We start from the raw sequence: 260,264 nt of genomic DNA on the forward strand, positions 1-260,264 counted from the left end.
CTAAGCAAATCAGCAGCCCGTACGGCACACCGGAACTGCTAAGCCGCTGTCTCTGTCAGGTAAGAAACTTTCCAAGTGTGACACTATAAATGAGACAAAGGAACACATGCTTTTCGACAACGCCTAAGAGGAAAATTAGGGATGGGGAAAGAAGCAAAGAGAAAAATAAAAGCCATTTGATAAACACGATCACTTGCCACGCTGGCAGCTTTCTGCTATATTGTTCTTTCTGCATACGTACCAGGAATCCTCAGGTCTGTGCAGAATTGTAACAATATGAGAACACTTACCTAGCTAACAGTGACTGACTACTAACCAGCGAGCATTCACTGGTCTGAGGCACTCCAGGGAGCAGCACTTGCTGGTCAAAAGTGTTTTGCCACTGAAAGAATAATAATCTGCCCTTGACCACTTCTGCCCATACTAGAGGAAGGAAACGCAGTCAACACAAGTGGAATCTTTGTCTCAGCCATTACCCTGGAGAGTTTACAGCTTTTTCTTTATGGGATTTAAACAGAGCATCTTAGAATCCTTGTTGACCATCTTTGCAATACCTATAAATTACAAACTCCCAGCAGTATTTATTATGTCTTTAAAAGTGAACGGCATCTTCTCTGAGACTACAGTAACTGCAGTATCGTAAAGAAATCCTGGTTCCATCAGGTCAGCAAATTGCCTCACACCTGTAGATTTCAGTTGCAAGTTTCATACTTCTGTCCACCTGGTTACTGCATAACATCTCTGCGAATAGGCCTGCAGCCCTTCAGTACTGGTAGTTGCATGTTCTTCACTTTAGTATGGCCAGATTGAGCCTAATTTGACCCTCCTGACTTCATTACATGTGCGACAGCTGTTGATCGTTTTTTATTGTTATGAAAGTAGATGAGGGGTTGCTTTTTTTAAAAAAAATTCATAACATTAACGTGATTATTAAGGGTGGCATTAGTTTCTCAGAGTCTCAGGAATTCAAGAACAGAGAGACAGAGCAGTTTCTTTTCAGCTAACAGGGCTTTGTTGCCCTTTGGGTAAATTGTAACCGAATCCAACAAATGTGGAAATACTTGGGTTCCTTCTGCATTTAGCGTTGGAATCATAAACCCCAAGCAAGTAATACTAAACACGGAGGAGGCAGACACAATTAATGCTCCTCAAACTCTTCTCAGCAGATTCTTCATCCTAGGGACCCTTGTCAAAAATATCAGGCTTCCAAATTCTAAAAAGCTGTTCTCAAAGCATTTCCTTCAATGGACAACAGAGCTGAGTAAAAGCAATAGGTCTTGATTCTTGGTCTACTTCATTTCTGACACTCTAGGATTAGCGTAGCTTTTAGGCTCAGGCTTAGGAATGCTTAGGTCCCACTGCAGTAACTGAAGATGAGGCATCTGTGCAACTTTGGGGTTGGTGCCTTTAACCTCAGCTTTCACGCAGGTGGTGCAAGGGTGCCGACACGTTCCTCCCTACGCACTGAAGATCAGTTTGCTTGAGATGCAGCTGGAATATAATCTTCTGGATAGTTACGTTATGTGATTGCCAGAGAACTATGGCTTACTCTAAGACATGTCCTCAGGCCCCATCACTGCTAAAACTCATGCGCTAAATCAATCTCAAGAGCACACATCGTGACTGATCCGTGTGGCTTCAGTCTGCACCAGTCTGTGCCCTTTTGACAATGAAAGGTCCATGGTTACAACTGAACTTACCAGTTCTGGTCAAGCTTGAGCTGCTTCTGAAGTTGTTGGCTATACTGGACGTCCCCCAGGGTCTGTGCTCCAGACATTTTTTTCATCTTAGAAGCTTAAAGAAAATATAATACGATTCTAGTGTTATGCTAGAAAGTGTAACGGTGAATTCTGATCTTGAAAGTAACCCCATATGTCTAAGCATATTTTAAAGGATTTTAGAGTTTTCCCCCTCCTAACAAGCTATTTTGTTGCATGATCACAACAGATCACTTAAGTAGAAGAACCATACGAAAGATTTTTAAATAATATAAAATCTCTGGAAAGTTCATTACTTGACAGAATGTTGTTAAAATGAGTGTTCAGTTACCTCTTACAAAAAACTACCTCCCAGCCTCACAAGAAGCCGAACGCAGAGCATCCTATAAACTCCTGCATAAGAAAATGCCACCACTGAGCAGGTGATACGGTGATTCTATTTCGGGTCCTGTTCTTACCGAAATGTTCAATATAGAACATGAATATTTTTCTAAAGAAATAAATGCAAAATACAATAGCTACAAGAAATGCTCCCTTTCGGAAAAAACAGATGAAATGTTGATCTTACTTGATTGTGTGATTTGCTTCTGCATTTGCTACTACCTGTATTCCACAGGGTTGCCTGTATTTCACATATACACACCATGCTGTGTTACCGTGCTGGAAAGCGTTCCGAGCTGCTTTAATAGCTATACTTCACAAGTTGAAGTTAATGCTCTACTAAGCATTTTTCACACTGACTATGTGAAGAAAAAAAAAGTTAAGTGCTTCTTGCACTTGCACTGCCCAAGGCAAGATACTCCTTGTGAAAACTTAACACAGGCTGGCAACAGGCCTCTCTGGATATTGCTTTCCAAAACAGGGATGAGGGGTTGACTGGAGTGTTCTTCTGTTCATGTCATTAGAGGAGAGGGAGAGGAAGAAAGGAAACAAAAACACGTAAGAAACCAGGGAAGCAATATACAGGCATAGAAAAAAGCCACAAATGAGACTAAAAGGGTGTTTCTGTGAACAAAGTATTCACCAGAAACCTTGATCTCTGGAAAGAAAACTGATTCTTGGTCTGGAAAATGGAAAAATATACTCTGTATACTCTTTCTAGGCTGCACCAATGAAATACATCATTTTTTTCTCCTCCTAAAGCAGCAAGATTATAAATACCGGCTAACGACACAGACCACAAAGAATATTCTGTATGCACATTTGAATGCATACTGTGTAACGCAATCTTATACAGATACAGTTGTAACTTCAGTGTCTAGATAATAGTTTTTAGAATTTATTAAAAATTAATATAGCACTAGAGCAAATCCTGACCTTTGCGAACACTCTGAAGGCAAGGTGGAACCACACAAGGACCCATCAATACCAGCTCCCAGATAAGCAGCCGCGATGACAAGAGGTTCAACCACCATGTCAAAGCTCAGGCTGATGCGCAGTGAACCATGCATACACTCCAAGCACCAGTCACGCTAACAGGTTCTGCGTTTTGAACCCAGCTTCATTTTACGACCGAAGCCAGGCCAAACTCAGCGACACAGGGAAGAACAGTGGCACATCGCATGCCGGTTGCTCTCCAGGCGTGTTCTGTTATGTCACAGGTTAATGATTGTCACTTCATGCAGCCACACATCACATGGTCTATTAATTATTACTTAATGTCACTACACTACTAAATAGTTTGATTAATACTATTAGTAATTAGAACTGTTCGTGCAGTGGCATTCAAATAAAACTCTTCTCTTCACAGTGCGTGCCTGATGAAGGGCCAGGAAGAGAAAATACCTAGGTGTGTTAGTCTTACTGACTGAATGCCTTTCATTTGGACAACAGCTGTTTTATCTGCTTGTTGATTTATTTCACTGATAACTACAAAATACTCATGACAATCAAAAAATCGAGACTAAATTCAACTGCGTCTAAGACAAACCATTGCATCCCCATATACACATTCAGAACAGAGAGAAGGATGCTGTGCCAAAAGCTAACAAAAAAGCTTATCTGTTGTTCATCTAGAAAAAGGCAAACAAGAAAAAGATGTGTTCAGACACCAGGCAGAATTAATCTTAGCACTTGTGTTCAATCATTTGACGTTAAAAAAGATTGCAGTCATGCTGATAGCTTGTTTGCCACTCTCTCTTTTATGGACAAATTTTAATATTATAGTACTTTTGCAAATTCTGCATGAGAACTAAATGACCGGGTTTTGTTTTATAAAAATGTCGTTTCGGAAGATTTGAGGGAAGGATGCTTGAAGCAAAGTCATCTCTTTCTCAGATCTTCCATTTTCCATCTGTTTGGAACAGAGTAAAAGTCATGGTACGTGACCTGCCTGCCTTGTTGGCCTTCCCTGAAAGCAATGCATACTTAGAAAAGGTTTGATTTTGACAACACTGCATATGTTGCAGCAACAGTATGTTCCATCAAAAATAAACTGACCAACTGTAATAATGCTGTTTAGCTCATGCTTCCCACTGTGAACCAACTCTTAAGACTGTGCTTTTACACCATTCTTACGCTACTGTGAGCTAAATATGAGCCAATTGCATCTCCTGGAGACACTGTTTTAATTCATAAACATTCAAACTGCATATTTAGCAGCCTGCTAGCTCCATGTTGGACGTTCATCCCATTACCTTTCACGTATCCTTTCCTCTCTATGTTGCTAGAACATTGGTATGGGATTTTGGCAAACACCAGCAGTTGACTGAAGCACTGCACAGCTGAAAGGCGATTACAGAAAGGTAGTATAGCAGGAGCTCCAAAAGAACGTGTGGTATTTACCTCGAGCATCTTTAACTATATAAACTATCCCTGACATACGTTTAGCTAACCATATCTTAAAAACCTCCAGTGCTGGAGATTCCCAGACAATTTTGCATCTAGGTGGCTTGAGAATGTCTTCACTGCACGAGTGGTTGGGCACTGGCACAGGCTGCCCAGAGAGGTGGGGAGTCACCGTCCCTGGGGGTGTTTAAAAGACGTGCAGACGCGGCACTGCAGGACATGGTTTAGGAGGCCTGGGGGTGTTGGGTTGGCGGTTGGACTTGATGATCCTAGAGGTCTTTTCCAACCTTAACGATTCCATGATTCTATGATATTCAGAAAACTTCCCTGAAGACTAAATCTCCTTGCTCCAGTTCAAGCTTGGTTTTTTCTGGTACTGTTTACACTGACTGTGGGGAGCAGTTCGGTCTCTCTTACACAAAGCCCCCTCACGTGTTTGGACGCCATTAGCACCGCCCCGTAAGCCTGTTCTAGAATTCCGTGCAAACAACTCCAGTTTCTTTACGCCTCCTTGTTAGTCTCTCCAGGAGTATTTTCAATGAGACTACACCTTATAAACAATTTAGTGCCCAAAGCTGGACAAAGTACTTCAGCCAAAGCATTACCAGAAATTGATTACTTCACATTTTATGGGTGATGTTCCCATCACTATACACCAAGACTGTATTTACCTTCTTCACAGTAAAATACTGTTAACTCATGTTCTGTCCATGGTTTGCTTTTATTTTTCTCCCTCAGTCCTTCAATGCAGTACTGCTGCTTAGCCAGAAGTTGCCCAGTCTTAACTGGTGTAGACAACTCTTTCCACCTGTACATATAACTTCACAGATATTCTTATTTAATTGCATCCTCTTTTCTAAATTACCAATTCATTGGTATCTGGGTGATTAGGATCCTATCCTCCAGCCCACTTGCAGCCCATGCTTGCATGACATCACCTGAAAATATTTTAAATGTATTTTCTAGAGAACAAAAAGTACTGTTAGTCAAGAATTTGTTTGCTGGAGGAAGGTCACACTTGAAATGGACATCCCTGAGCACAGTATGAAACTTAAGTCCCCGTAGGCAGACTGAGGCCCTCGGAGATTCGCAAGTGAAGAATGTACAAGTGGGGAATCATTGCTTTTGGAAGCTTGTTTCTTCTAAAGCCGTGCGGCTCTTTGGGTAGCAGGCAAAAGAAATAATGTAATCAGAAATATTTTCTGGAGAAATCTTTTCTATACTGATATGAGTGTTCACTAGCATGTCCTAGAAGATACAAAATAAAAAGGAGTTTGTGCATCTGGTCTTACTGTATAAATCTGAGTAGTACTCACACTCCGGTGACAGGAAGACTACGCCTGCGCTCCCATGTTCAGGAGAATGTAGGAAAAAAGGTATGTTCCCCCAAAGCATGAATCAAAGATGCAAAGACTGAAAAGCTGTATCTAGATTTTGTTTAGATTGCTGGGGCCTGATTTTCCACAACTTACTATCTGGAAAAAGTCACAGTGACATACTGATTTGGAGAGCAGTCTGCCTTTTAGTCTTCTAATACCTCTCCTCACCTGACCCAACTGGATATGCTTACATTGCTATGCAACTGTAAAAACAATAAATCTCTTTTTTTTTTTTTTTTTTAAACAAAATTTGAAAAGACAACCTGCTACTGCATCCTTTACTTGGGATTTTTCTTGGGAATAGAGCCGCTGATATAATAGGTAATGAAAGTCCCATCCCACCCTTCTCAACAAAAATTAATATTAACAAACAAAAATCGGGCATGATTGCTTTTATGATCTGCCTGTATTTTCCTTCTCTCCACGTTAATATTCCTGACGCCTTATATGCCTATGGGAATGGGCATGTGGACTTGTACCACACCTCAGCTGAATTTTATAACAGTCTCTGTGATCTGGGGCGGGGGAGGGGGAAAAAAGGAAAAAAAAAAAAAAGAGACTGGATGAAAACAAGCCTATGAAAACAAGCCTCCCTTTCAGCATGTAGAGTATTCAAGTGGCGAAGAACCCAGACACCCAGATGACACCCAGAACATTACAGAACACACAGTTCCAGGGAATTTCTTTCATCCACCACAAACACAAGGCAGTCCAAGTTTAATGAAGCTATATTCATAGATAAATCAAATTGAGAGAATAAAACTGGCCTACAAACCCTTCTGAGGTAAGCATTCCCCTCTCTCACCTAAAATCAAGTTTTCTATACCATCTTTACAGCCATTCTATCTTAAGCAGCAGGGGAGCAAAGGAGAAAAAGCTCCCAAGCCACTGCGTTCACACAGTTTTTAGCTAACTGGCCTTTCTGAGGTAGCGAGTTTAAATAGCACTTGACAGGAAGGGGAAGAGAAAAAACCCTCAGGATTCAAAACCAAAATATCTGGGAAAAGAGGTAGGAAAGGTGTTTGTGCATTACCCGGTAACTTAGTAGGGCAGGGACCTCCTGGCACGTTGCACATCATTAATAGCTTACAAGGTACAGGGACACCGACCAGAGAACGACCAGAGAAAAGTGTTCCTTCAATTGTACGTGTTTCCATTAGCCTTATGCAGGAGCAAGAATTTTAATCCTAGGAATAATATTTCATCTCCTTGAGGAAACCTTTTAATTGCTTTGGGAAAAAATACAACTAATTGAAGACAGATTTATAGAGTTATTTGGTAGGACTGGGACCAAGTCTATTAGCTAAGTCTTCCCATAAAACAGCATTAGAGAATTTCTGTTTCCAATCCAATGTTATCAATAGACATTCGATATCTTGGGCAATCATTTAGAAAAGTTATCATACACCAGGTTATTTCTAATACATACGGTACGGTATCAACTTTTTACTTCTTGTTCTCTATTTCTGTTCTCCCTAAAGCCACACGTTACACAATTAATATGAAAAACTGGTTCCGAAAGAAGCAAACCAGCCGCGTGCCCCTTGGCAAACAGCCACCTCCAAATCTGCCATTCATTGTAACTGTGAGTTTACTTAAGGTCAGATTGCAACATTTTAAAATGAACTCACTTATTTTCTGAAAAGCACATTACCAGGTAAAAAACTGTAACCCAGAAAGATCCACCAGTAAGTCACACATTTCAGGTGGCTTATTACATAAAAATCTAACTTTACAGTTGTGTAAGCAGCAGAGATCCTTACAATGAGTGGACAGAAGACACTACAGCAGATCAGGAATTATAAAACTAAATCAGAAACCCAAATCTCATTTGCTATAAAAACAAATGGCTCTTTGTTCTTGAAAAGGAAGTTGCTAAAATAACACAATGAATCACCCTGCTGCAATCTCTGATGCTTAAACCTTTCTGTATTTCTATTAGTTAATTATACATGCACTATACATTTCAGCATTTTGTGACGAAGCAGATAGCTTTAACGTCTCATCTCACAGCTTTATGAAGTTAGAATTACTCAGAAGTACCCTTCCTCCATACAGCGGACATCTAGGTAAGGGCGAAGATGCCACGGCACATTTCAAGAACGGCTAGGGAGTGTTTTAACTTCTTTCTCTTACACAAGTACCTTCCAAGATTCAAAGTTGTATGCCAGTGATGACACGACGCCACCTGAATTTGATGAGGACAGATACTACCGTGGCTTGCTAAAGCACTGCGCGTTACGTGCTAATCCACACAGCCATTTTACCTTTATGCCCGCTGTACTGGGTCTGGCCCAAACGGCGTTAACTTTCTTCACGGCAGCTCTTACAGTGCTGTGCCTTGGATCTGTGACAAACCCAGGGCTGACAACACCCTGATGGCGTAGCTATTGCGGAGCAGTGTTGTACAGCACCAAGGCCGTCCCGGTTTCTTATGCTGCGCCCTCCCTCCCAGTGAATAGGAGCTGGTAGATGACCCAAACTAACCAGAGAGATACTCCATGTCATATAATGTCATGCTCAGCAGCAAAATGGGGAGGAGGGAGTGCTTCCTCTGTCACTCAAATTGAATGAGCAGTGCTCTCTGAAAGGAAGAACTTGAACTGCAGATAAAATAGTACTGTAGGGCTCTCAGCAGCCCAGCTTGTAGCAAAGAGACAAGAGCTAATTCACTGTAGTGTCAATACTGCCGATGAAGCTGTGACAGTGCTAGTGCATAAATTACACCTGCCATTGCAGCTCTTCTGCCTAAGTGTTGGTAACACTGATCGTGAAATAGAAACAAACATTTTTTGCACTGAACGTTGAAGTCAACAGAACAAAACCTGGGTCTGGGGCTTGCTTGTACAAAATACCCAGCTTCACTTTTTTCTAGACAGCACCTCACTCTCACCTTTATGAACTGCTAAAACCTTGAGAATCGACCTTTTCCTTTACAGAGCATCTAGAATTTGCCTGCAACACAAAGGAGAAAGGTAGCCTGGTTGGCATAATTTTTGTTGTTCAAATTAGATGTTTTTTCAAGCTGAGATTTTCAAATGAGCTTCCAAGCCTTACAACTGAAAAAATTCTCCAGAACACAGCCACGACTGGTTCTTGTGCCCTAATTACAGCGCCTTCTCAATTTCTCACCCATCAGAGGACACACATCTCTTCTCACACACAAGGGGAAGGAGAATGTCTGTGACTGAGCATGATGCTGTTAACAAGAGGATTTAACTGAGAAACATTTTTGCATCTTGCATTAGGTGTGACTCTTAGTTATGTGATATGTTCATGGGTAACAGAAAAATTATACCTTACATCTGTAGAGATGTGCAAATGCTTCATTAAGTTTACTAATTATCTGTTAGAAGGGCAGCTCCACAAGGAAATCTCTGCCTCTGAAAACTAGAAGGGACACAATGAAACAACACTGCAATTGTATCATCACAACCTCTCTGAATTAATTCACCTGTCCAAAAATATTTTATAAACATATCAGTAATGAATGTTATATTGTAAAAAATGCACAAATGGGTTACACCATGAAAAGATTATCAAGTGGCCCATGAAAGGAGGCACATACTGTATTTTCAGACCTGAGCTCCTGAATTTGTGTGTTAATTCACATATGACAGAGGGACAAAGCAGAAGGTGGAAGAGAAAGGACACTGCTATGACACATAAAAGCAAACTTTTTAAGAACAACTTTTTTCTTCAATCAAAAAACTACAAAAATTATCTTTGACAGAGAAAAATCGATAGTATTTGATTCCACAATGTTCTCTATAGCTAAAAACAAAACAACCCCACCCCCCTGATTCCGTCAGAAGGCAAAGTATCCCAACAACGAAAAGCCCTCAAGGAAAGCGATACGATCCCATCCACATTGACTGCTCAGTTTACAGCTAAACGAGGATTGTGCAAATCTAGGAAGTCAAAACAGAACATCATCAACTTCTGCCCACAACGAGAAGGTGGTTGGACAAAGGAAGCACAACCTTCACACTAGCCAGCTGCACATCTTGACACATACCATTAAACAGAAAGTTAACCACTTTATTGTATTTAACATATTTACAAAATAGTACAAATTAAAGTACTGTAACTCTGTTATTGCATGACAACAAAACCTCCATACAAACAAAGCAGCACATGTAAGAGACACTCGGAATATTTAGGAAGTCTTTGGTACTCAAAATACAGTTTAAGATGCAGCATTAACTCAGTCTATACAGGGCATTGAACACAGACAATGACATGTAGATTTATGCCACAAAGGTAAGTTCAGCTATGGCTTTCATCTTCTCAAGGGCTGATTCCTTGGCTCAGGGATTGCTTAAAAGCTTTACAGCAACTTTAGGATGGAGAGACTACTCAAAATGATTCTGAAACCAAGCTGTTGAAAACGACTGATGTATTTCTCAACTCGTATTGAGTTAAACTGCCTCTTCTCAGAACTATATGACAGCAAAGCACTAAACACTACACAGGCCTAGAGCCTACTCCTCTACCCCTTGAGCAGGAAGAATCGACTTTGTCTACTTAAGGAATATAGGATCAGGCTCACAATGGACAATAAAACTGCATGTCAAAACACGATCAAAGACAGTATACCCTAGTCTACACTGCTGTACACATAATTTACAAATTATGTTTTTTGCATAATCTACATATTTACAAATGCTCTCAATTGTTCCATCAAGTAATGTACTCAACACGATCACAGTTTGCATAATTTTGAGGTAAATCCTTGAAAAGTTATAGCAGAGTTTCATCTACAAGGCTGAATCTCAAAAGTGGAGGATGTCTAATTAGAAGATCCCCTCTCTCACCTGGTCACATAACAGCGTACACTAGGTGTGGCACATGGGTAAGATGGTTGCAGAGATGAAGGGGATTATTGTGAATCCTCTGCACTATGCTTGGTTCTTCCTGATGGCCAGAAAGAGCAAGGAATGCTGGGGACTGCCAGAAAGAATCTGAAATACCTACTAGCAGATTCTGCTCTGTGGACGAACAGTGGATATTACGTTGCTTGTAGAGTAGGAAAAACTGCAGCGTTCAATCGTGCAGTATCTATGCACACTAACTGCAAGATGTGAAAAGGGGACAGAAAAAGCAAAAGAGGGGACACGGGACAGCATGGATTAACTTTCTTCATTGGTCAACGTTACCCTAGAAAGAAAATGCATTTAAGAGCTTTATTTTCTTAGAAGTTTTCAAGCCAAGTGAGACAGTATCTAAGTATTCAAAACGCACATCTGAAGTCATCACCCACGTTTATTGTAGCTCATAACTACCGTACTTCTGAACCTCCATAAATACATTAAAACACTGACCAAGGGGTGGGCACCACTCTGCAAGGCCTGATGTTTCAAACTAACTAACCTAGACACATTTTTCCTTGCAACAAGACCACTCACTCTTTGAACTGCCATTAACATTCCAGGGAACGAGTGAGGAAAGGGCACAAAGTCTGCAAGTTTCCTTTGCATTACCTTGCAAGAGCACAAAAGGTGATAGAAGCTCCTGTCTAACTAGGAAAAGAGAGCTTAGAGTTGGAAGCATCAAAGTTCATCTGAATCAATCAAGAGGTTTTGGTTCTTGAGAAGTGACATCACCTTGCATTAGTGTATACTCCTACGGAACAGGTCTACAATATTTATGTAATGTTAATGCTGGAAATTTTAAAACTCTTCTTGTCATGACTATCCTCAGTTGCACATTTGTGGTCAGCTGCTTAAATGAAGATACGTCACACAAAAAAACTCGGGATGACAAAGAAAGGATCCCACAATTCTACTTTGTGGACTCTTTTTCAAGCAATAGCACATCACTACACCTTTTTAGAATGTTGTCTTTAAACAAATTTTTAGAAGATTTAGGCAGGACCTCAAAGTAGTCAGTTAACTAATTATACATGCATGAACGCTGCTCCTGTTTACTACATTCACATTTCCTTCAGAATGTTTTTGTGAGCGTAAAACTGTTTGTAAGGTGATAAGTAGTTTGATGTTTCAGGACAAGCCCACTGACTATGCTTTATGCCCACTGGAATGACTGAACTCTGTTTTCTGCATACAGTGATAAGGAATAATAAGCCTTCATCTCCTTGTACCATCACAGATGTCAGCTAGAAGAAAAGAGACTTATTAAATATTCAGCCATAGCTAGTGTTCATGGTGTAGTACAGGGTGAAATGAAAAGGAGCATGAAGAAATTTTGTTTTCCAGAGATCTTCTGGGAAGGTGAAGGTTGGACTTTGTACTGATCCCCAGTGATGGTAAACTGGCAGGTTGTTTCTTGCACAGCTCTGGGCAAGGTAATAATGTGTCAGCACGAACTTCTGTATAAATCCCAACATTAAGACTGGAAGGTTCAGACAGACAGAAATGCTGCTGTTTAAATACTTAACAAGACCAATAACACTTCAAAGATGTTAAGTTTTTACAATCCCTGAAACTGCTGGTCAGCAGAGGAAAGTTTTAAATTCATTCGTCCTCTTCAACATAAGTTGATGGAAACCAGCCCACCTAAAAAGGGGAAAAGCAGAACAAAATAATACATGAGATGTACAGTTTTTTTAAAATGGTTGGACTAGGCAGAACAAGGACGAGTCTGCTCAGTAAATATAAGAATAAGATTACAAAGATAAACTTCGCTGACCTGGCACAGTTAGGGTAAGTACCCTAAATAAAAGAATAGCTTGCAGATAAGATGATTTGGAGACTAAATCCCTTCCCACCACCTCCCCAGAAAAAAACCCTTTTGCCCAAATTGGAAGTCTAAGCATTCAGAAAAAAGTCTAGAAATGCCAAGAGCTGAAGTAGTTTTACTACAGGCAGGATGCTGCTACATTTTGAACGAGCAGCTGAGTATTTAACAGGCTTCAGTCAGCGCCAGGGATCCTCTTACAAAGAAAATAGTGACTGACTTGATTGCATTAGATGGAGTTAAATTCCACTGCCACCAACAGGAGTTTTAAATATGATGGACCTGGAAAGCAGAGTCCAGTGTTTTAGACTTGATAAGGTATAATGCTACCTCCATTCTGCAATAAATGATGTGCCAAATAAGGGTTATAAAAGACATACAGGGAGGCAATGTCACATATTGTTTATTGTCTTATCTATCCGCTTTAGGTTTTTCACTCAGACGTCTTTATACCTAAGTCAATTTAACACTCATGAAAGCATTAGAACATGATTAAAAGGAGTCAATATGTAAACTTTGTTTTAGACTACCTTGCCAAAATATCTCCAGAGGTGGGCTTATGATCTTGAGCCCAGGCTGTGAAAACTACCAGAAAGAATGCTAGTATATAACAGGGCACCCTGTACAATGGGGGTAGCTGCATTAGAAGGAGATGCCCAGTTTTCTTCTCATGTAAAATGTATATAGGATGACCACTATTTCTTCTGGTTCCCTATTACTTCTTGTCTAATTGACCATTTCATTTTAATATCATAACGAGACTCAGGTGCATTAAAAATGTTTTTCAAATTGCATAAAGCAGTAAATCTGGACATCTACTTCCACCGGACTTGCAACTTTCATTTCCAGCTTCCAGCCAACCTACTTTCCTCCACCTCGTATTCCTTGACCCTGCATCTCAGCCCTTTAGACGTGGAAATCACAGCCTCAAATACTTCTGACTAATCCACGTTAAAGAGCGGTATACTAAGATTGAAACAATATAGCCTTTATAGGTCAAAACTGAAACTTTACTCCCATGCAAGTCTCAGGGCACAGTGTGAAGTGACTTTGTAAAAATCCCTGCTAAACATGCCACTTTATACGAGCCACATTTTTAGAGATCAAAAAAGCAGCCTTCTATAAAAAAGGGGGCTGATTCCATTGCGTTGTAGCCTGGCAGAAAGGTGTGGAAACCATTCTGTGCTAAATTGATAAACAGACTTCCACAGCACTGGGGACCTGAGCTACTGACCCCAAATACATGTGTTCAACACAGTTCAAGAAAGTTCAGCCGCAGCTGAACTATTAATCCTGGTTATTTTCCAACCATATAATCTTGCCCAAATATTCAGCCTGGTAGGTCACATTAAATAACCAATTAATTTAGATGCTGGGAAAGCTGCCTGGCAAGAGTTCCGCCTGGCTCCTACAAAACAGAGATGAGAACGTGTTGTATCTTGTGAATTTCAATATACAAAGAAGGTTTACGATGTACGAACACACCTTATTTTTTAACAAAATCACTGTCAGCGAACGTGGAAATGAGACAAAGAAAAGAAAGCCTTACCCTTCCATTTACTTCACCTCTCCACCAGCCGTTCGCGCTCATCTTTGTATAAATTTTTACAACATCCCCTTTCAATAAGGACAGCTCTCTCATGTCTCTTGCACAGAAGTCATACCTGGCTATGGCAATGCCTATCACCTTCGGGCTTAGCACTGAAATGAAACAGACGTTGATACTATCAGCATTTGTTAACTGAAGGCTACTAAAGTGATGTAAATAGCCGTGCTGTAAAACACAAACCAACTATTGCACAACAACATACACTGGCATTAATTTTACGTAACTGTGAAAGCATCTGCACTACACAGATCAAGAGGTTTAAACATTGGTGTAAAAGTTGAAAAGATTTTATGTTATTTTTGAATAGTTCTTTTATTGTTGGAAAAAACTCAAACTAGGCGAACCATAAATACAATATCCTCCACCCCAAAATTGCTAAATACATCTGCAATTATTGTATTTTTGTGCTTCATAATAAAACTTGTTGCCAGTTACATGCATCAACATATTTTACAGGTCACTAGTTTCCTTCCAAAAGAAGTACTAGCATTTACAGTTGATTTAACTTTAGACCTCTAATGAAGCAAAGCAAACAGAATGAGGTGATGTTCTTTCAAAAACAACTCCCAAGTTAAATATTAATGCACTTAAAACTGGAGGCTAACATCAGTATGAGCAAAAAAAGTAAAGAGTTTCCACAGGAAATTTGCATGGATCATTTGTCACAATCTGCATGAACACTGGCTGGTGTAAATCTAGTCTTTTCAGGAGCTTGTTCTGTAAATCACCAATGAATTTGTTCTACAAAATTTTACATTTTAAAAAATCCTTACAAATTTCTTACTAAGTTTCAGTGAAGTTAATACTTAAAAATTCTAAGCTATGTCAGCATGTAAGTATTCTGTCAGTGTAAAGGCCAGACATTTTAAGCAATAAAAAGTTGTGAAATTTTTTTAAAAAGCAAATGTGAAGAAAGCCTCATTTCAAAAACCAACCCCCTTCTCCCCCCAAAAATTAATAGGAAATTACAATTTTAACCCTGAAGTAGAATGTCCAAACTTGCAAAAGAAACCCTTGACTCTTCCAATGAGAGGTAAAGGGGCATGGCACCTAAGAGATAAAGGCTTGAGAAAAAAGCCTGACAAAGACTTGAAAGAAAAAAGACAAAGACTTGAGCAGTTTAGAAGAAACTTCTACTATTGTGCTGCATTTTGTAGTGGGATCATTTGGCTAAAGCATTCTTTTTTGGGTTTTTTTTTCCATTAACGCCATTTTCTTTTGCAGTTGTTTTCCTACATCAGTCACTGCACATCGGATTTACAAGCACAAGCCAGCTTCCTATTGAAAATATTTCAGAAGAATTCATCAAATGATCATGACGGATGACATGATACAACGTACATATAATAAACTTTTTTCTCAGAACCCTTTCCGATTTCTTAGAAATTCCCAATCAACTTCAGGAAATACCATTAGATTCTAGTTTTAGCAATGCCTTCTAAAAAGTAATACCAGAAGTTCATAGCTAGCCACCTTTAATTTAAATTAGGAGCACAAAACATGGCAAATGGGCTAGAAAACCTTGACAGTTTCAGCCCCACTTGTATTTAGGATTTCTTCTGACCTAGGGACATTTCACAGAAACAGAGGCTTCTGCATAATAGTGTTAAATATATGAAAATCATTATATATTCAAGTATTTTAGTTTACAGAGAGAATTTATTTTAAAATAACAACAAATACTATGTTTAAATTATTATTAGATATATCACAAAAACAGAATGCCTAAAAAACTGTTTTGGCAACATATTATGCCCTCTTCTATATCATACCATTAAAGTTTAGTCCAGCATTTCAGACTGCTTACGCAGAGTAAGCTTATCAGATACTTGATACAGGATGTACAGAACACCATATAAAAGAGAATCAATTTATTGCTTATATTTACAATAAGATGTTGTAAAAATCGAGACGATATATTCAGTATACTGGAGTTCAAACGTACTTTCTCCCCTCTAAGCAAGTCTGACGTAGATGCTACTTGTTTAGATCCTGACATGAATGTTTCGTCCTGTACCTCATCAGGATTTCAGTAATCCATTTTACAGGGAAACATCACATCGTGGGCAGCAATTGTTTTAGAGAAAGAGAGAAAACCAAAAAGAGCAGCTACTGATTGTAAGGTCAGTAACTGTTTATAGGTGTGCAGGAAGATCACTGGCAGATTTGGGGAAGCATCACAGGATGGAAGGAGTGATTCTGGGGAGCAGGGTACCATTGCAGACTCTGGAAAGGAGATAAAGGGGCAAGGGAGAAGATTACACAAGGCAAAGATAAATCTGGGAAAACATGGAAGAAAAGAACTAAGGAGGGAAGGAATACATGGAAGAAAATGAGGGAAAATACTCAGGAAAATTAGGAGAGAAAGAGAAAGAGGGCCAGATCTGGGGGAAAGAAGGACTGATAACTCTCTTTCAAGTTGCGAAGCCAGCGAGGAAAAGGAGAAAGAAGCAAGAGAAATCAAAACCATATATCTCCAAAAGTCTTAAGGCAGAAAGTAGCTGAATTTAGATTAATTTAGATTCCAACACCCATATTTTCGAATAAAAGTGATGCTCATGAGGTGAAATGTATAAAAGGAAGCCAAATGACTGATGGAATACAGGAAAACGACAGTGCTAATTTTGGAAAAAATATTAACTGTATCTCTCTGGTGACATAGTCTTAACTTGTTTTTGTGACTATCGGCCCTGAATTTCCAATCAGAGCTGTCCCAGGAAAAATGAAACTTGAGGAAAGACAGTCAGCATGTGGAAAGGACATCTGTACAGATGGGAGAGAGAAGAAACACTGAGTGCAGGAGGGAAAGAGGATAGCTACAGGGAGAATGAGAAAGGTGAGAGAGAATGGGATTAACAGCAGAGATTGATGGAAAGAAAGTGTCCAAGAGGATAATGTGAATAAGAAATCAAGAGGGAAAGAAAAAGCGAGGAAAAAGAAACCAAGCTATTGGGAAAGCAGTAATAAATAAACCTTGTGGATTAGGAGGGAGATACTCAGAGGATTAACAGGAAATAGAGTGAGAAATCTGAGGGAAGTGAATAAAAGGTGAATGTGCGAATGAGTAAAATATACTTTTCCTTAACCTAGCCTTTCCTTCTGCAAACAGGAGGAGAAGAAAAGACAGGGGACTATAGCCAGTCTTGATTCACACTAGAGTATGTTGGAAGAGTTTCTCATTGACCATGAGATAGATGTGCTGCAAATGAATTTTAATATTAGTTTGGGCCACTGGTGAAGGAACTGGGGTGCAAACAAAAGAGGCTCCATGTGATCACAGCAGCTCACGTTTCTGCCTGTGACCCTTGTGGAATTTAGGCAATGTACTATTATAAAAGCTGAGGTAGTTGTTCCTCTCTCCTGTGGTATGGCCTCCCCAAAATTCTGCAGCCGTATCCCCTAAGGGTTGCTCCTGTGTATTAGCTGCCACGCTCCTTGACGCAACGCACATTTACTTGCGCTGTTTAACCAAACCTCAGTTCTATTATACAAGCATGGGCAGCACCCCCAGTAGGGCTCAACAGTTGACTTAACCCTTCTCCTATGTTACCAACTGCCATACCAGCAGGACTAAGCCAGCTCTGAAGACCCTTTTGAAAGAAATACTTGTAATATAATGAAATAAGTATTTGGTTCATTTAATGTAAGCAAATTATTTGGCTATTTTTAAAAAGCTGGTTTTACTAAGGACACGTGAAGTAATGAAGCCTATCAGAATATGAACTAGCCATTCAAACAGGCAGACAAGCTTAAATTAAGAATTACTAATCAGTATTTTGTGATATGTGAGACATTGAATCCTTACTTATTGTTACAGTTACTTAAGAATTTTTCTGACACAGCAGTTTTTCATAGGAAACAAGGAACGTAATTGCAATTTGCTGAAACCATAGATAGGAATATATGGGAATGTGTGCTAGGCTTAAAGTAACCCTGAGTCTTGATTGCTGTTCTTTCGCTGTAGGCCACTTCACAATTTTATTTTCATGGAACAGATACCAGTTTCAGTAAGAACACACTTGACAATGATCGAGTACTGTGCAGCTGAATGAAAGGGGTCATCTTCTATCCTTGACCAGAGGGAGAGAAGCTCACAGCATTTACCCACAGCTCTCCTTTGAGTTCTCCAATTCAAACTAGGCGAGTGCCTCAGACATTCCAGCTGAATGCCGTGACCACAGGGCAGACAGCTATACCAGAATGGCTTTCTATTCATCTTTTCTACAGATGTGTCCCTTTATGTAAGTAAACATCAACCGGAAGAGTGCCTTAAAGCTTGGATTCTCACTCAATTTTGTGACTACCGAAAGGAAGTGTAAGTATCTGCCCCCCCCAAAAAAAAATCCCTATATGTAAGGACATAGAAATGGAAGAAACATACTCCAGAACAGTGAGCAACTGAGGGGCAGAACATTCAAGAGCAGTATAGCACACTGAGATTGAAATCCCTGGCATGAATCAAGGGAGGGCTCCTAGGAGACACTCTCAGCACGAGTAATGACACTAGCCCTTCTACTGCCGAGCTGCCACCTTGCATTCTTTTACCCTCTAGAAACTACAGAAAGCCTTAAGAATCCATCTCAGAGTACTAAACCATTTGGATGACCTCTGTGGGGCAGGTGTAGAACATACCGCCGACTCGGACCTAGTCAGATCTTATGACTACATCTGCGTTCACACATGCTAGACACCTCCCTTTCCCCAGCACAAGGGCCAGCCTCAACCCTGACTTGCACAACCTAGGCCAAGTCCTCCACCCCCTCTACACAGAGGTGTGACACTGCAACGTGAGTGAATGCTGCGTTCTCAACAGTAACGGCTCCTTCCATACGCTCCTCGAAGGCATTTACCTTCCTTCTAGCAAAATTCTTCTTGAGTTGTCCAGCGGTGCAGTTCAGCTCTGAAGACTAGGTCTGCACTAATGGAGACTACCACTGCTACTACTTTAAGCATTTTTATGCAGTCTCTTAGTTCAAAATGTTTGCATTTATTAAAGCCAGAGACAGTTAAATGGGAATAAAGAAAACAATATTTAGAAAATAGGTGGATAAAATTAATTAACAATGTTAACACAGAATTTAAAGAAAGCATTTTCTACAAAAAAAACCCTACTGTATTCTAAGATGCTGCTGCAATACGGTTTGCTGCAGGGATGGGACGAACATATTATCTAGAAGCAGTGAAATTTTCAGGTATGTACGTTTGAGCAAATACATTAAAATATATATAGCTCGTCGATGTCAACTGCATAGCAAATTAATGGTCAATTGATCATTCATTGAACCTGCTGCGACTATTGAGCTTTGCAACACCTATTCAAAGTGCTCATTGTAAGCACTTTTTCAAAAGTTTAAGAGTTTAATTTTTGTTACACTCCAAGAATAACATGTAATAACTCAGTTCTTGGAGTCAGAGAACTCAAGTATTAGATTCGTCCCTTCCCTCACTTGCTACATACAGAAACAACAGAAGCAAATCTAGAGGAAATATAAAAGCAGTAAAGCAGTACCTGACCAGAAAGGAGTGGAGGAAGGGGGAACAAAGCTGTAGTCTGGAGGAGTTACAAAAGAAAACCCACAGAACAAAGAAGGGGCTTAGAGAAAGAAAGAGAAAAAAGAGAAAAGCAAAAGAACATTGAAATATTGGCACAAGACTTAAATAATAGCTTTTTAACTATATAATTCATTGATAATAAGGAAACTAAGGTTCCCTACTAAGGATGTCTGGAAGGAAATTGACTATAATAACTAGAAAATTTGGATCTATGATTTAATTTTTAGCAATTGCATTTTTCAAAGAGTAAAGTAGAAAGAAGACACCCATTCAGGGCTTAGAGAAGCAAACTACAACTGTAGACTTTTGCAAATTTTTCAGATTGAACAGAATTTTTTTTCCTCCTTTGATTTTGTGTGCCCCACTTCTTAACAGTACAAAAGCAGGAGTTCATGCATACGTAAGAATTCCTCTTGAGCCCAGGAAGACTAGTCACACACCTTTAATTAGGAATATAGTCTAAGTACCAATTAAACCGGGGTCTCATAATATGCATGGAAAAAAGTATGCATTTTGCCCTGATAATCATTAATGGCAACAGGAATTCCACAGCTATACCACATCCTCTCAGGCCCAACCAGTATTGCTCGTCTTTGCAGTTTCCCTGACTTGAGAAAGCAGAAAAAAAGCCAAGTTTGGCCTAGGCAGAACCAACATATCATCTCAGAGCCTGTAACAGCTTCCTCAGGTGAAAGGTTAGAGGTGCACTTGCTCTACTGCCAACAAACCTAGGGTCAAAGTATTTTAGATACAAAATTAGAGGAAATGAACCAAAATCACTCTAAATGGAACAACAATTTGTTGACATGTTCTCACATTTTGTCCCTCTTTTGAAGAGGCAACAAAGATATATAGTGTACAAAAATCTAATAAAGTTGGGGCCTTTGCTCCCAGCTGTGATTTGGGACGGCAAGTCCATCCTCGACTGGATAAATGATCATGTAGCCTCTAAATTATGCCTATTTATATCTATAGTTACTGACCAAGAGTGTTCCTTAGAAATAGAGCAGGGTTATATTCATCAGATAAAGCAGCTTCCCCATATTATTCTTGTGACTACACATGAAAAAAATAATTTTGCTTCAAAATGGTTATTTGCAGGAATGACATCCAGAACTATTTTATGCAATTAATTAAAAAAGAATCCATGGTGGAAGTAATGGTACAGTTTTGTGCATCTTACTTGGATGAGTATAGATACGTTTGTGACAATGAAACTACCAGCATAAATCAAACAAACAGGACTGATAGTATATTTTAAGTTTTATAAGCTATGGGTTATTTGTTAAAAAAAACCAACCCTGCAACGTAAACCAACAGCAGTTTAGGTTAGTATCTCGAAGTAATAGAAAAGAAACATACTCCAGGGCCTCTTGCGCCCTAGAAGCTCCCTTCTGATCCTTCAGAGTGACGATTGTTTCTCCACCTCTGACACTAAATGGATTACCTGAGAATGCACGAGGTTACCTAAGGAACTCCTTTACACCGGAGCTAGTAATGCCAGGTGACAGCTCTGCGTGGAAATACATTACACAAGCTGAAAGGGCAACTTGACTGAAGTGGCGTGCCCACCTTAGAGACAGATGACTGCCTTTATTCCTACAGAAGTATTATGATAGTGTGCAAAAGCAGCGTGCCGGTATAAAGGCAGGCTAGGTGCTATATAGGGGTGGCTGGTCCTTTCCTGTCCGTACCTTACCTTAATTTTTTGATACTTTTTCTGTCCGATAGAACTGGAGGTTTGGTTTTAAATGTGACATTCTGGACGACTAAACCTATGTGGGCAAGGAAATCCTACTAGATTTCTATAGATAACTAGTCTATTTTTAAACATCACTGATAACGGTTCTGGTGTTGAATTTTAAGGAGAAAGGCTGGGTTCTTTTGTTTCCTTAAGGGTTGGGGTGACACTTGTTTTATTTTACTTTATCAACAGGTACTTTTACAGAGTTAATGCATTAAGTAGTAGAATGATGTGATATGACTAGTTAATGTACCTACTCCTAGTCTATAGGTGATGAAAAACAGTCAGATAGTATTTGGCTTTGTGATTTAGGTTACATTAAAATCTAAATTTCATAAAGACTCAGATTTCTCAGTATGATTGTGCTCTGTATCAGCAGACTGGAATAAAGTACTAAAAACTGTTCCGTAGAAGAATGTCAACTTTTCTTCCCTTTTTGCCTTTATTTCATTAAATGGTCGATCACCCCTCTAATCTAATACAAGAATTAGTATTTGTCTGTGTAGCAAACCAAAATTTGATCATACGATGTCTAGAAAAGCCTAGGACTGAAAAATTAAGAAGCAGGAATGTACCATTTCCCCCAAAATTTTGCTAATTGACTTGAATTTCTATATTGAGAAAAGTAAACGTCTGACAGCTTTTTCAACAACATTAGAAGGGTACAATAAATATCAGAACAGAGCAGGTGACTTCTCAAGACCAGGAGATTAAAAAGCAAGGTTCTAATTAAAGCGAGGGCCTAATTAACTATCTCCATAAAATGAAGATTTTTGTTCTAAAAATCGAGTAGATACTGAAGAAAGAATCAAATTCCCTGAAAATTTAAGAAGTTACAAGGTGATTTATTCTGATTCATATCTGAAATTACAAGTAAACTTAAATGCCACTTGATTCTCTTTCCTCCAATGGGTAAACGAAAACATGGCAGTTACAGAAAATTAATACAAGCCTTTCTCACGTTGTTCCAGAAAGTGAAGTTAATTTGGTATTGCTGTTCAACTTCATAGCAGCTCAAGACTTTGGCAGCAGAAAATGATACAACTCTGTCAAATCTACAGTGGCTCAACTCACGGTTTTTAGAAATGCTTTTCTCACTTACTCTGTCAATTACCAGAGCAGCTGTTCTGAATAAGAAGCTGATTTTTCAAAACATACTCATTAAAAAATCCAGATACAGTCCTGTGAATAGTGTAGTGCAAAATACTGAGTTGAAACCCAAAACCTCCTTAAAATCAGCTTCAAGCTGCCGAAGTCCATTGCAATCACTAGCTTCAGCCCTGTGCCTGTTAAAATATGGTGAATGTGACACCGAGTAGTTGCACAACTGAAAAACAACAGGAAAGCACCCCTCCCTCTCTTCAGCTGACTTGTCTGCCTTCCTTTCAACACTGTTTTTCCTATACTCAGATTAAGTGGGAAGAGGTCAAAAAAAACAGCTGTGTGGCGGTTCTCACTGAGGACTGTGAAGTGAACTCAATGTCCGGCTGCTGCCCCACGACTTATTTGCTTCTGGTACTGAACAAAACTGCAGCCTAAAGTGTACCAACTTCTTTCCAAATTGAGCAGCAGGGTTGACACAGCCTAGATACATAGTTATTCTAACATCGACTTGGTATAAACTAAGAGGATAGCTTTAAAACTGAGCAGTGTGACCCACAGATGGGCTGTTAGTCATGGAAATTTTACTTAAAAAAAAAAAAATCCATATCATGGAGACATGCTAAGACGTTTTGAGAGAAGTGTCAAATCCATTAAATGACAGTCATCCAGAGTCAGTCTGGGTAGGCTAGCAGAATTGTGGAAATCTAACAGATCTTATATGAGGAGTCTGAGAATTGAGAGGGTTTTTTGATCAGCTTGGCCTAAGACAAAACCTGCCAGTTCCCACCAGCATAGCCTGTAACATTAAATGGCTGATGTTTACTGTAGCAGAGATGCACTTTCTCATCCCCTTGACTAAAATGAGAGCATCCCTCGCTCATCTCTCTTGCTCTCCCATATACTGCCTAAAAGATCTTGTTAAAGGCCATGTTTTCTTTTGTATGTGGACTGAAGATAATGATGAGGTACCATAAGTCTTGTATCCTGAAGAGCATGAAACGATTGGACTAATGCTCCTACAGACTAATAAGCTGGTGGACAGTATAGATACATTCCAACTGGCCTAAGAAAGGAAAGAAAACAAATTGGTTCTTATCACCATCAATAATAACCAAAACAAACACGAAGTACATGAAGGAGGACATATCCTCTGAACAATTAAAGCCTCGATGCTGTGAGGAGGCGAGGGATGAGGAAAGCATGAGAGATGACAAGAGGAAGAGAGAAGCAAAGGGAGATCACAAGCTGATGGGAGAAGAAAGGACGGGACAGGTAAATTCACTGAGAATGGAGGTGTATTGAGACACAGCATAGCAGGGAGACAACTGACAGAAGTCCTGGAAAGCAGTGAAAGGAAACAGAAATGGACGGAGTAAAGAGGAGTTGGGAGATAGAGCCAAAGTCAATGAAATGCAGAGACACACAGCGGTTTCTTACAATCATCTGCCCTAAATTAACTTCACTTTTATTAGGAGAGGAGGAAAGTTTCCAAAGTTATAGGAACGTCATGGAACAGTGGCAAGCAAGTAAGCAAAAGCTCACAAACACAGCAAATGAAAGTAACACTGCCAGCTTCATCATCACAAAGACTAGGCTGGACTCTATGGTCTTTCACAGTGCATATCGTTAAAATCCCTATCAATTTTTATTTTCCTCTTATTATCTGTTGCAGTACAAAGATACAGCCACTGTCTGCAGAACTGCAAATCTAATATTTGCTTTTTGACAGAATCTTTATATACTTTCCAGAGGCCAGCCAAGCGGTAGTTTATCATTAACACTGAACTTGTATATGTCCTAAAAATCACGCTAACTTCCACTGAAGCTGTAATAGGTTAAATGAAGGATACCATGCACATTGTACATCTTCTCAGTCAAAACTTTTTAACTGCTATTTAGATTGTACCGTATTTCATTACCTTTCAGAAGCTTACAGGCCTCTAATGAACATTTAAGGTTAAAAGGCAGGCATGAAAATAATTATGATACAGCAAATGCAATAGATTTTTTGAGAAACTTATTTGGCATTACTGAGATGCTACTTCATACGGCTACACTACAAGACTGATTTTAAATCCCTTTTTAAGGATTAGGAATTGTCACAGATATTATTAACACTTGTATCCATGTGTATGCAAATGTCTGAAAAAACTAGGCAGGATGCAGTTTAATATCTCACCAGCATGCCTAATAGATTTTTGAATATCAGGGAGATTTTAAGTTTGGCAGCAAGACAAACTTGCTAGACATGTTTATAAACCTCCTGGCAGATCTGAATCTGCTTAGCTTCAAAAAAATCTTAGCTAAAAGCTTTATCATATTAATTGGTTATATGTCAAAAATGGAAAATGATGATGTTCAAAGTACCTTGCCCTTTTACTATTTATATGACAGAAAATAACATACAAATTTTTGTAATACTCACAGCTGCCACCTGTTCTGTTGCTTCTTTGTCCCACTGAGTTTTCAGATTCTTTGTATGGAAATTGAAGAGTAGTATCCAAACTTCGAAAGCCTTCTTTGAGAGAGTGGTGCTTATAGTATTCTATGAGTTCCTTTCAGAAAGAAAAAATACCGTGTCACTGGAAATTGAAATCACATCCTTTTGAACACTCTGGTGTACAGTCAATGACAGTTTTATCATACAAGCAACCTTATTTTATAAAACAACATCCCAGAGTACCCGTTCATTTTTTAATAAATAGAGTATCCTAAATATTGACTGCTTTTACACTGCCATTTAACTGGTTTTTGTTGGGGGTTTTACTTCAATAAAACCTTATTGTCAGAGTCAACACTTATTGCTCCTTTGAGCCAGGCTGAACATGGATTTGCTTTTCTGAAGTCAGGCATAAGGCAAGGTCAGCTGCTTGTTAAGTATATATAATGGTAACTGTCTGTCTTCTCAATTTTCTTTTGCAATGATAAGTGATGTTTATCCACAAATGCATTTGTAAGTACACAGATCCAAAATAAAGCATAAGGCTTGCCTATAAATCAACAGTACCTTAATGAGCAGATACCCGGACCATGTAATACTTTCAAGGCTCTGCCATTAAAATCTGTGGGCTTTCTTTTGTTGGTTCTGCCTGTCCGCCCCCACCCCCCAAGCGCACACTGAAAAATCCAGCATTTCACATTCTCCTTGGGCCCAATCCAAAAATTTGTCTCTGTGTGTGTGTGTTTATATGTGTGCATATATACAAACATACATATGCACACAGGCACATTTTGTATATACACACAACATATCTATATGCACATATACACATATATACATATGAAAATATAAAAAACTGGCTCAAATAGTTTATTTAACCAAGGAGATAAGTTGCTTTAGTTTCTATTCTAAATAAGGCAACACCCATCAAAATACTGACACCTGATGTTATTCCTTTGCCATCTTCAACACCTGCCATTGTCTTATGTCTGAATTAGCCCTAAAAATGTCAACGGCACACAGTTTGTACACAGAGCCAAGAATAAGATTAAAAGAGACCAGACAATTCAAAGCAAATGTACTTCATTTAACGATACTTCAACTGTGGGATTTCACTCTTCAGAAGTGCAAGCACAAAGCAAGCAATGTATTTGCTGTAAATAAAACTCAGTCATTCCATTCTACTTACTTACATTTAGATTTCCAAAACCAAAGCTGACCAAGCCAAGCTTAGGTCAAAATAAGGAAACAGTACTCTGTTCGATCATTTCCTTCTAGTTGAAAATAAATTTAACAAAATTATTTGCCTACAGTATCCTATATGAGTGATATATTAATTCCAGCCAAACAAAATGACTCTTATATTATTTAGTCCAAGATCTAGTGCATAAACCTTAAGTTCTCACAAACAGTCTGAAGATTATCTTGTGAACTGAACTCTGGAGCACTTCACTCCCCACGCTGCAAGCTGTTGCATGTCTCTGAAACGGCTTCTAGGCTTCTATGGCAGAGTCCAAAGCTAAGCATAATCTACACCTGCTTTTAACAGTTCACAGTCACAGACCTGCCAGGTGCTCCAAGCAAGCAGAAGGTCAGGCAAATAAGAACTGTTTGGGCTTTGCTGTCCGACAGCAGCACAGCATGCACGCTACAATGTCAGCAACCGAATTTTCTCTCACGTACCACCAGCGAGCACCCAGACATTCAAATTACCACGGCAACAGAGAGGGTAGTTTGTAAGCAAGGAGCATTCAGTAGATTTCTGGATAAATGCAAAAGTAATTAGGACAAAACTTTTGTTACCTTTTGGAACCACATAAGCCTGTAAGACTCATGCTCTTTGGCAAAGATAGCAAGAATTTCAGCTGGGCAGATTTTATTTGTTGGCAAAATAAGTAAAATGGTTCCAAACTGAGAAAAAAATTGCTTTGGATCACAAAGATTCAGTTGCTTTTAGAATCTTGGTTTTTAATACCATTCTTCCGTGAAAACTGTCCACAGACAACTGGCCTCCAAAACATTTGTTGCACAAATCACAGTAGCAAGCTTACGAGCAGGTGAGCAAGGTAAGTAGCTGCTGCCAGCATGGATGGGGCTCCTCAGGAGTCTGGCACATCACCATGATTCACGCCAGCAGCAGAGCTGACCCTTCACTGCACCTTGGCCTGCTGCATGCTCAGCACATTTTAATTACTCTTGTGAAAGTTTTTCAAATCTACTATGAAACCTATGTACGAGAGCCATTCTACTTTGGTTACCTCCAAAGTATGCTGTGTCACTCAAAGAACACGGTGTCACTGCAGATCACTACTTTAGGTTTCCATGGCTGCTGGCTTTGTCTCTCTTCTGCTCCCAGTTTCACTCGGACTACTTTTGTTCCCCTCTTCTTCCAGACACCGTTACTTTTTCTCTTCCATCTACCCGGAACAAAGCAGCTGTTCCCCAGCATACTGAACCGGTGCTTACACCGTCACATGTCCATTTAACTCTCAAGGGCAGACTTCATAATATCCTAAAACTGACTTAGGGAATGACTTCTTCCTAACTGAATGTCAGCAAAGCTAAATTGGTAGCGATGAGGCCTTTACACTATAAATTTCTTTTGTCCTCTCAATTCTTTGATGCAGTGCATATTCTTTCTGTTTCTTCTTCATCCAAGTTTGTCCCCTGTACTTACACCTCCGATCATTCAGCTCTCATTTGAAACCTGCACCAGTGCATTAAACTGCATAATTACCACAAGAAGCAGCCAGCAGCATGCGACTCTAGTTCACGCTCTTTGTCAAGACCCTGAGAGCGCTCATGTTCTCAGCGGTCTCCAGTGAATCACTGGTAGTGTTCGCAGGATAAGCAGCCACCTCCTTCACGCACCTGAGGAACGCCATGATTTATCTTGCTACCAGTGGTAAGATCTCAGGGTCCCCAGTCCTAACACTAAACACTTCACTGGTTTTTAAGTGTCAAATGAAGACATTAGGGTGCACAGATAGATTGGTGCGTGCTTCGTCAGGAAACTTACATTCTTCCCGTTCTAATGAGCACTTATTTCAATTAGGGCCAGGCAAATCATAGATTTCTGTTTGATTTTTTCACCACCTGTAGGATGGTTTTGTTTTACAGAGTATCAGTGGTTAAATTAATATAATTTCTAAGACTTCCTGGTTTTAAAGCGTCTCTCCCTCCTCTAGCTTTGCATTGTTCTTCATTTTTATTTATCGTTTTAGAGTACTTGGATATGCACGCAGGAAGGCTGCAGCATAGGTTTTAATCCAATTGATTGCACTAAATGTAATATATTGAACGAGCTTCCTTTAACAATGCATCAGAAAATGCTTAAGCAGTAAAATTTTACAAATGCACTAAGGTAATTTATTCAGACACCCTGTATTTATGAGTCTTGTCTGAGCAAAATGAGCTGTCAAGAAACTCTTTAAAACTGAAGTTCAAAAAAAGGAATTTCTTCCCAGTACAAGATGACTCTGACATAACACTGAGAACTTGCTGATCTGGGCAGTTATAACACCAAACTCTTATTTCTGGGGGTGAATTATGCTTATAGGTGAAACATAGTGAAAGTTAATGAGGGCACCTATGTTTTATGTGTTATTCCTATAGTTTGCCAGTGAGTGGTTTGCTGCCACAGAGTATAAGTTCGACGTAGCCACACAGTTGCTGTAATTGAGACTAGTCGATCCTGACTCCAGATGATTACTATTCCAGCAAGGATTGCTGAGCTTTGAGCTGTTTAGACAGCCCCGTTCTCTAGCTGCACGTCCTTGCATGGTGCACCAGGACCAGGAAGACCAGTCCCTCTCTCCCAGGTTTTTCTGGGCTCTCTGGCACAACTGCACCTTATATCCTTCTCCCTCTGAACTTACACGTCAGTAGGCACCATTCTGTTCAGCCATGCACGTGCGCATGTGCTGGACTGGGAAGGAACCTTCACCTAGCTACTTTTAGGAATCATTACTGCACAGGGAAGAATTTCCAGAGACATTGAAATTCTCCTTTCAAGAGTCAGCCTAACTCCATAGTGGGCTGATGCATGGGATTCAAATTCCTCCTGTCTTCCACATCACTGCAAGGGATGCAGTCTAGTCCTAGATATAAATATGTAGTTTTAAGCACATACAACCGTCACTGAGAGAATAAACTATTAATATAAAAAATTATCCTGTTAGCAGGGAAGGACACAATTCAAATCTCTCGCTCTCACAGCCTTCTGTAATGTCACAAACCAAAGTAGCTCTCACTAACAGCAACAGCTACGCAGAAAATCACACATTGTTAAGCTAATCAATGCTTACCATTAAATTTTTAAATTTTCTATTTTCTGCAATGTGGAAAAAGCCATCTCTTGTTAAAATCTTGATGTGTTTCACTTCGTTATTGTACCTGTAGGCAATGAGTAACTTATGAATATAAATGTGTTTTTAATCAGACAATCAATAATTACCTGAGGGCATGCCCCAATAACACCACACAAATTCTTAAGACAAAATGTATATCTGTGGCAAAACAAAGTTGACGTCTAATTAACCAAATATATTTATTAATGTGAGCTGAAGAGGTAATCTGTAGTCAGAAAAAAAGTCACAACTAACTCCTCATTCTAACTGGGAAATCCCATATATTTGTAACATTTATATCCACATTTATTAACAACATGAACGCAAACAAGACCCTCACAATAATTTGCATCCACAGAATTTATGAACCCGCATTTTACTGAAATGTCTGAGATGCAAAGGGCTTTGACAAGTTCTCCCTGAAGTCAGTGAAACATTCTTACTCACTTCAGAGAGGCAGATCACACTCCAAACACTTGCTTACTCTTACCCAATACCCTAGATCATCATTTTTGTGGACCTGTTTGCTACACCAGCATATAAAACCATTGCTACCTTCCTACTGTAAGTCCTGGGCATTTTGTCAGCTACTTCCATTTCCTTATATTGACCCTCTTAAAGGCTGTGTATGATTATATAATTTGAAACAGGTTTTTATTTTCCTTAATTATTTCAAGCAATATCTAAATGTGAGAACAGGAGAACTTTCTGGAGGAGATTTTATACCACTTACTTAATACTGATTGCATATTCCCCCGACTCTTTGGTCCTGTGCCGCACCAGGTAAGTGCTATTTACTCTGTTAATAAGTTCACTTTCTGCTTGCAATCTTTCCATTGCTCCTGCAAACCTGTAACAGAGAACAACAGAAATTGCCTATGATTTCTTCAAAGCTACAAAAAAGGTCTATCAAATATGCAATGCAGAGTCCCAGTAGTCTGCATAGGATGGAGACCTAAAAGTACAATGCCTGTTAAGGAAAGTACTCAAGACTGAGCATTAGCTGAATGACTACTGGCTTGAATAGCCCATAAAACCAAATGTTTTTCTGAATCATGTGTTGCAAGTGGAACAATAAAACAGTAACCCAGAGCCTTTGAACCTGCCTGAGTTCTCGTGGGATTTATCTTTACAGAGTGGAGAATCACCACTGGTAGCATATTATATGAAAAAAGAGACCTAAATAAAAATTTGGTATTTATACAAGCACACCATTTTATTTGGTTTCATAATTTATCATAACCTCTAAAGGCTTAAAAAATAAAAGAGAAACCAGCCTAGTATGTCCAAATTTGAAAGAGCTGATGCTAAGAGTTGAAAGCTAAGACAAATAAGGCACCAATCCTGCAGCCTGACTGCATAAGCAGATTTGTGCCCTTGCTCTGCCTTGCTGGTTTGGGTAGGACTTCATGAGAGGCTGTCAGCAGGCATTTACTTGCAAAACTAGAGATTAAACTGGTAATGGAGGAGAGGAAAGTGACCTGGCTCCCAGGGAAATGATGCTTATTTTACCATTTTAGAAAGCAGTCCAGAGACAGCCAACATCACGGATGACTACTATGTAAAATTTCATACTAATACATCACTACTAATTAGAAGGGAGCTTTAAATAAAAAAATAGTTATTTTACGAAACAGACTAGGGAATATGCATTTTGAAGTTTATTCACAAAATACATTACTTTTTAAAGCAAGTTTCAGTATACTTTTTCAGTTAAGTATTCCAAGTCCTCAGATGATAAAGACTGACCCCAATGATATGCTTTCTTTTAACAAAATTATAAATACAGCAAATGTTAGAATTTAATTTAAAATACCAGTTTTTAATATTAAACATTGTATTTGGCTTGTTATGAAAAAAATCAGTATTGGTTTAGATCTGCTTCTGATTTCACTTTTGGCAAACTAGAGGAAATCAGAACTCGCGGCTAAACGACAAAGCATAAAGGCAGTGAAAGAACACAAGGGATGCTTATTCTGTTCTCTCAGAATCACCGTGTCTTTTCCAGAAGCGAGCTGAATTCCAGTAAAGAGTTCACACAGTACAAAAGCCCCAGACCAGCCTTGGTTGCAGTTTTGATACATTGTCCTTTTATATCTCTACAGCCTTTCTTTTTTTAAAAAAAAAAAAAAAGGAAAATGCAGAATTATTCACGAGAAATCTAACATTATTCCTTCTCTTTATTCACTTAATATGTAAGATCTACTTGCACACTTCATGTTATATGCATCTCTTATTATTCTATTTCAGACCTCTGGGACTAAGGCTGCACAGCTACAGACTTGCAAACAAAATGACAAAATCATTAAGCACTTTATTACATCAGAAATGCTTTTAGGCAATGCATAGTGTAGCTTTCCCAAACCATTACACAATGCCTTCTTCAGAAGCGTAGAAAGGTTAAGCTAATATAAATTAAATTGTAACAAACACAGTTGTCTTTCTATGACTGCTTCTTTCAAAGAGATTCTTGTAAGACTAGCCAGGGACTCACCACAGTTGTGAAGAGTAGTCGACTGGTTTAGGAACCTAGGACATGAAATAATATAAGAGAATGAGGATCAAGACTTTTTCCTAATCAACACACATTAGATAGCATTGATCTAGTTGTCAATATCCAGATGAAACAAGCTAAAAGAAACAGACCATCTAGTTAGCCTGCAAGTCTATTTTCTTCTGAAGGAAGGAAGGTATAATAAAGGACAAACATTCCATACCATTCTGAAGGTAGTACAGGATATTTTCACTTTTTGCTGCTGTGACAAATTTTTTTACTTAATAGAGCTGTTACAAGTTGAATGTACGCATTGTCAGAAAAAAAATCATACAGAAAATAGCCCAATGCTACATATTGTTGAGAAGTAGCAATAAAATGTGCAACAAATTTACAGTAACATGTACAAAATTCACTTCAGGTATGGGCTTAGAAAGACTGTCTATTAGGAAATATAGTATATAATCTGAGAGAGTTGAGTTTAATCCATAGATCATATAAGTATGACATCATTCATACCTTTGTACTTGACTTGATTAACTCTTGTACTGGATTTTAATGAGCATGGAATTTGATTCTCAAATTCAATTTCAAAAAATTAGCAAACTAGAATCAGTTTGAAAATGGGATATGTATACGTGAACATGTAATGTTTATACATTCACAAGATGCAGAGAATAAGCAACCCCCATGAAAATCAGCACTTCATCTTGACCTTCTCCCACTGGTGTGTGATACCTCGGTATTACCCTACTCTTCTAAAACAACATGCGAAACTTGCAAAGTGCCGAAAAATTGATTTTAGTGGCAGCTTAGTGTATATCGTGCAGACTTATAAGCTAATGTCATATATTCTTAGAAAAAGCAAATTATTTCTTTTTTGTCTTCCAGTAAGTAAAACCAAAGCATGTTTTATCATTTTCTGGAATTTAATAGGGAAAAAATGCAATAACATTCTTCTCATATTTTTTTTATCTGTAATACATGGAGTGTCTTCAACAGAGACTCCCAACTCAGGAAGATATTATTACACAGGCCTACAAACTTAAAACAATTGAAATTGAAATCAGTTACAACTCCCGTTAACTTGATCTCAGGTATCAACCAAGATCTCCATCAAGTCTCTAGACCTGACCTTGAAATGAACTCCAGTGATGGGACAAAAAAAAGCTACCCAAAACCAAAACAGAATAAAGAAAAAAAGGAAGACAATCCAACACAACAACCCCACCAAACACCCTGCATCTTTAATCACGGCATTCTGCAGTTAAAGTAGCAAGAGTCAAGTAAGGCAAAATTTTTGTGTTAACCTGTCCAAAATGCTACGGTATAGTATAGCGGTATTGCTGAGGTAGTGACTGGCAGCTTTTGAACAGAAAACAGCAGAACTGGAAGCTATGAAGAGATTACTGAACCAGGATATTGTAAGCTAGATGACAGCAGACAGTGTGCGTTGAGGGAACATACAGACACATATGATATTTACAACCACTTGTGTGGCAACATATTATCTTGCAACCTCCTCAAAAAACACAGTTACTGGAGTGTAAAATTACTGAATTACTGAAACAAGTTGTTATGATTTCACCATTTTAAGGCTCTCATCTTCATGCTAACAAGCCTCAACACTAGAGTTATATAATGCATTTACTCCAAACACTTCACTTAAAACACTGGCTAGGTGTTTTCTTAGATAACTTCAGAACAATTTTATTGAGAAAGTTTTCAAAAAACTTAGATTAGAAATTAAATTATTATCCCTCCTAACTTCTCCTCCTCCACAGAAGCAAACGTAACTGCTCAGGTTTTTGTGACAGAATAGGGGTTTGGGTAACTTTAAATTTACTTACGGTGCGACTTCTGTCCCTGCACTGTTAAGATTCATTTCCATGAACCAAAACTGGCAAAGTTCACAAAGTTCTGCTTTCTGCCTTTGACATAATGGTCACTCGAGCTATATACACAACCCCTTACTCGAATGCCTCTCAACCCAAGACTTTTATTATAAAATTCTGAATTTTACAGTACAGCCCAAAACTTACATTCTTTTCTAAATAACAAAGCAGACACTAGTCTGGAACACATTGAAGGTCTCTCTGATAGAACCAGGGTCACACGTTCAGCTTGCACAACTGTACATCTACCCAGGTGTCAAAACAGTCACCAAGTTAGTCTAGCTCTTGAGGGAGCAAAAGGAAGGCGCGTCACTCCCCAGGAGCATAGCCAGGGGCCCTCAGCTAGCACCCTTTGCAGTGCTGGTGGCACGCAAAGCCTCTTCAAGCGCAGGGGGCCTAACGCAGCCGGGCACTGCCGCTGGCAGCAGCGGTGGCACTTCACAGCCCTGCAGCTAGTGACAGTGTTTCTCAGGCACCTCTGCTTCCGACGGCGAGGCTTGGAAAGTTAACAGATTATGAATACAATGACAAAGAATTTCTACAAGAAATGTTTCACTGAAGCAACCGAATGAGTCGTTTCAAGGCCAGCTAGGCAATTACGAGTCTTTACATGCTGCGAGATATTTCAATAATACATTTCATCTACAGAAGAATTGCACCTTTAATGATTTGTATTATCTCCCATAGGACTAATTAAATAACATGCATTGTATCAGCAGCAGGAGAAGAAAGAATAGTTAAAAAAAAATTCTTAATGCATCGAGTCGTCCTGCTATGTTGGAACGGTTATAAAAATTCAAAGATGGTTTAAGTCCATCCTTCAGAGCAGTTAAAACAAGAGATGAGTAGTCCTTTTCATTAATTTTGAAAGGACAGATATATAACAAGTGTTGTCCATTGTCATGAAATACAGTAAAATCAAATGTTATTCCAGAAGCTCTTGGCTCATACTGTGCTATGTATTCAACACCTCTAAAGAAATGAGAAAACTGGAAGAAAGCTAGGTAGGAAGAACCAGTTATTACTCATACGGAGCAGAAAATGTCTGCTGACATATACTACTTATTGCAAAGTGGAAAAAATTGTTTATAGGTACATCTGTGAAAAGTCTGGAATATAGATTCTGGAGCTCAGCAGTTTTTCATTCAAAACTCATTCCTGAAGGCCTTTATGTATGTATTTTATACTGTTTCTGGGCATTTTTATATCAGCTGGTTGTAAAGACTGTTAGACTTAATAATAACAGTAAAAGTTATAGCATGTTTAAAACCTGATTGATGTTTCAGTATTTTTACTGCACCATTTATCATAATACGATGTTTATATTTCATCCTTCCAAGTTAACAGTGGTAAAGCATCAATTTATCTTTTTGTTCTGATCATGACACTGGTTGGTAACATTTTGTGAATAATATTTATTAATTCTGTAAAACTATTCTTTTCAGTACTCCTCTAGATAGTATATTTCTAAATCAAGCAGAAAGCTTTACCACTAGAAAGCAATCTTTACGACACCCCAGCAGTGCTTTCCCTAACTTTGGGCATCCCGTTTCCTCTGCTTTGAAGTGTAGTGGTGGTTCCCGAAATGTTGCTGCAGCTGCTGCCGAGGATGTATACAACAGCTGACTGGGTGGCTCCAAGAACACAGCGCCAATACCCAGCGGGTACTGCCAGCGTCCGGGAGAGTGACGCCACGGCATGGGAACCCACAACTCGTACAAGAAGCAAGGGGTGGAGGGAAGAAAGCTAAGGTCACATAACATTTTCCTCCTTCTTCCAGATCTGTCCTCTCACCCCATCTAATATACCTTGTACCTACAAATATTCTGTGAATGGAACCAAATCTGAAAATATGGGGTACTAATTAAAGATGCCTCAAGAGATACAAATGCATTTCTATTCCTTAGGATCATATGTATATTTCTTTTAGAAACTAAGGCACCATATAAGCCCTGAAGGCATATCAAAATGCAGCCACTAACAGCTGATTCCACCTACTTGCAAACCATTTCAGTGGTATATCTTGATTGCTGTAATGAAAAACAATTCTGTTACTAAGCCAAACTCTTGTGAATCAGGTTAAAAGAAGTTAAAGTGTCTTACAGCGAAGTAAGGAATATGATTCATCACTGGGTTTATGGGTTTACACAAATTAATCTCAACAAAGGGACATATAGTAATCTGATGCGCAGAGTTACAGAGACCAGAGAACGAAGGAGCAAGTATACGGTATGTTAATGTATCATCACACCTGTATATAAAACTCTTGAGTACCTATTATAAAATAATTTTTCTTATTGTTATCATGAACTTCTCTAGATTGAGAACATCCTTGTATGAAATAAGGGCAGGCAAGAACCTAGAGAGAGGATAAAATTTCTCAAATTCAAAGTTTAATATTAGTTTTACACATTTTTAAACTCACTACTTCAGGTGTAATCCCTCTCTCTAACCCAAAGTGACTGGAGAAAAGATTAGGACCCCAGCATTCCCACCTCACTGCTGGGCAAGGAAGAAAGTGCACTTTCACACAACAATGTTTGTTCTGTACTCTGAAAACTCTTCAGACAATTCAATTTATTAATATTCTCAAAAGTTAAATCTGCTTCTCAAACGTGTTTTCTTGACATGTCCTATCTACATCCGATTACCAAAAGTATTAGAACGCTGTATTTTAAGCAATATTGAACATACCATGAAGACACAAAGGAACTAGAAACGATACGATTTTTGTAAGGTAAGGTTAATAAGGCGATGGTGTGAACTAGGCAGTTTTTCTGTAAGATGACAAACAGAATTAAACAATTGTACTTACACATGGGCTAGGCTTTACTGCATCACTTGGGAAGAATCCAAGCTCTCCCGTTGTTAGATTTCTGCCCTAGGGAATAAAACCCAAAATTTTCCATTTTTGAGACATAACGGGGATTAACAGTACATGATAATACACGCACAGGGATTTAGGACAATATGAGTATATCAAAGAGTCTTGAAAATAAAATGTTCTAATAAAGTGTTACTCAACAGTTTTGTGGGTCCTAGAAGCATTTGGCTGTGACCATGCTGACCACGTGTTGCAGTGCACACGGCTAAACACAGACACATAAATTGAAGGCATCAAAATGTGTATTTTGGCAAACAAATGTTTTCATTTAACAGATTTTTAAACGCATATAAACGCCTAACCTCCATGAAATTTGATGTAGTGACTGTAAACATAATACACTATCGGCATTCGACAATGAGAATAAGGAGGAGTACTTTACAAGCACTGTGATCTTGAAAATTATATTTATTTTTGATGGCATACCTGCAACATAAACAATTAAAAGGGGGAAAAATGCTTCAGAAACAGACATGGAATTTCTTTGGGGTTTTAGTTCATTTTGTTTCTGTACCACTAAATGTGCAACTGTACCCTAATACCACCACACAAATCAGAACTCTGACTTCAAACAGGGTAAAGCTGAATGTAAAAGCAAGAATTATGAGGGTTTATGAAAAAATGAAAACATTCTTTAACTGTGATATGCTAAGCTCAATAAATAAGTGCATCATTTTCCTAGGGAGATCATTATGCAATTTGTCACACATGCACAGCGACCCCAGTGACTGCCATCTTTACCAACTCTACAGTGAAGTGCAGAGGAGGCAGAGGAGGGAAAAAAGCAGGTAAGCAGTACTTAAGCTATAATATGCAGAATAGCGATGATATTAGAAGAATTATGGGCAAGAAAGTGACAATCTCATAGATCTGAAACTGTGTTCAGCAAAGCTTTCCGGCCCTCTCCCTCACTATCTGCTTGAATACAGGTTACCCTTTGCAGCCATATATTCCATTTACTCCCGAAACATGGATTCCTCTGAAGTACAGACTTAACTTATAAGCAGAGCTCTGACAGTCTCCCAACTACATGATACTTATTTACAATACTAATCTTACCTGAATAGCAAGTGATATCACAGTCAGTGAATAAAATATATTAATGAGAAAAAGCATTTGAAGGAGAACAACTGAACGTTAGTTTTGTATGTGCCCACACACCACCGCTGTTCATGAGAAACATTTATATAAAAGTGAAAGAAGCTGAAAAAATGACACATATGCAACATGTGTCACGGAAACGTACGGACAACACACAAGTGACGTCCCCAACAAGCAGCCAAGGATCAAAATTTTATGAGGTCAGAAACGGACCCCTGTGTTACCTTCTGAAAGTGCAAAGAAAGAGACATCGTTTCAAATGTTCGATAGTGTTTCATCATGTTTATAGTGCTTCCTCCTGCAAGACCGAAATGCAGCCTGGGCACTTCCAGAATTACCTCTTACTGTTTTTCCAGAAATGTATTTGCACGCCCTGTTATCTAGAATGAAAGCTAGCTTTCATCTGCAGACATTTAAATGCTTCAACCTGCACTGAATTATACCAAACTGAGCTGTTCTATGACCTCAAGTGAAAATAAATAAAGTCATTGAAGAAACCACAGCATGTAGATAAAGACCAGTCCATGAGACAATACGATGTAGAGCCAGCCCTACATTACCTGGCTTAGATACTGGCTGATTCACGACTCTCGTACCTGTCTTAATGAGAGACACTTTCTGAAGCCATTTGCTCTCAAGTTCCAGACCGCTGCCTGCTATGTGGCTATGCAATGCCCATTAACTTCATCAGACATGGACAGAACTAGGACTCCAGGACAGCTAAAATTTATAAATTATCATGTCCTTCACCCATTTTCATTTTGTTCAGCACAAAGTGTGGTGAAGAGAGGAAGGAGCCAGACAAAAAAACTACAAACCAAATTACAAACCAAAAGGAAAAAAAGGGCGCTTTCAAAAGGCACTTTTTACAGTGCTGCCTCCCTAATGTTTCAATTTAGTATCGTAAGTGTATTTACAATATACTTAATGTCTTTTGGCTGATTACAGCAGGACCGCTAACTACTGAAGCATTAGAAAGTACATCTGTAATAGCTGTTACTTGATAGGGGTTTAATCTGCATCAAAGAAAAGCTGGTTTTGAAAAAGGAAAGAATCAGTCCAGGAAATATCTGTATTCTTTCGGTGTACTTGAGAAACATGACTGCCTGAGGATGGTGGGTAATTGCAATGTAAACCTGTAGAACTGGAATTACCTTCTATCTTACGGTTGGCACTGCAGCACCGCTGAAAGCCTGCCCTCGGGTTACGCAGGTACCAATTTACTCAAACTAAACTCAGAAGAGGAGAGAAATATTCACATCTATAATAAAAATCTGACTACTTCAAAGCTGCATTACTACAGCTGCAACAACTAGTACTGCTCTGGTTAAGGGGTCTGAAGTTTCCATTTTAAACACTAAGTTTTCTCCTCTCTCCCCCCAGCCCCTCTTCCTTTTCTTATTTCATTCCGCAAGTGACATTACCAAGCACCAGCTAGGCAAGCAGCACAGCTCTTCCAGTCTTGCACCGTGACGGAGCAAGAAGAGTAGTCATGCACAAGGGGACTGGTGAGTATCAGCAGACGACCGTCCTTCTCTTCATACATAGCCAGGTGTTCACCCAGGAGAGTAAAATAACTCATAATAGCATCAATGCCCCTACATTACACATTCTCTTTGAAGAAAGGTTAGGTTTTGGATGATAACAGTGAAGAGGCAGAAAGAAAATTCATGGAATTCATGAATGCTTATCGTAGCCATCTTATAGTCTCTGTGATTGCTCAGTTTCCCTCTCAGAAAAGTATTTGCTGTTTCATAAAGGAAAACCCAAATACTCCTCCTGTTTTCCAGATTGCATAACAGGAATATTCATACGTGTACATGGTCTTGAATTACTACAGAACGTACAACAGCAGCTACATGATCATTCAAACAGTAACGCAGCAGAATTGTTATGTCTATCAGAACACATTTGATTGCATTTAGGCTATAGCTTAAGCACTACTTGGTACCTTGTGGTGTTCATTTGATGTAAAGAACAAAAAAATTATACTTAAACCGCACATACTTATCTATTACGAGTGCTTGAATTTCTAAACTGAGCGACAGTCAACAACCCATTCTAATATTAGTCTTGCAGGTGAGCTGTAAATTACTCTAAAACACCTCTTGAATAAAACTTAGAGATTTTAATAAAAATTGCATTTCAAAGTTTTTTTCTTAATATGCATTTTTAAATGCAGATGTCATTACAAGACTTAAGAAAATCTGTGTGAAGCAGTCTGTGACAAGACAGCTTGTGTGAAAAAAAACCTTCCTGAATGATGCTAATGGAGATGACAATTTCCATTAAGATTTAAATCTATTACTAAGGCTTCTGGGGGAAAAGCCTCATGCACTTTCCAGTTTCTGCTAGTTAAACACAGCGAGATTCTGGCTAAATTCTTTAGCACGATAGGTACAAATAGCATCTAAGCAAATTCCAGTAGATTGGGTTGACGGACATATATGAACATGGCAATAGAATCAGTCCCACACGGAGCCAATAATTCTGGTTTGTACTAAGTGTATTAGTCAGAGGATTACCTTCCAGCCAGTCCCAAAACAAGAGCATGCTCATATGCTTCTCTGGACCAGACCTGGCAGAACCAAGCCCTACATATAAAACTATATAGGCCAAAACCTGGCAACCAACATTTGAAAAAAAATTATTTTTAGTGGTATGAAATATCTATGGTCACGTTTGGGGGGTTTGGGGTGGGGGGTGGTTACAGTTATTTAATTTTTTTTTGAAATAGCGATTCTATTGTTTATTATTTCCCCCAGTTAAATGTTGTTCAGGATGATGCAGTGGCATAGGAACAGAGTTCACTGATTTCAGTCCTGGAGAATTTGGAGAAGATTCAACCCTAACTGAAGCCGGTGGGGGGTGGGGGAAAAGTATGACCTAACTCATGTAACAGACCAAGCAGTTTTTGTAATTAATCATTAACTTATTATAACTTCAAAGAAAAAAGAAAATCACAAACACAGGAATAACGATTCAATACAACAAATGCTTCCCAGTTGTTTTTCTATTAATAACCTGGAGTTCTTCTATTTAGCTCTAGTTCCATTCATCCAGTAACATCAGTAGTACATAGGATTCTAGTACAAACAATTAATAAAACAATCAAGAAAAATGAGACATGCTTGAAAGCACTTATCTTTAGAGTGAATGCAAGACAGCATTTTGAATCTGTTTACAGTTTATAATTAAAAAGAAATTTCAGTAACAGTAGTAGTGATATCAATCGTGATACTGAATTTTACTGTCAAAAGAATGTATTTTTCCCATGTACATAAAAAACTGCTCTTAACGGACTTGACAGGTCATCAAGAAGTTTAGGTGTGGTTCTGTTTTGCAGAGCCATTTCTCTCTCCTATAAATCTAATATTCATAACCGGGTTTTGCCAATACAGCTTTTAGTTCTGCAATGCTAAGAGAAGCAGTGACTGAAAATTCAGAGAACTTTGCTGTTTATGTGCCAAACACTCTCCTTAACTCTTGTAATTTCACTAGAAGGATTGTTACCAGTGCCATGTTCTTGCAGATTTATTCACCGGGACTTTTATTCTAAGGCTGCAAAAATGAAGCTTTACATAATATAGGAACTACAGGCACTTTAAAAGTAAAAATAGTTGTATTAGACATTTATTTTGGATAAAACAAGATTACATTATTTTGTTGTTCAAAAAGGGAAAAAATTAGAAGAGCAATATATCAATAAGAATTTAATATCTGGGACTAATGGAATACAGCTATTTGCTAAATGATACAATACCTGCCAAAATAAGCTATGTGCATCTCCTCTAATGAGCTCAATAGTGTCCCCAATCTGGATATGCAATGGTGGGCCATCTTGTGTCGCTGGCTGCGGTATTCCACTGTAGTTGCGAATTACTTGCATTTTTGGTAAACCTGAACAAACAAACAAAACAAAACATAAGTCAGCGTGTATTTTTAGTTAACAACAATTTATAAAATCTGAAGACCACAAAAGCAATCAATCAACAAAGAGACACTATGTCTTTAATAGGTACCTGACTAAGGCACTCGGGCAGTGCCTCAGTACTACACCATGTACAACCTTATAGAGAGGAACTGCCTTGAAAACACATCTTTGTATGCCATTCTTGTCGGGGTAAAGTTGATTTCACATCTATGCATGCTCTTTCCTCTACATGTCCACCCCTGGCTCTGCATTCATGTATTAAAGCTATCAGCTTTAGATCAGTATACAAAAAAGCCTACTGCTGATGTGAACATGTCCAAGAGAGTAAGGATGATAATCCTTCCAGCTTTCTCATAGGACTGTTTCTTTCCTTTTTTTTTCTTCCCTATTTTCAGGTTTTGACAACGTTTTTGGATACACATAGCAAAGCCTGAATTAATTTACTGTTTCATTTTCAAGACAAGAACCCTAGCTGTACACTAGTCCTTCCACATCAATGCTGGCTGCAGCTAGACAGATGATCTGTGATTGTTTTTAATTTTTTTTTTAAAGGCAGCAATCCACTTCTTGAGGCACAAAATATTTTCCCCAAAGATTAGTCTTTCTGCCTGTACAAAGAAGTAAATCACTGTTTATAACTACAGTTCAAGAACCTTCCACAAGCATGTATCAAATGGGGGAGTGAGGGGTGGGATTTGAGCTGGAAGAAAAAAATGTGGGTACTGTAACTCCATGTTCTTATAAGTGTAATGGCATTAAAAAAAAAACAAACCCAAAAAAAACCAAACAAAAAACACTTAAAGCATTATGGACATCTAGTGTATTGCACTAAAAGATTCTGCTGTGATATTATAAGAATACTTGAAATCAAGTGAAGTACCACCCACTCCATAACAAACATAAGTAAAGACTTAAAAGCTTTTAGAAAATCAATTTCTTCTACTCTTTAAACTGCCAAGGAAAGCATCATTTTAACAGATCAGATCTATTTTTAATTACTCTATCTTTAAGTAAAACTTTATATAAGAATTTCCCCATTTTTTAACCACACATGGGATGTTAAAAAATTGCTATAATTAAATGGGCATATCCATCTATGATCTTAACCAGAATGTTTTTGGTTAAGTAATATTTTGTAAGAATGTATATTAATAAATACAAATAAGCAGGAAAGTATGCAAAGTCACGGTACCTGGGCTGCCATATTTAACCAGTTTCTGGCTGGAGAGTCATGACTGACTTAATTCTAACAACAAAGGATCAGCAGCCCTACAGAAGACTTACTTCTGTTGCAAGATTGCCACTGTAATTTAGGTGGCAAGAAATACAAATATTCATGATCTCCTAAATTGTATGAAACATGAAAGAGCTCACCTTCAATAATTACTACTCTCTGTATTCTAGAATAAATACTAATCCAAAGTGCTGATGAAATGTTAAGCAAAATAATAACAGCTCTTACGTTTCTCAACCCAAATGACACCGTACCTTTTACTATTTCTTCAAGTTATCTGGCATACTTAAAAGGAGCACCTAATTATTAGTAAGCCATTATTCCACTTAGGTAAATACTAGACTTTGCTTTATTTCTCAACTGAAGGCTGCCATGCTTTCATATACTGATTCAGCACCAACAAACGTTGCGTCCATCACATGGCAAACAGAAGCAATGCTGCGTACAAGCATCTACTCAAAGCGGACAACTTTGTCCTAATGCAAGGAAACTCCCTCATCACAATATAAATGATAGCTCTGCATATGTGATAAGCAAACTCTAAACAGGCACTCAACTTAGAGACGTACTTGGAAATCGAAAGAAATGCACAAAAATTTATTCACATTATGAAACCTTCTATCAGGTGCTTTAGTTTATCACCTTTTCAGTGTGCAGATACAATATACCTAAAACACCACCTTTGTATTGATTTCGTCAGAAGATAATCAAGAAATATTCATGCATGTGCAAATCCACGTTTTTTTTAAAGATACAATGCTTCTGAAATTGTTCATCGTAAACACGTGTAAAATGACTTATTTCTGTTCACTGGTAATTATGATTATTGGCATCTCTGAAAAACAGGCCAAGAGAACATGCGAAAAAAATCGCACTGTGTCAACGAGCAGAATTATTCAAAAAGGCAACACAAAACTAAACATGTTAAAACATAACATGCCTAGAATACTTGCGCGTAATTCAATATGCATCCTGACATCACTAGAAATAATCCTATTCATTTAAGTAGTCTTTCGGGTTAGGGGCTTGGTCTTAACAAATTCTGTTATCTTGCTTCAGATGCCTTCTGAAAACTTCTTTGCCATAATACCTGCAGAAATTGTGACAACTACAGCGTCAATGACCTACAGCTGCTCTCTACTGTGGTGACCAACAAATCTTATTCTTCCACTGTAATTTGACTACCTATTTTTATCCAATTGTAGTCTTTGGCCTACTTAGGAGTTCTTTGTGCTCAGCATTGCTGTTGCAATGAATATACGCTGCCTAGCACAATGTATACGCGCTACCACCACGCCTACATAAACCAGCACCTGGAATAAAAGGGCTACATGGCTAGGATTCCCGTACATTGCAATAATACAGAACACTCTGCTTTCATTAATTACTGTATTGCTTTCATTCACCCACTTTAGTAAAAAAACTGTGTGCTAGCTTCAAGGCCACTGATCAAAGACGCACGTAAAAACAGGGGAAATTATTTTCTGGTGTTAATTATTTAAGCACACATTTGATTTGCCTCAGATTCTGAAGAGTACTTTGTACCTCGAAGTACAACTGAAGGTAAATTCACTCTCCAACAAAAGTGTCCAAGTCAGAGAATCTATTCATTTCAATATCAGCAATGCCAGACGTGCGTAGACAGCCTGTACTGATCACAGCTACAAAAGCAGTGAATGTGCAACTTATACATTTTACTCATTGTATGAAAATATGATCAAATGGACCTGTCCCTGTTACATTATTTTATACTTTTTTTAAAAAAAAAATAAAATTCAGTTTTTCCAGGAACAAAAGACCAAATGAAATCTTTGAATCAATGAGAAACAAGCACATACTATTCTGGAATAGCTTTTTTCCCATGGATAAATATCCTTCTCACAGAAATTCCTTTATATCACCACTAAGCACAGAAGAAATAAATGGGGTACAGAAAAGTTAATAAATTGGGGGAAAGAGTCAAAGAGCTCCAAACAGAATACTCAACTTCCTTTTCACCGTATGATTACAGATTTGATAATAGCAGCTCAGAAACAGTTTAGCAGCTTGACACTGTGATGGTGCACATTTAATTGGACAGAATCTGGTCAGCCCTTCACCTCCTCACCTACACGAAGTACACTGGGGTGTGATGGATCAAGTCCTGTCCATCATTATCACAAGAAACAGTTCACACAATATGTCAGCTGTTTAGCAAGCTTATCCTAAAACTAATTTGTTTGTTCCTACTGTTCGTTTTAGAACTTTATTCTCTGAGCATTTAGAATCTTCTACTTTCCAGTGTAAATTAGTTCATGGCCAACTTATGTCCACCGAGAGGCAGCAGCCTCAATAGTTCTTTTCCTTGCCTGCATTTATTTTCATAATGGAGTTATAAAGACCAATCATACCCTTTTTAACCTTCATTCTGCTAGGCTAAATGAGCCAAGTTCTTTTAGCCTCCTATCGTAACAGATCAATTCCTCTGTTTCTCTGTACACTCTGAGGCAGCGTACCAACTGCTTTACTGCAGTTCAGACAGTTCCTTCAGATAGTTCCTTGCCTATCTTGAAATTTCATTCTTAATTGGCACATGGATTCATCACAAATATACTTATTAAGAATCCTGAGTACTTGCTGTAATATAATAATGCAGACAAGAAAAAGCAGTTACAGAAACCTGAAAGGTTTTAAGTCTAATTATGGATTATTTGTCATAGAAACAGTATAGAAACATTATGCATTAATGCCTAAATGTGAAATATGATAAGCGTTAGAGAAGCTGCCGTTGCGATGTACACAGCTGCAGTACTGAGAGTATCTGACAACTGCAGAAAACTTCTGGAAAGTATCGGGCACAAAAATGTTATTCACGAATATGTTTAAAAGCAGATAAAATTCCAACACAAAGGACAAGGTCAGTATTTCAGCCATGCATTATTATGATTAATGGAAAAAATCCCATTGGCTTCCATTAGGCCAGATTGCCACGTGACTGAAAGCATTATGAAGTAGGAAACTTCCTAATTCAAAGATGCAAAAGCAGCCTGGCACTTTCCAACCTTGAAATCAAAAAGCAAACTGACCCAGTTATTCCACCGATAAATAGCTGAAATTTACTTCACTTGATAACCAGGAAAAACCCCAGATTCCTACAAAAGTCTTCACAGCCGAACTCTGGGTCATGGACCTGACACAAACTGATGATCTAAATCATAGCTCATGAGAAAAGCAGAAAACATGCTAGAGTCAGGGTTTACCAAGTACCCATTTGGCAACATTACAGAAAAATAAATCCTTTCATAAACCATACCACGCATTTGAGTATTTAATCTCACGGTTACAAGTCAAGGCAGGAGGTGATGTTTTAGAATTAACACAGTACATAACAAAATAGAATACCCATTATATGAAATGATGAGAACATAAACTACTCGTATTCCTTACAGCAGCTCTGCACCTATGAACGGCACTGAATAACCCTCAGAGTTTCACGCAGAGATACAAAAATGCTATTTTTTGCTAATAACATGTACAATGCATGACCTATGATGACCTCTATCTGTCAAAACTGATTCCAGCATCTGTTCTTTCCAAACAACATAGAATGTGGTTTACACTTTGGGCAGGGATCATGTTAAGATACAGAATAATTGCATAGAATATAGGAGGCCAGGGTTCAAAGGTGAATTTGTGGATATACTATATATGATATATTGTACTATATACTATTCTATATACTGTACAAAGATGTAAACCGGCTTTATCTGCATTAAATACCCATTCCTATCTAATATGAGTCTCGAAGGAAGACTTCTTTTTCTCTAGGGGAAACACAGCCTCATCACCAAATATTTATAACCTGATGAAAACCCCGCTAATGTAATGGAAGAAAGCCTCCCGACTTCATGAGGCTTTGAATTTTAGACTATCTGACAAGGCCACATCTTAATGCTTCCAGAATCTCAACACAACGACATTTGCCTTTCCTGTAGGAAATTACATGAAGTCTCACTAACTCTTTCTTTCACCAAGAGAGCATTCTGGGTGTCTGTTTGGACACTCTGAACTTGCTTTAAACCTTTCTGGTTAATATTTCTGTAGCTACAAAAATAGGGAATGCAGCTCTGCTGTGGAACAGACTGGCATTTACCAACTGAGAAGCCTTCCATGGCAAAGACCAGAAGAAATATTGCATCTCAAACCTCAGAGTAGGTGCATCTCCAGCCATCTGCACCCTCCAACCAGGAAACGAGGGCGAAGTAAAGCACACCAGTATCTCATTGTCTCATTGGATTAAATGCCTGTGTCATGAATGATTTTAACAGCACAAACTAAAGACACAAAGGCAATGAGGCCTTGTACTTAAATAAAAGTGAAGAAATCCAGAATTAGTATTTACACCCTGGTTAAGTAAAGTTAGACTGTGAAGGTTTCAGACCAAGGCACGTAACTGCAGATAATGAAGTAACAAGGAGTTGTGATAAAAAAAGAAAGAGGAAAAACAGATGGGTTTGATAAGGACAGCAGTATGAAAAGCAGGTGGACAGTTATACCCACAGTCTGAGCATCCGTGACAAAAAGCAGCAGTTTTGCCCCCTTTTCTAGCAACATCTTGGTCCAATACTAGTATTATTAGAAGTTAGTTAAAGGGAAGCTCTATTCTGAGCATGGACTATATGAAAACAAAGTCCTTTGCCATTCCCTGCATGTTCTTCAAATCAGCTCTGCCAGCTTCCATGTTTAAAATTCCTGTTCCTAATCATTTTGTTGCAGAATCAAAAATAAACTGGATGCTCCTCTCTTGCATTTATCAAGAGAGCTGCTTCTCATTTCCTAATCAGTGTCATCTATCTCCACAACCAGTGGAAGCCAATAGCCTTGGACAGTTTCTGCCAAAGACAAACCTTGTCTAGAAGGACTTCTCAGCTGGTGAGGAGACACAAGAAAAGCAACACTACATGGTCACTTAGAAAAAACCCACTTACATTCAGTTTCTAGGGCCGTGTGTGACACGAAAGAAAACAAGTGGGGCTTTTTTACTTTTAGGCCGAGTACTTATGACACAAATTACAAAACTCAGGTACATGGAACATGCCAGTACAGTCATTTAAGTGCACCCTCTTCAGAGTGGCAATGATTTAAATAATTACTTTTGGACAAAATTAATACAAAGAATAAGTACATACCTCAAAGAAGATATTTTAATTGAACTTTTAATTCTCCCAGTCTTAAGTCATTATTTTTGTATGTCATCATAATTAAAAGTTTTAATTTTAGATATTGCTTAAAAGCCTTACATTCAGGCGACTGAAATGCTAACAGTGCCTAAGAAGCAGCTTTGAATATTTCTCTTGTCTTCTCTTTAGCTGTTTTGTCTTTGAGTACTGTTCAATAAAGCCTCGATATTTTTCATATGATCAACTACAACCCCTGAGTTTGCTGCTTTGTGCTTAATTCTAAGACAAAAAGACTTCATAAGGCTGATTATTAAAACATTTAACAGTTACCATAACCCTTACTCAACTAACTGTTTACGCTTCTGCTTATAAAGGTGTAAGCAGAGCAGGCTTTCCTCCATGAACAGAGAGCTTACAAGCACTGGGGCGGGCAAAAATCTTCATTATCTCATAATTCAGATAACAAATTTGTAATGCACTCCAAACCACATCTGATAAACGTTCACATTTCTCTTCCGCTTCCACAGAAGCAGAAGATTTAACGATTACCATCCTACAGGACAAATAAAAGTACTAAAGATTTTTTTTTACAGTCCTAGCCCTGCTCTCTGTGACTGTCCTCCCTCAACTGTTCCTGTAATTGTACCGCCTTAAAAACCTTCTTGAAGCAGCATTTGGGGATCCCTCCAGTCCTTTACTACCTATTACACCATCTATATTTATTCAGACTCAATTTTTCCACCATTTCTCTTTAATGCTGCATATATAAGCTGTATTCTTGGCAGAGACCACTGCAAAAATGGTCAACCATCAGCTAAAATGAAGATATGTGGGAGGAAAAATCTGTCTGCTAGCACTCTGATCAACAACTTGTTATCAGAAACAGAAAAACAGCACAACTCAGGAAGTGCTTTTTGCTTCTTTGGGTTTTGTAGACCTGATCATTAGCAAAAAGCCTCCCGATAAGTAGCTGTATCTCCATTTTCCAGATAAGATCCACACAAAACTTGGAACTACATTGCAGATCATAGCAGGAGTTCATTACAAGGAAAATAAACATGTCTAGCTATGTTACTCAACGTACATGGTTGCATTTTTGAATTTGTGTGTCTTTTGAAACATTTCTACACAGATTTTTTTTTTTGCATGACAGTAGTTTGTTTTGCTTAAGTAACGATGCATAGACAAACGGACATCTTCCCCTGCTCTGAACATCAGTGTTTGTTGAAAAACCATTTGAGCTAAGATATTTGAGGATAACACTCTCTTTATGCTTAGTGACAGTACAAGCAGCATTAGTAAAATCAGCAGCATGGGAGCATGGACACTCGCTGAGGTGGGCAGCCCCCTCTCAGAAGCAGCTTTAAGGTTTCAGCTCTTCCAAGTCAAGATCAAACTTAATGCTCAGCTTAGTGCTCCCATAAATACAGCAAGCATTAATTTTGATCAGAAATAAGCAATATAGCTAAGAAAATTCAGAATCCAAACTGAAGTTTCAGATTTTAATTTTTTTATTCAGGAAAATAACTCCAACAGAAGGCATTTTCTTACTTAACTCCTAAGCAGGGACATTTGGCACATCGTGACATTCATTTTAAGGAATCTGGAAGCTTGCCTCTCTGCAAGAAAAAAACGGCACTGCAGAAATGCTTCTGAACAGCCATGGTTTTAAAATTAAGAGGAGAAAGCCAAAAGGGCTGTCTTTTGGGAAAGGAATGAATCTATCCTTATTTAGATGACCGATGACCATTTGTCTTTCATGCCCTTAAGGGTGGTTCTGCTCACAACTCTCACAGATTCACTCTTCAGGTTTAAATTTCTTTTTTGTTTCTCAGAACAGAAGGAAAAGAAACTGTGAAGATTTTGGAAAGTCAGGGGACAAAATGTTACAACAGAGCAAAAGCAATCTGAAAACTAGCTAAGGATACTGCAGGAAAATAATCTACTGCCGTACAAATACCAACCCATTCCTGCCTGCACAGCAAACATTTTCAGAAGCTGTTCTAGGCATCATTCAAACACTCAGTCTTCTCTTAAAATACGTACATTTGGTTTTGTACATCCATATGTAACTGCAGCAATAAAGGATCCCATTTTCAGAAAGTTCCAAGTACTAGAAAGATCAAGTACTTGTCAAGATTTTAAAAAAATCTTTTATGTAAGCTTGACACAAATTTTAGCACATTAATTTACAAAACCTGGATATGCTGTAGATGGACAACTGTGGACTGCAAATGCAAGAAAGGATGTTTAAAATAGTAGACGTTTCACATGCAATTCCAACATCACATCTTACTATTTATGCTCCAAACCAGGTACTTGGCATTTAAAACTTGGATGTCTGCATTTTTCCCCCTCTCAGAGAAGAGGGCTCTCTCCAGGACTGCGCTGAAAGAAAGTGGAAGAGAGCTGGGAGGATCACTGACTTTATAATGGCCAGAGCCACATATGTTTTGTGATAAATTAGAGTGAAAACTATTTTTCTTTCGCTGACAGATCTTGATTTCCCTTTCATAACATGTCTGTCTCCAAACAAGTGCTCAAGACAAGCTCTCATCTTTTGTACAATTTTAACTTCAATAGCTTATTCAGGCAACTAGTCCTTACTTGCAGTGACACAGGCAGCTATCTTTGTGCGAGTAAGGGATTTTGAAATTGTCTAGACTGAGAAGAATCTCAGCACTTTGAACAAACGTTAGAAATGTCTGAATGTGCTCAATGTCGTATTATGTGAATAACAATAACGAATAATCAGGTTTCAAAATGTATTTTCATTTGTTTTGACAAAGTTATGAAATCTCATAGTTTCAATATAGTCTCGTAGGTGAACTGGGGATATACATTTTAAAGATAATGTCACCTCAAAACTAAGAAGCTTCACTACTTCTTTAAAATTGAGCAAACTAGAGTTTTGGCATATGAATTAAAAAGTGCGGTACACGAGGAGCTGCTTTTTATAAAAGCACAAGGTATGAAAATTAACCAGTGTCAATTATCACATCTTTTAATGTGGTGCTATATACAGGCATGGCATTCTAAAACACGTATTTGTTCAAACAAGCACCTGCCCTGAGGAGCTAACAACTTACACTGGGCAGATACTATAGATGAGCTAGGAAGGCGTGTCCAGGCAGTAGACGACTCTGTGCAGCAAAAGGCTCTGAAAAACAGGGACAAATCTTGGAAGATAAAAATCCATTATGCCACAGAAGTAATTACTTTGAGCTGTATTTTTATTCCTACCTTCTGCCTTCCCAGGAATGATTCTGCAGCAAGCAGTAAGAGGAAAAAGGCTCGAGATCAAGAGCCCCACTTTGGACACTGGATTTAATACTGTGAAATGTCATGAATCTTGTACAGGACACAGGCATTCTTCTATTGCTGAGCATTCAGAGATTCAATAGTTTTGAAAATAACTTGGTCAATTAAGTATAAACAAACATAAACGCTGTCCTTTCTAAAAAATATACTGCACTAAGAATATGACAGTCAATTCTCACCTGCAGTGCGCCTGAACCCCTGACATGACAGGAGGCAGCCCTACCTCTCAACACGCCTATTCAGCACAAATGGAATTAGTCACCCGGCTGACCGCACTGTACACTTCAGCGTATGGACACTGTACGCTACAATAATAATCATGGACAGCAAGGTAGTAACCGTGCACAATATAACCCAGGAAAACGCACACCTATGCCACCCAGAATCCTTCACAGGCCTCAAACGAAATTTAAAAACGTGCATTGCTGAAAACATGCTGAGATTTTATTCATCAAGCATTGCAAAAATGAAAGCTAAATTATTTTTCACGCAATTTCTTTTGTGCTCAGTGCTGACTAAAAGCATCTGCCTCCAAGATAAAAGACTTTACTCTCCACTTCTGCTACTTACAAGAAATAAATTCTCTGGCAAGAGAGGAGTTTTAAATTATTACATAATGTGAAGGGGAAGTGGCTGATGCCTGGCAAAGCAGGCAGGTTCCAGCAAATGACTGAATAATCTTACCGGCACGCACCTTCTTCACAATGCTACATAATCCTTCAGCTTTTTAAGTTAAACTCTCTTGTGACCTTCCTCTTCAAGCATTTTTTCTTTTCTGTGGCCTCTATGCCAATTATGGCAGACACCTCTCTTACTTCTTATCTGACGGTCCTTAACCTACACGCAAAATCATTTCAGGCCGATATAGACCTTCTTTGCATGGAAGCATCTGTAGATGAATGTTGCCAAGAATTATGGCATTATATTAAGCAATGAAAAGACACTGTTGCTTTGGCTGAAACAAACCTGCTTTCAAAAAGTATGCCTACTGATTCCTGGTTTGTTTAGGTTACAGCGAATAACTTACTTTGGGACAAGACAACAAAGCTTGCTTCCATTGCAAAATATTTGTGTTATAAAAGTGAAAAAGATGAGTACATGTTTCACTGTTACCACAATTGTAGTTAAAATTAAATAATATATACTTGTGATTTTATCTTTATGCTGCATACTTTGCACATTTGAAGCATTGATAATTCATGACAATAACTTACAGGAAATCCAAAAGGCATGGTATTTTGTGGTACCTCCAGCTTTTCCATGAATTTTTAGTATCCCTAGCCTCATTCAGTTGACACACCAACACACAGACATTCAGACCACGTTTTAAGTATCCACTGAGTATAAAAACATGTATATCTTACATATTATCTGGTCTCACTGCCTTCATTTAGAAGTTACCCCTTCTTTTCTAGCAGGATTAGCATACCAAAACTTATGTACTACTCTGATGCGCTCAAGTTTCTGCAAACTCCCTCCCTTTTTATCAAAGAAAAATATTTTCAAATTTTTAGTACAAATTTTAAAAAATTGTATAAAAAATTAAATAGCTTAATTTTCTACATTTACACATAAAGAAGTCCTTAACTTGAAGATGGATCAATGATTAATGAATAATACACAAGAAAAGGGTGTTGTTTTAAAGATAAATATGAAAACATACAATAAAATCATCCAAATCACTTGATCTTTGTTGCAAAATCAAGGTTATTGGTAAATTACCATAGGCAAAGATGGGAATCAAGTCCAGCTTCCTGCCAAGATGTCAGTCCTGCCACAATAATCAGGCCCCATCTTAAAGCCTTTTTGTTTCTTTCCCTCCCCCCAAAGAAAATCCTAATATATTTATCTTCCCAATACTGAAGGTTCACCTTTTATTTTCTGTTTCTAGTCCAAATGTGGATTATATACTCCAGCAAACAGTGCGGAATTTGTTAGGACATAAGCCGTACCTGAAAGCAATGAGGGATGTGGGCTGACGTTCGTCTAACCCAGGATGAGTGCATTCTGTCACACCCCACTAACTGTGCAGCCTCAGGACTGGGCTGGTTCAGCAACCCAATGGGGGGGGGGAAATATCACTGATTTCCCCATCCTCCACCACCACCACCTCCTCCCAGGCCCAGTTTTCCATTATCTCACTGAAGCAACTTAACTCAGTGACCAGATGATCATTAGACTCAAAAGAAAGGGCAGTGAGGGAACATCTGGGTGGGAAGAAGCACTACACCTTGTGGCAGCAGCCTGTAGTTACATCAAAGAATCACCAGAGATCGAACTGACACCAGCAGAACACCAGGAGCTGGGTTTTTTTCCTCCCAGAAATACTGCCCTGACAAAGAATACCCCTTATGCACTTAAATCCCAGCATCAGCTCTTTGAGCTTAGTTGATCATTCGCTTTTTCTCAGACGCCTGAGCCACGTGTAGAGTTATGCACAATTACAGAGTTTAAATCAGTGCCATCAGAAACGGACATATAACAAAACCAGCACACAATGCACAAGGGCGGTCAAAGATTTCAGTCTCCATCATTAAGACTCATTCTTTTCCTTTTCAGCCTTTCTCCTTATTTATCCTCTCTCCTCCACACGGATAAGGAAAAAAAAGGAGAGGAAAAACCACAAGGAAACCTGTAGGATCTTGCAGGAAATCAAATTGTAGAAGCTGTAGTGATATTAAGTGAATTCCACCGTACTAAAGTGATCACTGGTAGTTGCAAGAAGATGGCTACTGCCACGGGTAAGACACTACTCTGGAAGGAAAGCTGTGCTCCATGCATACACCTCTTGTTGTATCATATTTCACACAATTTGTTGCTGTCAAACCCAATTAAGGAAAAAAAAAATCCAAGAGCAGTAAACACGCTGCTTTATCATCTGAACGAAAAGACACGGTGCCTCATGCTGCCGCCTCTCCCCACCTCTCCTACTCCAAATGGGCTGGTTAAAGAATAACTTTTAAGGTTAGTGGAACCGAGGCACTTTCAAAGTATCAGATAATGAAGTTACTATTTAATTCCCTGTTATACACTAAAGTTTAAGAAATGCAAGTTATGAAAAGTGCAGGACTGAACATGTCATTTATTGATTTGCAGGTCAGCAAGAGCAGCAGTGAGGGCTGAACTCAAGTGCTTTCTCTGAATCCCTTATAAAAGTACCTCACCTTTCTTCCTGCGTGAGCCACACATCAAAGGGTTAAAACAACTGGGTTGAACGAATTGATTCTACTGAAAAGTCAATCAGATCAATTTTTATACTGTCACTACTGGGAAAGACTAAGTACTAAATAAATTCAAATATGAAACTGCTGAGATGTTTAATTGTGATCCACAACCTACTTCTTAAAGCAGTCTCGGTACCACAGAAATGGGAGGTTAAGTGTGAAAGCAGTGTTTTAAAGCAATGCAGTAGACGTCCCAAGATAGTTATCCGATGTTTGTACAGGGCAGACTGGTAACGCTTACTATAAAAACAGAATTTGCAAATATATGGATAAATACAATGTAAAGACTAAAAAATGCTCTTTAAAGGAAAATTGGGGCATTTTTTAGAGTTCTTTAAAGTGGACAATGAACATCTACTTGTTTATTGTCTTGGATGTAGACTTGGATAGTAGACAATGAGGATCAAGATTATATATCAATATGGATTAGCAAAATAATTTTAACAGGACTCACTATGAGACTCTGTTCCAGTTTTCATGATATGAGAGGCAAAGCTCCCCCCAGATAAATAAGCAGCAAAAGGACAGGAAGTAAAAGGTTGAAAACAGTGATTTTTTTTGATCCCCCCCCCCAATTAGAAGGTGGTTTCCAAAAAGGTCACCCAAAGGAATCCATGCTTGGAATTATGTTGTTCAAAAAATTAATAAGCAGTATTGAAATTGGAAAAGTGGATTAAGTCTTGTAGAAGGTGCAAAATTATTTCTTTAAAAAAGAACACTATTTGAAAGAATTGAAGGAAGATTTCATGAACTGAAGTACCTGTACAATAGGATTACAAATCACAGAGGAACATTGGCTGGAGGAACCTTTGGAGGTCATTTGGTCGTAACTCCATGTAAGATGTAACTTGACAAAGTAACATATGGGTTGGATATTCGTACATGATGATGGACACTAAAACCATCACACAGACCACAGATCTTGGAGTAATTGCTAAGTGTTCTTTAAAATCAGTTCTTTAAGACCATAATCTAATTCTGCTGTGTACCAATGCTAAGAAATTTCTCAGAGAAGACCACAGAACTAGAAAGACTGACCACTCTTGGACCCAGAAGTATGCAGACAAGCAAACAGGCTGGTCAGACGTACAGAAAAGCTGCTGTATCAGAAGAATTAGGCAGATAATGGCTCCCCAGGCTAGAAGAGCGATAACTGGAGGGAATACGACAGAGATCTCGGGAGCGGCACAGAGGCAGTGACCAGAGAAAAAGTATTCGTTATTTCTTCATTTGTTATTCACTTTGATCCACAAACTAGGAAGCGTCAAAGGAATAGGCAGCAGGCTTAAAACAAACAAAAAGTAGTACTTTATTCACACAACTAATTATCAAAGTAGGAGTTAAAGGATGTTGTGAGTGCCAAAATTTTAGATTGGTTCAGAAAGTGGTAATGAAAATATGTGGAAGAAAAAAATCAAGAGATAAGGAACAGAAATACCAAGTACTGGGGGAAGTACCAACCACCTTACCCCATATTCTATCCTTAAGCATTCATTTAATTGGCTACTGCTTAAGAAGGGATCCTGGGCTAGCTCGGCCTGCAGCCTAACTCAGCCTCATTGTTCTCTTCCCTGGGAAGCTCAAAGGGGTGAACAGATTAAAAACTCTCCTGAAAAGCAGCATCAGTTTCTCAGGCTCTTGCCTCTGGCCCCTTCTGCCAAGCTGTAAAACCTTCCTCAGGCAGAAGGCAGAGGCAGTTCTGGGAGCTTCTCTTCTGTGAATTTTCAGCAGCCTTTTTTCTCCCATGGGATGGCTGCTTTCGGTTTTACAATGTTTCCCAAATTCTTTGTGTGAGAAACACTTTGAAGTAGTGATCAAATACTGATTTAGTTAAATGAGTGAGCCACAAAAAAAGAAACCATATGCTTTAGAGTACTGTTAAAATTCAGTAACTTTTGACTATTTTTAATCATTCATTGCCTTATTATCTTTGTTTTGCCTTCTGAGACAGTACCCTGAAGATTAAAATCAGATAGGGAAACAGATGGATAAATGCAATACTCCTCTTGAAGATGACTAAGAGTTTTATACGTCCCAATAAACTTTAGCAAAATACTATGCAATTCCCTTCTACTCGCCATGGTAACTAAAGGCAACGTTGGGCCATATGATCTCTGAACATGCATTTTTCTTTTTTTTTTCCCTCCTTTTTTTCCACCCTTTTGTTTTTTTTACAGTGCTGTACTGGTTTTTTGTGCGTACATTTTGTTTTATTGATCACGCTTGCGTGCCCATTTTGTCCACTTCTACCTTAATTTTTCCCTTTTTTCTGCCTGCCAACTGCCTTGTATTTATCTGTAAATAGTGACATTTTGCTTAGAACAGTCCATGTTGAGAGTGTTTTTATGCAGAAAAAGAGAAAGATACGGTAGGATTTTTAATGTGCCTCACCTTAAAAATTACGCTAATACATGCTATGCTGGGCATGTATTAAACACAATTATTTCTCTAAGAGAAAAATAAAATGTTAATTGCTAAAGATATAGAGACAGCCCCAAAAATAAGACAAAAGAGCCTAAATTACTCACCTACAAACTAATCTTGCAATCCAACCAGACAAGGATGAAAGAGTTTGACAAAATAAATATATTTCACCCGTTGGCATCTGGGTCTTCTGATGTTTAATTAAAAGAAAAGGCTAAAGGCTATGTCTTCTCTGAATGTTAGCTCACTGCTGAGATGCCAAAGGGACAGGCACCTTTCAAAATACCTCTCCCCAACAGGAACATAAAAATAATTTTAATTTAAAATATAACAACCCAAATAAAAATCATTAAACTGCATTTGAAATGCTTCATTGGAAGACAAAACTCTGCTTTGCCTTCCAGAAATGCATTAGTGGAAAATTTCTTGGTGCAAAACATTAGACATGTTCTTTCTTGTATCGTAACAAAGATGAATTCATTATTTTGGGAAGCCACAATAGCTCAGCACACAGCATTAGCGCTGCAGTAAAAAAAGCAAAGATCCTGAACGTAATATGTATTTTTAATAAATACGTGGGATGAATTAGTTTGCTCTCACAAATTAGGTCACACAGTTCAGTGTATCTCTGAATCCACTGTTGCTGAGGTCCACCTGGGGGGAGCTGGCCCATTAACTGCCCCTACGAACGTAGTGACACAAAGAAATTCACTGACTCTTGGTCTCAAACCCCAACACTGTCCCAGCCACATGATGTAATAAATCCCATCGAAACTCATCTATCAATACTAAGAGCTAGTCAGGTAACAGCTGCAATCCAGGTCCTTGAAGGACTCCAGAACATTCAGAATGATACAGCACATCAGCAAGCTGCATTGCCTCTACCCTGCTAAGGAGTACTCCCTTCTGCAGCAGGCACGCTCCTAGCTGCCCTGTAAAACCAGTTCTCACCTGTGATTCGCCTGGTTCACACAGACTCCTGGAGACACGCACTGTATACTTTATACACACCTTGAACAGTGTTTAGGTGCTGTGTAGGGAAGGAAAAAGCACTCAAACCCCAATAAACTCCCTCAAAAAGTTACACCTGTGTGTGTTTTTTATATACGTATAATCAAAGCTTGGGTTTGGTTCTGGAGCTTTATACGTTACTGTGTAGAGAAGTCTTTAGCTACTCAGCAAATGTAATGCTCCACAAACATTACAAAATTATCTCTAGGGAAAACATGCAGAACTATATATGCTTTATTATGATTGTTAATTATTAGACAGAATTTACTTCCAAGAGAAGTAGACGTTTGAGTTCCTTCAAGCCTCTAAAATAGTAACATTTTTTAAGCTGTATAGCCTGCATTTTTTAAGCCACGGGCTGCATTTTTATCTAGAATAAGAAGCTGCAAAAACTAAATCAGAAGGACAAACAAGCAGGTCATTCCGGTTAGCCTGCATGCAGCAGGTCTCCTGGTCAGATATAGGATGCGATGGATGTTTTACTACCATGAACCTTATTAGGTTATCCCATACCAGTAAGCGGTGGGAAAGACCTCAAACTTGCCAAACAACAAACTCTTCACTAGAGGAGGTTTTGTGAAACATTTCTCTTCCCTCCAGTATTCCTTTAGGCTTTCCCCAATTTAACTGACAGTCAGCTGCCCCTTTATGTGCACATGCATTTTGACCAGCCATTAAAGCCCATGGTTATAGTCAATGAAAACAGTATCTAAAGCTGAAAAGAACGTCTTATGCACACTCTAGAACTTCAGTCCAAGCTGTCACATCAATTCCCCCAGAAGCTTTTCCACAGATATTTAACAGAGAACGAAATAAGCCTGCGGGACTCTGAGCAAGGTCCTGAGGGAAGATGCAGAAACAAATGACCTGTAATGGTTTGCTCTACTCAGACTGAAAGGAAAGACAAGAACTATCAAAAGGGGATTGCTGTTCACCCCTCATTTTAATTATGTAATTAACACTACTGAACATCTCAGAAAAGCACCTATCAATGTATTTCCTCATTCTATACACAGAAATTCCCTTACTAAAGGAAAAAATGCTACCTTGGTCTAATCCATCTTGATGAAGATAGTCATAATAAGGAGATACTCTTAGTGGCATCAGTCAGCTTCTCATGAGTAAACTAAATAATGGGGGCTTCTTTAATACTAGCTTTTTATTTTTGGTTAACCTTTTTCTGTTTCTTGTTCTCAACAATGGCACTGACAGCCTATTAGTAATGTGCCACCAGAAATCCAGCCAGAATCACAGGTAGCTGCCACCATTGCTGAAATGGAGAAATAAATTCCTGAATGCCGGTTTTTCAGCACTGGGCTTCATATTGCAGGTGGTTATCTTTTCTTATCCATGAAGTTGGGTATTCTCTACACTGGGCTGAATAAGAAAGACAACAGCCAGTCAGGACTACCAAGGTCTTGCCTGCATAGTTCATAAGGCAAGAAATTGAGAGACGTGCTTGAAAGTCCCAGCTGAAGACAGTAGTTTTATCTATAACGACTACTTGCTTGACAAAGAATTATCTGCAGGTTGGGATATCCCAGCATTTGAATTTGGGCCAGGTTTTGCTCTTGGCTGGGCATATGGTTGGAGTGGCACTGAAATGGAAATCAGAGTTAGACCTGCATATCACAGAGCACATTGTATCAGAATTTGTTGAAATATCTCACAGTCTAATATAACTCATTCTTAACTGAAAAGGAAATCTAACCTGCCAATATTACACTACCCCCTAATTTTTACTATGAAGATGAGATGCAATCATTACCACAATACACAAACATTTGAATATCGTTCCACTGCTTAGCAATCAAACACATACAACGATGACACGACCTAGTTAAAAGATTCCTCAGTCTAATTTCAACAAAAGATGAAGCACACAGTAGCTCATTTCCCGTTATGTCTAATTAAATAAACCTATCTCCAATGCTGTACTTCTCCCTGCACAGGCTTTTTTTTTTTTTTAAAACATATATACTTCAGGCCATAAACCCAGTTATTCTCTTCAGATCCTTTTCTTTATAATCTGTGTAAAATCAATATTACAGGATTACTTCACAAAGCAAGTATGGATCAGACACCAAACAGAAATGCAAATAGCTCTTTTAAAAATTACTATTTGAACTTTTAACTACTACGCTGAAAAATAGCTTTGCCCAAGCTATTGCACTGCATACATTACTTGTTAATATAGTGTGTGTGTGTGTGTATCCCAAACAAAAAAACCAAACAGTCAAAATTTTACTTTCTTTGAAGGCAGAAGACCTGTTGGTTCTGTCCCTCAGCTCAGAACTAAGGTTTTCTAAGCTTTAATCCATGCTTATACAGAAATCAGCTATTTAAGAAGTCAGAACATGCTCAGTGACATTCCTTCACAGATCAGATTGCGTCTAATCTGCAATGAATCTTGAATATAGGGCTTCTAGTGCTCTATTTTTACCAAGTTTATCCTTCTGATATGAAATATACTTTCACACTTTTAGAGATTAAAGTTCCAATGTTTATATTAGCATAAGTGTTTAGGGTAAAACTAGTTTTAAAAACACCAAGCTGTGAATCTATCACATTTAGACTCTTCATACTGTTAAAAAAAATAAAAAGATAGCAAACATACACTGTATTAGTTTGGAATAGCTGAGAAAGAAAGTAATTTCCACCCTTATCAAAATACATGCAAAAGTGCTTCTATTAAAAATACTGGTCAGATTCCATCATCCCTCTCAAGAAAACATACAATGCCTTAATTTATGCTTACAAATATACATATGAATGGTCCACTTGTCATTTAATTGTGCAAATCACATGCTTAAAATTAAGCACACGCATAAAAGTTTTTGTGACATTTCTTACACAAGTTAAAAAATGTCATATAATTATCACTCCATATGCCCATCCTAGGCAAAAACTGACACCAGTCTAACCACTTCTCAAATACATTTAAGCAGAATCATGTTGTTCTACAGTAAAATGCAAACTCTAGATCAGATTTTTCCTGGCTTTATAAGTGCAGATGCATTTACAGGTTCATTCTCTCAATGACTTTTACTATCTGCTGATTAATCCAAAGAAAGGTTATCTAAAACCTGTCTCCCCTAAAACTTAGCAGATGGGCCAATTCAGGAGGCTACCTGCAACTGGTAAAATAATGTTTTCTTTTGCTTTCCAATTTGTTCTTCTCTTGTACTGTTTCTGCACGTATTTCTTTTCTCATGACTCTTTCATTTCCCAGGAATTTCTCTGCCTCATCACTGTTAATCACTTTTCCTTCCACCCCTCCCCTCCTTATTCAGCACAAAGCAAATCTCAAAGAGGAAACTGTCACTGTCAAAACTTTTAACCAAACTTCAAAGAAAAACAAATGAAACAGCCATGAACAACTTAATGCTTTTAGGCTACTTCAGCTCAATTGGTTCCTCCATCAGCGAGCTTCACCAGCCAAAGACAAGAGATATTTTAATCCAGTATCCTCACAGTGTTTTGTTGCAGTATATCCCACATGCAGGGCTAAGCTGTGTCAGTAGAAGTTGAATTTGGCTCTAACAAACATAAAAAGAGAAGCGTAGTGCGTCAGCTTGACTACGCTATGCCTCCTGCATTCATTATTCTTTACTAAAATAGCCAATGACAGAAGAGACAAGACAGAACATGATGTTGAAAAGTTTGTGCTACATTACTTGCAGCCCAAAATAGTTGTATTTATTGCTGATATAAAACTCCATCAATATTTAGACTTTGCAGGTGCCTGTAACTGATTCACAGCAAATGCCTGCCTTCCTAAGCCAGTACACATGCTTCAGCACCACCACATGCAACACTGGTAGTGGCAGCATGTTAAACCTCCTAAAGACAAGCCAGTCTGGGCAGCAAACTTTTTGTTGTTGTTGTTGGTTGGTTTGTTTGGGTTTTTTGGTTGTTTGGTTTGGTTTTTTTTTTTTAAAAAAAAAAAAGATGTCACATCAAGATTTAAATGTTACCTCTGACTTTGAGTACCTCTCTGCAAAAAAGAGCACCATGGTGCTAGGATTTCCAGAGATTTATATGCCAGTGTTGTTGAAAAGCTCATAGGATCAATGCAGTAATGCCTGCCTGAGATAACTGATCTCTTACCAGCGCTGCTCTCTGGATATCATCGTCTGTCTCTCAAGGCAATGTGCGATCTGACAAGCAATATTACTTAAACTATGCAAAAGAGATGCCAAGGGTTCACCAAAGACAATGTCTTCAAAAGTTATCTCCACCAAGTTACAGCAGGATGCAGAATGCATATGCTGACAAAATGCAAATACAAAAAAGCTCACCTCACTTGAAAACTGACAAAATATACGTACAGAGCACGTTAGTAATATTTTTGTCATTATTTTTTTTAAATTATATCATCAGAAGCAATTCTGTAAGACAGTCTTCTGCAACAATATCTCTAATAAAGGGACCTAAACATAACGTGGATGTTCTGCATTTCTACTGGCTTTCCAAAATGTAACAGGGACCAGAATTTTATTCAATAAGACTACCCCAACAACTCAGAGAACTGTTCTGTGTAGGTAATCGATGGGATGGGGAGAGCAGAACCTTATTTTAGGCATTGGTTTCATACAGCTTTTAAACATCTCTAATTCAATGGCGGTGGGGATTTGAATGGTACTTGGTCTTCAATAAAAACTAATTTTGAAGTACACTTGTATATAAACATAATGTAAATACTTGTATCAGACTTCAACAGCAAGTAAAACCACCAGTATACTCAAAAGGTTCTCAAATCTAGATTACTTAACCTTTTCGGAGTCTACATGAGACAGCTATGTTTAAAGATCCGGATCTATAAGGACTACTCTGCGAGCACACTTTACACTTCCCTGCAACGTATCCCACTGAATGGGAAGAACTCAAACAGTCTCACCTGGAAGAAGTATTCTTACCCTCTTCTGCATTATTTAATTGATAGTCTTGATGTTTCCCTCTCTGACTGTATTAATTTTCAGAGTTACAGGGTGTCATTTTTTTCTCTAATGACTTTAGTCAACAACACACAGAACAATTTAGGGGTACCATGAGGCAATTTTTTTTGCTGGAGGGAACAAAGTGACAATACGTGTTCCAAAACATGTCAAAGTTACGTAAGAAAGGTGTGGTCTGCTTCAGCTAGTTACAACACTGAGACTTTCAGCGCCAAGGCAGCTGCAATGCCAGTGGCACAACAAGCATTCCTACTTTTTAAAAAGTGCTTAGCTCTGCCAGCCTATCATGTGGTGTACAGAGTTGCCATTCTGTTTAATGTTTGACTCCATCTATTCTCAGGTGTCCAAATCTAGAAAAATGTAATAATCCACCTTTGTTTTATTCCAAATAATATCTGCATAACAAATCTCCAATAATTAAACTGTACAAGACACAAAGGACAGAAATGTAATTACTGTAAAAATATGACACTAAAAATATCACACAGCTACACTGAAAACCATTGAGTATTTTATACGGACATATAATGGGTCTCCAGAGGAAATGTTCGCCCACTCGAGTACAGTCTATAAGCAAGCATTTAATTTTCTTACGGGCTGCTGCTGCCATGATTCCACAAAAGTATCTACTATAAACTAACAGGAAGAATAAAATCACTTTGAAATTCTACATAAAACTGCAAGTGGTTTATGCCTTTTAAAAGAGCAACTCATATTCAATACAGCTAAGCACTGAGCACCACTACAGTTAAGAGAGTTGAAAATACCCCCAACTTTGCAGATCAGAACCTAAGCTTTATAAGCAACTGCCTGCTTTTCGTCACTGAGTTATTTCTTCTAAAACTGGCAAGTACAGTAGGGTGGGTCATGCTAACTGAAAGCCCAGAGGCATTTTGCTGTTCAGGCAGAACTGAAGCACTGCTTAAAAAAAACAAGGAAAAAGAATTAAGAGTTCAATCAGCTGGCCTTATCTTTGAAATCACAAACACAGCTATCACTTTAGACCTTCATGACTTTAGCAATAAAGTTCTCAGCATCGCATGCATTACAATAGCATTCATAATGCAACTTGATAAAGTGAGTTACAGCTTTCTCGCTCTCTTCATTTAATGTTTAGCTATTAAAAGCCACAACACAAACCTGGGTCCACGTGTCTAGAGTTTCTTCTAATCCCATTCGTTCGTTTCTGCAGAGCAAAAATACAAATCAAGGATATGAATAAACATGTTTTCATGTAGGCACATTGCACTTCTGTCATTCCCACAATCTACTAGGCAAAGCTGTTTTTCCTAAGTTACTTCCCCAGCCACCATGACAATTATCTTTATCTTGTAGAAAAATCATACTTTAAAAATTATCCTTAGTAATATACAAAGTTTTTTTTATATATCCCCTTTTTTTCTGATACTAGGCTTAAAAGATTCTTTGTAGGCTTATTCACACATCAACATCTTTTTATACCAAGAACAAATTTATTTTTTTAATAATTTGTGAATAGGATATTGAAAAAATATGCAGTTTGGCATTTTCTGTCTGAGATAACTTCCACAAACACAAAAGTATCAAAGCTGTTTGCATTGCTTTACTAAGGTGGAAACTTTCACTACTCATTACTCCTACTTTGCACTTAAGGTAGCTAGAATTTCCCGTGCAATTCTTAATTTCCTTTGTTTCTGGGCAAGCACTTAAATATATTTAAGTAACTTGCCTCCCTTTTTCTTTTAAATTTGGATGAACTGGAGCTGTGTGGAATCAAACACCCTCTGATAAGACTGAGACTAATTTTGTTGGTTTGGTTTTTTTTTTAATTTATTTTCTATTCCAAGATACTTAATATGGATCCCTGAAAACTTCCATGTGAAATAAGACATATCTCTGAACTACTGATCAGCTGTTGCAAACTTGTTTTAACTGGTAGCTTGCACAAAGGTTCATGCATTTATTTATTTTTTAATCAAACCAAGCTGAGAAAAGCACATTGCATAACAAAGGGAACAATTAGGTTGCTCCAATTTACTTGCAGTTGATATAAGCTGATGCAGGACACACACCAAGGCAAGCCAAAAAGCAGTATCCTGGGGCACAACCAAATTACTAAGCCCTGTAGCAAGCTCACAAAATTAAAAGCTTGGTTTAAAAAACGGCTTCCAAACTCTTGACTCTTTGGACATACTCTCTCTGTACCCCACGACTCTAGTTAAAGAAAGGATGCAAGTTTTGTTTCATCTGCAGCGGAAAGAAGAAAAATTTTAAACCACTGCTACAATGAAGGTAATATTACTCAATAAGAACAAAAGGCTCAATTATAACTTAGTTACTCTTTTTAAATGGAGGCTGTTTTGCTGATAGGGACCTAAGTAGAGGGGTGAGTAACTGCAGATTTGCACAAGAGAGGGAACAGGGCAGGAGCAGGAAAAGCAAGCACGAAGGAAGATGTTTAACTGATATGAAAAAAAACTCAGTAATTCTGTGACTACATAAGTCATGCAACCAAAGGACCAGATGGAAAACAATTTTAAGGAAATAATTCTTGAGCTGTATGAAAACATGCTCAATGCTCAAATATATTGCAGTACCAATAGATTTTATCACAGTACTGGTACAAAACCTAAATCCATGTTTTCCAAAATGACAAATCCTCATCTATGCTCAAGTTTCCTCCTGCACAGAAAGAATTAAAGTGGGCACTTAAACAGAAGTTTTGGTGAAAATGAATGCAATCGTGACGTTTTTGATCAACTCAATAGTCAATAGCAAATCAATAGTTCCAGAAAGGAAGCCACTTTTTCCTCACAAAAAAGATTTACAAATCCAGCTAGGGGGTGAGAAGCCAAGGAGCAGGGGGGATTAGATACAACCAGTATACGTACTTTTTTCATCCAGCCACCGTACGTTTGCCACAGTTACCTTTACTGAGTCTGGCAACCTCATCCGCAAGGCCCAGTAAGCAGCCTGTTTATGGCTCCCCAGTGCTGCCTGTCAGCCACAGCACTGTCTGGCTGTCGGGCAAACGGACCACGCTGCAGTTTCCCTATTTTACGGTGCCCTTAATTAGCAGGTATTTCTAGGCAGAGACACAAGAAGCTGAGCAGCGCATGGCTGTGGGAGCAGCAAGGGGAGCGGGCAGGCAGCAGCATCTTGGGTACAGGCAGTGTGTGGTAGCACAGCCCACGCAGCCCCCTCCTTGCCCACGGAGCCCCCTCCTCACCTGCAGCTCCCCCCAAGCTACCTTGCCCTTCCCCTGCTGGGCCCCCAGGAAGGGGGCCCCCCGCCGCCGATGCGGCCTGCGCCCGCCTGAGGCCCGCAGCCACCGAGCTCACCAGAGGCTGCCAGGGCTCCCCTCACCTGGGATCACGGCGACGCCGAAACGGCAGCGAGCACGGACACAGTCAGCCGTGCGTACGGCTGCTCCCTGCACCAGTCATGTCAGCAATAACATCCCCCTGATGCCACTGCCCATTTTAGTGATGGCTCCAAACACATACATGCTTATGGAGAGAAGTAACATAGACGCTCGTACGCTGTTTGTAACTAGCGTGCCACTAAAGCAGTTAAATTACCATAAAGTTCTGATCTAAAATAGATGCTGGAAACCATCACACTCTACATTTGAAGTGCTGCCTCTCTCGTCAGAGCTGACAGGCAAAACCCAACCGCTGTGCCCTTCTGTACACCAGTGGAGAGGCACCAGCAGCTGGTGAGACAATAGCCCAGGGCAGCTTGCAGCCTTCTTGGGCTGACAGCAAGGTACACTAGATGCACAACAGCATCTCCTCTGTACAGGGCCCATTTTACCATTCTCCCCGGATTATATAAACTCCATAAGAACTGGACAGCTCTGCAACTAAAGTGTTATTATGTGAAGAGGCAAACACTGCCCTGACGATCCTTCATCGCTCAGCAGTCTGGTGTGGCAAGGACTGGCATGCTAACGTGTTACTCCAGCAGGACTCGCTAGCATTAAAAACACCCAAAAGATTACTTTTAACTCTACTGCCAGATTTCGTCTAGGAACAGCAAGGATCTAGACATCAGTTGCAAAGCGATCTATCTTTTTTACCTGTAACTTAAAAAAAAAAAAAACAAACAACAACAACACACCTCCACCCCTTCCAGCGCTCTCAGCATTAAAACATATCAACTGAAAATTGACTCCCACCTTGAACAGAATACATTTATATTTAATTATGAATATCTTGTTTCTTAGACAACTTCTACTTTCCACGACTTTAAAGAAATCTGTTGTTAAACGCAGAAGAAGAACATACCTGCTCCAACAGCACAGGCACAAAGTAAATACAGAGCTGTTATATCACCGACAAAACAAACATCACATGCAAAGGAAAAGGAATCCTTACCTCATGTTTCAGGTTCCCATGTTCTGAAACATAAGTAAAAATTGGCATTATTGGCAACTGTAAATTGTACACTTTTTATATAGCAATCTCAGCCTGTGCTGCGCTGCATTACAGAAAACACTGCTGCCTTCTTTCGCTACCTGAAACCTGCAGCCGCCCCGGCAGCCCGAGGCTGCGCCAGGTCCTGTTGTGCAAACCCTGCTGCGCTCTCCTCCCTGCTCATTGGTGCTGCCGGGCAGCGCCGAGCCGGCTTGGGAGGGCTCCTCGCTGCAAGTTGTACTGCCCTTCCCAACAGCCGCACGGCAATCTGGTCCGCTGAGCTCTGTACGCTTTTAGAACATTTCCAAAATATTTTTTTAAGTATTGACTCATTGAGAATTTGAAAGCCACAGCTCTTCATTGCGAGTCAAGTTCACACCTTTTTTTGTCTCTGTGTTTTCATAGCATGCCAGCATATATCAAGATAAGATGTATACCTTTATCTTCAACATTTTATATATTTCATGACTAAGTTCAGTTCAGCATTGCGTTAGTATACCACAGACTCTGAAGCCATTGGTGTTTTATTTGCCTCTTTTGCTATGAATTGTCTTGTACTATTTAAAAATGAGGGAAAACTCCTGCGGGTTATCAGGAGGACTGCATGAAGACAATAACTTCTGCACACACACACCACGCCCCATCACAAACGACACAAAAAGGGGTATTTTTCTTACATTTTTCTTTGAATGGCTGATCTGATAACAGGTATTTGGTATACTCCAGATTTCGGTTCCGTGCTTCATCAAAGCACAGACAGCTGTATTTACCTGTGTGCACTCGTTGTTGAGGCAAAGCACAAACTGCATGTGCCTGGTCTGTGCTTCATCACATTTGAAAACTTTTACTGTAATGTCTTGTAAACAGTAAGCCATATTCACTGCAAATCAACTAAAACACTTCAACTGCAAGTACATTTTGTTCTGCTAAAAAGAAAAAATTACATTAAATAGACAACTGTGGGAAAAAACCTTTGCCTTTCTAGCATTTTATGCGAAGATGATAAGGCATGCCGAGACCAAGCACGCCAGCTGAGGACTCAGGCTGTGCCTGCCCAGCCCAGCCCAGTTTACCACTGGCAGAGCTCTCTTCTCACGTACGCTTTCAGTCACCGTTTCCTCTCTCATACAGTGCGCCAAAGACGCATCATCTTGTCATCCACAGAACACACTTTTATGATTATGACCTTTCCAAAAGTATTAATTTGCATTAGTATAGTGAGCAAAGAGAAGAAAAATAAGCCCTCCCCACAGGAGGAGATGCAGGTAGAGTACTGAGGTTTTCTAAGGAGCCTGAGGGAACTAGTTGCTAAGTGCTGCTGAAATTCAGTATAATTTTGGTATTTACTTTCACAATTTGATACAGCTTTCAGAGTTGTTGCCAAAATCTGAATAAAATCACCTTTTTTGAAAGTTTCATCTCAGCATTATAAATGACTTCAAACAAAGGGAAGTCATTTAGGTAAGTACTTGCAGGGGCGGCCAAAACGTCAAATCCACACTTAGAGGGTTTTGGTTGGTTGGTTGGGTTGTTTTTTTTTTAAATGGCCTATATTTAGTTCTGCAAATTTCTTTAAAAAAGTTAAATGAAATGTCATTCTCTCCTCAATGGGAATGAATGAACCTGATTTTTAATGGTTGCTGTTAAATATTATTTTCACCTCTAAGAAATATCCCAAACCCAGCTAGATGAATGAGTTCCATTTGGTGATTGCAGCATCCCAACACTTTTCATAATAACCAACTAAGAAACTCATTGATCAACTTTCAATAATTGGGTTCAAGAAATCGCTACACAAGAAGGTAATAAATACTCCTGATAATTCACCTGAAATAAATTTCATGGAAAAGGAGGTGGGGGGATTGGATTAAAAAAAAAGCTCAGAACTTTCCCAACACTGACAAACTGAAACGCCATTTGTGACTTGACTATTAACACTTCAGGAAAAGAAAAATATCCAGTATCTGTATTTTGACATAAAAGCCAATGCAAAAAATAAGACTTGTGCTTGTCTTGTTATTACAGTTTAAATATTCCTATATTCAGAATATTCTGTACTGAATATTCTGTACAGATTATTCTGTACTGAATTATATGAATTGCTTCCTCATGAGAGATCATTTTTCCAAACATTAAACAAGTACAAGAGAAAAAAACCTCATTTCTATTTATTTCTATTTTTAGAAAAAAATATTAATGTCTGAGGATATCCACACCAGCAGATATTTTACACATGACAATTTTAATTCAGGTTCCGGCACATAACCAACGTGCCAATGAAATTATCAAGTGAGTGAGTTCACAGTTCTGACAGTAAGCTGCTTTTACTGCCATAGTTCAGCACAAATTTTAGGTTTTTTGTTTATTCACTGAGGCCACGATACCATTGGGTCACATTTTGATAATTATTATTTTACTCCAAAAGCAACAGGCAGCAGCTGGCCTCGATAAGTGAGGGAGCACAGATCAGAAAATGGGAATAAGCTGCTCCTCAGGGATGCAAGAGAGCAGCTGCATTTACATGCTAACTAAATGGAGAGTAAACAAAAAGGATGTGTAGTAACTACTCACCTTCCTATTTTAAAAGAAAATTCAAAATATTTAAAATGCAGGAACTATAAAGTAGGCCACTTCGAAGGAGCTGTGGGCCTACCTGCTTCTTTCTGGTCATTTAGCCAGTCACTGCTAATCAAAAGAAAAGCAAATTGTGACCTAGAAGCACCATAGCGTAGGACTCTGCACAAGATATCAAGCCCCCTGAGTGACTTTTGTTCAGGTTGAGCAAGGATGGTTAATTAAACAATGCAGCTCAACCTTTGTTGCAGTTAAATAAGTAGTGGAGTAACTCCAATGAACGTTCTGGGATTTGAGCGTTTACTTGTCAATGCCGTTGACATGGTAGGTTTGGAGGAGAGCCAGCAATTTTGCAACTATTGATCAAGCCAGCAAAGAGGTAAACTGTGAAAGCTGCTGGTTTCTTTTTCAATGTCAAAACATATGCTTTTTATGAATAACCTATTTTGTGCTGTAGCAAGCAACTACTACTGAAACAGCATGGACTATATTATCGTGCATATACATTACCATATGAAGGCAACTCTAAACTTAACCCATTCATACACTAACATTTCCTTTCAAGATCATCACACATTTGAAGAAACTTCTTTTCCACCTAAGGAAATGCAGTACTTTTTCAAATGGAATTATGTGAAGGAGAAAGGAATCATGCCTAAGTTAACTAAAAATTACTGTAAAAATGCCCAGTTAATGTTTTTCTAATCAATTTATGCCCTGATGAGAGATGCGTCTAACATTCCCTGGGAACAGCAATATAAAGAAGAAAATTTTGTGGGTTTGGCACCATATTTAAAATATTCAAAACTTTTTCAGATTCTAGAACCATTATTGGAGGTTCATCTAATTGAAATATTCAATAGCCTGTGGAACCAGCAAACATTTCCCTGAGAACACTTAATTCAATATAATTGGATGGACTTGGAAAAATTCCAGCCCAGCACTAGAAATGGATTGTTAACCCTGCTGCTTTAGGCTAGGAAACAGACTGGAGTTCTGCAGTGTGTTCTGGGCAGAGCAATCCTGCAGAAATTGCAAGGGCCACAGAGCAACCCGGACAGTGAAAGTGGGAATAATGAGGGAGGCAGCTTCTCCCTTCGTCTGCTAAAAGTATGTCTTATTCCTGCTCGCTTACCCAAGGTCCCACTCTTAACCAATTCCAAATATAAACCCTTCCAACTAGTGGGAGAGCATCACCAGACAAGTAAAATAGTCCTGTGCCATTAAATAAGGCGTAGGAGTGCAGCTGAGAAGGCAGAAGAGGTAAAACAGGAAGAAGAGACTTCACATGAGCCACTGAAGAACAAAACCATACGTCCTTATAAATGGCCCTGCCTGAGAAATACGTGCACCCATTTTTTAATCCTTGTGTTCAAGGATTTCGTAAGGCCTTGTGTTCACGACTGCACCATCAGACTTGGAGGAGTTCATCAGAATGTTAGCAAACAAGAGGGGGCATGGAGGATTTCAAGTCACAGTAAAATTTAAGTGATAGGGCATAAAAGTAAAATATATGAAAATGCAGAGGACTCCTTGAGCATGTACAGGGCAGGATCGGGGGCGGAACTTAAATCAGTGATGACAGAAATGACCACAGAATTCAACCCGCACTGCTAATTTACAGCAACAAGGGCAAGAACAATAACAAAAAAGGGCTGAATGCAGACATTTTGTTCTATTTATTAATTCAACTGATTAACTTCGCATCTTTTAACGCTGTGACTTCTACAGTCTGTTGACCTGGCCCTTCTTTGCAGCAAAACATCTGAAGACCTGGGGTATATTTGTCTATAGGGCATAGCATGACCACCCAGCAATCTATCTTCAGATTTTGTCAACATTTCTCTCATAAGCGTATCATCTAAATCTGACACTTATTAAATTTGTCATTCTAAAGGTTTCATCTGTCTTTGGATGTCTGTCTTCCAAATCTTCACAATCTGTGACTTGGAATTAAATAAAAGAAGATTTAGTCCACTCATGGAGGTTTCTAAGCATCATTTCAGAAAGGCTAGCAAAAACCTCTGCTCAGTGGTCTAAAAAGAAAACAAAATCTTAAACTGTACAAAAACAGAAAACGCTGAGAAAATTTCAAATGCCTTTAAGAAACCTCAGGGCATATTCTGATTGCAGGGTTTTGAATTCTGATCACTTCTTTCCAAATAGACCTCTAGAAATAGAAGATGTCTACAAAACGGGAATGAAAATTATTTAAGGCATAGAAAAGGTACCACTTAAGAGATAACATAAAAAATTTAAGGCTATTCAGTTCGGAAAGTATACTAATAAGAGGTCATGAGAAATTATAAGAATTTGTCGTATAGAAGCAGTCAGTCAAGACTTCCATTGACTCTCCTCACAAAACCCACAGTCACATGTTAAATTAAAAAGCTAAAAAGGTCAAGCATAACCAGGATAAGATATGCAACCTACCAAAAAAAAACCCAAAAAACCACAACAACAAACCACCACAAAAGCAAACAAAAACTTTACAGAACAGACCGTTCCAAAACTTCTGCAACGCAGTTAGATATTTAGATATTTCTATCAACAAAACCAGGGAAGCTATGCAAAAGCATTAACAAGATGTAAAAACTCTTGGAACACCAGAAAGGAAAAAAGAAGCCTTAGCAGGATTAAGACAGTAGCATCATTCCTGGGCACTGTCTACCACACAGAGGATTTGCACTTTCCTGTGAAGCATCTGGAATCAACCACTGGCAGAATGACAGAACACCAGGTTAAACAGACCACACATATATCATGGAATTTATGGGGTTTTTTTCCATGCCTGTGGCTGTAACTAATACCACATGACTGGGGAATAATAATGTCCAGTTTCCTAAAAGGATGATTGTGTTTCATGCCCATTATACCTTGTGAAAAAGGCTGTAATAGTCCCCTAGAAACAAAAGAAATACATAGCGATACAATAAACGTTCCAGGCATCTTGCTGCTATTGAAGCACTCCAGCTGTGCTCTGCAATTTCTTATCTAATAGCACTCTCAGGCGACCTTTGCTAATTGCCCACAGGAGCAGCAAAAGACACCACTAGAAAAATTAAATTTATCATAAATTAATTTCTATAAAGATTCCAAAAGGAAAAGCTTCAAAATTAAAACTATGTTAGAATTCTGTGCATGTAGAGCATACTACTTCCACAAAATGCAGTGAAAATGTTGAATTTTACAATATCTTTGTGTCTGTGCTCCTTTAATAGCATTTCGTAACTTAAGCAGGCATGGCAGGTAACTTCTGGGAGACCTCATTTCTCAGCATAGCTCTGGAGAAGTGAAAACGTCGCTCCAAAAAAGTCATTCATGCTCAAGTTGCACAACCCAGTATTTAGAAGAGTCTGAATTGTCCCATCCCTTTCTGGACCATATACAGGGAAGCAGGAACTGGTAAAGCTCCTCCTTAAACCTTTCCTTAGTCTGTGCACATTATAAATGGGCAGCACTGCTCAATCAACACTTCTTTCTTTAAAAAGGCAAATAAAGAATAAAAATGGAAAACAGTAGAGAAAAATCTCAAGATTTCCCTTCCTACTCATTGGCCAAAGCCCCCCATCAGGGGGAGACAAGACACAGTTTCAGCAAAGTGGGTAAAACCATTTGTCCTTTCCATACTCACTCATTCATAGAGCAAGGGGGAGCACAGCAGGAACTGCAATTACGAGTTTGTTCTTGCCGCTGTGACCCACTCCCAGAGCAGGCTGGAAGGAAGCCACAGCCTAGCGCCTCCTGCCATCCTGCCCCATGCGCAGAACTCTTCTAGCTTGTACTAGAGCTACGGAAATCTGGGGGCCCTTGCATAGCACAATAATAGACTGAAAAGAGAAAGAGAAGTTTGAAGAGAGGACAGAGAGCAGAACACCCGGCTGTAAGCTAAACACATAACACAAACCAGTATCTTAACAATCCAGTTGCTCCCAACTTCACTGAAGAAAGACCCAGTGCAGTATCATTTTACAAAAAAAAATCAGGGCAATGATTTAAAGTAAAAGCCAAAATAACATTCTGTTTATTTGAAGTTGTAAAATGATAATTTATTCCACTTGCAAAGAAGCAGAAATGTGATTTTTTAAAAAAATTTATTTTTTTTTTACTTTATTTTGTTCCCTCTAGCAAGTGCACAGTGTTACTTAAGTATATATGCAGGGAAACTGCAAGAAATCAGACCTTGTGGTATCTAGGCATTTATGGTCATTCTTACTGATACACATTGCACCGTATGAGTCCACAGATCTTTGAAGAGGAACAGAAAGACAAGCTCTGCCTCCCAGGGTGCCAGCTATCCAATTAAAATAAAAAACTACAAAAGCGATTAAAATAGAAGGTGAAAAAAAAGAATAGAGCAGAAGTAGGGGGGGGGTCATACCACAATAGACAGCTCTCTTGTGATATGTGTTTGTTTTTCCACTCTATTAATTTAAAGGTAAGTGCTTTAAAATAGTCGATTTTTAGTGTAATTCTAACTATTTATTTTCTTTAGAATATACGTAAGATGTTCTATGAAAAACCTGTGTTCCAAAAAGGATTTCAATGAAAAATACTGTGGTTGCTTGTACGGCTTGCAGATCGACACAAGATTATTTTTAAGTAGTCCAGACTTGGAGGATAGCATGGAGGATCTCCAATACAGCAAAGCAACTGAGAAAATGAAGGTCACTGACTGCAGCGAAAGTCAGCGATCTCATGAAAGACAGAAGCCGCAAGTAGCACAATGAGCCAAAAGCCAAGTAGGAGTCAGGACGTAACGTGAACAGGGACAAAGATGGAAACAAGCTTACAGAATTTTGAAAGGAACAAAAAGCTAGAACCAAATTCTTGAAGCAGCAGCTTGGTGAAGAGCAGTGGATGAAGTGATGATGTAATTCAAACAGTGGGAGAGAGATTGTCTCTCCAACGGCATTTTGCAAAGGCTGTAGATAGCAACGTCAAAAAGAAAATAACCCAAGAGAGGAGGTTGTAGTCGGTTATGTGAGACATGAGAAACTTCACAAACTACTATGAGATAGTTCTGGAGAGGAACATACGGGTTTTAGAGAAGCGAGAAGGACAATCAATTAGAAACTTCCCCAACACGTACAACTACACCTTCCAGAAATCATTGTGTCTTTCAATGGCTTTTCTCTTTCAAACACATTCAAACAAGAGGAATTCAAACGCATTAGTGGGGAGGGAAATTCGGGGGTGGGGGTGCATCTGTCAGTTGTCCCCCCCATCAGCACCAAATCATCAGGAAGAATAGTTAAGAACCTGGACAGAGGGAAGGGTCAAAAATGGCACTATGGTTATGTAATGAGCTGGCTGGCTTGTAACCCACTTGCTGCTGCCAACTGAATAGGTATAGGCAAGGAAAGGGGGGCAAAATGATGAGACCTAACATTTGGCATTAGCAGTGGGAGATCCAGAAGATGTTGGAGAGAGAATTAGAGATACAATCCTGAGCAGAGAGGGAAGAGGTCAAATTCGGAGTCACCTGAGGGAGACCGAACAGTAGCTGAAGTCAAGAGTTCTTAAGGTCCCAAAGAGCAGCAGAAGAACAGGGAAAGTGCAAAGTGATAATGGCCACGGAAGAAACTCAGAGTACAGCAGCTGATTAAAAGAGAGGGGAAGAAAATGGTCCTTAGGTGTGGGAAGTAGAGAGCCATCAATCACCTTTTTGTGAATATTGTGAGTGGACAGAAATCATGGAAACCAAAGAGATGGAAGAGGAAGCTGAGGCAACACAAACTAACAGCTTTAGGAGCTGAGAGGAAAGTATGAACATTGACATAGGCAGGGAGAACCACAAGGATGATAGATGATATGCCATACAGTAGGCATTACATATGAGCAGTCTACGATTAAAACAAGAGCAATTCCTTGTTGTATACAACATTGATGAAGAAATTGGGTTTTACCTATAACAATTCTCTCCTGCTTTCAGACATTTCAGTTTAGTAGCAATAAAAATCCCTATGAATTCTAAATGCATTTCTAATTGTGCTTATAAATGGCAGTTTCACATGTATGTATGTTACAATAAACACAAATTAGAGGTAAATTAAACCTTAATTATATCTTGCAAGTTTTATGTCCTAATTAAAAATGGTATTCTAACAATAAAAATTACTTACCACCTAAATTAGCTCTGCCACAATTGTCTAATCTTCCTAAACATTCTTTGTGTGCTCCAGCTCCACACTTAGAACATAAATAGCCTTGATAAAATGTTCCCCTGTAAAATAAAATTAGGTAGTGATACATTAGAGGTGATAAATTCCACGCATAAAGGAAATAAGAGACACGGCAGAAGGTATTAGAAGTCATTTGCTGTTCTGCATAATGGTAGTCCTTAAAGGCTTGAGAAAAAGTGACAACTGACAAGTGGCTCATCTGCTTTTCATCACTACTAGCCGTTTAAAAATCACAACCAGATAGTACTTCTGGACTACTAGTAGAATAACAATCTCCATTTCAATTTAGCCCAAAGCAACCCTGGCACAGTACACTTGAAACGGTATCATTATGCGTCTGTCCTACTCCAGATCTACACTTCGTTTCGTCTCAATGGGAACTTGCCTAGACACCATGTATAATAAGATCCATTTCAAGACAGTAAGTGTGAATATATATTTAAGCATTAAGGAGGTTATATGCTATATTGCAAATATTCTTGACTTTAAATTTGTTCATTTAAAAAAAATAAAAAAGATAGCTAGACAGACAAACAGATATCCAGGTACACTTTAGTTAATATTCAGAGCTGCTAAATAAGGAGTCACTTTCCTTACTCTAAATGCTCTCCAGTTCCCCTTAATGAATTGGAATCTGAATCTGAGTCTGAGGAAACTGATTTATTTTCAGATTTGTGCTTGGCTTTTCCTTAGGTACAATTCTCTGAATGGCTACAGGGAAACGGCTTTTTACATGTACCTCTGAGCAATTATATGCTTTCCGTGTACTGATGTATCTGCTTACTCTTCACACTAGACTTGTCTGTTTCCAAGATTATTCTGACCAGTTTGGAGTGATTCTGCATCCTAGTCTAACGCAACACCTTCAGCTTCAAAGGAAAATCAGGTGTCTCTCATGGAACATTGGATTGAATACATTAAACCTGAACGAAATGTACAGCAACTGTTTTTACTACAGCAATTTCTAGACTGTTACTGTTGAAATATAGTTTTAATTAAATTCAGGAGCTCAGTATTTTTAAGTATTGGGATACATAAAATTAAAGACAAATAACTAGAAAGTAAAAAAATATTTTAATGCAGCCTTCCATTTTTGGTTTTTTCCTTATTGCTACACAGGAGTGCAAGATTCTCTAGATAAAGGTATAGGACATTACATTATCCTTCACTACAGATGCTTCTAAGACTAGGATTTTATCCCCACTTAAAGATTAGGCACTAAGGTTCAGATTTTTTTTTCCTCAAGTATTTACATGTTAGCTTTTGTTTGAAGCTTAAAATGACAATCTATTTTAAAAAGTGATTTAGGCACTTTATGAAGCCAAGTCCAGTAGGCTTTCAATACAGCTTATACATCCCAGGACACATCTATATACCACAAGGTAGCACTTGGGACACCCAAGCCATCTTCGAGCAAATTGGCATGCCTACACATGGCAACGCAGCGTCACGCGGGCTGTGTCCTGAAAGCACGACAGCCCTTTCTCAGCAACAACAGTTAGTGCAGCAGAGACACACCGACTCAACTGTACTGCTTCCAATTCAGAAATTAGTCCAGCCATCTCTAAGTTCAGGATGTCTGCACCAGTCTTCATGGTCATGTACACCTCACCGCACAAACGAAACAAAACAAAACAATCTCTGAAAATCCAGGTAGTCTAACTGTTCAGGAAAGGGTTGCTGAAGATAAAAAAATACATGACAGGGAGGAACATACCTGAGGTTACTTTATTCTGTGCCCGTGCTTAACAAAAGCACTACCCAGACTTCACATGCCCTTTCTAAAATGCTGTGGCTACGTTTTGCAGAAAATTGACAATATGCAACAGGAGCATCTGAACTGGCCAAAGTTTACAAAGCTTTTGCATCTCCAACTTACACTATGGAATTTAGGTTGAATACCTACGTCTCTACCACTGGACATTCCACGTTTACAAAAAACCAAGGTAGTTCCTAAAAGATAGCTCAAATAATGAATGAAAAGCTACAGATGTACAAGCATGTGTGTGTTTCAGAGGAAAGAGGCAGAAAACATGGAATTTCTTAGCTCAAGTTAGCCTTACAAACCCTTGCTCATGAAAGCATCAGTTGCCCGCTAGCATTTCTTATCTAGCTTTGCAACATCTATCCTCAGTTTGTCTGCAATTCTCTGGTTCAGAAATGCCTGTTAATGCCTCACAGTTATTTTCTGCCTCACAAAGCAAACTCCTCATATCAAACACTTACGAGCACCATCATCATCTGATTTTCTGAAAAAAATATTCCATCTGTTCTTGTAACTGGTGGTCTACGGCAACGGGAGCCATGGAACAGCCATAAAAGAATCATGGTAAAGCAGCCTTCTGATAAATGAGGAGCATCTTGCGGTTTTGAGCTTTTAACAGCGCTCCTGCTAATATTTGGAAATTTGATTATAAAAACTTGCTAATACAACAAGAAATACTATGTATGACTCTATGGCTTGTCTGTCTTGGACAGGCAACCAGCTAGCCATGTCTTTCCACATACTCCTTTCACTTGGGTATTTCACCTGGGGGCGGGGGGGAAGCAACTTAAAAATCTTACCTCAGAAGCATCTGACAGACTTTGCAAGAGGTCACGCGACTGAAGGTGTGCATTTTGAACTCATGGAAGCTTGTATCCGCATAGTCTGGCCGTATGTTTGACCTAAAAAAAAAAAAATAAATAAATAAAATCTGCTTTAAACTTTGAAATCTAGAACATAATACAGCAGTCACAGCAGGAAATCTGAATTCATGAACAACTACTTCCATTCACTCTTTAATGCTTTTCACTGAGGTGAACCAGAAATATGGCCTTTACCACATACCTTGACACAAAACCTGAATTATGATATTATGCAGACCTGGTCGTTAAAATACACCCTGTAATTAACTACCTTAGCTATCACAATAACTAGAGAATTATACATCAAAAGAAACATCATCCGGTTTTTCTTCCTGTTCAAGTAACTAGGATCATTTTATGGACCTAAAGAACGCTCACTTTTCCATTCTCAAGTATTTTGTTACATGGATGTGCAAGGAATAACAGCTTGCACTGAGAACCATCACACTGGAAAACATGAGCAGCAAATTTGGGACAGTTAGGGGCCCAGTTATGCAGCAATAAACTGGATAACATGAGTGAATTCAAAAGCAATTAGAAAATATTTACTGGGGTTTGGCTAGTCTTTCTTAAATGAGTTGACCAATGCCTACAGCTGTTGCTACACACACTTAATTTAACAAATAAAACAGATGACCACTATTTATGCTGCTAAGACACCAATACACTATCGGTAGACTTATTTCCAAAGATCAAATGCGAGTACGGGAGTCCATTACTGTAGATGTCTTTTGCTTATCCTCCCTGCTGATCACTTTAAAAGCAGGAATATAATTTCAAAATTTCCCACTCATAATTTCATTGCACTGCTGACTGTTTGCAGGTTTATTTTAATCTTATTAAGCAATTCATTTTTTTCTGTCTTATTCCCCATTTCCAAGACTGGGCAGGGTGGGGTGGGCGGGTGGGGGAGGCAGGAGGAATGCTAAATTTATTTGTTATCTTGTTGTTGTTGTTGTTGTTCAATAACATCTCCAAAGTAGCTTAACACTGTCAAAACCAGTAACACTGAGATGCTAGGTGCATAATTAATATTAAACTAGACTGTATCAGACAAGAAAAAAAATATACGTAGTAAGGATAAATGTATTTTTAAATATTATTTATATTCGCATGCTTTGGATTCCATAAATTTCTGGTATTTTTCTAGCAAAAACATAGGAATGCATGATGGAAAGGAATTAAAATAGGAAAAAAATCCTGAGGGTAAGAATGCAAGCATCTACAACACCCAAAGGAAAGACTAGAAGCTTTTCTGACACACAAAATTACAAATTCATGCACTAATATTGGATATTATTAGATAAGTTTCATTTTTATGTATTATAAATAACTTCTAGGCTAAAGCATAGACCAACCACAAATTGCAGTGAAACATAAATAGAGGTAACCATGCAAGCATCAATCTCTCCAGGACTGAATGAAAAGGCTTATGAAAAAAACATTCAAAGAATCTGTTTAAGAACCTGGTGCCAGAAAGGTCAGTCTTCTAATCCACCTGCTGAAAATGAACGTGCTGAAAATGAAACTATATTCAAAAAGCAAATGGGATTTTGCTTTTGTTCTTGAGAACCACCTTACACTCAGTACTGTTTTCACTCGGTCACTAGCGTCCCCCTCTCTGCTGTGAGATGCAAGATGCCAATACAACAACTGCTAACTGAAACAGGTACGGATACTACCCATGCACAGCAGAAAGGTACAGATGTCACGATAAAATTAATCTCAGAAAAGTAAAGAACTTTTTAAACCAGGAGAACGACGTGTTATTTTGGGGCTGTTACCTCTGCAGAGCGAGGCCTGTGTTTCACATCCGTGCCATGGGGCTGCTAAAACTCCCAGGCTCCGCAGGTAACTGCGGGCAATCCTGGAAACTCCCTCGAACAAGTCACAGTACTTACACTCCCAACAAAAGCCGCTTTTTGTGGACCATTTGGCTCAGACCAGGATAGCCTACGAAACCATGTCAAAAGTATCAGCCTAACGCGCAGAGATACATCAGATTTGAAAGCATATCCAATTAATCCTAACAACCTGACCATTTTTCAAGAACAAACCAAAGAAAAGAAATTCCATTCATTTAATTAGAACAGGATCAATCTTCAAAAATAAGCAGCATAGCAGAAGAAAAAAAATGACAACCTCAATACAGACACTTGTTTAACACCAGCAGCTGACTATATAACTTCCTTCTGTATGTAGAAATTCTTTTCCATCCTTCTCTCAGGCTATCTTGCACAAAGATTTAAATACACGAACTACTGAAAATATACCTCCTATTAACAGAACAAAGATGATACACTGTGCTCGCTCTTCTTTACATTAAAAGTAATATTTGAGTTTCTTTATATTTTATAAAGGCATTCAGTTTCATTTTACAGTCCTTAATAGAAAAAGTTATTCTTGAGAGGAAAAAAGCATAGTGCTAAAACGGCAAAGAATGAAGCTGTCACAAGGCCCTCCACCTTCTTTCAACATAAGTGGTTTTATTGCACCTACGGGCTAAACTATCGGATTATAATGTCCCAAACAAGACAAAAGATCTACCCAGGTAAACAGACTTCAGCTCCCTACTGTGTGCTAAAATTTGGATGCATTTGTCCTACTTGCATAAATGGAGGAATACTAAACTGAAAACATACAATGCAGTATCAACTTTGGAATATAATGCAAACTTCGCTTTATCTTGTCCACTATTACCTACAGGAGGCCCTAGTTTTGTTCCAAGTACTACTCAGTTCTTAAGGATCATAAAAATGTATCAAAAGAGTGAATCCCTCCGTTTCTTTAAACCCCACCAGGTTTTAGTTTAGTGATTGTAGGATTCTAACGATTACATCGATAAATTCTCTGTCTAAAAACCTGTTCTTCACCACCTACACATCTTTCATACTCCCTATCAATTCACTGCCATCTAACTTTACGCATTTCCTTGTCGGCTAAGGCCAAGCTAGCACAAAGATCTTCTAAAATAGCATTTTTTGAAAAGACATGGGCCTGAGTAGGGACACACAGCAACTATTCATAAACCAAAAAGGCCTTTTCAGTTTTGCTAGCCCTGCCTTCTATCACTCAAAAGACAGCATTTTCTCCCTTTTTTCCCCAAAGCCACACCACCCAGAAGTAAAAGTCTAAAAATTCCTTACAACAAAAGTTAGTGAATCAAAGGAGACACTACTGAAGTACATCACCCGCAGATTAAATTAATCTGGAAGGGACCAGAGCCTCAGCGTATTACAGAGGATCCTGTGCAGAAAGAGCAGGAATCGACACGAAAAGAAACCTAACCTGCTGCTCAGCCTTCCTTTTTGTGCAGGCTTCGAAGATGCTTCCAAGCTGTTGCCTCAAAATGGACAATGCCATTGCATTCATTCAGAAGAATTCATTCAAGCGTTCTTTTGCCTCTTCCTATTTCTAGTCATTCATCCTAATTGTCTCAGATTTGAGGTCAAACAGGAATGGGAAAATGTCATGTGTTTTATTTCAGTTTACACATCAGCAAAGTACATTCTAAACTTAAAGAGTCCGTCATATTTCAAAAGATTAGGATTTTAGCCGTTCTCTCATGATTCTCTTCATGAAGAAATAGTCTACTAAAGTATTAGCAACATTGTTATCCGCTGATTCATGTCAGACGAGAAGTCATTTCATCACTGCTCAAAAAAGCATTCACGTTTACATCAAACCAGAGTTTCCAATCATCGATATTCTGGTAAAGGCATTAGAAAAGAACAGTGCAGAATAAGAAATAATACGCTTACTCTGAAGGCAGAGCACTGTAAAGGGAAGCACAATATAGAGAGGTAACTAATGATACCAACAACCAGAAAAAAACTACAGCAAAAATAAAAAGATGACGTGCATTAGCTACTGTAAACGTAGAGATGGAATAAGGAAAGCTTTGTAGAAAAACATATATTTCAGTGCTAACTGTGGACAGGAAAACTCTTGCACATTCTAGTACCTGGCCAGTATTGCTGCATCGTGGCAAATCCAGTTCGGCAGCCACGTTGCATACCACATCAGGCAAGTCTGAGAGAATCTGAGAGGATGCACTGTGGCAGCATATATCAAGTAGTAAATCTTTTAATGTCAGGTCTGAAACTTGATGAATCGAGGGGGTTTATCTTTTTAGTTTTCAGTATATTGCTTTTCAACAAATCAAAAATCATGCAAAAATAACCTGACTCAATACCACACGGACATTTCCAACTGGAGATTAAGCACAACTCCTCTGTGACTGTCCAAGCCCAAATACCACAAGGGCCACAGGAAATTTCCTGCCACAAACCCTTTCACACTGAATAGCATATACTATTTTTTGAGTTTTTAAATACAGTAAATAAAGGTGATAACGTCAACGGAAAAACAGCAGTCGCAGCCCAACATACAATGTTCCACAGTGGTGTCCAGCCATAAGGAAGCTCTCTTAGTTACAGCATTCAAGCCTCACAGCAATGCCCTGAGAACACAGACCAGAGCTGCCATAGCACAGTGAAAAGAACACTTCATCCTTCTAAAATCTTCTTTTCTGTTCTCCTTCCCAACCTGTGGGCATGTTCTAAGACATGGAAAAACTGAATATTAGGCCAATATTAATTTTAAGCTTAATACTAAGTATATTTTCTTCCTTGGAAGGAGGACTTCTTGCTAAGGAAAAAAAAAAGGAACACACACACGATTGTTATAAAAACTCAAGCATACTGAAGCAATTTCTGTGGCTAGCAGTAGGAAAATCTAGTTTAGGACTTAAACTGGGTTGCTTTCCCATCACAGTGGAAGAGTCACCAGTCAAGCCCTCTCACAGGCTCCTCAGTCCTCCTTCCACACCAGCCTCTACCATGGGGTGCCCCAGGCTCACCACAAATGAAAGGTTTTTACCATCTCTGCTGTCAAACAACCTCGATGAGTGGCCAGAGCAGGAGCTCCCTCATACACCAGGAATACTTAATGTGAGGCAAATAATGACAGAGAACATGCTCCTCGTTTTATGGTAAAACTCCGTCTCTTATTTTTTACAAGCAACGTGGGGAGTCAAAAGTAGTTTCCCTTCCTCTCTTCTACTTTTTCCCCAGGCTGTTTTAACTCCTACACTCTAGCAGAGACAAAATGTCAGGGTACAGAAACAGAGTGAATCTTTAATTAGGAAAAATTTTCCAATTCTCTCCTCAATTCAGCAGCAGAGTTTTTGTAAGGGACAACCACGAGTGCCCTCTCCTGCACGGTGCTGGATCCCCATAACCAGATTTACTCCAGTCACTACAGCAACATCCTTGGACTGCCCCTGAGCCTTTTGAGTAAAGCTTTCTCTTTCCAAGTTACTTGCAGAATATTAGTCCCACTGGGACCAATTCACTGCTACACCGCCAACCCAGAGACCTGCAGATGCTTGTCTTGCTAGTCTCCTTCGTCATTTGGGCACGCAATTCTTGTCTCTGCATCAGCCATCGAAGCCACCATTCGAAGAGCAGAACAACCATCTTCCTCAGTCAATCCTGCATCTCAACAGATCTTTGGTCTGTAAAGTTTGCAGAGCTCTGTGCAGAAAAGAGTTATCCAGATACCTTATTCGATTGCTCTCGGTATCATCAGACTTCAGAGCACTCCATTTTTGCCGATCTTGTGCATATGAAATATTCCCCTTTTAAAATTACTTCTCCACATTTGTAGCGCCACTTCTTTCTATTGACTCTTACTTCTCAGAAGAGTAAATTGATCATAGGCCAACTCTGCACCTTCAGCCACCCACATAATGCAACACCTTTATAAATGGTGTCAGAAAGTGTCACATTATCAACAGTCCCACACAAGCTTTTGCAGCCAGAATTCATTCTAGTAATAATCTTCTCCTAGATTAATGGCACAGCTGATCACAGAGTAGTGCTATAGATAGCCCAAAATTATCCTGTCAGACAAGACATCTAGGTGCCTTTTCCTATAGAATAAAGAATAAATTCTCTCTACCCTCAAAATACCAAAATAATTGTGCATATGAATAAAATGAAACAGTTTAAGCTACAGTTTTCTAACATATTCCTATAGTGGTTGGGAAAACAGTTCAAAAAAAGTAATTCTTAACCCTCAAGACACAAACATATCGCAATCAAAACACTAATACTTAAGCCAAAATAAAGCAAGGAACGTTGGCAATCTTGACATATCCAACAGTCTAAGTTCTATACCTCATTTTACAAAACTGAACTTTGACCATCTCGGGTCTAAATTGTTTCCAAGATGCATACTGCAATGAAAATAATACATCATCAGTATCAAGCAGCTTAGATGGGAACTGTTACTGTCATTTCCTTACCTAATCAAAACCATGTTCTGTTGGGAAAACATTAAGATCAGAACATGTCTGAATAGCAACAGCGTACAACAGGCATTTGGCTACCTTAGATGTGATGCGCTGTGCAGTTGCACACCACGCACCAACCAGTGCCCAGCCTGTTCCCAAGCCGTGGTCACCACCACCCCCAGGCCAGCTCCCCCCAGTTATTCCACTGAGCACGACATCATACAGTGTGGAATATCCCTTTGGCCAGTTGGGGTCAGCTGTCCTGGCTGTGCCCCCTCCCAGCTTCTCGCTGGCAGAGCATGGGGAGCTGGAAAGTCCTTGACTAGTGTAAGCACTGCTCAGCAACAACTGGAACATCTGTGTGTTATCAGCGTTATTCTCATGCGAAATCCAACACACAGTGCCGCACCAGCTGCTAGGGAGAAAATGGACTCTCCCCACCGAAACCAGGACAACAGAAGACCTTTCACAACAGGTTGGACTAAATAAATGCTACCAGTCCAAAACCCTAGTTTAAACAGCCTGCCTGCAAGATCCACTGCTGTCCTCCACTAGTGACCAGTCTTCTGTCTTTCTTGCTATATTTTGAAGGCCATGCCTTTTAATTGCTTCCTTGGCAGCTTTTCAATACTAGCCTGACTTCAGCAATTATGATCTGTACAGATTCCCCCTCCTTGAGTCAAGGCCACTGAGGTGGTGTTGCTTATACCCATTACAAATATTTCAATTTATGTTGAAAAATTGCTTCTCTGGAGTACTTAATTAACGACTCAACTTCTCCTTCCCAGACTTCAAGTATCTTTAAACTAAATTTATTGTTTTCTTAAACTGGAAGGAAAAACATATTACGGGGGGGAGGGGAACTGAAAAACATTTGATATTCCTCAGATACATGCACATGATTTTTCCACCACGAAAAGCACATACATGCTTAATTGCAGGAACCACAGCACATATAGGAAAATAAAGAACAAATACATCACACAAACGGAAACGCAAATGGATCAAGAAAGCTCCTTTCAGAAGCAAATTAGCTGCAAAACAAGACAGGGCATCGACGAGCAGGTGCCGACAAAAACATTGTTGAGTAGATCACTTCTGTTAAATACAGAGAAAGCAAAGGCATTGTGAACACTGACTGAATCGAGTCATTCTTCCCAGCAGACTGATGATAAACCTCACGGGTTTCATTTAAGCCCAGAGATGTTCCTCCAGATTGTCATAACTCAGTGCGAATGTCAGCTTGGATAGAAGAGGAAGCTTCTCTTCCCCCAGCAGCAATCCCACAGGCGTGTTTTTCTGAGTGACCTGGAAGGGCAGCAGGTGCCCAGGTATGGCTGCTCTTGCGTCGGGAACAGCCTGTCCAGCAGTCGCAGGTTCCACATAACAGCACAGTGAGACAGCTGCCCTTTCTTGGGGGTTGACAGGTTTCCCCCAAAAGGGAAAAACATGCTAGGAAGTTCTAATGATACTTATTTTTGGTTTCGACACATTTTTGCAGAAATGTTATTTAGGTCAGGTTCTGAAGATCCTTTTCCCGTATCAGTCTCCAAGAAATACAATCATGTCACAAGAAATTACGCAGGGTTCAACTGTATGTAGAAGTTTGCAAAATATCTCCTAATTTTAAAAGTTATATTTGAAACCAAGTGGCCATTTCACTTGACTGGAACTTGGCTTTAGAGAATAGTTAATGTATGTATGCCCACCTGCCAGCCCAGAGGCATACCAAATAAGCAGATGCATCAAGTATCAGATAAGGAGTCTGCAATCAATTGCAACTATTTTAAGTATTAAAAGAAGAACGCTACAGAGAGCTCAGATATAACTCAATACCTTGAACTCTCCTCAACTCTCAACCCTAAGTCAGACCTTTGCATTTTAGAGCTGTTATTATTCTGCACTCCATGTTATGCTTATAATAATTTAAAATGCTCCACACAGAACCATTCAGAATTATGGACACCCTGAGCATGAACTGCTGAGGAACATTTTAAAGCATATGTGACATGAAATCTGATGCTGTATTCATGAAGTATAGCCTATAAAGAAAATGACACAGGTTAACACCCTAGGACGCTGAACATTTTCAGTCCAGTTTTACTTGTCGTACTAATATTTGACATGACTGCAGAAAATGCATCAGTAAACCTAGATCTGCTGTAAGGATTTCTAAGTTATTCCTTTTTAACAGAAATTGTTTATGAAGACAGCCTAAGTTAAAATTCCTGTTTTGTGCCAAAGTGACCTTCTTTCAAAATGTTAAGCACCTTAGAAGTTAGCCGTGGTAGTAAACATCTCTGAAAATTTTGGAAAATTTAACTAGGCAATAAAATACAGCTACCACTTGTCACATATTACAATGCTTTAAGTAACAACATGGACAGCAGAAGTTAAGAAACAGAAGACCAAATATGTTACTGTCAAACAAGACAAAAAGCTTTCAGCCAAACCTTGTATGAAGAATCTCATGCAAAGCTGGTCCCAAGAGATGTTTAACCTCACTCCCTGCTCCGATACACAGCAGACTTCCCTTACAATCCTGTTCCCCACGAGGAACAGAACCAGCTTTACATTTGCACTATCCTTCCCTTCAGGTGAAATACTTCAGCTCCATGAAACTACCACCATTTCAGCTGATCACTTCCTACAACATGCTGTCATCTAATCGAAAGGCATTTGTGTAATAAAACAATGACGTAAGAGCAGAGACACAAAAATACAAATAAATAATGCTTTTTCCATCCTCAGAAGGATTTTATTATTTACTGTAAAAAGGTGAAGAGAGAAAATTGGCATTCTCACTAGAGGTCAGCAATGCCATTTCACAAAGGATGATTTTCAGCTTCTTTTCTACCTTCTCTTCTCAGGAGCAATGCAGATTACTTACAGCTAATTCGTTTTCTCTGTTCCAGCTAAGCTGTTACATTTCAGAATCATCTTTGAAGATGCTATTTACTGAATTAATCAATCAATCAATTCTCCATATGCTAACACTCAAACATTCTGGTTTGCCACATCAAAGAGTCTCCATCAAGACGACATGTTATAAAATTAAATTAACTATATCACAAGCTAATTGTGCTTTTGATCAAGAACACACAACTTCTAAGACTTTGCTAGGAAATTTGCTTATTTGATCATATGATGAGTGGCTTTTTTGAGATCAAGGAAATTATCTTTAACAAGATAATTTTTGGAAGTGTACTGCATTGTTTCAAACTAGATAATGGCTTTTCTTTTCCCTCACCAGCCTACTTCCCCGAAAAGCAAGGGAGATGGACTGCTTTGAGCTATGTATAACATTTTTAAACACCACCTGATAGGAACAAAGCTCTGTCACCCATCAGTATTTGTAAATCCAAAGCATCAATACCTTATATACTTCAGTATTCACTGGCTGAGTGTTATTTGTGAAAGTTCTACGTGTTACAAACCCAAATTTGCAAAGTTGCTTGTCTTGATAAGCTTTAAGTATTTTATCACGTATTTACGCTTAACTGAAGAGAAATGTCTATGTTTTGGAGTAAAAATAGAGGATGTATACAGCCATAAACTTCTAAATTACCAGACAAACTCCTAGATCTGCTAAGAAAAAAGGTAGCATTGGTTTGTAGGGAGAAATTAGGACATCTCTCCATATAGGCAAAATATCGCAACAAATATGTAATGCAGCATTCCATGTTTAAAGACTGAAAAAAAAACAAACACCTTGTGCAAAAACCAATAATTAGATGGGGGTACTTCATTTTTATGATGTAGTGTCACTACAAATTTATTTCACTACATTTTAAGAAATACTTATTAGTTTTCTTAGTAATATACCCCACATGTTATAAGGTGGGTTGTAGAAACGTAAGGACTGGGAAATCTTTTATTTTTGTGAACCAGAAAACATAATATCTAAGTATATTTATCACCTCCAAGTTTTTACTCACTGTTTTCATAAATTCTGGTTTGCTTTCACATTCTACACTGCCCTTACACTGTGCTCTTAATCATATACAGGATCTTCACACAGTTCTTGCCGTGTCTGGAATAATCTAGAGAAATTGCATAACTGTACATATGTTGTGAATGGTTGCTTATAACTCTGAAAAACCTTTGATCAAAAACAACTGGAGTCCTAGCAAAGAACAGGCAACCATTCCCCTTTGACAGACATGAACTTGGCGTTCATTTTTGCAATACTGAAATATTTATACTGATGGAGAAGCCATCATGGCCAGGCATGTTTGTTTATTGCTTTGGTAACCTGCGTGAGGCTGGTAAAAGTGAAACACCTTTGCAGGCCGTTTGAAAAATATAGCAGATATCTAAGGCTTTTAAAGGCTCTGATAAGAACGCTTTAATTTAATGTCAGTGTTCAATAAGTCAGAGCTCAAATATTCTCTCAGAAGAAGTCTTAATGCATATGCATTATTAATGCACTGAGATCTCTTTGAGCTGAATCTGACCAACGTCATTAGTCACAGAGTGCACCCAAATTTGGAAATAGATATGGTAATTGGTGAAAAGCATCCTCTTACCTACCTTGTTTCTTGTACTAATTTTCTTTAAAATCTAGAAAATCAATGAGCTCTATCTACAATTCGTGTAGCTTGCCTAATCTAAAATGTTGCGCACACGCCTATCACGTTTGAGAATCAATGAATGATTTCCTTACATTCAGATGGTGTGTTCTGAGTCCCTTGAGTTACAAGGCATGAATTTACATCTGACTGGAATGGTAATTTTTCAAAACCATATTAGACTGTACCTGAGCTGCTGCACAAACTCTGTAGTGACCTAAAACTTAAATACAGTGTAATTAAAACTAAAACTACTGAATTTTTGAGGGCTATACAGCTTTCATGTCTGAAATTTCTTTTATTTGGATACTAAAAAAAAAGCACATTCATTAACTCCATGCAATTAATGTGTACCCTAATCACTGTAACGATCATGTGTTTCTGACTGATTTTTCAGGCATTACTAATTAGACATCATGTTAATATTGCACTTTCAGTAACAATGTCAAAGCACAAACTACAATCGTAGTACTTCTGAAGATGAAATTTCAACTAAGTATATTAAAAATGGCCTGTCCCTCTGCCTGCAGGATGTTTTCATGCACTTCTCAGTTTGTGAAAGACAGATATTGAGTAAAGCCTAAGTAAAAGGCATGTAATAACACTGTTGCATGATACACTGCAATGTTGGTTCTGTGCATCTTGAAATCCAGCCGTACTAAACTCAGGCTGGCAAGGCCCAGAGCAACCTACGCCCTGCAGGAGACTGAGGCAGACAATCTCCACACACCCCTTCTAACCAAATTCTTCTGTGATTACATTTTAAATTGTATCTCTGTGTAATATGTTCCTGCCTAGGAACAAAGTTTGCTGATGGCCATTTTTAGAGTGGATTACATAGAGCAACTGAGAAAGACTTAATTAAATTAGCAAACGACATTGACAACACAATAAATTCAGCACAAATCAGCAAAATCTATTGCATGCCATGTTACACTAATGGATTCAGATATTAAGTCAGTGGGAAAATATTTCATGGAGAAGGTCTCTGCCACTGTGAGGAAGACAACACACACCTCTTCCATGCTCTACTGTGATCAAGAAACAAACTACACACAAAGAAATATTTAGTGGATGGGAGCAAATGTTTAGTGTCAACATGAGACTGATGTAGTAAAAATCAACAATTTTTTTCAGTATTTATTCTGTCATCTCATGATGAAATAAAAGGGAATTAAACTCATCACAGTAATTCTGAGAAAAGCAGTTGCCACATAATAAGAAATTATGCCTGATAATTAGTCAGCTAAGTAGTTCCAAAGTAATATAACTGAGGTATATACATGCATACAATAGAGGATGACGACTTCAACTTCCAAGGAGTCTTTTTTTTTTAAATAAAGAACGGTTAGCATAAATTCACCGACACATATATTAGTCAGCTATTTTTAAAAATAAGCATTTTTAAAATAAGAAAAGCATGTGTAGGAGAGGTTTGTAGCAGAAAAAAATACCAATCAGTGCTCCTACCTTTTAGCATAAGCTGAAGAACATGAAAGTATCAAATAGTTTATGTAATTTGTAGGTATATTATGAGCCATTATTTGTTCTGATTCTTCTGGTTGTTTTTAATACGGAAAACGGATTAGACAGGATATGCTCCTAGAAAATCTAACAAAACTGTGTCACACACTCACAATCAGTTTTTGAGGGTTTTAGTGCCTTAGTTACAACAAATAAACCATGCACTTCATCACACTGCAAACAAACTTTCACTTAATACATGATGTCTCTAATTCGGCTGAGTAATTTGGTACAGTAATTTGGCTGGACACTTCTATTAATATTATCTTGGATATGGAATGACTTTGCATTTGAACCAATGCTATTTGACATGCTAGATTAAACATTCTGCGTCTAGTACAGCAAAGTCTTTGTACTATTAGCTTTTAAAAGCCGCTTATTTACCCATCCAGCTATAGGTTCATCCATTACTGTGAACGGAGTTCCAAGAGCCAGATTGCAACTGCTCAAATTAACCAGTATTGCTGTTAAGCAGCAGTTCTCTTCCGAGACAATAAGCGGTTACGCTCTGCCTGCACACACAAAACTTCTATTCACATCAGTGAGGGAACAGGCACACCAAGAGGGAACTCGGCCATTTGTGATACGATGGCTCCTGTTAAAATATCCTCCACTGGTCTCTGCCTGCCAGCTTTACAAAAACCTCTCAAATTCATCAGATTTATGAGTCCAACCAAGGTTTCAGCTTCAAGAGCTTGATTGTAATGTTAAACGTCCTGCCCCAGCATCCTGCTTCCTTTTATTGTCATCTAGAAAATTCAGAGCTCCCAAATAACCAGCAATTGTGAAGGTTATACACAATAAACTTCAAAAAAGGAGGGGAGGAGAGGAGGTGACCCAGCCTCAGCTGCGGAGCTTACTGTGAATAAGGCATTAGCACTAAATTCAGTGCAGCCATGCCACAGTATCATTGCTACTGAGGATGTAGGGTATGAACAGGCTTCATCAATAACCCTCATTAAATTCTTAAGAAAAATAAAAATTGAGGTGTTTCAGAATTATATTTTTTCTAAATAAAGCAGTAGTCTCAGGAAAACAGCAAACACATACCATATGACAACTGAACTGCCATATGAATAAAAAAAAATTTACTCAGTTTCTTATGACCAGTAGCCCATCATTCCCAACATCCCTCATGACAAAACAACTCACCATACAGCATAGTAACAACAGAGCTGGCCAGGAGGCAGAATATTTTCACAGGTTTGTGAAACTAGTTTTCTGCCAGAAACTTACTAGCCAGAAATGTAACAGCCTGCTCTGCATTTTATCCTTCCTTCCTTTAAAGATGTTCCACACCAAGTGTGCCTAACATATTCCTGCTCTCCAAACCTAAACCAAGTCCAGGTCCTACCTGACCAACCTAATCTCCTTCTATGACAGGGTGACCCACCTAGTGGACAAGGAAAAGGCTGCAGATGTTGTCTACCTGGACTTTAGTAAAGCCTTTGATACTATCTCCCACAGCATCCTCCTAGAGAAGCTAGCGGCTCATGGCCTGGATGAGTGTGCTCCTCAACAGGTAAAAACTGGCTGTATGGGTGAGCCCAGGGAGTTTTGGTGAATGGAGTTAAATCCAGTTGGCAGCCGGTCACAGCGGGGTTCCCCAGGGCTCAGTGTTGGGGCCAGTTCTGTTTAATATCTTTATCAATGATCTGGACACAGGGATCGAGGGCACCCTCAGTCAGTTTGCAGATGACACCAAGTTGGGTGGGAGTGCTGGATCTGCTTGAGGGCAGGAAGGCTCTGCAGAGGGACCTCTGCAGGCTGGATCAATGGGCCGAGGCCAGTTGTGTGAGGTTTAACAAGGCCAAGTGCCGGGTCCTGCCCTTGGGTCACACCAACCCCAACAACGCTCCAGGCCTGGGGCAGAGAGGCTGGAAAGTGCCCGGCGGAGAAGGCCCTGGGGGTGCTGGCTGACAGCCGGCTGGGCATGAGCCAGCAGTGCCGAGGTGGCCAAGGAGGCCACCAGCCCCCGGGCTTGTGCCAGCACTGGTGTGGCCAGCAGGAGCAGGGCAGGGATGGGGCCCCTGTGCTCGGCACTGGGGAGGCCCCACCTCGAATGCTGGGCTCAGGTTTGGGCCCCTCGGGACAAGAAGGCCCTTGAGGGGCTGGATCGTGTCCAGAGAAGGGCAGCGGGGCTGGGGCAGGGTCTGGAGCACAAGTGTGCTGGGGGGCGGCTGAGGGAGCTGAGGGGGTTTAGCCTGGAGAAGAGGAGGCTGAGGGGAGCCCTTCTCGCTCTCTGCAGCTGCCTGAGAGGGGCTGGTCTCTGCTCCCAAGTCACCAGTGACCTGGAAACGGTCTCAAGCTGCATCAGGGGAGGTTTAGGTTGGACACTGGGAAAAAATTCTTTACTCAAAGAGTGGTCAGGCATTGGCACAGGCTGCCCAGAGAGGTGGGTGAGTCACCATCTGTGGAGGTATTTAAAAGACATGTAGATGTGGCACCTGGGGACATGGTTTAGGAGGCCTGGGGGTGTCAGGTTGGGGGTTGGACTTGATGACCCTAGAGGTCTTTTCCAACCTTAATGATTCTATGAAAGAGTAGCACATTAACTTGTCAGCCCTTTGGGTCCCATTTGTTCTGCTCACACAGGGCAACCGGCAGCAGTAAACCCTTGTTGGCAAAGGCACGCTCATGAACAGCGCATGAGCACTGGCTGGTGCCTAACGCTGTGTAGGGATACACAGCTGCACTCACTCAGCACACACACAGCAGTGGGGTCAGTCCTGCACGGAACCATAAAAATGTTTGGGAAGAACTGAGGGTTCGCTCCTGGGAAAAAACACAGCACTCCCACTGCTCCCCCAGGCTCCTTGGGAGACTTTTGTTCTGTTTGGGTTGGGATTCTGTGCACTGGACAGGATGCCTGAAGTGTGATCAAGGGTTGCAATGCTAAAGCTGATGAATCTGAGTTCCTTGTGCTTTTCATATATGTTTTATCTATGTTTAAGTAAATATCAATAACAACATCACAGGAAGTGAAGCAGGGAGAGCACAGGGACAGAAAGAGGCAAAGCACTCAGCTTTCTGCACACATACAGATAAACACCTCTTCCCATCCCCCCACGACACTACCCAGAAAATTTTGCCAAAGCACATGCCATTTTTGTCGCCAATAATAATCAGGAAGATGGGAACCCTAGTAAAGAGTCTTCATAGTATCTGTCAAACCCAGGCTCTCCTTGCCTGTTTTCATTTAACTCATTAGTATTCCTCATGCTAAGGTTTTAAATATATATAGTTTATGAGCAAGTTTCACTCATATCAGCCCATAATAGCATTTTTTCTGAATCCAAATACATTTACAATCACATTCAAAACAATATTTATTAACGCCATCTCTGTATTTTCAGTGGGAGTATCTCACTCCCCCTCACACTTTAAAAAAAAAAAAACCACCATAAAGCAAACATCACTCTGTCATCTGATTCCCTCGTTCACGTTTTAAATTTAATCAGAATACCTGCGGTGTCAATAATCATGTTTGTCTTTCTGACAAGAATCGAAAAAAAAAAAAAGCTCATTCTGCGTAACAACAATGTAACCTGTAGTGCTGCATCTGAACAACTTGTGTTTCAAGAAGTCTAAAGCACTCTCCTCTTTTAGTTGAAAACATACAAAGGAAATCAGCCTTTTAAAACTAAATTAAATAAGCCAAGCAACTTGATCCAAATACTAAACAATAAATTAGTTAAAAGCCACCAGGAAAGCTGCCAGGATCCCCTCTCGAATCGTCAGCATCACCTTTCAAAAAATATATTTCAATTAATCAAAATAAAAACGGGAGGGGGAAAATGTCACTATTATGTTAAATATTTATTGCTAAAATAATTAATATTTCTCCCTGGTTGCTTAAGACAGTCTTACTGTAACAGTCTTAGCAGCAAAGCTGGAAAGTAATACATAGCCTAGAGTGCCCTCTTTCTTTTCCAAGAGGAATTTCAGGAAAATATTCTATCCGTGAAGATGCCCATCAGCTGTTTCTCACAAAGTCAAATAAATCAGGCTGCATTAAATCTAACATGAAAGCAGTTCAGCATAATTTAAGTGATATCCTTACACTTGTGATGAACGTGATTCTACCTTAATAAGAATATACTTACAGAGCCATCTGAAATTGTTCAAGCCATTTTTTCTTCAAGTCTTTAGTTTTGCAATAAACTTCTAAACCATTTTGACCTTGGATATGAATGAGGTAGAAGCCATAAGACCACTGCATAAAAAGATTGGCAATATGTAGGTCATCAGTTATGAAATAAGTAAAGAAAAGTTAAAAAAAATTAATGAAAAGAAGTATTTGTATGTTAATTCCCTCATTTCGGGAACAGCAAGACCACATTCACTTTGGAATGACTTGCTCAAATGTTTTAATTACATCAAAATAAAAAAAATTAAATCCTTAAATATTCACTTCAGCTTACAATTAAAAGATAAAACTTTTTAAATAAATTGCATATACATTCTGAACTCCTGCAAAATGTTCCGAATTGCTGCTAAAAATATACATTTTATAGGAATTAGCAACAAATATTTACCTTCTTATTTTCTTTATCAGTAGTGGGGTTATTTGTAATTTTGTATTTCTGAAGATCTATTATTTCCTTCATTTCATAATTATCACCCCTCCGTTTACAAACAATTACAGCTAGATCAAACAAGAAGATATGCCTACAAAAATACAATATAAAGATGGTTAAAAACACTCCAGAGAAAGCCAACACCCAAAGTCTTATTTTACACACCTTTGCCCACGGCACTTAAAATTTTGAAGGTGAATGACTAAGCTACTGAATAACTAAACAAAAAACACTGGAAGTACTTTTGCTGGAGACTTACTACTTGCAAGGGACTCAGGTGATCTTAGATGATAACCTAACAGCTAACTTCCCATTAATGACTCTGCAAATTCACCTGGTAAATGGTGGATAGGCTCTGTGAAGGCACAGTGAAATGGAAAGTACTCTCAGGAGCCACCGAGCTGACTGCCAGTCTAAAAAGACAGTTACTTTACAGGCTTTTTAGTAGCAAACAGCAAAAGTCATGCCATCACCTGTCTTGCCTTGCACGTTTGTCTAACGTAGTTATCCTTATTTCCCCATCGCCTTGAGGTCTTCCATACTGCAAGAGGGAATGATTCTGAAACAGAAGTAATACGTATGATTTAATACAGCAAAAGCGTCAAGATGATGGCACGTTCAAGTGTTAGACCACTCCTTTTACCCCCACAAAAAGGACTTTTCAGGCCTGAAAACATCTTTTCCTCACTATCATCTGAACTAAACACAGTAAAGAATCAGTCCATTCCATTTTTGTCTTCAAATGGGAAAATTTTTCCCATTACAAAAACACCTGAGTCACTGTACAAATACAAACCTTTAACTATGCAAATATATTTAACTACAGACAGACCCCCGAAATGGCAGAGATTCCTATACTTAAATATTTGTGTCATCCTAGACCAAGCAAAGCATTCTTACACTTAAATATCACCAAGAGTACTACAATGTCATATGAAATGGGGAAAAGCACATCTATCAATAATCAGAAGTGATTTAAAAACTCTCTAAATGAAAAACATCACGTACCAAATTCTCTATTGATAGTTGAAACTGTCTAATTTCACGGAGCGTTTCATTATCTCTCTTCACTTCATTTACATATTGAGCCAAGTCCTAGAGGATCAACAGAAAAAGAGAGGAAAAAACACCTTTCCATAACAGACCACTTCTAATACATTATTTTTGCAAGTTTGTTTCTAATTTTGTCTTTGACCTATCGGCATATTTAGTCATTTTAAAAACATATATATCTTTAATGTTCAAGAACTACCAATACAAATGCCTAAATAAAGAAGGAAGAAAGCCTCTGCCTATCTTCTATCATATTTACACCTTTCTTCATTGTATCTATTGAAAGAAGAATTTAGCAGCACAAAAGAGGGAAACGGAACAAACTGAAAAAGGGCTAGTCTTTTCTGAGTTTCATTAATATCTTACTTGCAAGATTAAAGATGGAAATGTAATTTGTGCAGCACACTTATTGTCTGAAATAGCAGTCAACAACATCCAATATCTGAGAATAAGACAGAAGGACAGCTCAAAAGCAGCATGTAAGGTGTAAATGTACCATGAGCTTGGGTGCTTATGAGGAGAGCAGCAGCTACTGCCCCAGCAGTAGGATCTTGCTCCTACTGCTGCACTGCAGAGAGAAGCCATTACACAGCAGATTTTAAAAGGGGCTTTTTATGGGATATACTACCTGAAGTCGCAGGTTAAGATCATTATCGTCCCCTTTACCAGAACATGTACCATACACATTTCACTGAAGCCTTTAAAATGTTCTGAACATGCTTGAGTAATAGTGACAATTTGCTGGGGCTTCTCTGTTTATGGCTGGAGATGAGGAGTGAGCAGGAGTGGTAATTGGTAAGGTCAGGGATGCTGAGAGCAGCAGTTGGAAACGGCATTCTGATCTTCACAACTTGCTTTCACAGTACCCCTCCAGTACAGTCACAAATTTGGAGGGTAGGAGAAAGATACATCTTCTTCCTAAGACATTTTTAATCAGAATCTAGGAATAGCTGCAATCATTAAGCTAGCTCCCCGAATGAATGTGTGCAGGATACGTTCACATCAGTCTTAAAAGAGTTAGCGTAGAAATTAAATAACCTCTTTTCTTGCTGCTAAAAGAAACCTGACAGCATAATCCTTCCTAGAATTTTCCTTCTTGGGGCACAGTATCACTTTACTGGCTGTTTTTCCAACTGCATCTTATTTTGAAGCAGGCACACCAGGGTTTTTGGAAGCAACATACTGATGCTGCCCAGTTACTTGTACTACACTGGCAGGGACTATTTTGAGAGGATACAGTAAATCAGGAGGGAAACAATGCTGCAACCTTAAGCAGAGAGGCTCACACCTGGGTATCTGGGGGGGGGGACGGACGGGACGAGTGCATGATTTCAGGGTTGTTTTTTTTAATTAGGTCATTACATCCTGCCAGCCAGCACATAACTGTCACAGCCACTCTGGCAAGAGATTTCTTAACTGGTCTTTTATTTTCAGTCCAACAGCCACCAGAAACAATGAAGCGTGCCGGCAAATGGGAAAGAAGGAGGGGTGCAGGGGAAATAAACCCCAGGGTTATCTGCTAAGGCAGTCAGCAGCCGCCAGGATGCGTGGCTTGCCGCTAGATGGAAGCAACACTGTGCCGTCCCATTTCAGACGTCTCTCCGTGGGAGATCATCATGGTGGCTCTCTCTGCATTCACTGCACAAAACCGGATGACAAAAAAAGGGGAGCCGAAAATCTCATTTGCGAGCTGGTCTGTAATCCAGGCATTCATGGCAGACAGCCACATAATATGAGACAGTCGTGTGATCCGAAACTGAGTCTGGCTTCAGCATCTTCTGTGGACCACAGAGGATACAACAGAAAGAGAGATGACCTATGCCTTATTGGGTTCTTTCCCCCTTTCCCCACAAAGGATAGAAAAAAGTTCACTATTCCACCACATGAACATCACAACTCATGCCATGAAGCCAACTGACGCAGAACTGTGCTTCATTTCTGAAGCTGTGCAGAGAAACACATATTACCTTATATGTAAGGGAGTACAGCTATTCTATAAAGCATCTGTTTGCACCACTTGCAGGTGAATGTACAGTGACAGATACTCTACCTCCAGAAAGACACTACTGCTTTCAAAGGTAGAGCCACAGAGATATCATATTAAGATGACAGAAAAAAAGTCTTGCAAAGAAAGGTAACTGTCCTTATCTCACTGGGAAACTACTGACCTTGATTAGAATTGCCTTACAGTGGCAGAAATATTCCCGAAGTTTGGAAGTGAGACCAACATTACTGAAACACCTGTTTTTTATCTCAGTAAACTGATGTAGAAGTACACTGAAATAAGGAAGTTCCATTTCATAAACCCTCCGCTCCAGAAAACTACCGAACTTCTTTCCCAGACTTGAGCAAAGCCTTCAACTATATACTTGCCCTGACATACTCATGAAGCTCACAGTGACCTGTGTGAAAACAGGTTTGACCTGCTGTGAAGAACATGATCTCCTGCAGGAAATATAGTCCCAGGCTACCATTTTAACTGCCAACAAAGACTGAAATCCTTCATTGCCATGAACACTTACCTTCATTGCATCAAGTGCCAGTTTTAGATTTGCCTTCTCCATGGGGTCAGTAGTGTGCTTCACCAGCTCCTGTGGACAGAGCAGTCAAAATTTTTCACCCACTGTCTGTCAGTTTATAGATTGAAGTTGTCATTGCTCACCCCTGCACCCACCGTTGTCGTCATCGTGTCCCATCCCGTCCGTGTGTCCCCCACCCAAAAAAAAAAAAAAAAAGCAGAACCAGGAAACACAACCCAGGAATTCACATTTCCATCCCCGTAGTGAGCAGCCGATAACTGAGTGGGGACTACTGCAAACAAGTAACTGGCAAGTGTTGAAGAAGAATTGCTGTACAGCCTAAACACTGGCTTTAGCTGATAATGAACCATCATTAGAAGCTAATTTGGTCTGTCTAGCAGTTAAAACTCGCCAATCGGATCATTGCTGTACGTGCGCACTGAAAGCACAGGTAACACTTGATTCCATTTGCATGTTACCATACCGTATATCATCCCACTCCAAAGCATGCGCTTGTCTGCAGAGGGGTATGTCTGCTAGCAATAAAATCCCAGCTAAACTGTGCAACTGCTCAAAAGAAGTCGCTGCCTCGTTACGCCTAAGATAAAGCTGGCTCAGAGACATATTTAAACCAAATGTAAACGTTTAAAGAATTTTTTTAGCCACTTCCCATATGGAAAATAAAGGGCTTTTTGGGGGTTTATGAAGTGAAAAAGAAACCTCTTGGAAAAACAGGTTATTTCCTCTTTATAATTTGAGAAGAGAATTATATATTTCGGCTAACATAATAACTTGCTAAAGTCCTACGAAATAAGTATTTATATTTCACAGTACAATTCTAACAATTTACTGGATATTTTTCTTTCAAAGTCTATAAAAATATTTCTTCTATGATATATACTAGTGTGACACATGAGAGCACGGTGACATGTTGTATATCAGCTTTTCATAGTATACAGGTTGATTACAAAATCATGATGCAGATCTTGTAAGTCCTGTTAAAAAGCAGTTGTACCATTCATTTTATTTTTTCCAATTTCCACTGATCAAAATATTGATGACTTCATTTATAGAAATATTTCAAAGAATTTAATATTAAAGAATGTATGTTGCTCTGCAGAGTCAAAATTATGCTTCACATACAAGTAGTAGATCTTTTTAAAATGACATTTCACAAGCATCGGCAGGGTTGACAATCTAATATAGTAATATATTTCTTTGCAGCTGAACTAATGAGTCTCCTGGCACAGCAATCAAATTAGATTTATAATATTCTCCACCCTTATTACAGTTCTAACTGCAAAAGCTAACGCTTTGCGGGTTATAACGAGAAGCATTTCAAAATAAATATGGCTTTATTGTAATTTATGACAGCAAAGAAACATCTTGAAAGCATGCTGTAAGTATGGTCCGGCTTCCTCCTCTGGGAGGGTGATGGTTCACATTTCCAAGTACCATGATTACAGTTTGGTACTACTAACCATTTTAAACATACCAAGAATGAATGGTGCAGGTACTGAGGAGAAGATTGTGGTTTATTCTTTTTTCCCCAGATATGCTCCAGCTCTGAGGAATGATCTCTGTAAGAAAACCTGCACTTGACCGGATTTTATTTGGTAGCAAATCAGCCTCAAATCTATAGAAACGTCAATCAGCTCCCTTCAATAAAGGCCTTTAGCTCCCGTTCTTACAATCCACTGATGATGAACAATCACAGTTTTGCTCTCAGCCCCCTTAAATTTAAAAAATAAAATACCTGGAGCAGTAGGTGATATTTTAGCACTCTCTGCATTGGAACCACTAAAAGATCCCGCAATGTAAATTTCCCATTATTGGCCCTCTTGGAACATTCCTAGTTCAAACCAGAAGAAAGAATAAGACGAAAGTTAGAAAACAAAAATATTCAGGTGATATATATGAAAATTTAGCAATATATGAGCCAAACAACTCTATTAAGCTTCAGATAAAGACTATCAACAAAACAAAGGAAAACAGTTGATATGGCAATAATAGCTAAGCAAAAAGAGACTGGGTCTACACACTTGTTCTTAGATATTTCAACAGCATGAGAAAGAGTAGAATAAATACCACAAAGACAACAGAAATTAGGCATTCTATTGGATGTGTCTATAAGCACAGCGAAGGTGGCGAATATTACACCTATCTTCAAAATAAGCAAAAGATAACCTTGGAAACTACAGGCCAGTCAGACTCACTTCAGCCCCTGCAAAAATGACGGAGCAAGTCTTCTTGGAAGCAATTTCCAGGCACATGAAGAAGGTGACTGGGAACATCCAGCTTGACTGCTTTCCGCAATGAAATGGCTAGATCTGTGAGTGGGTGGGGAGAGTCTACCTGGATATTTCCAAGGCTTTCAACGTCATCTCCCACAGCATCCTCATATCCAGGTTGGGATGGTATGCTCTGAACGAATGAACTACTAGGTGTATGAAAAACTAGCTAGATCATGAGGCTCAAAAAGAGCAGTGACTAGTGTTTCCTACACTACCTGAGGGAAGTTGCAAGTAGAGTGCCTCAGGGGTCTGTCCAGGGACACCTCCCATTTAATATCTTTAGCAATGATCCACACGAAAAGACAGGGCACACCTACAGCAAGTCTGCAGACAACATCGGATTGGAGGTACAGGTGACACTCTTCAGAGCACGTCCAACAGCAACCTCACGTGAAAGCAACAAGGACAAAGGCAAAGTCCTTCACCAGGTACACACCAACCAGGGACACGCTGACCCTGAGGGCTGACCAGCTGGGGAGCAGCTCTGCTGGAAAGGACCCAGGGCTGTGGCAGACAGCAAGCCCTGTGAGGCTGTGGGACCAGGGCTTGCTCAGCCCAGAGGTCCCTCCCTACCTAAGGAATTCTGCAATTCAGTGTTCTCAGTTGAGATGTCACAATAAACAGTAGGGTATCGCTGATGATCATTTCCCCAAAACACCCCTAACCCTACTGATGCCAGTAGCAGAACCCCGTCACTTCAGTGCCAGGATGCATACCGCAACAGCTCACACATTCATGTGATCAGAGGCTCCAAAAAAAATGAAAAAGAGGAGAAACACATTCACTATCAGTCCAGATAGTTTTTCGTCATAAAGTTTTTGACTTGGATGAAAGCAGGGCATTTTCTTAGAAACACATGGAGTTTTTGTGTGTGTATATATATGTACATACGCATGTGAAAAAATACTCATACCTCCAACTTCAATCTAACGTCTTCTTTTGTCTTAGAGATGTTGTCTAAGCATGATATCGCTATCTCCACTTGACTGCAGTACTGTCCATAAATAACCAATCTAAATCAAAGCAAGAGATAAAGAATAAAAGGAACATTTACTTATTTAAGAAAAATCCTTGATCACTTTTCACAAATGCATTGTTAACAATCCTCCTTTCAAAAGGAGCAGTGCCTAAAGAAGCAAGGATAGGATTTAGCCACGGACTTCAATGGGCAGCATGAATGCAAGGAAGACTATTTAGGAGAATACAGTTTTGATCTACCTTGATAATGCTGTAAAACCATTGCGATTTCCTTCAATATTCACATGTATATGTTCTGATAAATAGAGGATTCATTAAAAAGCAGCATAACTGCTGTTTAACAGAACAACAGTCTGTAATATTTACAACACTAGATTTCCAAGGTTGTAATGAATAATTCTGTCACACAGGCTTAAAACAAATTAATTACAGCTATCCTTTAAAGAACTTCTAGGTTACCCAAACCGATCCATCTCCAACAGTTTCTACCAGGTTATATCCTGTGAACTCTCAGATCAAAATAAGAGTGTATGAAAACTCAAGAAATTTTCAATAGTTGTCACGGGCAGCAATGCTTCTTGAAGGAACCTTGTTTTACTGCAGGAGCTTTCTTGCCCCTTTGGAGTGCTTCTTTCTGTGAGTCCCATTGCAAAAGACTGCTGTTTCCTTTCACCTTTTCATACATTTCTTGAGGTGATTCCTTCTGTATGCTTCAAAACCCCTTTTGGGGGCTCCCATGAGCTTTCCATTGGGGTCTTCTAAATTTCTTTTTCACCTAATCATTACCATTCTTTTTTTTATTCTTTTTTTCACAATTAAAGTGACAATACTGTTTTAACACTTACCGCTTCTGATTACTTTTAATCACTACATGGTTACAACACTGAGTCTACCTCCATCTGTTTCCTTTTTGTGTAATATAAACTTGAGGTTTCTTCTCAGTGTCCTTTGTTCCCCTTTTAGCACACATTTCAGAACTGCTTTTGAAAGATAAGCATTTTCCAGAACAACTTCTTGTCCCTTAATTCCCTCCTACAGCAGCAGAACGTCTAACAGCCTGGGAAATAACTATGTCCTGCTCCAACATAAAAGCTAAGACAGAGGGTCTCTGAAGGCAAGACTGTTTATGGGCATCCTGGGACATCCTCCTCCCTCAGAAAACAGCTCTCCCGCTAACGCTTTGGGGAGGCTGCTGCCCAATTTCTCACAAACCTGTTATTACTGCAACAATCCTCCCTCCCCATCACCCTCAAGCAAATCCAATTAGCTCCCAGGTCTTTCCCACTCCAGTCCCAGAAGGAACTCATTTTTAACCACGGTGCAGGGGTTACTTCAAGGTAGGTCAGCACTGCAGCACACAGTGTAAGTGGTTTTCAGCGAAGTACCACAAGCATCTAAGTTCATCTATACAGTCCAACAGCTGTTCAGTGCTGGCAGAAAAACAATTTGAGAAGGTGGGTTACAAATTTGGCAATTAGCCAGCAGGGCATGGCATGCTGCCACAGCTACCCTGTTATCAGCCTGGCTGGCTTTCAGGGTTCGAAGATAGAGCGTGTTTGCTTTACTGTCACACCTTTGACTGCAAGGTAGGGTCTTACCCTTACCCTACCTTACAGGACGACCCTTGTTTCTTTCTTTTGTGCCTGCTTTCTCTTCCTTCAAATTATGGCTTCTCCTGTTTTCTTTAACCTGGAATAGCCTGAATATGTATCCTTGCCTTATATTGCCCCTTCTTCTGCTTTTATAATATTTTATCTATTAAACAATACAGGTACACGCTATAAAATACTCAGGATTATTTGCATGAAAAAAATTCTGTGCAAAATAAGTTACTTAAGCTTTGTTCAAAATATAGATGTTACCTGTCTACGTAACAATATTTCCAAAACTGGGGGCAGGAGAGGGAGGGCTCATACAGCAACAGATTACATTTTGATTTCCAGGCTCAAAACACCAAATACTAGCTTAGTAACTATTAACCCTGTTTCAGAAATATTCATCAAACAAAAATATGGTAGAATACTTCACCGAATTGAGCACAGATTATCACAATTAGTACGAGTGCATAAATCTTACCTTTCCTTGTAGTTAATAAAAATTTGATATAGGTTCTGATCATTTTTAACAATGGAATCATTGATGTCCTGTGTTAGATTCTTGTGAATTTTCACCAAATCCTTAAAAACAGTAATGAGGAGGGGGAAAGGTTTTTAAAAACAGAATGACTTAAAGCTCTGAATTTAAAAAGAAATTATTTCATGTTAGATCCATTAATTTCAATAAACTGGAAAACAGATCATTTGAGAGTAGAACCTAATTTCAAGGTTTGCCACATCTTCCATATAGCACGACAAGAAAAACTAAACTCCAAGAACTACCTATTAGAGACTAATTTATTCTAGCTTGGAACGTACACTGTTAATTCATCTTCGTTTTATAATGATAATTTTAAAATTAAGCAAGTCAAGGAAATGCTTTAGTGACAAGATAAATTAATGATTCATGTCCCTGAGCTGTGAAAAATTAGTTTTGTACATTACATTGGTCAATTAGTGATGTTCTGGTGCTAAGTTAACTGCAGCCATAATGAGTTTCCCAATACAGCAGGCAACTAACGGCTGAAAGGCAAGAGTATTGCAGAAAGATTTGCTCCCTGAGCGTAGCTGCAACTCACCTTACTTGTTCACTATGATACAAAAATCTCTAAGTGACTATAGGAGATTACATTGGCCTTAATACTGTATGGATGCTGTCAGAGAATTCACAAGAAATTAAGTCTAACCAGGTTAAAAAGCTTTGAAATCAGGATAACTGACTGTAGCGGTGTACAGACCACTGCAGTGAAAAATAGAGGACTGTTCAAGAAAAAAAGGCACTGAAGATGGTTTAATGCAGCATATGATATACAAAAATAATACACAACGCTCAGCTGTGAACTAAATGAAAACATTTCACTTCACACTGATGAAAACTAAGAGTACACACAAGGTCAATCATTACATCACAGATGAGGGAGCGAAAGCTTAGAGCAGATTAAATTCACTTGCTAGCAATTATATGGCCATCCTCAGAATCTTACATTGCAGCAGACGAGGACAGTACTATAGAAATGCTTCCTGATTACCATGTGACAGGAGCACATTCTCAGGAGAGCACATGGACTCAACTAAGCAACACCCCTGAAAAACAGCCTAATGCTAAGGGGACAAAATGTCTTTTGGGGCTTCTATCTCCAATTCCAAGCCAAATTTTAAATTAAACTGATGTTAACATCTTTAGAAGGTAATGCAAGTTCCAGCACTCGAGTATCTCCATCTCTCTTTCCCTCTCTATGTCCATGTATAAGCCCTAGTTCAAAAGCATGCATAGGTGTACACACAAATGCATCTATGTGTGCATACATACATAGACGTACATACAAATGCATATGTATGTACATAATATATACACAGACATACATGTACACAGATACACACACAAATACAGAGCCATACATACATTTTATAGGACAGAACTTTTAAATATGAGCCCTAATGAAAGACTCTCTCTTTAGACTGGTAAATAGTGTGGGGTGGTCATTTTGGGGTTGGGTTTTTTGGTTTGGTTTTGGGCTTTTTGTCTTTTTTTTTTTCCTTAAAAATAAAACGCATTTTGACATCAGCAGATGATTTTGTCCAGCAAGCATCTTTCAGAGTCTATATAAGGAATATAGCATCGTCCTAAAGCATCGATCCTTCACCACAACCCTTTAAACAAAGGCAAATGCATCCTGTTCCGAGAACACCGCGTTTGCTCTCCCCATCACAGTTTGCTGTAGAGCTCTGTGTAACAGCTATTTTTAGTTTTAAACAAGCTTCCACTGCCCTCCAGCCTTCCTGCTGAGGAACTGCCGCAGAGACGAGGTCTGAGCAGACAAAGCGTTTGCACATATTTTTGGCTTAGACAAGCCCTATATTTCTTTCGATGTTTTTGGATGCCTATGAAATATTACTGGAGTCAGAAATAAGCACCATCTTGTAACAGCAGAATACTGAATGCAGATAAAGAAAAGCAAAGTAAAACAACCTAAATATAACAGTGTACTATGTGTCTTCCTAGTTTCAAATACACTGGTTTTGTCCTTTTTACTCCTTTCATCTGATCCCCTTACATTACTTTAATGAGCGGTGAGTAGGCCGACCTCCCACGTTCGTGCTTACAGCGTGTAAACCCTTTTTATACCCCTGCGCAGTGTTTTGTATTGTCTGGCTTTAGGTCTTTCAATGCACGAGTCACTGCGCCTGGGCACACAGAGCCCTAGGAAAGAGGTTTACAGTAACGTCAGTAGGGCACATCAGGGCCTTATTTGCAATAAGAAATATTAATGTAGGACAGAATATACATTTGTTTTCAAAAGCAAAGGGATCTCTAGGGGCAGCTGACATACCTGAAGACGACAAGTAGGTTACTGATATCTGTGGCAGTATTTTGGACTAATATTCAGAGAGAAGGAAATTACAGCAGTTGAGGTTCAGGGTGAAAATATTAATAGTGGAACAAATATGGCAAGGTGTCAGGTATCATAATCAGTGTACCAACTGTTGTCATTCTGCTTCTGTCAAGACGGTGCTGCAACAGCAACTATAACATTCTTACAGACCAGGTGAACTGGTTTTGTCTGGGACAGAGTTAATTTTTTTCATAGTAACTTGTAGGGGTCTGTGTTTTGGATTTGTGCTAAAAACAGTGTTGATAATGCGGAGATGTTTAGTTGTTGCTGAGCAGGGCTTACACCAGTCAAGGACGTTTCAGCCTCCCACACTCTGCCGGGTGCACAAGGGGTTGGGGGGACACGGCCGGGACAATGACCCCCACTTGCCCCCAGGGCTGTCCCACACCACACGGCCTCATGCCCAGCACACGGAGCCGGGGGAGGAGGAGGAAGGGGGGACGCTGGCAGGGATGGCGTTTGCCTTCCCCAGGCACCGTTCGGCGTGATGGAGCCCTGCTGCCCTGGGGATGGCTGAGCCCCGCCTGCCCATGGGGAGGAGGGGATGGATTCCTTGGCTTGCTCCGCTTGTGTGCGCGGCGTTTGCGTTCCCTGTTACCCTGTCTTTGTCTCAGCCCATGAGGTTTCTCACTTTTACCCTTCCCATTCTCTCCCCCGTCCCTCTGGGTGGTGGGAATGAGCAAGTCGCTGTGTGGGGCTGAGTTGCCGGCTGGGGTTAAACCACACCACCAGGTTCCCATATAATAAGAAAATCCCCAACACCTCCTCCTACAGGCCTGAGGGCCTGCAGAACATGCCAGAGATGGCTAAAACAGAGGTGATCTTTTACAGGCAATAAAGGTTTGATGTGGCCCATGGGCTACACTCTGGGGACCCTCTTTACAGAGTGCCTCATAAAAGAACATTCCTTTCATTTGTCTGTGTTGAGAGAGGCTTCAGACCATATCTGACAGCTTCCTTTAAAGTCAGATAAAGTGAAGACATCTGCTGAATACTTACATCAACTAAAAAATATATGTAAATTGTCATACTATTATGATTAGGCCAGAAATATATGGAACAAAGTAATAATCACAGAAACCTTTAAGATTTTCGTCAAATAAAGAGGTCTGCTACATACTTCACAGAGGATTTCCTTACCCTTTCCAGCTCCAGGTTCTGAAACCAAAACTGTGAGTTATCTTAACTTTAAAATGCCTTCAGTGATGACAGAACCAGGGTAGATACAAGGATTTGCAGAGTAGCTATAGAAATCCTAATGAAAGCACCACTCAACATACAGCGGTAGGCAACCTAACAGGCACAACTGTGTACCATCACTAAAATGCCAGCATATATTAGAAGATAACCCATCTTCTATAAGTTATTAGCTTCTATGGGTCAAAGATAGTGAGTGGTTATACACTGGAGTATCTGACATGATAATACTATTTCTCTTATCCTATTCCCTCAAGCAGAAAAAAATTGAAATAGTGTGCACATCCTTTTTTATCAGCTACCCTAATATCTACGTTAGTGCATTGTGCAACACACTTCAAATAACCGTTTTGTGCAGTAACGTACAACACAAAGATATTGTAACCAGCTATGAACCTTATATTTGTTCATTAAATATGCGATTACTTACAGGAATGTTGATGAAAACAGTGTCAAACTCTGATACTGACAGAAACCTTTTCAGCGGCACCATGAAAAACTGCAAGGAAAAAAAATGTATATATACATCCACTATGTCATTATGTTTTCTAGACTGTTATAAAAATACAGAAGTAAAAATTCTATAAATAGTGTCTTACCTTCTCTATTGATTCCAGAGTTTCGGTGTATTTCTCTTCAGTTTGCTTTATTTCAGCAAGACAACAGCTTCTGATGTCATTTTCAGTATGTTTCTGCAATTACAATGGAGTCAAGTTTAAGTCATTAACAGGCACCTAATGGACAACAAATGTATTTATTTGTTTAGAATTAAGCAATTATGATAACTGCTTCCTGAAATTTTCTGAGTACTGCAGCCTCCAAAGATGACAGTAATTACCAGGAATATTTTCATGTTCAATTAGCTGGCGACTTTAAGAGTCGTACTAAAATTCAGCATCAAAGGAATATTACGAAAAGTTAATGCTTCGACATGAAACACTGAACTCTCTGCACATACTTCAGAGGCTGAAATACAGGGTCATGTTTAATTTACATCCAGACTGAGAAATCTTATTTAAAATAGTGAGCAGTTAATAATTTCATTAAACTTATTGCGACTAAATCATGTGAGTAACTTTGCATCACCATAAATATTGGATTCAGTCTAATCCCTGCACTTATTTACAGTTCTTCCCTTTGAGCTCTCAAGGGGAGCTCCCTCTTCAGACACAATATGAGCATGTCCTCAAATCGGGAAGTGCAGTGACCTCCAAGTTCAGCTCTTGCATACGTATGCATGTGTCTTCAATGAGGCCCCGGGATTTGTCCATGTAAACTACCAGACTCATATGAAATGGAAGTAATTGTCAGCACAGGACTCTCTAAAAATAGTTTACAAGCACTCTTCCTGAAGATCAGATTTACAGTGTTACAGCTTCAGTAACTTGCAAATTTGAGCGATTTCAAAAAAAAGAGTAAATACCCGGCAGAATGTATGGAAGCATTCATATCAAGCAAGACTTAAAACACCTGGAGACATAGAGGTCAGCACGGAGACCTGACACACTAACTGCATAGGCCTTTGCAATTAAAAGCAGTAACTGATCCAAAATGTTTTCTCCAAAACCATCAATAAGCAGTGGCTTAGTAAGCAATAGTATTATTTCATCCTTTCTGAAGCCAATTCCTCAGTTTGTAGCATCCTTCAGCATATCCCTGACTGCATCTTACCTTTTTCCCAGTGCAGGGAATCCACATACCGAATGTAACAGACCTGATGACTAGGTGGTACTCAAATACAGCAGGGGTCAGGACTAGACATTTAGTACTGCAGTCCTTTCCATTCAGAAAAAGACTTTTAGCTTTTGCACAAAAGACTTTTTCCTCCGGGAATAGCAAAACTTCTAGACTGAAGTTTTAACTATTAGCACTTAGTACGTCCAACAGCTAGACTCCTTCCACTCCCTCCCTCTGCTACGAAGTCTACCTGATACACCTGCTACGCATTCCACAGCAAGCTGCACTTAAAACTGTCCGCGAGCCACGTATGGCTCCTATGATATTGCTTGGCATCTATGGAGAGTGGGAAATGTATTCCTGCCACCTGAACTACATGCCAAGTTGCAAATCATACAGGCGCATAAAGCTTCATCACCATTCACAGTTCTGTGTGCTGTTTTGATGTATCTCCTTTACCCTTCTCTCTCCATGTGTCCTTGTGACTCTACAAGCAGCTCCTGCAACTGGAACATGGCTTCTCATTCTCATCTACCAGGTGCTGTGTTATCTCAGAAATTGCTCTTTAAAACCCAATTGGTCATTAATTCTCCCACAACAAACATTAAAGTGCCATCAGCTGCAGACAAGCAACCGTTTTGCAAAAATACAGTCTGTCATTATCAATAGAAACGTGCTTTGTGAGCATCATCCAACGATCGGCCTCACCTCAAAATCTATCATTTATTTCCAAATTCTTTGGCGGGGGAAGCAGGCACTGTCACAGTTAACCATAGTTAATTAATCTCAGTAAAGTATTAGATTTTGACATTATTCAGGCTTTTGGTTATTTTTCACCTTTACCCTTATGAGCTCGATACTTGCAGTATTTGCACTGACACAGAAGTCGTCATACCCAGTAAGAGTTGATATCCATTTGCAAAATGTGGGGGTTTGTTGTTCACCAACTCCCATATGAGCAATGCAAACAAAATCCTGCGATTCTGCTTAAAACAATTCACTTCAGTTTTGTGCTCACCTAACCCAAACAGATCATTCACTGACAGAAATGAACATATTAATTTTCTATCTGTACTACAAACTTTTAGAATTTGGGTGCAATAAACCAAAGGAGAGCAGAAATAAGAAATAATGAGCAAATACCCATATAATTGAGAAAAACTGCCTTCGAAGGTCAGCTACTGCTAGAGAAAACTTAGCCAGTTTACTTCACAAGATAGTGACGATAGATCAAGGCTGAGGGAGATGCAAAGCAATTTTGGCTGCTATTAGAGACTCTGAAAAGTATTGGGGTCTTCTAAAAATCTACTTGAAGATTGTCCTGTGCTAGTGGATTTTATACGCAAGGAATACTCAAGCAGGATTCAAATGAAAGAACTGTGCAAAATCGTCCTGTTAGCGTGCAGTGTATTTATAAACCTGAGAGGAAACTATCACAAACCAGAAATAATTATCACATTCAAGAGAGCTGTCACAGCAAAACAATTGTAATATCTCCATTCAGTAGATGTGGAAGAAATATTTTGCTGTACCATGTTTCCAGTTTTCATTTACTTTCTATGAGAAACAAATACAAGTCTGTTCAATCTGAAGTATCTAGGCTAAGATGCAACTAAAATTAGAACGTGAGAGTTCTGATTGCTATATTAATCATTTGCTAGAAACACAGATATACGAGAGTGACTTTTCTGACAGGCAAGAAAGAATCAGAAAAAGTTTACACACTAGCAGCTGCCAGAGATTGCCAACTGTTATGGTTGAAGGGGAAAAAGAAAAGCCAGCCACCCACACTCATTATGTGAAACCCAAAACTTAACGCAATTTGAGTTTCAGTATAAAATGAAAACTCAAAACAAGATCACAGTAAAGGTTTCCTATGATTCAAACACTTTTCTATAACATCCTGCCTGCATGTGAACGCAACCTCGTTAGATATAAAGCAGTGGTTTTTCAACTCAGTTTTTTATTTGGTTTTCATTGAATAGCCTAAACTTTAGGAGCAAAACAAAATTAAGCAAAATGTGAAGAACTAACACAACTTTCTGCTTATCTCACCCTTAATTTACAGGCACTACCTGACGAATTTTGTATTAGCGGAAAAACAGGCTTGAAAACAGCATTGTTAGAACAGCAGAGATTAAAACAAGGCAGTAATCTTCCCAAAGACAAGACAGTGGTAACCTCGCGGAATCACCATAAAAGCAGAGAACACAAATCTCATTAGGTATCTCCTGTGCTTGAAAAGACACACCAGGTGGGAAAAAAAAAATTTTACACTTGTCTTTACACTTCTTCATGTAACTATTTACTGAAAAGTAATTTGGAGAAGTAGAAGCAAGTTTCCAGCTTAAGACAACAAGCAGCATAATACAGCTTCGTGTCAATACAGAGGAAGAAAACAACTGTCCTAAAAAACATATCCTGTCATGGCTGCAGAGTTAGATTTTACAGAATAGAAAACACATCTCTCAGGAAGGACAGACAGGTTCATCAAGGTTTCTCACAATTAACAAGTTAATTTTATTGCCTAATTCAGATTTTTTCCAAGACCATTTTGAAAACTGACCAAGGTACCTTTATACGACAAAGGGAATAAGCTACTTAACGCCATTCTCTGTAAGATGAACCTAATGATCAACAGAAAAATACGTGGTTGAATCAGCAGGAATTTCATTGGTATGAAACAGTTGTCAGTGCCCTTGTTAGATTAATTGTCCAAATTATGGCTGAAACAACACCATTTCATAATATTGTAACTGAATTTTTGAAGTAGGACACTTCGAAGCAGTTAATTTATTTGCTCTTAAAATAGCTGGTAAATCTTACTGTTCATAAATGACAATCTTAACAATTTAAGTAATTATTGTATTTAATTTAAAAATCATTTCTTCTTCCAAAACATTACCATAGTTAACATTCAACCCTTTATAAAAACCACCTCAAAGTCTTACACAGGAGATAACGCACTGCACATGACAGCTCTGGTTGCAACTGCGCATGAGTTAAGTTTCAGTGGAACTAGCTATAAAGAAATAATTTCACAAAGATTAACTTTCAAATATATAACTGCTATTGTTCAAAAATAGCTAGGAACTGGAAAACATACAGGTTGCTGTGCTGCTTCATCTTTCATTAGGTCTTCGTAAACCTCCCCACCTTCATCTTCTCCGTAGACGCAATCATACAGCTCCTCATCTTCATCAACACCGGTTTCACTGACAGGAAAAAGGAAGAGTTTAAAAAGCTGTGCAGCACAGGCAAATTACCATCAGCTCTGCAAGGGACCACTCCTCATACGAAAAGATTGCTACAGTAAACAAACAGATTAATTAATAGAACTATCTACTGAAAAGAACTCAATAAGGGAAATTAAGTCCATTAATTTTCTTTGCTTAATGCATTTAAAATATGATTGTATGAAATCAACACAACACTGAAGACAGTGTGAACTTAGAACCACGCAGGAACTAAACCAGGCACCAAACCCTGCTTGTCAGGACAGTTTTGTCATGAGGGACTGTCCAGCTGCTCTCCTCTCTTCAAACCTTCTCCCACCACATCCAGTGAAGAGGAGCTGCCTCCCATCCCACTGCACTGGGACGTGAGACACTGGTACAGGTGTACTTCCTGCCGAAGGAAAGGATTATCTGGGGTAAAATACACTAAAAATTGCAGAGCCAGCAACTGAGACTCTGCACCTCCACACCATAAGCCAGTACCTTGATCACCTCATGGCAACCCTCAGCTACCCAAAAATGAAAACAGCAATCTTTCAAACTGGAAACCAGACAGTTCAACAAAACAGATCATGCACAAGAAGTGTCCTCCTACTACGCAGACTACAGGAATACCTCAGCATAAAGTCAGTGCTGAACTCTACCGTCAGCTAATTCAGCTTCATCAGAGTCAGTCCTCCTGGAGTTTCGCCTACCTTGCACTAGGACCACATCAAACCCATAATCTCTCTTTCACTCAGATTTCCTAAGGTATGCCTACAAAAGCACTCTAAAAGACATTGAAAGTAGTCCGGTCATAATAACACAGAGGCTTGATCAGATGTGCTGCTAACTTTGAGATTTTTATTGTTGGAAGACATCACCGATATCTATCTTGAGGGTCGGTGCACTAGAAATAGGAAGGACCACCACTTCTGTACGGGGATCGTCAGTACTCAAGAACAGGAGATCAGAAGGTCTCCTGGCAGAGACTAATGACTTCAAAGAAATCAAAATGAATGAGAATTGCTGCCAACACAGACTTCTTGGAAATGCCAGGCAAAACCACTATGTCTATAGTCAGGACTATATAGAGAAACCAAGTGAATTTTTTATCTCTCATTAAATATGTACCATCTTTTTTGTTGTTGTTTTAATTGAGGACATCAGAAGGATAAAGTAAGCAAGCATTAGAAGTTTCAATAGACGGAATGATTAAAACAAAAAATATTTGGGGGATTCAACAGAAGCCAGGAATTGCTTACATCCCGTCCTTTTCCAACAGATACCATGCCCCAGGAGAGCTAGAAAGCTCAGGTACTCCAGTTAGTCTAACATACATTTCAGCTTGCATAAGTGATGATGGTGTGCTGACATTTCACATTAAACACCAGCAGCTGTGTCAGGTGCAGCACAGACACACTCCATTTTACCACCTACGCTCCAGGGAACAAAAGCTGGCAAGAAGGCAGAGTACAGATAGAAACATGGAACTACTACAGCTCTTTCTGACAGAAAGCCTTAAATTCATTCTAAATTCCTTAGATACCATTTAAACTCAGGGACAATTAGATTAATTTTTGTCAGATACACTTACTAATTAAGATAAGCTAACAAAATGTGGGCTGTCTGCATCATTCACTGGCACTTTTGTTCCTTATGATGAGAGTACTTCTTGAATTGCTTCCCCCACAATTGAAACAGCAGGTAACTATGACATTTCGGTGAATAATACTTGTATCTTATGCAAGAGGTACGAATCTCAATTTCTTTGGTATGATTTGTTAGCTTTCTTTAAAATGAGAGACACTCTCCCAGCACTGAATTTGTATACCCACTTCAGAACTGACAGAAATATTATTTTCAAACTGCGCTAATGCCACCACACCTAAGAGATGAGGACATCTCCTGTAGCCCACATGGGTCTCCGAGGAGACCGCAACTCTTGCCTTCTGCACGTTCAGCTCACAGAGCGAAAAGCAGAGGCAGCTGCTACGCGCCTGGGAGAGAGCCAGTCGGCTGCTGGAGACAGGAGGAACTTTGCGGGGAAGGGGATAAGTGAAGTGATGCCAGCCGTGGTGGGGTTTCCCTTCTTTGTGGGCAGTGAAGAAAGAAATCCACAGTGTGAACAGCAGCTACTTCACCACATCGCAGCAAGCGCCATACGATGTGGCCGGAGCCAAGGCAGAGCCAGGTGGGTGCTAGTGAGGTGAGTGATGGGAACTCTGAGCTTTGGGACAGCAAGCTGTCATCCTAGCTCTTGTCCAGCACAATTCCTACTGGATCGTGAGAGGTCCTAGCCACAGGATACAAGAGAAGTTCTTCCTGACAGTTTTTTTGTGGCCAGATGTATTTATTTCACCAGTCTGCAAAATAAAGCTGCAATCTACCATTCAATACTATACAGGATGTCCACGACTATCTTACTTGTACCTCAAAGCCAATGTAGGAATTGGCAATAACTCATAATCCTGCAGACACTTATGAGAGAGGCAAATGCACTCATAGGAAGAATTTTGTCAACTTTAGGGAAACAAACCACTTGAATTATGATCCAAACATGCATTTTCTTTGAAAGTTCAAGACAATTTCCTTGGGTCCCTTACAACTGATACTGTAATTCTATGAAAGCATTCTCACAGTACAGACAGATAATTGTAGAATGTATTCATTATTTACTTTGCTACCAGCACCCTCTACAGAACATGCTTCCTAACATATATAAATGTATTATGAACATTCAGATAAGCTTTCATAATTAATTCTTCCTGATCAGCACAATGGCTGACAAAATCTTTTTAAATCAAATAAATATCCCATTCTCATTAAAACTATGTGTTCTATAACATCATATAAACAGTAGCATGCAACTGAAAGCCAAAAATCATTAATTTAACTAAAGATTTACAACATACTCTATTAAATCAGGAAGACCTTTGTAGACATCTTCATCATCAACACTTTCTTCTGTAGGGAAGGGCCTGTAGAAAAAGAAATAGCATGAATTATAGATAGCACTAGTCTAGTCACATAGTGGGTTTTTATTTGGTTTCCAGAATTTTCAGTTTACTGTATGTTAATGCGTTTTTATGTTCCCCTCTTTCTCCGATGAACAGTATACATGTATTTAGGCTTCTATATATTAATTGATACTTAATAAAAAACTCTACTGGATGGGGTTGTTATAAAGCACCGCTAATTCACATCATTGTCAGCTTTTCAACTGAGAATATTAACCACTCTTTTTAGCACATGACACACATTACAGGAATTCATGGCTAGGCAATTTTGGCTGTGTTTTAAAAACATAATCCATTCATATATAAGACAAGACTGCTGAATCAAACCATTCAAAAAGATGGAGAACATGGAAGCATGAAGTCTTTCACCTTCACTCACAGCCCACAATTACAGTTCATGAGGTTAGGTTTGGTTGGGGTTTTTTGGTTTCTTCTTGAAAATGAATCTCTCACAAACTTGGCCGTTTTGCTGATTTTCAGAAGGGAGAAAGAAGAGAAAAGCCATTTATCTTTACACAGATCAGCGCTGCATCAGCCTGACTTACAATCCGTGTGTCACAATTATCACACAAATTCTGTAATACTAACTGCCCGCTTGTTCACCTCGTGTTTCAGCACAAGTAGTAAACATAGTCCAGATACTTCACTAAGTGTACCAGAGGTAGAAGACACTCTGCAGAGCTCCTCAGAGGTCCAGAGCCTTGGCTAGCTCTCCACTGGACAATCTGGTTCACAACCAGAGTTCTTACTGGGGGACACTGCCTGAACGGCCTTTAACAACTTTTCCAAGGAGCATCGTGCAAGAGGCCTTATTCCCACCATTCACTAGGGCAATAACATACCTTATTCCTGTGCCTATTGCGATAGGAGTGTGAGAAAGCTTTGAAAGTGTTTCTATCACCTGGAGAAGAAAGAAACAGAAAGTATGATTAGTCATAGAACAGATGCAATAAAACATTTAGTTCTCTATTGTTTAATATCAGCAACACCATTTCACATCAAATGACACAAACAGGCGCAGAATCTGGCTGTGCCAAACACTGAGTGCGCTGAACTTCACGCATTTCCCACGAGCTGGTCTTCAGCGATTTTGTACTGGGGGATGTGATGGGAGCACAGAGAGGAAAAGGGAAATCTCTTATTTACAAGTTTTAGCACAAGTAAAAGCCAATTTAAATGGATTTCAAACTAGGTCATAGACGCTACAAATTTGACATTCAATTTGCAGTTGTACCTGGATGTAACTGTAATCAAATTGAATCACAGAATCACAGAATCACAGAATCACAGAATCACAGAATCACAGAATCACAGAATCACAGAATCACAGAATCACAGAATCACAGAATCACAGAATCACAGAATCACAGAATCACAGAATCACAGAATCACAGAATCACAGAATCACAGAATCACAGAATCACAGAATCACAGAATCACAGAATCACAGAATCACAGAATCACAGAATCACAGAATCACAGAATCGTTAAGGTTCGAAGAGACCCTTAAGATCATTGAGTCCAACCACTAACCTATCACTGCCAAGTCCACCACTAAACCATATCCTCAAGCACCACGTCTACCCTTTTAAATACCTCCAGGGATGGAGACTCCAGCACCTCTCTGGGCAGCCTGTGCCAGTGCCTGACAACCCTTTCGGTGAAGAAGTTTTTCCTAATATCCAACCTAAACCTCCCCTGACGCAGCTTGAGGCCACCTCCTCTCGTCCTGTCACTGGTGACTTGGGAGCAGAGACCAACCCCCCCCTCACTCCAGCCCCTCTCAGGCAGCTGCAGAGAGCGAGAAGGGCTCCCCTCAGCCCCCCCTTCTCCAGGCTAAACCCCCCCAGCTCCCTCAGCCGCTCCCGAGCACACTTGTGCTCCAGACCCTGCCCCAGCTCCGCTGCCCTTCTCTGGACACGCTCCAGAGAAGTCTTACAGACTGCACTGAATGCTTTTTTTATTGTAAGTCCAGAAAGAAAATCCGAAGTATTAATTTGAGCTTTTCCAAGCACTGGCCAGAAGAGGGAGCCAAATCCAAATCAGCACGAAGCCACCTTTTCAGGACTGGCTTGCAAAGGAAAGGTAATCTCTTATTAGCCGAACAGTTAAATAAGCTGCACATTTGAGCCCATAAGCTCTGCTTATTTTTAGAAGAAGGCAGCAGTCTGGAAGATCTCATTCTAAGAAAATACTTCCTATAAGCTTTCAAGGTTATATAGTAAGAGGGGGAGAACATTACAGAGGGTAGAATACATGTACATGTGGTCACATACATGGAGTTATTTTGCTGTCAGCTGTAATAACACAAGACCAGCTTGTACCCTGCCTGGCATGTCCCCTCTGTCACAAATGTTTTCTCTTATTTTGAGCACTATCAGATTGGCAAGTCTTGTGTACTAGAAAGAAAAACAGCCAAAAGGACACCCTGTCTGAACTTCCATACCTCCAGTGACAAGGCTCCCTTGAACATCCCAGAAGTTTCAGGTTGGGTCTTTACAACTTAAAATCTATATTAAGCTGAAGTGAAATTTCCAAAGAAGGGGGGGGTTTGGGGCAGTATCAAAATTCAGTACAGCAACATGACATTCCATGGGCATTTGGGAATAAACTCTATAATTAAAATTTTTTATTTTTGAAGTTCTAATTACAAGACTAACCTGACCATAAAACACAGAGTTAAAAGTGCATCTCAAAGGAAGGACAATGACATGTTTACACAGGAGAATGACAAAGTAAAAACCACAAAGCCTCCAAAGGGAATCATGTCCCATATACAGATGAGCAAAATTCGGAATAAACTAAGTTATACTGCTCCTGTGAAAGGACTGTTTTGGGTTCGTTTAAGCTGCTGTGAAAATTAATGTCACAGAAAATCTCATTTTGCCTTACAGAAAAGTCAACAAATAATAGAAACAAATAAATATGCTATGAATATAATCAAAGGTGCAGGCACATTAATCCCCCTATGAACAGAAAAACTCGTTCTAGGCTGCACTGCAGTTCTGGAAGCTGTGAATAAATTTTGATTGAATAAACCATAAAGTTAACTAAAAACTATTTCACATTATTTGAAAGGTCAAAAAGGAAGAAAGACTCCTTTAAACAGTCTTGCTGTTGCAGGGGAGTTCTGGTTTCTGTACCAGACAAGAACCTGCACACCTGTGAGAATCCCAGCGTGGGACTGCAAGGACTGCTAAGCCTCATGAGACAAGACATTGTGGGAAGTTAACCAAAAACTCAATAGCTGGCCAAATAATCTGTCCTGACAGATGGGTGAACATTGATTGGCAAAATCACAGGAAAAGAGCTTTAATGATTACCGAAACAGAGCAGGGCATGTCTAGTGAATTAAATATCCCTTGCCTGTTTCGGCGCGTTATTTCCCAGCACAGAGAGTCTTTTCCAAGCTACTCCACCCACGCAAACCCTTTTCCTTAGAGGGATTCTCACTTATCTAGCATAACCAAACCCAGTAGAAGTATGGCTTACCCTTCACAGCTAACTGTGGTTGTATTTTAGGAAGATAACTAGCAACTGTTATTCCCAAAATGTACCAGCAAATTACATTTTACAGCTATCAAACACACACACAAACAAAAGCAAGACTTAAAAATTAAGAAGAATAGAAAAATGTTTTCAGGAACTGATGTGAAACCCTCATTTAAGGGAGTTGGGGAGTACAAGGAAAAAAGCCCACACTGAGGAAGCCAGAAAAGTGTTTATGAGAATGGGCGCACACAAAAAAGGAGGGAGAAAGGCACTATATGACCAGAGAAAATAGAAGACTACAGATCATTTTCACTGCTCTTAGAACAGAGAAGGTCTGGCACTGCAGGAAGAGCAAACTAACATGCTAGGAAGCCAACAGGCAGATTTCTGTCAGAAACTGAACACTGGATAATCAGCTAAGAAAAAAATGGTAATCATCACCCCAGCTCTCAGTACCTCATCAGAGACACCCTGCCTTCTCCAGAAGTTCGTGATAAAGCATCACAGAAGGGGAAAGGTAATAGGCAGAGATCTCTATTCTCCTATTTCAGAACAAAACAATTAAGAACTGAAGATGGTTAACCACCCCAGTGTATGTTTAAGATTAAAATACATAACTGAAAACAGACACAACTTCCACAAAATAATATGTTATTGCCCATTGACCACTCCTATTAAAGCACAGCTTAAAACAGCACTCTCTCAAGAAACAGAACAATTTCTACAATTTCTTGTTCTTGCTGCTGTGGTTTCTTTAAAGAGTTCTGAGAAAATATCAGGACTACTTCCACCTGTAATCACACGTGAAACTACCACTTCTGGTCAACACACTATTCCAACATCACACACGTCTACATTTATTTGCTCCAACATGAAGTGCGGACGGAGAACCTTGATTTGTCCCATGAAGTTTCAGTTCTTTGGTTCTGAGCCACTGCAGGAACTCTTTAAGAGTTCCTGAATTTCTAGGTCCATGGCGAAGGTCGTGGTTAAGTATGGGCTGAGTTGTTGGGGGGGGAGGGGGGAATCAGAGTTTCAATAGACATTCATCAAAACAATCAAACTAAACCCAGAAAAATGCCTGATTTTCAACAAACTGCCAGACTCCTGAGTTTTTCAGAACAGTTGTTTAAAGCCCTGTACAGTTGATGTGAGGGAAGCTATAACACAGTGCAATTCTGAACTCCAAAATTACAGTGTACCATACACATGAAACTCCATAACATTCAATTTAATGCTTGTCATGTGCTTTTTTTTGCCCTGCTCTCCTCCTTTCAGTGGAGCTTTAATCCTTTTTACCCATTTAACCCTAAATGATTGCCCACTTCTCTTCCACAGCGATGACTCAGACAGATGCTCCTTTAGCTTTGCACGAGGCTAAACTGGATCTTAGCTTAAGTGCAAAAGTAGCACCCCTTGCTCATAACAAAGTCCAGAACAACAGGGCTGGCACTGTTCTGCAGCAACTGTGCAAAGGCCTGGAGGGCCTCTGCACACACGCTATTACCAGGAACAGGCGGTGAAAAGTAACTGCTGAGTAAAGATTTTTATTTGTGTCCCGTCTAGCTGTGACACATGAAAAAAGGAAATGTTTCTACTCTAAAACATTCTGGAATGACTGCCCCTCTTCATGCTAGAAAGCTCAACAGCTCTACGACTCTCCTGCAGCCAACTTGAAATTGGGAGATGTCAGCAAGAGGCTTGCAGGCATAAAAGGAAGCCCCACCTGCCTCAGTATAGCTCCTCTGCACTGACTAATGCCGTCAGAGGATAAGCAACTCTTCAGAAGTCACATCAAAGCCACGCTTGCTTCAAGAAGATGTGAACATCCAAGTTTGTTTTTCAGTATATAGCCAGTTCATGCAAAATATGACTTGAAATCCAAATCTATGGCCGTGCAAGAGGAAGCGCTCCTCTGCCTGCGCCCCCGGGAGTGGCTCTGCTCCTCATTCACGTTTGGGCACACCTGGCAAGAGCAACGGTCTCGAACTACACATTAACTTTTTACTTCATTAATTACTCAAACAGCAGATTTTTTTTGGCTTGGTATTTATTATTGTTTCACTTGATTTACTGTTGTAGGTCAGACTCTCCAGTTTACGTAAGCACTTTCATATCCCTTGCCGAAACGTTATTTTGTAATTTCCTGCAGCTATACTCTTCAGTGAATCACGTCAGATATTCCTTTGCATACTTACAGCAGCAGTACACTACAGGAACTGTTTTACTGCTTTCCACAGCAGTGGTGCGTCTGAGTTTAAAGTGTGTCTTATTAAGCATTTTGGTGGGGTCACTTTTTAACCTTGTTTCTTAAAAAAGAACTTAACAAATCATGCAGTTCAAGAACAAGCAAAGTACATTTTAAAAGTACTTTTCCACTTCTAGAAGAAACATAAGTAAATCATTTTACAGCTCACTGTCTCCCAGACAGGCAACATTTCCTTGCTATTGAACAGCTGCTGTCAGGACTAGGCCCATATTTATATTTCTGATGTTTACCTAAACTGAAAAGTTTCATAGTTTATGCCAATAAAACCTAGAAACACTCACTTGTGGCTTAGATCTTCAAATCACTTGTTGCATACACTTAAATCAGGGTATGTTTTCCTAAGACACAGTAAAAGTCACCAAGAATTCACAACCATATTATGTAACCAAGCCTTTTTTCAAAATCTGGGCATCTAGCTTAGTATTGGAGTATTGCATTTTGTTGAAAATTTAAGCTTTACTCCCTCCCTTGCAGATAATTTATTTAGCAGATATATAGAAACATTAGCATAACATAAAGCAGTTATTTGCCCGTGAAAAGTACTTCCATTACCAGCCTACTCTGTGATACCTGCACATGAGTATTGAAAGGTAGGGAGTCTTGAGGTACATACGTGTGCATATTAATTAACTGGATATATACATACTCTGCCCAAAGCCCCGGCACAGATTTAGACTAGATAGAAGGAAGAAATTTTTTACAGTGAGGGTGGTAAAACCCTGTCCCAGGTTGTCCAGAGAGGTGGTCGATGCCCCATCCCTGGAAACACTCAAGGCCAAGCTGGATGGGGCTCTGAGCAACCTGCTCTGGTTGAAGACGTCCCTGCTCGTGGCAGGCAGGTTTACCAGTTTACCAGGCCCTGAACAACCCTGGATCAATACTTCACATTTGGCTCAGAAGGTGGGGAAGGAAGGGGAACGTATCTTAATATTTTACCATAATCCAGCACTAATTTTTGAACCAAAAGACCTCTAGGAACATTTACGTTTGCGTTTAACTTGGTTGACAGATGCGAAAAAGGACATGTAGCCAGACAGCTCCAGGGTGGTTACACAGCTGCTGATCTAACGAGCATATTATTCCAAGAAAAGGGTGCTCATGAGTTAAATTGAACATTTTCGCTCCATCTGCCTTGTTCTGGTATCATAAGTGTTAGCACTCTGTGTTGGTGAGTTTTAATCAAACCACGAGCCTCTAGGGAAGGAGAAAGGATGAGGGCTTTTCAAAGAACAGAGAATGACTAAAAACTCATTAAAAAAGGAAAGAAAAAAAAAAAAAAGAGGGGGCCTAAAAGCAAACCCTTCATTTCACATAACGGCACCTCTAACAGGCCCTTAAAAAAAAGCAAATTTCAAATATCAGCTATGCAAATATGTCTCTACTAAATACTGCTATGGCATACACTGAAGTGTCCAAGGCATAGAGACAAACACGTGAAAGAATTTACAGCCTTGGCACCCACACCAACACCTCCTTAGGAACACAACAGTCTGCAGACCTCCAGCAGTTAGAGATGTAATAGCCCAGTTATGACTGCACAAAGCTTCATGTATAGCCGAATACTGATTTTCATCTCATTCAAATAATTCAATCCAAGCTTTATGTGTAGAACACCAACAGCTGCATCCAAATCCTTTGTCATAAATTTACTTTCCACGGGGGTAATCACCAGCTGTGGGATGCTGCCTGCTTCCTCACTGACATCACCTTCAGCTACCCCGATTCTGGTATCTCTCGTTGTCCACGTCCACTCTTCTATTTCCACTGAGCTACATCCTCAGGAAATACACCCGAGGAGCACACCACCCTTCTGTCCCATCACGGCTCAGTGCTGGCCTAGCAGCACTATGTAAGGAAAAGTAAGTAAGTAAAAGCACTAAAGAAAATAGCCCGCATGACGCAGAGAACCATGGCAGGGAGATCCACAACCCCAGGCCAAGTTTTTTGTGACTGACAGGAGTCTGCCAGCGACTCTGAAAAACATTCTGAAACCAGAGGCCAAATGTTTTTACGCAGAGGGAACAAGGAACAAGGGTAACTCGGCTGCTGTAAAGGCTGGTTTTGGCAGTCATGCGCGTTTCCTCCCAGCACCGAGAGACCTCAGAGGCGCTGCTATGCTGGTGGGGGGAAGCCGGGCCGCCTCGGGCTTGCAAACCTCCACTCTCTCCCCTCCAGGGCAGGGGGTACCGTATATACCTTGCCCTAGGGAAGTCTCGTCTTTTCTTCATTCTCTCCAGTGTCTCCACAGATAAAGTGGCAGGAAAGTCTTTCTCTAGACTAAAAAAAGTTGCCAAGACAAAAAACCTCCTGGGTGTTGCCTCTTTCTGTTTGTGTATCAGCTAACTACGGAGATGCAAACTGCTGGGACTTCAAAAGCCCTGGGGAAGCAACAACTATAAAAGATGCAACATTTTCTCCAAAGCCTGTAAGAAGGAGAGGTGAGGTGGGGAGGAGGGCAGATTGGCACCAGGGAGGCAGGCAGAGCCAGAGAGATACAAGAACATCATTTTTGAAAACCATTCTGGGAGATACAAGAGGACAGATGACCTGATGCCCAAAAGGACAGGTTAAGGCTGGGCATATTTTCTTCTTTTAGTAACAGTAAAACATCTGACATTAAGTTAGAAACATCCAAAACCAAAGAATTCTGTTGCTGTTTTCTTTCCACATCTCTAAATTATACCAAGCAACACTTGCTGTCATACATTTACATCACAGACGTGAAGGATTTATAGCATTTCTCTCTAGGACAGTAGTTACAATAAAAGCATAAATGTAGTTTCCAGCAATAGCAAAGGGCAGATGGGATTTCTCACTAACCAAACTCCTCCTGCCAGCCCTTTAGCGCACTGAACATTTTTAATATTTTATCCTTTTTAAAGGGAGCAATACCTCTGACCACACAAACCTCTGAACTGGAACAGTGGGACGGGCAGGTGTAAGTATACGTGATGAGAGAGAGAGAGCGCGCGCTGAGCGCTTTCAATTTGTAAGACTCAATGCCATATTATTAGCACTATAATAAGTCTTTAATAATCAATATCCAGTTATGGACACAAACATGTATACATTAAACAGAAGTTGTGCTTGAAACCCCGTTTTTCCAAACCTTAGGTCAGTGACAAGGCTACAGTTGCTAGTCCAAAAGCATGAAAGCTTCCCTAGGCAGTTTTGCTCTTATAAGGAACCGAGAAAGTCCAAACTGCACAAGCAGCACAGCCCTGTTCATCTCTCGGTTCGTTCTGTCCCAAGAGGCCGAGGCACTCACCAAAGCAAGCACAGAGCGCAGGCAGGGGGAGTTTCAGCAGCAGCTTCCCCTCAGCCGCTCATGGTTTGGGTTCTGTGAACACCTCCCAACACTCACCATGCCCCCAGCGTGTTTAGGGTTGGGTTGGGTCTTCTGTTTGTTTTGGGGTTGTGGGTTGGTTTTTGTTTTTAAGGCGTTGCTCCAGGACTGACCACCTTCCTTCAGCCCTGCCGCAATACAAACAGAGCACTTGGGCACTGCAGCTAGCAGCATGAGAGCAGACCTCCTTCAAGCATACTATCCTTCTAAAAGACAGAATGAAATAGGGGTTTGTCCTTTCTGGTGCGTGTCTTACATTTCAGGTTTTGCAGGGAGGGCAAAGGAATATAAAAGGATATGCCTAGGACATTTGTGCAGAGCCTAGCTGCTCTTAAATCATTCCAGTTCCCTTCATAATAAAACTGTATAAGGATAACCTATAATTACAAACAGCATCTTCAAACTGTATTCGGCCTTGATCAAGTGCTCACTTTCAATGCTTTGTAAACACTCTTATTGATGATACCACAGGTTTTTTACCAGATTTCGTACGGGCCATGACACTAAATCAAGGACAAACCAGCTTTTTTAAACAGCACATTTTAATATAATCTTAATTTTTATCTAAATGTTGCATGCATTTTAAAATCCTTAATGATCTAACAGTGAGTTTATCAAAGGTGTTCAGGCTTTGAACAGAATGGGTTTTTTTAATGGGAATGGACATAAATCAATGCTCTGTGTATTTCAAAGTTGCATTTCTTTTGCCACTGCCCTTTAACAGACTTCAAAAGACTATTTTCATGCATTTGAAAAGAACCAGCAAATTCTCTAAACTGCAACCACCAGTTTGTACACTGTATAGATTTCAGGTGTTCTTGACCTTGGATGTTTAAAATTAGCATACAAATGTTTTAGAAGGAAAGCAGTGCTTTTGTACTCATTATCGATTGCACCTCAAATATTGTTTTAGGTAGGCCTCCTAGAGTTTAAGTGACATGTGGTTTCTTCACTCCCACTGTATTATTTCACTTCAACATTTAAACAGATTCCTTGACAAGTTTGATACTAGCAAGAAAGAGATTTGGAGGAGACTGTGCCATTTTCTCGCCCTCTTCTCCTAAAAGCAGAGGAAGACCTTTCTCTTCCTGTCTCGAGTGAACAAGCCACTGCCACAGTTCTCCCTTTTCTGAATTTACTTCAACCATTGCCTCTAAATTCAACTAGAGAGTGGCTTTGCTGAATGGTACCAACTCATACTTGAACCACGAACTGAGTTTACTCCAGCACACAAACACGGAAGATAAGGATATTTATTAGGGGTAGACACACACTCTGTATCCCCCCATTCTCTGGGAGAAAAGTGATTCCCCTGCTGTCATGGGCAGTGCAGAGGGAAGTGAGCTGTTCTGTTTGATGCAATTACCCTCCGACTCACCCACGGTGGCTTATGCAAGCCCAAGGCTATCTTCGAGTCCCAAGCTCTAGAGATCTCTCTTCTGTACCAGAAGAGACAAGGGATTGGATCAGTCCATAGGAAGAGCATCGTACTTCCCTTCAACACTACAAAAAGATACAGAGTAAGTAGGATGGCATAACTCACTTTTGCTCTCTTCCACTCTTATCATCTTTGATACAGGATTAAAAAAAAATTATACTTGTAAGACATCCTGCAATGGGAATGGCAATACTATCAACTTCGATTATAAAACCTGGTAAGAGCAGTGGTTTGGTTTTCTCCCTAGTAGTCTGTTCATTTAGATTGAAAATATAACTACACTTAGTCTAGCAAAAGAAAATACAAAGTGAGATTTATGTTCTCATTATGTTTGTACCTAATTCTCCCTGCACTGGATCCTTATACTGAAAATTACAAAATTAATGAGAGAAACTAACCTGCTAATTTTATTTGCTACTGCTTCATTATTCTCTTGCTTTGTTGCCTTGAACATGCAGCAGCTTGCAGGTTGTATTATCTGTGTATATCTCTTTCCCCTAGAAAGAGTACTGCACTTCCAAAATGCCACTGCAGAACTGCACAACCAAAGGAAAGTGGGATTCATCTATATTTTCTTTTTTTTTCCCTAAATGTTTGTAATACATCTGTACTTAATACTAATTAGGTAATAACCTACAAAATACAACTTCTGCGCTAGTCAGTGTCTGACATCATGCCCTCCTTTGCACTGACACTGTCCTTATGCTGCCTATGACAAAATTAAGAGAGCCAGACCTCAGAAAGCTTGCCATCTAAAAGATCAGTTAGAAGACAGAAAAGACAGACAAACAAGACACTTACGGGTAGTTATTTTAAAATTATTTCTTTTTTGCATTTTCAGTTTTATCTAAAACATACATCTATTTAGGTCAATGTTTTTTCCCATGCCAGCCACCTATTAACATTGTAAAACACAACAGTATTTGAATACAAGCAAAACAAATACAAAAGTATTTGAACACAAGAATAACTGCTGAACATAAAAGAACTCTTCACCTCTGTACTAAGCACAACACTGTATTAGGTGCTATGCCCATATTATTAAAAAAGAGAGTCAGAACCACATCTTGTAACAACTCTACGTCCCTGGTCTGTCCCATCCCAAGTCCTTCCCCAGACAGAAAACAGAGATGGTACTTGGGCACTCTACTCTTTATGACATGATGCCATCTCTAGTTAAGGAAAACAATATTTGCTTTAACTCTTCCTGTCATTTTTGGGATGGGGAAGGGAGAGTGGGAAGGCATGTTACTCATGGATGCTCCAATACAGCTGTGGGGTTCCAGGTACTCCATTTCTCTTACAGGAAGAAAAAGCTTTAAGTACTATTTTGAAGAACACTTTATTCTTCTGTTGTATCAATATCCTAAGATGCACAGCAGCCAATATGTCTGATACTAATCCAACAACTGCAGCACCAGCTCTAAACTGCAGAGAGGAGTCAGATTTCTTCATAATATATCTAACAATGTTAAGTGGCTCATCTGAGACGTTCTTCAGACAGGGACTTATCTTGAGTTTTCTCTTGTCTGGAGTTTTAAAAGAAGATTTTGAGTTCTTCAAGCAGAGATCACTCTATCTCCATCTATATAGAGAGATATATACCTATAGTTATATATCTATATTACTATCTAGCACACAGATGATCAAGGGATCACACTATGTATTTTAGATGTAGATACTGTGATAAATAAGAGCAAACCACAGATACCTATCACTAGCCATTTGTTTATACTTAATATTAATGTTTATCTTGGGATTTCACCAGCACTATTGACTTCAGAAATTCCTGTCCTCTGCCTTGCGCTCTTCAGCCACTTGTTTCTGCCCTATGCTTCAGTTTGCTACTGTCTTAGCTGTGCTAACCCAACTGTTAGCATGGTCGTGGAATAAATTACATCAGAGAATTGATACGCAGAGAGAGAGGGAGGGAATGTTATTCCAAAGGGCAGATGAGCTCCTCTGCATATTTCCCAGATCCGCCACACCAACAGGTATGCTGGCATGACAAAGGGAACAGAGCAAAGGAGAGGCAGTAACTTCTGACATCAATATTGCGTCTTAGGCTACATAGAACTATGCCTCACTTTTACTCTACAGGGTTTACAGGTATTTCCAAATATTTCATGTGGAATTGTGCTTAAAAGCATTTGTGAAAGGGCACGCAGCACTGAACACATCCCAGACTGGTAACAGGTTATAAAACTCTAAGGCCAGCTTCAGTCCCATCTATTCATGACAAAAACACCAGCTGTACGTAAGAGTTCAATGAACCTCTTTCACATGAACTGAGTTGGGCGTTTCAGTCCAACGCGATGTGTCCAAAACAAACAGAATATCCAGAGTGTTATTTAGTCTCACTACAGTCAATCTCAGCAGAAGCCTAACAGTGAACAAACGCAAGATCAGCTGCAGGCGAGCAGACGTACCTAGACAGCACACCATGAGTAATGCTGAAAACTATTCTCTGTCCTAAACAAGAATGAGCTACCAGCAGTGGCCATGCTTTACAAACATCAGGTTCCCACAGCTTTTGCAGTCAAGGCACAAAGTCATTTTGGAGACATAAAACTGGGAAAAATATATTGCAATCAACTGCCCCTTTTATAAGCACTCTGGTTTTAGCTGGCATATGATGCGAATGATAAAGTTTATGCGATACTGATATTCTCCTAGTAGTTTGTCATAGGTATTATGGTCTCATTGAGAGGCAACATTTTTGGAAGCCGAGTTGAATTTTATGGGTTAACTGCCCAGGAGGAATTTCAAATATCTAAACCTTTCTTCAGGTCAGCAACAAAATTCACAAACTTCACCATAAGCACAGTTTGGGATTAAATGTTTTGAAGTTACAGGCCATGTCCAGCAGGGACCTAGCTTGAGTTATGCTTCTACCCTCTCTATTTTTTTATATCAAGCTTCAAATCTGAAACAGACATCAGTTAAAATGCACACAAGTTGCTGAATGTTAAACAAAGTGACAGAAACAGCCTCAATGCCAAAATTTCAAAGAAGCTGTTAAGCATTAGTGCTTGTACTTCTATCCCACACTAACTGTAATGTTTCTTAAACCTGTGCCCTCCAATATATTTCCCTTTTTACTTGGCAAGCACTAATTTCACTGCTCACAGATATTTCCAACAGCACAGAAATTCCGTTGCTGCACTCATCCCTGAAGCTACTGTTTTTGGTATAAGACTCCATCAAAAACAGTGAAACAAAGCAATGCTTAACTGAGGCAGATGCATGAAATGTAATCTTCAGACAGCAGTGAAGTCGGAGGGTTTGGAGACAAAAGTTTGGGGCAAGATGAGAGATGTCAACAGGAGAAAGACGTGACAAAGGAAGCTGAAGGAGGGAGGGTGAGGCAATGGAGGAGGGGGAGAAATCTCATTCTAGGAAAGTAATGTTGTACGCTTCTGACGGGGTTTGAGATTACAAAAATGTCATCTCAAAAACTGGGAAACAAAATAAGAAAACTGAAACCAAACCTGAAAAGCAAATTAAATATAAAATGAGAACAAGGAAAGCCACAGTTCCTTCAATGGTAATTTGTTTCTAAAAAAGATGCTGCGTATTTTCCACAAAAAAAAAAAGGAACAAAAATGTCAACATATGGATCTTCTTTGTTAGCTACATTAACACTGTTAGTTTGTTGCTGCAGCTGAGGTACCTACAGCACGCACAGCACACACAGCGTAGATTTTGTGAGGTATGTGGGTCAGCTCAGTACAAGATACAGACATCAGCATCTGTTCTGAAGTTAGATTTAACTTTTGAAAAGTTTCAGCTACTGATGTTCAAGAACAACACAACCATTAAAACCACCCTTATACAATACTTTTTGTATCACTTGTACTGTAAACTGTGGAGAAAAGCTTTTAAGACCTGTATTACAACAAATGATAACTATTTTATATTAAGATGAGGGTCTAGTTCTCGGTCAAAATTTAGTGTTACATATGTAACGAACAGGCCAGGCTACTGCAGCAGAAGTTTGGTTTTTTAAGTGGTTTTTTGATTACTTCAGTACTTATGTTTCCCACTGTCTGTGACATTCTGAACAGGTACCACGTGGCCTCCATCTTCAGAAGACTACAACTTATCCAACAGAGCAGGCAAGGAAAAGGGGCTTCTGATGGGACTCACTGCCTTGCTAGTTCAAGGCTCCTCTGGATATGAGGAGCTTCACAGCAAGGGGATTATTTCCTTAAGAATTTAGTCTGCCAAGTGAACTAACATGAATCAATTTAAAGCCATCTTAAGGCCTGAGGCACTCTGTCAGACCGATCCTTTTTTACCAGCCAAGCAGCTTTCATACAATGGTACCAAGTCACAACATTTTTTTGAGAATGCTAACCTTGCTTTTAACGTTTTGCCTAACGTTATGAAACAAATTCATAGCTGAATTCCCCTGCATACCCAGAGCTCTGCACTTGCAAACGTGCGAGAAAATGCAAGGTACTTTGATACCATACCTATGTGAACGACCAATTTCACTTGTCTGACGTGCACACAAATAGCAGAATGAGATATTACCAAGTTTGAGTAGCTTCATCCACCAGTTACTATCTATTAATGAGTATATTTCTCATTATATTAGGGACTCAAAAAGTTTTTAAAATAATCTCATGACTCCACATAGAAAGCAACTCTACTTCTACGTCAGTTTATGTTATTTTTACTTGGCAAAAGCAATACCTTCTCTCAAATGCTTGTGGAAACAGCTGCCTCTAAATCAGCACCTGGATTCATCTTCACTTCCCATTTCTGGGAAACCACTTGGAAAATAACATTTTGGATTGTCTTCCTCAACAGTGTAATGTGATAAAGCACCTTTCTTTCATGCCTCTGGGAAAAAATACATCTAAGGAGAAAAAAGCTTATGCTCACTGACTCTTATTTACTCTCCTACATAAGACATCTTTTCTCTTAGGCATAACCATGAACATCCAGACTACATTCCTGTTTGGCTTACTTCCACATACTCTATCTACTTCAACGGTAGGAGCTGAAGACCTGTCTTTTGGCATCAAACCGTGCCTGTGGTACTAGGCACAGGTGCCCAAATTAAAAGAAACCAACCAATGCATCAGCATCCAAATTAGCTTCTACACAAACTAGCAAGTATTATTTTAAGCGTTCTGTTTGTTCCCCCTGAACTATGCAGAGATTTGAAACTGTAGTAGCCCTGAACAGTAACACACAAACTTGGTGAGACCCTCCTGTATGCCTCCTGTCTCCCAGCGCTGCCTGGACACTTGCTAGTGGACAAAACAGCTGCAAGAGTAACACGGAGAACGGCAGCCCTCGCTGGTGGGAGCTGCTGCACAAGTGAAAAAAGCCAAGGTTGTCTTCCCACCGTAACTGGAGGGTCTGAACAGGCAAGCTGTGGCCTTCTCCATGCAAAGGGAGAACGCAGGTAACTCGGGCCACCACAGAGGCCTTGCAGCCTGACTTCACACCAAAGTTTTGTACTCACAAAAGCTGGTACCTCATTAACCATGTCTCAGATTTTCTCCCCCTCTATGTCTTTCCTTTATATGCCTCAGACAACTCAGACCGCCAGCACGGAGCCTCTGCTTCTGCCAATGCACACGCGAGCAGAAATGCGCCATACGAGCACTGACACCAGGGAGCATGCTACGCTCCCTGCCTTGTACTGCACTCCCCAACCAGCCCAGAGTCACGCAGCGGCAGAAGGCGCTCTCGCTGTTTGTGTTGCATTTTCTCTGGAAAGATCTTGATCAGCTTCTGGAGCTCTAAAAAGTGCCATCACTCAGGTACTTTTTGATGCCTTATTTTCTATGACACAAGCCTTGTTTTCTTTATTCAAACACCAGTAGCAGCTTTCGCAGTCAAATTTGTAACTACTGATTTGATTAGAAATAGAAAGCTGAACCTCCTCTCACATTCAATGTTCTCTAATTCAGTTTTAAATGAGTAATCAGTTACTGCATCTTGGAATTTGATAAATGAACTCTGAGAAACTCAGGAAAAGTAAATCTGGTGTAAGTCCAAATCTCCGACCTCTTGAGACATCACAGCAGTTCACACACATGTGCATTGATCAATATTTATTATAGACACCAGTACCCAAATGATCTCTCTAAACACCCCCCTATTGCATACAAAACTGACTATTTTTTGATGTCAGTTTTTAAAAAAATTGAGAGGGAAACATGGTTCTAAAAAATCTACAGCTCAGAGTTAAAATATCCTTTTAAGTCATTCCAAATAAGTGAAAACCTATTTTATGGCTTGGAAATTTTAAAATTTTAAAATTATTTTATTGAACAATTTGTTTGTGTCAAAATTGTAAGTTCATTCTTTGCACCTTCATTTCAGGAGTTTGGGGTTTTTTCAGTTTAGACAGAGGAAATAAAACTTTATCAGAACATCCGTGCTAAGAATTCTTTTTCCTTTCCAGAGGTTTGCTGGTGCCAGACAACACCGAAGACTGGTCTCAACTCTGCTATTCAACATATAAAAATAAGCTCTGAATCAGAAGCAAGAGGAAGCAAACAAAACCACACTTGACAATTTCTTCTTTACATGACCAAAATGAGAGAAGACACCCTGATATTCAAGTTCTAACAAATGTGTAAGAGGAAAAGCAGCTGAATCGCAGGATTTCCAATAGAGCTATACTTCTCTCGCAAGTAGCGCGTTCTTATCTGGTAGGCAGAAAAATCTGAAGATGTATTTAAATAAGCACAGGAATAACAGGACCAGTCTCCTGGCAAAAACCAAGAGACAAAACAAAACTGCAGAAGCAAACCTGACATGCAGAAATGGAAAAGGACAAAGAAGCACTGTAGGGAGGGGGACGTACACCGGGCTGCAAAGCGAAGTGATGAGAGAGGCAAAGGATAAAGGCAGTGAAGGAGACAAAGCAGTGATGAAGAGCAAAACAGTAACCAGGGAAAAGGAGTTTAAACATTATGTGATGAGAACATAAATAAGTAGAAGTGGTCATACAGGCTACGTTCTTTAGGTGTAAGGCTAGAGCAAGGGAGAACACGGACCAGCACCAAAAGCCAAGCGTGGGGGAAGGAAACGGGCAGCTCTGTGGGCCAGAGCCTGCAGTGAGCGGTCAGAGCAGCCGGCTGTCTGCTCACCCCCTTCACCACCTTCTTGTATCTCATCCCTCACGTCTCTTCCTTTTCACTATAATATGGACCGATAAAATATCATCTATGTAACTTCAAAACCAACTAATTTTAAGAAATCCCAGCAAAGCTATAAACAGGAAAGCATGAAAACATTTTATCCCATACATTTCCCATACTTCTGAACTTGCACTGTGGGGTAGACAGGTGCTGCTACCCGGTATGATTACTCCTTTGTTAATGGGAAGTTCGTAAGTAGCACCTTTCCCTAGAGTTTAGGAGACTATTCAAGGCACTGGTGGGCTAACTCATTTCCACAACGGAAACCAACATCAGGAAATATCTAAAAGCTCTACAATTTGAATAGAAATGTTCTCATGCACTCCCACTTAACTCCGCATTCAGCATCAGCATGCTTAGTGCTGGCTGAACTGATGGTTAATCTAATTAATCATACATACAAAGGCAAGGTCAAACTCAGCCTGGTTGTCACTCCTACAGATTCCACATCTACGCCACCCACCTGTGGGTGGCAAATCTCCATCAAAAAACCAAAATGTAAATGTGAATTACTCTGTAGAAGTTCAAAATCAAAGTGCACGTTACACTTAAGTCCCTCGTATTTGAGCTCTTTCACCAAGTTTTGGATTATATTATCTAATGTTTGCTACGTATAGATAACTTACTTTGTCTTTCCTATGTTCTGGGAAAAAAATGAATTCATATTCCATTCTGTTTAATTCTATAAGGAGAAAGTCTTTAAAAAGTGAGACAATATTGGAATTTTATTTATTTAAAATCAGATGCCTGGTATAGAATCCACTTTTTCAATCACAAACCACATGCTAAAGTGTGTTAATAATATTAATATAAATAAAAATATTTATCTTAATTTAAAGCAACCTTCTACTAATTTGGCCAGGAAAAACGTGTTTGTCTTCTAATTAAGGTACAATCATGCTTTAAACAAACATTTTCTGCCACAAAATATGCAACTGAGAAAAACCATCTTATATCCAGGCTACATCCAGCCTCCAAGTTAGCACGTACAAAAGCACAAACCTCGCCATTTTGCAAATGGTATGATGACATTTCTAATCAGGTGGTTTAAGAACTTTCATTAACTTCACTGAGCTAATACTTCAAGACTCATAACCAAGCTTATTTCCAACACCCAGATCATTTCCCACAGATCACACAGACTGACTATGTCCATGCACCATGCAGGGTACTCAGGTTGCCTGACCTTTCTTTTTAGATAGCTGAAAAACTCTAAGGGAGGTCCTCCCCCTCCCCAAATCAAAACACATTAAAACTCAGTCTCCAACTGAGCCCAGAACTATGTCGCTCAACAGTATTTATTATACCAGAATAAGTAAGAGAAGCTGCCATATACACAAGTGCTTAAATATCAAAAGGGGTGGGGTGGGGTGGGGTGTGTATATATATAGTACTTTTCAAATAAACTGGTGGTGACCATGAGATACAATAAAATCGTAAGAAACTGCTACAGTCATATAATTATCTTAAATGCAAAAGAAAGCCGTCTCAAAAGAAACAGGCACATTTCTGGCTGGCCATTTGTTTCAAACAGCTATGAAATTTCCTATTCATTACCTATCCAAGCAATAAAAGCATTTTTAAAAATTTTTCATGTGTAAAAAAAAAAAAAAAAAGTTTGGTCTCACTCATTATTGCACTGCTTTTGAAGACAATAATATATTGTACAGGATCACTACACCACATGCAAACTACAAACACTTGCCAGAACTTTGACAGCAATAATATTTAGACAACAAGTAGAGCCAACTGTTTGGACAGTGGCTGCCACAAGCTTGGCACTCCTTTCCTTTCCTAAGACCATGTTTTACTTTGCAAATCTTCGTGGATCATGTTCTGTGAGGTGCTGGGTGATGTCACCTCCTAGTCATCATCCCAAGCCCAGAAACAACTCCTAGGGTATATTCAGGCACGTCGGTCAGAGGGCATATAGCTCCTGCTATGCTTCATACCATTCAGGAAGATTGTTCTCCTTTTACCTAGCACTGGAGGAGGAAAAAGCTACATAATGTGCTACTGAGTCACTGTGAAATCAACAGCGTCTCTGCCTGACACTTCAAACCGCACTGTGAGTTTTGGACAACAGCTTACCCCAGTGAAGGCTGAATGAGGAATGGTGGAAAACTCCCATCCCACCAGTGACTTACATTCCATTGTTTGCTCTACTCCCCTGCCAAGGGCACAGACAGTAAAATCCTTCCTTGAGCCATCTACATATTTTGATGTAGTGCACTGAATTACTCAGCTAGTATCAATTAGCCACTGTAGGAAAGGCACATCATGTGCTTGCGCAATGTCACTGATGTATTTTTGCTCAAATCAATTCTACTTTAGAAAAACTTTAAACCTTTCAGCATCTTAAAGTTGAGTTTAGGGGAATTAAATATATTTATGAGAACTAGCCCTCAAATCATTTTCTTAAGTAATTCTGCCAAGCGTCCCTTACATGTTCACAGAACAAAACAGTTCTCAGTTAAAGATATATTCAGACCTATACACACCCTAATTTGGGAATTTTATTAAGGTTAAAATTTGCATATAAAATATACTCAGAATAGCACCTTCTAAAAATTCAAGTAACACACTTTGTCAGCTTCCTGAGCATCACACTGCATTGTGCAGTGTCTGTGTGTTGCTGTTTCGTATCAAAGGCTCTTCACAGGCAGGTCTTGGGACCTAATGCTGGCATGTTACAGTTTCAAACTCTAACTGGATGAAATCTAAGAACTTATTTACTTGCACAGGTTAGCAGTAGCTGAAGCATGAAAATGATTAACAAAAGTGAAATTAAATTAATTTGACAATACTTTTAATTTCTTCTGTAATACTACTTTCTACTTAGCAACTGTCATTACTTATAACTGTTTTTAAACCAGTTCCCATATTTATCAGCTAATACATTTGTCATAAAATTTTACGCTGAACGATTTAATTATCAAATGGTTATTTAGGAAATTAAATCCTCAGTTTTCAACTACCAACTTTTCACCTTCAAAATCTCATTAAGAAAGCCATGAAAATGCAAACAATCTGTTTAATACAACTCCTCCAAATAAATCTCATGTCACACTTCACAAATAAAAACATTTAAGATCCAAAACCTAAGATCCAGCGCTTCTGCTGTAACATGTTTTGTCCAAAAGAAAAAAACCATGTCCCCAAATACACTTTGTGTTGGCACAGAAAGATACATTAATTTTCTGACATTTATTCGTCACAATTACTGGGTCAGAACGAACAACAGCAGAACACAATTCATTAGCAAACACCTCTCTAGCCCTGTCCCCGACATGTTAAAGAAAAGCCCTCTAACACATTTTGTAAACATTTCTCATTAACTAGCACCTACTTCCTTTTTATGAAATACTCAAATGTTGTTTCCTGCTGCAAACCATTCACTGCAGGTTTCACTTTCTATTGAAATTAGACAGAAAAAGCAGTGAATGAAATTACAACCAATATAATTACCAGAGCATTCTCCAGGCTAAACAAACCCTAAATTTTTAATACACACAAATAAACAAGCAGCAACTACCATCTTTGAAAATAAGTTATCATTTGGGACTTTTCACTCCTGCACACTTTGCTTTACACTGGAGACCTACCAACCATAAACAGCTGGTGGGTGGTCTCCCCCTTGCCTGCACGAGGCAGGGGACTCCACAGACTGAGCAGAAAAATCACAGTATGGCTTTCCACCAGCAAATTAACATCTCCCAGGTTTGGCCCCACAATGCCATTAGTGGTTAGTCTTGGAGAATGTTTACACTTGCTTGACTAACTCTTCACAGGAAAACATAACGCTGTTTAAGAGACGGTTTAAGCCAACCTTTTCTTAGCTTGCAATTTGTGCCTCTCGGGTAGAGTTCAGGAGTGGCCCAAATGCCTCTGGTGGAGGTTTAGCACAGGCATTCTTCAATAATGTTTTAAACTCATGATATATATATATATATATATATATACATATATACATACACACACACACACACCTAGAGGCTAGAAGACACTTTTCAGTTATAGAGAAGTTTAGCTATTTGAAATTATTCTAAGGAAAAGATAGGAGGAAATAACCCAGGCTTAGTAATTACATTTTCTCTAATCTTTTATATTGGAATGAAGCAGAGAGTCACCAACTTTATTATTTTAAAACTATGCATTTACCAGTATCATTGTAATTAAGCTAAGTTTGTTGTACTCAAAACTCTTCAACAATGCACCATTAAGAAACTGAATGCTTTCTTATGTAGATCCTACAGAAAATAATTTCCTATTTTAAACGTGGTGCCCAGTTTAGTATTACTTTTGAACAAGCATCCTACTGCATCTTGAACATAACCTTATACAGCTTCTTCAAAGAATCATAGAATCATTACGGTTGGAGAGACCTCTAAGATCATCAAGTCCAACCCCCAACCTGACACCCCCAGGCCTCCTAAACCATGCCCTGAAGTGCCATGTCTACATGTTTTTTGAACACCTCCAGGGCTGGTGACTCCCCCACCGCTCTGGGCAGCCTGTGCCAGTGCCTGACAACCCTTTCGGTGAAGAAGTTTTTCCTAATATCCAACCTAAACCTCCCCTGACGCAGCTTGAGGCCACCTCCTCTCGTCCTGTCACTGGTGACTTGGGAGCAGAGACCAACCCCCCCCTCACTCCAGCCCCTCTCAGGCAGCTGCAGAGAGCAAGAAGGGCTCCCCTCAGCCCCCTCTTCTCCAGGCTAAACCCCCCCAGCTCCCTCAGCCGCTCCCGAGCACACTTGTGCTCCAGACCCTGCCCCAGCTCTGCTGCCCTTCTCTGGACACGCTCCAGCCCCTCAAGGGCCTTCTTGTCCCGAGGGGCCCAAACCTGAGCCCAGCATTCGAGGTGGGGCCTCCCCAGGGCCGAGCACAGGGGCCCCATCCCTGCCCTGCTCCTGCTGGCCACACCAGTGCTGGCACAAGCCCGGGGGCTGGTGGCCTCCTTGGCCACCTGGGCACTGCTGGCTCATACCCAGCCGGCTGTCAGCCAGCACCCCCAGGGCCTTCTCCGCCGGGCACTTTCCAGCCTCTCTGTCCCAGGCCTGGAGCGTTGTTGGGGTTGGTGTGACCCAAGGGCAGGACCCGGCACTTGGCCTTGTTAAACCCCATACTGTCATACTGCCCTCGAGCAGATCGACACTCCTGCCCAACTTGGTGTCATCTGCAAACTGGCTGAGGGTGCACTTGATCCCCTCGTCCAGATCACTGATAAAGATATTAAACAGAACTGGCCCCAACACTGAGCGCTGGGGAACCCTGCTCGTGACCGGCTGCCAACTGGATTTAGCTGCGTTCACCACAACTCTCTGGGCTTGGCTATCCAGCCAGTTTTTAAATTTTTTTTTACTGATTTTTTTTTTTTTTTTTTTTTTTTAGTTAAAGATCTTGTCAGATTCTCTTCTGTAACCTTTACTTGACATTTTAGACAAGTAGAACTGGAATATGTCAAATGGATTGATTCGGATAGATCTAAAGCTAGAAAATACATAGCAGAAGAAAAAGAGGTAGACACGAGTAAAACCAGGAAGGAGCATAAAGGCCCAAAAAACATGAGAAGTGATAAGGCACATATTAAAGAGCTGAATGAATACTTCTACAGTAAACACTACATACACAAATCACAGATATATTCCTTAAATCAAAAGGAATGTGGTTGCACACACATTTTTCAACAATAGTAGACTACATTTTGCATGCTAATTAAGCATGCTAAAGTGCATCAATACTGAAGCACCTTATACAGCCTGCTGTCCCCTATTACCTAAAAATCTGGAGATATTGTACTGTTTCGATACTGCAGAAAGCACACCGGCTGTCCTTGACCTGTTTGTATTTAAATACAGTAACCAAAGCTGCTCTGTCATATCATCTCTTATCATCATTTAATAGTAACAGTGACTGACTTCAGATACGAGAGTAGCCAAGTGTTCAAAACAACCCACCCAGCCCTGTAAAAAGACTACACTTGAGTTTACATGGCTTAATGAACATTAGATTTTAATATGACCGTTACAAGCAGACAAAAAGTGTTGTCCAAACCACTCATGACATTCTCTCCCTAGAAATATTAATATAAATTCTACACGAAGAGGAGAGAAAGCAAAGCCTGAACATGACTTGCTCTGGCACAAGTCTTTTCTCATGATCTAAAAAGGGGTGTGCAGTCAACCATGTCAGAATATACTATTATGAAAAATTAGTATATAAATGAAGAATCCAGTTTTAGATCTGAAATACAGAACCTTGAAAACATCCATTCTCATAAAACAAGCCCTGAACTCATTGCGAAGTCCAGTCTGAGACTGCCATGAGGCAAAATTAAAATAGGAAAACATCAACGTAGTTTGTTAATGGTGAAACATTAATTGTTGCCACAGGTGCTAATGTAACTTTGCTATAAGCTTTAAAGCTCATAGCTCTGTGGATCAGATCAAGTCTTTCCTACCTAGGCTCTGGGAAATTAGTTCGGAAACCAGGACAAACAACTACACTGGCTTCACCCAATTCCTGGCTAGGGAAATAAAAGGCTGATGTGCAATGGATGGTCTTCTCTAGAGCTGCAACTGTGCTGTGACACCAAGTTCTCTTTCTTCCATTCATCACTTCCAAAATATAAATGGAATGAACAGAACAAAATAGGGAAGGAAACAAACAAGGAAATATACTTCATTACACAGTGGTGGTATTTTTTACTCAGAATCTAATACCTGTAAGCAGACATGAGAAATATCAACAGAAAGCAAATGTCCCCCCAGCTCAAAATAGGCAGATCATTAAGTGATTAAAAACTGTAAATCCTTTATCTCTACAACTGCATCCTGCTTCAATCTCTAACTTGATTATTTAATTTTCACCATTGATGACAAAAATAGAGGTGCGTTGGTCCAAAAATATCAAACTAAGCCTTTATAAATTCAGTGGAAAAACCAATTGTGCATCTTAACAAGATGTGAAGTTCAAACACAATTTGCAACAGGTTTTTTAGGCTGATGTCAAGCCCATTTCACGTGGTAACTGGAGATATCAGAATCGCCAACAGGCACAGATAACTGTGATAGCCCTACACTATTTGTTTCTAGAGACATTATAATTTTCTGCCTATGTCATTTGAATGTCAATATCCCAGAGGAGAGAGAAGAACAAGCAGAGAAACCAAGCAGAAAGCAGAGAAATCTTTAAACTGAAGGACTCAAGCAGCAGGGTGCAATGCTAAAGCCATCACATCCAACGGGGAAATAAGACAGGCCAACCAGAGCAGCAACAAAGGTGCCTTAGCCACTTAACAAGATGACAATCAGACCAACCACCTCAAGGGTGTGCATGACTATAGAGGGTCCTCATGCACACCTCCAGGGAAACCTGCATACTCAATTACCTCTTTGAAACACCTGTACATCAACACACGCAGTGTGGGGAATAAACAGGAGGAACTAGAGATCTGTGTGCAGTCGCCGGGCCACGATCTGATTGCAATTACAGGGACACAGTGGGAGAGCTGGCATGACTGAAATGCTGTCATGGATGGCTACAGGCTTTTTAGGAAAGACAGGCCAGCAAGGCGAGGTGGGGGAGTTGCTTTTTATGTGAAGGAGCAGCTGGAATGCATTGAGCTCTGCCAAGGGGTGGAAGAACGACGAGTTGAGAGCTTATGGGTAAAAATTAAGGGGCAGGCAAATATGGGTGACACTGTTGTGGGCATTTGCTACAGTCTACCTGATCAAGAAGAGGAAGTCAATGAGGCCTTCTACAGACAGCTGGAAGTAGCCTCACAATCGCAGGCCCTGGTTCCAATTGGGGGACTTCAACCACCCTGATATTCGCTGGAAAAGCAACACAGCAAGCCGTGCACAATCCAGGAGGTTCCTGCAAAGCATCCAGAACAACTTTTTGAAACAGGTGGCGGAGCAGCCAACTAAGCGAGATGTGCTGCTGGACCTTATACTAACAAACAAAGAAGGTCTGGTTGAGGACATGAGGGTTGCGGGTAGCCTTGGCTGCAGTGACCATGAGATGGTGGAGTTCAGGTGGTAGCAGCCGGGCAAACAAGTAGGATTACAACCCTGGACTTCAGGAGACCTAACTTTGGCCTCCTCAAAGACCTATATGGAGGAATCCAATGGGTTAGGACTCTAGGAGGCAGGAGGGTCCAAGATAGCTCATCAATATTCAAGTGCCACTTCCTCCACAGTCAAGATTGGTGCATCCCTGTGAGGAGGAAATCAAGCAGAGGAGCCAGGAGACCTGTATGAATGAGAAAAGCACTTCTAGAAAAACTCAAAACGAAGAAGGAGGTTTACAGTATGTGGAAAAAGGCACTGGCCAATGGGCAGGAGTATAGGAACGTTGTCAGGGTATGCAGAGATGCCACGAGGAAGGCCAAGGCCCACTTGGAACTAAATCTGGCAAGCGATGTCAAGGATGACAAGAAGGGCTTCCTCAAATACATCAGCAGTAAAAGAAAGAACGGGGAAACTGTGGGCCCACGGCTGAACGAGGTGGGGGCCCTGGTGACACAGGATGCGGAGAAGGCAGAGGGACTGAATGCCTTCTTTGCTTCAGTCTTTGCTGCTACAGCTGGCCCTCAGGCATCCAGCCCCCAGAGGGGAGAGAGAAAGTCTGGAGAAGGTCAGAGATCACCGAGGCAAGCTGGATCCTCACAAATCCACGGGCCCCAATGAGATGACCCACGAGTTGGGGGTTGACCTGCTGGAAAGCAGCTCTGCTGAAAAGGCCCCAAGAGTGCTGGGGGACAGCGAGGAGACCCTGAGCCAGCACTGTGCCCTTGGGGCCAAGAAGGCCAGCAGTGTCCAGGGGTGCATTAAAAGGAGTGTGGCCAGCAGGTCAAGGGAGGTTTATCCTCCCTCTATTCCACCCTAGTGAGGCCACGTCTGGAGTGCTGCATCCAGTTCTGGGCTCCCCAGTTCAAGACAGACAAGGAACTGCTGGAGAGAGTCCAGTGGAGAGCTGCCAAGGTGTTCAGGGGACTGGAGCATCTCCCTTTTGAGAAAAGGCTGCAAGACCCGGGTTTGTTCAGCCTGGAGAAGAGAAGACTGAGGGGGGATCTCATCAATGCTTATAAATATCTGAAGGGCGGGTGTTGGGGGATGGGGCCGGGCTCTTTTCAGTGGTGCCCAACGCCAGGCCAAGGGGCAACGGGCACAAGCTGGAACACGGGAAGTTCCACCTGAACATGAGGAAAATCCCCTTCCCTGTGTGGGTGCCAGAGCAGGGGCACAGGCTGCCCAGAGAGGCTGTGGAGTCCCTTCCCTGGAGACATTCACACCCCGCCTGGATGCAGTCCTGTGCCCCTGCTCTGGGTGTGCCTGCTCAAGCAGGGGGTTGGACGGGGTGATCTCCAGAGGTCCCTTCCAACCCCCACCAGTCTGGGATTCTGTGAATCTAGATGAAACTGAGAGAGGGATTCTCTTAGAAATTAACTATACTGCAAGCATGTGAGATCATGGAACTGCTTATACAAATTGTACTTCAACTTCTTCTCTTGCCCACACCTCTTCCACCTGTGTGCTGTACTAACAGAAAACTGTCATGCTTTTCCTCTTTGGAAGCCTCCAGGCTTTGCAAAAGAGGAATAAAACAAAAACAAAAAAAACACATTTCCTATCCGTCTTAGATGGTGAACAATTTTACTATCACAGAGAAAAAGATACACACAAAATTCTTCAGAGTTCCCAATAACTTTATCAGCAAGTCACTTATTGCTTTCTGTTTTTATTTATAGTTTATATTTGTGTTACTTTGGCCAATACTTAGAAATTCAGGAAGTTTGGGGTTTAATTGTTTCACCATCAACTTTTGGTTACTGAAATGTTTGTATTGCAGGGAATTAATTCCCTCTCTAAAAATAAGGTTTAAAATTTTTTTCTATAAACAAACATGTGAGAAGACGTAAGTCTTCTCCATAACATAAGCTCCAATTGAACTCTTCCCTCCAAAACTTCATCCACCTCAAATCGAAACGCATGCTGCCAGAATTCACTACTACAAGTTCTGTAACTCCAGGATACATTTGGACAAGATCATCTTAACAACAGAGAAATGTGCTCAGAGAATCAGCTTTATTCTCTCATATAAGCAGTTTCTCATTAACCTTGACTTTCCAAACCTGGTCACATTTGCTGAAAAACTGAACAGAAGCCTACACTATGTAAGAACTCAAAGTCTCCTCATACTTCTAAAACATCCCAAGCACTCCCTGGATGAAAATTTTTCATTAATGATCAAATACTTGTGGTACGTTCAACACTCTGATGTGGTCAAAAATTAAGACTATCATTACTGCTTTCATCAACTGGAAGCAAACATTGTAACTTGAAAGAGTTATGACAAATCTTTAAGAAATTCATGAAGGCTCATTTGGAAAGACCAGTGAGGTGATACTCCACTAATATTCTGTCACAAGAACATTGAAGACCATAATTCTGAAATATTCAGGCCTAAATATATAAACTCATGTAGAAGCTAGAAACTCATGCTAATGATTTTAGATGTATTGAAGTTATATGCCTAGCAATTTGTACAGACTCTTCAGTGATGATTGCTGCAACAAATTACTACAGATAAATACACTAAATTATCTGGTGTTTGTAATGGTTTCCACTGTCACACCATGGCAATCTATGTCTATAAATTCTCAAGAGCTTTTTAAGAAGGTGGTTAATGATCTATACCATTATTTATCCCACTCGTTCACCCACCTCATCACTGCCCAAAACTATGATTTATATTCTTTGGGGCTGGAAGTAATTTTTTATTAAGATTTAAGGGAGGCTTCCAACTGTTTGACCTTTATGTAACTCTATACAAACAGAAATGATATCTAATATGGTCTTCCATACATGCCAAGCATTTCAGCCATTTTGCAACAGGCTCGTGTTTTCTTGCTCATTTTGCCCAAAGCATTTCCATGGAGAAGGAAGCTGAAATCTGCCCATATCTTCTGTTTCTTCATTCTTCCACATTCACAAGTACACCTTGGAGGAGTTCAAGTGTCATTCATCCAAAATCAGTCCATCTCACTAAAACATTTGAAAACATTGAAATGCTACTCCTAAAAGCATTTATACAGCCGGTTCTTGAGCAAACCACTAAGTTTTTGCATTCTACCACTAGAAGAGCTCAGAGAACGAAGATACAGAGCTCTGTTTTTAATGACTGCGTTGTTTTTACCAGTTCATTTCTCTTTCTCCATTTTAATATCTTTTTAAAAATATGCCATAATCTCTTGGCACGTTCCCCAATGTTCTGCAGTTTTAGTATGACTGTTAGTGAAAGTGCTCATATTTTGCTCTATTACCTCACTCATAAAATTCACCAAATAGAACATGAAACAACTACGGTTAATCTCAAATGCTTCAGTTTTATCAAAGATTTCCTAAACATTTTTCCTCCTCTCTCTTCCTGGAAAGGTATATAACTTCTTATAGTAACTGTTGCTCTTTACTGTGTGGGTTTTGGTATGTGTTTCTCATGCACATCTGCCTGATCTTCCTGGAACCTGTTAAACCTGAGGGAATACTAATACACCAGGATCCTCAACTTCAGCATGACTTTCTGCTGCATCATAGCCCGGATTTCCTTCGTGCCAAAAGACTGACTAAAATGATCACAAACTACATGACCTTAGTATATGCACTCAGTATTTTCACAGCAGTGGCTTGCTTTCACATAAACTAGCCTTTTAAGTATCACTGGAGAGTTAGCTACACTGGACATTATGTTATACACTTTTAAACAATTCGGTACTTGTTTTATTGGTAGCAGTTGGTATTTGGTCCCCTTGTTTGTTTGGATTTTTTAAATCATGATTGAATACTGTATGTTATTTCTAGACATCTATTGCAGAACCCCTACGGGGGGGTGGTCTACAGCTATGTTCTTATTAGATCTGTTGTATCATTTAAAACTCTCTGCACTCAGTTAAACATTTCTTAGAGTATTTAAAAGCAGAGTACACAAAGTTCTGTTTCTGACAATATCTGGACACCATTTTCCCCCACAGGACCTCAAACACAGCTCTCTGAGGCCAGGGAGCATCTACTGACATCAACAAGCGCTGGAACTAATCCTCAGATTCCCATTTCTGCAAGGCATCAGTTGCAAACTTCTGTCCTAGAATAGGGGTCGCAGCAATTTGTTGCGGTGCACCGAGCAGCAAAGACTGCCATTCGAGCAGTGTGCAGGGCTCACAGAGCTGAAAGAACTATCAATGTTATTTGTTGATTCTGGCACACAGGTAGAAAGGAAGAACCTGACAACCCTGCACTGCTGAAAAATGACTCTCCAGCATGGAATTTGTAATGAAAACACTGCCTGGCACCCATGTGCGTGGGAGGGCGTTTCATGCTCTGTCAGGAACTTAATGCAGCAACAATGAAATGTACTGATAGAAAGGTGAGGGAGTGGGAATGGGTGAATACTGTAGTAGAACTCAAGGAAAAACAAGTTTTATGTAGTTTTAGAAAGCATGATTTGAGAACCTTCCTATTTCTGTATAATGTAGCCCCTCTTTTTTCAAGCAGTCTAAAAATAAGAAAATCTTTGCTATTACATTTGAAACAGAAGAAAACCCTCATCTTGTAACAGCTGATATCAATATTCATACAGAATGTACGTATTAAAAACATACTTATGGGGTTACCTGCCTTCCTGTTTACCTATTGTCTAACTATTGTCTACCTGTTGCTACTTCAGCTTCACCTCTGATTTCCATCCACACTGCATACACTCTTCTTTTTCTCTAATCACTGAGATATCAAACAGACTCTGCAAAGTGGAGCACAAAGTTCAAGTCAAATTTTCATATGTTATGTCAAAGCATCTGAAAGCTGCTCATTTACCCCTAGCTATTAAACACAGGTTTCACCATTACATCAAACATTTTGTAACCGGTATTTCACAAGGCTGTTAAAAGTCTTGTGACTATATAGGCAGCGTACAGCTGCTACTTCTACTATGCACTGGGGTTTGCTGCCATGGTCTTTAAAAAGTTGAAAAACATCAGAATATTTTTAAAAAGTGACAGTTACCATCACCAGGTCTTATCTGATTTTTTTCCCTTCAATCTTATTTCCTTGAAGGCCCATCGATCATTTACAGCTGACATATTTCTCCTGTTCCCTCCGCTAGTGTGCTTAGTCATTGAAATCTGTCATATTAAGCAGCATATTCCATCATAACACAACAAATTCAATAATCATTTCTTTATAGATTCAATTGAAGCATTTAGAAGTACCAGATATAGGCTTGTGGAGTCACCTCAACTTCTGTTTCTTTACATCTCTAGTAAGTACTTACCAACTTCTGACTTTTAAAGACACATTCCAGTACATTCAAATGTGTTAGAGGCTGTAGATATTGCACACACTCATTCCATCACCTCTTTGGTCAGCAGTCTGGAAAACAGACTGTTTCTAAACCATGTTATCCTTTTTGTTTGTGCTTGTAATAATTTTAAGATCATTCATGTTTTAGGGAGAGCAGTTCAAAGAATTTTTAGAAATGGCAGAATGACATGGTTGCCGGAGCAGGAAAAATCTGCAGCCCTGTCTTTTGGGCATTTGTATATATACAACTTCAATTCAAGGACAGAGATTTAGGACTATATGGGGGTTGTTATTCATGGGGAAAAAAATAAAGAAGAAGAAAGTTGAGAAGCCAAGAACAACATGGAAAAATATATGCTTTCTTCTTCTCACTGCTGCCACTAGCAGAGTAATAGGTACATTATCAGACGTGCAACTGAAATCCCATGCCACTTTACAGGTATTCTCAGCTGACTGTACAAACGTGACACTTAAAACTACAGAAATAATTCAGCATAAGGCTAGCTATACCTTTTAATACAGTTATTTTCCCGTCTACTTTCTTAATGTCCTCAAGTTCACCAACTGCTTTAGGAAGCTGACTACATACTTATTTGCAGAGGCTGGTAAAACACACAGATCGGCCTATCTAAATACAGCTAATTGCAACCTCCACTTGTGTGTGGCAAGCTTCCACACAAGCACGCAATGGAAACAGCCGAACAGCAGAGCCATTGTGCACCTGAAGTGTGCCCATCACAGCTACTGCAAGGATTGCACGGGCTTGTTCAGTTTAGCATCTCCACCTCTGCACAAACAGCTGGTGCCGTGCACATAGTTAGTCTGATTAAAGAACCCCACAGACTAGTGTCTTTCAAATTTGTCACTGCATTTTTACCTGGTAGCTTTCCAAGAAAGGTGACAAAGGCCCCTAAAGAGACTAGAGAAACCACTGCTTGTACGCACTATAAACATCGCTAAAACTGGAACACCAGGAATAATCACGCTACTTGTGCTACACTGGGGCAACTGACAGTGAAAAATCCATATCTCTGCATCCAATGGGAAAAGAAATAAAATACTAAATATTGTGGATGGAAGACAGCGTATTTTTTATCCAATTATTCTACTTACATAACATTGTATTTGAAAACAAATTCTGTTAAAATAACAAAGAGTGACAAAAACATATTTGTTGGGTTAAATTCAGCCTTAATTCAGAACTTGTTTACTAGGTATTCAATGACGCAGCAATAACAACTTGCACTGCAAAATACTTCTTCAAAACTAGACTGTATTAAAAACAGAGGATGGTTCTGTTTACGTGGCCTCAAACATGAAACTCTCAGGAATTAATTAGAACATACAATAGTAAAAAATTTCTGTGCATTATGCATAGGTGTCAAAGATTTGAAGCAAGTATTAAGATACTTATTAAATACCTTAAAGACGACATTGCTAGAACACCAAACAAGAACAAAAATGAAAACCAACAACTTCAATTCCTCTGCTACTTGCACAATCAAAACAAATCTCATTTTTAATAAGCAATGCACTAGATTTGTAAAAAAGACCACATTTTAACAAAATCTTTGTGCTAAATATGATTTATGAGGACAAAAGAGGTTCAGCATAACGAAAGAACAAGTAGAATTACCAGGTTGATCTAATTTTATACTCAAAGGACTTAAAAGCAGACAAAAGATTCAGAAAAATAATTAGGTATTTTGGTTAACAGTAATCACTGAACCATTTCAAGCACTCGGTCATATTGCAGCCCTGATTCATACTTACACTTACCTCACCTTAACCTCTGTGTCTATTTATAAAAAGAGGAGTATATAAAAATTAGTAACAGTATGATCTCTAAAAAAAAGGAGTAGTGCTTCAAATATACTAAATTTGAATAAATAACTATTTTTGGTGCTACTTCAGGTAATTTTTAGACCCTTTCCTGTGAAATTAGGGTAATGATACCCTATGACTCAAAAGCGGAAACTGAAGTTGAACTGAACATACGCTGGCAATAACAGATCAAACAGATATGTAGGAGGTTGCGAACAATAGACTGGAAAAAGCTTTTACATATAGAATAACTAATCGTAGGCTTACAGAATATCCTTCAGGCTGTGTAAATTAGAATAGTCACATGAACCCACCATAGCTTTATCTGAGCTTTACAGCAGGGTAGAAAAACCAACAGATTTAAAAACACACACACATTTATAAGGACAGATACAGGCTGAATCTCAAGCACTCAGGACTGAAGAAACATGCTCTGTACCACATGGTCTTACAACATACAGGCCCAGGGTTTCTGATTCCACGCTATTTATGTCAAAAGTGATTTCACCAGGCAGCGCTCGCCCACAGTTTGCCATCTTCACACATTCCATTCACCTTTAACTCAGCGTCTTTCAACCCATTTTTTAAATTTTGCTATGCTTTTCGCACCTTCAGAACTTTACTACCAGGGATTCTTCTCTGCCCTTTATTAGCCCCTCCGATGTAAATCTAATTATTCTGCTTTCTTAATTCTTCCCCACTGTTTTTTTACTGATAAATGCTCATCCATTAGTCACAACTTGTACCACACATCTACCATGAGTCTTCTATAATCAAGCCGCAGAACGCAGGTGTTATTCAAGATGTAATTAAAAGGATCCTTACCTTTCCAAAATCTCTCACGTCAAACAAATCGAATGCTTCAAAAAGTTCACTTTTCTTCATCCCAAATACTTCACAACATGCCGAAAGAAAAGTTCTTATATTCTTCAAGCAAAGAAACTAGGGGAAAGGAAACAAAAATACTAAGCATCAAGTGTGTCTATTGGTAACTTGTATGCTCACTTTGGTCACAAATACATTACAAAATTAACTGGTACAATTATTTGTCAGTCAGTGCTTCCACTAAGCTGTGATCTTCCACTGGTTCTAATTCAGCCATGAAAGTTCCCTTTAGACTCAAAAGTGTTAACCAAATTCTGAGTAGACACTTTGAGAACAGAAACTATTTTCTCTCCTTTTACATAATCAAAGAGAAATGACAATATGCTACTGGATACAAATTAGTCTAAATACAGACTTACTTTTCAGTTCTTTACAGACAGCATAGAACAAAACAAAGTTACCTCAGCAAAATTTTATTAATATGAGAAAGTTATTCTTCATGTAAACACATCAAGTGTCTTCAGCTGTTAAGATTAAAGTCTAGTTTAAATGTTTAACGAACACAAGTGCACTGTTTTAACACACTAAAGACATTATGAATACATATTCTCCATCTGGAACATAAGAGGGGATGAAATTTGCAATTCAGAAGTCATTTACAATTTATATAGTGGAGATTTAAGATCCTCAAAACACCTTGATTTCTGTACTGAATCAAAGACTATTTCCCGTGACATTATCCACATGCATCAAGGATCATCTGAGTCTGGACAAGAATAACGCTTCTGCCACAATGCTCTCCTTGTAAGGCTTTTAATGCATTTTCCTGCAGGCTATTTTTTTGAAGGACCTTACCAGTACAAAAGACCATAATTACCAATAGCATTGCATTAACTAAAGAGGGATAGCTAAAAAGTGCAATACCATTCTTGATAGCGATTAGCACTGTAAGGTAGTAGTACCTTATGTGGACATCAGCTCCAAAGATGCTGTTGTAGAGTCTTACGATCCACTACACAGTACAGTTCAGAAGCAAACACAATATCTATAATCAACAGTATTTAAAATGACCCAGCATTGTGCTTTGAGTACACATTTTAAAAGTACTAATACAGCAACTCAATATTAACACTGAGTTCCTAGACGTTTCCACGTTATAGTGGATTCATAAGAATAAGGATCATTCGCATTTCATATACACAGACAGAAGTTGGACTTGGTGATCCTTGCAGGTCCCTTCCAACTCAGGACATGCTATGTTCTATGTACATGGGGACCAATTATAGAATTGCAGTATGTTCAAACTTAAAGTTGTTTATAAAAGCAGTATTTTTTACATTAACAGAGTGTCACACCCATACCTTTCCTAAGTGCAAAGTAATAAACACCAAAACTGCTCACTCAAAGTATGTCACTGTTTTACCTTCAGCATAAGACTACAATTCAAGAGGGAGCCCTACTTCATGTCTTACATAGAACTAACCAGCCACATTAAAGCAGAGCACCTGAGAGGTCAGGTTTAGAGCAAGGTTACAGATGTGAAAGCACCAATTCAACAAGAGAAGCTTCAAGGGTAGACAATTCCAGTAGATGGTTGTGGACATCAAGAGAACAGCCAACAAACTCAGCGCAAAGCATCACAAAAGCAATCCCTGCACAAGCCAAAGCTCCCAGGAAGGCATCTGTGATGGACAATTGCCACATCAAGTGTAAGGGGCCACAGATGTACCAGGTGGAGCTGTAGCCTCCACCCTTCCCTCCACTACAAACAGCCCCGTGTGCACGTGCTCCCAGCTCACGGGACAGCCAGTGCTGGGCTACACACCGGGCTGCTCGAGGGCAACACTGCATTTATACTGCACTGCTAGTATGCCTTGTGAAATTTGAAAAGTTCGTCTAGCCTGCTTAGTCAATATCACAAACGTCTCCCATTTTGCAAAGATTATAATTTTCAAGTCAAATTACAAGGTTAGAAGGCTGAGAGAAGTAAAACATATGTGATCCTTTCACTGTGACACTGGCAGAAAGAACCAGAAGATGAGCTGGTTTGGGAGGCCGCAGCTTTGGAAACAAGATGGCACATACAAAGTGATTGTTTTCTGATATATTTTTCCCCAGGTTTTTAATTTTTTTTCTTAAAAGCCCATCGAGGGCCACTAGGTTTGTCTAATGCAGAATACCGATTCAACTTGAACACTGATTTACTTTCTTACACTGAAATTTTCACAACCACTGACAAATTTTTTCCTCACTGGAAAACTCAGCTGCCTTTTTAAAACCTAAGTTTTTAGTTTAGATTAGTCAGTGCTGAAGTCTGCCAGTGCAAAGAAAGCTTACGGCTGCATTAAGTTGTTTACCTCTAAAGAAAGCAAGAGGTTAAGGGATAGGCAGGAGCTGCCACAGGTCTAAAATCTGGCCTAGATTTGCTAGAGAGAGTTTTATTGAGTTGCATTTAGCGTCTTAAGATACCTAAAAGAACTGTTTAATATATCAGCAGTTATGCACAAACAAAATGCCCTTCCCATTCTGAGAAATTTCTCCAATTATTCTTAACAGAGGTCCCCTACAATAGAAGATCAAGATGACAGCATTTTTTCAACAAGATTTATCAATTGCTTCAAATTTGGAGGGATTTTTGTGACATCAGCCTTTTGTGGTTAAATTATCATTACAATGAATTATATGAAAATAGATGGGAGAACATATTACAAGAAATTAAGTTTCCCTTAGCCCACATGTTTTAAAGGAAATGTTAAAGTACCTACACTGTAAGTAATAGATCAATAATCTTAGGAATATTCTAACAGAGAAAACAAAGAAGACTCTAATTCTTCATTCACCCCCACCCCCGCTTTTTTTTTTTTAAATACTCACTACTACATTAAGTGGTAAAGTGGAGTTAACATGTATCATATGTTTAATAGGCTTGACATAATTATACTCTAATATTCAGTAACCATACGACAACACAGCAGTTATTATATTTCTTGTAGGCTCTAGAAACCACAGGCTAAGCATTTGTCAAATCTGCCTGCACTTGAGATGGGAGCGCATCATCAATGTGTGCGCCAAACGGTGCCTTTAGCAGAATGGGCCTCCTGGCACAGAAGCCTAACCTCCCTGCTACTTCGAAGACTGCTTAGTGAGTTTAGTTGGGCATTCGATGATTCAGGACACATCAATTTTCTCTTGTAAAATGAAAATGAAAGGCTTATTGCTAAACTATTACGCTAACCACAATAGCTACCAGGATAAAACAGTGAGACTACTAAAACCAAAAATGTGTTCATATTTACATGCACTCATTTTGCAATAAAATATTGGGGTGGGGGGAATCCTTACAAAGAAGTCGTTATATGCTACTCATGTTTTGGAAAAGTTATTTTATTATAGTATCCAGAAAACTTTCAGAAATATTTCCAAAACTTTATATTGCAATCATTTAAAGAAACAGTTTTCCTCAATGAAAACAAAGATCTTTATCACTGTAGTTATTGTATGAAGAAGTGTAAATTAGTACAAGAAACCTCCAAATTAAAAAGGGCATACAGCTAAAATCTAGGAAGTTCTATAAAAGACAACCATCCTCACCAGCAATAAGGAAAAGGCACCATCAGTCTGCAGTCTCTCATTAGTAAGTACAGTCCTCGGGATATCTGGAAGCCTACTACATTATTGTGTTTCTTTTTCAAATGAAAACATTATACTTCGGCACACCACAAGGGAGATCATTAAAGGCATTAAGAGCAGTTGGGTACCCTTAGAGATGCAAGAACAGCTAGACATCTCGCACTCGGTCTAACCTCTGAAAGTCTGCTCCACAGGAAATGTCTTTTAGTACAAGAATTGGTTTCTCTTCCTGAGAAGATAATATAACTTTAAATCATTCTCTTGAAAGAGGTTTGGTTTTTTCTAATACATGGCTATATTAGGAGATGTCAGTCCAGAATTCTTAATACATGGATCAGTAAAAATATTGCAGTAGGGTAATATAAGCCATGAGTCCAAAAAAGTTCATAATAGTGAAAAATAGAGCTTGTTTCTAGCTCATTTCCAGGAATACCATGAGAGGGGAGCACACCCAGCACCCAGAGACTGGCCAACAAAATCACAACCCGTTGGGGTTCAGGACCCCGAGAACAATTTTCAATATTAACATCTGAAGATTATCAAGACATTTCTAGAGAACCCTAATACTTCGCAGCACAAGTAGCTGCACTACTACAGATAGATAATGTCATTGTCAGGGCTGCTGAAATGGTACAAACTCTTGTGATAAACCACTGAGATTTAATGGAACAGATCAGAACTGTAGTGGCCTCTGGTCCATTCTGCACAGAATTTAGTTTAAGAGGTATTAACACAACATTTATTGAAATCAAAAGCAAGTTTAAAAAAGTCTACTACCTAAAAGAGCAGGTGTGGGTTATATAATTGGGACTGTGTTTTTCTGAACGAATGGAAGAGAGTGGGCAAACCAATTTATACTGAATTCCACAGAAAAAGCATGCTGTTTTCTACCCTAACATTTGCCACTTCACACAAAAAGAAACATTTATCTGAGGCTTCTTCAACACAGCACATGGTTATGTGTGCTGACAGAAACGTACAGAAGTATTTTACAAAGGGCATGAATAGAAATTATTAATTAGGCACGCACAGGCAGGACTACAGCTGCCCACAGGGAAGAAGGGTTTCTCTAACCAGGCCTCTAATGGAGTGAAAGATGAAATGCAAAAGAAAAAAGAAAAAAAAAAATCAATTTCATATAACCTCTATTCATCTAATCTTAGAGGTATTTCTCAGAAAATATATTTTAGCACTGAAGTCCTTCAATGGAATAAAGGTCTGTTTGGTACAGACCATAATATTCAATATCTAGATGGGTCTTTTGTACTAAAAGCACTCCTAAGGGTGTTCAGAGACCAACATAAAGAGCTCTGAAGACCAAATTCTGCCGAGAGACATTTATATGAAATCCCAAAATAGCAACACCAGTCAGGCAAGTGAAAACTGAACAGCCAAGAAATGACAAGTATTTAGGAAGGACAGAGTTCTAACCACTTTCAACTTTCCTTTTTTTTTAAATTACCAATAGTGGAAAAAAACAGCTATTTGTACTTATTTCAGCTTCCATCTCCTTTTTATCATGGTGATTTAGTCACAGGCAAGGAAGAAAGCTTGGGTAGCTGGCAGTTTCCTTATATTTGTATCTGGACCAACACTCGCACTGCGTTTAGGACAAACTAGAGAACAGACTGAAGCCTGAGACAGTGTAAATAGATGCTCGGCTATAAAACAAAATGGATCACTGGCACTATGTCAGGGAAGGTGGGTTTTTTCCCCAGCATGATTCCCTTTTGCTGATGCTGTATATCCACCCCATCGTCACCACGCTTCCCAGGCTTTTTTACATGTTGTGTTCATGGACCCACACAGACTTCAGGAGGTTCCCAATAACTGAGGCCAGTCACTCCTAGCCACTGATCGCACAGAAGCTATGACAAAAGAGTAAAAATATAGAAAAAGGACTCTGCTTAGTCATTTGTCCACTAAAGCCACTTTGCCTCCTGTGGGAGAACTATGGTATGTCCATCAGGGGAACTCCAGAAATCTTCCCCTCCTATTCCTCCTCTAAATGACACCACTTTATAAACTACACAGCTCCAGCTATTCGCCTTTGCCTAGTCTTTAAATGGCCTTATAGGCATAAACAAAAAATGGTGGGGCTTTATGTCACAGCAAGCATTTTATAACAAAAATAGCTGAGGAAAGACCAGACATTCAAAACAAGTATATAAAAGGGAAGTAATTAGATGAGCAAATTCAGCTTCAATTCACACATCTCGGAAGGCACAATCACTTCTTTTTTTTTAGTTTGTGAAATATTGATGTTACATGCAAGGAGGCACACACAGGCTTGTGAGGATGGGAGACTATTTCCATCAGTCATTTATGGTCTTAGAAAAGCAGAATTACACAAGAATAGAAGGCAGAAGAAGATTAGATCGTTGCCATAACACTCACAATGCTCTTCCTATACCTCAGCACTTACTGCAAAACACGGACTCCTGACCTTTCCTGTCCATTTCTGGGATGCTGATGAGAACAGATTAGCTGGGAATATCTCATTTTGATTTCCACTCTGTTCCTGAGAATATACGCAAAAAGGAAAATAATGCAGTTATACCTCTTGAGCGAGAGGAGGAATATGAAAATTGCCATAATGGATTTAACTGTAAGAATTGCTTTCCTACATTCTGTCACCAAGATCGATACGTGCAAGTTGTTTCAGTGAAACAAAGCACCGAAACTGAAGAACTTGTCTCCTCAAAGTTTCCTTCAAATACGTTGGTTAATGCCCTGAGGGTTGCAGATTTTTCTCTTCTCGTTTCAGTGTTTGTTGCAACAACTGTGTTGACAGGAATAACAAATTCCATACTAACTTTGTTTGAATCCTGCTAAACGCAAATACAAGAGAGATATCCAAGAACTCCCTACTGTGACCAAACCGCACCATCACCTTTTCTAGCCACGAAGTGAGGGTACCATGACCGTAGCAAAGCTATAAAGCAGCAAGACCAACATTGTACCCTGAGCCTATATACATAAAAAAGCAACAGTAACTAGACACACAGACCCAAGGGTTTCATCAGCTCCCACATAATGTGTGCGCCCAGGAAACGCCTAGCTTCCTCCAAATTCTTTCAGCCACATCCAATAAAGGAAAATTAGGTACTTACAGCTACAGCTGCTCATACATCAAGGCCTCCTTTCTGTAAACCAAGCTGGACGGTTCCCCAACGCATGCCATCTTTGACAGACCAATTCCAAAAGCAGGATTACCAAAACAGGAGTACATTATACCCCTCCTAGATGACAAATTATATATATATATATATATATATATATATATCTGTACATTCATTAACACCAGATAGATTACTAGGTACTCAGACAAAGCAGGGGCCCACTGTGGTACTGACAGAACTGTACATTCAGGGTTAACGATTCAACACAGAAATCATTCCTGGCTCCTTCACAGATTTCAGCAGCCAAAGCAGATTAGATTAGTTCTGCTCTGCCAACAGGAGTAATTATCACTATATACAGTAAAAAATAGCTGTAAGGATTCTAAGTGAATGAAGTACAGACCCACTGATGAAGTCTTAATTCAACATCTATTAATGTCTTTTCCTAGGCCAGCGAGAGGGGAAACAGCAATATCAGAGCCAAGAATGGAAGCTTTAACATTTATATTGTTCCTATGCGTGCTGCTTTTCTTGTAAAGATCTTTAAACCCAGAGATTTACTGAGGGTAGGCAATGCAAAAGGGCCATAAGGAATTTAAAGACCCAGTCAATGTGAGAAAATGAGTGTTCCTATTTTCAGTAAGCAAATGAAAGCTACAAGGCTGTCTCCAGAGATTTTTTTGGTTTCAAGTGTCACAACACCACAAGTAGGCATTATTCTTTTTCTCACTCTTAGATAAAACATATTAACTTGCAAATTACATTTTAAAAAGAAACCAACACACGCAGGAAGAATACGTCACTCACAGCACAGGAATTTGGGTTTTTCAGGAAATTTAGGTTCTGCCTCTGGCTTCTTGTTCTGCAAACCATCATTTGGGTGATCAATATTTTTATAGCTCTAAGCAGGAGCAAACAAGCCAAATATTAAATACCTCCTAACCTTTGCTCTCCAAAAGGTTACAAAGCAGATACACTAATGAAGATGGAGGAGATAGCGCACCGAGATCTGGAAGAGGCAGGCTCATCATGGGTATCTCTGCAGCTTACAGCCTATACTTCAGCTCTTTGTGGAGTCACTTAAGAACTATTTTGGAGTAACAAAACATGGAAGACTGGCACCATTACATAACTGTGAAGAATTTGGTTAAGAAATGTGCTATGCAAAGAACAACAACAGACATCCCTTAATTCAGAGAATTAAGGAATAGCTAGGGAGATCCATAGTGTTATTAGCTTACTAGATGTGGTCATCCTTTGAAGGCCTACACAACGAATAGGACGCTGTACAAACTATAAAACTTATTCAGTTCCATTGAACCACTGCAAACACAGTATTAATATTAACAGCATGTTCTTTATTTGCTCAGTTAATGTAGTAATTAAATATTCATTTAAAAGCCTCTCTTAGAATTCCTGCCTGCTATTCAGTTGTGTCTATTGGCTTCAGTATGAAGTTTTGTTTATGTACATTTACTCTTCTCTGTGCTTCAAAGAAAGAAAATGGAAATTGAAACTTGAAAAAGAGCTGAGGAAGCACAAAGGATGCTCAGCTTTTGTTAGTACTGATACGGGGTGAACAGAGGGCAGGAGGCGGAACTCGGGCCTTGTGATACATTCCCGGCTCTCTCCTTGGCTATGCTGGCACGACAGCATTGGTGAAGCAAGTGAGGGCAGAGAGCATTTAGATTCTCTGTGTCTCTCAAGTCAAGTACTCGTACAAGCCATGAAACCGGCAACTTCTAGTCAACAGTTACCGAAGCACATTCAGTAAACAGCTTCCACGTCCCACCACCAGAAGGGGAGGCACTAGGCTGTCTGAAGAAGCAAGAAGCCTTTTCTCCTTTACCTATTGTAAGATGAAAAAATAAGAGCACACTTCAGGAAAGCACACAGTCACTTTTTAGACCATAGAGCTCCAACTACAGGAATTCCCCAAGTGTAACTGGCAAGAGGCACGGGCATGAGCTCGGGACAGCATCCTGTTGCAAAGGGCAATTTTTTGAGGAGCCCGGTGTTCCCCGATAGCAAGACTTAACAAGTGTGTTCTGCAGTATCTTGTCAAAAAGAACAGCAACTGGAACACAGTATTAAGTACACAAAGTGCACAGAGACTAGCTAGGGTGTTCCTGTGCTTAGTTACCTTTCCAAATGACTTCCAAAGGGGCAGCAGAGGGGGGAGAAAAAAAACTAAAACCTACAGTCCGATACCTTTAAACAGCAAAACGACTGGGAAAATCTTGAACAAATTAGCATTCGACATTTTCATGATCTGAGAGGGAAAAAACATCCAATGCATACTCAAACCACCAGAAAGCTTACTGCTACAGTATGAAATACAGATCTTCACACTGGTGGTAAAGAGAGCACCCAACACATTGGTTTCGCACTGTCAGCTTGGCATACTAAGACACTGTTTCCATTGTATCTTAGTATATTTACTCATGACTGCATCTGGTTTTTACAAGTCTCTAATGTTAGTGTAATAACATGAAAATACATCTTTCTTTGCCTATACCTGTTCAAAGGAAATTAATTTTAGGGTGTAAGGAGCCCCACGAAGATGCAGCAAAAGACTTCCACATAGGCTAAAGGTCCTGGCACAGAATTCACCTGAAGGATCCACACTTGACTTCAGTTCCATTACAGAAACGCAGTCCCTTTTGCTGTTTCTACCCCACCCCCAAAAATAAGCACTACTGAATTCATCATCCAAACTGGATCTCCTGCGTGAATAAATTGCGGCCCTAGTGCCTCAGACACAGGCCCTACAAGGCCAGACCTGGATCTCAACAATGTAATTCCTTCAAAAAGACTTACAGAGCGGATTTTTTAAGATCTTTTTTTAAATTAGCATGTACTGGCTTGCTCTCTCCTAAGCACTTTAAAAGGTCTCAAAGCTGTCAACACTGAATCCTGCACAGAAACTCAACACAACACGGGGGGAAAAAAAAAAAGAAAAAAACTTCACAGGGTTAGTCACTGTCTATTAAAGGTGAACCTAACCCAAATAACTCCTATGCTCTTCTGTTTCTTATTTGCAGATCACATAGATCATGAACTAGTTCTATAATTTCCAACAGGAAGGAAGGATGTCCTTATCATTCATTAGTGTTAACATACCTGATTCATTAAATATTTTTAATGTTTTCTTGAATTGCATATGAGTAGTCTTTTCCAAGCTCTCATGAGCATGGAATAAATTCCTAGCAAGACCTTAAGGATGTAGTACAGCTCTCTACAAATTGCTAAATGCAAATACAGCTGTCATCTAGTTACCTATTTTAAAAATCCACTGTTCTATTTTTGCTGGCGCGTCACTTCAGGTTTGCAGTTTATTAGACCACACTCTGTGGGAAGAACAGGGGTTTCTGATACATTCAGAGAACAATTCTCAAGGGTTGCAAGGCAAGTAAGTAGAACAGCTAAGCCCAGAAGCCCAACCCCAAACTACAAACCAGTGGGGATAGCCACAAATGAAAAACAAACTCCAACAGTAAATTTGCAGGATTGGAAGTGAAAACTCCGAGGTCACAAAGTGTATTGCTACATTTTTACACTTTGTAATATTCTCTGGAGCGTCAACGTATTGAGCCAGCACCAAATGTCATCTTCCACGCACCTGAGCGCCATACAGTCCTGATCTCAAAGGCTGAGGAAGGAAGTCAAACTCTTAACTGCTCAAATTTATCATACACTTGCACAGAGCTCCATCTTACTTACCAGGCTGAGAAAGTTAGATGCTTCTGCAATCTTTATTACCACATATATCACATTTGAGCATTTCCCGGTACCAATGATTAATCTATTAAAACAAAATTCAGAGTTTGCTTTACTGGTCCCAGATTCTTACACAATTATAAGCAGTGCAATGGGTACCAGACACATGATCTTTTTCTGTTCAGTAGTGAAATAAAATGACCCAGGCTAGGGTGCTGCACAAAGCTCACCTTCATTCACTGAGCGAGCACCAGGTGTTCCACCTGCATTTCAGTCCTCAGCAAGGGTGTCTCCAGACCCAGACCTGAACCAAGGCTCAGACCAAGTGCTGAGCTCTTCTAACAGCCAAATAATCAAACCATGGTGGAAAGCAAAACAGCTCAACTCTTAACTATTCAACAAGGGGTTTTTTGTCCCACTCTGTAGGAGCGGCTTTCTGCCCCACTGCCTTGTATTAAAGAAAATTAAGAGGATGGCCCTAAAAATCTGTGTTGCTCTCCATCATGACAGTGAGGAAAGGAAGTTGTACAAGTTTAAAGTAAAAATATGTTAACTGCCCTACGATTGTTAATGGAATAACCATTTGTTATCTGAAGGAGTTTTTAATATATGTATTGAGGGTGATTTCACTTCTGAAACGTCTTAAACTATAAGCTTTCAGCCCGTGTGTAAAGATTAAGCATGATAAATTCTAAGTATGATTAAAAATAGGGAAAAATTATTGCATTACATGACAAATAAATTGTTAATGCTGGATAAGTAACCTAATTACATTACTTACCTAGTAATAAAGATTTATTCATAATCCAACTATAAACCTGCAGAAGAAACACTCCTCTCCATGACACATCAAAAACCTGCAGGCACCAGTATCAGGGCCTCCATCGTTTTCAGCCAGGAGGTCAGCACGGGGAGAGGCAGCGCACTGACCACCGTGGCCTGCGCTGCGCTGGTGGCTCTGCCAGCTGCTTCCCAGCGGCACCGCCAGCGACAGCCCCGTCCCCGGGATGGCTGGCACCCACCAGAGGAGCGAGGCAGGCGAGGCAGGCCAGCCGCAACTGCGGCTGCTCACCTCCACCGGCGCTGGAGCCTTCAGCCAGGCACCCACGGCTACCCACCCTGCAGACCCCTCTGACTGCCTCGGGCAGACGGGCTGAGTGCTAGCCAGCGTAAAGATTGCACAGCAGGCGAGATCCGCCAGCACCCCAGCAGGCCTCACGCTCCCGAGCTCTGTAAAACAACTTCTAGGCAGTGATGAAGTTGGCCAGGATGAGACGGGCAATCCCAAACATCCACAAACCATGATCTTCCAAAATACTAGGCTCAGTGAGGGGGACCACAGGGCCATTCATCCCCTCACCACAAGACGCCTCAGCCCAGACACTCATGCAAGTTCAGGAGACCTCCCTGCTGAGGTCACCTACGCCTTCGGAGATGTTGTTGGTCACATCGGGAGAATGGGAAGCCTAAGGTGATACAACTCCACAAACGCTTGATGCTTCCAGATAACACAGACCAGGTAAAGCAGAATTAAAAGCAGACAGGTACTATGCTACAGTTCGTTTTGCCAACGGGATTTCAATACACAACCCCGCACAGACCATGTTTTTAACCAGCACATGCCTCACCTCTGAGAACATGTTCTCAAACAGATGGTGTCACCCTAGGACCTGCAGGATCTGCGCTATGTATAGAAACATAGATATTTCAAGTAAAATACATATATTTGTTCCAACTTACAGTGAGGAAAAAAGTTTAATACCACTTATTCCATAAACAGTTATGATGTTCTAAGACTCTGATGTATTATCTTATGCATTACAGCAAGTCTTTCAGAGAAATCATCCAAGCACATCTTTTCTAAGACTGATTTTTGTTTGGTCCAATCATTTGTAGTACTGCATTATCTCAAATGAGAATTAAAAACACTTTCAGTGTTAATGACACAGCTTTTCGGAAATACTTAAAAGCTACTACATAGACCACACATGATTATAAGTTTTCGTTTGGGGTTTTTTGGGTTGAGGGTTTTTTTGCTGGTTGTTTGTCATTTTGTTTGTTTGTATTGGGGCTTTTTTCTTGTTTTTTTGTTAAATCTAGCAGAACACACTAAATCAGTTTGGCGATGAAGTATCCCCTCTTGCTTGCTTTGAATATACTACATACCACTTCCATTAGATAGCCCTCTGTTTCTGCACTGGAAAGGACAGCAAGTAATATTCTCTTTCCTCATGCCTCTCATTTTCCCTATGTTGCCTCTTTTCAAAGTTGAAAAGTCCTTTTTCTATTGAGCTGTTCCCTACTGTTTCATACCTTTGAAAACCTCCACTGCCCTTCTCTGCACCTTTCTCATTTTATTACATCCTTTTTAAAACAGGAGAGCACAACTACAGGAGCACTGTGGCTTATGCAATTGCATAATGAGCCATGATGCATAATAGCATAATGAATGTTTTGGGCACAAAACAAGCTTCTACAAATGCACTCTGCAAAAACCCTTGGGTGCTACATCCTCCACAGATGTCTACAAGAATGGATTACTGCTCTGAAGAATGTGGTCCGGATGATGATGAGATATTGAAGTAGATGAAACAGTGGTTTGATTCACAACTGCAATTCCTGTGATAAACATGACACAAAAACATTAATAGTCTCAACTTCCAAAAATTCTCTGAGGGAAAAGTCAGTTAAAATACAACTCTCAAAATGTGGAGTCTAATGTCTTTGTACCCACAACTGTTTTCTACAGAGTCACTCTGAAATCCAGCCAGTTAGGCAAACCGCACTCCGTTTCTTCAGTGACATGTTACCTTCCTAATTAAGGAATTCAAAGTAAAATATTGATTCTTGCATTATATCAATAAGTTTTAGAACAATCTCTACCATTAGCAACATTAATTTACAACATCAACTTAAAATCAGGTGAGTCCTTAAGAAGCTGCAGTAGGTTTCCTGCCTTAAGGCTGACAAACAACGAAAGGTAAACCTGACATAAAATGTTTCAGCTGTACATCATCATAGATCCTTGCTGTCTAAAAGGCTGCATCCACTCACCCCAGCTGTCTGCCAAAATTAAACCCATCACTGAAGGCAGCCCAAATTTGTGTGGGAGATGTGTCAAAATCACACAAACACCTACTTCCACTAGTATGAATTAACAGCTGCGATCATCTCAGCAGAGGCAAATGAGTGAACACTCACAGAAATTCAACTGTCACCTCTGTATGTCACCCACTTGACATCATGGCTGAATCATACTGATGCCTTGCCTCACAGTAACCTTTGAAATACACCAATAAACAGTCCAAAACTTTATTTCAAAGGGTGTCAATTTGGCATCTCAGTGTAAAACATGAGCATGATCTCATGAGAAGGAAGGATATTTATGAAAAGAAGAAAAAAATTAAAATTAAAATCCTAGAGCACAAGTCAGCCTTTATCAGATAGCCTAAAATAATAAAATGGCAAATAAACCAAATACTATGAAAGTTCTACAGCAGAGGATAACTTAGAATTATCTGGACTCTCAGTCTGCTGACCAATCTGCTATGATCAGGGTTTTAAACGGAGTATGTGGGCACCAGTGAGAAGTCTGCATTACTGAACCGTACTACATGCTGAGTCTTAAAATGCTAATATCACATTTTTCTCCAATTCAACTAAGAAAATTGTTCTTAAGTTACTGCAATATAGATGGCTGTTTCAAACAGCTCATTATAACCAACGTGAAGGCAGGTTCAGCAAAGAACGCAACATAATCGTTAAAAGATCTGGTCCCCAGCCTTCAGCAGGCAAAGTCCATAGGAAACCACAGAAGACCACAAATGAAAGCTGCCTTTTCAACAGAGAGCAGCATGGAGTCCACGAAGCGGAGCAAGCTTAACGCCTCCACACAGCCTCCAGTGCACTGTCTCAGATACCATAATAATTAAATCTTTCAGCAGTGCAAAAGGCAACTGCCATACTGGCCAAAAGCTTTATTGTTATTGTGTATTGGCAGTTCCTGCAATATAGATTACAAAATCAAAGGGTGCTGATTAAGCCCAGGAGAGCAGCAGGGGGGGCAGAATGAGACACCATGCACGAGAGCGCTCCACTTAAACAACCACCTGGGGGACTCGACCGCTAATGCCTTGTCATGCACAACTGTCTTGCCACCAGGTATTTTCACTCTCTCACTTCACAATCACCTTAGGAAAAAACTACAGAATATTCTACCAAAATAATAATTCTGATTATAACATTCCAAGTGTCCATAGATGACAAATTGTGTTAAGGATCATTTTAAAGTAGTTTAAAGAACTCACCCCTGTCTTTAAGCTGCTGACTTCCAGCTGAATGACTTCAGAACAGCACTGCACATATATTGTGACCTCATGAAAAGAAAATTGCCTGAACATTGCTAAAAATACCTATATTCCAGGTATTCACCATCCCTGGAAGAAGGGCTGCATAGATGGTTACCATTGGTTTTATGCTCATATTGTCACCTTTCTTAAATTTACAAATAATATACACATCAGTGCCAGAAACGTTCTACCAGAGCAGACCTTAGAACCACTAACGCAGGAAGTCCTCACGCAGTGCTCTGCTGGTCTTCTGAACTTAGTGAAAAGGGCTGATCCTGCCTATTCTATTCATAAATTAATCCCATTAAAATCATAAGGTGCTCATACACACAGAAGAAAGATAATATTTACTATTTTAGCAACAGCATATGCTAGCAGGACACAGATTCTAACTTGGTTTTATAAACACATCCCTATCATCTTAAATTTAATATCATCAACAAAAAGTTAAAGAAGGCATGCCAAAATCATAGCAAGATACTGGCTATTTGCAGAGTCCACATAGAAATCAACAGTCACTCTTGTCACGGCTAAAAAGATTTCTGCATGAGCAGTAACCCGTTACTGGGTTTGGCACCAATGCATACAAAAAGGGAAACACAGCAACATAATGCAGGTACAGTGAAAGCATTTGCCTGCCTGCCGGCTGTAGGCAAATATTTTTTTAAACCTATTATACAGAAGAACACATACAAAAGCAATACAAACAGCTGCTATAACATACTTTCAGACCTCTGAACAGGCATCAGCTTACTAAATTGCCTAACAGAACATCACTTCAACACAAATGATTCCTTAGGTGGTTTTTTTAAGTAACATATTGAATGCAAACATTCGAACTAAGCTGTAAGTATGTCTAGAAAGCCTAGACTTTGTCTAGGACACCAAGTTTTACACCTAATTTTGTTTATTATTATTTTGTTCTACAGACTATTTAGCTAAATAAAATACAGTATGATCCCAGACCACGTGAGACAACAAAGCAGGTGGAGATTAGACTGAGTAACAAAATCAGTATATATGCAATTTGTAACTGGGAATTTATAACAATGACAGATCTCCCTCTGACTCTCTGTGGAGACGGTGCTCAGCACAAGAGAAGTAATGAGTGATTTTCAGACAAGTGGACACGATAATACCACAGAGCTGATTCTTGCCTTTGAGTCAGAGAAGCAGAATAGCAGCATGGGGTCCCTGTAGCAAAAGACAATTGTTCAATTTGTTGAAATAAGATAATATAGTGTGAACAACTAGGCAGAAGTTATTCAGCAACATAGTTTTGAATGGATCAGAATAAGTTAGGTTATGTGAAACAAGGGCAAAAAAGTAAACAGGCAAAGCAATTACAATAGACCCTTGCAACTAGTTTTGTGGCTGTATTATTCAGGAAATATTTGTATTAAGATCCTGTTTGCTTTTTCCAGAAACTAGCATTTCTCTGTTTGTGACAATAATATGCTACTTCTCAACATGTGTTTTTTAAAAAAGATGACCAGAAGTCAGTATACAGTAGAGACCTGAAGTATACAGCCTAATTATTTAACTTTTGCAGTGCTCACTCATTTCTAAATGAAACCATGAGAGCAGCTATGTGGGTATTTTCTGTACCAAGGCCTGGAAAGTCACAAGTTCGTGACTCATCGTTCCGCGGCTGAGAAGGGCTGTGCCACACACAACTGACCGATCTGACTGATCCTCTGAACGTGACTCACAGGTCTGCCACAACCTGTGTTGAGATCCGCTACCAGCCAGAGGCCACCCCGCTGGGAGGCACGCATCTCTATGTTTTCTTGGCAAACCCTCCCGCAGCGGCTCAGCTCAACCCTTCCCACCCGCTTCAGAAGTCTCCGCAGCGCAGAAAGAGGCGGCCCTCTAGCTTGTGGGTGCACAGGTTACCCAAACACCTGCTAAATGCATCTGCTGCCAGCAGTAAGCACTGCAAACCAAAGCTCGCAAAAGTCTGTTCTCTCTGATTCACAGAAAAAGTTACTCTAAGGATTGCAGATAAACTGTTCACCTTCTATATTGTTTTTTTAGTATGTCCACCCAAAATGGAACTTCTCTGCATGGAATTTATTTTTTAAGTAAAAAACAAGCAAAAACATCAATTGGATATTAGGGGTGATAGTTATCAGTCTATGTAAGCAACCAATGATAAATACACAATAGATGATTTTACATCTTTTTTTTTTTTTTAAAATCACTAGATCTACCCAGAAGGAAGCAGTTTCAACCTCAACAGATTTTAAACTTTTAAAGCCTTTGAGATATGTTCAAAGCACATTTTTAAGGAGATCAATTAGCATGACTGCTACTGAAAAACAGACTGAAAATAACAGATTTGAGGTCAATCCTGTAATGTCATCAGAGCTAGAGCAGAAAATAAGTCTTAGATCCTCTGGTTCAAAAGAAATTCCCTTTTTTAACACCAGTATGCCTTGCCACTGAAGGGTATTTCTGACTTTTTTTTTTTTTTTGGACAGCTCTAGAGAGCTAATGAAAAAGCAAGTTGTCCTACCTCCAGTTCTGTCAAAGCAAGTCTGCTAAACATGGTAATTTCTTGAATGCCAGAGAGGACACTAAAGAACATGCATAGGAAATCCAAGGACCTCCTAACACCACAACATGGAAGTCACTTCCCCTTTTTGTCAGCCACTACTGTTTTGAAAATTTTAAGTTTGATGATTAGAAAAAAAAAAAAATCATACCCACTTCAAAGGCAGCTGGAAGGAAAAAAAAAAGGCAACATCTGCCATTCATTTACTTGTTCCTTCTAATTCTTGGAAGACTTCTACATCCAAACAAGGTTTTAATCATCCCAAGGCAACAAGCAATGTGTTATCATTAGTATCAAGGGAGTAGACATAACCGAAATGATTTTTCCAATGTTGACAGAAAAACCCACGAAGTATTTGGTCATCACACATCCTGCCAGTGAATCTGTAGCCACTCAAGATCTCTAGCATACTTTCTGCTTGGGACATTAACAAACTTTTAATCAATAATATTAACAACAACAACAAAACCCCAAACCTCAGGTACAGACTAGGGTAGAGCATTACTTCCCAAAATGCAGAAAACCCTTCACAATGTCATAGCCCTCACCTAACATGTTTGTTTACAGGAAAAGGGAAGGAATCATACTGAAAATGAGAAGACTCCACAGCAGCAAGAGCCAGGAATCCAGTGAAACAGGCCAAAGGTGTACATGATACAGGAGGGGAGCATCACCATAAGAGAAGGAAAACAGCACAGTCACTCCTGTCCTGCACAAATGGAGACTTATAAGACTAAGCACATCAATAAGTGAGTACAGAGGCATAATGATGGCTGGAAAAGAATATGACTAAATTAGAGAGTACATCAAAATTTCAAAGGAATTTACCTAGTTCAAAATCCCTTTCACAACTACAAAAAGTTGGTAAGTTGAAGGAAGCATAAGAGTGGGCCAGACTTTACAATGGAAAACCTTAATGATGGAAAGCATCGATGCAGCTAGAAAACTAAGCAAAAGCCATGTCCTTCCCAGCAGCATATTTCAGTTCTGAAGGGGCATGTGAGGAAAATTATTCTGAAGTTATGAAGGATCCATTGCTGACATTAAAAAAAAAAAAAAATCACTGACCTGGACTAAATTCTCATCAGTATCTCATCATGAAATGAATAGTTTAAAGCTGCTCTAGTACTTCAAATGATATGAAACCATAAAATCAGACAGCATAGTAGGATGAATGTCAAAATAATTGCCCTTCAAATATGTGTTATTCATTAAACCAGGAACTGGATGACAAAATTTTAATTTAGTCCCTTGAGAACTTTATAAAAAAATAACTCTCAAATGGTAATACTGAACTCCTTCACCCTCACAAGGGGAGAAATGATGTGAACAAATCAAGACAAGAGGTGCTTATTTACAGGGCAGTTACTGACCATTTGTGCCTCAACCATACTGAGCTTTCAATTACAGCACGTCCACAGGCTTCAGTGGAGTAACCAGCTGGGCATCGCCTCCTTCTCTGCCTGCAACACCTATGAATTATACCAGGACTATAAAGGCTGTGTCCGTCCACAGAAAGCAAGCAAGCAAAACTCCAGAAACCTGAATAAATAAATTGCACTCTGAATAAAATAAAACAGAGTTTCTAAGTAACCTCTGGTAAAATTATTCTTAAATTTCCACCTAAACTGATTTATAGTTGCCATTAGCTATCAAGGTAATCCCTCAGGGACACCATCGCGTTGCAAATGCTTTTATCTCACAATACTCACAACCTTGAGTATAGTCCTCTCACCTCCAGCCTGGGAAGCAGAAATAAAATTATCACATCTATCAGCCCCTGAAAAGCGAGTGGAGCTCACTGGGAAAAGAGAGAAAGAAACCATGAAGACTGATGCCCAACATGAGGGAGCCGCAGGATGAGCATGCTGGCTAGCAGGGCTGGCTATTTCTGCCTTGCAAGCAACATAAATAACCAATCTGAAAAGTGGTTAAAAATAACTGTCATTCACATCCCCACTTGCTCCCTCAGGAGACAACCCCAGAAAACGATTGCTCAAGCACTGCCACAGTGGCACAAACCTCCAGAGGCTGGCGGGAAGGGCAGGAACCAAGTGATGCTGCGTTTGAACAGAACAAGTTTCTGGCATCGGTGGCTGATTCACCCTGCAGACTCCCAGCACTGGCTTTCTTTCTAATTGCTCCACACTGGAGTGGTCTGCCCCATCACCTGCAGCAAGCAGCAAAACAATTTTGGGGACAGACTCACATGAGTTAGAAGCTTCCAACTGCAACAGGAAGGAGGCAAAAATTTTAAAATAATGGGTAAAAGCAAAGAAATCACCATTTACAAAAGGTAGTCACTAAAAAGCAGCTTAAAACAGCCCAACAAGCGATTGCTGTTCAAGTGCTGTCTGGTCCCTTGAAACCCCTGTGTTCACTGGTCCTAAAAGCCTAACTTCCATTTGAGCCCTCCTGGCCAGCACTCTCACCTACGCGGGAAGCAGCTGCTGGCGGAGGCACGCTCTCATCCACGTAGGAAACAGATTTCAGAGGATCTGCAGAGAGATGAGGCCAACAGGAACAGCGACGACAAGAGGGCAGGGAAAACAGCTGAAAGGAAGAAAGAGCATCAGGAAAGAAGTAAGAGAGGAAACAGATGCACTGGAGGGAGAAGAAAATACCAGGGGGAGGGGGAAAGCAAATGGAGAAGGTGAAAGTTCAGATTGAGAGAAGACAGCGCAAACACAGAACAAGCTGCAGAACTGAGATGAGTCAAAATGAGGGAGAAGTAGAGACAAGATGGAAAGAAAGAAAATAAAATCTAAAAAAAAAAGAGCGCAGACCTGTCAGAGCAATACCTCATACTAACCACAGAGCAGTCTGGGTTTCTGGGCACGAGAGAACATCAAGCCACCTGAATCAAGGTAGAAAAATGTGAGGAACAGGGAAAACTGGAAGGAAGTTGTCACTAGCAGAGCTGACAGGAAAATGAAATAACCTACAGAAATCCTAACATTTCAAAATCTGCTGCTCTTTCAAATAGAGATAAAAGGCATTTTAAGTTCATTAAACTTTAACATGCCTTTCTGAAACACTAGATTTTGAGGTCAAACTCTAATGATATTCAGCACAAAACAGGAAAAGCTAAATACTACTGCATTTCTCTTCCAAATAGTTTAAAGAACATCTCCCAGGAATGGTATTCCCACAAAACTTTTTGAGGACTAATTTTCCTGTAGAACTGCTCCACCACAAATTTTACAAACAACATTAGATGAAATCACTGTTCCTCACTGGAATGAAAAAGATACATCACTGGGGAATCATGTTTCCAAATATAAATGGTTTTGCAAAATATATTTGTGGTCCTGCATGCTAAGCCACAAATTATGAAAACCGTTTTTAAGACTTAGAGAGCAATTCCCCACACCTGCTCTCCCACAGCATGGAAACGGCAATGAGTTCTGAGCCACAAAGACCAAGCCCTTAATTATTATGACAACCACCATCAGTACACCTACATGGAGAAACCCCACCAAGACACCAGTCCTGCCCCAAAGGAGAACATCTCAGCCTTTGTTCACTGCTAATCAGAGCCCACATGAATTCATGGCCCCATTACACTGCTGATGGAAGAAGGATCGACTCCTCAGGCCTGTTCCTAGCAAGGTGTGCTGAGAGACAACGTTACAAAATACACTCCCTCTTGTTTCAGAAGTTTTTTCCCTAGCAGTTGTTTTCTTATGTTTCTCCCATTGGCCATGGCAAACAATTTACAATTTCAAAAAAAAAAATTTTCATTTTTTCATAATAGGTATTCTTAACACTAAAGAATAATTCACATTACATTTATTATTGCTAGAGCTTTGTGCTCTTGAAATAACGTGATGCGCTATGGGGCTTACAGGCTACAAAAACCTAAATTCTCAGAAAAGAGAATGCAGATAGTTTAAATTAAGCAGATTCCCCAGGGGTCCATGAATCTGAGCAATTATAGCTGGGAAGACACACAAATCTGAAATATGCTCCAGTCTGCTGCTGAGGAGCTTCTCATGAAGAGCAGCTCCTGTTCCCAGCATAGCTCAGCCACTCCTACATCTGCCCGCTCTCCCATCACCACGTCTGTATTCACAGGCAAATCACACGGGTCTAGGTCAGCAAAGGCTTTCATCTCAGCTAATCAATTTACCAGGGTCTTCCGCAGGAAGGGAAATCCATAGGGCTCCGAAACAACCATAGAGGCATTCCAATAGGATTACTGGCATCATTTCCATAGTGCTTCATAAAACCTGTAACAGCACAGAAACGGTAGCTACAAGCATTTTCTAAGGCCCAGTCCTTCTAACCAACAGTATCACTCAAAGGCATCACCGAGAACAACAAATGCGGACTTAAACCTCAGCTTTTTACAAAGATTGCCATCTGTTCAGCATACATTCCAGTGAAATCAGTGGCCTCAGCACGACCCACAGAGAAGATGCATCACCATATTCAGTGCTGCCAGCTGCAACCGCAACCTGAATGAACACAGACCCTGAATAACTTTCTCATGACTACCTGTAGTGATTCACATCAAGGCACAGCGGCGGGTAAATTCACACTGCCCTCTTTGTGATGGACAAAAAGATCAGGACATAACAGGGACAGGCAGAACTCCAAACAAAATTGCTTGGGTGAGCCCCATTTAGGACTCTTATAAAACCTCCATATATTTACACACCTGTTAAAGATGACTTAAGGTTTTAACATCATCTCCACTTTTTAAAATGCCCTAGAAATTCCCTACAACCAAACAGCCCTAAGAGGACACACAGACACCCCAAACGAGCCCTCAGGGTGAGGCCCAAAAACTATTACTTCATACTAAGCATCTCAAAACCTAAGGAAGGGCCACAAAAAATAAGATAAAATGAAAGTGGGAAATCAAAGCTTAGCAGGAATTTTCTATGATATTTAAAAATAAGCAATCGCCAATTCAGAGAAGTATGCAATGCAACCTGAAATCCCGCGTCAGTTTGCGCACATGCGTGGAGGGTAAAACACCAAGAGAAAGCGAAACCGGTACTGCTCTGAAATGCAAAACTTAAGCCGCAAAGTAGCCGGAAGAGGTTTTCAAAATATCTGCCTAACTGCAAGCTAGGTTTTTAAAGGTCGGCAGAAATCCCTTTTCAACCAACCAGACATCAGCTGAGACAAAGGCAGCAGCCTGCAAGGGCACTTCAGAGAATCTCAGCCTTTCTATTTCAAGAGTTAAAAGAGCCACAGGCAGTAGCAATAGTTTGAACATTCTCCCTGGTGTTTCCTACTTTCTCCTTGTTCTCCAGGAAAAAGAAATTCAAAGCTTGATCTAAATCCTATGGAGATAAGTAGGATTGATGAGTGTTTACCGTGAGTTACAGTTCACGTGGTAGGATTATATCATCACCATACCCCCATCCAGAGGCACTTAAAATCTGACGGGTACATTAGTGCAATGAAGATGTAGTCCTCTGTCTACCTTGAACCATCTCTGCACTCGAATCAGACTTATTGGGCTCACAGACCCTGAGGAACTCAGAAGGAAAAAACAACATGGCCATCATGGGCTTATATCAGCTGATCTAAGGCATCACTGCCTTAATTTAAAGTCAGTCACTGGAGCACATAAGTATAATTTAAATCTTGACCACCAACATACAAGCAAAACACAAGGAATTAGGCTGTGAGGATGCTGTCATTATTACAGTATTAATTTAGAGTGTGGGCAGACAAAACAATGCATTACACGTTTTTAGCATTGGGTTTCCTATGCAACAGTAAAGGGAGGCTGCTTTGACAGTCTAAATTTTTAAGGGTCGAGACTAATCATTCTGCTTTAGTTGACTGTAAGGCTTCTTCCCATGCTGAAGCGATGTGAATGCAGGAACAAGCAATGGTACAAAGTATCCCAAGTATAGATTATACAGTACATACCCTTATATAACTCAGAAATAAATAGGTAAATTTGACTGTATCAAGGATTAAAGTACATATCTAATGATTTTGGAAATACAAAATCATCTTGTCCTTCTAAGCTCTACCATTTAAAAACATGCTTTAAAAACTGCTTTGTTTTGGTTTTTTGTCAGAAAACATTTCATTACAGCAACAACATCAAATGTACATTTTGTTTGCTTCTGCAAGGCAATCATACCATATTCTCTACATCATTTAAAATAACTTTCAAGTGATTTTCAAAGGCATAAAACTAGTGAAAAATAGGTAAGGACAGATTAACTTAATCCCTTCTAACCAACTATAAAATAAAATTCTGCCTGAAAGTAGAGGCACTTTACAGGCCCAAAATATTTTGGATTGTAATACAAGACAGCTGAACTTAATTTTTCCAATTACATTAGTTCATACCTGTAGGGCTGCAAGAATGTTTTAAATAGTTCATGAGCAGCTTTTATTGAAATTGCTACAATACCACTATATTACACAATTGTGACTGAGGTCTCATGTTCTAATATGCAAAGAATCAAATAACCTATTAATAGTCCTTCAATGTCTCATCTTACCAAGTCATTCACTATTGTCATTTAATACAGGATGAAAGAAAGGATCACTGACTGATATTTTTCTAAAAGATACGTTCTCACTTGACCATGTGTCGAACTGGAGCCAACAGCATTCACCGAGCTTTGAGGGAACATCTTTCTCCTAAACATAAAAATTCAAAACCTTACTGTAAAGATATCAGTTCAGATTCCATTTCACATATCAAGTTTTAGCAAACAGCTGGTATTTCACAATGCCTGAAGTCTTAAGCTTGGCTTGTCAAAGCAAAATCAGAAGAAAGAAAAGGTAGCTCCAGATGACGCTGAATAAACTGGAAAGTGCAGTAAAAAAAAAATGAATGGCTGATTTGACATGGTACACATCAATTCATACTTCTCTGTGAAACTGAATTTTCAAAATACTGAAATAGCACAGTGTAAGGCAGCACAAAACATTGCTATGGAGCATAATGGAGTAACATGGAAGTACTGCAACGCTGTTTTGGAGCAATTAGGAGGAGAATAAAAATCAACGGGTTTTGATGCTTTTTTTTGTTTGGCTTGGTTTTTAAAGAACTACAGATACAATTCTAGTATTGGGGAAACAAGTTCAAAAACTGACGCCTCTACATCCAGTAAAACTCGAAGATAAAACTGCCAGTGACCTAATAAACCTTCCTCTCTACTCAGAGATACCCACGCAAGGCAGGGCACGAGCCAGGACATCCCTGCCTGCCACCGGCAGCGCATGCTCAGGGCCAGACAGGAGCTCGCTTCTGCCCCGGCACACGGCGGGCATACGGAGGGGAGCGCGCCAGCAGCTGCTCTGCAGCCACGGCATTTGGCCCGTTCCCATCCAGGCCAGCTGCTGGCCAGGGAGCCAACATCACTTCAGCAGAAAACTGTCTTGCTCCCTGCCTGCCTCTATTTTACCAACACCAAACTGAAAGTCCTTCCTGCTCATGCCTCTCATCTGCTGCTCCCAGTTAACCCTCCTTCCTAACGCCACACCAGTCAAGGCCAAGCTCAGCTACACCAGGCCCAGGAGCTGCTGGGTCCCCACCGGCACAGCCACAATGGATGCACCTTTCAGGGTCCTCCCCCTCACTCCTTGCCCACCAGCAGCTGCCTTACCTTGCAGCCCCTTCCTTCCTTACCCTCTCTGTATTTCCTTCTTTACATCTACGATTTAATCTTTATACCTACAATTCAGTAAACTCTTGACCTTAAAGGAAGGGGAGGAGAGGATGTGGGTGAGAAATCCAAGATCCTCTGTCTCACCAGTGCACAAATTGCACCAATGCATCGCACTAGCCCATCCTGAGGTGCAGTGCCGCAGCCTGGTAAATAACCTCCTGGACCTCACCGTCCTAAGGCAGCACCTTATTACTGAGACCGGCCCAGCATCATTAAACAATAATGCCGTTATCATTAAAGAATAACACAGCATATCCAAGACTGTTTTTCTCTGTTTATCTTGGGATAAATCTTAAATTATTTTTTCCTGTCCCCTCTCAAAATCCCGAGGTGTCCTGCTGGCCAACACCCCCTTTAATCCAGCTTCACAACTTTTTCTGATCTTTCTCTCTAGTTCATATTTGTTTCTTTTGATGGTTTTCTTCTACTTCTTATACATCCTTCTCTCTCCCCCTGAGCCTTTCTGATTTATTAGTTTCTTTTCATAAGCAGTCCTTCAGCTTGCCACTATCACAGGTCTCCCCCACCTTTGTCAGAGAAGGCTCAAAAAATAACATGGCTTCTCCCACATGACACAGCAGCATGCCGGACACAGGCATTAATTTAGATTAACCGCCGCTGGCACACACAGTAGCCTCTGTGACAAACTCGTACGATTATTTTTCCTGTTAATGCATTAGCTCCCAGCACACTAAAACTTTGTGCAGGAGGGAACATTTGAGACAATTCTTGGCAAGATGCATTTGCTGCGTTTAACCGCTGTATGACACAAACAGTATGTAAAATAAGCTTTACAATACAGTACAAGTCCGTTTTCCCTTCCCCCCAACAAAAAAGAATCAATGTGAACAAAAATTTTCAAAAAAATTACATCAGTTTAAGTATTATGTTCTCCATCTTCTCAAGGTAAGAATTACCTAGAAAATCTGGGTCACTACTTTTTTGTCAGCTGCTTTTCCTAGCACAAAGCATAAAGGTCACGCTTCGAACAAATATTCATTCAACATATTTTACCCAGTCCAACATGTATAAGATATGCATATGATACCATACATATGAATAAATCTATCTTTTATGGATAATATAGCTTACGGATATATCTAATGGCCAGTGCAGCTTTCATTTAGATGAATCGTGAAAATAGTTAATTGTGGTAAAGACGTTCAGTGGATCAGAGTAGCAGCAAGTAAGCAAAGAGATTGAAAAAACTTGAAAAGTTCAACAACTATTTTTCAAAACAATTACATTGCCATATACATATACACAGTCAGTTTTAAATCATTCAAAAGGATAGGTTTTTTTCTGAACACACCTTTCTACACACAAAAATTGAACGAGTTCCCAAACTCTTGTTCAAGCCCAAGAAATTTTGCTATTTCAGAAAAACTATGTTAGTTTAAATGTATCTTTGTGGTACTTCCTTAACTCAATAACTTAGCACCTAATGTAACAAGCAAACACAGATTAAGAGTCGTTTTGCACACCAGTCCTCTCAAAGACCTTTCTGCCTAGGGAAAACAGATTACTGATATCCCATGACTCCTGGAAGGGCCACAAGCACCACTCTGAATCCCTTTCATTTTCTCATTTAGCTCATCTTGTCCCTCCTAAGATCCCAGACCTAAATCACACCCTCATGCACAGAGGTCAGCGCACCCACTCACATGCCACTCTTTCAGACAATGTGCAGAGTCGAGACAATTCCCATCTCCTCCTTTGCAGAGCCACGTGGCACACAAAGTTTGATACCCTGCCATTTGGCATGTTCTCCCAGGCTAAAATTCGGAAGGAAAAAAAAAATCAAGTGGCACAGCTGCGGGAAGGCCCACATGGGGAAGTACTGGAGGGCATGCCCTCCTGCAGGAAGCTTGCAGAGGTAGGACACGCACTCACTGAGCTAGGGGACGGAGATGATGGTTACCGTTTGTGGGGGGTGGGGAAGCTCCAAGCCAAGGGCAGGACCAGAGGAAGCTGAGAGGTATGCCTCTCAGCACACCCACATCCTGAGGCTACCTAATACCGCTGTAACCAATAAAAATAAACTGCTCAAAAGCTCAGTTGCCACACCAAAATGTAATGTGGATGACAAAGATATGAATTTCCTTTGGACTACATAGTCACAGCAAAAAAAGTAACTCCCTAAAATTAGAAAACATTTGAACTTTTAATACAAGTGAGGGATATTTTGTTTATTTTTATTAGAAAAATAGGAAATAGTTATTTTTGATATTTAATCTATGTCAACATCCCCTTTAGTAAACTCCCGTGCCATATTGCATTAAGGGCAGTTTTCCTGTTTAGCAGTCTCTCACAACTAAATGCCTTGCAAAAACCATTTCAAAACTAGTTTGCAAAGTATTAAAGATAAAAGATAAGCATTAAACAGATGCCATCTTCCACAAATCCAAAGTAATCCGTTGGTTTAGGTTTTATATTTCTGGAGATAAATTATTTAAATTCTTGTACAATTATGATTAAACATTAGGATTACTACTCTCTGTTATGGATCACTTCTATTTTTATTATTTTCACCAGACTACGTTAGCCAAGAAACAGCATCTGAGGAAAGTGAATTACTACAGGGAACAGCTCCCATGGAAGACACCAACGCTGAGCTGCAGTGCTCCACCTCACCGTCACCAGGCACCAATGCTACCCTTCGGGGAAACCCTGCAACGCACCAGCACGCCAGTCACGTCTCTGCCACCCATTTAGCACATTCCCTCTTCCAGCTCCACTCCCAGCAGCTGCAAGGTTTAGCGCTTCTTCACATGGTGCCCGCAGTAGGACCACTTTCACACCAACTCTCAAGTCTGCATCCAGCAGACTCCCCTTCAGCTGAAGGCCAAAAGACATTATTTGATCCATCTTCCAAATTTCCTTTCCTGATGGCACAAGCAGTGGTTGAAAATAACAACTGATGTCGCTAGCTTGTGGGAGTTCGAAGAGCAGAGTGGGTTTGGGCCTTGACAAAAGAGCTCTTAAGAGATCCAATGCTCTCCTGTTCTGTTCAGTCACGGTAAAAAAAAAAAAACCTGGTCATGAATGTCCCTGAACCCGACAGTTTCCAACCTCATACAAAGCCCACATGCAGTTTTTCACAGGGGACCTTGCACGGAGACACGCCAGCTTCTCAGACAGGAGCCAGGCAGCATTCAGCTGGCAACCCAGAGGTGGAAGATTCATTGGCAAAGCAACAATGCTGCTCATCCTTTATACAAGCAAGGTTTGTACTTTCACATCTGAGGCTTTATGTTCTGGAGAGGGTAACTGACTGAATCAGCTCCTGTTCTTCAAAGGACTCTTTCCACTAACCAAATATAAATATATATATTTTCATAAACATACAGAAATGCAGATGAAAACAGCCAGCATTCAAATAGCTCCTAAGCCCAATGTTTTGCAATTTAAAATCACTGAGACACTTCTCTTACACAGGCATTGTGTAAATCCTCCAAATAGGTAGCGGGGCTGAGTCCAGCAATTTCAAACGCATAAGACAGCCCACCCATGAGAACAGCTGTGACACAAGGTGTGTGGCTGGCAGCATGACAAAGGTATGCAGCTCCCTGTGCTAGCCAGCCCATAAAAGAGAACACACCCCCTGCCATTTGGTCAAGCACGTGTCTGTGTTGCAATGCTGAGCATCACCGCTCTCAGTTTCTATTCATGCCCCAAGAGCCGGCAGCGGTAGGGTGCTTACAAAGCAAAGCAACACTGCTCCTGTTTGACTGAGCAAGGCTCCAACAAAAAGCGGCATCTGAAGCGGCAGCATCAGTCATAATCCCTCAGCGCTTCTGATGTAGTTTTTAAGGGGTTACCAAGGTCTATTGAGCAGAGCTGATGAGCATCACCAACGCCTGATCTGCCACTTCTATTCTGTAAAAATAAATATGAGACTTGACTCTCTCAGGTCAGACACTTGACATCTACTCCCAGGTCTGCCTGAGGCACCATCTCTCACTTTCTTGTTCTTTGGTGCTGTGGCATTTATAACTAGCCCCCAAGACATGAAAGCTTGGTTCGTAGAGAACGGCCTGACAAATGTCAGCAGCAGTAAGAGACAAGGGTAGAATCATACAGCCTGCCTTCCACGGGGCCCATTCATGAAGCCTCTGTCCACCCTTCTCATTCTCCACTTCTATTGCTCAGAAACCATGCGGTAAGAATCCCCTGAGCCATTCTAAGGTTCTGCGGCAGAAAACAACATCAGATAAGGGAGTGCAAGAGCAGCAGCTCAGTTCCAGAAGATGACAGGTTAGGGTCACATGAGGTTCAAACAGTTCAGCTAAGCGGTACAGACGTAGTGGCGTGTTCCAGTGGACAGCGCAGTCAGTGGCCAAGGTGATTTCTATCCTAACACCAACTCTGCTCCAGCACCCCATGCCTCCAAAGTCTATAAATCACTACCCCACAAGGCACGGGACAGTTAGCTAGTGTTTCTACAAGACCCTGAGATCCTATGATGCAGGAAATGTATTACTGACAAGTATTCTTCTGACAAAACTCACAATTTAGGGCTCAACTCTGCAGACTCCAAGTAAATCTCACCAAATTGGTAATCTTCAAGCCTCCGAGACTTCAGCATAAGTTATTGCTAAGTGCTCTTTACAGTCTTAGCAACAAACTACAAGCAACTCACAGAACTCCAACATACTACATTTTTAATAACAATTTCTCAGATCTTCCCTGAGTGATCCTTTCCAGCAGAAAGCATCTCCTCCGAGAGGCTTTTCATCAAGCCCCACAGAACCTCACTTACATGACTAAATCTTGGTCTCACACAAAGCAAAGGTAGCATTCCCATAAGTTTAATGCTGCGTAAGTGTTAACATTATAGGTTCTGGTCCAGCAACGGTTCCCCGTTTCAAGGGTGAAATCAGCTGAGGCCAGAAATGCACCATTGGAGAGAGGGGCCGGCAGCACCACAGAGGAGGGGTTCCTCAGGCACACAGCACGCACAGAGACAAGGAGGCAACTGTCATCCCTGTGAAACAGCACCAGTAGTTGCATTATACACGTATGAAGCTCAAGTTCAAAACATGCATTATAAACAATCCAAGATCTATAATTATAATCCATAGTTCAAACGCACTTAGAGAAATAAATACGAATCTTAATTCCCAAGCCTGCTCTAAGAAAGAAGAGAGGAGAGCATTCTGACACTTATTTTTAGTAGACAGGAGGAGACCACCACTACTAAAATTAAGTAATACTGGTCCAGATAGCAACATTACTATCTAATTTAAGTTGACTCAATGAGTTAGCTATCCAGAAAATACTGTGTAATATCATGAGGACACTTTTCCAGTTCATTTTAAAAAAAAAAAAAAAAAAGAGAATCTGTTTCCATACTTTTTATCCATTATAAGCAGGGCAAGAAACCATTTCTAAGAGTTCCTATGCAAAGTATTCACAGTTCTACAAGCTAAAGTGAAGAGGGTCTGTTTGGAAGCAATGAATCTAACTAATATGGAAGTATAAACCAGGGCTCCGGTAGAGTTCAGCATGTCCTGAAACTCTGTGAGAGTTTTAGCAGAGCATGGAGAACTTGTCTGGATTTCTTCCATTCGGGGGAGCCTGCCCTCTGCATCTCTCCCTCACTCAGATGAAGTATTGCCTCTGCAAAGGCAATTCAAGCAGGCACTTGAGCTCTCAAGTACGCAGGGCAGCCTTTACCCTGTTCACATCTAGTACAAGGGTCTGGCAGTTTTCATTCTGACTAGCTGAAATACACCTGACGCTTTTTTTCATCTTTTTGCACGGCAGGCTTACAGCAAACGTCCCCTTGGCGTAAAACATAGATGCTAAAAATAAGAAACAAAAAGAAAGAAAATAACTGTTTTTGTGAGCAAACACAGGCAAGGAACATTCCTCCCACAGTATAATCCACTACCGCTGCTCCTTGCCAGTCTCCTAAGCACCAGTGGCCGTTTTTATTCCTATAAATCTAACCCAGAATTGTAACACTGGCATGTTACAATGTGCCGGTTTCTCAATGTTTTAAAACACATGAAAGCCTCAGAAGTTCAGTTTCCTTTCAGACGACATCTGCTTGGCTGTCGCCGTCTCTGCAGCGGCATAGGTGTGCGCAAAGCTGTGACAGGAAGTCATGTACATATAGAGCCTCTTCTCACTCAATTATTAATGTAGTCTTACCTCGATATCCGAAACCGGCTTTAGGAGGCACAATAACAAAACAGCGCTCCCAACTAAAAAAAGATGCTTTTAGAAGGGAATGAATTTGGAATTACATTTTGTCATTATTTAACCAAAGTATCGGTTTAAAAAGCGAAATATAAAAGGGTCTGAAATGAAAAATAAGATACTACAACACCGGCAACCGGCTATCAAGAGCACGGTTTCCCATTACCGATGACTTTTTACCACTCAGCCTCGCCGGTCGCAAAGGCAGGCGCGAAGGCCAGCCGACCCCGCTCCGCAGCCCCCGCCCCCCGCCCGCGCCCGCAGGTAAATCCAGGCAGCCGAGAGGCCGGCTGGGGCTGCAGCCCGCCTGTACGAGCGCTCGGCGTGCTCAGGGCCGCCGCTCCGCTGCCTGCGGGACCGCTGCGGGGAACTTCTCCTCAGCGCGGCCGCCCCGAGGGGACGGGCCCCGCGGCTGCCGGCAGGGGCTCGGCGGGCCCGGCTGCGGGCGGCAGCCTTCAACGAGGCTCCGGGGGCCTCGGACGCGCCAAGCCGGCGGCGGGGAAGGGAAGGGAAGGAGCGGAGCCCGGCGGGGGCTGCCCCGGGGCCGGACCCGCCGCCCCGCACGGAGCGGGCCCGGCCCCGCGGCACCGGCGGGAAGCTGCGCGGGCGCGAGGGCTGCGGGCAAGCAGCGGGCGCGGGCGCACCCGGCCTTTCGCGGCTCCTCCTGCGCGCCCGCGGAACCGCCGCGTGCCCCCAGAGACTCAGACAAAGCGCGCAGAGCCCCCCCGCGCGGAGCCCCCGCGGCCGCACCTGGGACATCTGCGGGCGCAGGTTGATCTCTTTGAGGTTGATGGAGTGGCCGCGCAGGTTGTTGAGGAGCTGGCAGAGCAGGACGCCGTCGCGCAGCGTCTGCGCCAGGTCGAAGACCTGGGCCGTGTCCCAGGTCACCCGGTGGTTGGGCGGCAGCACCTTGCAGCTGATCAGCCACTGCCCGCACTGCTTCCAGGGCTCCATCCCCGCCACAACGCTCTGCGGCCGCGGCGGACCCTGCTGCGCTCTCCCGCCGCCGCCGCCGCGGCCGCCCCGCCCCGCCCGCACCACCCCGCCCCGCGCCGGGGGGCGGGACCCGCCCCCGCCGGCACCTGCCCGCGCCCCCGCCCCCGGCGGCCGCGGCCTCGGGGCGATCGCGGGGCGGCTCGGCAGGGCCGGACGGAGCACCTGCGGCGCACGGGGCGCAGCGGCGGGGCCCCGCCACGGCCTGACCCCCGCCACGGCCACCTGAACCCCCCGCCACGGCCTCCCGACCCCTGCGGCCTAGGGCAGGAGGCAAGCCATCAGGCGTTAGGAGAGATGCCCTCCCAACTCTTCCGAGAGGGGATGGGGAGCGTGCCACGGCATAGCATCATTTTCCCTCTGTTCTCCCCTAAAACGTGCTGCACTAACCGACTTGAATTTTATTTGCACTTTAGGTTTGGGGGAAGAAAACCTAACAGCTTCAAATAAAAAACTATTCAATTGATTTTAGGTTACTGAAGGTGACAGGCTCCAAAAAAGAACAATACAAACACCATATCCTCCACGTCTGCATCTCAAAAGCTGTTATTTCCTTTGGATTTCTGAAGCAGTGCTGGAAACTTACTTTCTCAAAAAACAATACAAAATCCTGTTTTCTCCTCTATTAAAGTGTTCATTTAAAAAAAAAATACACTTTTGAAGTACAATTAATGAGTAATTTATGGTGGGAAAAACACACACTCCAGGATGAAAAAGCCTCCTAACAGCAAAAAATTAACGTGACTATTCAAGATGGCCCACAACTATCCCCAGTTTTCACATCTCCTCTGTTAAAAGCATGATAACACTTGCTGCTTTCTGAGCTCAGAGTAATCCTGAAAATGCTTTCAGTAATTTCTGAAAGAATTAATACAGAAATTCTTGGAATTTATTTCAGAAACTGAAGCCTAGCCAGTGATTTGCATGTTTCTGTAAGCTTAAAATGCTGCCTGGCTTTTTTTTTTTTTTCTTTAAACAGGTGATATGTCTGCTATTCTAGGCATCTGCCTGAGCAGACAGTGGCACTAACTTTGGATCATGAGTGCAGGGCTGCAGAACATGCCGCAGGACCACTCACCACTTTGCACTGCCTTCAGCTAAAAAGAAAAAGAAACTGTGGCCCTCAGAAAATACGAAGGATCCAGCTCCACCATCCGTAGCACCTGTGCCATCACCCAGCTGATGATGGGATGAGATAGGTGTGACTTACTACATAATTAGAGACACAAATGTTGCTTGAGGACATCTGGAAGCAGTGTTTGGTTCTGCTCCTGAAGATGTGCAAAGCTGCAAGCAGCCAGCTTGCTTTTCAGACCTCTGCTTGCATTAGCTGGGCTCGCAAATTAAAGAGGCTTCGGCTTTGACCGAGTACGGAGGGAGCTCACAAAGGTGCTCTGTACAGGTCCAGCCTGCCAGCGCAGGAACACATTTTAACAGAATATAAACTCCAATTAGCAGCAAGTGATTCTGTGTTAATAAAAAGATTCGAAGGACTGGTGGTGGTGGTGCAGCTGAGCTTAAACTCTTCAGAGTAACTCTTACATGGGAGAGCATGACTTCAGGTCGAGTTGCCTCAGCAATACTTCCTTCCCTGTGCTCACAGGTCCCTCCTGCTCCACGCCTGCAGCCGCAGCCCACGGAGCTCCTGGTTATCAGGAGAGATGTGAATACTCTCTGTAATCACCTCAGCCCAAACACTTGGTCACCAAGAACAGGCGCCTCTGCCCCCTCCGGGCAACACTTTGACTGTTTTATGCTGAGCAGCTGGAGGAGAGGGAAGTTTGCAATGTAAACATGCTATCAAAGTACCTGATGGCCTATAACCAGGCAGAATTAGAGATAATTCCTGATTTAAATCAAAAGGCACTGAAATTAACAGCCTGCACTGTGATCATTTGGATATCATCATCCATCAGAATGATCATCAGAGAAGTTCGATCAAGAATACAATCAAATACTGTCTCGTAGTAACATATTTATCTGTGACAAGTTAAACGTGAAATGGTAAGTGAATAAGAATTCAGTCACACCCACAAGCTATCCACCCTCAGGCTGGCAACAACCCTAACACTGAAGCAAATGCAGAAGGCAGAAGAAATAAATAAATAGAAGAAATAGAAAAACATCTGCTCTATGTTATCCACATCCCCACTTCAGTTGCCCCCAGCCAGGATCAGTGGTACAGCACCCTGACAGCAACATAAACTGGTGGGATGCCTTTGCAGAGAGCGAGAAAAACAAGCACTGTTCTGATTCATAGACAGCAAAAAAAGCACTTCAGGCTAGTTGCTCAAGTGGGTCTAATCTTTTTACATGGTTTAATAGAAGCAGACCAACACTCCTTAATCCAAACTTTACATCCAAAGAATATGTATGCTTTAAAGGTGGTGGTTGGAATTCAAAACATCTGAAAATCCTACACTGTGGTTTCAAATCATTTATAAGCCATAGGCTGTTATACTGCAATGTAAGAACTGAATTCCACTCAAATACAGGGGTTTGTTCCTCTACTGCATCTCACGAAATCAACTGAGTGACATTGCTCCAAACAGAGAAGAATCCATATATCCACATAAATTCCAGAAAATCAGCTCTCTGTGAGTTACATGGCTGACAGAAGGCAAGGGGCAGATGGATTCATGGCCAAAATTCATGGGCAGCACTGCCTTGCTGGAGCAGAAGGCTGACTGCCTCTGAGGTTCAGTATTGTCTGCACATTCACTTTCCTCCTCTCCTGCAGTACTCTTCACAAACTTCTTCAGCTTCCTACATTGTCCACAGTCATTTACTGGGAGTGGTTCTGGTTTTCTCTTGGTCCTAAATTTGTTTGTGTTCAAGACCTACTTTTACATTGACTTATTTTTTGCTGTTAGTAGATATAAAACCCAGAAAACCCTATAACTCAAATATCAAGTACTTTAAATGAACCAGCTGCTGAAGACATCCTGGAAGGTTGACCTATTTCCATCCTGTTCTCCTCATACTCCAAAAGTTGCTTATAGATCTGTCTGGTTGGAGGATCCTCTGGACTGAAAGAGGGGCCGGTTTGAAAGTCACCTCAGTCCATCTCCTCCAGTTTCACTAGCACAGACTGACATTCATGAACCTGGCAGCTAGATTGCAGTTAGATTGCTCAAAAGATTCAATACGTCACATACCTAACGCATCATTAAGCCATTTGCTGAAGCAGTTTTAACTTCAGGTTTCTTTATAAAGAAACCAGTAAAGCTTCAGATGTACATTCCCACTTTCAAAATACTGCAAAGCAGCAACATAAATACAATAAAGAAATCTCTATTAAAAGAGCAGCAAGTCTGAAGGAGAACTGTTCACCAAAAGGCACCCCAAAATAGCTTTTGCATGGTTATTCTCTCCTTCCAGGAGACAACTGTCTCCTTATTGGAGACATCATCATAAAGTTCAGGTTTTTTTACTCTTACCCTGTGCTGCATCCTGTGAAGGTGGCAACTTTCCAATTCTTTTCCTTTTGCTTTATTTCACAAAAGAAACACAATTTGTTTTATGAGGGCATGTTTGCAATCTTTCTGAAATAACTCTTTCCCACTGTCACCACACTTGCTGTGTTTAAAGTATTTACATTGCTGAGGCTGGGGAAAATAAATAAATATAATTGAAAAAATAATAAACCCACAAATGTACACACATTCCCTCTTTTCCAATTATTCTTGCAGATATAATAGTGCCCTGGAGCCCTAGGCACAGACCCCCTTTGTGCGAGGTGCCAAACAAGGATAACAAAATGGTAGATCTCTTCCCAAAGAGCATCGTTCCTCACCTCCTTTTCCTACTGATTCCCTTATTCACCAACAGGTTCATCAGTTCTGGCACTTAAAGTTTTCCTGCCTTCCAACAATTGCACTTGAGTGCATTTTTGCATGCCGCAGGGAGAAAGTGGTGCGAGCTCAAGTGAAGAACTGCCCTCGTTTGTGGGTACTAACGGCCCGTGTCTTGGCTGAGCCAGCCCTGAGCTCATGCTCAGCGTGTCTCAATTAGACCCACTTAATTATACCAGGAAGAAAATTCAGTTACGCATGGTCTGCGAGCGAGCAGGAACATGCAGTCTTGTGTCTCAGCCATTTGTATCTTCCTCCCATTTGGAAATGTGTTGGGCTACCATGGCTCCTGGCCAGAAGCCTCCCTGGAGCCACTCTCTTTTCGGCTGGATGGGAATAACAGGGAGGTGGCCGGAGTCCAGCATTTCTTAAGTAGCCTGTTTATCTTGCAGTAGAAGTAAATGAGGCTAAGATCGCTGACCAGAATTCTTCTGTAATTTCTGTCTGCCGCTAGAAAAGAACATTAACGTGGATCAAGATCTCCCAGGTGCATCTGGCTGTACCCTGTAGCTATAGGCTCCAGTTTCAGAATTACTTCGGGAACTTTGGCAGAAAGTGAGAAAACATTGCTACTTTTAATCAATTGCTTACCAATTATTTGTTAATGTTATTGTGAAAAGTATTATACTACAAATCAGATAGACTTTTAAAAAATAAACATTCTAAAGTAGCAGTCCTATCTGAATTTCAGCAAAGCGTTATATTTTACTTTAAACAACTCTTTCAAGTTTGAATGGAAGAAGTCATAGACAAGTGACCTGAAATCTAAATGAAGCACTAACAACAAAACAAAAACTACAAGGAAAAATAATAAGCTGGGAGGATGTATGGAACTGAGTGGAACGGGGCTTGGTGTTGAATTTACTTTTCAACAGAGAGCTGGAAGATGCAAACAGCAACATGATACATAAATGTAGTGATAATTATAAACTGAGAGGAATTCTAAATGCTAACACAAAAAACCCACCAAAATACTGGTTTCAGTATAAAATTGCCTGATTATATAAAACGCATTTGAATGTTTGAGAAGCCTATTCAGTGATGCTGCAAGGGAAGATCCATCTAGACCAGCCAATGTCAAAAGAAGACATTAAAGCAGTCAAACCAACTGCCTAGCTCTAACAGCTACCTACCAAATAATCGCCTTCAGAGTTGAAGGCATTGGCTTACCTCCCCTGCCAGAAATCTCTTTTTCGTTGAAGTCCACTGGAACTTGTCCCATTTGACTGAGTCCAGAACCCCATCCTGAATTCCTAAAATATGGTATTTGCTTTACAGAAGCCGAAGTTTCAGCTTTCTAAAAACCGTTCATACAAAAGGAATGAGGTGATGATGTGCCATGTGTTTGTGCTGAGCAAAAAGGGAAGCAAGACAGACGAACAGCCCCTCACCTCCTGCCAGCGGGCAGCCATGGCATTTATGATAAGGAAAACATTTAAGGTCAGAAGATAGATAATCGTCATGTACTACTTTACGTATTTTAACCAAAATATCAAAAAGGCTGGTCTCTTAAGAATCCAAGCAACCTGAAACAGTAAATAAAATCATAACCTTCCTTGTGCCTTAGTAGGTCCTGTTCAATTTTCTTTTATTTTTTGGACACCTCAAAGCAATATACCTGTTTCTTACCCCTTTCCTCCAGATTCATCTCTGTTTCTTATCTTCCATAGGTTGTTCTCAACAGTCTGATGGGGATTTTTAATACAAAACCAGATCAGATGACAGGGTTACAGGATAGGAAAAGCTCCCTTCTTCACTCAAGACGGAAGGAAAGGGGATGCTGACAAAAATTGGTTTTGTGGTCCCAGCTGAAAAGAAAGTGATATTTTTATGAAAAGTCAAGGTGTTCAAGTGCATATAACTGAGATGTGACAAGCTAGAAATTAACACAAGTAAGCCCTAAAGCAAGGAAAAGCTGGGCTTATGTTTTCAGAGTCTATTCAGGACCCAGAACTGAGAATCCAGAAAGGTTCTCCTGCATTGTTGGAAGAAGGGATCAATCACCAAAAGTGTGACACTCACAGGAAACACTGTGTGCTCGGTGAGGTCTGAATATGTAGAAATCCAGGGAAAAAGCCTTCACATTAGAATAAAAAAATCTCCACGTTACCTAAAATTTGGAAAAACTGAAAAATGCCAAGTGTGAAATATCTACTTGAACAGTGAAAGAATATCCGGAGTAACGTTTATAACTATTACTAACAGAATTTTTATTTCAAAATTAATAGTATTAGGCAATGGAGTTTTTCATACACTAAAGGCAAAATTTACTATCAGTCTCTAGTCTCCTGCTGTGTTAACTGTTATAATAAATCGGGCAATCGCATATAATCGCTGAGACGCTCTTCCAGTTTTCCACTTACAACGTTAGATCTGTATTTACATACTAATCTAAGTTTGGTAAATAAAAGTTTCCTTTTATGCTTACAAGTAAAAAATATTAATGATTTTTAACAACAAAACATTCACGTTTATTTTTAGAGAGCTCAGCAGGCAAACTATTTCTAAACACTTCAGCAGGCAGTGCAGCTTCATCTCTAATGTTACCCATAGTTGTCTCTCCTCAAGAATAAAGAATATAAATATTTCAGAACATTCTGCTACCTACTTTTTTTCAGCCTTTCATAAGTGAGCCTACTTGGGTATTGCTTGTCTAATGAGGCTGGGCCAACACGAGACTGTGGATCAGCAGAGGCTGAAGAGCTAGGGGGCTCTTTGTTCAGCCCATTGGGACTGAATTTGCAGCAGCAGGGACAACCACGCTAGATTAGGGCCTGAAAGTAATAGGGGCCATGAACCCTAGTCTTCAGTTCAGAGAAATACACCATCACAAGTACAGGACACAAATTTTCGGAACTGTTCCCTGAATGTTGTGCACTTCCATTTCTACAGGCTCAGTTTTAGACTTAGCATGAGATAGCACTCCTCAGATGCCAAGAACATTTATTTTGTTCTGAAAGAAACCAGATCTCACCCCAAACCTTTAATTTTAATGCCTAGGATCACTACATCAGCTGAAGTCAGTGGTATCTGTGGCTACCAGTAACCTGGGTTATAAAGCTGTATATCCAAATTAGAGACCCCATCAAAATGACTAGTAGTGTCTTAAGTCATACCACAGATGATTGATAGGCAAGACAGTGGCAGGCAGAAATTATCTTCTATCTCGAAACATCAAGTCCCACCCACTATGCTGATACTAAAACTTCCCCAATCCTGGTTGAGAAATATTACTTTTGAAATAAAACTACCTGAGTGAAATGATTTAGAAACCAAAAGATTTCCATTCATATCTACCATATAGATTAATGTCAGAAACATAATATGCTGCTCTCACTGTATTAGAAATACTGGCAGGCATCTGCCAATCTAAGGCTTTTGAGATTTACCCTCCTGTGAAAGTAGGAAGTGCCACACACAAGTGGTATGACCTTCATTAGCTGTCCCTCTGCTTGCAGCAGTGGAAAGCTGACTTCATAATACCTGAATAAAGACAAAGAGCCATAGAAAGAAGTTTCTTAGTGGTTCATTTAAAGGATGTCACATCTTAACAGACAATAAAGCTGCTGAGATAACATTTATGGAGAAGACAGAAGTTGCTTTAGTAGCAAGGTGCATTTACAGCTCAGGTTTATGTTCAGCTGAGGTCAGAGTGGGCCATGTGGCAAACCCAAGTTGTAAAACTATTTCACCCTCCCACCTTTTTTCTTACAACACTATTCTAGGACTGAAGTGGGAGTGAAGGTCCATTACTGGCTGCATAAAGTCCAACAGCTACCTCTAGCTTATCTGTAAATTTGCACTGTGCTCTGTGGGCCATCATCTCACCCACAGGAGAGTAAGGGATTGCCAGAAAAGAGTTCACTGAAGAAATCAAAACTGGCTCCTGGCATACAACAGCAAAGAAGCAACACTCTCCAATAGGATGCAGGTTATGCTGAATGCACAGGGATAACATAAACACAACTTGCCTTAAAGAGCTTGCCAAGATAATATGAACTTCAGTAAGATTACTGTAAGCCAAATATATGACCACCCAAAGACAGAAGCATGACAGATCTGTCTGCTAAAGAGCTGATTTAGTAGATAAAACTGAGAAAAAAATGCACAGTCCAAGTATCACCTAACCTTCCTCCCTTTTTTGTTCTTCCTGCAATCAGACCTTCTTATATCACTGCAACCTGTACACAAGTTTCAACCAAAGAAAACAAAGCTGAACTTAAAACACCTGTGTACCATTCTACAGCCCTTCCCTTATCCTGTGTAGAAGGCCACTTTACAAAACAGCCTGAAAATACAAATACCCTAGGCATGATTTTAATGGCAATAAATGCTTATATGGTATCAAAAGATTTTGAAATTAGATAAACTGATGCAGTTTGTTTGCCTTTTTTTTTTTTTTTTTGTTAAAGGAGTAAAAACATGCCAGTAAGTAACAGAAAGACACAAGTATGACCAGCATCAGTTGGTCCCCAGCAGAGCCAGTCTGCCAGCATGAACGGCAGCGGAATCTGACGCTGCAATCCCAAACAACATATTCTCCCTCCATCCAAGGGGGAGTTGTTCCTACTAATTCCTTTCTCAAATAGCTGCAGTTACATTGCCTCCTTCGTTGGATTTCCAGGTAGGGTGTACAAGTGAACACAGGCTGAATTACAGAGTTTGATTTGTTGGCGTGTACTTCCCTTTTTCCCAGGGAGGTACCAAAGAGCAGACAAAGCGTGGGCAGGGACCAGGCAAAGGGCTGGCAGCAGAGAAGCTGTGCTAGGATCCAGGACCCGGAGCAGGAACCAAGTCTGAAGGGCGGGGTACCAAGCACTAGGCTGACCACCAAAAAGCCCCCAGGGGCATGCAGCACACATTCCGAGGTGATGAGAGACAAACCATCAGCCAGCCCCAAAAGCCAGTCTTTCGTCTCCTGGGAGACTAATGGTGGTCAGGTGGCCCAGCCAGAGCTTAACTGCTCAGGAAGCCCTAACAGCCAGTTATGCTAAACCAAACCTCCTCGAACAGGATTCATGTGGGCTTACAGAGGTCCCCGCTGGGTGTCTGAGTGAACGTAAATTAGCTTAAACTTGTCTGAAGGCTGATCTTGGAGTAATTTGGGCTGCATAAGACATTAAAATACTGTAAACAAAAGCAAGGCATATATGTACATAGAGGGAGACTTCACTGATCTCACACAAAGTTATTAATTGCATTAATCAAGGTGATGGCAAGTCGTCAAATTTATCTGCCCTGCTAGTTTGTCAATATCATCTTTGTATGGAAATAAAGGGGTTTGTTTTTTTTTTTCTTCAAATACTTTTTGTGTTATAAATGCAATTATACTAGGATTTGTACTGATCCAGTACTATTCAGAATGACGGGTACTACACTGCTAATCGATGCCTTTACCTCCACCAGCTGTGACATTCCCTGCAGCAGGAGACGGCAGAAATAAGGACAGCAATCGCTCAGGGGCTGTTGTCTGCAGGTGGTGCATATGCAAAGTGTCCGCCATGAATCTGAAAAGACAGAAGCTCTTTTCAGCCACCCCGGGTAGTGAAACGTGCTGTGTTTTAGCACAGATGACAAGGTGCTATTCGGCTGCTGCTAGGCTGGCTAAACACTGCCTTGCGTGGCAATTTCTGATTCTGAGATCCCATCCTGTAGCTGAGAAACCCAGCTGGGAATGCAAGGGGGAGACAGAGAACTTACAAATTCACTAATGTGAGAGGAAAGGGTACAAAAGAAATTAACGTGTACAATTATATGCTTACAGTGTCATTTTCTATTGCAATTAAAAATTAAATAAATATGACCAGTAGTATGACCAGTCTACAACCATTTTCTCCAAAATTAGTGTGGAAAACGTTTAGCTGTATAGATCTCGGTGAACAAGCTCCCTTTCTGAATAGGAACAACGTTGGCAATGCTTGGCATGGCCTTTCACCCCTTCTTAAAAATGTCTCCTGTGCCACTCCTGGGTCGAAGCTGTATGGCACAGCCACCTGCCCGCATGCCCGCCGCTGGCTGGAGCTGCAGCCATGCAGGGGCATGGCTCCTCACCACCTGCTCTCCACCAGCTCCAGGGCACCAGCCAGCCAGCACAAGCCTTTAGGGAGGGAGTTTAGCAGATGTCAGCCTCCAGATGTGCAGGATTATGTTCCGAAGATGGCCTTGTCCTTGCCTTGGCGGCACACTGCAGGATGGTATTCAGAGTGATGAAGGATTAGCCGACTGCAGAGCCATAATGGCCTTTTGCATGTCACATTTCTCAACGGCGAACACTCAAAAAATGCAGGACTGGAGAGGCTGCTAGTTGTCTGCAGCAACAGTCACCATACAAGAGGCCCAAATTTCTGTTTAATTTACTAGACTTTTAAATTAACTAGACTTTTAAAACATTTCTTAGCATATAAGAGGTGTCTTTAAATTTGTGTTGGAATTTCAGCGCCCATGAAATCAAGAGTCTGAATTTTCTTCCCATTTTTAGGATGAGCTGCTCACAGAGTTTAACACAAATCTCAGTCCCCCCTGAACAACATCACCCAGCACATGTGGTTTTGGTAGGGGTTCATGTAGGGGTTCAGTCTGGGTTATTTCTCTTAGGAGAGGGGTGAGAAGCCTGGGGGGAACACCCAGAAAAACTCATTTAAGCAACACCTTCAAAGCCAGGCAGTTAGGTGTCTGGCTGCTCAGCCATGTCATTGCACTATGCTCCGGGCCCACTGCTAACAATCCCTCTGTATGCGTTAAGGTCGCTTCTAGATACTGAGATAAATTCATCCCTGGTGAAAAGTGCTCATTTCAATAGAGTTATACTAGGCATGAATTTGAGTCACTACGTCCTTTTAAAATGAACCTATTGAGATTAGTTACAGGAGTGCAGTTAAGCTCAGATAAAACAGTTAGTAAGACCAAGGCCACTGCTGCATCACAATTACAACTGAGAAAAACAAATGTACTAACCAGCTGCCAATCAAACATATGAAAATGAATAGCAATTATAAGTATTAGCTATTTCTAACAGCATGCTCATATTTGGACCTCAGATACCTTAAACAATCTGGAATATCAGCATAATGATTACTCTAAAAGGGAAAAAAAACATTGTGTTGATAATAGTTGTTATGAGACAGTAAGGTTTTAAGCAGATGGTAAAAAGTGTCAGTCTGAGGCAAAATATAGATCTCCCTGCTGTTGAATAATTAATGAAAACCTCCTTCCCTATTATAGCCACTATAACTGTGTGACTGTGTGAATAGTCTCCATTTAATAAAGCCTCATGTATGTGAGCTCAAGTCACCTCTTAAAATCAGATTTTTTTTTCCCAGGGCTGATTTCTGTTGTGCTCTCTCCCTCTCCTGATCCCTCTCCGCAGGACAAATTCCGTTGTGCCTAATCAAGCAGAGCTTCCAGTGAAAGTAATCAAGGCAGTTTGATTTAGCAACACAGCCTTTATTAGAGAAATCCTGACCCCACTGAAGTCTGTTGGAGCCTTGATATTGACTTCAGCCATGCAGACATGCCATAGCCTGAGCTCTCCCCTTTAATTGGATCATATCCTTCTGCTGGTTTACACCAAGACAAATGAGAGTTTTCCCCAAAAATAATTATATTTTTAGGTATTGGAATACAATAATTGGAAATCTTTAAATACACCTGAACTAAAAAAATAAATCATGCAACCAGCTCTAACTTCAGGGGTATTATTCTAACATTTAGATTTCCTTATCATACCAACTGCCATGAACTACTGCCACGAACTACTGCCACTATGTTCTTGCATGCATTTCATAACAGGAGGATTTGGGAGCCTAAGAAGCCAGGAAAAGAAAAGTGAGATTAAAAAGAGCTATCCGAAAAATGAGAAGGAAAAGGAGGTGGTCAGAGATGGGCACAAGAGGTTATGCCCTAACTTATCACAAGCTGAAAGACACTGATGTTGCCAAAGTGACGGGCAGGCCGTGAAAGGACATTCGAAACCAGCCGGTCAATGCTGGGCTGCAGTGCGGGCGGCCAGCTGAGCACGAGCAGAGGATGAGGGGGCAGTCAGAAAGGATTGCTGCGTTACCCCTGAGGGGGAAGCTGCTACTTCATACTTTCTCTTAGCAAATGCACTGAGTGAAGGTAGTTGTCACAAACTATTGAGTTTTGTCCAACCCCAGTGGTAACAGAAACTCAGAGCAGTTGTCAAATTCTCCCCATGCTCAGAGATTTAAGACCCAAAAGTTGCCTCTCTCTCCACAGACAGGGAAGGCAAACCCGCAGAGCTGCACTCTGGAGGCAGAGCAGGGAGCTGCCAGCTCAGCAGAGCCTCTCTAATACCTTTAGTCTGTAACTCTCAGTCTCCATCGATGCCAGGGCTTGCACCCCTGCCAGCTACAGCCCTCGAGGAATCTAGCTGTGTTCTGGGAAAAGATAATATTGATGATGGGTGAGGACTGAGTGGTGAGGACTGCTTGCATTTCTTTACCACAGCTGAGGTCACAACTAAGGGGGTTTTAATGCAAAGTTATTGCTTTTTAGAACACGGTACCATTGCTTTTCACCACCAGTGGGATCGCTGCGGTAGCCGGAGAGAATGCCTCATTTACAGTGTCAGATCAACGCAAAAATGGAAAAGAAGGCAACAGCCATTATCATTCACTTCTTGTGACTTTGCTGGACTATGTGAACTGAGCAGCATAGCCCAGGACACTACATTAAACCCACGCCCTTGCTATGTTAAACGTTTGTAACCAGAGAAACAGAAGTCAAATTCACGTGTGTTCATGCAGGGTGGGCAGATGGAAACCAGTCCCCCCTCTCCTCTCTCTGTTGCCTCTCAGCTCCAGGGCGAGACCCTGAAGTCCTGGGCCACCACAGCTGGAGCTCACCAGCAGAACCACACAGATCATTGGTTTAGGCAACAAACACCAGTGGGTGAGATAAAGCATCCATGTTCCCTCTCACATTCACCTTAGCTTCTGCAACTAATGACAAAAAATGATTTCACATCAGTGGGCATTTCATTCAGTCTACGCATACAAACGCCTTTCACCACAGCAGAAATGTAACATAGAAATGTAAGTATTAAACCCACTAAATTTTTAGTCTGGCTGTCAGAGTAGTGTAACAGTTCTTCCTATTAGCTGCTGTGAGCCAGATCCTGCCTGAAAGTAAATCTTAAAGCTTGTCTTGGAGATTGCATGCTAGCAGATTTCTGTGCATAATACTCACAGCTTGCCTTCAAACGTGTGCTGCATAAATAGCTCAGGGAAAGGAAACAAACTCAAAGTCACACTTGTAAATGGTTTGATCATGCTCTTCAGTGTTTGCCAAATAGAAGAGGTTTCTTGATGCCCTACAATCCCAGTGAATTCTTTCCAGAGAAATCCCAAAGGTGACAATCTGCACTGCCTTGCAAGGCACAGTTAAGGTAGCAAAAGACATCTGATACAGGTGACTGAACAATGCCAGCGCAAAACACACAGCGGTGTCGGTCTCAGGGAAATAGAAGGGTATTTCTTACAGGTTAACTGCCTTCAACTTTCTAAGAAGGAAAAGGATCTGATGTAACATCACCACAAGTTTACAGAAGTACGACGTGTTATTTAAAGACAGTGTTTCCAAGTGAAAGGTTTTTCTTGGCAGGGTGTCTGCTGCACCTCACCTGGAGGCTCCTGCACCGTTCCTGGGATGGGCACGGCCAGCCAGGCCCTACAGCCCCGGGATAAACAAACTTCTGGATACAAGCTCAGGACGATCATTGCTCAGGACTGAGCTGCAGAGGCAGAAATTACACCAGGAACTAACTTGGTCCTTATGTACTGCACCGTGGGTGTAAATCTGCAATAATCCCGGCTTTCATCACGAGTTCTCAGCAAGGCTTCTTTGGCTTTATGGGATTGTTACAGGAAAGAGTTTCGCTTGTGAGACAAAGTTCATGTTGAAAATAAAGAAAAGATTATTTGAACCCTTGCAGCAATCACATTTTATGTCTAAGAACACTATTAGTATGAGGTGCTACCTAACTCATGTTAGTGAAGTGTGTGATGGCTTGAAGTCAATCAATGCTCAATGATGGATGATCTCGCTTTGGCAGTATTGACCCTGAGTCCTAAACACAATGGATGACAACCACCAGATACTTATTTAAAGGCGAAAGAGCAAAGACTGACCCAGGACTTCTCAAAAATCAAAATGCACAGAAACCTCAGGAAATGGCTGTGGAGGAAGAAGCCTTTAAAGTGCCACACGAGTATACGCCATTCAAGTAAAATTTCATTTGGATAGTCAAAAACTAAAATAATTATTCTAACAAAAAGTAAACAAATGAAAATTGAAAATATTTAAATGCAAGGCCAGACAACGGGCTCAGAGATAAGGGTTTGTCCGTTATCTGTTGGGGCACAGGCAGTTTTTACTGGTGCGTGACAGCATCCTTCCTCAGCTGAATTTGCAGGGGAGCCAGGGACGCTTTTGTCCTTTTGCATGTGAGCCGGCTGCATTTTTGGTACGTGACCTGCCCGAAGCATGAGTGACGACCTATTTCCAGCCCTCGCTCATCGTGCGTATTCAGTACTTTCCTGGCATTATTCAGCCCTGCCAAGTATAATGTTGGGTATGAAACAGGGATCACTTTCCCTTTTCTTGGTGCTACCTTCAGCTCTAAAAGCCCATTGATTCAGTAGGAACAACAATAACAAACTCAGGTAATGACCTGCAACCAACATTGCAGACAACAACAAACTTCACATGAAATGTTCAACTACAGTGCTAGGGATTGCCCAAGGAGACTACAGCTAAAAGCTGCCCTTTCTCCATGTTGACCATGCATAGTTTTAAAGTGCTGTTCAAAAAAACAAGTGGGGTTTTTTTGTCCACTCTTCTTTGCCAAAATTTAGTGAATGTTTCAAAGCAAGAGCTACAAATTCTCAAGATAATTTAATTCCTGCCCCTTCTGACCCTAAAAGCTCATCCCTCTGGGTACCACCGCACACCTCAGGCTGCCAGAGTAGAACAGGCGTACAGCCTCTACACAAGCACAGACAGCTACACGAAATGCACATCGGCCAAGAACCAGCTCTTTTGATAAAGAATTGCTCAAAACATGAGGAATTAAGGGTTCTCATTTTGAATTTAGGAAGATAATTATTTTTACTGTCATTGTGAGCATTTTTTAATACCTAAATTAATCTATTGTTGAAGTTAAAGGAAGTGCTTCTTGCAAGATACCAGCTCTTACTTTATGTTAATTAGCATCAGAAACTAAGAATAAGGGGTGGCAGGTATGACTACAAAGGAAATGACTGTTACATTTGTATATTTTCCACAGAAAAATAACCTAGGAGCCTGCAGTGAACACAGGAAAGATGCATGATGCTCCTTTGAAAGATTCTGTGGTGATTTTTCTAGCTAAAATTCTTCCTGTGCAATATACTATTTCATACTGTACTGTTTTCCTTTCACTGACTCACACCTGATCATGTTTACACACAGAGATTACACTTTAAATCTCTTGGGGTGGATGTAGAGAATGAAGTGACAACTTGGGAACATGTTTATTAAGCAATGTGAAACATCTGCTTCTGTCTTTCAATAAGTGCTTCACCTATTCACAGGAGACACAAATCTATATTTACTTCACAGTTACACCCATCAAGCTATTACAACTATTAATGCAATTAAATATAGCGCAGGGATTGAGCAGTTTCCTTAACCACCAAGGTATTCAGTGTCTGTAAAACCCTGCATGTTCGATGTCTCCAGAGCATGTTTACATGCCTTGCCGTCTCAGCCAGCAGATCCCTGCACAGCGATTTTCTTTCTACCTCAAAGAAAATATATTGTTATTAAAAAATTGCTAGTCCTTCTATGTCTGAAAATTCTGATTATTTATAAAATGCTATGAAGGATGTGGTGCTTTTCACAAATTGGTACTGTCCCTGCACTAATGTGCTGGCAAACACATAGAGCAATATGAGTGCTTAACTTCAAGGGCAGCAGCAATCCTGCTCTGTAGAGTGACTTTAGCAAAACTCCTTTAAACATTATTATTAGACTTTGAGCTCTGAGGGGTCCTTTTACTCATCTGCTCTGTTACTGCACATAGATGTTTACCCTTTTTATGGCTGAACTGGCTTACAGAGATCTGCTTTTATCACTGTCAAGAATGGAAGCTTAATATTATTAATATCAGTTCAATACAAGACAGTGCTTCGAAGGAAGGAGGATTAGCTACCCGAATTATTTTCATTAATCATCACATTACTTTCCACAGCGATGATATATTGTCATGATGCTATAACATAGCAACAATTCTGCTTTCAATACCTGTTTTGATTCCCAATGCTCAGTTCCACTTTGGATGCCAGTACAGAAACTCCTTCAGTCCTGGTATTAGTTATATATAGAAAAGTCCCACCATAGGAATGCCACTCACGCACCTTTCACACACAGAAAAAGCCACTGCTTGAGGGTAAGGCTGCTGCAGCTCCAGGCCGTGAGGCTGGCGCACAGCCCTGGCCCATGCAGCACACCATCGGACAAGGTGACAACACAGCCTTGCTGCTGAACAGTTTTGCACGGCTACACTGTGCCTCATGCACACAGCTCCGATCCCCCAGCAGAGTTAACAGCAAGCAAGGGCAGCACTGCACTGCTGCATAAGCTCCTGTTACCTTACAGGCATGCAAATTTTGGCCCTGCTTCTGATGCAATTCTAACAAGTGGTCACGCAGCAATACCTGCCTGTGGTCTAGCTGTACTCCTCACTTCGGGAAACAAAGATAAACACAAAGTCCCACATTTTTTGCTACATTAACTCTGACAAACAGAGAGCTAAAGGGTCTCTAGAGTTTGACAGTAGGTAAACAAAAGCAACCAAACAAAAGGTAGAACGTGTAAAGCTAATAAAAAAGACAAGGTAAAAGCATATATACTAATGATTTCTTACAGTAAAGAAACCCTTTCTTTTCATGCATGAAATAACATTAATTTAAATTATTTGGGGAAGCGACCATGTTCTAACAGACAGATTCCATATTTAGGACTATAACCAGATTGAAAGTGAAAATTATGCTACAATCATTGGGGAATGTAAATCCTTGTTTAATTGACACTGCGTGAGCCGCCAAGAATAATTAATAAGACTAAATTTAACTGCTCTGGCAGTATTTCCCTTTAAGATGCAGATCGTTTTGGCCAAAGGCCAGGCAATCTAAGGCAGGTCCATCTTTCCAGTGCTGCCAGGGAGGCCCAGGGGTGGCAGAGAGGTGAGCTGGATTTATTTCTTTGGAAGAGTTGCAACCATTTTGTGTAGAAGGGCACTGAGAAGTAACTCCTCTGCTATAAGGTGCTGCTTCATGCTGAAAATTCTTTTCAGCCTGACTGCAAACCAGTGAAACCAGATGAAACCAAACAGGCAGGTTTACTATTCTCTGTTGTGCTTTGGTGAGTGAGCTCTCATTGAACTCACGTGTTCAGCTCAGGAAGGAAAGCAAACCCAGACACCGCGCAGGCAAGTGATGGAGGGTAAGCAGTGCTACCGCACCCGCTTTGGGTGTGAGGGAACTTGGTTTTGTGAGATGCAAAGGGGCAAGTGACCTTTTCAGCCCAGCCCAAAGGTCTGTCTCACTCAATTTTCTGTCTCTTACAGCCACACAGGAGAAAGAGCAGAAGAACAGAGTACAAACTTTTTATATCCTAATTTCATTTTAACACCCTCCTCCCAATGTTTTTCCTGTGAGAATTTCAGGTATCCAGAATAATACTGCTGTATTAAGAAATGAGCAATAAATTGCTGAAAAGGCACCATGATCCAGGCAACCTAACCCAATGCCTTCTGCTGCTACAAATAGCTGCCCCTACCAAAATCTGCCTGAGATGCTGCCTTCAGGTCTCGTGGTGCAATTAGTGCATGCCCAAATCTGAAGGCAAATCAGGCTTCCAGCAGGACATCAGCATGGCAATCCAGATAGCTCAGTAGAGCTTCAGCACAGCAGCATCTCAGAAAAACCTCAGCCCCAGCAGCAACTCAGAGGAGAAAACCAACCTGCCAGTCATGGCAGCAGGACCTAACCTGGGTGTGAGATCACCAACTCATCTTGTGTTCTACAACAAGAAAAGATGACTCTAAAGCTTATCCCTGTTAGCTGGCAACCGCCAGCCCTGTCCAGTGCGCAACCTTGGCTTCTTCTTTCCTTACCATGCAATTAAAGAGAAATAAAAACAGCAATAGAATGACCCATAAAAGCCAATGGAGCGGCAGTTGACGAATAATTGCTTTCACATTAATTACCACAGTGTGTGTCTGCATGAGAAAGAGCCAGGCAGTTTTATTATTGTTTTACCACCAGAAACAGTGCAAAACACATATTTGGATGATGCATGCAACTGTTCTTCAAGGTACAATGAAGAAAAGAAATACCTGTAGCAAAGACTGTCTTGCAAGAGGTAAGAAAATTTCTATTTTGATCCACAGCTGGAGAAGAGAAGGCTGCAGCCATAAAGCTAGTTGTCTGAGCATCTAGGAAGCAACCATAACACAGCAAGAGTTTGAAATTATTTTAGCACTTCACTTAGGAAATGTTTTAAAATCCAGATCAAACCATCCCTACTCAGAGAGAAAATTTGTTTTTGTGGTTAAGATGAAACTGGAAATTCAAGACACATGTTAATTTCCAGTCTGCATGACATGGGAGTAATTTGACTCTGTGTCCCAGTCCCTCACCTATAAAATAAAGCTGAAAATATTACCTCTTTTAATCTAAAGGCACTGCCTTTTAGATTATCAGCTCACAGAGCAGGTATTACATCTTATTTTGTATTAAGTACAGCACTCAGAATAAAGATGCTACAATCTCAGATGGGCAAGCCTATACTAAAAACAGATTTATATGGTAAGATTTTAATTATAACCTAATTCCATGTCTTGTCATGTCTTACTTGGGATGTACTGACTTAGAGCAAAGACAATAACAGCATCGTAACTATGTTTCATGCACCGTAATAACCCTTGGAAGAAAAACTTACCAAAAATACTAGCTGTGAAAGGGAAGGAAAACAAGAGCTGAAATATGATTGTAAACCTTGCACTGACACCAGCAACAGCTTCATCTTACCCATAGGAGCTGTAATTTGCAGAGCTGAGCCTTTTACTTTAAGTTGCTCCATCAGCAGCTACCACTGCCATTGAATCTCCTCACTCAGCATCCTGCTGTCGTGTCTTTGCCTACTTCTCATCCCTCACATCTCCACTACCTTTCATACCCAGTGTGCTGTAACACCACTGAGGCAGCCAAAAGCTGGAGGGTTACGTGCCAGGGAATGAAGCAGGGGTCTGGGAGGGAAGGGGAACAGCCCTGTACATCCCCCAGCAGAAGCACTGCTTTGCTGCCTGCCTCCCCTCAGGAGTGTGGGCTCTCACAGGGACTTACCCTGCTCTACTCCACACCGTCTTTCCAGTGCGGACATACCTCCCAAGAGGAGGATGTCTGACCCCTTTGAACTACTGCTCTGTAGCCTACAAAACCTCAGTCCTCCTTGCCTGGGAGCTCAGCTGTCAGCTTGAAAATCTGGGGTTTCCACACAGTAGCACATTACTTTTGCATGCTTCAAGCCAAGATCCTGCCAAACCAGCACAATCTCTCTAGGCCTTACTGCTCGACTCGCAGCAACCACCCTCAGCTCCCCCGGCAGCTCCATACACTCACTCAAATGCATCCCCCCTGCTCTGGCACAGCCCCCATCCCTCGCCTGCTGAGCCGAAAGGGAGCCGCTGCCTGCAAACCACCCCACCCTGCGTGAACCAGCCTGGCCGGTTCCCCTCCCAGGCCTGCTTCCCCTCCCGGGCCTGGTACCTGCCCTGGGCCTGCTTCCCCCTCCCGGGCCCACTTCCCTTCCCGGGCCCGCTTCCCTCCCTGAGCCCGGTTCCCTTCCTGGGCCTGGTACCCGGCCTAGGGTAGGTTCTCTTCCCCTCCCGGGCCCACTTCCTTCCCTGGGCCCCGTTCCCTTCCCGGGCCTGGTACCTGTCCTAGGGTGGGTTCTCTTCTCCCAGGCCCAGTTCCCTTCCTGGGCCTGGTTCCCCACCCCGGGGCATACTCTGCCACACCCCATGCTCTCTTCAGGCTTTATTCTTAAGGCAAATGTAGGCAAAACCAGCGCTGCCACAGCCCATTACTTCTCCCCACCACCCCAACCTGGCTTTTGGTCACCCTCTCCTCAGAGAGAACGCCTGGCTCCTCTACAGTGGGTTTTGCTGGCTAACCTTGGCTTTAATGGGGTTACCTAGGGCATCCTATGCAGTTTAATAGACAGGGTCTTTGCTTCCTTTCAAAACAGTCACTCTTTACAGGCTGAGTTTGAGTGGTCTGCTTGAAGCACATGCAATGGTTCCCATTCCCACCCAGATTAACAGAAAGCCTGCATTTCCAAATTGATTGCAATAGCTGATTACTGAACTAGCCTGGCATCTCGAGCAGTAAAATTCCCCCTCAGCAACTTCTAGGGACAGTCCTGCTTCTACCTTCAAATACTTAGATTTCATATGTATGCAAAATAGGCTAATCAGTTAATTTATAAGAGGAACTGTAGAGGCCTGGACAGCTGGCAGCACATGCTAAATAATAATTCAGACAAACACTGCTGTCTATGATGATAAAGGACAATTGCACAGCATAAGCAAACACATCTGAAATAGACTGCAGTGCAGTCTGTCTCCATACAGCCCCATGAGTCATGCTGAGTTGGAAAATATAAATGCTAGTAATGGCAGGCAATCATTTTAATTAGATATGGCCTAATTAAAAAAGAATAGAGGCTTTTATAGTTCATGCTTCCCCAGTGTGCACTAGGGATCCCCACTGTTTGGCAAACAAGAAAAATGTTTGTATTATTTAATAAGCACAATGTTATCAGCAGAACCTTAATGCAGAATTTAGTGCAGATGCTCAGGCTCACCAGAGTGAATGTTAACTGGTCAGCGTGCAGCCTAGATGGAGGAAAGTCGCAGCCATTTCACATCTCTAAATTAGATCTCAGATTGTCTCAAAACAATAAGGTATGCACAAGGAATTGGCTAAACCTCCTGGGTGTTTATTAAGCTGTATGTAGGTGTTCGGCAGATTCATTCCGTTACAATAAAAATTGGCCTAAAGCTGTGAAGTGACACCTCAGGTTGATCAGCTTCTCTGCAGGCCTCGAGTAACGAGGAGAGAGAAGCGATGCCAGTGCCCTCCTGCCCACAGCCCACCTTCCCGCTCCCCTGCCACGCTCCCCAAAGGGAACCAGGCATTCCCAGATGCTGAGAGCTGGTGTGTGCCACCGTACCAGGCCCTGTCCCTCACCCCTCTGCTGTGGAGCTGGGAATGGCCACGGAAAGCAGAAATCCAGCGCTCCCATGACCGGACCCACCGGCAGCGCGGGTCCCTCCCTCATTTTCACATGCCGTTGTGTAATGCTTCCACTCTGCTGGGGGAGGAAGCAAAAATACCACAAGAAAAAGCACTTCCTGCAGTATTTCTGAGCTAGTCAAACCCAGGAAATAATGAAAATTATAGTGATGCACAGGCTATTGAGTTTCTTGAGTTTATTTTGCATTTCTGTTATTTCCTGTGCTGCAATATTTACAGTCATAAAGAAGTTAAGCCTACATATATGATCACGATAGCATTTAAGTAATAATAGCTTCTCTTCTCCCTGTGCACATTTAAAATAACAGAGAGCAATAACCTTTAGTGAGCAATGGCTGTACATCACGCTTGATGCACCACCTGAGCCAGACTGCTCAGCCTGAAATACCCTGGATGCCGGTGATGCTACAGACTAATTGAAAACCATTATTCCTGCTCAGGGGGTCCCAGTGAACCTGTCTCACAAAACAGCCCAGTGAGCTGAAGATCTGCAGTGTCTCCCCCACAGCCTGCCGCTTTACTACAACCAAAGGACCTGCATGGGTTCAAATCACCCTCCACATTACATACTTGCACGTGAGGGTGCCAGGGGCCTGCAGCTCCCTGGACAAGGGTGAGCGGCCAGGTCAGGTTCAGGCAGGGATGCCGCAGGGCTGGGGTTGGCTGGGGCTGCCCAACTGTGGCATTGGTATTTCTGCTGAGAGTGAGTGCTGCTTTCAGCAGTGCTGTATTGATTTGCCTCACCCGAGGTCACCTTAGAAGATGATTTAAATAAAAAAAAAATAATCAATTTTTAGAGAAGTCATTGCTGGGAGCAATGCTTGATTTCTAAATTCAGAGCACAACTGGGCACACGTCTGAGTTCAAGGAGTTACCCAACTCTTACAGGCAGCAGGAAATCCTCTACCCGCTCCATAGCTTTACACTGGAAACATGCACAATAAAATTTCTATCGCTACCTCACTATTATAACTCCAAAAGACTTAAAAAGCAAAAGACTGCTTTCTTATAATTTTGGCTTTTTCCAACCCCATCTGAAGTTCTTGGCAGCAACTCCTTTGCCTTGAAAAGGAAAAAGGAGTTTTGAAATGGAGTTCTTTCCAAGTACGTTGCCCCAATTTAATCATTTCCTTCCTCAGTGAAACACACACATTCACCTACTTTTTAATAATAGAGAATCAGATGATACTTAGTCATCCATTGCTTAAGGCTCTGCACGGATGTCATGCAACATGCACAGTAACTCATCAGTGTAATGTCAGGAATATTGTCCTGCCATCAAAGTTCATTCATGTTTTTTCCCTAATGGATAGCTAGATGCTGTACACACAGAAACGTTCCACACCACTCCCTAAGGAGGTCCCAAAAACCTTTTCCCGTGCTCTTTTCAGCTCTGAGTGTCACTCTGCGATCTCTGTGAGGACCCCCTCGAGTGCCAGAGTCCCAGAGGTGAATACTCATGCCACCCATGGTGGTGATCTGGCTGCTGCCCTGGCTCACTCCCAGACGTGGGTAGGGTGCAAACACCAACCAAAACACAAGTGCCGCAGGAAGAGGCAAAAATGGAAGAGAGCTCAGCAGGGCAGAGGCCCCAGTTCGCTCCAGCCTGCCTGTGGCTGTGGTGGACAACCAGGGCAAGTTTCCAGGGAGGGTGTAGACAGTGGGATGATGGTTAAGGCACCTTAACATGGAATTTTCTTCTCCTCATATAGTGGAGCAATGTGGAGAACGGCTGAAAGACCTGGGAAGAAGAATGAGAGTTAACCTATAAGCAGAAGAGCAGAGGCAGGATCTTACATCTCTGTAAACCCAATGTTCAGTGTTTTCCTAAAGCTCCTGAAAGAACAAAGAGATTTTTCTCAAACTCTGCTTTGGAAATCTGTCCTCTCAGCCAGAGCCTGTCAGTCAGAGCCATAACTAACCAGCTTGCGGCATGCTTCCCTCCCCTCGGAGCCAGACCAGGCGCTTTGCCACCACCCAGGTCGCTGGCTGGACAGGCTGCTCTGCCTCACACGTGGCTGCAGGACACACTGTGCCAGGACCCTACAGCCTCCACCTGTATTTTCACTACAGGATTACTCGAGCAGCACGGCATTTGTGCAAACACAGCCTGGTTCTGACAGCAAAGGATCTGCACATCCTGTCTTTGCGTCCACGCTTGAGCCAGATAAGGCTAAGCTTGCCATGTTACGTGACTATTCCTAGCATCTCCCTCCGTGAATCACCAGCCCCTTCCCTCCTTTACTCTCTCACCTCACCCCACCTCTCCAGGGAGCCACGTAGCTCCTGGCCATGTCCAGGGGTCTCTTTCTGCTTGTTTGCCAAACTCTGTTTGTGGGCAGAGGACACCACGCTGGTCTTGTTACAAAGGGGATAGCAGTTGCAAGAGCAATAACTTGCCAGTCAGCCTGCACAGCTCCTCTGCCGCACCGCAGGTACCTTCAAAGTCTGAACAATCAACCTAAAAAATACTGTATTCTCAAAATAGTTTAAAATTTATTTACACCTCAAAAAGTTGCTTAAATAATACATTAGTCTGTGATAGATGGTAATTTTTTGAAGTCTTCACTAATGTACATATTTATGCACATAAAAATATATTTATAGGCTTTTTATAGTCATTTATCCTGTTTTCAGTCCACTATGACTATCTGTCAGGATGCTGTCAGCACTCCGAAACGCTGACTGCACATGATGCCTGCTAGCTGCATCCACGCACTTACAAAACACACACATCAAGTGCTGCACATTTCCTGGTGTCAGCACCATTTGCTTAACACATGACAGACAAACGGATGGATTTGGGCTTTCCTGCTGATTGTTTTTTCCAGAGAATAGAATTGTCTGTTCCTGAGTTTAAGTGAAGTATGGATAAAGTGTTAAGATTACCGATAAAAAACAAAGGTGTTAATGCAGACCTACAGTATGTTACCTTTGGAATTACACAAGGATAACAAATAGTTCTCTGAGTCTACAGTAATTGGGAAGTGTCACTGAGATGCTGCTATCAACACAGCTGGGCCTGGAGCAAACATTTATTAAAGCTCCTTAATCTGGGCTATTTAGCCATCTTTAGCTAGGCTGAGTATTACTGTACTTTGCATTAAAACCAGTGAGATGAGCTATGTACACACCAGCTGAAGGAAAGGTGGCAGATTACGAACCCAAACACTTGCAAGAATAATCAGACAAATACATCCCCACTCCCACTTGGTATCACAGTAAATTTGGTGACTACTTGCCAGGGCTATTCAGGTTATTAGGAGCTTCCTCATCACAGAATTCTCCTTAGGCTCAGAGGACCTTCAGCTTTGAATTTTGTATTAAACAGTCCTGACTGGCCAAAGATGTGTTATAGCAGATTTCTGGAGCCATTAGCATCCAAGTGTTTTCATCTTGTATTTTCAGCCATCTCTGCGCAGACTAATACAGCAATACTGTCAGGCTCTTCTGTCTCCATGACTGGATGACATTAATTCAGTTACATGCTCCAGACAATTTTTTCTTAAGCACCTTCTTTACATCCCCATCCTATGCATTTGCTGTCCTTACCTGTAGGACAATGCTATGTACTAACTTCACGTTTTGCTTTTTCCTTCACACATTTAATTGCTTCATTTTTAAAATGTATATTAGGCCCAATTTGTCTCCAATTGAAAATGGGAATGTTGAAGCTTATAAACTATCCCATTTTAAAATGGGTAAAATAAGAGAATTCGGTAATTACATGGGGGGGATGGGGAGGAATGAGATATATCCAGGTATTAAAGTGAAATTGCAGGATAGTATTTCCTACACTTTTTTAAGTTTGATGAAATTAACCTTTCTTTTCTTGTTGCACATCAATATTCTACTGAAGTCTACTGTATTTTTAGGTTCATCTGGATGCTTTTATTTACTCTGCTGCTAAGAGAAGAGAGGTGGATCCTGATACCAAATTTGAAATGAATTTATGAGTGCTGCCATTCAAAAGCAAGGACTAAGCAGGGGTAGAAGGATATGATGTTATGGAAACCTCAGAACAACTCAGATAAAACTGTATACAACTCTAGGAAAGGAAAACAGCACCTCTATATCAACACCAAAAGCAGGTCTTCAGCCCCTTCTGCCTCTTGTAATGGTGTTGTAAATCCTTTCCATCTGAAGGATTGTCTCCTCCATTATTTGAAATGCTGGAGATGTGTGAACACAACAGAAAGGAGGAATTTAACCAATGTTTCATAGAATCAGGTGGGACAAAGTGCATTTTCCCAGCCTTGTAGGTTTCACAGAGATATTAATGTTACTAAGATTTTTGCTTTGTAGATCATTCAAAACCAAAATTCTGCCAGAAGTGCCCTGCTATCACTGGAAAAATAGATCACTGTACAGCAGGGGTAGAGATTCACCAAATCCTCCGTGACCGGCCAGCTTCAGCTCGTGAATGCTGAACCACCTGTGCATCATGGCATGTGGCTGCCAGACATAGCCCAATAACCCAGCAGGTACAGTTATGTCAAAATTATCATAATTCTCCTAAAAACTAAGGGGGGAAGCAATTGAGTTAATAAATATTTAAGGTCCCCAGAAGACATGCTCCTGAAAGAGGTCTGTGGTTTTCATAGCAGGGCCCAAGACTACCTCCAAAACAGAAATCAGCCAGTTCCTCTGTGACAAAAAAAATCTGTTTGCCTGAAGTAAATGGACAATGAATCATACTGATATAAAGGGAAAATATGTCAGTTTTATTGCAGCTATTTTATGCAGCTACTTTCTATGATAAATAAAGATTTCTGGTGAGGCAATCTCAATTTCTGTATGGTACATTATATATTCCTACTCATTCACTTACTTTCTAAGATGAAAGACCTGAGTGACTGCACTGGATTTGACATAATATTAATTAATGCATAACACTCCAATGTTGAATTTAGTAGTGGTCTAACTACGTGATATTTGTAAGTGCTAAATTATTATGCCTAAGCATGCAAGTAAGAACATTCTTTCTAGAGATGCCCAAGAAAGCATGACATCAAAGATTTAAATATATGAACCCACAGGACAAATGCAGAGTAAGAGGGAAAAGAATTCAAAAATATATATTTTTTAAAAACTGAGAAACCTCAAAACTGTATTGTTGTCTACCACTTAGTATGTAAAGGCTGCGAGAGTTGTGGACAGCGAATGCTTTATCCACAGTGAACATGGTTTCCCTTCCTTCTTAGCAGCTGGCTGGGAGGAACTAAACTTGGCAAGCCTGAGGTGTAGGAAACTAGATAGCACGGTGTATGGCTGGATAGGAAATACAGGGCTCAATGTGTTTGAGGTTAAGATTAAGCCCTGACTTCCTTTGGGTCTATTTTAAACGGTGGCAAATGATGGCATGCTTTCTTACAACAAAATGACAGATGATCAAAGGTCGAATATGATCTGTATGTCAAGCACTTGCACAAGGACCTTTCATTGAGTGACTGGGCAGGAAGTGTTTTAACGTGGTGTCTTATACTTCCCCTCATCTGTGTTTGTTCAAAACATACCAGTAACCGGGGAAAGCTGGATGACTGGCTGCGGATAATCGGCTGAATGGCGTGCGCCTGCGAAAGGAAAGCGGTCAGTTTTGGACACAGTGAAAGAAAGATTACCACAGCCCCAGCCATCGCTCATGTGATGGCAGCACTTGCCACGCTCACACTTTCAGGTGCTACAGCTGGGAAACAAAGACAAAACATGTTTGAGGGAATCTTTACACATTCCCCTTTCCAGAGGGAGTCAGGAATCAAAGCAGAAAAAGTAAAAAAACCTGAACAATTTTGAAACTCCACACTTTCCAATTGCCATTTTAAATAGAGTTTTGCAACAGCAAATAGGATGCAAGGATCACTGTGCCACGCTGACTACAGGTTGCACGCTTGCTAAATTTGCTATTACCCATGACTGGTGCTGAGGCAGTCAAAGGAGGACTTTACCTTCACGTGAGATTGAAAAACACACAAGAGAAAGACAATCTTTGTCCCAGAAAGCGAGGGGGTACGTGAACACCACAGCCATGCCATCTATCATGAGGCTCACTTCCCTCCCACACCCCTTCTCTTACCTAGAAACTTGCAGGACAAAAGCCTGTGTTTGAAAATGCCTTTTATTCAAATTTTTCGTCTTGCCTCAGGCACTGCTGCAACAGTCCACTGCTTGTCAGCTCCAGCTCTGACCTGGAGACCCCAGGCAGCTCTGTAGCTGCCCCTGCCAAACACTTGTCCTACTTTGCTGAAGCAAAGGACCAGCTTGCCAAGAAAGGTAACTGGGATCACTTTGCTCCTCTGAAAATCCACAAAACCCAATTTATTAGTTACAGCAGGAGTTTTATTAGGCTGAAAATAGAGTGATCTGTTAGGCCCACAATTTCTGAGTATTCTTACTATCAGAAGAACAGGAAAAAAATATCCAAAATGCCATTTTGAGTTAAAACAAATATATTGTTCAACAAGTTTTAAGTTTTGGATTTCATAAAAACCACCTTATACGTTGATTTTCTACAACAAAGTAATCACTTTCAAAACAAAAACATGATTTTGGGGGCTGAATTTTCAGTGGTTTCGAAATTGAATGTTCTGCTTAGAATCATAGAACCACAGAATCTTTGAGGTTGGAAAAGACCTTTAAGATCATCGAGGGCAGCCGTTAACCCAGCACTGTCAAGCCCACCGCTAAACCACCCCCCTAAGCACCATACCTACATGTCTCTTAAATTCTGCCAGGGATGGTGACTCAGCCACTTCACTGGGCAGCCTGTGCCAGTGCTTGACAACCCTTTGGGTGAAGAAATTTTCCATAATATCCAATCTAAACCTCCCCTGATGCAGCTTGAGGCTGTTTCCTCTCGTCCTATTGCTCATTCCCTGGGAGAAGAGACCAACCCCCCCCTCACTCCAGCCCCTCTCAGGCAGCTGCAGAGAGCGAGAAGGTCTCCCCTCAGCCTCTTCTTCTCCAGGCTAAACCCCCCCAGCTCCCTCAGCCACTCCCCAGCACACTTGTGCTCCAGACCCTGCCCCAGCCCCGCTGCCCTTCTCTGGACACGCTCCAGCCCCTCAAGGGCCTTCTTGTCCCAAGGGGCCCAAACCTGAGCCCAGCATTCGAGGTGCAGCCTCACCAGTGCCGAGCACAGGGGAAAGTGTTTAGAAAACACTGAAACATTTTTCCAAGTACCCTAACTCCACCTTGTGTCTCTGGCTGAAAGCTTTTGCTAAATTCAAAACAAAAATCACGTATGCTTCCAGTCTCTGTAACCTGTTTTCTGGCAGATCACCCAGCTCTAATGGGCAATTAAGAGGTACAAAACAGGGATAATATCTCAACAAAATATTGAGCTCAGTTCTGGCCCATTCCTCTCACAGACATCAAAACGAAAAGCAGGAGAAATGCAGGTAAAGGCAGGCTGTGGTGACCAGGATAAGCTGACACTGGAGGACATGAGAATCCTCTATCTGGCACCTCCTCATCCCACAGCTTGGGGCCTTCCTACATCGTGGCAGCTATTAACACTTCAGCATGTACGCTACGGACTAGCTCAAACAGCGAGGCCATGGGGAATAAAAGAGACAAATATCTCTGCCTTCAGGTTTAAAAGCTCAGCAGAATTAAGGTATTAATTATCTCAGCTGTGAAAGAGACCCAAAGATGTGTCTCAGAGTAGAAGAGATCCAATGCCGTCACAGTGGAAGGTATGAAGGTCAACTGTTTGTGGCACCCCTGTCAGACCACCTGCCAGCAAAGGGGGTCGCGCTCCAGCTTTACCCGGAACAGGGTGTCCCTGCGTGGCAGAGAGCTGCCATCGCGAGCTTTTGCCGCCTCCAAAGCGTACAGCACAGGGAACACGGAGAAGGACGCCTCAGGGTAGCAAGGACTACGACTGAGCCATGTGAGCTCTCTGCAGCTGCTGGAGCAGACGCCGGAGCACATCCTCACACTCCACCTGACACTGCATAGCTAAAGCTATTGCCAGGGCATTTCATCCTTACTGTGACCCCCCTTCTCGTAAAAGGATGGAAGCGATTCTCCCAGCAGATGAGGCTGACCAGACGGAAGCTGAGATTTGAACTACGTATCCATTAAAAATGGCATTCTTCACATTCACTAACATAAATATTTTTTATTATTTAGACCACATTTTTGTTTATAGGCTTTGCCAATGTAAAAACTTACCCAGAGCCTTCTGGAGTCAATTAAGATGTGATCTCCTTGCAGAATGTAGAAGCTTTGAGGAAAGCTTAAATAAGCTTAAAACAATTCAGAGCATTTAAAAATATTAAACATATTTAAGCATATCAGACAGAATTCCCATAGTTTCACAAATGCTCACAAAGGCTGTATGAGTGACAGAATTGTCTCCACAATAAGACTCACCATTTTCAGTTGCTCCAGCTTTGATTCAGCATCGAGTGAAATAGCAGTACAATTGTTCTGTAAAAGCAATGGCCAGGTATTACATATATTTTAATCAAGCCTGGTGAGAAGGCTCAGGATTTTTTCTTCTGATTCCAAATATAGTTTGGCATGGATTTACTGGGGGAAGTACAAGGGAGCCGTAGCCTCCCTCCTGGTATTGCCCACACATTCTGTGCGATGGCACATGGGAAGGTCTGGGCAGCAACCATCCTGCAGTATGATATTTATGACCACAGATGTGACAAACTTTACCTGAAAAGGTACCAATGCAGTCTGAAAGGCTACACAGCATAATAGCAAAGGCTTTCATTCACACTGAGCCACTGTAGCTGGAAGGATAAGCCCAGGCACTAAAGCACAGTTTTCTTGCCAGCTCTGCCACTAAGTCCCTGCAAATCACTTAATCTTCCTGTTTGGTTCCCCCTTTGCTAAATGGGGAATGTTAATATTTATTTACCTTCCAACTCACAGGCATGTTGTGAGGATTAATTAGTTAATAACTGTTAAGTGCTTTGAAGATCCAAGTGACTGTGCAAAATACTAAGTATTATTAGCTAGCATTAGGCTAATGATGCAGATAGGAGTGGCAATTTTCAATAGCTGTATCAAAGCAGAGCCCAGGATTCAGCCCTGAGATGCATACTAGCTAGTGAAAAAATAACAAAGTTATGAGAAAAATTAAAGTAATAAAGCAAATTTATTTCTACTGGAACACAGGAAAAAATAAACAGCTGTGCCATCCCTGACCTAGCAAAACCAGAGCTCTGTTAATAACTCAAGACCACATTCTGAAAGCTGTTGCTTTGCACCTTGATTAGTCATTTACACCAATGTGCAAAGTGATAACAGGTTTGAGTTGGTGGCAATTACCACTCAGACATCTTGCTCTGCACCTGTGAGAATGGCTGTTTAAGGCAGGCAAGAATCAAGTGCAGCATGCATACGTTACATACTACAATTTTGCAATACTCTTGCTTGGTGTTAGTGTCTATGAAACTTCTGTAAGAAATCAGACATTTACAGTCTATCTTTATTGAAAGGCTGGTCTTGCATTCAGGTAGATCTCCAATAAAAAGGGAGGCACGATACAGGTGGCAGCCTGAGGTTTGCAAGGGCCAGCTGCACAGGAACAGCATGCACCTTTGCTTTACATTACTATTATAATTCTAGCAAAGATAGATGGTAAAGACACAGCCTGGAAAGTTGAGACAGCAACTAAAATAACTTCGGAAGATGCTTCCTCGGAGCAGCTGTCCACATAGCTCTGCTGAGGAAGCCAGGTGCAGCCCCTAAGAGCCATCAGCAGCCTACACCTGTGGACCTAAATCAGTTGCTGCTTATACCAAAAGACCAGGAATTCCCCAATTTCAATTGCAATTGAGTCTTTTGTTGATACTTGCAAGTAATTTGCAACTCATGTATATAGCAGTATGTATTTCTATCTTATTATCTGTATGATTCTTGGTACTGTAGCTCCAGGTGCACAAGGCAACATTTTATCAACTCTTTTTTCACTTCTCTGCCTGAGCTGGCAAACTTAGTTTTAGCTCTTACTTTTTTTGAATTACTTTAGTGGTGGCAGAGGTGTGTAAACACACAATGATTATAGAAGGAAAATAAGGAAACACTCCATAGGCCTCTATTTTAGTAACTCTTCATACAACTCTTCTGGTCCCGGCCAAAATTTTTAACTTCTATCACCTCACCACAGCGTTGTGCAAAATAAAGATTAAAATAAGCCTTATGGGGCAGAGAAACACAGAAGTGGAAAAAGCTGAGAAGATAGAAGGATTCCAATTACCTCCAAAAATTTGCAAAACTCTTTTTTTGAGTGACAGATAAATACCTTAACCCCTGATGCTGTGAACGTCTGTTAGCAACACAGACACAAGACTTACTGTGTGAGGCAAAGATGACCTAAGATACCCCACAGGCTCCTTTAGACTGAAAATGCAGGCTTTCAGGCAGATGGATGATTAAGGAAGCAGTGCAGCCAGCCTCTGCTGCGCTCGTTTGACCCAGATGCGAGGAAGGAGGCAATTTCTCTACTCTCGCTTCCAGATTACAAAGCTCGGAGGCACAGGTTTGTCACTAGCACAAGAAGCCTCATTTTCCTTTGCATTAGAATGTGCGAAGCCCTTTGGGGATCCCTATCCTCTGCTCAGAGGCTCCCAGGTACTCTCCTCCTGAGAAGGGCAGGAGAAAGTCCTTTGTAAGCCATCTCAACAATGCTTTTGTCAGAAGAGAGGCAGCTGCTGCAATTGAAATAGGTTGGGAGAAGGGTTACTGCTAAGCCCACTGAAAGCTCCTTAAGTCTGATGTTTGGTCACAAGGCCTTGTACAGCGCTGCAGAAGGGTGGCAAAATGTAATTAACAGTTAGGTACATTAAGTTATTGTTGTAAAATTTAAATACAGTAAATATCTTCAACAACTGCAACTCAAAACAGGAAGCGAGAGGTTGAATTTGACGCGTCAGTGTAAGGCTCAGAGAAGTGGCTACTGTTAAGGATGCTTGACACTCACGGTCTTCCGATTATCAAGCTCTGTTTTCAGATAGTTATAACATGACAAAACATTAATGATTTGAAGTTTTATGTAACTCAACACTGACTTTAGACTGATCTATTTATCTTGACAACATGTGGGGTTTTTTCCTTCTAAAATACAATGAGCAAAATCTATTTTTCATGTTAAAAATATATCCATTGGGATGTACCTCTTCCTGCATCTTATTTAGTAAGTTCTAACATTAGTCCAAGATTTCTGTTCAACTGCAAATACCAATGCACATTATAAATATATCTACAATCCACTTATATCACTGGAAAGATTAAAAACATTTAAGCAAGGACAAAGGCCAACTACTTATTCAAAATGTCTTCCCCCTAGACATATTGTTGCTTAATCATTTTTCACATGGGTTTCACTTTTGCTGCTGAAATTACTGGCTGTCATTTGACACACAGTGTTGGACTAGAAATACTATAAATCTGAAATACTAATGTAGAATCATAGAATTATTAAGGTTGGAAAAGACCTCTAGGATCATCAAGTCCAACCGTCAAATGTGCTTCCTACCAATCGAATACATCATCCACAGTTACTTTTATCTCAAGCCAAGACTAGCAAGGGCAAAACACAGTCTTTTACTGACTTTAGAGCCTAGTCCATTAAGTTTTGTGCTTTTTCAACCTCCAAAGCCAATCACAGGCTGATGGCACCATCTTGGATTTTATTTTGCGGTATTATGAGCCCAGCTTCCACACACAAGAGCACTGCAGGGGTTGGGCACCTTTTCTGCAGCAAGGATGCACGTTACTCGCCTGCTGCCTGACAACAGGGGTAATTGCTTTTTATTTTTTAAACATACGGAGAAGGGCAGGCTTAGCCAGTGCGGAGGGTTTCACAGAGCCTCCGGGGAAGAAGAGGAAAAACACTTCATGTTCTCTGCCAAGACGTTTTAGATGCAAAGCAGGGCAGCAACAAACCTGAACCAAGCAACTACAGCCCTCACAAGCCTGCCATGCAAACAAGGAAAATAACCCGTCAGGAACAGATATTTTTTTTTTTTTACAACCCATAGAAAGGGAAGCAAATACACATGGTTACAAACAGTATCATTTCTCATCATACATGAACCAGAGATGCTGTTGTTTAAAGGATGAAAAACACATAGGCTCTTGTAAGCATGGTATCCAGTGCTTCAAAACCTGCTAAATTACCAACACATCTTCTAGATTTTGCAGCAAAGGCACATGCTCAGCTTCATCTGTTGTTCACACACGGCACAAGTGAGCAAATCCAACGCACTTTGAATTACTTTGAGCAGATCTGGCACAACATTTTGCAGTTCAAAAGAAGCTGCTGCAGCATCCGTAGAAGGTATATAATTGCTCACTCCACAGTGCGCTGGGCACAGCAAGGCCGTGGATGCAGAACAAAGTCAACTCAAGCATCTTGCCTGATCTCTCAGCTCAACTCAGTGAGGGAGTCACTGAACTCTTGCTGACACTGTAACAGCTCCCAAGGCCAAAAGACAAACACCATGATTCCTATTCACGTTACTCATAGTCTAAAGAAAGATAGTCTCACTCTGAGGGCAAAGGTGTTCTTCAATTTTCTTGCATAATTGACTTAACATGTAAAAGTTAACATTAAACAACTGACTAGAACCAATCAGAAAACACCGTCTTTTCTCAGGAGGAAAACAAGAGTGATATCATCCACCATGGCCACAATCCAAAGTAATGTCAAAGTGCTGTTGTATCCAGGGCAGCAGAAAAAGATCCTGCAGAATTCAAGACACGGGACAAAGAACTTCCACCGCGGACTGCTGAATCTCCTGCCTACCAATTCCTATACAGAAAGTTTGTTGTCTGGTGCGTAAGCCCCACGCAAGCCCTCATCTCTGTAACTCTGAAGAATGGAGAGGGCAGTGAGGAACAAGGATGCCAATACACCTAATGAATTAAAGGCTAAGGATTGTAACACTACTGTTGTTGTCCCATAAACAGTGGCCTACCTTGAACCTAATTACTGCACTGCATTAATTATATGTGATATTGTGAAGAATGCAGGATTAAAAACTGCTACAGAGAGTATTGGAAGTTTACTCAGGAAATCCTCACCCAGGTTCATTTTCTCTCACATTCCTTAAGACATTGTGCTTAATGTGAAGCTTTCTTAACATCATCTGAGTTTTGCTAAGTCTTTACTGGCACAGATTAGAGTCTTGGGTTCATTAAAAATCAGTTTAATCATGTGGCAGCTAAGCACTTGGAAAATGAGACAGAAGTGGATCTGCAATGCTACAGCGATGGCTGTTTACAGCAGGGTCACTAGATAAATACAAACATTGTTATGACAGCTGTATTCAATTTTGTAGGTACAGAGGTCATTAATAAGTAAGATTGAATCATGTTAAGAATCCTTGAAAACAAATTAACTGTTGATTTTTTTATTACTGAGTCCACATATTTCTCATTTGTTCTGGTTGGCAGCAGCACAGTCTATTCGTTAAGAGTGGCTTGTTTGCTTTGTTAGAGCTATTGTCCAGATGTCCAAACAAATATATATATCATTATGTAAATTATAAGTTTAAAATCAAAGTGTTTCTTAATAGCACAGTATAAATTAATAGAATATAGGGGTTGAGGTTTTTTTTTAGCTAGACTTCAAATAAGATGTTAAGTAAATGAGAAAGACATTCAAATATTGAAAATCCGTATCAACATGCTGAGTTCGTTACAGAACAGCTCACTGGAAATTAACTGGGTACTAACCTTTTAATACTGCAGCCGATCCTTGGTCACTCTGTTACAGGAGTAAATTGCCATGCCCAGCTGTGCCATACTTTGAAGGGGCAGACATCAGAGTGGCCCTTTGGAACAACTTATTTGAACAATATCTGCTCAATCTTTTACAGCTAATCAGAGCAATGTTAACAGAAGAAAAGCCACCAGAAGGGAATGTACGTGAATATAAATCCAATTTGGTGCTGCAGTAAGGCACAGATTTTTTTTTAATGTAGTAAGACTCAGTATTAGAAATGTAGAAAACTCTGTATTAAAGGGCTGAAGAATTGAGAGAATTGAGAAATTAATTCAGACCAAGAATGGATTTCAACAAGACTCATGGATCTAACAGTCAAAAAACCTGGGCCTAAGTACTTACAAGAGTCTCTTTTCTCTCACTGCAATAAGGCCACAGTGGAGCTCAGGGGGAGTTACGTGCCTAAGTGCTCAGGTTGTTTCAGAGAAGACGACTTGTACTCACACATCAGAAGTTGCAGTGCCAACCAGAGCATGACATACATTTGGGAACCCAAATGTCTCTCGCTCTTACTGGCTGCTACATAAGCTAAATTTCCACCAAAACAAGTTGTGCTCAGCACTTTTTCATACTCATCAACTTTTTATTCCACAAATGCATTTCTCTTTCAGTTCCTCCAACTTTCATTTTCATTTGCACTTACTCTATCTTTTGCTTCCTTCACAATTTCAAGATGACTCTTAAGTCACAGCTGAGCAAAAACCCTCTCTGCACTCACAGAAAGTCTTGTCTAAAGAAAAAGACTGTCAGCATCTGTAAGCTTTTTAAGGCAGAAATAGTTATTTACTGTTTGCACCACGCTTAAAGCTATGGGACCTCCAACGTAGCTAAGGCCGTTGGTCAGTATTGTAATATTAATGTTACATAGTGATTTTAATTTTTTTTTACTTCTGTTGCGTATGCAAGAAAAGCATGTTCATGTTAATTGACAGATGACTAAATGCCGCTTCCTTTTATCGTTGCCATCTTATTCCAAGACAATATAGAAAAATTGCAGAATCACACCATTTATTTATTTGATATGCTATAGAAGGGCCAATAACCTCCTTCATGTCCCCAAACATTTCTGTGGATAAACAATGACTTCTAGAGAAAGCTCTTTTACTGTTGTCTTTCCATTACTTACAGAAATATGGACTAGGCAATTTTTAATATTGACAAAACCTAGCATATGGCTGTGACCTGGCTCTGCGGAAGCCACCCTGATGCTTCTACTATCTAGCCCCCAGCCCTGGAGAAACTGTCAAAGGAAAAGCTGTTTCTCCACAACCACCACCACCGAAGGCAGCACCCGTTCCATGTGTGGGGCAGGAGGGGCTGTGTTCCCTGCCTTTTCCTGCCCATCCCAAGGAGTTCAGCTGCATCCACCCAGTATTACCCAGGCTAGTGGACAGCTGACTCTCTTGAACTACTGCTGCTAAGTGTTAATTGCTATTTCTCCAGTCTTGCTTACGTGGTGTTATTACTTACACTGTCGGTTGCTGCTCTAATTACTATCAGTGCAGACTGACGGGAGAGGGGGGGAGACAAGATGGCTTGACAGATGTCTACTGAAAATTGGGAAGTGGTGTTAACCATGGGAAAAACGACTGTATTTGAGAATTGCTAATAAAACAGCTGAACACAGTGATACTTTCCATGACTTACGCCAGAGCTAGATTTAAAAGCTGGCACTAAAGAACATTTCTCCTCACCAGCCTTACAAGCTCTTTCTCTGCCCGTGTACTCCGCTCAAGAGTGCCTGCTATGACACAGACCAAAGGGGTTCATACCTCAGGATGGATAGCTGGCGAGTTTTGGTTTGGGTTTTTAAATTATTTTCCACCCACCAGCCCTTTCAACAATTACCCTCTCTCCAAAAAGTGTAGATTCATCTTTGGCCTTCTTTCTTCCTCCTGCAGGGGGAACATTTGGCCAACCCTTGGAAAAGCAGTCCAGTCTGCGAGCAGCCGAAATTACAAAATAATTACAACAAGAGCCTTGCAGCCAGCCCTCCAGCTAAAAGTAGAGTATCTTGTGTCCTTCTGCTGATATTGTCAGAATCACCAGAACAGCCTCTCTAAAACCACAGAAAGTACTTCCCTTTCGTGCCGATGCTTCTCTGCATGCAGGAGGAAGGATGGTCTTGTGGCTCACACAGACTTGGCTGTCAGCATGTGTGGCTTCTATTCCTGGTAGTCACCAACTTCTCTTGTGACTTTGGGAGAGTTACCTAACTTCTCCATCCACCAAAATGTCCGTCTGCTACACAACATAAAAACATAATTCAATTTGGCCCTTTCATGTAAATACCGCTGAAAAACTTAATGGCTTGGGATAGACAGGAAGCAGCGTAAGAGTTCAAAAATTCGTTATTTTCATGGCATTATTTAGTGGCATTTTAGTTCTCCTCACCAAGCAAACATATAATCAGATGTGTAGTGCCTTTATCTCTGAGTATCATCTACAGTGTCAAGACACAGAGAGGTAACTATTTAAATATACTTATTTTCCATCGCCTGAGGGAGGGATATGGCAAATACAATGAAAGGAAGCACCTCTCAAACTCACTCGTGCTTCACCTTCATAGCTAAGGTAATTTTCAAAAAAAAGATAGCAATGCCACTCCTACATGTTTCTTGTAAATCCCTCTCCAGGTAACTACTATCAGCTAAATAGTCCACATCAAACAGTTACTGAAAGTTTTCAGCATCTAGATCACTCAGTTCTAACAGACGCACCTGAGGACGCCACCAGCACTGCGCCGTGTAATAGGTGTCTGGCTACATGACATGAGTTACCAGGCCCACACGAAGCAGCAGCGATGTCGGCACACATACCTTTACTCCTAATTCCCAGCGATAGCACCGACTTTGACAGAGAGCCAACCGAAGTGGAGGACCTTTGAGATGGTGCTCACCTGGAACGCTGGCTGGACAGACAACACACAAGGGGGTGGCACAGTGGCAACATTTTAAAATATTTTCTGCAGGTAAGAAACAATTGTTTTTAGAAAAGTTTGAACTCCACAGATTGACAGAGGCATCAGGGATGCTTCCACTGACAGTCTTCAAACCCCATGTATTTGATGTAAACCTGAGTAAATAAATTTATTCAATCCTGACATTAAAGAAGAAAATGTTACTTTTGAGTAAATAACCAGGCAACCTTGAACTTAAACTTGCAATTAAATTCAGAGCTCCTGTTCACATCCTAACCCAATGGAGCACACTTTTGGTGGCTCACCTGAACCTAGAGATGGAAATAAACTCAGCCTGAAACACAGAGGCTTTAAAAACAAACAAAACCAAACATGTTAGAGATATAATTCCATAATTTCATTTCCTTACATCATGCCTTCTTCCCTTCAACGCTGGTGCTGCCTAGCATAAGGGCTGCTATAACAATGCAAGAAGTTATGTCATCCCAGTGAATTGCAGAGATTTCCTTTTTCCTCATCAGAAGAAATGTACTGATCGCCATTATCTATGACCTGCCATACAGTTTCAATGTAGTTCATATTCAATTAAGCTATTGAGCACTGCACTACAGGTTTCTTATCACATTTTAATTTCTCAGAGAGAAGCAAAGTGGAATTGCCATCTAAAACATTCTGCTGCTTTGCATTATTCAGAACTTTCTACTGAAATTATTCCGGATCTGTTGCAGAAATAGTAATTCTGGTTTTGTTCATGGGCCTACTGTGCAAAGCTTTTGCTCCTACAAGCCCTCTATGCACAGAATTTTCTGGAAGTCCCATGTGTACTGCTAGCACAAGTATGCTGGGTGTGCAGAAGGTTAATAGGTTTTGTGATCCATACCACCGTCACTAAATATTGATGCAATTAGGGTAAATCTCCAAATACAAACAAGCTACTCGGGTCCGCTTCTCTAAAACGGTAACACAGCTGCAACATTATTTTGGTATTCACTATTTCCTAAGTAACAGCAGGTGTGTGCAGAGTTCTGTATTCTCTTTTCATACTAAGATAGGAAAGGCAAGTGGAACTGTCATGTTGTTCAACTGAAAATACGGACTCTCTAAAAATTAAGTTCTTTCTCACTCAAATTGATACTAACAGCATTGCTTTCAAGGCAGTCACTCCCTCCAGTGAAAACGGGTTTGTTCAACATTTGACCATTTTTCTGCAGCTTCTATGTCAGAAGAGTCAGCTCTGTGCAGAAAAACTATGGAAGCTCTTAACGGCATCAGTCTGTTGATTTCCACTGTCTGAGCTCCCAGAAGCTCCAAGAGCAAACATGGAGACTAGATGAGAAAATTAGCTTTCAGAAATTATTTCAATGCAATAATATGAGCTATTGTTACTAGCAAAGGAGAAGTTGTTTTCATGACACAATTTGAGATGTTACAGTGGCCTTCCTTTTTACCGAGCTCAACCTGAAAAACCAGAACCAGAAGCAATCAATCTACTTTTTCCCCACATGCATTAAATCCCTATTCATTGACACTTGTTTTCCTCAGCTCCTCATCCCAGAACATCACATATTCTATGTAGAGCATGAACACACAAAGCTACTGCAAGTATCTCTATCCCACCCAGTCCGTAGGCTCATGAGTACTGTCCTGAGGCAAACACTTTGTTCCAACTCTTCGTTCTCCACGTTTATAATTTGAGAAGCTTCCCAGTAAATGCCATAGACTCCTGCTGTTTACTGATGAAATGAATTATCAAAGAAAGTGTTTAAAGTGTGATCAAACAGGGCTTGTTCAAGCTATTTTCCACCTCACTACTACAGCTAGTAAAACCCTACAAAGTAGAAACCAGAAACTCAATTACTGTGAACAGAAATGGACAAAAAAATTCCCTTACTTTACATCCAGCTAACCAAAACTAAAAGCAAAAAGTTCACCCTTTTACAAAGGCAGAGTGCAGTCGTGGGCATATAGCAAGGAAGGAGAAAGGGGGTTTGGCCAGACACTTATAAGGAGCGTGACTAAATAATTACATGTAAGGAGTACATTTGAATACTGAGAACCTTCTGATTTTTTTGCTTGAAGTTCTCAATAACTAAGAATTGCGTTAATTAACACCTGAGGGACCATGCATGTTTCATACACAAAAACAATCTGCATGCAGAAGCCATCCAGACTCTCCTGAAGCAACTCAACATGAGTACAGCACAGCTGGTGTGTAAAGAAAGGACTTTTCAGCCCATGCACTTGTCCCCAGAGAGCACACCACAGGTGCTGGGGAAAAGCAGTTTTAGTTGGCTTAGGTTAAGTTGCTTCATAAGGCCAGGGCCTACTGGAGGACAAATAAGGTGCTGGATGCGTTCTGCTTTACTGCTTGCATCTTTTCCAAAGGTCCCTAGTAAGTTTTAAAACACACTTTACAAAGTAAATCAAACATCAAACAAAAGTTAAAAAAAAAAGCATCTGACATGTTCTTAGGAAATAAGCTATTAGAAATTAACAGGAGATGAGCAGTCTGAAGAGAAATATTGAAACATGTGCATGTACACAGAGACAAGAGGAAGGCTGCCTCAGCCTCTCAGCTTTGATATCTGCTGGCAGTTGTTAGTTTTCTTTCTCTTAAAATGAGTACTTTTTAAAGGAGGTTACCTATAGAACCATATAGAAAATAAGCATAAAATCTTACTGAAAATCCTTTGGGTTTTTACATCTCTTTTTTACATCTCCATTTCAGGTTTTAAGTTTTTCCGCTAGGAGTTTAAGACCTTAACCTTAATCATTTATATTTAGGTACTGATGCACAACTGCAAACAGAGGTTCAAAGAGTCTAATCTTGAACACTGTAAATTTCCCCGCTTTGTCAGTTTAAGAGAATTTAATTAAATATTTACTACTGATTTAAACTCTTGAAACCTCTTTGAAGCTGAGCTACGCTTATGTCTTAATTCTGTAACCGGATGGTGGGGCACCAAAATATGCAATCCCTAAAAATGTAAAAAAAACCCCAACACACTCCGGCAGATCAATAGCTTTAAAAGCATAACTGACAAAAGGTACAATCCCCTTACAAACTGTCCCTCTTGTTTTGCACTGGATTGATGACTGTAACGTACAGTATGCACCGGCCCCTGCTGCTGAGTACCAAATACAAGCAGAACACTGCAGTCCTGTAGGAGCAGCTTGGGAGAGCAGGCAGCTTCCTAAGGTCACAGCCTGCAACGGGGGATGAACTGCTTCTAGAATACAGGTTAATAACCCTCATTCCCATGCCCGCTACTCATGCTCTCAGTCTTCCTGAACCCTCTAAGCAGGTTCTTGAACTTCAGTGTAGAGAGAACAGCGGTAACGGCCGAGAAGGAGCTGATGCTTGCTCCAGGCTGCTGAGGCTCTGGGACGGCACTCCTGTGGATGGTCTGGAGCGTGGAGACGAGTGCTTTTTACGGGACATTCTCTCCCTCAGGAAGCGCGTGAAGGGATTTCATACAAGCAGCTGAAAGCCATCAAGACACTAAGAATTTTGAAACAAGCTCAGTTACTTAGAGAGGACGATATGCTGAGAGGCAACTTTCTCCCTTCGGGAAAGCAACTTCCAGACAGAACCCCTGGGGTGAAGCCCTCACCGGCACGAGCCCATGAGCACCAGTGAAGGGCTTATGTTGCATTTTGGTTATGTTTTGTGTAAGGCTCATGCTCAACCATTGCTTTATCAACCCTTTGAGTGTTTGTATTCTAAGTATTACTAAGATATACTTCAACAGTAGATATACTTGAAAGTTAAACAAAAACTTATAATTACAAGTTTCCAGTAGTTCCACAGCGCAACAGCTTCTAGGCATAGAGACGCCTGGAGCGCTGGCTTCTCACCACCCAGCTTTCGTGGCGAACTCCAGCCCCAGTGTCTCCACACGGAGCAAACCACGTGACAGTTGGCTCTTAGCTGGGAAACTTCCAGAACTTTGGGGATTTTAGACGCTATTTGACTTATTCCATAAAGCATAATGGGAAATTAAGGGAGATGAACATAGAAAATTATTAAAAAATATTTTACACAGTGTTAACACTTCACTAGCAGCAATGAAATATCAAATCATTCACTGACGGTTTCTCACGAGGCGTTACTGTGAGCGGCCACGAAGACAGGATTTCAGCCTGGAACGCTTGTGTGAGCCTCTGCGTTTGCCCGCGTACTGCCCTCGGGCTCTAGCCTGCGCGGCTCAGGCATCACCGCTGCCCAAACTCCAGCAATGCCCCGACAGAGCCAGGGCTCCGGCGACGACAAGCGCTCTCCTCTGACTGCCGCGGACCGCTAGCACCCGCGGCAGCCCGGCGCGGCGCGCGGCCCACGACGGCATTTGCTCCGTTCCAAGCAGCGCCTCAAGCCACAGGGACACCCTGCGGAGCCCCGCGCCGCCGGCCGGGGAAGGGGCTCTGCGCCCCCCGCCCCGCTCACACCCGCCGCCGCCGCGTCGCGTCGCGTCACGAGCGGCGCCGCCGGCTGCTGTCCGCGCGCCCGGTGGAGACAGGGGCGGCGAGAGCGCCCTCTGCTGGCCCGCGCGGTGCCTGCGGCCCGCGGCGCCTCCGCCCCGCCCCGGGGGGAGCAGGAACAGCGACCCGCGCTCGGGCACCGCCCTTCCCCCTCCCGCCGCCCCGCGCCCGGGCACCGCCCCCCCGGAAAAATGACTACAGACAATAATCCAGCAGGAAGATAAATTTCTTTTCAGAGATGGAAGACTGTCTTTAAGATTAACACGGATTTATTGCAGCAGGCAACTTTGGGAATTAATTTTTTTTAGAATATGGTTGCTTCCCCACTCCCATCAGGTTCCTTTGCACACTGTAGCCTTACCTTAAGCACTGACCTCAGAGAAAACCTCTGCAGATGAAGTTTGCGCTACTTTAACACATGCTGTCGTAGGCCAAGGTCTTAATTTTTAATCAGAATCCTGTTCGTATCATGGCACAACCCCAGGCTAGACGCTGAACGTCACAGCACGAGGGCAGTCCCAGAAAGCTCAGCACCTACCAACCAGAGCGTACGAGGACCAGAGATGCCAAGAAAGGATGCACATAAGATCAGTAGCAGCACCGAGATGAAAATCTCCACCTGCCAGACTCCCCTATCTACAGGACGACGCTGTTCCTATCAAACCGTGATGCTGTGTGAGCACCGGTAGATTGCGGCCCAGTAAACGCCTCACAGCAAGGGACGGGCATTAAATACAAGTCCACAGAACGAGCGAGAACACTGGATAAATCTCCTTTATCCCTTTTTTTCTCTAGGCTAGAGAAAAGGTAGAAGATGGGAAAGGCAAACTAAAACCAGATACTCCTTCAGAGACTAGAGAGCAATATTTGATGTCCAAGCCAAAACAACTTCAAGGGCATAGCGGTGTCGTGGCTGATTCAGAAGTGCTCCTAGTCCAGCTCCAGTTCCCTGCAGAGAAATGCAACATTGCGGCAGCATCTCTTCTGCTCTGCTGCACAGAAACCAATCTTCTGCCAAACTCCGGCTGACTGCTAAAAGCAGAATTAAACATTTATGCGTCAGATGGATCAGATGCGTGCGCTGTCACTCATTCATTAGTGCAGACACTTTAGTGAGGATGGGTTACAATCAGAGGGCCTACTACGGCTGCCATACCAGGGGCAGAAGGCTTTGCGGGAGCAAGTCAAGGAGTTCTGGGAAACCCAGGATTTTTCCACCCATATAGCACAACCTTCTCCTAACCCATAAAGAGTAACATCATCTTGTTCATAACAGACGTAGCTAACAGCGGTGATCGATGAGTCAGAACTCTATATCCCTCCTCATCACCATCAAAATTTGCAATTATATCTCATTCTTTCTTCCCTAGTGAAACTTTTGCAAAATCTGTCCAGCTAGCAAGAAATAAGACGCACAAAGTTGGGAAAGGAATCCTAAAATGCAGCTCTTCCCTCTATACTGCAGGCAGCCCTTAAGCTGACAGTAGAAACCATTACAGCTGAGATCCATCCAAAATGTGAATTGCTGGCTTTAGTATTTATGAGACAAAGGTGACACTTTTTATGTACCTCTATTTTCGGAAGCATTGCTTCAGAGATACAGCCAGGATTGAGGCAGTAATTTGTACCACCAAGATTACTAAGAAATCCTGTTTGCAAAACAAGTCCTATTAAACCACCCCTGCAGTAACCTGGCCTCTAAACTTCTCTTCCTTTGTCAATCACCGCCAGGCCTAAACTATATGAAAGGTTTGCTCAGCATTTTTACCCTGGAAAAAGCATGACAGAGACAGGCACACACCGCAGTAACCTGATGAAGCCATTTGGCCTGTAATTATCAGAGGAGGTCATAAAAGACGAGCTAGGAGTGCTGACTTTAAAATCCATGAAGCTATACACTACGGTAACCTAGCAGGTGCCCATCTACAGCCACACAAACATACACAAATCCACAGTAAAAGAAGTATCAATGCAATGATTGGAACAGCTGGAAGAGGCAGAGGCTGCTGTATCTACACAGCAAGCTAGTTAAAGGTAAGAAATTTGTTTAAGCAGGGAAAGCAAAATCACCCCATTACGAGCCTGCATCACACGCAGTACTGAAGCATGGGGAAGGCTGCAGGAACATGCCATCACACAGCCCCTTTGCTAGCAGTAACAGCAATTCAGTAGTTCCCATAACAAAGTGTTCTTTAAACCCTGCTCAAGCGTACCTCTCCTTTCCCAAAATAACTGGGGTAACATCCAGAAAAGAACAAAGGAGTAATCCCAGGATTGAACACGGGAGTCAAGGTGCTCAGCGCAAATGTATACAAAATTTTAAATACCTGTGCTACATTTTGTAGCAGTTTCATTTTTCTTTTTGGAGGGGATGGGGGACCAGCTAACCCGGACATCTTCGAGAGCATGCTTTACCACCTGATCACTGTGAGAGAGCATTCACAGCCCAGCCCTTCCCAATGCAGAGAATTCCTAGTTAAAAGTGTCCTTGCCTCGAGTAGAATTGAATGTCAGATTGTCCATTTATTCAGGAATCACATACCGAGCATCTACCTCTTCTGGCTTTTAAAAGGAAACTTCTAAACCTTATGTTACAAGAACCGTATTTGCAGGAAGTCAGAGGCAAAAAAAGCCTCCCTGATTTGTTCACAGTTATCCTTATCTTTTGAAGGATTGGCATGAAAACTCATCAGGAGTTGTCAAAGGTGGCTACTAGCCACGCTATGCAAGCAGAGTAAATTAAGTCAATTACCTTGAAAAGATTTTATATTGATGGAAAATATTAAACATTGTGTGATCTTCCATTAAGCGATGAGACAGGTAGAGTTTTGAACAGGATGACAGTGGACTAATCTCAAACTAGGTTTTCAAATATCAATGTAATAGCAAAGCGTAGGCTGGTCTCAAACTTATTTTTAGATAAATTACCTTTCACTTTTTACATTAAGTATTATGCATATAGTGCAATAAATAAGTGTCATTTCTCTATCAGGCCATGAAAAAAAAAAAAATCAGCACATTCCAGCCAGATAAGGAAACAAACATTTATTAGAAACGGGTAGTTTTATAGAGCTAAAAAGGTAAACATATTTTTAAGAGACAAAGAATATACAATTGAACAGAGTCATCATAAAGGCACATAATGAAAAATTAAATTTGAAAGACCTCATCTTTTCAACACTTGAAAACATCATTACTGTAATTTTTAATACTCATAATAGCACTTGCACACTATAAACAAAATGCAGAGTCCGGAAGATAGACACTGCTAAAGTCATGCCTGTATCACACACACAAAATACATTTGCTCATTGGTCGCAGTCAAACAAAATGATTGGGAACTCGTCTCACAAATCCCACAAAGATACAAGAATGTTGGCAAAACCAAGAAACACTCAGATGAGAAAGGCATTGTATAGATGGGTGATGTGAATAGAGTGACTTTTCGTTTTTGTTAAGAAAAGTGCAAAGTCCAAGGTTTCCCTAAAGGGAAGGCCAAAAGACACAGCTAACGCTGCCATTTTCTGAAAGCTGATAAAACAACATTTTATAATACAATTTTTACAGAGTTGTTACATATCAGTTTACGGAGAATAAACACTGTGCATGGAAGCACTGAATGCAGATTTACATCCGATTGCTGTTTGAAAAATATGGCCCAAATAGGCTTCTGTATGTGGAACAAGGGAGGTTCAGGCAGTTATTCATGTTTGGTTGCTTGTTTGTTTGTTTGTTAGAGAGAGAGAGAGAAACCCTTAACAACCTTACAGGAACAAAGCTCTTGCTTCAGTAATCCAATTTCAGGAAGTGGTCTAAGAGCAGCTGCTTTTAGAAAGTTAAGGTAAGTACAAAGATAGCCTCGAATTTACAAAGATTAAGACACCACACATTAAAGAAAGCCGAGAAAGAGTAACAAATCAATTCAGCAATTAACTGTTACTTTAGTTCAGCGTTCAGGCCTGAAGGCAACTGAAATACGGCACCGCCGCTCCGAAAAAGGAAGTCACTTTTGAAGTACTTGTACATGGAAATACCTACTTTCTACAGTGAGGAAGTGCCGCTTTGTTTTTTGAGGAGGAGCTGTTTCTCAAGCACTAACCAGTTCTATGTACACGCTTTGCTTGCTTCATTAACATCAACCTGATGGGCACCTGACATCCGCAGTCCCATTTGGTCACTTGGACAAAATGCTTCAGTATTCTGCTATCTGAATTTCACACGCGCAGCCACTATGCACAGAAGACTGTGAGGGAAAGAGGATTTATCTCACATGACAAACCTGTGAAACCTTTACATGATAATGCAATCCTTGATTGGCTGAAAGCACATAGTGGACTGTAGCCCTCTGAGTAAGGGAAAGAATGGACAGTCCAAAACGAGAAGCATTTCTCTCCCCAAGGCAGCTATGATGAGCTCCGCAATCACTATCAGCTTAATACGGGATCCTCCACCCCATTTTTAAACAGTAGCTTGCACTGCATGGAATGGATCTAGTAACGAAGCTTCTTCTGTTCCTGTATATTATGATCCTGCAAAACGTGCAGCTGTAACCCAAAGCCTGTCATGGTTAATGGCACTAGCATTTACAAGTGTAATGAAAAGCAGGTCAAGTGAAGCAAGTTATCAAAATCACTGATTGTATTACAAAGATATTTTGTAAATCCATTTGAGGTATTCTGACACCATGGAACAGCAGTTTCTCAGGCTCTTATTCTTCAAATTAAAACAAAAAGAGGAGAAAAAAAGTTAGCCTGAAGATAAAGGTGGTGGGTTACATTTTAATGTGTTGCTCCATCCTTGTCTGTATCCAAGATCCTATTTTTAACGAACTTAACTCTCAGTCTTCAAAAATAACAATAGTAAGCGCTTACTTCTAGACATGCAAAATGTTGCCTGTGAATTGCTTCAGTATAGGCAGCATGATGAAACAAAAAGTCACCTTCATATAGTCAGTATCAAGGCAGTATAAACTTCTCCTACCTTTGGTTTGATCCAAGCCAAACACACATTTAGAGAAGACAAATAAAAAGCCAATGAGTAAAATACGCATTATTTCCTGAAAATATAAACATATTGTTGATTTAAAGATAGTTTCTTGATTTTTTTTTAAGTCAGTGACATTTTGAAGTGCAATATAGGTATCTGTTTAAAAATGGTGAACTAGAATTTAAGAAAGTTTCTTCCCACTTCAGGGCAAAAAGTAGAAGTTGCAGCATCTCTCCACAAAGATCTGTCTCTAATTCTGAGAGCAGATTACTTGAGAAGTCATTTTTGTTCTGGTGTTTCCAACCACATTAGAAGCATCTCAACTTTTTCCTTCATTTCATGCTATTCCCAAATTCTGCTTCATTTTTTCATATACAACATAGCTGATGCTGACAGCTGGAAGCACTTTCATAAAATTAGGGGCTATGCCCCTGTAAAGTCCTCGGATTCCCTCTACAGCAATTATTCTTTGAAAGAGACCAACCATGTTTAACTGTGGAGCTCCTTCCACTGAGGCTAGAACAAAAAGATAATGTGTTATACAACAGTTCTAATAACATTAACATACTTAAGCAAGTATTAAACACCTGGGTGGTGAGGCCACTATCACCTCTTGGGCCACTGATTAAAACTTGAGTCCTCACAGAGGGGAGGTCTCTAACCCAGACATCTGAGAGATATCCATGTGTCTAAATCCCACTGAAAAGCATTATCCACCTACATTCCTCTGGAAATCTAGACTCCCATCCTTAGCCTGTGCACAAACCCATCACGCAAAAATCTCAGCTAGGAAGCTGTCTTTATGAAATGTCCTCCAGGGCAAACATTGCTCTCTACCTTCACAGGATGATGCAAGTCCTTTTCATTTTACCTCTAAAATTTAAGAAACATTCTAACTTTTCTAAAAGTGCTCCTAGACTATGACAGGAGCTCTATGTCTGGTAGTCTTGTATGGAACATGGCTCAGAGCACACAGAGCACCAGTGTCCGAAATGTTACACTGGAATTAAGTATGATGAAGAACGATGTTGGGGGTAATGGGGAGAAGGGACCAACGGTAACAAGAATTTTCCAGGTAAGTCCTTGGTTTTCCAAGTTGGGGTTTTTTATTTCCCATGTCTCTGCTACAGCTATCCCAAATGATACAGTTTTGATGTGACAACACAGAAATGTTTTCAGTACAATAGGACTCACCTTGAGCCTGCATGCGTGTTCTGATAAGAGCAAGAGGGTAGCTGGCTAACTGCCCACATGTGCTGGAAACAGTACCACATCCCAGCAATACAAAAACACCTGGGTTAGCAGAGCTTGATGCATAGTGTTCTAGCCACGTACTCTTTAAGAGCTGCCAAGATATAAAACTAAATAATAAGAGATCTGCATTTAAGAAAGCAAACAAATACATCTTTAGTCATAAGAGATCTTATGGGCTCAAGCCTGAAAAGCACCAATCTCACTACACCAGTCCTACATGCTTAAAGTGCACAGGTAAACACCTTAGCACATAGGTAAGGACTTCAACCAGACTACAGTAGTTAGCGCCTAGAAGAAAAATCCTTAAAAGATCCAGCAGCAGCAGGACCCATGTTCTAGACCTGTTAAAACTTTAGGGGGCGGGAAACACAACTCAGCGCCCCCACAGGGCACAACAAAAGCTTGCACAGCTGTGCACATCACCCCATGCAGAAGCAAGGATGCAAACTGTAGAAAAGAACTTCCATACTGCTTTGAAAACATTTGCTCAAGCAATCCTGCTGATTACTACTGCAGTGTTACAAAAAGATTTGTCTAGACTAGAAAAAGCCTAGTCTGTGCATCTGAGTTACTGAACACACTTTGAAGCGACACCTAGCATCTAAGGTAGGTAAAAAATTTTCATTGCTGCTGACAGGTGTAAGAGGTGCCAGTTCCTCTTGAAAGGAAAGAGACCAGTGTTTCAAACTCCTCACAGCAACTGTATGGCAGCCACAAAGAATTGTGGTGACGTGCACAGATACACAAGGAATTCAGGTTACTATAATCCAATTATAAATCAGAGAAAACGTCAAAAAAAGTATTAGGTATCATAAATGCAGGATAGGTAAGATAATATGAATATTGTATCAGGTTTTTAAGGCCTGTATTTTCTATAGAACAGGTATGTTACAGTCCAACAAGGTTATTTAAATATGCAAGTATGTTGTATTGCCAAGGCCTACATAATCCCGGCCTGTGAGTAGATTTCTTGTTTGGTACTGTTGCACGTGAGGGCCTGTCAGCACAGGCACTCCTCCAGGAGGGGCAAAAAAAGAAAAGCGTTGAATTCTAGTAAGATTAGTGGAAGTTCTCACTTATTTATTTTAAATTGAAGGTAACTGTAATACTACAAGCATATTACAAATTAACTAATCATACAGGTATTCTAAAGAAAATTTACCCTTTTTGTAAATTAACTAATAAAAGCTACATGCACTCAGAGATCTAAACTTACCTCATAAACAGCAAGGTCAATGCCAGCATAAGGAATTATACCCAGAATATTAGGAATATAGCCTTTGTAGAAAGCCCTTACACCTTCTCTTTTTAAGATCTTCTTAGCACAGTCAAACATCCCAGAATATTGCCCTGTTTTACCCACAGCCAATCTGGTCTTTAAAACCTAAAGTGGAAAAAATGGTAGCCTTAATTACATACCTATTTATTAATGTAATTTATAAACACAGGAAAACACAGTATCTCTCTGCTTATTCAGGTGTCTGGAACTGCTCTGCATTTTGGTACTTCAGATCTCCTTTGTGATGACTACTGTTAAGTCTTTGTTAGCAGTAGGCTTCTTCAGGTTTTATCATCAGTGCAGAACAGCACACACACTACCATACACTAGCTTAGAAATTATTAGCCTTTAAAAATTGCATTTTAGCTTTATTTTCTTGATTAAAACAGGCAGATTTTTGATCAACTTGAAGGCAAAAGCGTGGGCAATATTTAATAGAAGCATTAGCTGAAGAGCAAGTGAAAGCATTAACACACTAGCAGAACACACTTCTGGGAACAGCAAAGCATATTAAGAAAATAATCTTTCAAAAACCAGAACCCTTTTGAGAGTTAAGGGATATAAAGATGGCATCTCACTACTGAAACCCAGCATCTGATTAAAACGAAAATAAGTCCATACAGCACCTTCAGACAAAGAAATTAATAACAGTATCCAAAAGAAACCACAGAGGGTACTTCCTGAGCAAGAATTTGACCTATTTTAAAGCCTCATAAGACTGCAGCTTCCTCAGGACTTCCCTGACACTTTGCTTTTCTCTCTTACAAACACTCTAAAAACCACTTCCAGGACAGTATATCTTTGTTAAGAAGATCAGAGCATCTTATTGTAGAACAGTTCACCTGTCTCCATTGTCAGTATAATCCAGATGATCTACATAACATTTCAGTTATTCTATAACTTATCCCATCTCTGTACTCAGGCTAACTGTGATTCAGCAGCTCTAACACCAAGGATGCTATTTAAAAAGAGACCATGATCACCGTCAGCAATAAAAACAGCTAAGTTCTATCCCTACTGACCCCCCTCCCTATGACAAAGGTTTACAGTATGTGGAAAAAGGCACTGGCCACTGGGCAGGAATATAGGAACGTTGTCAGGGTGTGCAGAGATGCCACGAGGAAGGCCAAGGCCCACTTGGAACTAAATCTGGCAAGCGATGTCAAGGATAACAAGAAGGGCTTCCACAAATACATCAGCAGTAACAGAAAGACTGGGGAAACTGTGGGCTGGCGGCTGAATGAGGTGGGGGCCCTGGTGATGCAGGATGCAGAGAAGGCAGAGGGACTGAATGCCTTTTTTGCTTCAGTCTTTGCTGCTACAGCTGGCCCTTAGGCATCCCAGCCCCCAGAGGGGAGAGAGAAAGTCTGGAGAAGGGAAGACTCCCCCTTGGCTGAGGAGGATTGGGTCAGAGATCACCGAGGCAAACAGGATCCTCACAAATCCACGGGCCCCGATGGGATGACCCACAAGTGCTGAGGGAGCTGGCGGATGCTGTCACTAAGCCACTCTCCATCATCTTTGAAGATCATGGAGGACAGGAAAGGTGCCTGAGGGCTGGAGTGGGGCCAGTGTCACTCCAGTCTTCAAAAAGGGCAAGGAGGACCTGGGGAACTATAGGCCAGTCAGCCTCACCTCCATCCCCGGAAAGGTGATGGAGCAGTTCATCCTGGAGGTCATCTCCAGGCATGTAGAGGAAAAGGTTATGGGAAATAGTTAACATGGATTCACCAAGGGGAGATCATGCCTGACCAACCTGATAGCCTTGTACAAGGGCATGACTGGCTGAGGAGATGAAGGGACAGCAGTGGATGTTCTTTCCCTCGACTTCAGCAAGGCTTTTGACACTGTCTCCCATCACATCCTCACAGACAAGCTTAGGAAGTGTGGGTTAGATGAGCGGACAGAGGTGGACACAGAACTGGCTGAAGGGCAGAGCTCAGAGGGTCGTGATCAACGACGCAGAGTCTGGCTGGAGGCCTGTCACTAGTGGTGTTCCCCAGGGGTCTGTGCTGGGTCCACTCCCGTTCAACATATTCATCAATGACCTGGATGATGGGACAGAGTGTAACCTCAGCACGTTCGCTGATGATACCAAGCTGGGAGTAGCAGCTGAGGTGCCAGAAGGGTGTGCTGCCATCCAGCGAGATCTGGACAGGCGGGAGAGCTGGGCCCAGGGGAACCTCAGGGAATTCAACAAGAGCCAGTGCAAGGTCCTGCCCCTGGGGAGGAACAACCCCCCTCACCAGCATAGGCTGGGGGTGATCTGCTGGAGAGTGTCTCTGCTAAGAAGGCCCTGGGGGTGCTGGGGGACAGCGAGGAGACCCTGAGCCAGCACTGTGCCCCTAGGGCCAAGAAGGCCAGCAGTGTCCTGGGGTGCATTAAAAGGAGTGTGGCCAGCAGGTCAAGGGAGGTTTATCCTCCCTCTATTCCACCCTAGTGAGGCCACGTCTGGAGTGCTGCATCCAGTTCTGAGACAGACAGAGAACAGCTGGAGAGAATCCAGCGGAGAGCTGCCAAGGTGATCAGGGGACTGGAGCATCTCCCTTTTGAGAAAAGGCTGCAAGACCCGGGTTTGTTCAGCCTGGAGAAGAGAAGACTGAGGGGGGATCTCATCAATGCTTATAAATATCTGAAGGGCGGGTGTCGGGGGATGGGGCCGGGCTCTTTTCAGTGGTGCCCAACGCCAGGCCAAGGGGCAACGGGCACAAGCTGGAACACGGGAAGTTCCACCTGAACATGAGGAAAAACCCCTTCCCTGTGTGGGTGCCAGAGCAGGGGCACAGGCTGCCCAGAGAGGCTGTGGAGTCCCTTCCCTGGAGACATTCACACCCCACCTGGATGCGGTCCTGTGCCCCTGCTCTGGGTGTGCCTGCTCAAGCAGGGGGTTGGACGGGGTGATCTCCAGAGGTCCCTCCCAACCCCACCATTCTGTATTTACATTACATTTTCCATTACTTCCAAATCTTGATGTTGGTATTGGTTTAATCCCAGACCCAACATATATTCCAGTTACTTGTACAACGGGATAAACTTTCTGGGAAACCAGCAGTAAAGGAAGCACATCCCACTTCTATTAAAAAAACAAAAATCCAGGATGTGAAATAGGTACCTTAGAGCACTTAATATAGTAACACTAGTTAAACTGCAACATAGGCAGTACCACATACAAATAGATCATACAGAGGAAAGAGCAGATAATCCACCCAGCCTCACCTGTAGCTGTTATATTCTCCCTCCACACTGATCTCCTAATCAGTCTCAGCACCCAATCATGACGCAACAGAACACCAGTAGTTCTGCTACAGACAAAACCATTCCTTGCTTACACACAGTAGATTTATTCAACCTAATTTCTAAACTGGGCATATGTACTTAATTTTAAGTGAGTTCTTGGATTATTTTTTCCCTGAATTAGGTTTTATCTAAACATTGCTTTAGACAATATTATACAGCTAAATACATAGAAAAGTGACAAGTATCAATTAGAACACAGTATATTCTAAAATGCCTAGTACTGAAATTCTGAAAGGAAGTGCACAGTAAAAATAAATTAGGATATAGGAATAGAGGAGCTACAATACTAGTAGTATTGTACTACTAATAATACAGAGGATCCCACAATACTGTCAAGAGCAAAACAGGTTTTACTTTGGAAATTAACCAGACATTGGTTCATTCTCCAGTGGAAGCAGATTCTTTGTTACACTTACCTCCATGGGATAAATAGAAGTTTGTGCTGTTGCTCCAGCCAAAGAACCAGATACAAATCTTTCCACAGTGCCTAACTTGCCATCATCCTTAGTGAGTATCTTCTTATACTATGTATGTAAAACACATAAAATAAACATCACATGCTTTTTAGCAGTGGAAAGAGTTACTATGAGAGGCAAGAGTATGGTACAAAATGTCTTTTCAGGCTGTCCTTAGTTTTTCATGTATTTACAGTTACATTTACCAACCAAAAAAAAAGTTAGCACTATACTCACTGTAACTCTGTGGACAAAGATTCTCAAGAATACAATAAATATTCCAGCCTGCAAGAATCCTTTACATTAAACACTTCAGCCACCCACGGTACTGTCAAGTATTCTACAAACAGACAACACAAGGGTACCCACACGAAGGCCCCCAGATAACAAAGAGGAGCCCAACTCCCTTGCAGATCCAGTCCTCCAATCAAAGAATAAAAGATCAACTAGCACATTCACAGAGACACTTAGAGAGCTGTACATACTGTTTCGTTCAAGACACACACACCATCATTTAAGAACATGCCATCAGCTCCCGAAAGGCAGGGCAAGACTAAGGAATAATGTGCTCAAAGTTACTCTATGGCATCAAAATCTGCCATTCAGTCTTGTGATATCCCAAAGTTTACTTGACTTTTTGTTGCTTTTATTTCATAGTTGTACAGACATGTGCAATATATCCATTTAGTCTTTCTCGAGGCACTAGCAAGATCATTTAACTACACCAGAACTGGAGTTCATTTTCCAAAGGAGGATTAGGCCTTAACATGATGCTTAAAGCTGATTCAGAGGTAAATATAACTCTGAAATCCAGGCTGAGGGCATCCTACATAGCACTGTGATACCTGACTTAAAAAGAATACTGTATAAGTTCACCTACCATGAAGTGCTAAATTTTTGGTTGTTGTCCCTCCAAAGCAACAAAAGAGATATTAATGCAGTACTCCATATAAAGCTATGCAGACTGGAGGACAGTTTAAAATGTAGGACAGATTTAGTTTATTATAATATAATCGCAAAAATCTGCCTAATATTAAGTATTCTATTAAACTGAATAAACAGACTATTTTAAATCTGAAAGTCACTCTAATTACTGTGACATAATCCCCAACCATGATAAGAACTCCTATATAATACAACAATGCAAATAATGAACAGTGAGAGTGACAGAGTATTTTATTTACCGTTACTTTCATTCCTGCTTTATCATCCTACCTGTTCATAAGCCCAGAACTTAATAGCTGTTTCAGGAGCTATTTTCACAACATTTACACCATTTCCCCTCCAGAGGGATCGGACACCACCTTCTTTCAACATCTGCTTAAAACCACTGGCTATATTCATTTTGTTTGATTTTGAACCGTGAACCTAAAAAAAAACCACAACAAACCCCAAAGTCACAGTAAAGAACACTGCTCTGATTAGATTGTAAAACTCATCACCCCAGTGTTAAATTGCTTAAATTATCAACTAGCAGAACCACAATCACTACTGAAAAAAAAAATATCTCATTTTAGTGGCACAAGTACTACAACATGTTGTTTACATTTTTGCCAATATAACTATGGAAACAATTATTTTTATGAACACAAAATATGGAAATTGTCAAAACATAGGTAGATCCCAGAATTTAGATACTGTATTTGGCCACCAGTTTTCCATAACAGCTCCCCTGAAAACTGAAGTGATACACCGGAAACTAAAAAGTTCTTGAACATTACACCTACCTGCATCACGACTTTAAGGCGATCTAATGGTGCTGTACCTGTTCGAGAGACAGCACCGGCCACTCCGCCTGCCAAAAGCTGTTTCCACCACTGTCCAGTCTTTTTCTCTTCTTCCGTGAACTCATCTGGAACAGTCAAACTATCGCCTATATCCAACACCTATTAGAATCCAAAGCAAAGATGTACAAATAACTATCTCATTCCATCATCTCAATTTTGTCAACAGTTCTAATTTCAAATCAGCCTACCACCTGAGAATATGTAAGTAAAATGCTAGTTACAAATAAAAAGTATCTCTGATTTACATTCTGTAAATTAACTTCCTATGGATTGCTTTTGCTATTCAATAAATAGCAACTGCTAATGACTTCTACATAGGTATCAAGTAATAACATCACAGACCCACCATTTCAAAGACTGCACCATCATCATTAAAAATTATGACAAATTTCTGCCTTGAGTATGGCCCAAACAAAGACATTCTGTCATGATCAGCAGACCTTTACAGCCAGCACTAAAGCGCAAATGCTTAGATGTTGCGGCTAACCTTTCACTGGACAGCCTTCTGGGATTAGTTTGGTAATCTCCTAAGGATGCTAACAGGAGATTTCTCTCTCGTGGTCATTTATTCACACATATATGAGATTCCCTCTTCCCACACCACACCTAACATTTTAAAGCAGCATTTTTATAGCTGATGTATCAGAATATTCTATTTCCAGTAAGTGCTGTGTGTTATCTTACAAAATGACAAGTTTGACTAATGCTTTATAAATTTTCTTATTAACATGTCTTTCAGTGTAACTGATGATTACTTTTTTTCAGCTATAAACATTTTAAATTTCATTAAGAGGTGCATGCTTGTATTACCATTCAATCTGATCGACAAACATTACTATAGGGTTTTGTGATAAAGCTGTCCAAGACATAAGACTATGGAATCTCATATGTCACTTAAACATAGTCTCTGCTCTTATTGTAATTTATAACCATTATATATGAGAAAAAAATACACTGTAGATAATGCAAAGCCAATATTATGCATAAATTAAACCTATAAAGAAGCAAGAGTGTTTTAATAACTGATAAGTACTGACCAGCAAGTGTGTTAACTGATAACCTCTTTTTACTGTTGTAACTGTAGACACTACGTCCCTAATTTATGCTGCATTCCCTGTCTGTTAAGTAGATGGAATACTTTCTTGGTCATTTGGAACACAAGAATTGCTGGATGCAGATTACACAGACAGAGCCACTGGACAAACAGGATAGCCACCAACTATTCTAGATACTGAACAGAGAACAGATTAATTGAAAAATCCTTTAATCTTTCTGACATTCGTGGTTTCCAGGTAAGGTGTCATCAGTTGCTTAACTACATAGAGCCATCAATAGCGCAACCAGAACTCTCAAAATATAAATTCAGTGTTCTTAGAGGTATTATGCATATCTACCAGGGTTCAAATGTTGTGTCTACCAAGCCATAAACACGACTAAGAAAGAAAAAGCTAAATTTGGGGGAGTTTATAACAGAAAGGCCACAGCTACCAATTCATAATAATTCTATGCCAATGCAGCCATCTGCTTGGAAGAGTCTGACAGCAATTAAAATTTTACAGTAAAAACAGAATTGGAAGAGCTGTCAGTGCAAGCCAGGTGTGTGAGGTCTCACATCTGCTCTTATCTGAAACACCAGCTGTCGTGCCGTATAGCTGGAATTTGCTTGCTGTGATAACCAAGTCATCAGCTGACTGCAACACTGGAAGATCACACAAGACTTCTAAAATGGTTTCTTTGGGGTAATTAATGACATTTCATAATAAACAAATAATAGATCTTATGCTTAATAATAGGAATACGAAGCATTTTATTAAAGCAAAGGGGTTTTCTTCCACTAAGTATTCCAGGACCAGGACTATCTGATCTCACAGCAGTGCTTCAAGTGTTTTCTTCAGCAAACAGGGGGGTAACTCCCTTTTAGCAAACATTTCTGAATTGAGGTTGTACAGTGTGAAACACTCAAAGCTTTCAGATCCCATAAACTGTTTTTTATCATAGAAATGCTGACTAATACCTGAAGATATAAATGGTCTCACTATATTCACAGAAATCTGTCTTTACCAACTTTATGGATTGCTCCAATAATCTACAGGAAGGATAGCAAACAGGATTACTGTGGGTTTACTTACCTTATTATATGTTCTTAAAAGTCAGTCACTGAGGTGACAAGAGCTCCATTCAATAGTAACTTAAATTTGTCTGTACAGTGGATAGCCTATTGCTCTATATCCTGTCATTCTTAAATGAAATTCTGTAGCATGAAAGAGTGTGAAAACACATGCACAGAAAATCATCACTAATGACACCGGTGATTTTACGATAAGGATAATATTACTATATAAATGCAAATACTGAACTAATTTCAACATATGAAACAGTTAAAATGTCTCTATAATTTTTTTCAACACATCAAAAGCTCCGAACATAGGAACGTACTGCAATGTGAAAAGAAAAAGATTTAATATTGTGGTTATTATATTTCTGTGGAATATCTGCAAAGGAAAAAAAGGATTCCTTCCTAAGAATTACTGATAATTATTGGCAAAGTTTAGATGAAGTTCTTTGCTCAGAAAAAACTCACATCGCACTACCCTGCTACTAAATGGGAGAGCACAAAGTGAAAAGGAAAACCAAACAATCTTAAATGCAGGTATGCTTGAAATATAACAACTGTGGAACTGTTATACTCAGCATTGCAAATTAACCCAGCAGAGATGAACGCAAGAGCTGCACTAAGGTAAAAGAAAATTTGAACTTACAGTGGAATGTTTCCAATATCGAATTATTTCCTCTATGTCTGTAGCTGGGTTAAACATAAAATGATCTCTCCACTCATTCCAGTCTACTGTCATTGTCCCATCAGCATCAATACTGAAAAGAAATTGAGCAAAACTAGATCAGGAAAACCATCCCTGCTACTGTTTCCTTCTCTGTTTTGTTGCCTTTTTTTTTTTTAAATATTGGCCGTCACAACAGTAACAACTGACTGTAAATTCCACATGGAGACTTCAAGGCTGAATCTGCCATGGCCTTTCAATACTATGGTTTTCTTATCCAAGTGCACCTGGCATATTCCATTTAAAAACATAATATAATGCTTAATTCTATCAACATTTACAGGGAAACGAGATAACATTCTCCTTCCAGAATCAGATGCTCAAATAGTGACTAGACTTACTATCACCCAAGAACAGATGGAATATGTGAGAATTCCTATAATGGCACCACTGAAGGTACCAACACCTTTCAAAATTATAATCCCATTTATCCTGTTCTCTGAATCATAAAAATATAATAATTAACAAGACAAAGAAGCTTAAAATGCTTTAAGAAATAATAATTCCTGACCTTTGCAGGATCTTTTCTGCCTGTTTTTCAGAAATGCTTATACCCAATATCTTGAGGGACTGGACAACTTCTGATGCTTCAATTTTTCCTTGAAACATTAAAAGAAAGATGATACATATTTAAAACATGGAACTTAATATGCTTAGCACCTTGGAGCTCACTAAGTGCTGTTGTAACACATACATAATAGCAAAGATAATTTAAAATCAATTTAAAGCACAGATGATATATTTTACTACAAGGACTGAGCAAAGGTAAGTACATTAAAATAGTGCAACCAAATGAGATGCAAACATTCAGTGAGTTAAAGACTATTTTATCTTTAAGACATAGAAACTTCCTTATAGTTTCTCCATCTGGATAACAACGAGCCCCAGATCAATGGACCTGGGAGATAATAAAAAGAACAAAAGACTATAGTAACTTATTATTTCAATCTATAGAGAACTATAATTATGGTCCTGTTAAGGAAAAGTAGTAGGGGTTCCATATTCACAACTTTTTGTCTCCAGTTTAGACAAAGAATATAAACGAAGATAATTTTTGATGCGCGGTTTCTTCAAACAATGTTTGAACAAATAGAACAAATCAAGGCATACCATCATTGTTTTTGTCCAGGCTCTTAAATGCCAGTTTCATCTTTTTCTCATGATCTTTAAGATACTGCATAAATTCTTCAAAATCCAGCTGTCCATCCTGGTTAGTATCTCCAGCTTTAAAAATTTTCTGTGGAGAAAAAATTCAACATTTGACTTTTCCAAATTACAGCAGGTCACAAACTGCAGCAGCATGGCAGCCCTGACTTTAAGAAAAGCATCATATTGGTCTTGACACTTTGGGACTCAAATCAGGAAAACACCTAAGCATATACTTCAGAGCTATATTTTGTTTTCAGAATTTAACACACACTCAGTATTTTCATAAAGAGAGAAAACACTCAGCAGCAAAGACAGATTTAAGAAAGCAATATTTATTATTTACACTGAAAGATTTTAAGGTTTCTTACCAGCAGTGGCAAGTTACACCTACAGGTATCAAATAATTAGTGGATAGTGGATAACTATTTAACTGTTGGCAAAAAAAAAAAAAAAAAAAAAAAAAAAAAAATTTACAAAGTTCTGGCCTCACTAGCACTTCCACCCTCCAGGGTTTGAGAAGGCAGGTCTTTCTGCTTCAGACTGAAGCCCTGACAAAAATTTAAAACAACAAACTAACAGAAGCCCAGTTATCTTCCATTTTTGCATATGTTTCCTAGTAACTGTCCTGCAGATAAGAAACACATACATGTACAAATCAATGAGTTCAATGCATGGTATACAATTGCCAGCTCTGCAGGAAACAAGTCTGAAATACAGCCTAGGCATACATTTCTCCATCAACAACGCTTTACCATTTTTGTGTGTGAAAACATAATTTTTCAAAAAGGGAAATTACAGCTGGCCCCCAAGCATCAGCCTGTAACTGCTGAGGCATGTCTTCAAATGCAAAGCCCCAGTGAAGCCCAGGCTAACAAGCTCTGCAGGATTTATTAGCTTGGACTGTACACCACAGCAAGGCTGCTCCACACACGGAGGGCTGCAGAGAGCACCGGGTCCGAGGGGAGGAAAGGCCCACAGCAGATCGCCACAGGTGCTTTCCATCCGCTCCCACGCTTCCACAGTGCTGCCGTCTCCTCTGGCAGGCTGTGCAGGGAGCAGGCAGGGAAATCCACCCCAAACCTCTAGAGCACAAGATTTAAGGGGAAATTACACCTCACGCCTTCGTTTTGGCATCAGTCCCTGTGGTTTCCCTCAATGTGTGAAATCCTGCAGGGGCAGCACTCCACAGAAGACGGACAGGAGACCAACCTGGCAGCACAATCTCTTCATTAATTTGCAGCAAGTTTCAGAGCACTTCAGGGTACGCATAAAGCATTTACCAAAAATTATTCCAAATATCTTCTATTTTTGCAGACTGCCTTGCGCAACTGTAGTTTCTGAATAAAGTAACTCTCAACAAGATTTGCACGGCTGTTCTAATCTGCAAAATCTGTTTTTAATCATTTAGTTTACTCCACTATAATTAGTAGAAGTCCTCAAAAGACCAAAGTCCAACAAGTTCTAGCCTACAGAAACTAAACATAAAGGAAGTTGAAAAAAAAAAACCTCTGGTGTATTTGTTGCAGGTGTCTGGAAATAACTGAAGAAGTGAATACCTTTACGTTGCCTCCTTCATCTTTCCTATCCCTCTACTAAGAGAAATGTACTTTAATGTTTCATCTCAAAAACACAAAATTTGTAAGATTATCATAGATTTCTCAATGGAAGGGAGGAAGATGACACAGTACTCCACAGTGAAATAAGAAGCAAATTATTTACCTCCCATAATACAGCAAGTTATGCAGAATAAAATCAACTGAAGTTACTGCATACTCAGATAAAGGTGTTCGGTATCAGCTTAGAAAAATAGCATCCTTAGTATATTCCTAAATCCAGCTTGATTGTAATTTCTATTAATAACCTGTCAACAAAAATATACTCATCAATTTGGTTTCATGCCCTTGCCAGTGTGGTTAGGGCTGTTCGGAATTTCCCATTACAAAAAAAATAGTTTACGTTTATCGAAGTTTATGGATGCATTCCTGACCACGACCTTCTTGTCTTGTTAGACCATTCAAATAAACTCAAACATATTAAAAACCCCAAACCAAAAACCACCATTAAAAATTACTCTATACCTAACAGAGTCTCCCCATCAAAGACACCGCAATCCCAACTCGTCTTGTACTCCACACATGGCACCTCATACCACGGGATCCCAGTGCCCTGCTAGACTCCCACAAGCTACTGAGAAGAGGTAATTTATGTGGCAGTCATATGCACACTTTGAGTAAATTCTAAACAACACAAATTGTTACTATTCTCTACTGCTATCTGAACTACACAAACAAAAACGCAGAACAAGGAAAGCACTGTTCTGGCTCAAATTCCAGTTACAAAACCCCCACTGCTGTGGATGACGCGAGCCAAAGAAAACGGAAATTCCTAGGAGGTTTAGAGAGCTGGCAATTAGTGTGTGTGAAGGGGGGCACCTTTCATTTCATCTGCCAAATGAGAGGATTTTATATTGCAACAACTAGAAAAGATAAGCACAAACATAATTCCCCATTCCCTACTTAAATTTTTACAATTATTTTCCAGACTTCAAGCCAGTCTCAGCCACCCTCAGTGCAGCAGAACAGAGAAAACAGGGAATAAAAGCATATACTTCCTCAACAGACATGCACATTTTTCTCACATAACATATCTAAGAGTTCATACAAACAAAAGCCTCTTGCTGTCTATGAAATGTACTAATTATGTGGGTGTTAAAGTTGCAGATTAAAACCAGTAATTCCAAGTTTGTGGAACACACTGGAATGCTAAAGGAGCTTGCCTTCCACCTGGAGGGCAGAACCTCTCTTGTGGAGGTTACATACTCCATGGGTATAGCCAGCAGGAAGACACTTGATTCTGTGGCACACTAAGTCCCAGGTACAAATTGCCCATTCAGGGCATCAAATAACAACTCAGGTTGGAAGGGACCTCTGGAGGCCATCGAGCACAACCCCGGCTCAAAGCACGTCTAATTAGATCTAATCAGACCAGGTTGCACAGGACCACATCCAATTGAGTCTTGAACATCTCCAAGGATGGAGATTCCCCAGCCTCCCCAGGCAAACTGTTCCAACATTCAATCACCCTCACTTCAGTTCATCAAGGAATCCAACTCTGATGTTCTGCATTTAATATACTACCAGATTTTGCACAGTTATGACCACTTGTCCCTGTGCCACTTCCTGGTTCACCAACTTCCCTGATGGAGAACCGGATGCATTTTAAAATAGGCATGCTTACAACAATAGACCAGGAACCAAACTACATGCCAGTCCTCGCTTGGAAGTCCTGGGAAACAATGCTCAGTGTGCCTGCTACATAAAACCTGCCATTTCTTGTTACACACTTACTGTGGGATCACCTCATCTTTAGGCAGGCCCTGCTTCAAGAGGAAAACGTTTATTTTTCAAGGCATGCCATTTCTCTTCTCATTGCCTAAAAACTTTAACCCCAAGCAATAAAGATAATTCACTAGATAAAATGAAACAGTGGTCACATAAAGAACTGGTAACTACTGGTAGATATAGGAAGACAGTTTAGATGATCTTTCCTTTTAATGCTACAGGCCTTCACACATACTGACTACAGCTCTCCTGTGTTGACTTACTTGGTCATGACACTGCTGCCTTTTCCTTTTTTTTTTTTTTTTTTTTTTTTTTTAAATTCTGCTACTTTGGTTCTTTTTCAGCTGTATATATTGTTAATACAGCTGCTTTCAAATTCCTGCACAGCAAGGCAACACCAACATGAAAGGCCACAAGTAGACTGAAACACTGAAGATTTTTTTTATTTTTACATTTCTGAATCATATAAAGCATGTTGCAGTGCTGAATTCCTACTCCTCCAGGAGACCTCTGTATTTGGTGTGGAAACATAAGCCAGCAGGTCTGTTGAAAACAAACAAAAAAAAAAAATCGGGAAAGCTACAGACAGGCTTTATATACACCTAAAAATCCTGAAGCCCTGTAAGTAGCCTGGTGAATTATTAGATTACTCTCTGCTAAAGTTATGAACTTTAACACATTCATAGCTACAATGTAAAGGCAGAGACTGCTTTTATGTAGGCTTTTCTTTTAAATTCACAGTTTAATTTTTATACTACTTAGTATCATTATTTGTGTGTTGAGCCTTCACATTCTGTTTACAAAACTGAATTGTATATGAAGGGTGGGGCTGCTCAGTACGAATATTACCAATCATCTATCTATTCATTACCTTGTTATTTCAGCTAATTAATACAAAGAATATTTAAAAGGAAGTGATCCATCAGGGTGTTACTGGGTGTTTCTGGCTTCCTATCACACTATCTACAAGACACAAGTAAAAAAATAACACTTAAAGATACATAATTGGTGCAATTAGCAATTCATTGTTGTGCAACCTATGGCTAAAGTTCCAAAGGGCATAGTTACAAATATTGCATACAAAAAACACCCACACCACAGTAGGAACAGCATCATGTCTTTGGACGTTCACAAATTTAACATTTTCTTTTAAAACCAGAGGTACTACATATAAAACCAATCATGATATTCCCTTCTCTTCTCCCCTTTTTCTGTTCTTTCCCCCTTCACCTCCAAAATAATTAGCGCCAGTTATTCGCATAGCTCTGCATTCTACAGTTTTAAGTCATTAGACTGAAATCTTATCAGAAGCCAAATTCAATCACGGCTAAAGTAGTTACATAACTCTTCTCTCTTCACTGGATATGTACCCTACAACACTAAAATGAATGTTGTCCTTTTCCTATCTGTATCTGCCAAGTCTACACAAATTTATGACACAAAATAACCCAAAAAAGTAAAGATTACTGAAGTCAGTCTTGTCAAACTGCATCAGCTGGTAAATAAACCCAGCACAAAGGGAAAGGGTCTGAAGACATGTCCACACAGCATTATATCCAACCAGTGAGTCCAGGTAACACACAAACAAACTAGGCTGCCACTTAATCTCCAGAAATCCAACACAACACTGCGTTTTGAGCAAAACAGTAATTTGCACTGCCTCCAAGGACCTCCCAACTTGTTCAAATGCTGCATTGATATTAATTCACTTCCCTCCCAAAGGATACTACCAACATATAAAGAGTACCCAAGCAGGCTCTTCAAACATGCCACAGACAGGTGTTAACAGAGTCCACCACTCCAGTAGAGCAGACTTGCACCCCTGGCACTGGCAGAGATGTTGTTATCAGCTGCAGAACTTCCCCTTCCTGTTCTTTGCCCTGAGCACTACTCTTCCCTGCAACAGGAAAGCGCTAGAAGCAGTCTCTCACTGGTCCATTTCAGGCAACAGATTCTATAAAATGAGCCTAGAAAGGAAGAGATGCAAGTCGTGTGTATGCCCTCCAACGTGCCTTGCAGAAGCTGTTTTCTCAGGACCTGGACAAACTCCCTCAAATCATAGCTATGAATTAGATTCCAAGAATCTGAAGCAGTATAAATGGGAGATGCAAACTATCCCTTGTACCTTCATTCATCATTCCTTGCAAGTTACGCTGGTATTTTTGACTTTGAACGTACTTGGTAGACTGACTTTTTCCATTAAATAAGACCACCCTGCTACAGAGGCATCCCCACCTTATAGTCATGTTAAGATTTACCAGTTTACCTGAGACACACTGCTGTCTCAAGACAGGGATCTAGCAAAGCATTTCAACATGCAGTTAAGAGATCTTCCAGAGGTGGGGGGGTTCCCATATTTGGTGCCTGGCATTCTTGCACTTTGCAGCAACAAGAGGAATAATTAATCATTCACTGTACCCTGTCACTGGTCAGGAAAAAACCTATCAAGTTAGTATTAAAAAAATTCATTTTGTCTCCTTGGATGTTTAAAGTGTTATGAAAACAAACTTAATATTCATCTTGCTCTTTCATAGGGAGTCTTGGAAACTACCACACATATCAGTTAAAAGCTTCTGAACTTGTACGCATTGAAATGAAATAATTTACTTAGATGTTTGCTTACAACCGAAGTCAGATATATCACTGAAGATGGGTGTGGTATTTCACAATTAAGTCCCCATAATCAGACATAATCGTAACACCTATTTCAGCCTGAAAAGCAACTCAGTAGTTCCAGTTTTCTACAATCACATGATGTGACACCTGCTTTGGTAAAAAGTTCAAGATTCCCGTCTACTCTAAATCTATAGTACCAGTTTTGCCATGCTGTTAAGGTGAGAGAAAGCTTCATTTCACATAAAGAATGACACACAGACATGGATGTGCTGAAGCTTATAAGACTGTGAATCTGTGTATCGCATATGATAATAATTTCTAAAAGTAGATATTGTGTGATCAAAAGCGCACGTTTCTTCTAAGAAGTTGCCAAAGTAACTAGGACTTTTTCTATGTTTCTACCCAAGCTACTATATAATGATGAGGCTTCAGTAAACTTGGTCTACTAGCCTTCTAATTTTGCCATGTAAGGGAAGTTACCAAAACAAGGAAAAGCGCAAAATCTTAATAGAACAGTGGATAAATGTTCAAGTGCGTATTTAGCTCAGTGACTAAACAAGTATGTGCTTTCTGGGCTAAGAACACCTGTGTAAGCTCGAGCTCTGAAGCACTATCTAGCTGTGGCTTTTAGAGGCCAGAGGAAAGCGCAGAAGGAAGGCATACGCACCTGGCCCTGTTCTCACCCGTCCTCTCGCACGGAGACACAGCACTGAAACACAGCACAGGGGCCTGCCTTGCTTGTCGGAATTCTGAATTTTCTTTGGTTTAAATGCAGCAACACGCTTAAAGCATTCTGAGTATTTTTAGAGTTCATCGGACTAAAATTCTCACACACACAGTCGATTACTTCAAACAGACTATATTCTGATTGCTGAGAATTCAGTCTTGCTGGGCCCCATTTCCACCACACAGAAGTGTCTCATCTCACTGTTTCTTCACCTAAAGGAGCCTTAACATAGCCAAAGACTTCTGTCAAAACCTGAAAGACAGTCAGTCCAAATAAGATCATTATAATGTTTCCAGAATGTAGTTATTCATTTCAATAACATCTTTCCACTCCTACCTCCAGGACTCGATATATAAATAGTACCTAAATTTGAATGCTTAGCTGTTCCTACCCCAAAGAGAAGCTTGAAATACAGGGTTCACCTCCTACAGGTTTACTGTAAGGATTGATGGCAACAGAAGGAAAGGGTGAACAGAAATAGTACTACATATAACCACTCGCACCATTTAAGGTACTCCTGCCTAACAGACTCACGGCATTCTGAAGACACAGGATGAGATCATTTGAGATCTGATCCCAGCATCTATTTTGTGTCTCTACTGGACAAGTCTGCTAATTGAAGTGACCGTACAATAGCTGTTAATGTTGCTTGTAGAGCGTCACTTGATACTGTCACCACACTGAATTCCTTCTTCATAGGTGTTGACCTATTATGTCAGGAATCTTCTATAAAGCTTCACAAAGTTAACCATTCCTCGCGGGTAATAGATTACAATATAAAACAGGAGTCATCCTGGCAGCCTCTAAGCAGCACACATTTCGGATTTTCCAGTGGTTTACTTTTGTCTGTCGGACACTGACAGGAGGCAGGTCAAGGAGAACACAAAGTCAGGAGCTTCTGTCACATTGTGCTATGATGTCTTGCTATGGGGAAAAAATTATTCTTCCTTAGAGGGACATGCAACCTACCTCCAAAGCTTACCACGCGGTTTCACATCAGTTCTCGTATATACAATGTTACTTCAGCTAAAAGACTCTCATCATACATTAAACTTTAATAAAACTGCCAAGACAACTGATGAAAGGAGAAATAAAAAGAGCATACCAGTGGTCTATTACTCAAATGGATAGCAGCTTTGTAACTTTTAAAAACATGCCTATTCCTTCTAGAGGGGAATTACATTTCAAGAGAAAAAAGTAAAGTAGCACCAACACTAATTTATACCGTGAAGGTGACGACTTCGGATGAACCAACTGACTTTGCAGTGGAACACAGTAACACTCACATGGTCCCTTACTAGGAGTTCACCAGGAAGCAGCTGTGCCCCCACAAGTACAGGCACCAACACCCCCGTGAATGCGGATTCCATCCCACGCAACAGAAGCCAGCCCTGCAAGAGTGTTTTTGGAAACCTAACTCAGACCCATATCTAGAACATAACAGTAGTGCAAGGCCTGAAATCCCAGCCCAGCCACGAGGCACCGACACCTACTCTGCTTTAAGATATCCCAAGGTTTGCCCACCCCATAGTGCCACTGCGTTGGCAGGGCTCAGCAGTTCAGTAGCCAACGTTTTGCAATGTTCTGTAACATTTCCATATTCCATTTCCTTACTCATTAGTTACCAGTAATTATAAGACTACTTCTGCCTCTCCAAACATAAATATCATTCACTATCTGACTTCATCAATAAAATACCTTTTTACTAAGTAATAAAGAGACATTTTGCTGAATTTGTCACTTTAGAGCGTGAAGTGGGAGAATGCAGCTTCAAGCTGCAAGAAAGTACACGAAGGAGATTGGCTACATAAAGACAGGAAGGACACTGGAGGCAAGTCTTACTGAGGCTATTTTTTAATAAAAAGTCTAGTTACTAACAGTTACATATAACCAGCCTAGTTTCTAGTTCAAACAGTGCCCACCATTAAGTTTAAAATAGCGAGCATATAGAAGTTCCAGTGCACTCCAACAATTCTTCCACCCCTCTCAAACGTGCAACATGACTCATGCCTTGTTTACTCTGTGTTTCTTAAGCAACTAAAGGCAGCCAGTTCCTGCTCTCCATTATATCCAGGTAAGTCTAGCTTATCTCTGCTGATTTCATGAGTTTCACTTCCCATTTATCCTGCAGCAACTGAGAAGAATTTGACGGATACTGACATGTGCGCTATTAATGAAAAGCATCACACCGACCTTGAGAAAGAGCTTGGAACTTCAATTCTAAGCCACTCAAAACTTAAGAAGCATGCCACTTGTGTCTCAGGTCTTCCAGTGAATTATGTGGGAAGACCACCCACGTCAAACACCAGAAAATTAACAGGTCACCTGTTCCCCTGTTGTTCAATGTAAGTAAAAACCCCAAATTGTTACAGTCAAACTGGTACAACAGGTTTTCAACAATGCGTATATAATGTGTGACCAAAGTTCGCAACTGGAGTGCTCTTAGTACTGACAGCTCTCATGGATAAGCAATCAGGCCAAGCTGTTCCTCCTTCATACACCAAAAACTGAGAACACAAAATATACTTATTGTAAAGGTGATTTTGACCAGAAGTAATACTGAAGTGAAAGCATGCTTTCACTTATACTTTCACAGAAGCATCGTTCAACTCAAGAGGCCTGCTGGACACTTTTACCTTAAGTATATGAGACACAGAATTAAATATACCAAAAAGAGGTAAAATAGAGACCAAATAATGAGACCATGGGAAAGAATTGGCAGCGTTGCCCCCACTATTAGTATAAGGTCACTGAAATTGGATTATCGACCCAACGTGTCTCTTAACGCTGCAGTCAAAATTTAAGTTCACTTTACTGAACCTCTTTCAGAAAGTATGCAATGGTTAGTACAGGCACGGCAGTGGAATGCCATCTAACCATTCTTTATATTGAAATAAAGAACAGGATGGTTACGGTAATACCTCCAGAGCAGATCCCAGCTGTATCTGTTCAGCCCAACTGAACCTACATGTGCCTTTTCAGTGCAAACTTGCCTTCCCACACAAATACACCTACAGAATTCTGTACTAAATTATTTTATATTCTGATCCCTGGGAGTTACTGAAAACAACGAGGAAAGAGAAGTTTCTTTTCCAGGTAAAGGTCAGATTTGCTAGCATTACTCCGCGTCGCACTGGAATGCTTGATGACTCAAGTTTTACTGATTCTCACAACATTGATAACAGGGACAAAGGAACTCAATAGTCCAACCCGATCGCTGCAGAATCCACAGCCCAAAAGGAGCCTGCTGCCTGTTTCACGGTTTATTGGCCGCTGTCACAAGCATGCATTTTTAATTAGAAGAGCTTTGGTACCAGACACAGCCCATACCAAGAAGAATCGTTTCCATGTCCGTGTACTCACGGAGACCTAGCTTCAATAACTATATCGGATATCGCAACCAGTGTTATACAGGTTTACTTACCCAAAACAAGGCTTAATTCATTCTGACCCAGATCACACAACACGCACGCTGACAGGCAGAAGCTGTAAGTTATCACCCTTTACCGTGATGGAGGAGGAATATGCTATCAGATATCACGGAACAGACAGCGAGAACCGATACAGGACGAACAGGCGCCGCTGTGTCCACCTGGCCACAGAACGGCCACGGCCGAGCCGCGAACAGCGCTTGCACCCGGGGCTCTGCCCGCACAGCCCGAGGCATGCCTGCGGCAGGCACGGCGCGCGCCGGCAGCACAACGGCAGGCCCGAGGCCGACGGCCCCCGGGAGCGGCCCGAAGCCCCCGGGGCGGCTCGCGGCTCCGGAGCGGCCCCCGAGGCGCCGCCGGGGACATCGCGGCGAGGCCCCACCGTGGGGTGGGGCGGCCAGGCCGCGCCTCGCCCCGCCGCGCCGTGCCGGAGAGAGGCCGCTCGCCAGCGGCTGCTCCTCCGCGGGACAGCGCCGGAGTGAAGCGTCTGAGGGCCGGGCTCTTACCTCCTCCGCCTCCTTTCCCAGCGGGATGCCCATGGCCCGGAGGCCCGTCTGGAGCTCAGCGATATCCACCCTCCCATCGTCGTTGAGATCCAGCTTCCTGAAGAGGTTAGCATAGCGGGAGTCGGCATCCCTGCTCCCGTCGCAGGCGGCCGCCGGCAACACGAGGCGTCGCAGGAGCTGGAACATGGCAGGGCCGTGCGGGACAGGCAGCGGGACGCTCGCCCCTCCGCTCCGGCGGGCTGGGCGCGGGCTTTAGGCACCGCCCGTGCTGCCGCCAACGCCCGCGGCTGCCAGAGGAGGAGCCGGCCCGGGCCCGCCTCAGCGGCGAGCGGGAGGGGGGAGAGCGCTCCCCGCCCTCTCTCCTCCCCCTCGCCCTGAAGCGGGAAACGATCCGCTGAGGGAGAGCGCGGGCGGCGCCGCGGCCCCTCAGGCTCGCCTCGCCTCTCCTCTCTTCCCCTCCCCTTCCATCTCCCTGCCGCATTTACACGGTTATATCCGGCTAAACGCTTCCAGGGCAAGTGGAGAAATCCCAGGAGCGCTGTAAAAGACCTAATTTGGGTACTTGGCTTATTTTAGTCACTAACGGTTGAGGTCTGGGTTGAAGCTGTGTGAAGAACCCTTAGTCTGGACACCAGAAGGGCAGTCTGAAAGAGCTTGGCCCGTTTAGCCTACCAAAGGCTACAAGAGGAAATTTCTAGGTTTTGTGCTTCATAATTGCTTCATAAATAAATCAGTGGACTAAATTCAAAAGGAACTATGTAAATGACACAACTGGTGTATGGACAAATTGATAGACAATGTCAGTAACTAGGCTTTCTGTGAGAGAGATGCAGTGAGAACAAGAGCCACTGAATTCAGTCTTGCTTTCCTGGTGCATAGTCAATGCACAACCACAGAAAGTGCATTTCAGCCTTGTAGCAGAAACTTAGTAGCCTTGCTCAAAGAGTAATTAATAAAGCTAATGTGCTACATTGTCTGACCATAGACTAATTGGTCTAAAATTGGTAAAAAAACAACCAAACCATTGGTGTTTGAAAAAGGGGTAGACACTACTATGACTTGCTTATGTAAATACTATCTGATTGCATTATAGGTTCATATAATCACAGAATATGTGGGGTGGGAAGGGACCTCAGGGAGTCTGTAGTCCAACGTCCTCCTCAAAGCAAGCTCAGCCATGAACTCAGACCAGGTTGCTCAGGTATTTATTCAGTCTTGAAGACCTCCAAGGACAGAGGCTGGACAACCTCCCTGGGCAGCCTGCTCTATACCCTGACAGTCCTCACAGGGAAGAAGCTTTTCACTTTTGATCCACTCTGAGCCATTCTCATTTCAGCTTGTGCCTGCTGCCTCTTATCCTCCCACCATGTCTCATTATAAGAAGCCTGACCCTATTTTCTTTATAAACTCTCAGTAGCTACAAGGAAGGTGGAAGCCTCCTTTTAGGACCCCACAAAGCCTTCTTTTCTCCCAGCTGAGCAAGCTCGGTTTCCTCAGCCTCTCCTCAGAGCAAGTGCTCCAGCCCCCAGACATCTTGGTGGCCCTCTGCTGAACTCTCCACTTTATTCATGACTTTCAGGTGTTGGGAGCCCAGAACTGGACTACAGTGTCCAAATACAGTCTAGCTCGTGCAGAGCAGAAGGGGATAATCACTTCTCTCCACCTGCTGGCCATGCTCCTGTCAATACAGCCCAGGATGCTGCTGGCCTTGTTTACTACCAGGACACACTGCTGGGCCATGCTCAACTTGCTCTCTGGCAAGACCCCCAGGTCCTTCTCTGCAAAGCTGCTCCCTGGCCTGTATCATTGCAAGGGGCTATTCCTTCCTTCACGTTTGTCTTTGCCGAATTGCGTATGGTCCCTGTCACCCCGCTCCTCCAGCTCCCTGAATGGCAGTCCTGCACTTGAGCCCACCAGGTGGTCCTCCACAGTCATCTGGAAACTTGATGAGAGTGTACTCTGCTGCCTCCACCTAACCGATAAATATGTTAAAAAGACAGGTCCAAATACAGAGATGTTACTTCGGTAATACAGCTAACACTGTATATAGGAATAAGCAAAGTAAACACACTCCCTTCTGGAACAAGGAAAGTGAATGATGCTGAGGTCACTGCACCCCAGCGATGTGATACTGCTAAGTAGATTGGCCTTTGATTCTATTTTTCCACTCTTACCATCATCCTTACATCTTTACCTAGTAAAGTACAGCGAGTGCAACATTCTCTCTTGTCACTAAATAGAACAGGCAAGTAATAACTATTTGTACGAGTTACTGAATACAATACATAGAAATAGGACATAAGTGGGAATGAACCAGTGCTACCTCAAGCTCCCATTGCATATCACTAGGTTTCTAATATCCAGCATCGTCATTGCCTGAGGTCTTGATGAAGTACAATTATTTTCTTATATGATGATACTAAATAATGTGCTTGTATATTAACACCTTGTAAGAACTAGAACCGTTCAAAAACTAACAACAAACACCTGAAGCATACGCTTAAGTTGACCTCAGGCAGTTTTACCCTATGTTGTGTGCAAAAGTCGTTTACAACATCAGCTATTCATTTCCACATGATCAGTAAAGCTATACGCAAGCACTGACAAGAACCTGCAGGCACTATTCTCCTAGCAGCATAATGAGACACCACATTTTGGTAATCACTTCAGAGTCAATATGTATGTATTATATATACACACACACTTAAAATATTTTTTTACCAATTAAATATAACCATTACTTTAGTGGCAATACATACAAGTCTGTGGACTATCTGCTGTAATTTACCTGCAGTGTGGGTTGAAAGTAGTGTCTGATGGGGGATGATCAACTAAAGTAGGAAGTCATATAAGTAAAAGATGAAGACGAGAAGAGAACCTCAATAGAACACTGGCATTTTTTTCTAAAAACTTTTTAGTTGTCATTAACACTTCTGAAAAGTTAGAGTCCAAAGTTCAAGGTAAAAGAGGAAAAGATGCACTTTTTCTTCCTGAAGCAATAAGGAAAAGCTAGTTTTGGCAGGTTTGGCTTTCCTAAGTGCATCATGCATAGTGATAATTTCTATAGCGTGTGTCGTACTGTTAGGAGTTGTATAGGAAAAGTGGGCCCCAGAAAACAGACAGATAATAGAGCTTGATGGTTAGACAATTCGTATTTGCAAATAAATTCTGCTTTGACTTGTGTGCATGGCAGAAGGTTGGAAGCATGGGTTGTATTTCATTGGTCCAACTGTCTATCCAAGATGTGGAGCAACAGCGAAACTCATTTTTCATCAAGTGATCCCAGATTTGCCCTGGTCTCCCTGAAAATGGAGTAAGTAGCATAGAGCTGTGCAGAAGGTTTAAATGCTTTGACTTTAGTATGAAGAGTCTTGGACATTGTGCTTATGTTGATAAACTACTAGATACAGGTCTGTGAGGAAACCATTGCCCTTGTTGAAAGATACAGACACTAGTCAGGCCTAAATGACCTTCCACAGTGACATCCGAGACATCGCGCAAACGCAATTCCAGAGCTCAGCCTCATTTACATCTCTATCAAGAAAATAAGTCTTTCCTATCATTTGGAAGCGAGCACTACCGAAAATATAACTACTTCTACAAATGGTCTGATATGACAGGTTTGAGGCTCTGTCATTTATAGAGTCCTTGTTTGTTAAAATGGAATTTTAATAGTCCATCATCTTGCACTCCAATTTTTACCCTGCTTGGAGGAACTGCATAGCCACAAAAGACATGTGAGTCAAGAAATGTCTTCGCCCAAGGTATGCATCTAAAATAAGATTTTTTTTTTTTCTGTAACATTTTTATTAGTTGAGTATTATAAGGCTTTCTGATGTCAACACTGAATAGTATCAGAACATCAAAAACATATCAGAAAGATATATGCATTTAAGTTACTAAAACAAGAGCTTTTAATTACTGTATGTATCAATACATGCACAATGAATGTTTAAGTCACATCAACACTGTCCACTTAAAGGAAGTGCTATAAATATCACAAAACCTTAGAGGCTAGAAGAAGACTTGGTATATTTTATTAATCAACTAAAAGATAACTTAGCTGAATTGCAAGATTCGGTGTCTGCTCTAGATACCATAGCTCTTTTTCTGTAAAATTATGAAAATTGTCTGCTGCATGAGCCAAAAGTAATTTCCGGCTTTACTCCAGGGACTGAAGTGGAGTAATTTTTAGACGATGAGATCAAACCCAGTTCTGCTACACAGTTAAACTGTCTGTTAAGTACATTCAGAAATTTCATGTCACCTGAAGGAGCAATCTTCAGGACACACATAGGAGGATGTAACTAAACAACACAAAGGCAATACATAGTTAAAAGGCAACGGACAAAGTTCAGTGCTTTTTTCTTGGTTTAGGGTAAAATGAATACTTGCTGCATTATATAGATGTAACTAGCTCGGTTTTAAACTATCATTATAAGATATAATCCAAAACAAACTTGTTGGGGAATCTTACTATCATAGAATAACAAGCTACAGTAAATTCAGATTTTTAATTATTTTTGGCATATTTTTCTTTACTGGTACTTGTATTTTCTAGCACACAGCATTGGAACAGTTTAGTGTGAAAAAGGTATTATGTCTTCATTCAGGAAGACTGGTGCTGTAATACAGATAAATGTTATTTACAAATTGAGAAATCATGATTTAATATTGTCAATGGAGGTTAAGCTGCATATGCTTCCACTCTGTTCTGACTTTTCCCGTGACACATCACCGTTTTGGAGGACACAGAATACCTCGTAGGACTGGGGCTGTTACCTGAGCTTTATTTACAGCACAGCTTTAAATAGCCATGCCACATGAGGGCAGCGATCATTCAGAGGGTAATCAGAGAGACTGCTTACTCATGTGGGCTTGTACTAACATGTAAATATTCGGAGGACTGAGATTTCACCACATATTTCTTAAAGCAGCATGAGAAGTGCCATGATTTCAGAGTTTACTCACCCACACTTCATTTAGCTCCCACTGAGCTCACTTTTTAGTTTAATTTAGTTTCAGATGTCCAAATTAATCTCTTCCGTGACCAAGACAGAATGCTTACAGTTGACTGCTGCAGGAAGCACTGATCTGGATACAGGTTGTAGACCAGACCTTATGTTGCACCAAGAGAAGCGATGGATCTAAAGCCAGGCCCAGGAGACGTTTCAAAGTTTTTCTGATGCTGCAACCCTCAGGAAAAAGAGCTACGGGTCAGAAATAGAGGTGCCCAGCTGGGAAACAGTGCTGCAGAAAAATAGGCTGAGTGGGTGAACACAGGTCACATTGGTGCTGTCTTCAGCAATGATATATACACTGGTGCTCTGGAGGATTTAGAAATCCCAGAGACCTGGGCTTCACCTGCCCAGGGACTCACCTGTCCATAAAGGAAGCTCCCTCTTAACTCCTGCAATTTTGTGACTGAAATCTTATATTCTTCGGAAGAGCAAACAGCTTTTGAATTCTTATTTCTTTTATCCTGGTGTAACTGTGGTATTTTGAAAGACACTGGCTTTTCTTGAGTCTTTGAGTTCTTGTACCTGCTTGAGTAACAGCCAACTTGTTTAAAGATTTATGAATTTCTCCTAAAATAAAACTCCAGTGCTTTAAACTTGCAGAAGCTTTATATCAATGACAACACAGGATCGTTACGTTACCCACAGTGTTTATCCTTTTTTGAAAAAAACTCCTCTGCTATTTTGAGAATCTTTTGATTGAAGATTCTAAATATATTTAGGAATCTATACTTCTGACACTTTTGACTTTGACTGTTTCTGATCAAGAAGGTTGTACACAATATAGAAGACTTTTTCAAGTCACCAGTTTTAGAATGTAAATATAGCCCCTGAATAGAGTTGGGCTTTTTTGGACAAGAACTACATTTGAATCCAACCTCCTAAATTCCTTGGGCATTTAGGTTTTAGCAGTTCTTGGTTTTAGCAGTTCTCAGGATTTAGCAGATCCTGAGTTCAGCATCTCAAGGGGGGGACACAGCAAGGGCCAGCCCCCTCCCTAGGATGGGGAAGCTGAGTGCAGTGACACAGGGAGCAGGGCAGAGGTCTCATGTGCCAGGGCCCGTCCTGCAGTACCTGAGCAAGGAGAGCAGGCATCCACCGCAGCGAGGCAGGTCTGAGCCTGCGCTAGGAACGCAACTCAGGGCCCAGTCCAGCAACAGCAAACAGACACATCTGCAATGAAAAGACAGGTCTGAGACCAAGCTAGGAAGCTGACCTGCAGGTCAGGGTTTGCAGCAAGGTACGGGTAAGGCGACAACAAAACAACCACCCAACAGACAGGCAGAGCTACAGCTGTGCTCAAACCAGGACTGGCAGCTCAGAGCTGAGCTTAGATGGGTCCCCTGGGCAGGGTGTGGGTGAGGACCCAGGCAAGGCTGGTCAGGGCTATTACAGCCCGTTGGTGCACTCAGCATATAAACACTTGCAATTTCCGGAGAAGTTCAGTTTTGCAGGGGAACTTACTTGCACTGGGGACTCCTTAAAGAACATATACTAATGTATAGGCTTTATTTATTCATCAAGGTTGTTAATCTACTGCTCCTCTGACCTCAGATTTTCTTCAAGGTATTGTATGATATCTGGACCAATTGTACTTATCAAACTTCCAACAGATAATCCATCAGGTGTGCAACCCTGTTTTTTCGCTGGTTCTTTAGCTGCATTATTCTTCCTAGACTGTAATACACAGGACTTGCTAGCTATGTATGGTAACCTCTCCCATCAACCTGAAACGTCTGTTTTTAACAAAACTCTGGAACTGGTTCTTTAGTCTTGAAAGAAAGAAGCACCTTAGTATAACTCGACACCAACCACGTACTAACTCACACCCTCTGGGTGCTGAACAGCTTCCACTCCTTTTAGCAGAGAGCTGATGAATACAGTACCTGAAGAATTGCCTTGTATGAGGTTTTGTAAGCTGTTGCAGCTTGTCAAAGAGAGAAGACTTTCAGAATTATCTTAAGGCAGACTGAAAAAGTGTTCTCAAGGGGGAAACTCATAGGTAAAGGCCAAATGCCTAGACCTCCTGCCAAAGATGTCTTTGTATTAACTTTACTCTAGTTAAACAGCTTCTTTCAGAGCCAGTCATTACTTGACTTCTGGGAGTCTTGGAGGGAAGTTTTTATTAGGAACATGAAACTGATAATGGAGTTGGAACTACCCTTGTAGTTGGTTTTAATGGATGTTGTAGGACAGAAAAAACAAAAGCACTTCTCTTCCAGGGACTCCATTTTAATGCTTTTTGCTCATTTTTTTTCTAGGATCATGCTACAGGACAGCATTGACACTTTGGTATACTTAGCCACACACATTAACTGATACATTAGGTACGTATTCCATAAAAAATATTTTTTTTACATATTTTCCTGAATGAGGGGCATCAGTACTTTCACATGCTGAAAACAAGGTTTCAGGGGCTCAGCATCACACTGTATGCATCATTTCTGCCCCTCTGCTCCACTCTGGGGAGACCCCCCTGCAGTGCTGAGTTCCAGCTCTGGGCTCCTCAGCACGGGACAGACATGGGGCTGTTGGAGCGGGGCCAGAGGGGGCACAGAAATGCTCCGAGGGCTGGAGCCCCTCTGCTGTGAGGCCAGGCTGGGAGAGCTGGGGTTGTTCAGCTGGAGAAGAGAAGGCTGCGGAGAGACCTTATTGCGGCCTACAGTACTTAAAGGGGGACTAGAGGAAGGGTGGGGGCGACCTCTTTTGCAAGGCCTGTTGTGACAGGGCAAGGGGTGATGGTTTTAAACTAAAGGAGGGGAGATTTAGACTGGATATAAATTTTTACACTGAGGGTGGTGAGACACTGGCCCAGGTTGCCCAGAGAGGTGGTTGATGCCCCATCCCTAGAGACATTCAAGGTCAGGTTGGACGGGGCTCTGAGCAACCTGGTCGCATTGAAGATGTCCCTGCTCACTGCAGGGGAGTTGGACTGTATGGGCTCTAAAGGCCCCTTCCACCATAAACCATTCTGTGATCATCACACATTCTTTTTCTTATAATGTGAATTGATGC

The 260,264-nt window shown here is 40.7% G+C and overlaps 2 protein-coding genes across 4 annotated transcripts; both read right to left on the reverse strand.

The window, feature by feature from the left end:
* Positions 1 to 9,904: 9,904 nt before the first annotated feature.
* Positions 9,905 to 182,213, reverse strand: VAV3 (vav guanine nucleotide exchange factor 3). Its single transcript, XM_075098276.1, has 27 exons — positions 181,940 to 182,213; positions 149,947 to 150,063; positions 117,063 to 117,121; positions 116,116 to 116,181; positions 113,092 to 113,200; positions 108,908 to 109,000; positions 108,739 to 108,807; positions 104,699 to 104,799; positions 102,558 to 102,657; positions 101,107 to 101,202; positions 99,354 to 99,422; positions 96,787 to 96,873; positions 96,252 to 96,337; positions 95,737 to 95,869; positions 95,305 to 95,414; positions 78,743 to 78,844; positions 76,118 to 76,218; positions 67,380 to 67,402; positions 64,162 to 64,207; positions 41,520 to 41,656; positions 36,587 to 36,652; positions 31,877 to 31,911; positions 30,116 to 30,232; positions 29,341 to 29,428; positions 25,019 to 25,148; positions 14,133 to 14,284; positions 9,905 to 12,402 (listed from the first exon to the last, which is right to left on the reverse strand). Exons 1-27 carry the CDS (start codon positions 182,141 to 182,143, stop codon positions 12,361 to 12,363), a joined length of 2,538 nt encoding a protein of 845 aa, XP_074954377.1. The 5' UTR covers positions 182,144 to 182,213; the 3' UTR covers positions 9,905 to 12,360.
* A 45,383-nt stretch (positions 182,214 to 227,596) lies between these two features.
* SLC25A24 (solute carrier family 25 member 24) lies at positions 227,597 to 252,521 on the reverse strand. Of its 3 annotated transcripts, none has more exons than XM_075098277.1 (10): positions 252,232 to 252,521; positions 241,572 to 241,698; positions 240,973 to 241,060; positions 240,384 to 240,495; positions 237,565 to 237,723; positions 237,053 to 237,205; positions 235,799 to 235,906; positions 232,023 to 232,190; positions 230,747 to 230,897; positions 227,597 to 230,068 (listed from the first exon to the last, which is right to left on the reverse strand). In XM_075098277.1, exons 1-10 carry the CDS (start codon positions 252,415 to 252,417, stop codon positions 229,890 to 229,892), a joined length of 1,431 nt encoding a protein of 476 aa, XP_074954378.1. In that variant the 5' UTR covers positions 252,418 to 252,521; the 3' UTR covers positions 227,597 to 229,889. The 3 variants fall into 3 exon arrangements, with proteins under 3 accessions (XP_074954378.1, XP_074954379.1, XP_074954380.1); XM_075098278.1 differs by lacking the exon at positions 252,232 to 252,521 and adding an exon at positions 251,719 to 251,811; XM_075098279.1 differs by lacking the exon at positions 252,232 to 252,521 and adding an exon at positions 241,979 to 242,003.
* Between the last annotated feature and the right edge of the window lie 7,743 nt (positions 252,522 to 260,264).

The sequence above is a fragment of the Phalacrocorax aristotelis genome, chromosome 6 (genome assembly GCF_949628215.1).
Source record: "Phalacrocorax aristotelis chromosome 6, bGulAri2.1, whole genome shotgun sequence".
Taxonomy (NCBI): Eukaryota; Metazoa; Chordata; class Aves; order Suliformes; family Phalacrocoracidae; genus Phalacrocorax; species Phalacrocorax aristotelis.

Excerpts from the sequence above, each read along its gene's own strand:
- VAV3 (XM_075098276.1), bottom strand. The coding sequence starts at position 182,143 with ATGGAGCCCTGGAAGCAGTGCGGGCAGTGGCTGATCAGCTGCAAGGTG. Across the intron at positions 99,423-101,106 it reads AATATCACCTACTGCTCCAG|GAGCTGGTGAAGCACACTAC; the intron begins GTATTTTATTTT and ends CTCTGTCCACAG. Across the intron at positions 31,912-36,586 it reads CAGTAAAGCCTAGCCCATGT|GTTCCTAAACCAGTCGACTA; the intron begins GTAAGTACAATT and ends TTCATGTCCTAG.
- SLC25A24 (XM_075098277.1), bottom strand. The coding sequence starts at position 252,417 with ATGTTCCAGCTCCTGCGACGCCTCGTGTTGCCGGCGGCCGCCTGCGAC. Across the intron at positions 241,061-241,571 it reads CCTGGACAAAAACAATGATG|GAAAAATTGAAGCATCAGAA; the intron begins GTATGCCTTGAT and ends TAATGTTTCAAG. Across the intron at positions 230,069-230,746 it reads AACACGCATGCAGGCTCAAG|CCTCAGTGGAAGGAGCTCCA; the intron begins GTGAGTCCTATT and ends TTTTTGTTCTAG.